At 46.9% G+C, this 288,358-nt stretch overlaps 1 protein-coding gene across 2 annotated transcripts; it reads right to left on the bottom strand.

Moving 5' to 3' along the window:
* Positions 1 to 130,021: 130,021 nt before the first annotated feature.
* Positions 130,022 to 288,124, bottom strand: LOC144607340 (TLE family member 5-like). 2 transcript variants are annotated; one of them, XM_078424094.1, is made up of 7 exons: positions 287,429 to 288,124; positions 238,146 to 238,243; positions 222,683 to 222,746; positions 218,760 to 218,804; positions 145,357 to 145,419; positions 145,078 to 145,152; positions 130,022 to 136,688 (listed from the first exon to the last, which is right to left on the bottom strand). In XM_078424094.1, the coding sequence occupies exons 1-7, from the start codon at positions 287,450 to 287,452 to the stop codon at positions 136,461 to 136,463; spliced, it is 597 nt and encodes a 198-aa protein (XP_078280220.1). In that variant the 5' UTR covers positions 287,453 to 288,124; the 3' UTR covers positions 130,022 to 136,460. The 2 variants fall into 2 exon arrangements, with proteins under 2 accessions (XP_078280220.1, XP_078280221.1); XM_078424095.1 differs by having other exon boundaries at positions 130,022 to 136,685.
* Positions 288,125 to 288,358: the final 234 nt, after the last annotated feature.

Here is a 288,358-nt window from a genome sequence, read left to right as displayed (position 1 = left end):
CACATGTTGTGCTGATGATGCAGATTGTCCACAATGCTCAAGTTACTGATTGCATGTAATCAGAAAGGTTCTGTTAACTGGGAAAAGTGGATAAAAAGGATTTGAACAACATCTTCTGCCTCCTGTTTTAAGGGTGCGTTGCCATACTTAGCTTAGTTCAGTTTAAAGATACAGTATGGAATCAGGCCCTTCGGCCCACTGAGTCCACGCCGACCATCAGTCACCCATTCACACTTGTTCAACGTTATCCTATTTTCCCCACTCCTGACACACCAGGGGCAATTAACCTACACAAACTCTCAAGTCTTTGGGATGTGGGAGGAAATCGGAAGGAAACCCCCGTGGTCACAGGGAGAACGTGCAAACTCCGCGCAGACAGCAGCCGCGGTCAGGATCGAACCCAGGTCTCTGGCGCTGTGAGGCAGCAGCTCCACCTGCCGCGAGATAGTGCCGTCCCTTCGTTCATATAATGTGATGACGTGGAATTGTTTGGACTTTCACCTGCATTGAGGATAACTGTAGATGAAGCAAGTAAATCTAGAAAGGATTAATTGACAAATATCTAATCCATGGGCTTTGCTGGAGGCACTTTTCCTCTGTATTGATTCAATCTTTCCTTTAAAAGAAGCTCAATAGCCAGCAGTAAAGTTTGTCTTATATTAGGATTTGAATGATCTGTGAGTTGAAATTAGATTGCACCGTTGTAAATATGAGTAGATGTCCTCTAGGTATGTGTGTACCACATGCTGTGATTTTCTTTGTCCACAGAATGTTTCTGCTTTTAAGAAAGGAGGTTTTATTGATCGCACTGCCTCTGTGATTTGCTTAAGCGAGCAGCCACACAGATAAAAACCTCCAGAGGCTACATTCTACCTGGGACTAACGCAAGTTTGAAGAACAGCACCTCATCTTCCACCCGGACAAGGGCAACCCCTCAGACTGAAGACGGGGTCCCACCCAAAATGTCACTTGATCCTTTTCTCCAGAGATGCTGCCCGATCCGCCGAGCTACTCCAGTATTTTGCGCCTATCTATGGTATAAACCAGCATCTGCAGTTCCTTCTTACGCTTCAAATTGTACATCTTCCGGTTACACACTTTATCTGTGCAGGAAAGAACTGCAGATGCTGGTTTACATCGAAAATAGACACAAAATGTTGGAGTAACTCAGCAGGACAGGCAGCATCTCTGGAGAGAAGGAATGGGTGACATTTCGGGTTGAGACCTTCTCGGGACTCGACTTGAAATGTCACCCATTCCTTTTCTCCAGAGATGCTGCCTGTCCCACTGAGTTACTCCAGCATTTTGTGTCAAACACACTTTATCTGTTTATATCAGAAATGGCCAGACCGTCTGTAATGTTATCTCCATTTCTCTCAATCCTTTACGCAGCCTGACCTGCTGGGCAGTTCCTGCAGTTCAGTAACTTCGATATTCCTTTTGCTTAGTTCAATTTGGAGATGCAGCTGGGAAACAGGCCCACTAGGGTCCATCGAACACCACTTCACACTAGTTCAATGTTAACCCACTTTCATACCCACACTCTACACAGTAGGGGCAATTGACATCGACCCACTCACCGACAAACCTCCACACTGTTGGGCTGCAGGAGGAAGCCCATGCCGTCACGGGGGGAACATGCAAACTCCACATAGACAGCCCCCCCCGGAGGTCAGGATCGACACCAGGTCTCTGGCGCTTGAGGCAGCAGCTCTACCAGCTGTGCCATCATGCCACAAATAGTTGTGTTTATGTTCTTTCTAACTCTCCTCATTTCTCATCTTTCATCTTCTTTTGTTTGGATTCTTTCTCACTAACTGCTCCAATCACCATAAACTGGATGACCTTTTTTTAAGGTAGACACAAAATGCTGGAGTAACTCAGTGGGACAGGCAGCATCTCTGGAGAGAAGGAATGGGTGACGTTTCGGGTCGAGACCCTTCTTCGCACCTTTTTTGTTTACAGCTTAGCTCCATGGCAATCCTAACCTCATCCTATCAAAAATATTCACCATGCCCTAATCTGCCTCTCCACCACCTATCCTGCACCTTAAAAATCAACCCTCATTTCTCTTTTTATTGATTGTGGTGAAAGGTCTTTGTTCAGTTCAGTTTATTGTCACCTGTACCACCGAGGTACAGTGAAAAGCCTTTGTTGCATGCTAACCAGACAGCGGAAAGACAATACATGATTATAATCATGCCATTTACCTATACATGATAAGGGAATAACGTTTAGTGCAAGGTAAAGCCAGTAAAGTCCAATCAAAGATTGTCCCGAGATGTTATATAAGAAAATAACTGCAGATGCTGGTACAAATTGAAGGTATTTATTCACAAAATGCTGGAGTAACTCAGCAGGTCAGGCAGCATCTCAGGAGAGAAGGAATGGGTGACGTTTCGGGCCGAGACCCTTCTTCAGTCTGAAGAAGGCTCTCGACCCGAAACGTCACCCATTCCTTCTCTCCTGAGATGCTGCCTGACCTGCTGAGTTACTCCAGCATTTTGTGAATAGTCCCGAGATGTTAACTCTGTTCCTCATTCTGGAGCTGTCTGCATTTCGATTTTCATTTCAACTTTCACCAGTGTCTGTTTTAAGTGTGGTTTCCCCAGCACAGTTACTCTGAAAAGATTTCAGAAAGAATAATTCAGTACAGTGTTCTCTGATTTCCTTTCGTGACACAACCAATCTTTTGTTACGAAACATCTTCGGTGTAGTAACACAACGCAAGGCACTCATCTAAAGAACCCACTTGACACGAGACAAACAATGTGGGAAGATTGTGTTATACTTGAACAAATTAAATAGTTTCCCATTTTATTTATTCGTTCACAGTATGAACAGCGCTGGGATTGGAAGCATTCATCACCCATCCTGAATGGCCCTGTGAACAAAGAGTTTGCTGGGACTTCAAGCATTTATCATCCATCCTTAATTGCCCTGTGAACGCGAGGAATAGATACGCTAGTGATTTGGAATCACAGATCGGGCAGATTTGGGGAAGAATGGTTTTTCCTGAAGGACATTTGAGGACCAGGCTGATTTTTAATGCCAACCAGCTATTTTTATGAGGTTAACTTATTTAAAATTTTAGATTTATTTAATCAATTGAATTTTAGTTTGGTTTGGTTCAGAGATACAGTGCGGAAGCAGGCCCTTCAGCCCACTGAGTCCGTGCCGACCAGCGATCCCCACACACTTACACTACCCTAGAGGAAAATAACTGCAGATGCTGGTACAAATCGAAGGTATCACAAAATCCTGGAGTAACTCAGCGGGTCAGGCAGCATCTCAGGAGAGAAGGAATGGGTGACGTTTCGGGTCGAGACCCTTCTTCAGAATCTGAAGAAGGGTCTCGACCCAAAAAGTCACCCATTCCTTCTCGCCTGAGATGCTGCCTGACCCGCTGAATTACTCCAGCAGTTTGTGATACTTTACACTAGCCTACACACACGAGGGACAATTTACACTTTTTATTGAAACAAATTAACCTACAAATCTGTACGTCTTTGGAGTGTGGGAGGAAACCGGAGCACCTGGAGAAAGCCCATGCGGTCGCAGGGAGAACATACAATCTCCGTACAGACAGCGCCCGTAGTCAGGATCAAACCCAGGTCTCCAGCGCTGTAAGGCAGCAGCTCTAACGCTGCGCCAACATGCCGCCCTCTCTAGTACTCATGAGATTCAAATTCAAACATTTGGAGAAGAGGTCCAAGTTGCTAGTTACTGGTCAGTAGCTCAACTATTACACTGTTGTGTCCCAAAGAAACGGTGAGATGCGAGAGCAGGGAACGTTTGGGGAGGGAATGGCATAAATAGGGGGTCGAAACGGAGGAAAGCACCGACCAGCAGGGTAAGGGATGAAAAGCAAGAGATCGTCAAGAAGAAGAGAGCGCCCTGGATAGGTACAGGAAGGAACTGCAGATGCTGGTTTATACCAAAGATCGACACAAACTGCTGGAGAAACTCAGCGGGTCAGACAGCGTCTCTGTAGAAAACCGATGGGTAACGTTGAGTCAAAATCTTTTCTTCAGAAGAAGGATTCTGAACTGAAACGTCACTCATCCTTTTTCTCCAGAGATGCTGCCTGACCCGCTGAGTTTCTCCACCAGTTTGTGTCTAGTCCTGGATAGGTTTTAGGGTTTGAGCAGGTGACCAAAATAAGGAAGCTGAAGAAGGGTCTCGACCCGAAACGTCACCCATTCCTTCTCTCCTGAGATGCTGCCTGACCTGCTGAGTTACTCCAGCATCTTGTGAAATAAATACCTTCGATTTGTACCAGCATCTGCAGTTATTTTCTTACAAAATAAGGAAGCAACTTGTTATTGAAGGGTTTAAACACAAAGGTGAACATTTGAAATTTTAAGCACTTATGTTACAATTTAACAGCCTGTCGTTATGTGTTTATAAACACGTGTTGCTGTCTGTTGAAAATTAAAGACCAGATTGATCCCTGGGATGGCAGGACTTTCATATGAAGAAAGACTGGATAGACTCGGCTTATACTCGCTGGAAGTTAGAAGATTGAGGGGGGATCTTATAGAAACTTACAAAATTCTTAAGGGGTTGGACAGGCTACATGCAGGAAGATTTTTCCCGTTATTGGGGAAGTCCAGAACAAGGGGTCACAGTTTAAGGATAAGGGGGAAGTCTTTTAGGACCGAGATGAGAAAGGTTTTTTTCACACAGAGAGTGGTGAATCTGTGGAATTCTCTGCCACAGAAGGTAGTTGAGGCCAGTTCATTGGCTATATTTAAGAGGGAGTTAGATGTGGCCCTTGTGGCTAAAGGGATCAGGGGGTATGGAGAGAAGGCAGGTACGGGATACTGAGTTGGATGATCAGCCATGATCATATTGAATGGCGGTGCAGGCTCGAAGGGCCGAATGGCCTACTCCTGCACTTATTTTCTATGTTTCTACGTTTCTAAAGCACAATATGTCTTGAATAAAATCAGGAACTCAAGACCCTAAATCCTGAACCAAGGCCTAATAGACAGAACAGGTTCCCCATTGATAAATTGCGACAGACATGCGCGATTTACAGTAGATGCCTTATTGATTATTGATTTTGATGGGCTAATCTGAGCACTTCATTGCAGAAGGGTGAACTCTTTCCCGTGATATTGCTCATTCACGACCTTCCCTCAGCATCTCTTTTTGATACACAGGCCTTCCTTTTCCAATCAGTGTTTTGAATACTGACAATGACATACAACCTCTATGATTCAGTACACTTAGAGAATAGCTTTCACGTATTGTACAGTTTAGTTTAGTTCAGAGATACAGCGTGGAAACAGGCCCTTCGGCCCACCAGTAACCAGTGATCACTGGGACCAGTGATAGTATTAACACTATCCTACATACACTCGGGATAATTAACATTTATACCAAGCCAATTAACCTACAAACCTGGACGTCTTTGGAGTGTGGGAGGAAACCAAGGACCTCTGAGAAAACCCACACGGTCACGGGGAGAACGTACAAACTCTGTACAGACAGCACCTGTGGTCGGCTTCAAACCCGGGTCTCTGGCGCTGTAAGCCTGTTAGGCATCAACTCCACCACTTTGCCACCGTTCCTCCCTAAAGGTTGTTCAAACATACCACTCAGTCTCAATTTCCATTTCAGTCATCAAGAGGAGCATGAAAGGAAATGTGAATGTCCTTTTAATGCTTCCTGACTAAAAGTGGGGGAAATCCTGTACTCAAGCATCTTTGCCATGTGTTTTCCTAATTAGTGCTGCCACATGAGCAAATGCCTGCCATTGAAAGGTCTATCGCCATGCAAGGGGAACTTCCTGTCCTGTCCTAATCTTCTGCTTTTTAAGAATAAAAGGAGAGGGCAAGGCTAATGTCAGCAAGATAATTTAAGAAACTTGCAGCTGGTCAAGAAATACCTGCTCGTGAATGTATTATAATTCTTAAAAGCTCAACAATAGCCTGCAGTCCGTTTGTCTTTTGTGTTTTTTGTTGTTTTTGTCTTCATTGTAGTTTAGATATGGTGTAGTGTTTGTGGTTGTGTGTTATGTTGGGGGTGGGAACTGTAAAAGTGTCTCACCCGAACAGAGATGGGCATTTGTTTTCTGTGTCGTGTCTCCGTTCCCGCTGCGGCCTACAACCGGAAATGTACCCGGAGCTGGCGGGCTCCAGCTGGGACCACCTGGGGCTCTGGTTCGCAGAGCCCGCGGCCCAAACTCACCACCTGCAGCGCTGGCTGCCTTCGGATGCTGCGGGAGCGGCTGCGACTCGTCTCCGGAGGCTTCGGCGCGGGCCGAGTGGACGTCGGAAGCCTGCAGGCCCCTGGGTGGGGGCCGACATCGGGAGCTCCGGCAGCGGCAGTGGCAGCGTCTTCGCCCGCCCCGAATCGCGGGGCTTGGGTCGGCCCGCGGCGAACCTTTCACCGTCCGGCGCGGCGCTTCAATGTCGGGAGCCCCGACCGCCCCGACGTGGCAACTCCAACAGCCTGACCGCGGGAGAAGACGGCAGGGGAAGAGTAAAAGACATTCTGGCCTTCCATCACAGTGAGGAGGTGATGGATGTTTATTTTGTTTGATGTTTGTTTATGATTGTATGTGTTATTGCATATTTTTATTGCTTATTTTTATTGGTCTTATTGTTGAACTGCGGGTAATTTTTCATTTCACTGCACATTTATGTGTATGTGACAAATAAATTGACTATTGACTATTGCAGCGCCAGAGACTCGGGTTCGATCCTGACGATGGTTGCTGTCTCAATGGAGTTTGTACATTCTTCCTTAGACTGTAGAGAAACAGCGCAGAAACAGCCCTTCAGTATCGTCCAGCGATCCCCGTAGCTACACACAAAGGACAATTTTACCATTTTTACCAAAGCCAATTAACCTACAAGCCTACATCTTTGGAGTGTGGGAGGAAACCGGAGCACCCGGAGTAAACCCACCCGGTCACGGGGAGAACGTGCAAACTCCGCACCGACAGCAGCCGTAGTCAGGATCAAACCCAGGTCTCTGGCGCTGTGAGGCAGCAACTCTCCCGCTGAGCCACTGTGCCGCCCTGGGACGCCCTGGGGTTTTCTATGGGTGATCCGACTCCCCTCCATATTCCAAAGTCGTGGTGGATGAAAAATGTATAGAGGACTGAAGGTCCACTAACAAATGAGGTGACCAATTTCCGAACAGGCACTATAGAACCCAGATAGACACAAAATGCTGGAGTAACTCAGCGGGTCGGGCAGTATCTCTGTAGAAAAGGAATAGATTTAGATTTTTTAGATTTAGAGATACAGTGCAGAAACAGGCCCTTCGGCCCACCGGGTCCGCGCCGCCCAGCGATCCCCGCACACTAACACTATCCTACACCCACCAGGGACAATTTTTTATATTTGCCCAGCCAATTAACCTACAAACCTGTACGTCTTTGGAGTGTGGGAGGAAACCGAAGATCTCGGAGAAAACCCACGCAGGTCACGGGGAGAACGTACAAACTCCGTACAGACAGCACCTGTAGTCAGGATCGAACCTAAGTCTCCGGCACTTCATTCGCTGTAAGGCAGCAACACTACCGCTGCGCCACCGTGCCACCCCCGGTAATGTTTCGGATCTGAAGAAGGATCTTGACCCGAAACCATCACTTATTCCGTTTCTCCAGAGATGCAGCCTGACCCGTTGAGTAGCTCCAGCATTTTGTGTCTATCTTCGGTGTAAACCAGCATCTGTAGCTCCTTCCTACACACCATGGAACCCAGAATCTTGTGTACAATTGCTCAACTCTTGAACCCACTGTAAATGGCACAGCACTGTTTTCTGGGAGTTATCTGAACAGATTTCTAGCCCTACTTATTTGATCAAGCCTTTGTACATTTGTTTTTCTTTGGTTTGCTGACAAGATTTGACTGTTTACACCACCGAGAAATGCCCTTTTGATGCCTTAGTGCTTTCAAGATATGCCATTCAAATGCAAGATACAAACTGCTGGAGGAACTCAGTGCGTCAGGCAGCAAAGGTGCAGGAGGGTTAGTTGATGTTCCTTCATCCACCTTCCCACTTGGGTCCACCTTTTGGCCACTAGCTCCTGCCTCAACCTTCCCCTTTGTTCTGGTGATCTCCCCTTTACATTCTCAGCCCTGACATGACAATTACATTCTCAGGGTCTCGACTCAAAACAGCAACCGTGCCTCTACCCCCACAGACTTTGCCCGACTCGCTGAGTTCCTCCAGCAGTTTGGCATTCCTTCTTCTCTGCGCCCCCGTCGGGGCAGAAGATACAGAAACTTGAAGGTGCCGCACTCAGAAACAGCTTCTTCCTTGAAGATAGGCACAAAATGCAGGAGCAACTCAGCGGGACAGGCAGCATCTCTGGAGAGAAGGAATGAGTTTCAGGTCGAGACCCATTCCTTCTCTCCAGAGATGCTGCCTGTCCCGCTGAGTTAGATCTGCATTCTGTGTCTATCTTCGACTCAAACCAGCATCTGCAGTTCCTTCCTACACACAACAGCTTCTTCCTTTCTGCAATCAGGTTTCTGAGTAGTCCTTCTGTAAGCTAGGGTACTGTCCAATTCACCTCCACCCCATTGCAGACATTGGACTTTGTCTCTGGAACTGGTGCACTACAATGTTGACAACTATATTCTGCACTCTTAACTTCCCCTTTGCTCCACCTATGTCTGGATTGATTCTATTTATGTAAAGTATTGTCTGATTTGCTTGGATAGCATGCAAAACAAAGCATTTCACTGTACCTGAGTTGGATACTGAGTTGGATGATCAGCCATGATCGTATTGAATGGTGGTGCAGGCTCGAAGGGCCGTATGGCCTACTCCTGCACCTATTTTCTATGTTTCTACCTGGCTACACATGACAATGGTAAACCTAAACCTTATTTGCTCCAGATTCCAGCATCGGCACACTTGTGTTCCAATCAATCATATATGTATAGCCCTTTCGCTGGCTGGATAGCGTGCAGCAAAAAAAGCTTTGCACTGAATCTCGGCACGTGAGACAGAAATAATGAACTAAACAATTCAAATGCAAGTTTTTGTTTGTTCATTAACATTCTGCCTCTCAGCAAAACGATACGATACGATACGATAGAACTTTATTTATCCCAGGAGGGGAAATTGATCTGCCAACAGTCATAAAACACAAGCTACATGAAATATGAAATTAAAGCGATGAGTGGAAAGGATTGGGGATGTGTAAAGATTGGGGAGGGGGGGGGGGGGGTGGTGGGAGGAGTGGGGGAGCAGGGGAGGGGGGGGGAGGGTGTGGAGGGGAGTCAGTCTACCCCACGACAGAAGGGGGAGGAGTTGTACAGTTTGATAGCTGCAGGGAAGGAGGGGAAGCAATGTCTCCATTATCATGCACACTTTGTGATTTCTTCTTTGCTGCACTGAACTGGATTTGGCTGAGCCAGACACAACATTCTTTCCTCATCAACCAAGCTCAATGTGAACTAAACCAAATTTAAGGGCGGCTGCCTATATTAGTGCCTTGAATGGGCTGATTTCCACACTCCCCCCCCCCCCCAGGGAAACAAGATCACTGTGCGGAAGACCGCTATTCTGATTGGCAGATAATAGATCATATAAGTTCATAAGTGAGAGGAGCTGAATGAGGCCATTCGGCCCATCAAGTCTACTCTGCTAGGAAGATCTATCTTTCCCTCTCAACCCCATTCTCTCCAAGCCTTCTCCCCATAACCCCTGACACCTGTACTAGGGTGGCATGGTGGCGCAGCGCTGGAGATGCTGCCTCACAGCACCAGAGACCCGGGTTCGATCCCGACTACGTGCGCTTGTCTGTATGGAGCCTCTACTTTCTCCCCGTGACCTGCGTGGGATTTCTCCGGGAGCTCCGGTTTCCTCCTACACTCCAAAAACGTACAGTTTTGTAAGTTAATTGGCTTGGTATAATTGTAAATTGTCCCCAGTGTGTGTAAGAAAGTGTAAGCGTGCGGGGATTGCTGGTTGATGTGGACTCAATGGGCCGAAGGGCCTGTTTCCGCGCTGCAACTCTAAACTAAAAACTAAACTAATCAAGAATTTATCAATCTCCGCCTTAAAAATATCCTTTGACTTGTCCTCCACAGCCTTCTGTGGCAATGAATTCCACAAATTCACCACCCTCTGACTAAAGAAATTCCTCATCTCCTTTGTAAAAGTACGTCCTTTCATTCTGAAGCTGTGGCCTCTGGCCTTAGACTCTCCCACTAATGGTAAAAGATCCTCTCCACATCCAATCTATCCAGGCCTTCCACTGTCCGTTCAGTTTTTAAATAATCGGTATGGTATCTTATTGCCGACCAAAAGACAGAAACATATCCTTCAATTCCTGACCGTGATGAATAAATAATGACTTCACTGCAGAATCACAGGTTAGATGTCATACGAAGTAGCCGCAGAGCAAATCCCCAGGCATCCGAGAGGAGTAGAAACCATGATGCATCGGAGATGAAAGGAATTCCAAATAGCCTGGGAGTTGTCTCTTTTCCCACTCGATCAATCGGAACATGTTTGAGAAGCCTTCGCTTAATCTCGGGCTAAGACCTTCAAAGGCAGAACATTCACTCCCATTTGCCAGCCTGGTCGAAATGCCTCAAAAGCGGTTCTTAATTAAAAATTCTCAAGGCTACTGAAATATATATATATTTTTTAAACAATTATATTGACCTACCCTGGAGAGAGGCTAGGTTTAGCAAGGGCAGACTCCTTAACCCTTCTGATGCCCAGTGAAGCCAAAATTGAAAGTTACTTCATTTCATAACAACATTAATCTCAGAGCAAGCATTTAGAATTATCAAACTAAGCAATGTGATTCTCTGCAATGGATTTTAACCACAGACCCGGAGGCTGAGAGTGACAAAGTGATACAGGGATTTATTCACAAAATGCTGGAGTAACTCAGCAGGTCAGGCAGCATCTCGGGAGAGAAGGAATGGGTGACGTTTCGGGTCGAGACCCTTCTTCAGACTGATGTCAGGGGGGCGGGACAGAGGAAGGATATAGGTGGAGACAGGAAGACAGTGGGAGAACTGGGAAGGGGGAGGGGAAGAGAGGGACAGAGGAACTATCTAAAGTTGGAGAAGTCAATGTTCATACCACTGGGCTGCAAGCTGCCCAGGCGAAATATGAGGTGCTGTTCCTCCAATTTCCGGTGGGCCTCACTATGGCACTGGAGGAGGCCCATGACAGAAAGGTCAGACTGGGAGTGGGAAGTCAACAGGCTCTTCAGCTCAACCTGTCAATGTCGACTGACGTGCACCATGTAACCTAGTCTGAAGAAAGGCCTCGAACCGAAACGACACTATCCATGTTCTTCAGAGATGTTGCCTGACCGGCTCAGCTACCACAGCACTTTGTGTCTTTTTGTAAACCAGTCCCATCTTCCCCGCGTTTGACTGATATCCCTTCAAGGTCGGTTGAAGGATGTGCCCCCCCCCCCGCACACACCGGAATATAGAGGCGGTCAGACAAGAAGAAGGAAGTCGGTTGGTGGGCCAAGTGGGTCGAGGGAGATGGAGACGGAGGCCCTGCAGCAGCCTGGGGCCTACCTGGATCGAGGGCACTCCAGTACATCCAGCATGTGGAGCCAGACATTGGACTCTCTCTTTTGTAAATGGCGCCAAATTATGGCGACTTGCGCTTGTGTGAGCTGTGCAACAAGAACTTCACTGTGCAGTGCACACATAACAATAAAGAACCACTGAACCATTGAAATTGAAACCTCTCCTATCAACGTACTTAAGTGTCTCTTAAATATTGTTATAGTACCTGCCGCAAATGCTTTATCCATCACCACACTGCAGTGTCATAAAGTCATAAGGGATAGGAGTAGAATTAGGCCATTTGGCCCAGCAGGTCTACTCCGCCATTCAATCATGGCTGATCTATCTCTCCCTCCTAACCCCATTCTCCTGCCTTCTCCCCATAACCTCTGACACCTGTACTAATCAAGAATCTATCTATCTCTGCCTTAAAAATATCCACTGACTTGACCTCCACAGCCATCTGTGGCAAAGAATTCCACAGATTCGTCACCCTCTGACTAAAGACATTTCTCCTCATCTCCTTCCTAAAAGAATGTCCTTTAATTCTGAGGCTATGACCTCTAGTCCCAGACTCTCCCACTAGTGGAAACATCCTCTCCACATCCACTCTATCCAAGCCTTTCACTATTCGGTACGTTTCAATGAGGTCCCGCCCTCATTCTTCTAACCTCCAGAGAGTACAGGCCCAGTGCCGTCAAACGCTCATCATAGGTTAACCTACTCATTCCTGGGATCATTCTTGTAAACCTCCTCTGAACCCTCTCCAGAGCCAGCACACCCTTCCTCAGATATGGGGCCCAGAATTGCTCGCAATATTCCAAACGCTGCCTTACCAGCGCCTTGTAGAGAGTGCCTCAGTGTGTGGAACCTCACTGGGTGCCCAACCCCTCACCTTAGCAATCAAAGCACTGAAGTCATGAGAGGAGCCGTGTTTATTTTATAGGCCAGAGGCAGAGCCATGGAATGGGGCAGCGTGGGTGCCGACAAAATGGTGGAGCTGCAGAGAGAAAAGGCCATGGGTCCGTGAGTGTACAGTTAAAGCTACGACACAGCGATGTAATGAGTGGAGCTGCTGCCTCCCAACTCCAGCAGCCCAGCGCCTGAACCGATCTCCCCTGCTGTCTGTGTGGAGTTTGCACCCTTTCCCCCTAGCACCGCGCGTTTCCTCCAGAGGCATTGGGTTCAGCCCACACAGAAAGTTCATACGTTCATACATTCACATGGTATTGGGGGTAGGGTACTGACATGGATAGAAAATTGGTTGACAGACAGAAAGCAAAGAGTGGGGATAAATGGGTCCCTTTCAGAATGGCAGGCAGTGACCAGTGGGGTACCGCAAGGTTCGGTGCTGGGACCCCAGCTATTTACGATATACATTAATGACTTAGATGAAGGGATTAAAAGTACCATTAGCAAATTTGCAGATGATACTAAGCTGGGGGGTAGTGTGAATTGTGAGGAAGATGCAATAAGGCTGCAGGGTGACTTGGACAGGTTGTGTGAATGGGCGGATACATGGCAGATGCAGTTTAATGTAGATAAGTGTGAGGTTATTCACTTTGAAAGTAAGAATAGAAAGGCAGATTATTATCTGAATGGTGTCAAGTTAGGAAGAGGGGATGTTCAACGAGATCTGGGTGTCCTAGTGCATCAGTCACTGAAAGGAAGCATGCAGGTACAGCAGGCAGTGAAGAAAGCCAATGGAATGTTGGCCTTCATAACAAGAGGAGTTGAGTATAGGAGCAAAGAGGTCCTTCTACAGTTGTATCGGACCCTGGTGAGACCGCACCTGGAGTACTGTGTGCAGTTTTGGTCTCCAAATTTGAGGAAGGATATTCTTGCTATTGAGGGCGTGCAGCGTAGGTTCACTAGGTTAATTCCCGGAATGGCGGGACTGTCGTATGTTGAAAGGCTGGAGCAATTAGGCTTGTATACACTGGAATTTAGAAGGATGAGGGGGGATCTTATTGAAACATATAAGATAATTAGGGGATTGGACACATTAGAGGCAGGAAACATGTTCCCAATGTTGGGGGAGTCCAGAACAAGGGGCCACAGTTTAAGAATAAGGGGTAGGCCATTTAGAACGGAGATGAGGAAGAACTTTTTCAGTCAGAGAGTGGTGAAGGTGTGGAATTCTCTGCCTCAGAAGGCAGTGGAGGCCAGTTCGTTGGATGCTTTCAAGAGAGAGCTGGATAGAGCTCTTAAGGATAGCGGAGTGAGGGGGTATGGGGAGAAGGCAGGAACGGGGTACTGATTGAGAGTGATCAGCCATGATCGCATTGAATGGCGGTGCTGGCTCGAAGGGCTGAATGGCCTACTCCTGCACCTATTGTCTATTGTCTATTGTCTATTTGCTACTTTAAATTAGCCTGAGTGAACATGGGTGTCCGAATCTAGGGGGACTTGACGGAAATGGGGGGGGGGGGGGGGGAGAATAAAATGTGTCAGGGTAGGTTAAAAGTAAAAATGGAAGCTTGATGGATGATGTCGACATGGTGGGCAGAAGCCCTGTCTCTGCGCTTACCTTCCTAAGACTAATTGGAGTAGTGGTGGGATGGGGGGGGGGGGGGGGGAGGGGGGCAAGACAAAGCCTGGCAAATGATAGATGGATTACTCAGAGAAGGGGGCAGTTAGAGAGAACGTCTCAGTCTGAGAACTTCTTCAAAGCTGCCATACTTAGAGGAGATTTCACAGTGGAGCAGTGAAATGGAGACACAAGATGCTGGAATCGGGCAAAACACAGAGTGATGGGGTATCTCATCAGGTTAGGGAGTGTTGTAGGGGAAAGAATAGTGAGGGCTAATAACTAGTAAACAGGGATGTGGATCGTGCTAATGTGGCGACAAGGATCTGCAGACAAAGCCTAAGCGTAGAGACCTGCAATGCAACAGTGACAACACCCACGTTTCTAGAACTTCATTGATTATGTTGTAGTGTGCACCCTTTGTTGTAACAGTAAATTGGAGCCACAGTCAACCAGGTTAGACTTGCGGAAAATAATTTTATTCCATTCATTACCCAAGTTTTTCTGTCAGCTATATTTTATAATCGGAAACTACTTTTACTGTGGATCAAGTTTCTGTGTAATGTTGTCATCTGAGATTGAAAAAAACGTACCAAAGTCGCGCTCAGGAAATCAGCTTTGGCACCAGATTTAATAGATCACCTGTTACTTTGAACAACAACTCCATGTGGCCTTTCCATTTTGTTCTAACAGGGAGCGTTGATGGGGGCAATGAACAGAAGTTTCAGGTCAGGACTCACCTTCAGCTCATTTTGAGGGGAGGGGAGGGGAGGGGAGGGGAGGGGAGGGGAGGGGAGGGGAGGGGAGGGGAGGGGAGGGGAGAAAACTTGGATAATAGCACTTATCCATGTTCTCCAGAGACGTTGCCAGACCCGCTGAGTTACTCCAGCACTTTGTTTTGCAAACCAATACCTGCAGTTCCTTGCATCTTCAGGATTCAACTCCCCATCGGTGCAATTCTCACTTCCCCAATCTCCCTCCTCAAAGCAAAGAGATTGATAAAAGAGGAAACAAGATCTCCGCTGGATGTGAGTGGACAGTGGACAGTCTAATTCGGGACAGACTCGAGATCAAAATGGAATTTTTAATAGTCTACTGGATACGTTTGATCTTTTAACACACTATGTCACCCAACTCCTGCTATGCATTTAAGTATAAACAAATGACACACCATAAGGTGTAATCATCGTCACGAACTCAGTGACCCATATCAAATTAATACTTCCCTTGATTCGTGTGTCATTAACTTGTGTATTTATGGCCCCCCCTGGAGTACTTCATTCTGAAGCTGCCGCGTGCGTGTAAGATGTCAGAGACCCGAAAGCCATCTTTGTCTGAAACTAAGGTTTTGGCGACTCAGGTGACATGGATACCTCAAAGCAGTAACTGAAGAGGAACAGTGAATTCACGTCATGACCTCGACTCCTTTATCCCAATGGTAAAGAGATTTCCTGGTCATCCATCAGTCTGACCCAAAACCTTGTCTTTCCATTCCTTCCACAGATGTTTCCTGACCCGTTGAGTTCCTCTGGGACTTGGTGTCTCGCTCAGGATTGCAGCATCTGCAGTTCCTTGACTCTCCAAATGATCTAGTAAATTATCTCATTGTTGTTTCTTGGACCTGGGGATTTTGGACGTTTCTCGCGCCTAGTTTCGAGGCACGGCGCGGAAACAGGCCCTTCAGCCCACCGAGTCTGCGGCACTGAGCCAAACCCATACACTAGCACTTAGGGGCAATAGACAATAGACAATAGGTGCAGGAGGAGGCCATTCGGCCCTTCGAGCCAGCACCACCATTCAATGTGATCATGGCTGATCATTCTCAATCAGTACCCCGTTCCTGCCTTCTCCCCATACCCCCTCTGACTCCGCTATCCTTAAGAGCTCTATCTAGCTCTCTCTTGAATGCATTTACAATTTTTACCGAAGCCAATTAACCCACAAGCCTGGACGTCTTTGAAGTGTGGGAGGAATCAGGAGCACCCAGAGAAATCCCAATCGGTCATGAGGAGAACGTACAAACTCAACTGGAGGGCAGCAACTCTACCGCTGCGCCACCTTGCTGTCAGAACCGGGGTCATAAATTTATAAATAGTACGGTTATAAGTGTATTGATTTTTGGTGTTTATTATTTGCCATCTAAGAGTATTGTGTTTACAGGCCTGTAATGCTGCTGCAAGTAAGGATTTCATTGTTCCGTTGTCAATACGTATGACAATTAAACATTCCTGACTCTCTCTCAACCCTTGATATACACCATACCACCAATTGCAGCTCCTTACATTGCAGAGTGATTACTCCTCAAAAGAACGTCTTTGGTTTCAAAGCGCTCTGGAGCTTCATTACTGCAATGTGTTGCACTAATTATTGTCAGTCTCAAAGGGCCAATATTATTCCAGGCGTACACTGGCCCTATCCCCGATCTCTATCTCCGTTACATTGATGACTGCATCGGTGCTACCTCCTGCACCCATGCAGAACTCGTGGACTTCACCAACTTCACCCCCAATTTCCATCCTGCACTCAAATTTACATGGACCATCTCCCACACCTCCCTTCCCTTTCCTGATCTCACAGTCTCCATCACAGTAAATAGACTCTTGACTGATGTCTATTACAAACCCACTGACTCCCACATTTATCTCGACTACACTTCTTCCCATCCTGCTTCCTGCAAAGACTCTATCCCCTACTCCCAATTCCTCCGTCTACGCCGCATCTGCGCCCAAGATGAGGTGTTTCCTACTAGAACATCCGAGATGTCCTCATTGTTAGGGAACGGGGGTTCCCCTCTCCCATCATAGATGAGGCCCTCACTCGTGTCTCCTCAGTACCCCGCAGCTCCGCCCTTGCTCCCCCTCCCCCTAGTCACAACAGAGACAGAGTCCCCCTAGTTCGTACCTCCCACCCCATCAGCCGTCGCATACAACACATAATCCCCCAACATTTCTGCCACCTCCAACAGGACCCCACCATTAGCCACATTTTCCCCATCTCCACCCCTTTCCACCGACCGCAGAGACCGTTCCCTCTGCAACTCCCTGGTTAACTCATCCCTTCCCTCCCAAACCACCCCCTCCCCAGGTACCTTCCTCTGCAACCGCAGAAGTTGCAACACCTGTCGCTCTATCACCTCCCTTAACTCGGTCCAGGGACCCCGACAGTCCTTTCAGGTTAGGGAGAGGTTCACTTGCACCAACCTCATCTACTGTATCCGTTGTTCAAGATGTTCACCCAGAGTGAATTTATGGAATTCTCTGCCACAGAAGGTAGCAGAGGCCAATTCACTGGATGAATTTAAGAGAGAGTTAGATAGAGCTCTAGGGGCTGGCAGAATCAAGGGATATGGGGAGTAGGCAGGCACGGGTTACTGATTGTGGATGATCAGCCATGATCACAATGAATGGCGGTGATGGCCTGAAGGGCCAAATGGCCTCCTCCTGCACCTATTTTTTCCTATGACTCATACATCGGCGAGACCAAACGCAGACTGGGCGATCGTTTTGCGGAACACCTTTGCTCAGCCCGCCTGAACCAACCTGATCTCCCGGTTGCTGGACACTTTAATTCTCCTTCCCATTCACACACAGACCTCGGTCTCCTCCATTGCCAGGATGAGGATAAACGCAAATTGGAGGAACAGCATCTCATATTTCGCTTGGACAGCTTACAGCCCAGTGGTATGAATATTGATTTCTGTCACTTCAGGTAGCCCCAGCATTCCCTCTCTCTCTATCCCTCCTCCCCCCCCCCCCAACCCAAGCCGCACTAGCTTCTCATTTTCAAGGTACAAACAGCTCACATTAGCCTGTTTCCTTTATCACCGTTACTTTTTTGCACATCTTTTATTCATTGTTCTTTATCTCTCCACATCACCGTCTATATCTCTCGTTTCCCTTATCCCTAACCTGTCTGAAGAAGGGTCTCGAACCAAAACATCACCCATTCCTTCTCTCCAGAGATGCTGCCTGCCCCGCTGAGTTACTCCAGCGTTTTGTGTCTATCTTCGGTTTAAACCAGCGTCAGCAGTTCCTGCTTTAAAAATTATGAACAAATGCCTCTAGTCTGGTTATTAATCCCATCTTGGCCTTGCCCGGGTTTTCTCCGGGAGCTCCGGTTTCCTCCAACACTCCAAAGATGTCCAGGTTTGTAGGCTAATTTTTGTTCAAATTGTCCCTAGTGTATGTAGGATAGCGTTAGTGTGTGGGGATCACTGGCCAGCGCTGACTCGGTGGGCCGAAGGGCCTGTTTCCGCACTGTATCTCCAAATTAAATCACAGCTGGGGAATTCAAGCTGCCTCTTGCCCCCAGGCCTAGAACAAGCCTACTAGCTGCTCGAAATTGCTAGCTAGCTCGATACGAATAGCACTGGCACCTGATAGATTGTACATTAGAGGCTGACTATAGAGTTTAGCATCAACCTACCAATCAATTTCACATCAGAATTGACAACAGTGGTTTATACAAAGCAACATTTCTTCGTTGGAAAAAAGCTGGCCACATTGCCAACACTCTTTAGCAATAAACAACGTGAAATTGGTTATCAAATAAAGCAGCAAAAGGGCTTTTATCTCACTTTTGAGAGAACATAATCAAAGAATTGCGTATAAGGGATCGCTGTCTGACAGAAATGTGATTGACATCATTTGTTCCTCAGGCTCCGTTCTTGGTCATTTTGTTATATTAAGGATCTGCCAAACAAGCTGTCTTCATTGCAACAATTGTACATAAACTGACAATGCATTTGCATCTCACGCGCAAAAAGCCCATTGAAAAGCTTTTAACCGAAGACATTCACCACGTTTGAATGTGAATCATCTGACACAAAGTACAGATAAAACCAAATCATTACTAATCTAATCCAAATCAGCGGCTGCTTAGATTGATTCATTCTCACTGAGTGTTAATGGTCCATTCCTGGAAATGTGCTCTCCGTTAAGTATCATATATCTTTACATTTTGTTCCCCCCCCCCCCCCCCCACCCACCCACTCAGTGTATGGAGGGGGATGGGGAGAGTGCGTGGTGATCAGTTTCCTTGGCAGTCAGCAGCCATCAGTTCGAAGACTTGCATAGCAACACGAATGATGTATGCCATCTATCGAGTCAGTTCCACATCGAGGTAGATCGTGTAGGAAGGGACTGCGGATACTGGTTTAAACCGAGGATAGACGCACAAATAGCTGGAGTAACTCAGCGGGTCAGGCAGCATCTCTGGAGAAAAGGAACAGGTGACATTTCGGGTCAATACTCTTCTTCAGACTGAGTCAGGGGAGAGGGAAATGAGAGATATAGACGTCGACATAGAACAAATGAATGAAAGATGTGCAAAAAAGTAACCATGATAAAGGAAGCAGTCCATAGTTCGCTGCAGGCAAGGTGAAAACGAGTTACAACCCAACAGTATGAATATTGATTTCACCAACTTCAAGTAACCCTTGCATCCCCTCTCTCTGTGTCCCTCCCCCCTCCTAGTCATTGTACTAGTTTCACTGTCATCCCGGTGAGTTTCATTGTCTGTACAACTTGTTTTCACCTAGCCCACAGCTAACAATGACCTGCTTCCTGTATCATCGTTGCATTTTTGCATATCTTTCATTCATTTGTTCGATATCTCTCTATATCACCATCTATATCTCTTGTTTCCCTTTCCCCTGACTCTTAGTCTGAAGAAGGGTCTCGAACCAAAACGTCACCTATTCCTTTTCTTCCACTGCCTGCCCCATTGAGTTACTCTAGCTTTTTGTGTCCATCTTGAGGTAGATCGCGGCCAATCTGGGAAAAATTGACCAAACATCTTCAGATGTGGCCTTTCGTCGCAACATTTTCGGTTTTATTTCAGAGTTCTTCAAACAGTAGAATAAATCTCAAACAACACTAGCTTCTCGAGTGAGTTTGGATCTCTGCAGTGATGGACAAATTTCCGATTTTTCCGTTCTTTATTTTATGGGATCTGAGCATGATTAACACAATCTCAAGGAAAGCTTGAGAATACCTCAACTTCCTTAGAAAAATGAGGAGCTTTGGTCCTCAATTAATACATGAATTCAATGAATACTCCATTGAATTCTATAAAGCGTACAGTAGAGAGAATACCGATCGGTCGTCTCATGGTCCGGTTCAGTTCGGTAACTTGGATGCCCTGAAATGAAGGAGGCTACAGAATGGGTCGGCACTGCCCAGTCGGTCCATCATCGATATGGATGTCCCCACCAATAAAGGGACCTATAGGCTGACTCAAAAGGGCAGCCAATATTATTAAATACCTACACCACCCTCTCATTTCACTCTGACCTTCAGGAAGAAGGTACAGGAGCCTGAAAAGCCAGGCCGCCATGTTCAAGAATGGCTTCTTTCCAGCAACCATCAAACCTTGAACATTACCCATCATGAACCTCAGCAACAATGAACTTCTGTGGACTGTGCCTTTGGTTGCACTACGGACTTTTTTGTTTTGCACGTATAATAATGATTAATTTCTTGAATTTCTTGTGACCTTCTATTTATCTGTGTGTATTGAGTGTGTGGGCCTGTTGAACTGCTGCAAGTGCGAATTTCATCCCTCCACGGTCGGTACATATCACAATTAAGCACTATTGACTCTTGAGATGTCCAGCATTTATTATTTATCTACGATCGCCCTTCAAAGGTGGCAGCTCATCAAAGCTCTGCAATGCTTCTGGGGAAGGTTCTTCCATGGTACAGTGAGGGAGAGAGTTCCAGGACACAGACCTTGTGAGGACAAAGGAAAGGTGACATATATCCAAGTCAGGATAGTGTGCTACTTGGAGGAGAATTTGCAGGTGCGGGCATTTCTATGGGCCTGATGCCTTCCTCCTTCTTGGTGGTATGGGGAGAAGGCAGGAACGGGGTACTGATTGAGAATGATCAGCCATGATCACATTGAATGGTGGTGCTGGCTCGAATGGTGGGCCGAATGGCCTACTCCTGCACCTATTGTCTATTGTCTAATGGAGCACCTGGTCTTGTATACACTGGAATTTAGAAGGATGAGAGGGGATCTTATTGAAACATATAAGATTATTAAAGGATCGGACACGCTAGAGGCAGGAAACACGGTCCCGATGTTGGGACCAGGGGCCACAGTTTAAGAATAAGGGGTAGGCCATTTAGAACGGAGATGAGGAAAAACTTTTTCACCCAGAGAGTTGTGAATCTGTGGAATTCTCTGCCTCAGAAGGAGGTGGATGCTTTCAAGAAGGAGTTAGAGAGAGTTCTTAAAGATAGCGGAGTCAAGGGATATGGGGAGAAGGCAGGAACGGGGTACTGATTGAGAATGATCAGCCATGATCACAGTGAATGGTGGTGCTGGCTCAAAGGGCTGAATGGCCTACTCCTGCACCTATTGTCCATTGTCTATTGGGAGAGGCTGCTGGTTTGGGAACTGCCAGAGGAGCCAGAGTGAGTGAACGTGGTGCATCTTCTAGACACTGCACACTGCTATGGGGAGAGTTTGGATAGACTTGGGTTGTTTTCTCTGGGATGCTGGAGGGTTGACAGGCAGAGATAGGGCAGATAGTCGGAGCCTTCACCCCCCCCCGAGGGTGTAAATGTCCAACCCTAGAGGGCATAGCTGCTAGGCATGAGGGGGAAAGGTTAATGGAGACGTGTGGGGGAAATTTTGTTTTAACGCAGGGCATGGTGGGGCCCTGGAATGGCATCGCCAGGAGTGGTGGATACGACAGTGGCATTTAAGAGGGCTTTAGATGCACATTGAAGTGCAGGGAATAGAGGGATATGGATCATGTACAGGCAGATGAGATCAGTTTAACTGAGCAACACGTTCAGCATAAACACCGTGGGCCAAAGGGCCCGTTCCAATGCTGTACTGCTCTCTGTTTATATCAGTGAGTTTTTTTGCTACCATTTAGTAGTCTGGCTGTCATCATTACAAATAATAAGTTAATTGTGCTCTTTTGTTTAAAGATTCAGGTATATTATTAACGGTATTAAAAATTCCACAGATACCATGGTGGCATTTGAACTTTGAAGATTACTCTCTGGATTCCAGTCTGTAATCCAGTCTCATATTTCGCTTGGGCAGTTTACACCCCAGCGGTATGAACATTAACTTCTCTAACTTCAGATAGTTCCTCTGCCCCTCTCTTTCCACCCCCCCCCCCCCCCCAACCCCTTCCCAGTTCTCCCACTGTCTTCCTGTTTCTAACTACATCCTATCTTTGTCCCGCCCCCTCCCCTGACATCAGTCTGAAGAAGTGTAAGAAAAAAACTGCAGATGCTGGTACAAATCGAAGGTATTTATTCACAAAATGCTGGAGTAACTCAGCAGGTCAGGCAGCATCTCAGGAGAGAAGGAATGGGCGACATTTCGGGTCGAGACCCTTCTACAGACTGATGTCAGGGGGGCGGGACAAAGGAAGGATATAGGTGGAGACAGGAAGACAGTGGGAGATCTGGGAAGGGGGAGGGGAAAAGAGGGAGCAGAGGAACTATCTAAAGTTGGAGAAGTCGATGTTCATACCACTGGGCTACAAGCTGCCCAGGCGAAATATGAGGTGCTGTTCCTCCAATTTCCGGTGGGCCTCACTATGGCACTGGAGGAGGCCCATGACAGAAAGGTCAGACTGGGAATGGGAGGGGGAGTTGAAGTGCTCGGCCACCGGGAGATCAGATTGGTTAACGCGGACCGAGCGCAAGTGTTGAGCGAAGCGATCGTCGAGCCTGCGTTTGGTTTCGCCGATGTAAATAAGTTGGCATCTAGAGCAGCGGATGCAATAGATGAGGTTGGAGGAGGTGCAGGTGAACCTGATGGGGTTGGAGGAGGTGCAGGTGAAGAAGGGACTCGACCCGAAACATCACCTATTCCTTCTCTCCTGAGATGCTGCCTGACCCGCTGAGTTACTCCAGCATTTTGTGTCTACTCGTCTGCAACTAATCAGCGCCATCACCAATCTACCTGCAAAAAGTGTAATGTTAGCAGTTTCAATCCAACTCTGAGCCATTTTGACCTGATGCTTTTTAGGCTTTCAAGCTGCTAAGTTAATTGCTTGCAGTTCCATTAGGGCTGCCAATAGTTTCCCCCCCCCAGGGTTATATTCTTATGCACAAACACTTCAGACGAGTAAATAGAAATGCAAACATTCAGACACAACCAGAGGACTTGCACATCATTTTCCAAAGCATCTTGTGCCAATGAAGAAAGGAGGAACTACAGATGCATGGCTTACAGAAAGACACAAAGTGCTTGAGTAACTCAGTGGGTCAGGCAATATCTCTGGAGAACGCGGACAGCTCTTTGTGTCTTGTTGCACCAGTGAAGTATCTCCTCAGTGTGGCCTCTGTTGCAATGTAGAATTGTTGTCGTTCGTCCTTCGGGTTCGAAGATGACCATGACTTCACTTTCAGTTGGAGGATTGGTGACTGTGGGTCCGGAAGTGACCGGTGAGGCCAATCCCGGCCCGGAAGGCACGCCCACACCTAGGACACAAGTGGATGGGTGCTGCAGTGGAAGTGGAGGTAGCCTGGGCCTTGCGCGCGGTGCGTTTCCTCTGGGCCTCTGCAGTGCGTCGGTTCTCTGCTGCACGGGCTCCTGTGGTGAGCTTGCTACGCCAGGTTGGACGGTCCAGAGCAAGAGACTCCCAAGTGCTGAGGTTGATGTCCAAGTCTTTGAGGGACACTTTGAGGCAGTCCTTAAACCGTTTCTTATGTCCTCCTACTGAGCGCTTGCCCTGACACAATTCTCCATACAGAAGCTGTTTTTTGCTGTCGACTCTCGGGCATTCTGACGACATGGCCTGCCCATCTGGCTTGGGCTTTCCTTAGGAGGGTGTGGACGCTGGGGATTTCGGCCCGTTCCAAGACCTCCAATGTAGAGTAATTAATAGCCAATTGGCAAACGGCTGCAGTGCGTCCAGGAGTGTTCCCATCGTTCTCTGTGGGTGGGGGGGGGAGGAGGGCCGCTGAGAATGAAGAGGGATCCGATGGGAGGCCGCCGAGAACGAAGGGGAACCTGGCAAGGGGGGGGCGGGCTGCTGCCACCTTGGCTGTGGAGCAGTTGTTCAAGGAAATGTTGTGTTATATAAATGCAAGGCCCAGAGTTTAACCAAATCTAAACACGTCCTGGGCTGCGGGCAATCGAGTTTAGTTTAGAGACGCAGTGCAGAAACAGGCCCTTCGGCCCGAATCCATGCAGACCAGCGATCACCCCGCGCACCAACACGATCCACTCTCGGGACAATTTACAATCTCTACCGAAGCCAATTAACCTACGTCTTTGGAGTGTGGGAGGAAACCGGAGCACCCGGGGAAAACCCACGTGGTCACGGAGAGAACGTACAAACTCTGCACAGACAGCACCCACAGTCTGGATCGAACCTTGGTCCCTGGCGCTATAAGGCAGCAAATCTACAGCCGTGCCACTAAGCCGCACTTGGAGTTGGAACTGTCCATGTTTGGAGCAAGGGGAGAGAAATGTATTGAGTGTTGAAGCACATTTAGGATACTTAAAACACAAGGCCATAAATGTTGCCCTTTGTTTAGTTTGGAATTGCCTGTTCTCGCTATTGTTTTTCGGCGACACCTTGAATTGTCGCAGTGGTGTTCGACCAAGGGGATCTGATCTGAAGTTGAGTGTAAACCATATGAATGATTCAATAAGCACCCACATAAAGCATGTAGTGTGCAGCAGCATTGAAGGTACGGTTCAAATACTCCCAGGCAGCACACATTTCCTCAATTAAACTGGCAACCACTAAACACAAGAGGAGACAGGCATTAAGCCACAACTACATCAGTGATCTCGCTGGTCTGTGGGCTATTTGACAGGAAAATTCCTGCCTCAGGCAAATGTTTAAACACATCAAGCTCAGAGTAGCAGCGATGAAAAGCCACACTTTCTCAGCTCCTCACAGAGCCAAGTACAAACTCCACACATGGTTGAAAGTATTAATAGGGCTTGAGATGTCTGGCCTGGCTCCAGCTTACAGGGCATGGCCACTGCGTGTAACTGGCAGGGGCGGCGGGGGGGGGGGGGGGGGGGGGGAGGAATCATCTATTTTTCTCACTCCATCAACCCTCGCTCTTTATGAGAAAGGACGCCCGGTGGAAAATGTGTAATGTGCCCATAAAAACAAGCGCCAGTGTTGAAAGAGGAACTCAGCGCCAGACTGGAGAACCCACAGACCTTTAGCCCGGATCATGCACAGCACACTTCACATTGAGGAAGGGGCTGCCAGGCACGAAGGTGCCCGAACACTGGCGGCTTCTGCGCCGGGTTGAAACTGCACCTTCATCACCACGGAACGAGTCGGCCCTGAGCTAGCCGTTTGAAAGATGAATGCTGGCTCCATTTCCGCAGGCTGCTCCAAGCAAGCAGACAACAACTGGGACAAGGTGCATCACAGCCACCATCCGTCCCAAATGATAGGCACAAAATGCTGGAGTTAACTCAGGTGGGTCAGGCAGCATCTCTGGAGAGAAGGAGTGGGTGATGTTTCGGTTCGAGATCCTTCTTCACCCTCAACGTCTCGATCCGAAATGTCACCCATTCCTTCGCTCCAGAGATGCTGCCTGTCCCGCTGAGTTACTCCAGCATTTTGTGTCTGTCTTGGATTTAAACCAGCATCTGCAGTTCCTTCCCACACATCCACCGTCACGGTGGCGCAGCGGTAGAGTTGCTGCCTTACAGCGAATGCAGCGCCGGAGACTCAGGTTCGATCCTGACTATGGGTGCTGTCTGTACGGAGTTTGTACGTTCTCCCCGTGACCTGCGTGGGTTTTCTCCGAGATCTTCGGTTTCCTCCCACACTCCAAAGACGTACAGGTTTGTAGGTTAATTGACTGGGTAAATGTAAAAAATGTCCCTAGTGTGTGTAGGATAGTGTTAATGTGCGGGGATCGCTGGGCGGTGCGGACTCGGTGGGCCGAAGGGCCTGTTTCTGCGCTGTATCACTAAAAAAAAATGCCTTCCTTTTGAAACGGGAGGACCCAAGTGTGTCTGATACCTACCTTTGATAATTTAAGTTCTACTATTTATGAGCTACATGAATTTCAAAAGACATGAATATCCTCTTATTGGTGACATGAAGAATCCAGAGAGGCCCAGATAGGATAAGCAGTCAGAATCTTTATCCCAGGGCTCATGTTTACAGATGTTGTGCGGGGCTTTCTGTTTGAAACTCAGAGAGTGGTGGGTGCCTGGAACAAGCTGCCAGGCGTAGTTTGTGGAGGAAGGTATGATAGTGGCATTTAAGAGGCTTTTAGATAGGCACATGCACATGAAGGGAATGGAGGAATATAGATCATGTACAGGCGCATGAGAATAGTTTATCTTGGCATCATATTCGGCACAGACATTGTGGGCCGAAGGGCCTGTTCCTGTGCGGTACTAATGTATGTTCTTATGCCGTACGAAGAAGGGTCTCGACCCGAAACGTCACCCATTCCTTCTCTCCCGAGATGCTGCCTGACCCGCTGAGTTACTCCAGCATTTTGTGAATAAATACCTTCGATTTGTACCAGCATCTGCAGTTATCTTCTTATACTTCTTAGGCCGTACGTTCCTATATTCCTATGTTCCGCGTACCCCAGCATGTTTAGTTTAGTTTCTTGTTATCACATATACCAAGGTACAACAAAAAACTTTTGTTTGCATGATCACAATGAATGGCGGTGCTGGCTCAAAGGGCTGAATGGCCTCCTCCTGCACCTATTTTCTATGCTCTATGCTCATCCAAGTCAAGAAAAAGGACTACACATGAATACCATGCAAAGATAAAGGACACAATATAAAGGGCACAACATTTAATGCAAAGATATGACGTTAAGGTGCGATTAAAGAAGGTTCACAGGTTTACAGTGAGGTAGATGGGAGGTCAGGACCGCACTCCAGATGACCAGAGGACCAGCCCTTTTCTGAGCCCATTCGCTTTCATGGAAATCATCCAACTCTGGTGAGGAAAACTAAAATTTTGCCTAGTTACGTTTTTTATTTGCAATAAAGATTATTTATTTGTAAGTGTTCTTGGGAGACTCTTTTTAAACATTTTTAAAAATTGTTTTGAATGCTCAGGAAGCACTGGAAATCCTTCGGGGATTAAATAGATAATGAACATGTGCTGAAAGTCACGGGAAAGGGAAACGTCATCGTCTATATCTCTCATTTCCCTTTCCCGTGACTTTCAGTCTGAAGAAGGGTCTTGACCCGAAACGTTACCCGTTCCTTCTGGCCAGAGATGCTGCCTGTCCCGCTGAGTTACTCCAGCTTTTTGTGTCTAGCTTTGGTTTAAACCAGCATCTGCAGTTCCTCCCTACACGTGAACATTTTAGTTTAGTTTAATTTAGAGATACACGCGGAAACAGGCCCTTTGGCCCACCGAGTCCGTGCCGACCGGCGATCCCCGCACATTAACACTATCCTGCACACACAAGGGAAAATTTACACATGCACCAAGCCAATTAACCTATATATCTGTACGTCTTTGGGAATGTGGGAGGAAACTGAAGATCTCAGCGAAAACCCACTCGGTTACGGGGAGAACGTACAAACTCCGTACAAACAGCCCCAGTAGTCGGGATCGAACTCGAGTCTCCGGGACTGCACGCGCTGTAAGGCAGCAACTCTACCGCTGCGCCATCGTGCCGCGCAACATGTGCTATGGAACGAGCTGCCGGAGGAGGTAGTTAAGGCAGGCACTATTGCAACGTTTAGACGGGTACATGGATAGGATAGGTTTCGAGGGTTTAGTTTATACAGCGCGGAAACAGGCCCTTCGGCCCGCAGAGTCCACACCGACCAGCGATCCCCGCACATTAACACTACCCTACAAACACTACGGACAATTTGCAATTTTACCAAGCCAATTAACCTGCCATCCTGTACGTCTTTGGAGTGGGGGAGGAAACCGAAGATCTCGGAGAAAAACCCACGCAGGGGGAGAACATGAAAACTCCGTACAGACAGCAACCCGTAGTCAGGATCGAACCCGGGTCTCTGACGTCGTAAGGCAGCACCTCTACCTCTGTGCCGCACTGTAGGGTTATAGGTCAAGCGCGGGCAGGTGGTACTAGCGTAGATGGGGCATGTTGGTCGGCACGGGCAAGATGGGCTGATGGGCCAGTTTCCACACTGTACGACTCTATGATTCCGATAGGTGGGGGCCTTGCCCTGGGCTGAGGAGGCTTTCCCCACAGAAATGTCTTCTATCTGAATGGGCAAGTGGAAGTACGAGTGGCAGCAGGTGGGCGTACAATTACAACTTATCTCACGCAAATATCAGACCAGTGACAAAGGATTTAATTTCCTGCCTTCCTGCCCACGACAAGAGTCATGGATTTATGTATCATATCTGTCAAAATATCCAGAAGTGAAATAATGGGGATCTTTATTTTAATAAACATAACATCACAGTGGCACAGAGGAGGTTTATGACAATGTTAACCAGGATGATTGGTTTGATGTGGGAGGAGTGTTTGATGGCTCTGGGCCTGTACTTGATGGACCTTCGAAGGATGAGGGACTATCACATTGAAACCTATCGAATAACGGAAAGCCAGGAGAGAGTGCAGACTTGGTAGATAAAACTCTCCCTGTAATGGGAGAGTTTAATCCAGACTCTCCCCTTAACAATGTTTCCAGCGATGGGGGAAGTCTAGAACCAGAGGGCACAGCCTCAGAAAAAAAAGGATGTACCTTTAGAATGAAGATGAGGAATTTCTTGAGCCTGAGGGTGGTGAATCTGTGGAATTCATTGTCACGGACAGCTGTGGAGGTCAAGTGGAGATTGATAGTTGCTTGATTAGTAAGGGCATCAAAGGTTACGGGGAGAAGGCAACAGAATCAGATTGTGAGGGAAAAATAGATCAGCCTTGATCAAATGGTGCAGTAGGCGTGATGGGCCGAATGGCCTAATTCTGCTCCTTTGTCGTATGGCTTGGACTCGGAGGGTTGAAGAGCTTGTTGCCAGGCCATATCTCTGACCAAAAATTTATATATCATGATATATCTGCCAAAATGTCCAGAAGTGAAATAATGGGGATTTTTATCGTGATAAATATAACATAAGTAAATTATATTTTATAATTGTTCAATAAACTGCTGTGTCTTAGCCTGATGGATGGGAAAGGTTGAGAGGGATATGGGCCCAACACAGGCAAATGCGACTAGCTGAGATTGGGCATCTTGGTCGGCAGGGATGAGTTGGGCCGAAGGGCTGGTTTCCGTGAAGTGCGAATCCATGGCCTTATAATTGGCCTAATATAATAATCAAAACATCCAGAAGGACAATGGAAAAGGTTATTGTTGTATGCCGGGAGTTGTTTTGAACTAGAATGCAATGCTTGACAGATGGTTTGAATGGATGTCATTATAACCTGTGGGAGGAGGAGCACAAAAGCAAGGCACTTGTGGGTAAATATGGAGACGGGATTCATCGGCTAACTCATTCACAGAGTCAGAGCGGACTCTAATTGATTCAATGCCCTATTGTGCTGTGATGCTACTGGCTCCTACTCCCTGCGCCAGGTGCCTGGGTGGTTGCACACTCTGGAAAAGCCGTCGATGCGCAAACACATGCGTCTTCCAGTGGAAGTCCTTGGGCAGCGATCAAGAATGGGAGCCATTCTCCAAACCAAGGACACAAAGCTTCTTTGCAGCACTCAACTGCATCTCTGCCAAGTTCAGCAAATAAGCCTGATGGCGCCTCTGCTCATCTCTGGCGAAACTTGCCCAGCCACCGGTTAACATATTTTTTTTTTTTTAAACACTATTAATCGTACATGAGCCACAAAAACAAAATCCCGGTAATAGCCCAGCCTTGATTTATTTCAAACCATTCATACATGCATCTTTCAAGATAATTAACTCCAAATCCATTAAGAGCACGTTTCTACCTAATGTATAAATAAACCTATATTGTGGCCAAATAGGTCCGTTGGCTCACCAACGCACATTCCCAGGTGCTGCAAGGACAGGTCATGCTAACCTTTCCAATGTTACATGCGCACACCAACCATGAGTTGCCCGTTCTGTCATCAGTGAAAACAGACAAAGAAATTCCGTGCTGCTCTTAAGGTCCTGAGGTCATAAGGAATAGGAGTAGAATTAGGCCATTCGGCCCATCAAGTCTATTCAGCCATTCAATCATGGCTGATCTATCTCTACCTACTAACCCCATTCCCCTGCCTTCTCCCATAACCTTTGACACCTGTGCTAATCAAGAACCTATCTATATTTGCCTTAAAAATATCCACCGACTTGGCCTCCACAGACTTCTGTGGCAAAGAATTCCACAGATTCACCATCCTCTGACTAAAGAAATTTCTCCTCTCCTCCTTCCTAAAAGAACGTCCTTTAACTCTGACCCAATGACCTCTAGTTCCAGACTCTCCCTCCAGTGGAAACATCCTCTCCACATCCACTCGACCCAAGCCTTTCACCGATCTGTATGTTTCAGTGAGGTCCCCCCCCCCCCCTCCCTTATTCTTCTAAACTCTGGCGAGTACAGGCTCTTGCAAGCCCTCAATTCTGCTCGTGATTGAGAGCTTTTAGTTTCTCACGGAAGGGCAGGTCTAACGTCCCTGAGGCTGCAAATTTGTGGACAGACAACGAGCCTTTTTTACTGGAGGAGCTGGAGCGGTGGGCACGATGTTGGCTCTCCCTGAAGTAGTTATTGGCCACAGGATCATTGAACCTCGTCCAAAATCGGCAGCTCGCAATCCCCGCACCAATGTCCGCCTTCAGTTCCTTGATGAAGTCGCCCAACTAGAGAAGGGGAGCGGAATGCCGATTGCCTCAACAACGTTCCAAAGCCAACACGACAAGGGTGTTCTCATTGACTCAGTGCACAACTGTTCCAAGCCCAGTAACAAGCCACTGGTCTGTTTTATAACACCAGTCGTCGGCAGACAGAACAGGGAGTGCTTCCAATGAGGCCACTATGTTAGTTTCTCCTCAGCCAAAGAAAGTTCACGCCACTATGGCTAATTCAGTTGGCTCAACACAGGCGCCGCTTGTTTTAATGTCACGGACCTTAACCCGTTCGTGGCTTTCACTCTTTCGAAGTCTTTCAGCTTCCCAACCTAGCTCCCCCGCCCGAGTGAGAGAATCCCTTCACAGCCATTCGATTCAAAGTGCTGCTTCAGTGAGTAACGCTCCGTTTGATTTCAGGCCAGAGGGGGAATGACAAGAATCCATTCACAACCCCCAACGTCTCCCGGGAGCATCCGAAAATGCCCTCAACGCCACTCTTGGCAAAATGGACACATTCAGTGCAGGCTAACCCCCACCAGACCTCCCAAATAGTCGTATTTTAAAAATATCTCCTACCCAGGAAGTGATTATACAGTGGTGGTTGCCAGGGTTTGGGATGCAGAATTCAGACTACCCCCCAGCCTTGTAAACCACAAAGGAACAGGCAAACTGCTCCGCCATCGACATTAGCATTTCCACTCCATCTACAAAGAGAAAAGAACTGGCTCAGTTGTGACTGAGGAACATAAAACACGGACATCAGAAACATGTTGCAAGCTCCCATAGTCAGTGGAATGCAAGGAAAAACAGACAAGCATCATTCTTTCTGATGCAAATCATTAGCCAGTTTCATGCTTCACAGATGCCGCCCCAACCGGTTGAGAATTAGAAATATTATTTTAATATAAATATCTTATATGGTACAGTGGCACAGCGGTAGAGTTGCTGCCTCACAGCGCCAGAGACCCAAGTTCGATCCTGACTTCGGGGTGCTGTTTGTACGGAGTTTGTACGTTCTCCCCCGTGACTGCGTGGGTTTTCTCTGGGTGCTCCGGCTTCCTCCCACTCCAAATAGGTTTTGTAGGTTAATTGTAAAACAGTAAATTGTCCCCAGTGTGTAGGATAGTGCTTGAGTATGGCGATCGTTGGTTGGCAAGGACTCAGGCCCTGTTTATGCACAAAATAGTCTCTTCCTTCCTAATTTGGTATTAAATTAATCATTTTAAACTAGGCAGTCCGTGATTAAAATCCAAAGTAATCCAACACATTTTAAGCACTTTGGGCTACAATTTTACTTATCTGGAGATACTATCACTGTCTCTGGTTACAAATGTCACTCCCCACCTTCCTTTCTTATCAGATTCCACCACTTGCTCATTTTTGGCTTCTCCACTTATGACCTCCAGCCTTGGCCACTTTCTCCACCCTTCTCCCTCTCGCTCCCCTCCCCTCCCCCCCACCCCCCCCCCCCCCCCCCCCCCCTCGATTCACCTGCCAATTGCTGTAGAAACAAGGAACTGCAGATGCTAGTTTATACCAAAGATAGAATCAACGTGCTGGAGTAACCAAAGATACTAGAGGAACAAGATAGACCACTCGACCCTAAAAACCGTACTAAGTCATGACGCCATTTTAGTAGGCAGAAACTTGCAGAAACATTTAAAAAGAAAATAACAAAATTCTGTGAATTGATAGATGAGATATATTCTGCATTTTTATGGTATCATCATACATACAGTTCCCCCAAAACACTGATTACACTGTGAGAGGCATAGCGAACGGCAGGTTTTGCCTACTAAAATGGCTCCTTTGCGTACTACACTTCAGCATAGGCGGTTTCAACGGAGTGGTCCATCTTGTTCCTCTAGTACCTTTGGAGTAACTCAGTGGGTCAGTCAGCATCTCTGGAGAAACATAGACATAGAAACATAGAAAATAGGTGCAGGAGGCGGCCATTTGGCCTTCGAGTCATTGTGATCATGGCTGATCATCTACAATCAGTAACCCGTGCCTGCCCATATCCCTTTGATTCCGCTAGCTCCTGGAGCTCTATCTAACTCTCTTTTAAATTCGTCCAGTGAATTGGCCTCCACTGCCTTCTGTGGATAGGTGACAGGTTCAGGTCGGAGAACGACCAATCACTTGCCAGCTTTTGCCCCTCCCCCACCCTTCCTCCTATCCACTTCACCATCTAAAGAAGAGCCGCGACCCAAAATATCATTTATCTCTTCCCTCCACAAATGCTGCCTGACACATCGAGTTCCCCCAGCAGTTTGTGCTTTTCCCCCTCAGTTTTATTTATTTGCTTTGCCTTGTCCTGCGGCAAATAAATGTCCTTTGAAGTGAATATTGAGAGCTGAAAAAGCAACAGCCTTAAAAGGGTTTAAAGCCTGAAGTGGGGGGGGGGGAGGTCATCGTCCTTACCAGTTGCACATAGAGACCTACAAAGGTACAGCATGTGACCAGGCCATCAGCCCACAATGTCTGTGCCAAACAGGATGCCGACAGCAACTCTCATCTGCCTGTACATGATCCATATCCTTCCATGTCACTCCATTCCCCACATACCCATGTGTCTATCTAAAAGCCCTCTTAACTGCCATCACGTCAGTACGGGGTGATCACTGGTCGGCGCGGACTCCAGACTTTGTCCAGCTATCTGCCTAGACACCCCACCCTCCCCTCATCTGTATCTGCCTATCACTTGCCAGGCTATGTCCTGCCTATCACTTGCCAGGCTATGTCCTGCCCCTCCTCTCTTCCAGCTTTCCCCGAACCCCTCCACCCCCCCCCCCCCCCCCCCCACCACAATCAGCCTGATGTCCGATGTTCTCCAGAGATGCTGCCTGACCCGCTAGGCTACTCCGGCAATTTTTTCGTAAACCTGCAGTTCCTTGCATCTCCATTCATAAAAGCAATTTAGATCAAGCAGGTAGAGCAAAGGAGAAGTGGCCCAGAGCACAGAGTATAGTTCTCAGAATTGTAGCGCATCAGTTCTATGGACAGCGTCCAATCTCTGCTATGGGGTAGAGGTGAGTCAGACAGTACGCTAGCTTATGGGAGATCATTCAGATGACTGATAGGGGGAAGAAGCTGTTCCTGAGTCAGATGGTGCATGCTCTGAATTAGTCATCATATGCAATGTTTGAAAAAGAGTGCACATATATTTCATTGTTGCATAACTACTTAATGGCTCAGCGTTACATAATCTTGAAGATTTAAAGGGGCCCACGTTGTCGACCTCCCCGTGGTGAGCCCTGTCAACTGACCTCAGTCAGGCGAACGACAACAAGCAGAGACAGCACAAGCAGAAGCAGCTTCCTAACCTCTGCTGCCTCAAACGCAAGAAGAAGAAGAAGAAGATCTAAAGATATAAAAAGGAAAACCTGCCTTCCAAGTTTCAATGCAAATTAACTATTACTGTGCAGGTGTACTTCAATGCTTGTCAGAAGGAATAGGAGTAAAATTAGGCCATTCGGCCCATCAAGTCCACTCCGCCATTCAATCATGGCTGATCTACCTTACCCTGCTAACCCCATTCTCCTGCCTTCTCCCCATAACCTCTGACACCTGTACTTATCAAGAATCTAGACATCGCTGCCTTAAAAATATCCACTAACTTGGCCGCCACAGCCTTCTGTGGCAAAGAATTCCACAGATTCACTACCCTGCGACTAAAGAAATTTCTCCTCATCTTCTTCCTGAAAGAACGTCCTAAATTTTTTTAAAAAATGAAGATAAAGATATAATTCATCAATGAGCCCCTAAAGGTTTTGGTTGACTAAATCCACGTTCTGTGTCGCTGAGTAGAGTTTTGGCAACTGCCGACGAACTGAAAAGTCGGCTCTCCTTGGGAGTGTCAGATTGCACCTTCCAGCAAGATGTTTTTAAAATATTTTCAAGAGAACCTTGGGGGAATAAATTGCACTGATTGTGTTCCCTCTGTAGCAATGTTCTGTAATGCAAAAGCTATTTGGTTTCTATCTGCCAAACCTCATGTTCCTTCGTTCCTTTATTGTTTAAAAACACCATTCATCTCATCCCTAAACGTATTTGAGCATGTCGTTTGCATTTTTATCTTCTTTCATCGGTAGCGGGATCAAGCAATTTGCCAACCATCCCAAAGAGCAACTCAACAGGAGCCAATAGACAATAAAATAAATTAAGGTATTTATTCACAAAGTGCTGCAGTAACTCAGCAGGTCGGGCAGCATCTCGGGAGAGAAGGAATGGGTGACATTCCCATTCCCATTCCTTCTCTCCCGAGATGCTGCCCGACCTGCTGAGTTACTGCAGCACTTTGTGAATAAATACCTTCGATTTGTACCAGCATCTGCAGTTATTTTCTTATAAAATAAATTAAAGTGGGTAAAGTCAAACAACATAGCTGGGATGGGTGAGGAGTGGGGAGTGGGGGGGGGGGGGGGGTGGAATGACTTGGTTGCAGTAACAAGTAACCCTGCAGATTAGTGCATCACATGCCAAAACCTAGCTTCAGCAGTTCCTCAGGAAACCACCTTCAAGCCTAGTCATCTTAATCTAAATGGCACGGCGGTAGAAACATAGAAAAGTGGCGCAGGAGTTGGCTATTCGGCCCTTCGAGCCGGCACTGCCATTTAATATGATCATGGCTGATTATCCAAAGCCAGCACCCCTTTCCTGCTATTTCCCCCATATCCCTTGATTCAGTTAGCCCTAAGAGCTAAATCTAATTCTCTCTTGAAAGCATCAGCTAGTGGAGTACAGCTAGTAGGGCCACTATCACACAGTGCCAGAGACCCAGGTTCAATCCTGACATTGGGCACTGTCTGTGTGCAGTTAGCACGATCTCCCTGTGACTGCGTGGGTTTTCTCCAGCTGCTCTGGTTTCTTCCCACATCCCAAAGACGTCTGGTAGCCAACAGCTCATCTACAAACAATCCATTTTTCCCTCCCCCCTCTCTGTCCTGTGTTCAACCTTGACTCACTTCCATTCCCCCCCTTGCCCCTTGCCCCTTGCCCCTTGCCCCTTGCCCCTTGCCCCTTGCCCCTTCCATCTGTATTCCTTCCTCTTGCTCCACATTTTGCACGTTTTCTATCCTTATCTCACACTTTTGTCTTTTCATTAATGTCTGTCGTCCAACCATCTGCCTATCAGTTTCCCACTCACTTGTATCCACCTATCACTCGCCAGGCTTTGGCCCGCACCTCCTCTCTTCCAGCTTTTTCCCCCTCCCTCCCACAATCAGTCCGAAGAAAGGTCCTGACCTGAAACATCACCGATCCACTTTCTCCAGAGATGCTGCCTGACCTGCTGAGTCGCTCCAGCACTTTGAATCTTTTTTTGTAAACCAACATCTGCCGTTCATCGTGTCTACCAACGGCATGTGGGTTGGCAAGTTGATTGGCCACTCTCAATTGTCCCAGGTTCGCATGTGAGAGTGGTAGAAACTAGCTAAGTAGAAAAAAAAAAACCATTGGACCAATGTAGCATTGGTGTGAATGGATGGCTGATGGTTGGCATGGACATGATGGTGCGAAGGGGCTACTGTTGTGCCTGATGTTGCTATGCCTCATTTATCGCCTCTCCACTGACCTCTCATCCAGCAGAGGACGGGACGCAGGGCTGTCTCCTCACCTCTCCCCACTCATTCAAAGCTCTTCGACTATGGAACTGCCCGTGTCTTTCTCTAACAGGTTGTGGTATCATCCACGCATAGACTGGCTAAAATCAGGTATCTCCGATTTGCAGACGTGGTAGGCAATGAACCTCTAGTTTCCCTCTCCCGACACTCAGTCTGAAGAAGGGTCTTGATTCGAAACGTCTCTTATTCCTTTTCTCCTGACCCGCTGAGTTACTCCAGCACTTTGTGCCTGGTTTCCAAATGTTAGCTTCTAAAATTTTCCCAATGACGTGTTTTCTCTCAAAATGTACACTCACAATCATTTCCCTTCAACTACCAGGTTACTTCTTCAAAGAACTCTAATAAATAGAGTTTGACCTATTTATTAGAGTTCTTTGAAGAAGTAACTTGCACTGTAGTTGAAGGGAAATTAATGGAGGTACTATGAAAAGATTTTTAGAAGGCGATTGATATGATGTTAATCAAAGATTCTGCAATCAATGAGCTTCCAATCATCAATATCTTGTGGATTTCTGTTAGGGAACTAAAAATTAATCTGGATCAACTAAGGCTGCAATAACAGGATACAGAGCAAAGGAAATAATACAATGTACCTTCTGCATATTTAACATCGCAGCTGATCCTTTATCTCAAGTCCACTTTCATTCCAAAACTAATTTTCCTTCATTCCTTTAATATTTAAAACTACATTTATCTCATCCCCAAACATTTTTTAATGACCGAGCATCCGTAACTCTGAGTTGAACTATTCCAAACATTCACAATACTGATTAAAGACATCTCATCTCAGTCCTAAGAAAGGCACGAAAAGCTGGATTAACTCAGCCGGTTAGGCAGCTTCTCTGGAGAGAAGGAATGGGTGACGCTTCGGGTCGAGACCCTTCTTCAGTCTGAAGAAGTGCTTCAGTCCAAGCAGTGGCTGACCCCTCCCTAGATTTCTGGGATAAGGAGGCAAGTTAGAGAGGAATGGCCTCTACTCAGGTTTAAAGGAATGAGACAGCAGAAGCAGAAGCAGCTTCATAACTTCTGCTGCCTCAAACGCAAGAAGAAGAAGTAGATTTAAAGATATAAAAAGGAAAACGTGCCTTCCAAGTTTCAATGCAAATGAACTCCATTAAAATTTCAGATTATGAAATGCCGTGATAGAGCAGATGTTAAAAGAATACTTTTACTCTGGTTGGAAAAGACAGGCTCACACAAGGAACTGCAAGGAATTGCAGATGCTGGTATCTTGTGCAGGAGGAACTCACTGGGCCAGACAGCATCTGCGGAAGGAATGGAGTCCGACAAAGAGTGCCAACCTGAAACCTCACCTGTCCATTCCCTCCACAGATGATGCCTGACCACTTCAGTTTAATTTATTGTCAAGTGCACTGACCTACAGTGAAAAGCTCTTGTTGCGTGCTAACCAGTCAGCAGAAAGACAATACATGATTACAATCGATCCATTTACAGTGTGGAGATACATGATAAGGGAATAATGTTTAGTGCAAGATAAAGTCAGCAAAGTCCGATCAAGGATAGTCCGAGGGTCATCAAAGAGGTAGATAGTAGTTCAGCACTGCTCTCTGGTTGTGGTAGGATGATTCAGTCGCCTGATAACAGCTGGGAAGAAACTGTCCCCAAATCTGGTGGTTGACACTTCTATACCTTTTGCCTGATGGGATAGGGGGAAGAGGGAGTGGCCAGGGTGTGACTCATCCTTGATTATGCTGCTGGCCTTGCCGAGGCAGTGCGAGGCATAAATGGAGTCAACGGAAGGGAGATAGACTCAAAAAGCTGGAGTAACACAGCGGGCCAGGCAGCATCCTTGGAGGGAAGGAATGGGTGACGTTTCAGGACGAGACCCAATAGAAGGGAAGTTCTCCAGCTCTTGTTCCTCCAGCACTTGGTGTTTTGCTATGAAATAGTTAATCATCCCCATACAACTCCAACATCGCTTGCCACACCAGGTTTGCGCCTGGTGGGAATTTACAGAGGCCAATTAACCAACAAACCCCATGTTACTGGGATATGGGAAGAAATCAGAGCAGACCCACAGGAAAAACATGCAAACTCCACACAGACAGTAACCGAAGTGAGGATCTAACCCACATCTCTGGTGCTGTGAAGCAGCAGCTCTACCAGCTGCACCATTGTGCCAACCCTCCCTCAGCCAAAAAACACTCCCATGTGCGTCATTCCGTCTCTGGGTAACCGTTTCTTTTTCCACAGATGCTGCCTGACCGATCCAGTGTTTGCAGATCTTCCCTTTGGTTTTCTCCGCTCGCAACAAACTCTGGCATCCCCACCCTCACACCCCTACCTTCCCTGCAACTTACACTTGGTTTATCCTTGACCTTTCCGCTTCTAATGGAAGAGTGCGAACACAAACATTACCCTTTTTTCGCTCTTCATATTTGTCGTCTGACCTGCAGACTATGTGCCAAAGATACTAGAGGAACAAGATGGACCTCTAGTCCGTTGTAATCGCTTATACTGAAGTGTAGTACGCAAAGGAGCCATTTTAGTAGGCAAAACCCGTCGATTGCTCTGCCTCCCGCAGTGTAATCAGTGTTTTGGGGGATCCAGTATGTGTGATGATACCATTAAAATGCAGAATATATCTCATACATCAATTCACAGATTTTTGTTATTTTTCTTTTTAAACGTTTCTGCAAGTTTCTGCAAGTTTCTGCCTACTAAAATGGCGTCATGACATACTACGGTTTTTAGGGTCGAGTGGTCTATCAAGGGAAAACCACACAGATGCTGCCAAATCTGAATCAAAAACCATATGCTTCATATCCTCAACATGTCAGGTAGTATCTATGGAGAGAACATAAGAAATAGAAGGAGGATTGAGGATGTGGCCTCTTGATTTCATTCTGCCATGAGATTATTCAGTGAGATTATTGCAACCGTGGGCGGCACAGTGGCGCAGCGGTAGAGCTACTGCCTTAAAGCGCCAGACCTAGGTTCAATGCTGACTATGAAACATAGAAACAAGGGTGCTTGTCTGTACCGAGTTTGTATGTTCTCCCCGTGACCTGCGTGAGTTTTCTCCGAGATCTTCAGTTTCCTCCTGCACTCCAAAGACGTAGAGGTTTGTAGGTTAATTGGCTTGGTGTAAATGTAATATTGTCCCCAGTGTGTTAATGGGGATTGTTGGTCAGAGCAGACTCGGAGGGCCGAAGGGCCTGTTTCCACAATGTGTCTCTAAACTAAACTAAACTAAACACAAAGTGCTGGAATAACTCAACGGGTCAGGCAGCATCTATGGAGGGAATGGTTAGGTGATGTTATAGGTTGGGACCTTTCCTCAGATCTGAAACATCGTTTAACCATTCCCTCCACAGATGCTGTACCCATTGTGTTTTGCCAATCCCAGATCCCAGCATCTGCATTCCTTGTGTCTCCAGATTGTTGCAGCAATTTACCAAGGTTGCTCAGATAGCAGTCTTGACTAACAAAACAAACAAAAGCCAGATTGGTGGGAACTGAGTTAGCTCCCCACACCCAAAACTCACACAACACATCTCAATGGAAAAGTATTGCTGTTTCTTCATTGTTTAGTTTAGTGATACAGCGTGGAAACAGGCCCTTCGGCCCACCGAGTCTGCGCCGACCAGCGATCCCCGCACGTTAACATTATCCTACATACTCTAGTGACAATTTACATTTATATCAAGCCACTTAACCTACAAACCTGTACGTATTTGGAGTGTGGGAGGAAACCGAAGGTCTCGGAGAAAACCCACGTGGTCACGGGGAGAACGTACAAACTCCATACAGAGAGCACCCATAGTCGGGATCGAACCCGGGTCTCTGGCGCTGAAAGGCAGCAACTCTACCGCTGCGCCACCGTGCTCTGGCAAATATGCCAGAAATTCCCGCCTAACATAACTTTAAGATGAGGACATTGGGATTGCAGATGCTGGAATCTGGAGCAATAAAATAAACTGCTGGAGGGAAATGGGAAGTCGACATTTTGAGTCGAGTTCTATCTTCAGGACCGAAAGAGTAGATTTTGTTTTATTTATTTATTGTCACGTGTACCGAGGTACAGTGAAAAGCATTTTGTTGCCTGCTGTCCAGTCAGTGAAAAGACTATATCGAGCTGTCCACAATGTGCAGGATAAAGGGAATAATGTTTAATGCAAGGTAAAGTCCAGTAACTTCCGATTAAAGATGACTTCTATTTCTGCTGGAGGGGAGTCAGCCAATATAAAGAGGTGAGGCAAAAGCTGGCAAGTAGTAGGTGGATCCTTGTGAGGAAGGGTTAATTAGTAGGTGATGTGTCGGGGAAGAGTGGAGATTACTTTAAGAGTATTGTCAATATATGAAGGTATTTATTCACAAAATGCTGGAGTAACTCAGCAGGTCAGGCAGCATCTCGGGAGAGAAGGAATGGGTGACGTTTCGGGTCGAGACCCTTCCTCAGACTGATGTCAGGGGGGGCGGGACAAAGGAAAGATATAGGTGGAGACAGGAAAATAGAGGGAGATCTGGGAAGGAGGAGGGGAAGAGAGGGACAGAGGAACTATCTAAAGTTGGAGAAGAATGATTGACAACCAAGACCAAAGCACTCCGCAAAGCTTTTCAAAGAAACCAAGCAATCAATTTGGTGGTGCAGCGGTAGAGTTGCTGCCTTACAGCGCCAGAGACCCGAGTTCGATCCTGACTATGGGTGCTTGCAGGTCCAAAGACATACGGGTTTGTAGGCTACTTGGCTTGGTAATATTGTAAACTGTTCCTAATGTGCGTAGGATAGTGTTGGTTTGCGTGGATCGCTGGTCGGCGCGGACTCAGTGGACTGAAAGGCCTGATTCCGCGCTGTATCTCTAACGTAAAGTAAACTAAAATGTAAGATAGACACAAAATGCTGGAGTAACTCAGCGGGACAGGCAGCATCTCTGGAGAGAAGGAAGGGGTGGCGTTTCGGGGCGATTTAAACCGGCATCTGCAGTTCTTTCCTAAACTAAAATACAGGCTTGCCAGCAATTATGCAATCAGAAGCCCAAATTTCAAAACCTTCGAGCAGATTATACATTATTTACAGTTCCTCTGTCATGTTAGAGGGCTGTCCTAATTCCTTCTTGATGTTTGACCAACTCTGATTAATGCAGGTAATTAAGGGATGTAGGGTTATGGCATGTCACATCCCAACTGTTTAACAAGCATCAGGCTGTGAGCTGCAAGCACAAGTGCACTCTCAAGGCTCCAGTGAATTTCATGAACAATTGAAGCTGCACTTCCTTGGTCTATAATGTCATGAAGTGAGTTCAACTGAATTAGTGTTGTGCCATCAACGGCCCAATATTACATTTCATATCCTTGTGCCGCTTGTTTCTTTTTTCTTCCCATTGGGGGACTGAATGAATGAGATATTTCCGCCTGTTATCTTCTTTAAACCTTTATTTACACGGTCGTTGGTGACATCTGCTGACTTCAGTCCATCGAGTCCACACTGACCAGCAATCCCTGTAGAGTCTGCGGACTGACACTATCCTACACACACTAGGGACGGTTTACAATTTCACCAAGCCAATTAACCTGCATACCTGTACGTCATTGGAATACGGGAGGAAACTGGAGATCCCGGAGAAAACCTGCGTAGGTCACGGGGAGAATGTACAGACTCCGTACAGGCAGCACCCGTAGTCAGGATCCAACCTGGGTCTCTGGCGCTGTAAGGCAGAAACTCTACCGCTGCCCCACCGTGCCGCCAACTGTATCTGATCGCACCAGCACGTTATACCGGCACCCAAGTCATTCCTTGGAACAGTACAGCACAGCAACAGGCCCTTCAGCTGATAATTCCCTCTCCTGACCCGCCCTACCAGGCAGAAGGTACAGAAGCTTGAAAGCACATAGAACCAGACTCAGGAACAGTTTCTTCCCCTTTATTATTAGACTTTTAAACAGTCCTTCCACAAGCCTGGGTTCAATCCCGATCTCCCAAATTGCCTCATTGTGGATATTGGACTTTTTCTCTGGAGCTATTGCGCGACAATGCTGAGAAACTATATTCCGCACTCTGGCAATTTTTGCTGACACCACAGTCACATCTGTGGAGTCATTTAAGTTCCTTGGAACCATCATCTCCAGGGACCTTAGATGGGGGGGCCACCATCGACTCCACAGCCAAATAGGCCCAACAGAGGATGTACTTCCTTTTTTAGATTTTAGATTTAGAGATACAGTGCAGAAATAGGCCCTTCGGCCCACCGGGTCCGCACTGCCCAGCGATCCCCGCACACTAACACTATCCTACACCCACTAGGGACAATTTTTACATTTGCCCAGCCAATTAACCTACATTCCTGCGGCAACTGAGGAAACACAATCTGCCACAGGCCATGATGGTCCAATTCTATACTGCTATCATTGAGACCGTCCTCACCTTCTCCATCATGGTCTGGTTTGGTTCAGCCACCAAGCACGACATCCGGAGGCTGCAACGGATCGTTGGCACAGCTGAGAAGGTTGTTGGCTGCAACCTTCCCCCCATTGACGAACTGTACACTGCAAGGGCCAGGAAGCGAGCGGGCAAGATCATCTCTGACCCCTCTCACTCTGGCCACAAACCCTTTGAAGCATTTCCCTCTGGAAGGCGACTCCGGACTGTCAAAGCAGCCACAGCCGGACATAAAAACAGCTTTTTTTCCACGAGTGATAGCTCTACTCAATAACCAAAGTTTGTAGTCTCTTTTTTGCTCTGGTTTATTTTCACCCACATGATTAGACCGTACTGTAATTGTTATATGGTTATATGGTTATATGGTTATATGGTAATGTTGTATCCTTATTGTTTTGATGTGTTTATGTTTTATTCTTAATTGTTAACTATGTTTGTGTTGTCATTTGTGAGCGGAGCACCAAGGCACATTCCTTGTACATGCACATACTTGGCCAATAAACATTCATTCATTCATTCGTACACTATTTATCTGGTTTGATTAGATAATACGTAAACAAATGCTTTTCACTGTACATGTGACAATAATTAACTTAAAAAAACCTTGTATTTCAGATTTTTTAACATGGAAACATAGAAAATAGGTGCAGGAGGAGGCCATTCGGCCCTTCGAGCCAGCACCGACATTCATTGTGATCATGGCTGATCATCCCCGATCAATACACCATGCCTGCCGTCTCCCCATATCCCATGATTCCACTAGCCCCTAGAGCTCTATCTAACTCTCTCTTAAATCCATCCAGTGATTTGGCCTCCACTGGCCTCTGTGGCAGAGAATTCCACAAATTCACAACTCTCTGGGTGAAAAGGTTTTTTCTCACCTCAGTTTTAAATGGCCTCCCCTTTTTTCTAAGACTGTGGCCCCAGGTTCTGGACTCACCCAACATTGGGACCATTTTTCCTGCATCTAGCTTGTCCAGTCCTTTTATAATTTTATATGTTTCTATAAGATCTCCTCTCATCCTTCTAAACTCCAGTGAATACAAGCCCAGTCTTTTCAATCTTTCCTCATATGTCAGTTCCGCCATCCCAGGGATCAATCTCATGAACCTACGCTGCACTGCCTCAATTACAAGGATGTCCTTCCTCAAATTAGGAGACCAAAACTGTACCCATGTCGGATATACACAAAATCAAAACAGAGTCAAGAGGGTGTGTATTGATGGGGGGAGAAAACGTTGATAAATGTAGATTGGTTTTTAATTGATATGCATACCAGCACCTTTTTGCCACATAAAGAAAATTATATTGAGTAACACAATGGCCAATCTGAACTTTCACCTCAACTTTTCACTTCCTCATTAAAACTTGGCACATCAATAGATGATGTTGCTGTTACTAAATGTTCTCAAGTACAAGTTTCGGAGCAGGCCATTCATCTCTGAAGTTTTTCCAGCATTTAGTTATATCCTTATCTCAACTACAATGACTTGCCTTGGCGACCTGCCCTTTGAATTGCTTGCACGACAAATATCAACATCAGTCTTGAGATTTTCCAGCTTCTATCCTGAGCCTGCCGAGTCCGTGCTGTCAAGAGGAAAAATGCATCACCTGATCATTTCAGGTGGGATTCTTTATTAAGCCAAAGTGCCAACGCTCCCGGTTCTTTGAAAATCCCGCAGATAATTTGCAAAACATTTTGCTTGTAATGCAAACATTTTGCTTGGGCGGCACGGTGACACAGCGGTAGAGTTGCTGCCTTACAGTGAATGCAGCGCCGGAGACTCAGGTTCGATCCTGACTACGGGCGCCGTCTGTACGGAGTTTGTACGTTCTCCCCGTGACCTACGTGGGTTTTCTCCGAGATCTTCCGTTTCCTCCCACACTCCAAAGACGTACAGGTATGTAGGTTAATTGGCTGGGCAAATGTAAAAATTGTTCCTAGGGTGTAGGATAGTGTTAATGTACGGGGATCACTGGGCGGCGCGGACTCGTTGGGCCGAAGAGCCTGTTTCCGCGCTGTATCTCTAAATCTAAAAAAAAAATCGAAATCAAACTTTCAGCAGCACAGAATCCCCCTTTCCCTCCTGACAGATGCTTCATGGCCCAATTCCAGATGAGGTGTACTGTTGATACAAGGGACTGCAGATGCTGGTTTACAAGAAAGGACACAAAGTGCTGGAGTAACTCTGCGAGTCAGGCAGCATCTCCAAAAGACAAAAAATAGGCTACAATTGCGGGTTGGGACCCTTCTTCAGACTGATTGTAGTTTGGGGGGGGGGGGGGGGAAGAGAGAATGCTGGGAGAGAGGTAGAGACAGGACAAAGCCAGGCAAGTGACAGGTGGATACAGGCGAAGGGGGGGGGGGCGGGGGGGGGGGGTGTTGTGGGGGAGTTGATCGGCAGATGGCTGGACAAACGGCAGAAATGAAAAGACAACAGGCTGTGAGATAAGGAGATGGGGCGGCACGATGGCACGGCAGTGGAGTTGGTGCCTTCCAGTGCCAGGGACTCGGGATTGATCCTGACTATGCTGTCTGTATGGAGTTTGTACATTTGCTCTGCGACCGCATGGGTTTTCTCCAGGTGTTCCAGCTTTCTCCAACACTCCAAGGATGTACAGGCTTGTAGATTAATTGGCTTCGGTAAAATTGAAATTTCCCCCTCGTGTGCAGGGCAGTGCTAGTGTGCTGGGTGATCACTGGGTGCCATGGACTCTGTGGGCCAAAGGGCTTGTTTCCGCGCTGTATCTCTAAAGTCTAAAAAGATAGGGGGATAAGAGGCGTGAAATGTGAAGCCAGAGGAATAGGTAGAAGGGGATGGAGAGAAGGGTTTCAGTTTAGTTTACTGTCACATGCAAGGAGGTACAGTGGAAAGCTTATGTTGCGTGCTATCCCATCAGCGGAAAGACATTGCATGTTTACAATCGAGCCATTTACAGTAGGTAAAGCCAGCAAAGTCCGATCAAGGATAGTCAGAGGATCTCCAAAGAGGTAGATAGCAGTTCAGCACTTCTCTCCGGTTGCGGTAGGATGATTCAGTCACCTGATCACAGCTGGGAAGAAACTGTTCCTGAATCTGGAGGTGTGCGTTTTCACACTTCTGTACTTTGTGCCTGACGGGAGAGGGGAGGAGAGGGAGTGACCGGGGTGAGACTCGTCCTTGATTATGCTGCTGGCCTTGCCGAGGCAGCGCGAGGTATAAATGGAGTCAATAGAAGGGAGGTTGGTTTGTGGGAAAGGGGGGGGAGGGGTTGTGGGGGCAGTATTATGGGAGAAATTGGTGGTCTGATCTCCATTTTAGAAACTCTTGCAGCCAAACACGGATTGGTTAATGCATTAAACCGAAGTGCAATCATTTTTTCATAAATCTATTTAATTACCAGGCTATGGTCTGGCTGTGTTTTTGTAAATTAACTTCCTTGTTCTACAGCTTCAGGTACAATTCCACAGGCGACATTGGCTGCTCCCAGGGGCATTACTTAATATCAGTAATCAGCACTAACCCTGTGTCGAGGTAAATGCATCTGATAATTGGATCTGGAAAGGAAGCCTTGTACAGTAATGGAAGAACCACAGCACTTAGGAATTTATGCAGAAATAACCCTGACAAGCCAAGTGAAATGAACTGAATCTGTCAAATGTAGGTCAAGTGCTCTAAACTACAGCAAAGGAGGAGGAAAGAGATATACTTTTAAATTATAGAAGTTTCTTAGGGGCACACGGGAAGCTAATTTCACTAATGACTGTACAAGATCCTCGGGTGTGTTTCCATAGAGACACTTACCCAGTGAAACAGAAGGCTATCTTTGGCTGTTTTTGTAATCTCAACAGTATAGCCACAGCCCAGACACACGATAGTGACATATTCAATGCAGGACCTATTTGTCTAAATTGAACTGAGTAACTCTGAAGCACAAATCATCACGAAAATGGCAGCTGGGACACAGTTGACTTGTTTCAGGAGATGAGATTACAGCTGTGTCATAGCAACTCCATGACACCCACCCCCCTCCCGCCCTCTGCCTACCTCTGTGTCAATGGCCCCCTCCTCCCATGTCATTGCCATGACGTCCACTCCTTCTGTGTCACTCCCCACCTTCATTTCATTGGTGCTACCCTACATACTAGGGCCAATTAACCTGCATGTCTTTGGAGTGTGGGAGAAAACCAGAACACCCGGAGAAACCCCACGTGGTCACAGGATGAATGTATAAACACCATACAGACAGCCCCTGTGGTAAGGATCAAGTCCGGGTCTCCAACACTGTGAGGCAGCAACTCTACCGCTGCACCACTGCAGCCAGAGGCAAGTGTACTTGCAACCGAGCCATGGTGGATGCCGAGTGATGGAGAAAACCGACGGGTGGCACCGTGACACGACATTCGGTGCTTCTGTTACACAGTTCCAACGAGCCAGGTTCAATCCTGACCATGGGTGCTGTCTGTGTGGAGTTTGCTCCTTCTTCCTGGGTCTGGGCGGGTTTTCCCTGGGTGTTCTCCTTTCCTCCCACATCCCAAAGATGCTCTGCCGGGTTAATTAGCTGCCTCTAAATTATCCCTCTTGTAGGTGGGTGGCAGAAGAATTAGAGGGTGGTGGGGGGGTGGGCAGGGGTGGGGGCACGGGGGTTAATGGGCATGTGGTAAAAATTGGTTCAAGGGCGATGAGGCTGAAGAACTGGCTGGGCTTCAGAGGACGGACATCCTCGTTCGATGTCGGGAAAGTATGAAGAGCATTCCAAAAACATTTGGACAGATATATGGAGAGGAAAGGTTTTTAGAGAGACAAGCCAAATGCAAGCAAAGGGGACAAGCTAAGAATATTAATTTGGTGGGCATGGACCAAGTGGGCCGAAGGGCCTGCTTCTGTGTTGTTCAGCTCTATGAGTCTATGTCAGAAGATATCACAAAATGCTGGAGTAAGTCAAGTCAAGTCAAGTCTACTTTATTTGTCATATACACATACAAGATGTGCAGTGAAATGAAAGTGGCAATGCCTACGGATTGTGCTAAAACTACAAAAGAATAGATTTTTTTAAAAAAAAGACACAACATAAAAAAATTAATTAATACAGCAAATTAGTCCCTGGTGATATGAGAGTTAACAGTCCTGATGGCCTGTGGGAAGGAACTCTGTCTCATCCTCTCTGTTTTCACAGCGTGACAGCGGAGGCATTTGCCTGACCGTAGCAGCTGGAACAGTCCGTTGCTGGGGTGGTAGGGGTCCCCCATAATGTTGCTGGCTCTGGATCTGCACCTCCTGATGTATAGGTCCAGCAGGGGGGCGAGTGTAGTTCCCATAATGCGTTCAGCCAAACGCACTACTCTCCGCAGAGCCATCCTGTCCTGGGCAGAGCTGTTCCCAAACCAGATTGAGATGTTCCCGGACAAGATGCTCTCTACAGCCCCAGAGTAGAAGCACTGAAGGATCCTCAGAGAGACTCTGAATTTCCTCAGCTGTCTGAGGTGGTAAAGGTGCTGCCTTGCCTTACCCACCAGTGCGGCAATGTGTGTTGTCCATGTCAGATTATCTGTCATGTGGACTCCCAGGTATTTAAAACTGCTCACCCTATCCACAGTAATCCCATTTAACTCCAGTGGCGTGTACGTCCTCGGATGTTGAGCCCTTCTAAAGTCTACAATCAGCTCCTTAGTTTTTGTGACATTCAAGAGGGGGTTATTGTCCTGACATCAGAGTGCCAGATCAGCCACCTCCTCCCGGTAGGCCTTCTCATCGTTATCGGAGATCAGGCCCACCACCACAGTGTCATCAGCAAACTTGATGATGGAGTTGGAGCTGAACCTGGCCACACAGTCATGTGTGTACAGGGAGTACAGTAGGGGGCTAAGGACGCAACCCTGGGGGGATCCTGTGTTCAGGGTGAGGGGGTTAGATGTATGTCTCCCCATCTTGACCACTTGAGGCCTGGTGGTGAGAAAGTCCAGGACCCAGGCACATAGGGGTGTGTTAAGCCCCAGTTCCAGCAGCTTCTCAGCAAGTCTGGTGGGGACTATTGTATTGAAAGCTGAACTAAAATCAATGAACAGCATCCTCACATAAGCCCCCTTTCTGGCTGTCAAGTGTGGAGGCGTGTAGCAGTGGTCCAAAGTTCTTTCCCCCCTGGTGACACACTTGATCTGTTGGTAGAAGTTGAGCATGGCCTTTTTGAGATGTCCCCTATTAAAATCTCCAGCCACCAGCACAGCCGCATCAGGGTTGTTGTTTTGGTGTCGACACAACACATCGTGCAGGGCCGACAGTGCCACGTCGGTGTCCGCATGCGGTGGGATATAGACGGCTGTGATGATCACCGAGCTGAACTCCCGGGGAAGGTAGAATGGTCGGCATGAGATAGTCAGGTGCTCTAGGTCCGGCGAGCAGGAACGAGAAAGCGTCTTAACATTCCACGGGTTGCACCAGTTATTGTTGGTCATGAAGCAAACTCCTCCGCCCTTGGATTTGCCGGATTCTTCCGTTCTGTCCGCACGGAAAACAGTGAAGGACTGGGTTGGGCAGATCACCTGATCCGGCACCAGCGGGGTCAGCCATGTCTCGGTCAGACAGAAGATGATGCAGTTCCTTATGTCCCACTGGAATCCGATCCTCGCCCTGAGGTCATCCAGCTTGTTCACCAGGGACTGGATGTTCGCCAGCAGGATGTTGGGCAGAGGTGGACGGAAGGCTTGGGCTCTCAGCCTGTTCCCCAACCCCCCCCCCCCCTCGCTTTCCTCGATGTTTTCTCCGACTTTTTCTCGGAGCCGCGCTCCCATTGTCGTTGCCGCGGCGCGCTCTTTTGAAGATCTCTATCAGCCACGCTGGATCGGTGAGTAGTGTCTAATAAGTCTTCGGTTACGCTAAAGTCTAGTTTTACGAGAGTTTTCCGGTCGTACGTTATCAGTGCTAGTGTGTTGGTACTTAGAAATATGAACATACAAGTTAAACAAACGCACAGTCTCCGTGGAGCTAGCAGGACGGCTCCTGGCCTCGGCCGCGCCATCTTCCGAGGCTGATTAAAAGTAAAGTCAAAGCTACAAAATGCTGGAATAGCTCAGGTCAGGCAGCATCCCTCCCTTTCCCCTCTCCCTTCCCAGTTCTCCCACTGTCTTCCTGTCTCCCATTGTATCCTATCTTTGTCCCGCCCCCTCCCCTGACATCAGTCTGAAGAAGGGTCTCGACCCAAAACGTCACCCATTCCTTCTTTCCTGAGCTGCTGAGTTACTCCAGCATTTTGTGATACCTGCGATTTGAACCAGCATCTGCAGGTGTTTTCCTACACACTATGTCAGAAGATAGGTCAATCTGGATTCTTACACAGACATCAGTGATGATGCAAGAAGATTTAAAACTACCATGCATTCATCAATCTCCAAGTACAAATATTTAAACTGATGGTAGCTAAAGTGAAATGGAACCAGGAATCAACTAGGATTATTCCACATAATCCTCGAACTGGATCATAAGGTGCTCCATCCATTTAACTCATTGGCAGGCGATAGGGCCAGGGATTTGACTGCATCCTTGATGATAACTTTGACTCTACTTTTAATCACCTTGTAAAGAGGTCTGTCCCACTTCTGTTGCTAGACATGGCCACCATGGATATGGAGTCAACCTCCTGGACAGGAAGAGAGATATAAGCCCACCCCCACCAGCCACTAACCCTCAGAGCTAAACCATCTGGAGCTGTACTCCTGGCAGGGTCAACCAGGGTGAGAAGGTCACGGGGGGGGGTCCTGACAAAAGCACAATGAAGCACAAAAGCATCCATGAAGATGACCTCAATGGTGAAACAGAGATCATAAGATCAAAAGATCATGTGATAGGAGCAGAATTAGGCCATTTGGCCCATCAAGTCTACTCCTCCATTCAATCATGGCTGACCTATCTCTCCCTCCTCACTCCATTCTGCTGCCTTCTCCCAATAATCTCTGACACCTGTACTAATCAAGAATCTATCTATCTCTGCCTTAAAAAATATCTACTGACTTGGCCTCCACAGCCTTTTGTGGCAAAGAATTCCACAGATTCACTACCTTCTGTCTAAAGACATTTTTCTCCTCATCTTCCTAAAAGAAACGTCCTTTAATTCTGAGGTTATGACCTCTAGTCCTTGACTCTCCCACTAGTGGAACCATCCTCTCCACATCCACTCTATCCAAGCCTTTCACTATTCTGTACACTTCAATAAGGTCCCCCCCCCCCTCATTCTTCTAAACTCCAGCGAGGAGAGGCCCAGGGCCACCAAACACTCATCATATGTTAACCTACCCATTCCTGGGACCATTCTTATAAACCTCTTCTGGACCCTCTCCAGAGCCAGCACATCCATCCTCAGATATGGTGCCCAGAATCGCTCACAATATTCCAAATGTAGCCCGAGCAGCGCCAAACTAGAGGCTCAGCATTGCATCCCTGTTTTTGTGTACAGGCCGTCTCGAAATAAATGTTGGCTCGAGGACGGTGGCTAACCTTTAGATTTAGATTTAGAGATACAGCGCGGAAACAGGCCCTTCGGCCCACCGAGTCCGCACCGCCCAGCGATCCCCGCACATTAACACTATCTACACACACTAGGGACAATTTGTACATTTACGCAGACAATTAACCTACATACCTGTACGTCTTTGGAGTGTGGGAGGAAACTGAAGATCTCGGAGAAAACCCACGCAGCTCACGGGGAGAACGTACAAACTCCGTACAGACGGCGCCCGTAGTCGGAATCGAACCCGAGTCTCCAGCGCTGCGTTCGCTGTAAGGCAGCAACTCTACCGCTGCGCCACCGTGCCGACCTAGTGGAAAGAACACCACAATGGTTGTAAACATGGACGACCGAAGCAGGGGCTGACAACCATCGTGGAGTCCATGCCATTGGACCTGCCTTTGGGCACGTCAAGGTGGGTGTCCGTGCCCCAGTCTCCCCACATTAATAGGTGTCGTGAACAGGTGTCCACCTGAAGGATTAAGTCAGTGGCTCCAGCATTGGGCTCATCAGCCGTCTCCAAACCCACAGAAAGGACCCACCAGGAGGATAACAATACTCGGCCGAGTGTTTATTTTTTAGATTTAGATTTAGAAATACAGCGCGGAAACAGGCCCTTCGGCCCATCGGGTCCGCGCCGCCCAGCGATCCCCGCACATTAACACTATCCTACACACACTAGGGACAATTTTTACATTTACCCAGTCAATTAACCTACAAACCTGTACGTCTTTGGAGTGTGGGAGGAAACCGAAGATCTCGGAGAAAACCCACGCAGGTCACGGGGAGAACGTACAAGCTCCGTACAGACAGCACCCGTAGTCGGGATCGAACCCGAGTCTCCGGCGCTGCATTCGCTGTAAGACAGCAACTCTACCGCTGCGCCACCGTGCCGCCCATAAATGATGTTCATCATTGATGATGTTGCTAATCACCAGTTTCAAAGACATTGCTCAGACTGGTTCTCCAGGAACTTCCGTCTCATGGTATCATTAGTGCCTGCGTTGCAATCTCAAATTGTTCTTCGGGAAATCAAACACGATTGGCGATGCTGAAACACCATATTCAGTGTTTATTTAAAAATATATTCAGTGTTTATATTTACCAGATGTAAATGCTCCATATTTGTGTAGCACGTTTCAATCATAGAACATAGAACAGTACAGGAATGGGCCCTTTGGCCCACAATGTTTGTGCTGAACATAGTACCAAGTTAAACTGATCTTACTTGCCTACACATAACCCCTAACCCGCTATTCCTTGCATTTTCATGCGCCTATCTAAAAGCTTCTTAAACACCACTGTCATAGCTGCCTTCACCACCACCCCGACCAATTTATTCCGGGCGCCCACCACTATGTGTTTAAAAAACAAGTTGCCCTGCACATCCCCATTAAACCCTCGCCTTATGGCTACGCTCTACAGTGTTGGAGAAAGGTTCTAACCATCTCCCCAATCTGTGCCTGTCAAGTCAAGTCAAGTCAAGTCAAGTCAAGTCAAGTCAAGTCAATTTTATTTGTATAGCACATTTAAAAACAACCCATGTTGACCAAAGTGCTGTACATCTGATTAGGTACTAAGGAAAAAATGAAACATACAGTAGCACGCAAACTGTTCACAGCGCCTCCTCAATGAGCCTCAAACGCTAGGGAGTAGAAATAGGTTTTGAGCCTGGACTTAAAGGAGTCGATGGAGGGGGCAGTTCTGATGGGGAGAGGGATGCTGTACCACAGTCTAGGAGCTGCAACCGCAAAAGCGCGGTCACCCCTGAGCTTAAGCCTAGACCGCGGGATAGTGAGTAGCCCCAAGTCGGCCGACCTGAGGGACCTGGAGTTAGAGAGGGGGGTTAGAAGATTTTTGATGTAGGGGGGGGAATGTCCATTTAGGGCTTTATACGTGAATAGGAGGAGCTTGAAGTTGATTCTGTACCGTACAGGGAGCCAGTGGAGAGAGGCCAGAATCGGGGTGATGTGGTCCCTTTTACGGGTACCCGTCAGGAGTCTCGCTGCGGCGTTTTGGACCAGTTGCAGGCGGGACAGGGAAGATTGGCTGATCCCAGTGTATAGGGAGTTGCAGTAGTCTAGGCGGGAGGAAATGAAAGCGTGAATGATTTTATATACTTCTATCAACCTCTCCTTCACCTCTGACGTTCCAGTGAAAACAACCCAAGTCTATCCAACCCCTCCCCATAGTTGAAACCATTTAATCCAGGCAGCATTCTGGTAAACCTTCACTGCACCCTCTCCAAACCTTCCACGTCTTCATGATATAACTGGTTGCGGAAAGGAGAAGAATATTTTCTGCTAAGACATTATTAAAAGCAATGCCTTTTTTTTGTAGACAAAAAGGTGCCGGTACATAAATCAATTAAATATTAAGCTACACTATCACCAATTTTTTTTATCATAACTGCTGCTGCCGCTGCCCTTCACCGCCTCCCTTAAGAAAAATATTGCTGAAGAAGGGTCTCGACACGAAACGTCACCCGTTCCTTCTCTCCAGAGATGCTGCCTGTCCCGCTGAGTTACACCAACATTTTGTGTCCACCTTCGATTTAAACCAGCATCTGCAGTTCTTTCCGAAACAATTTTTTAATCTCCAATGCAAGCGATCATGAGGGGAATTGATAGGATCGGGGAATCAAGAGCAGAGTTGGGCAATCAAGAACCAGAGGTCTTTCATATGACAGGGGAATGATTTAATAGGAATCTGAAGGACAGCTTTTTCACACAGAGTGTGGTGGGTGTATGAAGCGAACTGACAGAGGACATTCTTGAGGCAGGTACTGCAACAACATTTGAAAGACATTTGGACAGGTACAGAAACAATCAACACTGTGACAAATAGAGTCAAGCTCAGGATTTGAATGTTCAGATCTTGTTCCTGAATTTGCAATTATTGTAGAAGCAAAGTGTTTAAACACAATAGACTTGTTTGCCACACAATTTAGCAATGTTCATTTCTGATCAGTTTTGGGCACAGTCATAGAACACAGAGCATAGAGCAGTACAGCACAGGAATGGGCCCTTCAGCCCACAATGTTTGTGCCGAACATGATGCCCAGCTGAACGAATCTCATCTGCCTGCAAGTGATTCATATTCCTCCATTCCCTGCAAATCCATTCGCCTCCCTAAAAGCTTCTTAAGCACCACTATCTTATATGCCTTAACCACAACCCCCGGCAATGCATTCCAGCCCCCCACCACCTTCTGTGTAAAAAAAATGTCCTGCACGTCACCATTAAACTTTCCCCCATTTTTAGATTTAGATTTAGATTTAGAGATACAGCGGGGAAACAGGCCCTTCGGCCCACCGGGTCCGTGCTGCTCAGCGATCCCCGCACATTAACACTATCCTACACCCACGAGGGACAATTTTTACATATTACCCAGTCAATTAACCTACATACCTGTACGTCTTTGGAGTGTGGGAGGAAACCGAAGATCTCGGAGAAAGCCCACGCAGGTCACGGGGAGAACGTACAAACTCCGTACAGACGGCGCCCGTAGTCAGGATCGAACCCGAGTCTCTGGCGCTGCATTCGCTGTAAGGAAGCAACTCTACCGCTGCGCCACCGTGCCGCACATCCCACTTTGTAGCTACGCGTTCAAGTGTTGGAGATTTCCACCCTGGAAAAAGATTCTGACTGTCTGCCCTATCTATGCCCTAATCATTTTATATAGTTCTATCAAGTTTCCCCTCAACCTCTGACATACTAGAAAAGACAATCCAAGTTTAACCAACCTCTCACTGTAACTGAAACCCTCAAATCCAAGCAGCATTCTACTAAACCTCACGGTAGCGCAGCGGTAGTGTTGCTGCTTTACAGCGCATGCAGCGCCGGAGACTCAGGTTCGATCCTGACTACGGGTGCTGCACTGTACGGAGTTTGTACGTTCTCCCCGTGACCTGCGTGGGTTTTCTCCGAGATCTTCGGTTTCCTCCCACAATCCAAAGACGTACAGGTATGTAGGTTAATTGACTGGGTAAAATGTAAAGATTGTCCCTAGTGGGTGTAGGATAGTGTTAATGTGCGGGGATCGCTGGGCGGCGCGGACTTGGTGGGCCGAAAAGGCCTGTTTCCGGCTGTATATATATGATATGATATGATATGCTCTGCACCCTCTTCAAAGCCTCCAAATCCTTCATGAAATGGGGCGACCAGAACTGCATGCGATACTCCAAATGCTATCGAACCACAGTCTTACGGAGCTGTGTCACGATTTCCTGGACTCTTATACTCAATGCCACCAGCGATGAGGACAAGCACCACACACCTTATTTACCATCTCTATGTACCTGCACTACCACCTTGGTGACTTCTAAACTTGGACGCCAAGATTCCTCAGCACTTTCCTCCGTTAAGCGTCTTGCCATTAACAGTCTTCTCTCCCTTTCCATTCAACCTCCCAAAGAGCAACACCTCACACTTGCTCAGATTAAACTCCGCCCGCTATTTCTCTACCCATTTCTGCTGCTGATCTCTAACCCACTGTATCTTCTGACAGCCTTCCTCATCGTCGGCAACTCCTTCAATTTCGGTGTCGTCAGCAAACTTACTCACCAACCCATCTACATTTACATCCAAGTCATTTATATATATATATCAAACAGCAGAGGCGTAGTGAAATTACTCAGAGGTTTGCAGGAGAATTGTTGAACAAAATTAGCCACCCCATCAAAATTGTACAGGAAACAGTAGCTTCTAGGCTGCAGTAAGAAGCCTTATTCATGAGAGCTCAGTACTCGAACCATTTATTCACAAAATGCTGGAGTAACTCAGCAGGTCAGGCAACATCTCAGGAGAGAAGGAATGGGTGACGTTTCGGGTCGAGACCCTTCTTCAGACTGAAGAAGGGTCTCGACCCGAAACGTCACCCATTCCTTCTCTCCTGAGATGCTGCCTGACCTACTGAGTTACGCCAGCATTTTGTGAATAAATACCTTCGATTTGTACCAGCATCTGCAGTTATTTTCTTACAGTACTCGAACCGTAATATGCCACTGAGTTTGATTTCCCTCAATCATTAGTAGAGAGTGAAGCGAAGAGAGAAAAATGTGCAGAAATTTTTTTTTTTTAAAAGCAATTTCGGCAAATTGGTGACTGCACCGCCAACCTTTCATCATAACTCATATCAAGTTATATGGCTTATTACAAAGCAATTATGACTTCATTTAAATTTAAGAGGCTCACAAAGGATCTTCACTTTAGCACAGCAGTCAGAGGGAGGTTTTGAGGTAATTCAGAATTCAAATCAAAGTTATTAGCAGAGAGCTTACCCTGCCCGAGGACTTCCATCTTGCATACTGGAAACTGCACACAGAAACGCTATATTCCTGTCTGTGGCACAACTGTTAAACAAATGAAAAATTAATCTTTGCTCAGACTACAGCATAACAAAGCCTTTCCCGATTAATTGTTTGCTCTCTCATTCTATTCAGCACAAGATTTCTGCCAGTGCCAATAATGATAACTCTTGATTGAATTTTAAATTATAAATGCCCACTGTATGATTTCAAATTCGAGTTCAGCTAAGTCAGACATGTCCAAAGTCCGGCCCGGGGGCCAATCGCGGCCTGAGGTCAGATTTTATACGGCCCGCAGCTTCCGTCTTAAAATGTATTATTTATGGCCCGCCATCACTGTCTAACAGAATGAAGGGAGGGGGAGGGGGAGGGGGAGGGGGAGGGGGAGGGGGGAGGGTGACTACACCTCCCAGCGGTCAGCGCTGCCCGACCTCCCCCCCCCCCCTGCCCCGAGCGGAAGAGGCGACGGCGACTACACTTCCCGGCGGCGGGGTTGAGGGCGTGCGGAGGGGGAGCGCATTAGTTAAAGGTCCGGGGGGGGGGAGCGCATTAGTTAAAGGTCCGGGGGGGGGGCACATTAGTTAAAGGTCCGGGGGGAGGGAGCACATTAGTTAAAGGTCCGGGGGGGGGCGCATTAGCTAAAGGTCCGGGGGGGGGGGAGCGCATTAGTTAAAGGTCCGGGGGGCAGGGGGAGCGCATTAATTAGTTAAAGGTCCGGGGGGGGGAGCGCATTAGTTAAAGGTCCGGGGGGGGGGGGGGGGGGGCGCATTAGCTAAAGGTCCGGGGGGGGGAGCGCATTAGTTAAAGGTCCGGGGAGCAGGGGGAGCGCATTAATTAGTTAAAGGTCCGGGGGGGGGAGCGCATTAGTTAAAGGTCCGGGGGGGAGGGCATTGGCCCTTGGGTATTTTCACATTATCAAATCTGGCCCTCTTTGAAAAATGTTTGGACACCACTGAGCTAAGTGATGGGGCCAGGTGAATGGGAGGGCAGGTTTTATGCACCAATCTTCCATATTTGTTTAATGAAAATAAACTACAGTGCTTTCACTGAAACCCAGGAGCTTTTTAAAAAAACCCTACATTATAGCAAAGTTCTATTTACATTCAGGTAATGAATTGAAAACATTGTGAAGTTGACCATTAGCTTTTAAGGGCCTGTCCCACTTAGGCGATATTTTAGGCGACTGCCGGCGACTGTCATAGTCGTAGCAGGTCGCCGAAGAACCGGCGACTGGACCCCCCCCCTACGACAATGTCTACGACAAACTACGACAAGCTACCACCTAGTCGACGTCAAGCTACGGCAAACTACCGACAACCGGCGACCCAATCGTCGGCACTTAGGACGTCCACCTACGACCGGGCTTACGACCACACAGGTGACAACCTACAACAACTGAAGTCAACCCACGTCTACCCACAACAAGCTACGACCCTGTCGGCGACAACTTAAGACAAGTGAAGACAATTCACGTCATTTTGGCCTCCGGTTTTGACGCCGGTATCTGTCGCCAGTTGACGTAGGTAGTCGCTAATGGAATTCAACGAAGTCAGCACCGGCGACAACCTAGGTCACCTGGCGACAACCTACGTCACCTGGCGACAACCTACGTCACCTGGCGACAACCTACGTCACCTGGCGACAACCTACGTCAGCACCCACGTCAGGAGACGTCAAGCTACGATCATTGGCGTCAAACCAACAGTCGCCGAAATTTTTTAAACATCTCAAAATCCAGCGGCCACCAGAAAAACGCTACGACTCTTTTGAAACGACTCACGACCGCACAGGCGGCACCGCCACAACCGTCTGGCAACAGCCTAGTCACCTGTAGTCGCCTCAAAAAATGGGGAAAAACAGGTCCTTTACCCATGCAGTTTGACCGTGCCTCTGGCAGCATTGGCTGATGCCTCACCGCACCAGAGATCTGGGTTCGATCCTGACCTTGGGATGTGTCTGTGTGGAGTTTGCACGTTCCCCTCTGTGACCACGTGGATTTCCTCTGGGCGCTCCAGTTTTCTCCCTCATCCCAAAGAGGTGGAGGTTTGTAAGTCAATTGGCCTCTGCAAATTGCCCCTGGTGTGTCAGGAGTAATGAGCAATAACATAGAACAAGTGTGATCAATTGATTGCTGGTCCACGTGGACTTGCCAGGCTGAAGGACCCAATTCAGCGCTGTATCTCTAAACCAAACCAAAAATTGATGACCTGCTTTCCCAACCAACTCCCCCCCCCCCCCCACCATCCCTGAACTTTCATTTATCAGTGGATTCTTCTACCTTCATCCACACTACCCTGCCCCTACTCAGACCATTGGACCTTAGTTAATAACATCAGAAGTTCAGATTACAGTAGCAACATGGACTGTTGGGGCGGCACGGTGGCGCAGCGGTAGAGTTGCTGCCTTACAGCGAATGCAGCGCCGGAGACTCAGGTTCGATCCTGACTACGGGCGCCGTCTGTACGGAGTTTGTACGTTCTCCCCGTGACCTGCGTGGGTTTTCTCCGAGATCTTCGGTTTCCTCCCACACTCCAAAGACGTACAGGTATGTAGGTTAATTGGCTGGGCAAATGTAAAAATAAATAAAAAATTGTCCCTAGTGGGTGTAGGATAGTGTTAGTGTGCAGGGATCGCTGGGCGACACGGACCCGGTGGGCCGAAGGGCCTGTTTCTGCGCTGTATCTCTAAATCTAAAAAAAATCTCATCCCTGTTTCATTGTTGAATTAGAACATGGCTGATTTTTTACATCTTTGGGTGGCACAGCGGTAGAGTTGCTGCCTTACAGCGCCAGGGACCAGGGTTCGATCCTGACCACGGGTGCTACCTGTGCGGAGTTCGTACATCCTCAGTGTGATCACGTGGATTTCTCTGAGCGCACCGGTTTCCTCCTACATTCCAAAGACTTGCAGGTTTATAGGTTAATTGACCTGGTAAAATTGTAAATTGTCCCATCGCGTGTAGGATAGAACTAATGCACGGGTGACATCTGGTGGGCACTGATTCTGTGGGCCGAAGGGTCAGTTTCTACGCTGTATCTCTAAACAAAACTATAAAGCCATTCCTGCAACAATCTTATGCCCTTCATTCACTTAATAACTAAAGAATTGTTGATATTCTCACCACCTCCATCCCAATCAATCTACCTTCCTCTGGGAATCCCTCTACTTCACCCGCACTCCCAGTGCCTTTACCTTCCCTGTTGGAACTTTCCCACCCTGACCAAATCTCTCTCCCTCTCCCATCCCTCTGACCCCAGATTCCCCTCCCTCTTCACCCTATTTTCCATCCTCTATACACTCCACCCCAGTTTCGTAAGCCCCCTTGCACTCTCTCCCTGGTCCCAACTACATCCCAAAATGCCTCCTAAACCTCCAACTTCTCCATTTGTATCCCCCATTTCACATAGTCCCTTGGTGCTCAGTCTTTGTCAGAGGTGGAGGATTGTAAAACCAGAGGGCATAAGGTGAGAGGGGAGAGATTTAAGAAGGACTTTGGGAGCAACATTTTCACTCAGAGGGCAGTCTGAGCCTGGAATGAGCTGCCTTGGGAAGCAATTGAAAACAGATACAATCACGACAAATAAAACACATTTGGATTAATAAGGATAGGAAGGATTTAAGGATATGGGCCAAATGCAGACAAATGGGACTAGTTCATAACTTAGTCAGTCAGCATGGACACGGTGGGCAGAAGGGCCTGTTTTATGCTAAATAGCTTTATAACAATGACTTGAACCTACCTGAGGGTTATCTTTTAATTGTTTTCACCAACAAACATTTGCTGATTCACAAACGTCCCGCAAAAGGGGGCCGGAGTCTTGGGTCTAACTTACACGACACTTTGGACCACACTTCAAAATACATCCTGGACTGTGAAGCTCATTGACATACGAAAGTCACACATTCTCCCTGTCCTTTTTCCTCTCTTTCTTCACAAGCTGCTTTAGTTGAGCAGCTGAACGCAGGAGCAGAAGATTGAGACTTTTTATTGAGGCAACACAGTTAACGAGGTCAGATTCAATTGTGCAGCTGAAAGCTGTCAGTCCAGATCTGTGGAAGGTAAATTTTAAAGACACATCACGGAAACAAGCCCTTCAGCCCATTGAGTGCGAGCCGACCATCGATCGCCCATTCACACTGGTTCTCTGTTGTACCACTTGCCCATCCATTCCCTGCACATTACGGGCAATTTAACAAGGCCAATTAACCTACAATCCTGAACATCTTTGGGATGTGGGAGGAAACCCAGGCATTCAGAGGGAGAATGTGCAAACTCCGCACAATTAAAAAAGTACTCCGGCTTCAGAACTATTCAGTAGGAATGCCGAGCAGTTAGTTGAGTACATTTCCCATCTCCACTATTTAGATGCTGTTCGTTAACCTGTTTAATTGAAATGGGCTAGCACATGTAAATTTATGGCACAAATAAATTTGATAGGAGAGCGTTAAGCTTTTGCAAGAGTCTTAGGGACTTTAGTTTTACTTTAGTTTATTGTCATGTGTACAGTGAAAAGCTTTTGTTGAGTGCTATCCAGTCAGCGGAAAGACAGAGCATGATTACAATCGAGTCATTTACACTGTGTAGATACATGATAAGGGAATAACTTTTAGTGCAAGGTAAAGCCGGCAAAATCCGATCAAGGATAGTCCGAGGGTGACCAATGAGGTAGATAGTGGTTCACGACTGCTGGTTCTGTTAGGATGACCATCTTCTGTAACACTGCTCCCAATACATAGGCATATACACCAGTCACTGAAAGGAATCATGCAGGTACAGCAGGCAGTGAAGAAAGCCAATGGAATGTTGGCCTTCATAACAAGAGGAGTTGAGTATAGGAGCAAAGAGGTCCTTCTGCAGATGTACAGGGCCCTAGTGAGACCGCACCTGGAGTACTGTGTGCAGTTTTGGTCTCCAAATTTGAGGAAGGATATTCTTGCTATTGAGGGCGTGCAGCGTAGGTTTACTAGGTTAATTCCCGGAATGGCGGGACTATCATATGTTGAAAGACTGGAGCGACTAGGCTTGTATACACTGGAATTTAGAAGGATGAGAGGTGATCTTATCGAAACGTATAAGATTATTAAGTGGTTGGACACGTTAGAGGCAGGAAACATGTTCCCAATGTTGGGGGAGTCCAGAACAAGGGGCCACAGTTTAAGAATAAGGGGTAGGCCATTTAGAACTGAGATGAGGAAAAACTTTTTCAGTCAGAGAGTTGTGAATCTGTGGAATTCTCTGCCTCAGAAGGCAGTGGAGGCCAATTCTCTGATTGCATTCAAGAGAGAGCTGGATAGTGCTCTTAAGGATAGCGGAGTCAGGGGGTATGGGGAGAAGGCAGGAACGGGGTACTGATTGAGAATGATCACATTGAATGGCGGTGCTGGCTCAAAGGGCCGAATGGCCTCCTCCTGCACCTATTGTCTATAGTCTAAGCTCATAGCTTCCACACGCTACAGATCCACTTCAGTCAGATGTGCTGGGGTCTCCAGCTGGGTCCTTTTGCAATACATTTCAAGATCACATCAGCAACATTGCAGAGCCTTCGCACATTCTGTGTGCAGGGATCACTCTCGATCGTGCTGCAGAGTGGGGCAACAGGCCCAGGCACAACCACTGGCCAGTTCACGGTTCCGCTCTAGTGAGGGCTTTGCTGCCTCCTCTCAATCAAGGACGTTATGATGCCTTCCAGGGAGACTGCTGAGAAAAGGCAGGCGTTCTATTTCAGGCCGCTCGTTTCTTCTGTAAAATGTGATCATCTCTTTTTAGTGGAACAGTCTCACCCTGTGACGGCCATTGAAGAACATCTGTGTTGTTTTCCAATTTTATTTCAAGCACTCTCGACATTCCTCTGAGCCACATCCTGTCATCTCAGTTCACCGAGGTTGGCACAACACTTCAATCAGGCCCTGAAAGCAAAGGGGAACTGCATTGAGACCAATGTTAAGAACCGCAATGAGCTGCAGATGCTTGAATCTTGAGTGAAAGACTAAGTTCTGGGGTAACTCAGCAGCTCAGGCGGTATCTTTGGAGGGGATGGACAGGTGATGTTCCGGGTTGGGACCCTTCAAATTGACGGAGGGAGCGTGAGGTGTCCCAGATGGAGGTGGGAAGTGACAGCATAAAGGGGGAAAAAGATAGAATAAAGATATGAGTTTGGGCTGAAATGGCGTCTGGCCATGTCCAGATTCTGCCTGAGTCCCCAACTTCCTCCAGCACTTTGGTGTTTGCTGAATGTGACACAACATTGGACTTGATTTGAATGGCTGCTGTTAATAGACAATAGACAATAGGTGCAGGAGTAGGCCATTCGGCCCCTCGAGCCAGCACAGCTATTCACCGTGATCATGGCTGATCATGCACAATCAGTGCCCCATTCCTGCCCTCTCCCCATACCCCCTGACTCCGCTATCATTAAGAGCTCTATCTAACTCTCTCTTTGAAAGCATCCAGAGAATTGGCCTCCACTGCCTTCTGAGGCAGAGAATTCCACAGCTTCACAACTCTCTGAATGAAAAAATACTTCCTCATCTCCGTTCTAAATGGCCTACCCATTATTCTTAAACTGTGGCCCATGGTTCTGGACTCCCCCAACCCTGGGAACATGTTTCCTGCCTCTAGCGTGTCCAATCCCTTAATAATCTTATATGTTTCAATAAGATCCCCTCTCATCCTTCTAAATTCCAGAGTGTACAAGCCCAGTCGCTCCAGTCTTTCAACGTACGACAGTCCCGCCATTCCGGGAATTAACCTCGTGAACCTACTCCTTCAATAGCAACAATGTCCTTCCTCAAGTTTGGAGACCAAAAATGGTGGGCTGTGGAAAAGGGGTACCGTTGCTCCAAGTTTCAGCATCTATAGTATTCTGAGCCATCTGCTGAATGTAGAAGATAGTTGAGATCGTTCTTCATTGAAAAAACATCAACAAAGGGGCAGGATCAATTGTTCGATCCTACTCCTGTTCTCCATGAGATGCTGCCTGACCTGCTGAGTTACTCCAGCACTTTGTATGCTTTTGTGCATTGATGGGTCTGAAATCACTTATAGCACAGACATGCCAACCTTCTCAAACAGCTAAACACAAAAGTAAGGGTGCTGATGGTCCTTCTTGAACACATGAGTGTGAAGGAATCAGGTGAGATCGCTGGTGGTATGGATGCCAAGGAAGCTGAAGCTTTCAACCATCTCGACAGCATCTCCACTGATGAGGACAGAACTTTGTTTACCCAAGATGTACCCAAAATGCCGGAGTAACTCAGCAGGGCAGGCAGCATCTCGGGAGAGAAGGAATGGGTGATGTTTCGGGTCGAGACGTTGAGACTGAAGAAGGGTCTCGACCCAAAACGTCGCCTATTCCTTCTCTCCGGAGATTCTGTCTGTCCCGCTGAGTTACTCCAGCATTTTGTATCTATCTTCGGTGTAAGTCTGCATCTATAGTTTCTTCCAACACATTTTGTCCCTTGTTTCCGTAGGTCAAAAACCAGCTCTTTTGTCTTGCTGATATTAAATGCTAAGTTAATGTTCTGATCCCATGATGCAAGGTTCTTGATTAGCTTTTGGGCCAGATATATTTTAACTACTTGAATTTAAATTCCTCAGGTCCCATTGTGTGACTCAAGGTCTTGTGTCTGTGGATGAGTAGTCCAGACCTCTGGATGCTTGCCTTGTAATTAAACCATTATATTCCCCACGCCTGAGAGGATGGCAAGGGACCAGGAGTGGGGGGGGGGGGGGGTTGGGTAAATGATGTTTCGTGGGGAAGACGACTCAGTGGGTCAGGCAGCATCTCAGGAGATCAAGGATAGGTGACAATTCAGGTCGGGACCCTTCATGAGACCGAAGAAGGGTCACGACCTGAAACATCACATGTCCATGTTCTCCTGAGATGCTGCCGAACCCACTGTGTTCCTCCAGCACTCTGATTTCTTTTGGAAACTAGCATCTGCAGTTCCATGTTTCTACACGTTTAGTAGGGCTCGTGAAGTCGCAACGAGAGTTCAGAGAAGTCCCATAAAATGTTCTGTAAGGGAGTATTGCTTAATTGAATTTAATTGAATTTAATAAATTTTATTAGCCAAAGTATGCATACATACAAGGAATTTGCCTTGGTTCTTTGCTCGCAAGTAACAACACGACATATAGTAAACAACTAAGAATAAAACATAAAACATTAAAACATTAAGAATAAAACATTACAGTTTAAACATAAAATAGACAGGAAGATAGAGGGAATTTGCCCACCGGAAATTGGAGGAACAGCACCTCATATTTCGCCTGGGCAGTTTGCAGCCCAGCGGTATGAACATCGACTTCTCCAACTTTAGATAGATCCTCTGTCCCTCTCTTCCCCTCCCCCTTCCCAGATCTCCCTCTATCTTCCTGTCTCCACCTATATCCTTCCTTTGTCCCGCCCCCCTGACATCAGTCCGAAGAAGGGTCTCGACCCGAAACGTCACCCATTCCTGCTCTCCCGAGATGCTGCCTGACCTGCTGAGTTACTGCAGCATTTTGTGAATAAATCGATTTGTACCAGCATCTGCAGTTATTTTCTTGTAAAACTCGTTCAGGTCGTTGGTCAGCTGACGATTGTCCAAGGTGCGGGGAATTTTCCTCTTGTACCTGGTGGTTTCTTGCATTCCCTTCCACACTGAAGAAGAGTCATTAGATGAGAACTTGCTCCTCAACGTCTCAGAGTACCTTTCCTTGGCAGCTCTGATTCCCCTTCTCAGTTTGTACTTGTGATTGTAATTCTTACTGCAGGCTTGACACATAATGATAGAACATTTATGAATCTGAGGCTGATTATTTTACAGTAATTTTTGATTGCCTCCATATGATGCCAAGGTGATTAAAAGTAAATTGATTTGACGCCCAATTTCTGAAGCAAGCACTTCTATTTATTGTATCTCAGCACTTTGGTTTATTTTGTGCCCTTGTTATAAATCTGTTATTTTTCGTGACAATCTGGAGTTTCCCAGCCAGTTTAGATTACAACTCTCCACAGTTGCTTCAAGGTAGTTCCTCCACTGCATGGCATCTTCCCAAGGTTGCCAGGTTCGTAGCACATCAGTTTAGTTAATTGTCACGTATACCGAGGTACAGCGAAAAGTTTTTGTTGCGTACTATCCAGTCAGCAGAAAGACAATGCATGGTTATAATCGATCCATTTACCGTGTATAGATACAGGATAAGGGAATTACGCTTAGTGTAAGGTAAAGCCAGCAACGTCCGATCAAGGATAGTCCGAGGGTCATCAAAGAGGTAGACAGTAGTTCAGCACTGCTCTCTGGTTGTGGTGGGATGATTCGTGAAGAGCCGTCCACGATATTACAGGGAAGAAAGGAAGCAAAAAAGGAATGAGTGAAACAATCAGTTGAGGTATCGGTTTATTGTCACATGCTCATGTTCATGTGATGGGAGTAGAATTAGGCCATTCGGCCTATCAAGTCTTCTCCGCCATCCAATCATGGCTGACCTATCACTCCCTCCTAACCCCATTCTCCTGCCTTTGCCCGAGAACCCCTGACACCCGTACCAATCAAGAATCTATCCATCTATCTCTGCCTTAAAAAAATCCATTGACTTGACCTCCACAGACTTCTGTGGCGATGAATTCCACAGATTCGCCACCCTCTGACTAAAGAGGGTAAAGACATGCACCGAGGTACAGTGAAAAGCTTTGCTCTGCATGCTATTCAATCGGATACATAAAAACAACCGAGTCAAATTCAAGTGCAATAGGTGGAGCAGAGGGGAAGATATGGAGTAGAATATAGTTGTCCGCATCATAGCACCTCAGTTCCACAAAGCCTGTCCCTGATCAATTATTTATTTATTTAATCATTTACAAAGTCTACATCTCTGTTTTCCTTCCCAGAGACTTCCATTAGTTGTGTTTTTCAACATTGTTGTTAGTCACAGTGCACACACAGAACACAGAAAAGTAGTTGGAACAGGCTCAGCGGCCCGTGGTGTCTGTGCCAAACATAATGCCAAGATGGCGGCACAGTGGTGCAGCGGTAGAGTTGCTGCCTGACAGCGCCAGAGACCGGGTTCGATCCTGACTACGGGTGCCGTCTGTACGGAGTTTGTACGTTCTCCCTGTGACCGTGTGGGTTTTCTCTGGGAGCTCCGGTTTCCCCCCACACTCCAAAGACGTACAGGTTTGTAGGTTAGTCGGCTTGGTAAAATTGTAAATTGTCCATAGTGTGTCTAGGATAATGTTAGTGTACTGGTCAGTGCGGACTCATTGGGCCAAAGGTAGGCCTCTCGAATCTGAACTGAACTAAATAAAGTAATCTCTTCTCCATTCACTATTCCATATCCATATGCCTATTGAAAAGCCTGATAAATGCAATTATCTTATCAGTCGAGCCTAACCTTGACCTTTCCATCCAGGCTGACTTGAACAATCTGCCCAACATGCGCCTGACGTCCCACAAACCCTTCCGGTCTTCAGCCAAATCCCTGGAAGACTTTGACCCCAAGACTGAAAGATGCCAACACCAACAACGGAGAGGCCATCACAGACCCCATAGTGAAACCACTGGGATTTGACCTCCATCGCTAGCCTGAACAGGATCCGCACCCTCCATGCAAGAACAGCCCAGCACCTGCACCAGTGGGGGATGACACACAGACAGCCCTGCTTGCGACTGCGGATATCCAGACCGGACCATCCCACACGTCATGAATGACTGCTCACTGAGGCCTTTCCCTGGTGGCATCAAGGCCATCCACCCAGCAACTGATGCTGCCCTAGCCTGGATGTCTACCCTTGACCTACAACTTTAGGCTGTGCACGCCATACGCAAGACAAATAGATAATAAACAATAGTCAATAGGTACAGGAGGAGGCCATTCGGCCCTTCGAGCCAGCACCGCCATTCAATGTGATCATGGCTGATCATTCTCAATCAGTACCCCGTTCCTGCCTTCTCCCCATACCCCCTGACTCCGCTATCCTTAAGAGCTCTATCTAGCTCTTTCTTGAATGCATTCAGAGAATTGGCCTCCACTGCCTTCTGAGGCAGAGAATTCCACAGATTCACAACTCTCTGACTGAAAAAGTTTTTCCTCATCTCAGTTCTAAATGGCCTACCCCTTATTCTTAAACTGTGGCCCCTTGTTCTGGACTCCCCCAACATTGGGAACATGTTTCCTGCCTCTAACGTGTCCAACCCCTTAATAATCTTATACGTTTCGATAAGATCTCCTCTCATCCTTCTAAATTCCAGTGTATATTCCAGTGTAAATTCCAGAAGATCTTATCAGTCTCACCACCACCTCTAAAAATGCGTTCCAGGGTCCCACTGCCCTCTGTTGAAAACACTGCTCCTCCCACGTTAAACCAATGCCCTCTAGTCATTGACGTTTCCATCCTTTAAATAAAGGTTCTGACTGTCTACCGTATCCGTGCCTCTCATTATCTCTGGTTTTCCATCAACCTTCAGCGATTTGGAGAAAACGATCCAAGTTTATCCAACTTCTCCTTGATCGCATTGAATGGCGGTGCTGGCTCGAAGGGCTGAATGGCCTACTCCTGCACCTATTGTCTATTGTCTATTGTCTATTCTCCTTGTAGCCAGCACGCCCTCATGCACACCTGTCAGAAGGATTGAAATGAGAATGGGAGGGGTTACCAAAGCTTCTGATGGTCCCTCCTCACCTCAAGAAATGTTTTTGTGCCCTCTACATTACAACAAAAGGTACATTTTAGGCAAGGTTATACAGTCATGCAGCATGGAAACAGACCTTTTTGGCCAACTCGTCCATGCCAACCAAGATGCCCCATTTAAGCTCGTCTGACTTAGAAAAATAGGTGCAGGAGTAGGCCATTCGGCCCTTCGAGCCTGCACTGCCATTCAATATGATCATGGCTGATCATCCAACTCAGTAACCTGTACCTGCCTTCTCTCCATACCCCCTGATCCCTTTAGCCACAAGGGCCACATCTAACTCCCCCTTAAATATAGCCAATGAACTGGCCTCCACTACCCTCTGTGGCAGAGAATTCCACAACTTGACTTGTTCACATTTGGCCCGTACACCTCACTACATTTTCTATCCATTTGCCTATGCGCTTCTATAGGATCAGCCTCAAGGACTAAAGTCCAAGCCTGCCCAACCTCTCCCGATAGCTCAGGCCTTCACATCCTGGCAACATCCTTGTAAATCTTCTCTGCACTCTTTCCAGCTTAACCTGTTCACTGCCAGGTTTTTTTTTCACCACTGACCCGAGTACACCCGGGGATGGCACTGAACAGGTTCATGGCATTTTTCCGATAGCAGGACATTAATGACTATTTATTATTTGAGGTCTTGAGGTAGGTACATAAAGGCGGATAAATCCTCAGCACCTGACCAAGTGCACCTGTCTGTTCGAACTTCTACCATCGGGCAGACGATACAAGGCCTTCTACGCCCGCACCTCCAGACTCAGGAACAGCTTCATCCCCAGGGCCATAGCTGCCATGAACCGGTCCTGCTGAGCCGGATGGTCACATCGCACAGTGAACCGGCACAGATCTACTTGCACTTTATTCTGTTTTAAAACTGTTCTAATTTGTTTCATTGGGTTGTTTAAATGAATACTGACTAGCTAATTGATTTATTGCATCGTATGGGAGGCGTATTCCCAATCTCGTTGTACCCCTGTACAATGACAATAAAGATGTTGTGGCGCGTCGAGAGAGGCCCGAAATAAAGGCAAGGAGCCGGGTATTTTGGGGGCGTTATGGTTTATTACACATTTATCAGACGGGTCGAGTCTGCCGGAATGGCTTCGCGCCCAAAACCTTGTCCTTATATATGTAGTACCGGACCGCCCCCCCTGGACTGGTCCATTCCCGTGCCGAGGGGTCGGTAGTGGTATGGCCCGACCCTTGGGAGCTGCCACAATGTATTGTATTGTATTGTATTGTATTGTATTGTGGGAAGAAAGAAAATAAATTGCTGGGGCCCTGGCAGTATTTTTGCATCAGCCCCACCCACGGTTGAGGTGCCAGAGGATGGAGAGTGGCTAAAGTTGGGCCCTTACTTGAGAAGGGCTGCAAGGGAAGCCATTGAACTGCAGGCTGGTGAGCTTAACGCCAGGGAAACTTACTGAAGGGGATTCTGAGAGGGCAGGATCGATCTGCATTTGGAAAGGCAAGGACTGACAGTCCACATGGCTGTGTGTATGGGGAATCGTGTCTCATGAATTTGATTGAGGTTTTTTTTCCGAAGAGCTGACTAAGAAGATTGTTTTTGATTGATTGAAAGATACAGCATTGGAAACACTGAGACCACACTGACCATCGATCACATTAGCAATATGCTATCACACCTTCACATCCAATCCCTGGGGCAATTTACAGAGACCAATTACCCGACCACCTTGCACATCTTTGGGCTGTGGGAAGAAACCTGAGTACCCAGAGGTCACAGGGGGAACTTGCAAACTGCACACCGACATCGTGAGGTCAGGATTGAACTCGGGACTCTTGCACCGTTCGCAAATTATAGCAGTAGAATTAGGCCATTCAGCCCATCGTGTCTGCTCTGCCATTCAATCATGGCTGATCTATCACTCCCTCCTAACCCCATTCTCCTGTCTTTGCCCGATAACCCCTGACACCTGTACCAATCAAGAATCTATCTATCTATCTCTGCCTTAAAAATATCCACTGACTGGCCTCCACAGCCCTCTGTGGCAATGAGTTCCACAGATTAACTAACCCCCGACTAAAGAAGTTCCTCCTCACCCCCTTTCTAAAAGAGCGCCCTTTGATTCTGAGGCCATGACCTCTGGTCGTAGACTCTTCCACCAGTGGACTCACATCCACTCTATCTATGCCTTTCATTATTCTGTACATTTCAATGAGGTCTGCTCTCAACCTTAACTCCAGTGAGTAGAGGCCCAGGGCGTGGCACAGCAATCACACTGTGTCACTTTGCTGCCCGACTGTGTTGAGGGCAAGGCAATGGAAAAGGCATATGTTTAAGGCGGGAGGGGAATGATTTAAAGGGGACCCAACAGGCAGCTTTTTCCACAGAAAAGATGGTCGGTCAATGAAATGAGCTACCAGAGGAAGTGGTGGAGGCAGGTATACTTATAACATTTAAAAGACATTTGGACAGGATCATGGATAGGAATATCTGGGGGATACGGGTCAAATGCAAGCAAATGGAACTAGCTCACCATGGTCGAGTTTGGCCGAAGGGCCTGTTTCCATGCTGTATGACTCTATGCCAGCATGAAACAATACAAGTTTCTGAATGAATATACTTCATATCATAAATCTCAAAATGATCAGCTCTGATGAAGGGTCCTTGACCTGAAACATTAAATGTGCTCCTTGTTCCATGGCACCATGCTGCCTGACCTTCGGAGTGTTGAACATTAGAAAACACATCATTTGATTTGTATTTTTATATATAAAGTATTAGTCAAATAATATTTGCATGCAGCACATAGTTTAATGGTCTTCGAATTTGCAAAAGAATCCTCCCTTTTGCAATTATTCACAGAGCATGGTGTCATGGGTCAGCCCAAGTGTATAATGCCCATCTCTAATTGCCTCTTGTACTGAGAGGCATTCAGACCCAAACACATCTCAGGCCACTCAAAGGTCACACGCAGTCAAGATTTCCCGATGGACAATACCAAATGTAATTTTTACGACAATCTAGTCATTTCCCGATCACCCCTGGTAATAATCGCCTTTCTTTCCAACATGTGAGAGATGCAGCTTGGCCAAAGGCTCTCGACACATCAAATCCATGCCGACTATAGACCACCTGTTCACACTCGTCCCATGTTATCCCACTTTCTCATCCATTCCCCACACACCACGGACATTTACAGAGGCCAGTTAACCTACAAACCTGCACGTTTTTGGGACGTGGGAGGAAACCGGAGCAACTGGAGAAAACCCATGCGGACGCTGGGAAAACTGCAAACTCCATGCAGACAGCACCTGAGGTCCCGATCGAACCCAGGTCTCAGGCGCTGTGAGGCAGCAGCTCGACCAGCAACTGTGCTGCTGAATTACTTGAATTTAAGTTCTCCAGTTGTAACTTCACTTCCAGCTCATTTATCCAGACCTCAGGATTCCAGTGCAGTAAGCCAGTCGTTAGCATAACTTTATAAAGCATAGATGAAGAATTCAGCCATTCAGCCCTTCGAATCTGCTCTGCCATTTGATCATGGCTGATCTATTTTTCCCTCTCAACCCTCTTGTCCTCATAAACTTTGACACCCTTACTAATCAAGAATCTATCAATCTGCACCTTAAAAATACCCATTGTCTGTTCCAATGAATTCTGCAGATTCATGACCCTCTGGTTAAAGAGGTTCCTCCTCATCTCCATTTTGAAAGGTGTTTTTTTTTATTCTGAGGCTGTGCTCTCTGGTCCGAGACTCTCCCACTGAACCTGGATCAGTGGTGCTGTAAGAGAACCACGGGTGTTGTCTGTACAGAGTCAGTACGTTCTTCACGTGACCTGCATGCGTTGTCGCCAAGTGCTCCGGTTTCCTCCCACATTCCAAAGACGTTTCGGCCTGTAGGCTAATTGGTTTCTGTAAATGATCCCTGGGTCTGTAGGAAAGAACTAGTGTGAATGAGTGTTTGATGGTCGGCCTGGACTCAGTGGGCTGAAGGGCCTGTAAATTGTCCCGAGTGTGTGTGTAGGATTGTGTCAGCCTGCGGGGATCGCTGGTCGGAGCGGACTCGGTGGGCCAAAAGGCTTGTTTCCACGCTGTGTCTCTAAACTAAACTAAAGAACTTCTCCAGTAGCCACTGCACTGCCTGGTGGTTTCATGATCACCATTAATGCTAACATTTTATTTTATTTCTATTAAATGAATGTAAAATAGCTCTGAAATTATAAATCTGTGTCTCTGGATCATTACTCGGGTAATATGGCCATTAGTTATCACATTCTTGTTCTCCGCCTGGTTAGACCATGCCATTACTTCATCGGATAATGAGCAGTAAAGGTATCCTCCACTGAAACCCTCTTAGGACAAAAAACAACTTAAAGTTCAACGCATCAAATGCCGTTTAACGAAAGTCAGAAGGAAAAGTATCTACACAACAAGGTGTGACATGTTGGACTAGATCTTCTCTTATGTAGACACAAGAATGGTATGGTACTTTATTTGTCACATGTACAGTGAAATTCATTTTTGTATACAGTTGAGTACAAGTATCACTATACATAAGGACTTAGATAATATTAGATGAGCATCTCAGATATAGTTCAAATGTAGAGTAGTTGTAGTACACTAATACAGTATACAGCATGGCCAGTTTGGCATCATTTCAAGTCCCAGTTGTCCCTAGTGGAGGGATCTTGATCTGACCATGAGGGCCCGTTGCCATGGTGGCATTGCAGGGTCGGCCTAGTACTGCTGGTGCTGGAATCTTCAGCAAAACACAAAGCGCTGGAGGAACTCAGCGGTACGGCGGCGCAGCGGTAGAGTTGCTGCCTTACAGCGAATGCAGCGCCTGAGACCCGGCTTCGATCCCAACTACGGGTGTTGTCTGTATGGAGTTTGTACGTTCTCCCCGTGACCTGCGTGGGTTTTCTCCGAAATCTTCGGTTTTCTCCCACACTCCAAAGACATATAGGCTTGTAGGTTAATTGGCTTGGTAAATGTAAACATTGTCCCTGGTGGGTATAGGATAGTGTTTATATGCAGGGATCGTTGGTCAGCACGGAGCCAGTGGGCCAAAGGGCCCGTTTCCATGCTGTATCTCGAAACTAAACTAAACTCAGTCTGAAGCGTCCAGTGTGAGAACAGAAGGCTCCCTATCCATTCCCTACCCCTGCCCCCCTCCTCCAACCACCCCCCCCCCCCTCCACCCCCATCCACCACCCATTTCTCATGGGAAATCAGCCTTTCAGATCTCGAAGCCGATATCAGGGCGGCAGCGGTAAAGTTGCTGCCTTACAGCGAATGCAGCGCCGGAGACTCAGGTTTGATCCTGACTACGGGCGCCGTCTGTACGGAGTTTGTACGTTCTCCCCGTGACCTGCGTGGGTTTTCTCCGAGATCTTCGGTTTCCTTCCACACTCCAAAGACGTACAGGTTAATTGACTGGGTAAAATGTATTAAAAAAAAAAATTGTCCCTAGTGTGTGTAGGATAGTGTTAATGTGCGGGGATCGCTGGGCGGCGCGGACATGGTGGGCCGAAGAGCCTGTTTCCGCGCTGTATCTCTAAATCTAAAAAGAAAATGACCACGTGGGTTTTCTACGTGTGCTCCGATTTCATCCCACATTCCAATGATAAGCAGGTTTGTAGGTTCATTGGCTTCTGTAAACTATCCCTAGTGTGTGGGACAGAACGAGTATGAATGAGTGATTGATGGTCGGCCTGGACTCGGTGGGCCGCAGTGCCTGGTGCCACAATGTATCTCTAAAATTAAACTTTTTGTGAAAATGTTGTTTCCAATTGATAAAACCCAGAACCTTGTCCATTGGCGAATAAAGTCAATTACAAGTTAGCAGTTCATTGCATAACTGACATCAATTTTACAAAGTAAGATTTATCATGTTTCCGCTCTGGTGGCCAACACTAAAATATTTGCATTGGCTAACTTCTGATCCTTTCCCTCTGCACAATAAATCAATGATTGGTACATCAAACCAGCAACTGATGTAGGCCCCCTTGAACTGGAACCTCCCATTTCCCTTGCAGTTCGACTTTGATGACTGCATTGGGTATTTAACTCAGCATTCTCTCTCTCTACACCACTGGGTACATTTAATGGAAACCATTCGAGCAAGAAAGATGCAAATTGTTCAGGAATGCATTTTATATCCTCTGCTTCCTTCAAACTGATTTGACACATGAGAATACCTACGTTTCTGATAGTTATTCCAGCTAGTCATCTTAAACCCGGGCAGATTGAATCACATTGGGGCTGAATCACTAGTGAACTAACTGCAATACAATATGTATTGTTCATAATAAATGATCCCATCCCTGCAAGAATAATCTTCTCCTGTGTCAACATGCCAGTACCAGGAATCAACGCACAAAATCATTACTTCAGCTTTATTAATGCCACGTGTACCAAGGTAAAGTTTTGCACGCTGTCCAATCTAATCAGATAATATTGTATATAAATACAATCAAGTCAAACTCAAGAACAATAGGTCGAGCCAAGAGGAAGACAGTGCAGAATATAGTTCTCACTGAAGAAAACGGCAGCTTTCTTGCGTGTTCAAGCAGCAGATTTAAGTTGGACATTGAGAAACAACAGCAAACTCCAAAGTGTTTCAGATTAGTTTATTGTCACGTGTACCGAGGCACATTGAAAAGCATTTGTTGCGTGCTAACCAGTCAGCAGAAAGACAATACATGATTACAATCAAGGATAATCCGAGGGTGATCAAAGAGGTAGGTAGTAGTTCAGCACTGCTCTCTGGTTGTGGTAGAATAATTCAATTGCCTGATAACAGCTGGGAAGAAACTGTCCCCGAATCTGGAGGTGTGCATTTTCACACTTCTGTACCTTTTGCCTGATGGGAGAGGGGAGAAGAGGGAGTGGCCAGAGTGCGACTCGTCCTTGATTATGCTGCTGGCCTTGCCGAGGCAGCGCGAGGTGTAAATTAAGTCAATAGAAGGGAGGTTGGTTTGTGCGATGGTCTGGGCTGTCAGACCATCACACAATTCGCAGCAATTTCTTGCGGTCTTGGATGGAGCTGTTCCCAAACCAACCTGTGATGCGTCCGATAAAATGCTTTCTATGGTGCATCTGTAGAAGTTGGTGAGAGTTGCAAAGGACTTGCCAAACTTCCTGAGCCTTCTCAGGAAGTAGAGGCGTTGGCGTGCTTTCTTGGTCGTTGCTTCTTGGGTGGTCCAGGGGAAGTTGTTTTATACCAGGATGGTTCACTTCTGTGTAATTTAAGCATCAGTTTGCCGACCCCTTCTCCATTGCTGAATAACATGCGCCTTGAGTGAAAATGACTCATCGATCCAGATTGCACACTGCACTGGCAAGTATTTACCAGTCTGACGAAGGATCCCGACCCAAATCATCGCCTACCCATTCCCTGCACTGATGCTGCCTGACCCACCGAGTTCCCCCAGCACCTTGTGTTTTACTCAAGATTCCTGTTGTTGTTGTTGTTGTTGTTGTTGTTGTTGTTGTTGTTGTTCGTCCTTCGGGTTCGAAGATGACCATGACTTCACTTTCAGTTGGAGGATTGGTGACTGTGGTTCCTGAAGTGACTGGTGAGGCCAATCCGGGCCCGGAAGGCACGCCCACACGTAGGACACAAGTGGATGGGTGCTGCAGTGGAAGTGGAGGTAGCCCGGGCCTTGCGCGCGGTGCGTTTCCTCTGGGCCTCTGCAGTGCGTCTGTTCTCTGCTGCACGGTCTCCTGTGGTGAGCTTGCTACGCCAGGTTGGACGGTCCAGAGCAAGAGACTCCCAAGTGCTGAGGTTGATGTCCAAGTCTTTGAGGGACACTTTGAGGCAGTCCTTAAACCGTTTCTTCTGTCCCCCTATGAAGCTTCTGTTCTCCATACAGAAGCTGTTTTGGCAGTCGACTCAAGATTCCAGCACATTAACGACTGACACAAACTATCTGCTCCTTTTATGGGTCTCCCAGAGAATGAGAAGTTAAACTTAAAGAGCAGCGCCAAGCAGATATTGCCATTCTGACATTCTATCATCTGAAGAAATCTTCCATGCTTAAACTGCACAGACAGTGGCTGCCACCTATTGACTTGAAGCCAGTAGCGGAGAAGATGTAATTAAGGGCCATATAATGCGGTTCCAGCAAAATGTGACAACGCACCAACAATTGCCATGGTAACCATTAATCTGCAACACTAATGGCTTTGGGGAAGACAAGAATTAAGTCAAAACTGATCTGTGCAAAATAAAATATGACACAGTTAAAAAGCATCCTGTTACCACACAGTTCCATTCACATCATAAAACATTCACAAACATCACAAGGTCAACATCAAATAAAATGTAATCAAGTGTCGCAAGGGCAAATTTGAAGAAAAAAAAACCCCACTTCGGCCAGGGAGTGTTTCAATAATCCATACCTTCAAGGAAGAAAGAGAGGCACGGAGGTGAAAGGTTCAGAGAGGAAATTGTCATTTAGAATCTTAGCAGCTGGAAGTCATGGCTACCATTAGTGGAGAGATTACATTCAAGGATGAGTCAAAATGAGAGGAATACCAGCATTTATCTGGATTTTGATCCAGAGGCTATTGTGGAAATCGGGAGGAAAGGGCAGTTGGAGAGAGTTTGAAAAAAGGATGAATGTTATGCCTGAGAATTAACAATAGACAATAGACAATAGGTGCAGGAGGAGGCCATTCGACCCTTCGAGCCAGCACCGCCATTCAATGTCAAGTCAAGTCAAGTCAATTTTATTTGTATAGCACATTTAAAAACAACCCACGTAAACCAAAGTGCTGTACATCTGATTAGGTACTAAGGAAAAAATGAAACATACAGTAGCACGCAAACATAACAGCACATACAAAACAGTTCACAGCGCCTCCTCAATGAGCCTCAAACGCTAGGGAGTAGAAATAGGTTTTGAGCCTGGACTTAAAGGAGTCGATGGAGGGGGCAGTTCTGATGGGGAGAGGGATGCTGTTCCACAGTCTAGGAGCTGCAACCGCAAAAGCGCGGTCACCCCTGAGCTTAAGCCTAGACCGCGGGATAGTGAGTAGCCCCAAGTCGGCCGACCTGAGGGACCTGGAGATAGAGAGGTTGGTTAGAAGATTTTTGATGTAGGGGGGGGGAATGTCCATTTAGGGCTTTATATGTGAATAGGAGGAGCTTGAAGTTGATTCTGTACCATACAGGGAGCCAGTGGAGAGAGGCCAGAATCGGCGTGATGTGGTCCCTTTTACGGGTACCCGTCAGGAGTCTCGCTGCGGTGTTTTGGACCAGTTGCAGGTGGGACAGGGAAGATTGGCTGATCCCAGTGTATAGGGAGTTGCAGTAGTCTAGGCGGGAGGAAATGAAAGCGTGAATGATTTTTTCAGTGTCGTCGAATTGTAGGAAAGGTTTGATTTTAGCTATGGTACGAAGTTGGAAGAAGCTGGCTTTTACCATAGCGTTGACTTGCTTGTCAAATTTTAATGCAGAGTCAAATATCACGCCGAGGTTTTTGACATGCGGTTTGACTAGGCAGGATAGGCTTCCAAGACTGCCTGTTATCGATTTGATGGAGTCGGGGGGACCGAATAGGATGACCTCAGAGTTGCTTTCGTTTAATTGGAGGAAGTTCTGTGCCATCCAACATTTTATGTCCTCAAGGCAGTGTAAGAGGCTGTTTAAATTTGACTGGTTGTTGGGTTTCAGGGGGAGGTAAAGCTGAGTGTCATCGGCATAGCAGTGGAAAGAAATGCCGTGCCTTTGAATGATTTGGCCAAGGGGGAGCATGTATAGAGAGAAGAGAATGGGGCCTAGGATGGAGCCTTGTGGAACTCCGCAGGAGAGGCTAGCTGGAGCAGAGGAATAACTGCCTATGTTGATGGCAAAACTCCTATCTTTGAGGTAGGAAACGAACCAGCTCAGGGCAGTGCCATCAATGCCAACCGCGTACCGGAGACAGTCAATAAGGATGGTGTGGTCCACTGTATCGAATGCTGCGCTGAGGTCGAGAAGGAGCAGGATTGCACAGTCGCCGGTGTCGATGGCGAGAAGCAGGTCGTTGTGTACCTTCAATAAGGCAGACTCTGTGCTGTGGTGGGCTCTGAAACCTGACTGGAAACTTTCCAGGATAGTGTTTTGGTGTAGGTAGGGCACTAATTGGTTTAGAATTGCCTTTTCAAGGACTTTTGACAGGAATGGCAGTTTGGAAATGGGTCTGTAGTTGCTAGGCAAGGTGGGGTCTAGGTTAGGTTTTTTCAGTAGGGGCTGGACCACCGCGTGCTTGAAACAGGTTGGAACAGTGCCAGTGGCCAGAGAACTGTTGATTATAGAGAGGATGCTGGGACCGGCTATTGCAATGACATCCTTCAGAAGGGCAGTGGGGGCAGGATCAAGGGGGTAGGTTGCAGGTTTCATAGCGGAGACAAGCTTTGCAAGGGAGGATAGAGTGACGGGTTGGAAACAGTCCAATTTAGATGAACAGACTAGTGAGACAGCTAGGTCACGGGTGGGAGGGGAAATGTTCATTCTAATGTTCTCAACTTTGCTGGTGAAAAATTTAGCGAATTCTTCGCACTTAGCAGGGGACCCAACTAAGCTGGTACTGGGGGCGGGACATATGACAGAGGTAATTGTTCTAAATAGGACCTTGGAGTTATGAGAGTTTTTGGAGATAAGGTCGGAGAAGTATTGTGCTCTAGCAGACTTTACTGCTTCCTGGTATTTGAGAAGATTGTTTCTCAGAATTTCAAAGGAAATTTGAAGCTTGTCACATTTCCACCTCCGTTCTGATTTTCTGCACTCCCTTCTTAGGGCTTTGGTGGTGTCATTGAGCCAAGGCCGACCTTTGGGCTTAGGCTTTTTCATTTTAAGGGGAGCGATAGAATCCTGGATGGAAGAGCAAGTGATATTAAATAAAGAGGTGAGATCCTCAGTGCTGAGATGGGGGGGAGAAGCCTCAATAGTGCAGATGTTGGGGGCAGCTGTGAGAGCCTCGGAGAATTTACTGGCAGTCAATGTGATCATGGCTGATCATTCTCAATCAGTACCCCGTTCCTGCCTTCTCCCCATGCCCCCTGACTCCACTATCCTTAAAGAGCTCTATCTAGCTCTCTCTTGAATGCATTCAGAAAATTTGCCTCCACTGCCTTCTGAGGCAGAGAATTCCACAGATTCACAACTCTCTGACTGAAAAAGTTCTTCCTCATCTCAGTTCTAAATGGCCTACCCCTTACTCTTAAACTGTGGCCCCTTGTTCTGGACTCCCCCAACATTGAGAACATGTTTCCTGCCTCTAACGTGTCCAATCCCTTAATAATCTTATACGTTTCGATAAGATCTCCTCTCATCCTATCATGCCTCATCATTGAGGCATGATAGCTCCACAGAGAGTCAAGTGCAGAAACAAAGAACTGCAATTGCTGGTGTATACTGGAGATAGATGCAAAGTGCTGGAATAACTCAGTGGGTCAGCCAGCATCTGTGGATAAAAAGCATGGGTCGGGACCTTACTTCTGACTGAAAGTAAGGGGGGGGGGGGGGCCGGAGGTGAAAAGCTGGAGGCGAGAAGATACAAAAAACAATCAGGAGAGTCAAAAGAGTTTATTTGTCGTATGTACGAGCAATAGAACAATTAAATTCTTACTTGCCGCAACTTAATAGGCCAGTAAACATGGTATCTAACAAATAAATATATAATTATAAATACAATAAGTGAATAATATAATAATGGCTAAACACAATCGTGTGTAAAAAAAACAAATTCTTAGTGCAACCAAGGACACAATCTGTAGCAGATAGTGGTCGCTGAGGTTGGTGTTGTGCAGAGTTCAAGAGCCTGATGGTTACTGGGAAGAAGTTATTCTTGAACCTGGCAGTCACAGTTTTAGGTTCCTGTACCTTCTTCCCAATGGACGTAGCGAAATGAGAGTGTAATCAGGATGGTGAGAGTTTTTATACCATACGAGCAGTGATATTGGGTGCATATGAGACACAAGGAAGTGCAGATAGACACAAAATGCTGGAGTAGCTCAACGGGACAGGCAGCATCTCTGGAGAGAAGGAATGGGCGACGTTTCAGGTCGACACCCTTCCTCAGACTGGGCTGCAAGGAACTGGTTTTTTTTTAAAATAGCAAAGTGCTGGAGCACCTCAGCAGTTCAGGCAGCATCTCTGAAGAACACGGATAAGTGACATTTTGGGTTGGAATCCTTCTTCAGACTTCAGACCCGAAATGTCACCTGCCCACGTCCTCCAGAGAGGCTGGCAGGGGGAGAGCCGGCCAATGCTCGTCCCACGTGTCCAAACACAAGACCCACGGACCGGGGCCTACAGAGGGGAGGCCGCCGAGCCGGCCCCTGTTCGTCCGCTGAAGACTGGGACGATGTGGCCGCTGACGGTGACGATGGGCAAAGAGTGAGGCCAGTAGGAGGGGGAATCGGGGTCTGGCCTAACGCATCCAAGGTCAGAGAAACATAGAAAATTGGTGCAGGAGTGGGGGGGGGGGGGGGGGGGGGGGGGGGGGGGGGGGGGGGGGGGGGAGAGGGGAGGAGGGAGGAGAGGGTGCTGCACCAATGCAGGAGAGGTTTGGGCCCAACGGGTCCACTTGGTCTAGTCAGAATAAATAAAACTGAGAGGTAACAAAGGCATAGATAGGGATTTCAGGTTAACTGCATCAGCAAATGTACAGGCAAAGTCTCTGAGATAGAGTCATAGAGTGATACAGTGTGGAAACAGACCCTACCGCCCAACTTGCCCACATCGGCCGACATGTCCCAGCTACACTAGTCCCACCTGCCTAAGCTTGGTCCATATCCCTCCAAACCTGTCCTATCCATGTACCTGTCTAAATGTTTCTTAAACATTGGAATAGTCCCAGCCTCAACTACCTCTTCTGGTAGCTTGCTCCATACACCCACCACCCTTCGTGTGAAAAAGTTACCTTTCAGATATCTATTAAATCTTTCCCGCTTCACCTTGAACCAATGTCCTCTGATCCACGATTCTCTGGGCAAGAGATTTTGTGCAACTCCATGATCTATTCCTCATATGACCTCTATAAGATCACCCTTCATCCTCCAACGCTCCAAGGAATAGAGTCCCAACCGACTCAACCTCTCCCTATAGCTCACACCCTCTAGTCCTGGCAACATCCTTGTAAATCATCTCTGAACCTTTCAAGCTTTTTTTAGAGATACAGCGCAGAAACAGGTCCTTCGGCCCACCGGGTCCGCGCTGCCCAGCGATCCCCGCACACGAACACTATCCTACACCCACTAGGGACAATTTTTACATTTGCCCAGCCAATTAACCTACATACCTGTACGTCTTTGGAGTGTGGGAGGAAACCGAAGATCTCAGAGAAAACCCACGCAGGTCATGGGGAGAACATACAAACTCCGTACAGACGGCGCCCGTAGTCAGGATCGAACCTGGGTCTTAAGCGCTGCATTCGCTGTAAGGCAGCAACTCTACCGCTGCGCCACCGTGCTGCCCTTGACAATATCTTTCCTATAACATGGTGCCCAGAACTGAACACAATACTCTAAATGCGGTCTCACCAACGTCTTATTCAACTGCAACATTACTTCCCAACTTCTATACTCAATACTCTGACTGATGAAGGCCAATGTGCCGAAAGCCTTTTTGACCACCTGATCTACCTGCGACTCGACCTTCAAGGAACCATGCGCCTGCACTCCTAGATCCCTCTGCTCGGCAACACTTCCCAGAGGCCTACCATTCACTGTGTAGGTCCTGCCCTTGTTAAGACGTCCCGAAACCTTACACTTCTCTGTAACGTTTGAGAATAAACAGTCTTAGCAATGGTGGAGATTTGTGGAGCTGGGTAATTCGCAGCTATGCAAACATCAAAGGAAGGCACAGTGGTGCAGTAGTGGTGCAGCTGCCTTGCAGCGCGAGAGACCCGGTCAGATCCTGACTACGGATGCTGTCTATGTGGAGTTTGCACGTTCTCGTTCTGACCGCATTAGTTTTCTCCGGGTGCTCCTTTTCCCTCCCACATTCTAAAAACGTACAGATTTGGCTTCGGTAAAATTGTAAATGGTCCCTAGTATGAAGGTGTAATAAAGTGCTTAGGTACACGCTAAGATACAACGCATCATTTTATTGAAGCACATACGTAGGCGAGTTCTTAATATTATAAAGCACTTACTAGGCGGGACTACTACTAACAAGCACTACGATTGGCTAGCATGCAATAGCCCATCTACAGAACTATAGTCTTTGTGTACAGTGCGATCGCTTGTCAGTGTGGACTCGGTAGGGCGAAGGGCCTGTTTCTATGCTATATCTTTGGAGTCTACATTCTGAAGTCTAAATGCTGAATGTTTTAATGGTATTGCCAAGAGACAGATGCAGCTGAGAATAAGGAGGGGCCAGGCGAGGCTTTTGGAGACACCAGAGATATCGCTGTTGACGTGGCAAGAGAAACTCTTGCAGGTGATTAGTGTAATTAGAAACGTTGCTTTCCATTATTGTCACCATGCATTAGCAAATGCAATCAACTTTGGAACACAAATTTGTTCCGGTTCATGAAGGTGCTAAAATTATACCAGATGAAACGAATGTTCTGCCTGCATTTACATAAAGACTGAATAGTAAAATTAACCAAGACACTTGTGCACCAGTGAAATTTCCCTGGAAGACTGTAGTCATGAGGTAAAGCAAACGTTTGTGCATCTGCCAATGAATTACATCCACCAGTAATTGATGAATTGCAGTTAATGACCCGATTAGAGTATTTCTCCATAATCTGCAACGGCAAAATAGATTTGAATTTAATCTATGATAACCATCATGTGTTCAATGATCCCGACGACTGCATGGGTTTCCCCGGATGCTCCAGTTTATTCCCCTATCCCAAAGACCTGCCCTGGGGTCACTTAAGTAACATAAGTGGGAAGCTCACTCAAAATCCACAGGCTGATCGACATAGGAAATGGTAGGTATTTATTCACAAAATGCTGGAGTAACTCAGCAGGTCAGGCAGCATCTCAGGAGAGAAGGAATGGGTGACGTTTTGAGTCGAGACCCAGTCTGAAGAAGGGTCTCGACCCGAAACGTCCCCCTTTCCTTCTCTCCAGAGATGCTGCCTGACCTGCTGAGTTACTCCAGCATTTTGTGAAGAAATACCTTCGATTTGTACCAGCATCTGCAGTTATTTTCTTACACGACATAGGAAATGGGATCATGAGTACATGAAATCCCAGTTACTTAATTACCCCTTTTACAGGTGGATGCAAGGGCAGTTGATGGGGGAGGGGGTATAGCTTACAAGGAAATAAGTGAGGGATTGGACAGCATAGAACCGATGGGCTGAATGCACTCTCTCAGTCATAAGAAAATGTGAAGTAAGTGTTTGACTGGGGTCAGTTTTGGATTGCTTGGGTTTTATACCTGAGCAGACCTCCGATGTGGAGAGGGCTATCCCATCCTCTTCAAAAGGACCCTCACCTTGGTCACCATGGAAACGCTGCACAGTGGCACGTTTACTCCGCAGTCTGTCAACGCTTCAGTTATGGTTATGATCCCATTTCCTATGTCAATCAGCCTGTGGATTTTGAGCGAGCTTCCCACTTATGTTACTCTGGCATGTTGTCACGCCAAGAAAAGATTAACAGAGCCCCATTGATTTCACAGTGGACCATTCCAGCCAGCTGACAGAAGAGGTTTGCAGCCAAGTCGGCTAGGGGCCCAAAGATGAAACTTCAATATGTCAACCTTTTAACTGCCCAGTTTCTAACAAGGGAGGTTATGCAAAAGTAGATTCACCATTACCAAAAGAAAGATTTGCATTCAACTGGCACCAGATGGATAGTGTCTACAGTATGTCAAAGTGCTGTACATGCCCCGAGCTGAAACCTCACCTATCCATGTTCTCCAGAGATGTTGCCTGCCATTGAGTTACTCCAGCACTTTGTGTCCTTTGCTGTACGTTCAATGTTTGTTATTGTAACATAAACAAAGTACAGGCCCTTCATCACACAATGTCTATGCCAAACATGATGCCAAGATAAACTAGTCTCATCTCCTGTACATAATCAATAGCCCTCCATGTCATGCACATCCAAGTGCCCATCTAAAAGTTTCAAAGATACCACTATCGCATCTGCCTCCACCATCTCTCCTGACAGCACGTTCCTGGCATTCACAACATGGTGTAAAAACTTTTCCCACCCATCTCCTTTAAACGTTGCCCGTCTCATCTTAAAACGATGCCTTCTGATCTTTAACATCTCCATTGCGGGAACATGGTTCTGAAAGTCCATCTATGCCTCTTATTCATTTTATACAGCAAATACAACAACAAATCTGAAACTGCAAAAAAATCTCATGAACAGAAATAAGTGATGTAATAGTCCCACGTTTGTTGGGAACCAACAGCTCTCTGTATTGTTGAGATATTTTTGTGCAGAACAAACGTTTTCGTGGGAGCTATCTGATTCGACAGAGAAAGCCACTGTGCAAAATGCCACTTTGCACAATGCATGTTCTTTCACAAACAAAATGTCTTTGTTTTTGGTTTAAGTTATCGACCATCCTCCGGCACCTTAGAGAATGAAAAAGAGAAGGTACTGACACACCATGACTACAGTAATGGACTTGTACAATAAAAGCAAGCCATTTGCCTATCAATCACATGTCGGTCTTTGAAAATGGATTCTGGCTGAATAATCAGTTAAACGTTTGCAGATAACATTGATGAAAGGGGAGATTCAGAGTCACGACCACTGCAAGCCTTACATTTCCTTTTTGTACTCTGCAAGGCCCATCAGCCCAGATGCAATATAGTTTGCTACCCTCTCTTCCACCTGCCACAGAGGGCTGCGGAGGCCAAGTCAATGGATATTTTTAAAGCAGAGAGAGATAGATTCTTGATTAGTACGGGTGTCAGGGGTTATGGGCGGCACGGTGGCGCAGCAGTAGAGTTGCTGCCTTACAACGAATGCAGCGCCGGAGACTCAGGTTCGATCCTGACTATGGGCGCCGTCTGTACGGAGTTTGTACGTTCTCCCCGTGACCTGCGTGGGTTTTCTCCGAGATCTTCGGTTTCCTCCCACACTCCAAAGACGTACAGGTTTGCAGGTTAATTGGCTGGGCAAATGTAAAAATTATCCCTAGTGGGTGTAGGATAGTGTTAATGTGCGGGGATCGCTGGGCGGCACGGACCCGGTGGGCCGAAGGGCCTGTTTCCGCGCTGTATCTCTAAAAATCTTTTTTAAAAATCTAAGGCAGGAGAATGTAGTTAGGAGGGAGAGATAGATCAGCCATGGTTGAATGGAGGAGTAGACTTGATGGGCCAAATGGCCTAATTCTGCTCAGATCACTAATGACATGATCAATCCAACATAAATTCCTCTTTCTTTCCAAGCAACTCTTTCAGTAAGATTAAAAGATATAGACATCCAATCCCTGGAATTACAGTTTCTCGGTGGTTTATTGGATGGAGACGTGATATTTTTTACCCGCACACATCCATGAGAGGGCAGAATTGTACTCTGCGGTAGAAGTTGTACTTCATGGTAGAACAAGAAAGATTGTCACTGTACCTCGGTACACTAAACGAAAACATTTCACCTCCTCCCATTTGAAGTTCCATTCTAGAGACTGGAGTATGAAACTCCTGGTCAACAATACTGTTCTGTACCCAGGCAATTCTACACTGCTGCCTTTTGGGTGTGACATTAAACCCTGTGTTGCCTCAAAAAGACTTTTGAGCAAGTGTACGGAAGTTATTCCAGACAGGTATCTCTGTCGCGCTGTGCATTTCTAAAACTAGAAATCGTCCCAGCTAAGATGGCATTTTCACCATTGCTTTAGAACACTCTTTTCCTCCAGGAAATGCAAATCCACAAATAGAATTTCACACAGGTTCACCGAGAAGGAATATGAAGATTCTTACATGCGTCCTGAGGCTTGGAATCAAAATAAGGGTTGGGAATTTGTCAGTGGTATTTAAGTTTGTGACTCATTTCAAGGATTTGATTTTGGTTGCCCTGCAGACTTCGGTTTTGCATTACGGTTGGTGACTGATTACTAATTTAGTGCATTATTGATTATTGTATATTATTTGTGCTATTACGTTAATGGGCCTTTGAAAGTAGCAGGAAAGAAGAATCTCTTTTGTCCAGGGATGCTGCCTGACCCCCTGAGTTACTCCAGCATTTTGTGCCTCTCATCAGCGTAAAAAAGAACTAAATCAAACTCTCTCTTGAAAACATCCAGTAAATCGGCCTCCACTGCCTTCTGTGGCAGAGAATTCCGCAGATTCACAACTCTCTGGGTGAAAAGGTAGAATCCTAAATGGTCTACCCCTTATTCTTAAACTGTGACCCCCGATTCTGGACTCCCCCAACATCAAGAACATTTTTCCTCTATCTAGCCTGTCCAATCCCTTAAGAGTTTCATCGTTCTGTTGCCGGTACATTTGACGATGAAACTCTCCTGACATTTAAATGCACCGGTCTTTAAAAAAAAACACTGTTGCCTTTAAACAGCGAGTTAGCTTTATTTATTATGTTTGAATATTCATTATTTTGTGCCACTACATCCACTTATTCCACCAAACGCGATTTAAATTAAAGATTTTCTCCATTTACAAGCACATGATATTCAGATGCATCACTCACATTGATGTATCTTTATGGCGACAGAGGTCCATGTAAACCATTTACTTCAACATTTTAGTCTGGCCCATTACTGCACATCAAGGTGGATTACCCTGTTTAGGATGACACATCCAGTCTGTGGAAATGCATTGCTGCATAAAGCTGCCTTAACTGGGCGAGCAAGTGCTGCTTTGATCTCGGATAATGCAGTCAGCCATCTGCAAAAAGGAAGATATGGCACTAAATACAAGCATGGCTGCACAAAGTAGCTCTTTTTTTTTGTTATCCTGTGTCCTGCAATTACATTACCCACTGGGCTATGAACACTGAATAGTTTTTGTTAACTCTCTGATTATTTTTCTCACTCACCTTCATAAAGTCTGGACATTCCAAAGTGCTTCCTTGCTCCGCATCCATTCTTCACATCTGACCCTCACCAGTGAGCATATTTAAGTGATTCCGTCAGTACAGTTTTGACATTACCTGTTGTTTACACTATTCATACACAATAGGAACACTCTGCTTTCCGAGCCCCCACTCCCTCATCTTTACTGTGGACGTTCAGTCACTGTACACCTCCATCCCCCACCAGGAAGGCCTTAAAGGCCTCTGTTTCTTCCTCGACTGCAGAACCATCCAATTTCCCTCTTCTAACACTCTACTCCGCCTAGTGGAGCTGGTCCTCACCCTCAACAACTTCTCCTTTGACTCCTCCCACTTCCTCCAAGTCCCCAGCTATGCCTGCCTCTTTGGAGGGTACGCTGAACAATCCCTGTTCCAGGCGTACACTGGCCCTATTCTCGAACTCTATCTCCGTTACATTGACGACTGCATCGGTGCTACCTCCTGCACCCATGCAGAATTCATGGTCTTCATCAACTTCACCACCAATTTCCATCCTGCACTCAAATTTACTTGGACCATCTCCGACACCTCCCTCCCCTTTCCTGATCTCACAGTCTCCATCACAAGAAATAGACTATTGACTGACGTCTATTACAAACCTACTGACTCCCACAACTATCTTGACTACACTTCTTCCCACCCTGCTTCCTGCAAAGACTCTATCCCCTACTCCCAATTCCTCCGTCTACGCTACATCTGCACCCAAGATGAGATGTTCCATACTAGAACGTCCGAGATGTCCTCATTGTTTAGGGAACGGGGGTTCCCCTCTCCCATCATAGATGAGGACTCACTCGTGTCTCCTCTGTACCCCGCAGCTCCGCCCTTGCTCCCCCTCCCCCTAGTTGCAACAGAGACAGAGTCCCCCTAGTTCTTACCTTCCACCCCATCAGCCGTTGCATACAACACATAATCCTCTGAAATTTCCACCACCTCCAAGGGGATCCCACCACTAGCCACATTTTCCCATCTCCACCCCTTCCCGCCTTCCACAGAGACCGTTCCCTCCGCAACTCCCTGGTTAACTCATCCCTTCCCACCCAAACCACCCCCTCCCCAGGTACCTTCCCCTGCAACCGCAGAAGATGCAACACCTATCGCTATACCTCCTCGCTGGACTCTGTCCAGGGACCCCAACAGTCTTTTCAGGTTAGGCAGAGGCTCACTTGCACCTCCTCCAACCTCATCTTCTGTATCTGTTGTTCAGGATGGCCAGACCAAATGCAGACTGGGCGATCGTTTTGCGGAACACCTTCGCTCAACCTGATCTCCCAGTTGCTGGACACTTTCATTCTTCTTCCCATTCCTACACAGACCTTTCTGTCGGTCTCCTCCATTGTCAGAGTGAGGCTAAACGCAAATTGGAGGAACAGCATCTCATATTTCGCTTGGGCAGCTTGCAGCCCAGTGGTATGAATATTGATTTCTCTCACTTCAGGCATTCCCTCTCTCTCTCTATCCCTCCTCCACCCAAGTCACACTAGCTTCTCATTTTCACCCTACAAACAGCTTACAATGGCCTGTTTCGTTACTTTATTGCATATCTTTCATTCATTGTTCTTTATCTCTCCACATCACTGTCTATATCTCTCATTTCCCTTATCCCTAACCAGCCTGACAAAGGGTCTCGACCCGAAATGTCACCCATCCCTTCTCTCCAGAGAGCTGAGTTACTCCAGCTTTTTGTGTCCATCTTAGGTACACTCACAGGCATTAATAGCTGGAATAGGCAGATTGCATTCACACAGCGCATGTGTACAATACACGCTTACAGCTAAACACGCATATTCAGATACAATGTGTAGGAAAGACCTGCAGATGCTGGTTTAAATCGAAGATAGGCCCAAAATGCTGGAGTAACTCAGCGGGACAGGCAGCATCTCTGGAGAGAAGCAATAGGTGATGTTTCAGGTCGAGAACCTTCTTCAGACCCGAGGGGTCTCAACATCACCCATTCCTTGTCTCCAGAGATGCTGCCTGTCCCGCTGAGTTACTCCAGCATTTTGTGTCTATATTCAGATACTACATGCATACACAATACTGTTATCACGTAGTTACCACAACACCCACATGCACACAGACACTGCTCAGGGTACAGTGACACAGCTGTAGAGTTGCTGCATCACAGTACCAGAGACCCGGGTTCGATCCTGACTACGGCCACTTGTCTGCACAGAGTTTGTACATTTTCCCCATGACCTGCGTGGGTTTTCGCTGGGAGTTCCAGTGTCCTCCCCAAGCTGCAAAGACGTACAGGTTTGTAGGTTAATTGGCTTGGTAAAATTATAAATTGTTCCATGTGCGTGTAGGTTAGTGTTAGTGTACGGGGATCGCTGTTCAGCATGGGCTCGGTGGGCTGAAGGGCCTGTTTGCCCACTGCATCTCTAAACTAAACTAAACCATAGTCATTTCTGCTTCCCAGTTCAGCGGAGGCGAGGGTGGAAGTCACGAATTTATTGCTCTGTGTGATTTAGCTCCACAGTGATGATACATGGACCAAGTGCCCCATTCCTTCTGTTCCTCCAAGCCAGGCAGCACTTTGCTCCTTTCATTTCCACAAAAAAATAAAGATGACTGACGTGCATTTTGTTTCAATGTCCAATGCCACAGTTAATTTGGATTGTAAATATTTTAACAATATAAACAAAACTTCAGAATGTGGCATTACAAGTTTCCAGTGGTTACTCATCTGTTGGCAGAGGAGCCTATGATTCCGGGATCCTGCATTGATAATCCGGCTGCATATATCACCGCTCAGTGTGCTATTTTTTGCCATTGTTATTTTAAAGTGGGGGGATGGTGTTAGTGATCTGCCAAGAATGCTTGTTTAAATAGGCAGCTCCATCAAACAGTGCAGCACGGTGGCGCAGTGGTAGAGTTCCTGCCTTACAGCGCCAGAGTCCAGGGTTTGATCCTGGCTTGTCCGTTTGCAGTTTGTACATGCTCCGTGGGTTTTCCCCAAGATTTTAGTTTAGAGATACAGCGCGGAAACAGGCCCTTCGGCCCCCCGAGTCCGCGCCGCCCAGTGATCCCCGCACATTAACATAAAACATAGAAGAGTACGGCTTAGAAACAGGCCACACAGGCCCTCAAAGCTTTTAGATAGGCATATGCATACGCAGGGAATGGAAGATTTAGATTTAGTGATACGGCGCGGAAACAGGCCCTTCGGCCCATCGAGTCCGCGCTGACCGGCGATCCCCACACTCTAATGCTAGAGGGACAATTTACAATTTTACTGAAGCCAATTAGCCAACAAACCTGCCCGTCCTTGGGATGTGGGAGGAAACTGGAGCACCCGGAGAAAACCCACGCGGTCACGGGGAGAACGTACAAACTCCATACAGACAGCACCCATAGTCAGGATCGAACCCGGGTCTCTGGCGCCGTAAGCGCTGTAAGGCAGCAACTCTGCCGCTGTGCCACCGTGTCACTTTTGGTTCTTCAGTTTCCTCCCACAATCGAAAGACTGTTCCAGCTGATAAAGTTCCCCACATCATAGAGGAGCCATTGATAGATCAGAGTTACAAGAAGAGTCAATATTTAGTCATCATCTCACACACTATGGAAACAGCCCCTTCAGCCCAACGTGCCCACACCACCCAACATGTTTCATCTACACTGATCCATATTCCAAACCAATCCTATCCATGCACCTGTCTAAATGTTTCTTAAACGTTGCGAGAGTACTTGCCACAACTACCTCCCCTGGCAGCTCGTTCCATACACCCACCACCCTTTGTATAAAAAAGTTACCCCTCAGGTCCCTATTAAATCTTTCCCCTCATCTTAAACCAATGTCCCCTGGTTCTTGATTCCCCTACTTTGGGCAAGAGACTCGGTGCTTTTTTCCCCGATCTATTCATCTCATGGTTTTGGACATAGAATATTAAACAGTACAGCACAGAAACAGGGCCGAAAACCCACACATCCATATTGAATATGATGCCAACTTAAACTAATCTCCTCTGCCTGCATGCGATCCAAATCCCTCCGTTCCCACATATCCACGTGCCTATCTAAAAGATACAGAATCAATTTCAAGCTTCTCCTATTCACATACAAAGCCCTAAATGGGCTTGCCCCCCCCATATCAAAAGTCTTCTAACCCACCACTCTATCTCCAGGTCCCTCAGGTCGGCCGACTCACTATCCCGCGGTCTAGGCTTAAGCTCAGGGGTGACCGCGCTTTTGCGGTTGCAGCTCCTAGACTGTGGAACAGCATCCCTCTCCCCATCAGAACTGCCCCCCTCCATCGACTCCTTTAAGTCCAGGCTCAAAACCTATTTCTACTCCCTAGTGTTTGAGGCCCTCTGAGGGGGCGCTGTGAACTGTTTATGTATGTGCTGTTATGTTTGTGTGCCATTGTATGTTCGTTTCTTAGTACCTGAACTGATGTACAGCACTTTGGTCAACGTGGGTTGTTTTTAAATGTGCTATACAAATAAAATTGACTTGACTTGACTCTTAAATGCCACTATCGTGCCTGTCTCTATCACCACCACTGGCAGCGCATTCCAGGAACCCACTGCTCTGTGTGAAAAAACTTCCCCCCGCTCATCTCCTTTAAACTTTGCTCCTACCACCTTAAACCTATGCCCTCTCGTCTTTGACATTTCCATCCTAAAAAAGTTCTGACTGTCTCTACCCACACAATAAATGCCAAAAAACCATTAAAATCAAAAGGGAAATTAAAAATGTTACAGAAAACATCAGCTGGCCAGGCAATAGCTCTACGGGTGCTGCCTGTGTGGAGTTTGCACCTTCCCCTGTGACCACATGGGTTTCCTCCAGGATTTTCCGCTTTCCTCACACATTCCAAAGATGTGCAAGTTGTAGTTTAATTGGCTTCTGTAAATTGTCCCGAGTGTGTCGGACAGGTGATTGTTGGTCAGCACACACACGGTGGGCCGAAGGGCCTATTTCCGCGCTGTATCTCTAAATTATGCCAAAACTAAATGCGCCACCTTTATTCAAGAAGAATAGCAGGGGTAAGATTGGTAAACTAAATTAGAAGATGGGAAAAGGGCTGTACTACAGAATCCTGTGTCCCCAGATGATAAAATACAGAAAAGGCACAAATCATGGGAGGAAAGTGTACCCTTGGTCAGATATCAAAAGATTAATACATAATACATTAAGCCTAGATGGCGATGGAGCCAAAAACCGATCACATCTCAAAACTTCACAAATGGATACTTGAAGAGCTGTGATCTGCAAGACCATAGACTGGTGCTGGAAGATAGCGCATGGTAGCGCAGCGGTAGAGTTGCTGCTTTACAGCGAATGCAGCGCCGGAGACTCAGGTTCGATCCTGACTACGGGTGCTGTACTGTAAGGAGTTTGTACGTTCTCCCCGTGAACTGCGTGGGTTTTCTCCGAGATCTTCGGTTTCCTCCCACACTCCAAAGACGTACAGGTATGTAGGCTAATTGGCTGGGTAAATGTAAAAATTGTCCCTAGTGGGTGTAGGATAGTGTTAATGTACGGGGATCACTGGGCGGCACGAACTTGGAGGGCCGAAAAGGCCTGTTTCCGCGCTGTATATATATGATATGATGATATGAAAAGGGCTGTACTACAGATCCATTGTCCCCAGATGATAAAATGCAGAAAAGGCACAAATCATGGGAGGAAAGTGTACCCTTGGTCAGATATCAAAAGATTAATACATAATACATTAAGTCTAGATGGCGATGGAGCCAAAAATCGATCACTTCACAAATGGACACTTGAAGAGATGTGACCTGTAAGACCATAGACTGATGCTGGAAGACAGAAGGCCATTCAGTTCCCTGTGAGCCAGCATGGAGACAAAGGACCAAATGGCCTCCCTTTCTTAAATTTTCTCAGTTTATGAAACAGAGGATTAATGTTTCAGGTCAATGTCCTTTCATTAGAACTGAGATGTCCCTGACCTGAAACATAACTCTTTCACTCTCCACAGACACTGCTGTATCTCCAGTTTTATTTGACTATTTATTGGACAGTATTGATGTTCGGAGGGATCTTGGAGTCCACACCCATGGCTCCCTGAAAGTGCAACACAAGCAGATAGAGTTGTAATAAAGGTGCAGTGTGCCCTTAGCTGCCGTGGTCGGGGGGTTTAGTACAAGACTGGAAGTCAAGTCGCATCTTGAGAGGACTTTGGTTCGGCCGCATTTGCGGAATTGTGTGCGGTTCGTGTCACCTATTGACAGGCGTTGGAGAGGGTGAAGAGTTTTAGCAGAACGCTGCCTGGTTGAGAGGGTATTAGCTACAAGGAGAGATTGGACAAACATTGGATCGTTTTCTCTAGAACTTCAGAGGCTGAGGGGGAGTATGCAAACTGACGAGAGGTCGAGATAGGGTAGACAGTCAGAGCATTTTTCCCCAGGGTGGAAATGCCAAAGACTAGAGGGCAGAGCTTTGAGGTGAGAGGGGTAAACTTCAAAGATGAGCGGGGAAATACAGAGAGTGGTGGGTGCCTGGAAGGCGCTGCCAGGGGTGGTGGTAGACGCAGATACCATAGTGGCGTTCGAGGCTTTTAGATAGGCATATGCATAGGCAGCGAATGGAAGATTTAGATTTAGAGATGCAGCGCGGAAACAGGCCCTTCGGCCCACCGAGTCCGTGCCGCCCAGCGATCCCCGCACATTAACACTATCCTACACCTACTAGGGACAATTTTTACATCTACCCAGTCAATTAACCTGCAAACCTGTACGTCTTTGGAGTGTGGGAGGAAACCGAAGATCTCGGAGAAAACCCACGGGGTGAAAGTACAAACTCCGTACAGACGGCGCCCGTAGTCAGGATCGAACCCGAGTCTCCGGCGCTGCATTCGCTGTAAGGCGGCAACTCTACCGCTGCGCCACCGTGCCGAGTATGGGTCATGTGCAGGCAGGCAGTTGGTTTAACGTGGTGTGGTGTTTGGCACAAACACTGCGGCCTGAAGGGTCTGTTTCTAAGCCGTACTCTTCTATGTTTTATGTCCTAATGATCTAATGTATCAGGTCAATGTCATTTTGTCAGAACTAATCTGTCCCTGGCCTGAAACATAACTCTCTCTCACTCTCTCCGCAGATGCTACTGAATAGGAGTATTTCCAATATTATTCCAGTATTTCATATCCTTTGTGGTGTCCCAGATTTCCACCATCCGCAGAACCTTGCAGGCTGGGACAAACATCCTATTGCGGCAGTCCATAGATGTCACTGAGGCAATGAATCTTTCCCAGACGCACTGGCTTCATTTATTTGAATACAAATGACCAACTTTATGGGTCTGCATAATAAGGTAATGCATAGAAACTTCTATGAGAATCAACAGTGCCGAGGCACTATCCTCAGGGAGATTAGATTTGAAGGAATTGTGACTTCAATTTAAAACCCCACGCATCCTGCATCCAGCACGAAAGCTCTCCTCACAAAAGAAAACCATTTATTTCATTTTCAGATGCTTCATGTACACCTCCCGTCCAGAACCGCGTGCCCCGGGAGGAAATTGTCTGTGACATTTTTCTTTGTTGACCTTGCACTCTGTTGTGTTCAGTGCGCAGCAGAGTATGTCACCGACAGAAAGGACAAGGGCAGATCGGAGTGAATGGGCTTTTATGTGTTTACTTTTGGCACAGACAAGGAGCCTGTGCTATTTGCAGCAGATTGCTGTACAAACTGAGCAAGATAATAACAAATTCCTCACCCTGGACCATAAATCATGCGCAGGAGATGTAGTAGAGAGCACCCTGGTGGCCAATAAAACACTAGGGATTCGGGCCTCGTGAACGTTGCAAAAATCTGATTTATTGCTGATGACAGTTTTAATATATTAAAGAAAATGCCTACTCCTCTGACTCGGGGGAAGCAGAAAGCATTAGAGGAATAAGGAGGTACGTCATTTGGCCTGAATTCTCCAGGCCCATCATTAACAGTCCAGGAAATAGAGAAAGGGAAACAAGTTTCGACATGAAACGACTGAACCAGTGGAAGAATTAATGCAGAATGTCGCAAACACTGCCATTCCTGTTCCTCCATCTTAATGATCATCTTCTAGGCAACAAATCCGACCTTCCAATCAACAGTACACTGGGTGGCACAAAGGCGAAGCGGTGGAGTTGCTGCCTTATGATGCCAGAGACTGGGTTCGATCCTGACTACGGGTGTTGTCTTTACAGAGTTTTTATACGTTCACCCTGTGACTACGTGGGATTTCTCCGGTTGCTACGGTTTCCTCCCACATTGCAAAGACGTACAGATTTGTAAGTTAATTGGCTTCGATAAAAATTGTAAATTGTCCCTGGTGTGTCTGATAGTGCTAGTGTACAGGGTAACCACTGGTTGGCACGGATTTGGTGGGCCGAAGGGCCTGTTTCCACGCTATCTCTAACGTCTAAAGTACAGCTCATGTTTTAACACTTCTTTGCAAGAAACTATTTATCTAGTTGCTCCCTGCTTGATCACAGCAACAAGATTTGACTGCAGACGAAAGGAACTGCAGATGCTACAATCTTGATCAAAACACAAAGTGCATTGTACTTTGATAAGTACAAAGTAAGTCAGTGGGTCAGGCAGCATTTCTGGAGGGAATGGGCAGATGACATTTTGGGTCAGTACCCTTATTCAGACTTCAAGACTTGACTGGAGGTTTTATGGGAGATGGCAGGTGTTAGGATGGGTCTGTTGTTCAAGATGTCGACTCTTATACATCGGCGAGACCAAATACAGACTGGGCGATCGTTTCGCGGAACACCTTCGCTCAGCCCGCCTAAACCAACCTGATCTCCCAGTTGCTGGACACTTTAATTCTCCTTCCCATTCCCACACAGGCCTTTCTGTCCTCGGTCTCCTCCATTGTCAGAGTGAGGCTAAACGCAAATTGGAGGAACAGCATCTCATATTTCGCTTGGGCAGCTCACAGCCCTGTGGTATGAATATCGATTTCTCTCACTTCAGGTAGCCCCGGCAACAGGGGTTCACCTCTCCCATCATAGATGAGGTCCTCACTCATGTCTCCTCAGTACCCCGCAGCTCCGCCCTTGCTCTCCCTCCCCCTAGTTGCAACAGAGACAGTCCCCCTAGTTCTTACCTTCCACCCCATCAGCCATCACATACCACACATAATCCTCTGAAATTTCCACCACCTCCAACGGGATCCCACCACTTGCCACATTTTCCCATCTCCACCCCTTTCCGCCTTCCACAGAGACCATTCCCTCCGCAACTCCCTGGTTATCTCATCCCTTCCCACCCAAACCACCCCCTCCCCAGGTACCTTCCCCTGCAACCGCAGAAGATGCAACACCTGTCGCTATACCTTCTCACTGGACTCTGACCAGGGACCCCGACAGCCCTTTCCGGTTAGGCAGAGGTTCACTTGCACCTCCTCCAACCTCATCTACTGTTGTTCAAGATGTCGACTCTTATACATCGGCGAGACCATACACAGACTGGGCGATTGTTTCGCGGAACATCTTCGCTCAACCTGATCTCCCGGTTGCTGGACACTTTAATTCTCCTTCCCATTCCTACACAGACCTTTCTGTCCTTGGTCTCCTCCATTGTCAGAGTGAAGCTAAACGCAAATTGGAGGAACAGCATCTCATATTTCGCTTGAGCAGCTCACAGCCCAGTGGTTTGAATATTGATTTCTCTCACTTCAGGTATTCCCTCTCTCTCTCTATCCCTCCCCCACCCAAGTCGCACCAGCTTCTCATTTTCACCCCACAAACAGCTTACAATGGCCTGTAATGGTCGTTACTTTTTTTGCACATCTTTCATCCATTGTTCTTTATCTCTCCACATCACCGTCTATATCTCTCGTTTCCCTTAACCCTAATCAGTCTGAAGAAGGGTCTCGACCTGAAATGTCACCCCATTCCTTCTCTCCCGAGATGCTGCCTGACCCGCTGAGTTACTCAGGCATTTTGTGTCTACCCCCAATCTTGTCCTTATCCGCAGTGGGAGAAAAGAGGCAGTCAGAACGATGACCAGCTTTTCCTTCCCTTTTCCAACCATGACCAGCAAACACAGGACATATCAGGAATTAGAATGGAGATCTTCTAGTTCAGATAGTCCAATACTAAGCAACCAAGACACAAACCAAAAAGCTGGAGTAACTCGGCGGGACAGGCAGTATCTCTGGAGAGAAGGAATGGGTGCCGTTTCGGATAGAGACCCTACTTCAGACCAAAACGTCACCCATTCCTTCTCTCCAGGGATACTGCCTGTCCCACTGACTTCTTCCAGGATTTTGTGTCTAACTTCAGTGCAAACCAGAATCTGCAGTTCCTTTTTACACTAAAGCGAGCAATTCGTTTAAATAAACAAGTCACCAGGAAAACCTAAAGGCCCTGCAGAAAACTCCAGCATCTCACGTGGATTATTATCTTCCACCTCTCAGTGGGCGGGCACAGTTGTTAGCAATTAGGTTTAGCACAAAATGAGCACGAGATGGAAACAGGAAAGTCAATGCCAAGTGCTCCACTAAACATACCCTCGCACTGTTATCTTCTTTTGAAATTGATTACGTTGAAGTCAGTCAAAAAGATTTTGGAAGCAGGGAGCATTATTTGATATTGTATTTGAGTTTAGAGTTCAGAGCTACAGCATGGAAGCACTCCCTTTGTCCCACCTATTCCATGCCAGCCATCGATCACCTCTTCACACTAGTTCTAGCTCATCCCACTTTCTCATCCACTCCCGAGACGTGAGGGGCAATTTGTAGAGATCAATTAACCTACATGATCCAACACCGTGCCTTTGGGATGTGGGGGGAAACCACAGCAGCTGGTGTAGACCCACATGGTCACAGGGAGAAGGTGCAAACTCCACACAGACGTACCCAGGGTCAGGATCGAACCCGAGTCTCCAGTGCTGTGAGCTAAAGGTTCTATGAGCTGCGCCATCATGCCCCCCTTAAAATCTGCTCCACTAATTGGGGGTAAATATCCAGGCAAACATTCTTCTTAAGTTAGCATTAAAACATGTCGATGTAAACTTTAATATATTGCCAAAGAATAACATGCCGATTATTATCCCGGGCAGACGCCAGACAAATCATTACTTTCCATAGACCGGCCCTGTACATCGGCCCAATCCCCAAACTCTATCTCTGCCACATTGATGACTGCATCGGGGCTACATCTTGCACACACGCAGAACTCATGGACTTTGTTAACTCCACTACCAATTTTCATCCTGCACTCAGATTCACTTGGACCATCTCCAACACCTACCTCCCTTTTCTTGATATCACCGTCTCCAACACAGGAGATGGACTATCGACTGACGTCTAGTTTGAAGGACGTTCATTTAGGAAGTAGATGAGGAGAATTTATTTTAGTCAGAGGTTGGTGAATCTGTGGATTTCTATGCCACTGAAGACTGTGGAGACCGAGCCAATGGATATTTTAAAGTCAGAGATAGATAGATTCTTGATTAGTATGGGTGTCAGAGGTTACGGGGAGAAGGCAGCAGAATGGGGTTAGGAGGGAGAGATAGATCAGCCATGATTGAATGGCGGAGTAAACTTGATTCTACTCCTTATGACCTTAAAAACCAGTCTGAAGAAGGGTCTCGACCAGAAATATCACCTATCCCTTTTCTCCGAGGATGTTGCCTGACCCGCTGAGTTACTCCAGCAATATTTGTGTTGATTTTTGATGTGAACCAGCATTTCCTTCCTACACAGCTACTTTCCATCGCAGGGCAACTGCTCAGCAATGCCAGAACTGCAGGGCATTGAAAATCCACTGAATCTGCTTTCTTCGGTTTGAACAAAGGGGAACTTTACCCTAGTTATCATCTCTGCAATATCTGGTTTGCATGCACCTGATACCAATTACCAACATTGAGAAAACAATGTTCCATTCTCCACCTCGAACACTCTTAGTGCTTTGTAGTTTATAATTTCCATTTTATCTTTTCTATAATAGGTTTCAGTTGGTGTAACCTTCAATGAAATCATGCTGCTAACATTTTGTTGGATCATATCAGTGAAGTGTAATGTTTCCTTGAACATTTGCTCTTTTTCCAGCATGTTAGCATTTTTAATGCAGATTAAATTTACTCCAACCATCAACTAAGCTGAAGGTCGCCAACTGTATGATTTGGACGAGTGCGGTGACACGGTTGTAAACAATTTGGATGGTGTGGAGGTGGATCCTTGACTTGCTTGGAGCAGATGGAATGAGATCATCCTTGGGAGTTAAAAGTCTCCTTCATTTCCTTCAGTTTTTGTAGCTCACGGGCCACTCGCAAGGGGTGGCGTTCACTCCAAACATCAAGGTCCAAGCGGGCAAGACCATGGGGAGATGGGAGCAGGAGGAGGGCACCACATGCCTGCCCCAGCCCCAGCCCCACCACTCAACATGATCATGGCTGGCCTCAGCTCCATGTGGTTTCAGCAGCTCACACGTATGTGAGTTCCATGACCCAGAGAGAGGGGGGTGCTGCCCGACCTCAAAGTGGAGAGGGAAATGCGAGAGAGGGCGGCACGGTGGCGCAGCAGTAGAGCTACTGCCTTACAGCGCCAGAGACCCGAGTTCGATCCTGATTATGTCCGCACGTTCTCCCCGTGACCTGTGTGGATTTGCAACTGAGATCCTCGGTTTCCCCCCACACTTCAAAGACGTACAGGTTCGTAGGTTGATTGGCTTGGTATAAATGTAAAATTCTCCCTAGTGTGTGTAGGGTAGTGTTAATGTGTGGGGATCGCTGGTCGGTGCAGACTCGGTGGGCCGAAGGGCCTGCTTCCGTGCTGTATCTCCAAACTAAACTAAAACTAAACTCTATTATTCCACTCTCTTCTCTAAGTCCTCCTTCCATAGGTAACACATTGAATGTACGGGACAAAGACAACCAACTGCTCTCGGATGCAGTTTGTGTCCTCCTCTGCCTCTTCATCTAATCCCATCTGGTGGTCAAAAATCCTTTGTCTTTTGCAGTGATCACTAAGCAGAGGTGCCTTCTGACTCCCTTCTTCATGGAACGGGGTCCATTATTTGTTATTACTGGAGCAGGTGGATATAAACAGGCAGCAGCCCAGGGGTGTAGCTGGTGGAGCTGTTGTCTCACAAAGCCAGAGACCTGGGGCCTCGAGTGCCGACTGTGAGCACGTTCTTCCTGTGGCCACTTTAGTTTCTCCCGGTCTCCTCCCACATCCCATGACATGCGGGTTTGCAACTTAATTAGATTCTATAAAATTGTCCCTGGAGCGTACTGTGAGAATGCAAAAGTAGGATAACGCAGAACTAATGAGAACGGATGATCAATGGTCTGCGTGGGCTCGACCGGCCGAAGGGCCTGTTTCCACGCTGTATCTGTCTATCTGTAACTGGCATTTACTTGAGCTTCTTACTATCTTGCCTCAGTTTAATCTCCCAATCTAATCCTTTATTTCCATTTCCCTCAGATGTGTATCTAGTCCAATCGTAAATTAATGTAACTCAGTGCAATTTTTTGTAGTCTGGTGGATATTAATGAATGAGATTTTTTTTTAAACTGTAGACACTGAAAATCTGGAATAAAGCAGAAAGCACTCAGGTGGTTGGGCAACATTTGTGGAAAGCGAAAGAGTTAATATTTCAGGTTTGAAGTTCCTTTGTCAGAAGGTAAGATTCCTGGGCATGGAGACACAAGAAACAGCAGGTTCTGGCATCTCAATCAAAACACAACATGCTGGAGAAACTCAGTGGATCAGGCAGCATCTGTGAAGGGAATAGACAGGCAATGTTTTGGGTTGGGAACCTTCTTCAGACTGATTATAGTTGAGGGCAGATAGCAGGAAAAGAGGGGTGGGGATGGGACAAAACCTGGCAAGTGACAGGTGGATACAGGTGAGGAGGGTTTCATTTTGCAGTGGAATATGTCGCAAAAGCTAGAGGTGAAAAGGAGACAAAAGTGTGTCAGATAAGGAGAGGAAAGAGGAGGAAGAGGAGGAGGAAAGGGAAATGGCAAGCTCAGGGATGTAGGTGAATGAACAAAGGAGGGGGAAGGAGCAGGGTGATGGGGGATGGGATTGGGAGTTGGTCTGAGAAACATAGAAACATAGACAATAGGTGCAGGAGTAGGCCATTCGGCCCATCGAGCCAGCACTGCCATTCAATATGATCATGGCTGATCATCCAAAATAAGTACCCTGTTCCTGCTTTTTCCCCATATCCCTTGATTCCGTTACCCCAAAGAGCTAAATCTAACTCTCTCTGTGGCAGAGAATTCGACAGACTCACTACTCTCTGGGTGAAAAGATTTTTCCTCATCTCAGTCCTAAATGGCCTACCCCTTATTCTTAAACTGTGACCCCTGGTTCTGGACTCCCCCAACATCGGGAACATTTTTCCTGCATCTTGCCTGTCCAATCCCTTAAGAATTTTATGTTTCTATAAGATCCTTCTAAATTCCAGCGAATACAAGCCCAGTCGACCCATTCTTTCATCATATGTCAGTCCCGCCATCCCGGGAATGAACCTGGTGAACCTACGCTGCACTCCCTCTACAGCAAGAAATGGGAACAGTGAAAAATGGAGGGGCAAGGGATATAAAGAGGGGGCTGATGGGGCTATTATGTCAAGTTGGAGAATTGAACTTTCATACCATTGGCTTGTAAGCTATCAAAGTGGAATAAGAGATGCTGTTTCTCAAATTCAGATCAGTTTTGAGATTGAGCAAGGAAACAGGCCATTTGGCCCACCAAGTCCATACTGACCAATGTTCATCTATACCCTATCCTTACACTAGGGGCAATTTACAGAAGCCAATTAACCTACAAACCTGCACGTCCTTAGGATGTGGGAGGCATCCGGAGTAAACCGACGCAGTCACAGGAAGAATGTACAAACTCCACACAGACAGCACCCGAGGTCAGGATCGAACCCGGGGCTCTGGCGTTGTAAGGCAACAGCTCTACCGTTGCGCCACTGTGCCGCCTCGCTCTGGCAATGGAGGCGGCCAAGATTTCTGGGCATTGTATTAAAAAAAAAGATCAGTGAGGTTCTTTCTGGGGCTCCAGGATTCCTTTATGCCTCAAGCAATATCTCGTATGGCTTTTTCTGGCAGCTTGCTCGGTACAAAATTACTCTGACGTTCCCTGCTGTACAACCATCGCATTTTATTCATAATGCATTGGCTGGAAAGCACTTTAGAAGAACCTGCGATCATGAAGGGCAGTATATTACTGCAAGTGCATCTCGAAGTTAGATTAACTGGCTTAAACGCTGAACTGCATTCTCTTCTTGCTATCAAAGGGTACAGAATACAATCAAAATGCTGAGGTGAAGAGCAATTTGTACTCTTGACTGAATGAGGCATGAACACAGATTCACGCTGCTAACGACAATATTCTCTGCAAGACAGGTGATCATCTCACTCCTCTGCAAAAGAAATTTGTGTTTGATTATTAATCAGCCGACACTTGCCAAATCACACAGGCATGGATCTTCATTGCCATCGCTCTTTTTTGTCTGCAGCAATTGCACGTCTTCCAGAAACCATTGATCTCACCTATTGCTCGAATGTGTCAAGATCTCTGGACAGGTGATGAAGCGGCTGTGCTGAGCTACAACGTAAATCTCCCTCTCACGATGTGTGAGCAATGCTGCCTCCAGCCGACAGTTGTGCTCCATTATAGCTCCGGCCTCCTCCTTATTGATTGTGACAAAGAGTTATCGCCAGCCTCCCTCACGGCCTTTCGCTAATTTGTGCGATAGGACAGTTTAGTTTGGTTTAGAGATACAGCGTGGAATCAGGCCCTTCAGCTCACCGAGTCCACACCGACCATTGATCACCAATACCCTAGTACTATCCTACACACAGGGGGTACGGGGAGAAGGCAGGAACGGGGCACTGATTGAGAATGATCAGCCATGATCACATTGAATGGTGGTGCTGGCTCGAAGGGGCGAATGGCCTCCTCCTGCACCTATTATCTATTGTCTATTGACGGTTTACAGAATAACATTCCTACTCACGGACCTTTAATTACCAATCTTATCCCTGCTGCCCTTCTTGAATAAAGGTAGCATATTTAGTTTTAATCTAGTTTAGAGATACAGTGTGGAGATAAAGAGGAAGTAGGTTAGATTTTATTGTCTTCCATCACAGTGAGGAATGTGGGGAATCCGCTGTGGTGGATGTTTATGTTAACTTTTATGCAGTTGTGTGTCTTGTTGCTTTTTTTCTCGTATGGCTGTAAGGTAATTCACAATGTCGCTGCACCTTAATTGGTACATGTGACAAGAAAAGACCTTTGAAGCACTCCCTTCGGCCCGCGGAGTCTGTGCTGACTAATGATCACCCGTGCACTTGTTCAATCCAACACACCAGGGATAACCTACAGAAGCCAATGAACCTACAAATCAACATGCATTTGGAGTGCGGGAGGAAACCAGAGCACCCGGAGAAAACCCACAAGGTCACATGGAGAACGTGCAAACTGCGCACAGACAGCACCCGAGGTCAGGATTGAACCCGGGTCTCTGGCGCAGTGAGGCAGCAGCTCTACCAGCTGTGCTACTGTGTCACCAGAAGCCACAGGCTTCTGAGCCAAAAGAAGGGGTTCATACTTTACCCGAAGAATACCTGTCGTGACCCAAATGTGTGCCTTTGACATCTGTAGGCTCTTAGACAATAGACAATAGACGCAGGAGGAGGTCATTCGGCCCTTCGAGCCAGCACCGCCATTCAATGTGATCATGGCTGATCATTCTCAATCAGTACCCCGTTCCTGCCTTCTCCCCATACCCCCTGACTCCGCTATCCTTAAGAACTCTATCCAGCTCTCTCTTGAATGCATTCAGAGAATTGGCCTCCACTGCCTTCTGAGGCAGAGAATTCCACAGATTCACAACTCTCTGACTGAAAAAGTTTTTCCTCATCTCAGTTCTAAATGGCCTAACCCCTTATTCGTATCTCAGTATTAAAGGTTGTACTGAAGGGAACATTAGAGTAATTTTGTACAAAGCAAGCTCTTAAAGAAAAACATACGAGATGTCGCTTGAGGGATAAAGGTATCTTGGAACTGCAGGAAGAACCCCACTGCCCTTACCCAGATATACATGGCAAGCTGTCAGCTCATGCCAATGTGCCCACACTCCCTACAACAGTAAAAGACACAAAGTGCTGGGGTAACTCAGCGAGTCAGGCAGTATTTCTGGAGAACGTGGAAGGGTGGGTGACATTTCGGGTTGGGACCCTTCTTCCGCCCACATCCTCCTTCTGTACGTCACGTATCCATGTTCTCCAGAAAAGCTGCCTGACCCTGCTGACTTACTCCAGCACTTTGTGTCTTTTTTTGGAAACCAGCATTTGCAGTTCCTTGCATCTGCTCACAACAACAGTATTTCCCTTCACGCAGAACACTCGGTAAACCTAATGTCATCAAAAGATCGAAAATGGAAACAGAAAATACTGGAAACATGAATACTGCGGTGACGTTTTGCTCGTTCTTTCAAACATCTTTGAACTCCACAACCCTCTACCTCCTGAACATTCTTATCTAGATTTCTGATCATTCTGCTGAATGCCAGGTGCTTTAAATAATATCACACAAGAGCATCAAATGGAACCTCCAACTCAGATAGCTGATCTGCTGATAACAGAAAGATCAAGTGGCACGGTGGCGCAGCGGTAGAGTTGCTGCCTTGCAGTGCCAGAGATCGGTGTTCGATCCTGTCTACAGGGGCTGTCTGCATGGAGTTTGTACGTTCTTCCCGCGATCTGTGTGGGTTTTCTCCGGGTGCTCCAGTTTCCTTCCACAATCCAAAGACCTGCAGTGTAAGAAAATAACTGCAGATGCTGGTACAAATCGATTTATTCACAAAATGCTGGAGTAACTCAGCTGGTCAGGATCTTGGGAGAGAAGGAATGGGTGACGTTTCGGGTCGAGACCCTTCTTCAGACTGATGTCAGGGGGGCGGGACAAAGGAAGGATATAGGTGGAGACAGGAAGATAGAGGGAGATCTGGGAGGGGAAGGGAGGGACAGAGGAACTATCTAAAGTTGGAGAAGTCGATGTTACCTCCCCCCTCAACTCCATCCAAGGACCCAAACAGTCTTTCCAGGTGAAACAAAGGTTCACCTGCACCTGCACCTCCTCCAACCTCATCTATTGCATCCGCTGCTCTAGATGTCAACTTATTTACATCGGCGAAACCAAGCGCAGGCTCGGCGATCGCTTCGCTGAACACCTGCACTCAGTCCGCATTAACCAAACTGATCTCCCGGTGGCTGAGCACTTCAACTCCCCCTCCCATTCCCAGTCTGACCTTTCTGTCATGGGCCTCCTCCAGTGCCATAGTGAGGCCCACCGGAAATTGGAGGAATAGCACCTCATATTTCGCCTGGGCAGTTTGCAGCCCAGTGGTATGAACATCGACTTCTCCAACTTTAGATAGTTCCTCTGTCCCTCCCTTCCCCTCCCCCTTCCCAGATCTCCCTCTATCTTCCTGTCTCCACCGATATCCTTCCTTTGTCCCGCCCCCCCTGACATCAGTCTGAAGAAGGGTTTCGACCCGAAACGTCACCCATTCCTTCTCTCCTGAGATGCTGCCTGACCTGCTGAGTTACTCCAGCACTTTGTGAATAAACCAAAGACCTGCAGGTTTGTAGGTGAATTAGCTTGGTAAAATGGTAAATTGTCCGCAAGTGTGTGCCGGATCATGTTAGTGTGTGGGGATCGCTTGTCTGCACAGACTCAGTGGGCCGAAGGGCCTGTTTCCACGCTGTATCTCTAAACTAAACTTCATTCATCTGTTCACAGGTAGAAACCATCGTTATCTCCTTTAACATATTTCGCTTAAGCTTTTCATCAACGGTCAAGAGAATCAAGAATGTCTGATTGCCATATGTTCCAGCAACGAACAATTACATTCTACCTTGCTGCCACTCTGCGAGCCCATTAATGCAATAACTCACCGATAAATGTACACTAATCCATAATAAAATAAATTAAGAACAGTAATATGAGGTAACCAGGCCATAATAGTGCAAAGCAGAAGTCCTTAGTGCAATCAAAACAACGCATTTTATTTAACTATTAAGGCCAATAAAAAACCACATCAGCTTTTCAGTCAAGATTCCCTCAGAAAATCTTTGAGTCTTAGGTCATCAACTAGGTATGTATCAAATACATTCTTTTTTGATTAGCTCCCACTGGTCTTCTGCATTCGTATCCGTTCAACACTTCACCCATTTATCATGGTCATTCCTGCCTTGTTGCAAGGAATTCACTCTGAAGCAGATCGAGAAACATAATAGCTGCTCTACATTTCTCACGTTCGAACAATCCATTAAATTTCATCATATTATCATCACTATTAGATAAATGTTCATGGGCTATTAGTCTGCTCACTAAATCCAGCTCATTATTCAGTCCAAAATCTTACAACGGCAGCTCCCTTGGGGATTCCGGGAAATATTCTTCAGAAAGCATCTTTGTGCACATCCCAGAAATTTACTACCAATCAGGACTGGTGGAGCCACAGAATGGTTACAAATAGGAAGACACAAAATGCTGGAGTAACTCTGTGGGACAGGCAGCATCTCCGGAGAGAAGGAATGGATGAAGAAGGATCTCGACCCGAAACGTCACCCTTTCCTTCTCTCCAGAGATGCTGCATGTCCCGCTGAGTTGCTCCAGCACTTTGTGTCTACCTTCGATTTAAACCAGCATCTGCAGTTCTTTCCTACACAAATAGGGGAGAAATGGGCACCCATTTCTCCCACCGCCTTTCTCCCATCCCACCCTTCCGCCTTCAACCCTCCCCCTGGATTTACATTTCACTCTTCTTTCACTCCCCCTCTCTCCTTATTCCAGGATCAATAAGCTCATAAGGAAGCCTGGCTCTGTCCTGGGGGCGGAGTTGGATTCATGGGAGGTGGTCTTGGAGCATCTTGGACAATACAGCTCATCCCCTCTATGACCCACTGGTCAACTTGAGCAGTACCTTCAGCAGCAGACTGCTTCCACCAAGATGCAGCACAGAACGCCACAGGAAATCCTTCTTCCCTGTGGCTATCAAACTGTACAACTCCTCCCCCTTCTGTCGTGGGGTAGACTGACTCTCCTCCCCATCCCCAATCTTTGCACATCCTCAATCCTTTCTGCTCATCACTTTAATTCCATGTTTCATGTAGTTTGTGTATTTATGACTGTTGGCAGATCCATTTCCCTCCTGGGATAAATAAAGTCCTATCGTATCGTATTGTATCATATTATCTGACACTCTTTTGTCTCCTTGTCTTCTTTATGTCTCCTTTTGTCTCTTTTTGTTAATCTCTAGCCTTTGTCCGTCCATCTGCTAATCATCCCCACCCCCCCTCACCTGTACCCACCTGTACCTGCCAGGCTTTGTCCGGTGCACGTCTTTTTTCCAGCTTTCTCCTATCCCTATACCCCCCCTTCCCTCCCCCAACTACAATCAGTCTGAAGAATGGTCTCGACCCAAAACCATGCCTGTCCATGTCCTCCAGAGGTACTGACTCTAAGCCTTTCCTATCCAAGTACCTGTGCAAAGGTATTTTAAATGTTGTTGTAGCACCTGCCTCAACTACCTCCTCTGGCAGCTGGTTCCATGCACCCACCAACAATCTGTAAAGCAACCTTCCACCATCATCCTCTGCTTCCTCCCATGAAGCCAATTCTCTGTCCAGGTGGCTGGATCTCCCTGAATCCCATGGATCGAACCTTCTCGAGCACCCCACCATGCAGAATCTTATCAAATGCCTTGCTGGTCCATCGAGACAATGACTACAGCTTTGTCCTCAACCTTTGAGTTTTCTGAAGAAGTGACCAAATCAGATCTTGTGCACACAAAACCATGTTGACTCTCCCTTATCCCTCAGAATCCACTCCAGTAACTTGCCTACCACGGATATTAGCCTCACCGTTCTGCAGTTCCCAGTCAATGGGATCCAATTCATTCCAACTATACCCTTTATGATTCAAAAAAACTCTTTAGCCTTTTCCAATTTATCCACAAAACTGAAGTCCTTCACCCTGTGAACCATTTTGGTAAATTGTTTCTGAACTCGCTCTGATGACTCTATATCTTCTTTTAGAAATGGAAGCAATACATCAATTTTGGCAAAACCATTTTTCTGTAAATGTATATCATGACTTCCTGGCCTCTGCATTATTCCCTTCTGTTGCTGTACGCTTGGCTAACATCTGTGATTTTAAATCCTGCCACTGCACAGTTGATATCTTAAATCCTTTACTCCTACAAGGTCCTGCTTCAAAAAAAAAGTCTGTTTACTCTTCATTATAAAGTATCTCTTTCGGTGGCAAGATGCCAATTTTTGGCTCAGAATGCTCCTGTGAACTGCCATGGTATTTTTCTAAACTGTTTTAACAGTGTTATCATTGAATGGGAACACCAAATCAGTGCCAAGAAGGGAATATTTTTCGCCTCCTTGTCTTGATGGTGCAGTTCTCCTGCTACCAAGTAATTAGGAGAATCAAGGGTCCAACCTTCATATGGTTGTGGTTCTCAACCAACTCCACAAAATAAATTCAAGCATATTTTGTATAGCAAGTTAACAAGCTGCCCGTGTAATTAATGCTTTACATAGTACAAGGAGGGCTATTAAGATTGCATTTAATATGTGGAACACAATCTATTACTAAAATCCCATTATAATATTCAATGACTCCCCTTCATTTTCAATTTCTTTGCTGTATTCCTCTGCATTGGTTACGACTTCATTATAGTCTAACAATTTCCCTCTTCCATTTACTCAGTCTTTTATAGAAATTCAAGGAACATTAGTTCACACTTTGACAGATGTATTGAGAGGGTAGAAGAACGATTTGCGTTCCCACACCGAGGAGTCCAAGGACAGAAGGCAACACATCTGTGTGTGCAAAGTAGATGCTGGTGAAAATTACCATAATGCAGTAAAGGGAACAGTGAGAGAGCACAATCTGAATTACCTCAAAAATTATTTTAAAGATGCTTTCATTCCGATTCCATATACCGTTTTTCAGCTGTTCTGAAAATCCCAAGTGTCTGCCACAAAAGCACTCATCTTTAACTCAACACGGAAAATCTAATAATCTTGGAAATATTCCACTTAATGCTTCTACAGATCCAAAAAGCAGGAATAAAGACCACTTCATATATCTAGTTACCAGAACTCCCAAACTAGATGATGAAAACAGAGCCACTACGCCTTTTTCACATGACATGGAGTATGTAGAACGGTGGAACATAGGCTCAGGAGAAGGAGGCCGCCATTTTGGGCAAAATGTCTTGACATACCGACTGCACCAAGACCAAAACTGGCACTCTGTTGGACATGGGATGAAAGTGAGGATGTGGGAATCAGTTTAGAAAGAGGACAGAAGGCACAGAATCAGCCATAAACCTACTGAAAGGATGTGTTGTTTACTCCTTCCTTAACCTCTTATGTTCTTTTGTTCTTATCCTGAACCTGTAAACGGGGTTTTGTTTTCACATGACCAGCCTGTTAAATTTCACAGCAGGGTGTAGTATTTCATTTCAAGGAGGATAAAAGTGTCTTGGCAATAATCTACCCGGCAGACAAGCACATCTTGTTGCTATAACAAGGTCAGAGGCCTAGTTACGTTCTTGGCTTCCCAGCTTGCGGAAAGGCTAACGGATAGCTGACCGCCAACAAGACTCGCAGAACACTGAATAAATCCTTCTGAGGTTGAGAAACGAGTTAATTGTGGAGCAAGTCAATATGTCTTCAACTTACCCACTGAAGCTTGTCGAGCCTCCAATTCCCCCTCAGTTGCACCACAGTGTGGAAAGGAAGAACGACAATCACAAAAATAAATACATTCATATTTTTTAAAACACTGCACAATTGCTGTTTTCTCCTTTTCCCCAGCAAGGTCCAAACATTTGGAGATTAATATGCATCACGCATTTGGAGTTCTGAAAGCTCAGATTATTCAAAAACCTTTTCTAAAGACATGGGTCTTATTCTGAGAAGGTAGAAGCGATTTATTTTGAATTGCTTTAAATATTTGTGCAAAATATTTTGCAGACCGCAAATATTTTAACAACCGGATGCTTGCTCACAACTGATTAACAGCTTAGGGACACTATTTATTCTGTGGTCTGATCTGTACCTTAACATATTCTGTTCCCAGCAAGTATTAGTGTTGGCTGTCAGTTTGGTTTTGACTGGCTCTTTTCCAGTTGCAAATAAATAATACTCACTTATTGACTGGCATTTGAACATTGAGGTGCCAATGGAACTCAGTGTGTTTTGAATATAATAACATGCTTGTCTGTCACACCTGCCTTTAATTGAATCTTTGGATGCAAAGCCTTCACATTGCTTTGACACACATCAGTCCAATTTTCCTGCAACTTCAACGCTAATTCACTGCTAATTGTATCAGTTAAATAATTAGCGAGAAAACTGTTTCATTAGTTCGCTAAACAGAAGCAGTTGCTCAGTTTAACAGCGAATATGCATTCCACGCTGTGGTTGAATGCAGGAAAATAAACTCCACCAGCGAGGAGGGAAAAAAAAATCAAGAAACTCATTAAATTTGGAACTACTGGTGGTCCATTTAACACAGGGAGGTGCAAATGACTGCCTCTTCCACCGATTCCACCAAGGAATTCCCCTCCTCGTGAGGTGCAGGGTTACAAGGCGTGGGCTAAGGTGTCATCTTGAGTGGAGACTGGACATGAACACAAAAAGAGAAATGTGAGCTGCTAATATAGTCACAAGTTGTTTTAAGTGACTGAACCTTGGCGTCTTACCCAGTGAGAGAGGGCAATTTCCATGTGAATTTATTCACTTATGCGCAATGTCATAACCCATTTACGCAAAGTTATACACTGGGTGCCGTGTGAATAAATTTAACCTGCTGGAAAAAAAATCTTTGCAATGCTTTCCTCAACTATCTCAGTCTGCCGGGCAGGGAATTTACATTTATAAGGTGTGGCGGCCGTGTGAGAGCCCTTCCTGGGTGCTGCAGCGTGGGCCAACCACATTGGTTTTGGACATCGGAGGGCCGGCGCGAGACTGTGTCGGTGGCTCGCCTTAAGCCGGCCCATTTGGACATCAGTCAACCCGTGCTGGTGGCCCAGCCTTGTCGTCAGGTGGCGTCCTCAATGCCAGCCGCTCCTGCCCGTGCCCACGCTGGCCCCTGAGAGAGCGGGTGTGCGTGCGACGCGCGGCCACCTCGTGCATCCGCCGGTTCATTTCGTGCCTCCGGTTCTGGGGGGGGGGGGGGGGGAGGGGGGGGGGGGCCTATGGCTACTCCTGAGAGTTGAACTCCAGTGGTATGAACATCGACTTATCCAACTTTAGATAGTTCCTCTGTCCCTCTCTTCCCCTCCCCCTTCCCAGATCTTCCTGTCTCCACCTATATCCTTCCTTTGTCCCGCCCCCCTGACATCAGTCTGAAGAAGGGTCTCGACCCGAAACGTCACCCATTCCTTCTCTCCCGAGATGCTGCCTGACCTGCTGAGTTACTCCAGCATTTTGTGAAAAAGTACCTTCGATTTGTACCAGCATCTGCAGTTATTTTCTTACACTACCTGGGAGTTAGGCCACTCCTTGGCCGAACCCTCGACTGACCCTGACACTGGCAGGGTCGGGGCACTGCCCAGTCCAGGGGGTTTCCCAGCAGGGTTTTTTTGAGGGGAGAGAGGAGAGTGAACATGTGCGCTGGCAGCTTGTAGTGTTAATAAAGCCTCCCGACTGCACTAACCTCGCGACCAGCCTCATTTCGGGCTGAACCGACCGTTCCCGCTACAAAGGCACCTTTCACAGAGCAAAACAGTAAGAATTGATCTAATTTGAAGTAAGGAGTGCAGATGACCAAAGGCTTGGCCAAAATTAAGTGTTCTAGAGAGTGTGATAAAGGGTGAAAGAAAAGGAGAGGGGTGGAAAAATGTGGTTCAGGATGTCCAGTAGCTCAATACCAAAGGGCCTGGTTCCTGAAGGGTGAACAGCTGAGAATAAATAAAGACCGAAGTGTGCGGGTGTGAATGAAAGACCCATTTGCCTATCTACGAGCGACACAGAGGCATAGCTGCCGCCTCACAACGCCAGAGACCTGGTTTCTATCCTGACTCCGGATACTCTCTGTGGAGTTTGCACGTTCTCGCTGAGAATGCACGGGTTTCCTATGAGCGCTCCCATTTCCTCCCACATCCCAAAGACGTGCGGGTTTGTAGGTTGACACAAAAAAACTGGAGTAACTCAGCGGGTCAGGCAGCATCTTCCATGGGGAAAAGGAAGAGGTGACGTTTCGGGGTCGAGGCCCTTCTTTTGGAGGTTAACTGACCTCTGTAAATTGACCGTATTTATTCACAAAATGCTGGAGTAACTCAGCAGGTCAGGCAGCATCTCAGGAGAGAAGGAATGGGTGACGTTTCGGGTCGACCCAGACCTGTAAATTGACCGTAATGTGCAGGAGGTGGATGGGAAAGTGGGATAGCATCAAGCTAGTGTGACTCGGTGTTCGACAGCTGGCAATGGACTCCATGTTGTATCTCCAATCCAATCCAATGCACTCTGATCAATCAAACCCTCCTCACTCTCAGTCTGAAGAAGGGTCTCGACCCGAAACGTCACCCATTCCTTCTCTCCAGAGATGCTGCCTGTCCATCTGAGTTACTCCAGCTTTTTGTGTCTATCTTTGGTTTAAACCAGCATCTGCAGTTCCTTCTTACACATGCTACCTGACCTGCTGAGTTAGTCCAGCACTTTGTGTCCTATTGTGTATTAACCAGCGTCTGCAGTACTTTGTTTCTACACTTTGACCACTCCACTGCAAAATCCCCTCAGGGCATGCCTACTTTGGAGAGGTTCCCCTCCTCTGACAGGGGTCTGGGGGACGCTCACTCCCAGCTCCCCCTCTGTGATTTCTGCTCCTCTGCGGCCATATTTCCAACCATCTGCTGGTCAACCCCCCCCCCCCCCCTTGCCTGTGTTGATCCATTACCCTCCACGCTTCGTCCTACCTCTTCCCTTCTCTACCTTTCTTCTCCCTCTCCACAGTCAGTCTGAACAAGGGTCTCGACCCAAAACATCACCGATCCATGTCCGCCAGAGAAGATGGCTGACCCGCTGAGTTGCTCCAGGACTTGAGGACTTTGTGTCCTCAAATAGCCCTGGCTTTATCAATTGGGAACTATTGATCTTAAATGGATTGGCCAAGTCAGCAACCAAACATAACTCCAGACTCGAAGCTATCCATAAACCAGGCTCCTAATATTGTGCACGAATCCCAATGAAAGGCATGGATAGAGTGGAGGTGGAAAGGATGTTTCCACTGGTGGGAGAGTCCAGGACCAGAGGTCACAGCCTCAGAACTAAAGGGCGCCCTTTTGAAAAAGAGGTGAGGAGGAACTTCTTCAGTCGGAGTGTAGTTGATCTGTGGAACTCATTGCCACAGAGGGCTGTGGAGGCCAGTCAGTGGATATCATTGAGGCAGAGATTAGAACGCGTGCCAAGGGTTATGGGGAGAAGGCAGGGAAATGGGATTAGGAGGCAAGGATCAGCCATGATTGAATGGTGAAGTAGACTCAATGGGCCGAATGGCCTAATCCTACTCCTATCATTTGTGAACTTGTGAATTCTTTGTGTATTTCTTCAATAAAAATTCCAATGTTTTGGTGAGACACAAAATGCTGGAGTAATTCAACAGGTTAGGCAGCAGGAAAAATGTTCCCGATGTTGGGGGGTCCTGAACCAGGGGTCACAGTTTACGAATAAGGGGTAGGCCATTTAGAACTGAGATGAGGAAAAACATTTTCACCCAGAGAGTTGTGAATCTGTGGAATTCTCTGCCACAGAAGGCAATGGAGGCCAATTTACTGGATGTTTTCAAGAGAGAGTTAGATATAGCTCTGAGGGCTAACGGAATCAAGGGATATGTGGAGAAAGCAGGAACGGGGTACTGATTTAGGGTGATCAGCTATGATCATATTGAATGGTGGTGCTGGCTCAAAGGGCCAAATGGTCTACCCCTGTACCTATTTTCTGTGTTTCTATCTCGAGAGAACATGGAGGGGGTGATGTTTTGGGTTGGGACTCGTCTATCTATGTTCTCCAGAGATGTTACCTGACCCGTTGAGTTACTCCAGCATTTTACGTGTCTTTCCTCGGGAAAGCAGCATCTGTATTTCTTTATTTCTTATATTTTGGCGATTTTTTTTTTGGTTAGTTGGTTTATTTATTGTCAGGTGCACAGGGGCGCAGTTAAATGCTTGTTCCACATGCGATCCAGTCAATATCATACTGCACGCGAGGACAATAGATCCTTTTCTGGAACAGCACTGGCAGAGAGTCACCACTTTCCACTTGCAGATTCCAATTATCGGAAAAGACCGGTCTTGGCCCGAGGAGTTATGCAATTTTCTCACTTCAAGGCCCGGCATCCTGACGGCACTGGTTCAACGATGCAGGGGTTGACCCGCGACCCAGTGCGATGCCATCAGCTTCTTCCGTTGCCACCACCCTGTGCCGATGCTTTTTGTCCTCCCTGCACACGGTGGTTCAATTACAAAATACAATATCCTTGAGCAATATTACCAGACGCTTTTGCCCTTCAGAGCGCAGAACGCGGAAGATATTCCTGATGGTTGGAGGTTAAGTGATGTCTTTAAAAGTGTGCTGTTGACAAAGCAGATAAAGGAAGTATTCAAGAGGCTTGGTGTTATTCTGGGGAAGGAAGAAAAGGAACTTGATGCAGGCAAAATTGTTCTTCAGTGGTGGTACAAAAGAAGCAAAAATAGGTTGACATTGAGTTCACTTGAAAAGAAAATTGGGTGCGATGTAAATTAGCAGGTTAAATCAGCACGACTGATGCTGAGTTTTTTCTTCACCCTGATCCGCTTGCAGTAGACAAGGGCAGGAAATGTGGAGGCACCACTTCACAATGGACAGCAGGTAGAATGGGTTAGAAAGGAAAAGTTTTGTAATCTACATACTAAAACTCTCATTTGTTTGTTTGTTTGTTCCTGAACTACAGCCAAAACGGTACACGATAGCGCGACAATTTTAGGCCCACCTTACTCACCGTTGTCCCTTTGGTGCTAATGGAAGAAGTTTCATTGAAATCGGTGTTATATTTTTTAAGTTATTCACACTTTTTAAAGTTGAAATCTATCTCCAAGGGAGGGAGGGGGTGGAGGGGGGGGGAGGGAGGATAAGGGGGATTGAGGGGGATGGAGTGTGGGGGAGGGGAAGGGAGGAGGGGAAGGGGAGGAGGAGGTGAGGGGAAGAGTGTGAGGGGAGGGTGTGAGGGGGAAGGTGTGAGGGGGAGGGAGCGAGGGGAAGGAGCGAGGGGGAAGGAGCGAGGGGGAGGGAGCGAGGGGGAGGGAGCGAGGGGGAGGGAGCGAGGGGGAAGGTGTGAGGGGGAGGGAGCGAGGGGGAGGGAGCGAGGGGGAGGGAGCGAGGGGGAAGGAGCGAGGGGGAGGGAGCGAGGGGGAGGGAGCGAGGGGGAAGGAGCGAGGGGGAAGGAGCGAGGGGGAGGGAGCGAGGGGGAGGGAGCGAGGGGGAGGGAGCGAGGGGGAGGGAGCGAGGGGGAGGGAGCGAGGGGGAGGGAGCGAGGGGGAGGGAGCGAGGGGGAGGGAGCGAGGGGGAAGGAGCGAGGGGGAGGGAGCGAGGGGGAGGGAGCGAGGGGGAGGGAGCGAGGGGGAGGGAGCGAGGGGGAGGGAGCGAGGGGGAGGGAGCGAGGGGGAGGGAGCGAGGGGGAGGGAGCGAGGGGGAGGGAGCGAGGGGGAGGGAGCAAGGGGGAAGGAGCGAGGGGGAGGGAGGGAGCGAGGGGGAGGGAGCGAGGGGGAGGGAGGGGAAGGGAGTGAGGGGGAGGGAGCAAGGGGAGGGAGGGAGCGAGGGGGAGGGAGCGAGGGGGAGGGAGGGAGGGGGAGGGAGGGAGCGAGGGGGAGGGAGCGAGGGGGAGGGAGCGAGGGGGAGGGAGCGAGGAGGAGGGAGCGAGGGGGAGGGAGCGAGGGGGAGGGAGGGAGGGGGAGGGAGCGAGGGGGAGGGAGCGAGGGAGGTGGGGGGGGGCAGTGGGGGAGGAGAGGGTGCTGCACCAATGCAGGAGAGGTTTGGGCCCAACAGGTCCACTTGGTCTAGTGGACATTAGAAACCTTTATCTTACAGGAGGCGAGGGGAAGCCACAGTTCTGAAGTGATGGGACACAATTAGATAGATTAAGACTGAGAGTGATACATTTTTGATTGAAGGGCCTGTTCTCTTGCCCGATGACTCCAAGTCTCTATGGCTCGACAAATCCACCATTCCTCATCCCACTACACTGTTCAATCAAAAATGCATCACTCTGGCGCTGTAAGGCAGCAACTCTACCGCTGCGCCACCGTGCCACCCTCCTTACATCTCCTGCAATTGCAGGGGAACGCAGCTGGTGAGAGTACCCGATCAACGTGACGGCTTTGGGTTAAATCGTCACGGGATACTAAAAACAAAGACCGTTCAGTCCTTCTCACTTGGAGGTGACCTTGAAACAGTGTTAGTTTCACTCATGCCTTACATCTTGGGAATAGAGTCCATAAAGTAATCTCCAACAAGTGTGTTCAATAAGTCTTAAATCGGAAATGCTAATCGAGAGCAAGAAGCAACCCAGGTCTGAGGCCAAATCAAGCTCTCCGAAAGTATTTGGAGGCCATTGGTCAAGGGCCTTCCAGCAAAAATAATCAGAGGAATGGCCGCAAAATCAAAACACACCAGTATTCCTATCTGTTGAGAGAAACAGCAGTGAATGATCCCTTTGTCTCTGATGCTGAATGCCATCATTCTCTCCACTGTGAGAGCTTCGAGAGATGTCATTCCTCCATATTGGCAGAGTTTCAGTACTGTTGGGAATAAAAGGGATCTTTGAAACATGAAGATCAAATATGTAAGTTCTTGAAATTGATTTTTTTTTTGGTGAGTGGGGGGGGGGGGGGGCGGGGGGGGGGGTTTGGGGAGGAGCTGGTTTGAATTAGTTTTGTTTTTAACTCTTTAGCAACTGAGCATTTCAATCTTAAAGCACTTTGAGAAGTACAGCGTGGGAATAGGCCTTTCGTCCCACAATGCCTGTGCTGAACATGATGCCAAGATATGTGTTGGGCGGAACTGCAGATGCTAGTTTATATCAAAGATAGACACAAAATGTTTTGGGGTAACTCAGCGGGTCAGGCAACATCTCTGGCAGAAAAAAGATGGGTGACATTTTGTGTCTAAAGGGTTCTGACCCTTGATAAAATGTCACCCATTCTTTTTCTCCAGAGATGCTGTCTGACCCGCTGAGTTACTTCAGCATTTGGTGTCTACCTCCGATGCCAAGATAAATTGATCTCTTCAACCTGCACATGATCCTGCACTTTATTACATTACTTCTATTTATTTCCATCATCTCTCGAAGCTGCTTCCTTTTATCAAGGAGAGTGCGTGTTGAATGGGAACACTGTGGGGGTCTTGTACCTCAACGATCCCTTAGAGAGCTAGATAGAGTTCTTAAGGATAGCAGAGTCATGGGGTATGGGGAGAAGGCAGAAACGGGGTACTGATTGAGAATGATCAGCCATGATCACATTGAATGGTGGTGCTGGCTCGAAGGGCCGAATGGCCTCCTCCTGCACCTATTGTCTATTGTACCCATTCTTTGTTTCTCTGCTCACCCAATTGCTTCTTGTGTTTGTTGCTCCAACTGAACTGTTTTTCCAGCAGACCTTGGGATGGCCGCAGTTGGAAAGAGACCATACTCCTGCTCTCCTGGTGTGTTTAGGCTGGATTCTATCTTAGAGTTGTTCAGTTTAGTTTAGAGATACAAGCCCGTCAGCTCTCCGAGTCCGCGCTGACCATCGATCACCTGTGCACCAGTTCTACCCCTCGTGTCAGGGACAATTTACAGAAGTCACTTAACCTGCAAACACACATGTCTTTGGAACGTGGGAGGAAACCGGAGAACCGAGAGAAAACCCACACGGTCACAGGGAGAACGTACAAACTCCACACAGACTGCACCCGAGGTTAGGATCGAACCGGTGTCTCTAGTGCTATGAGGCAGCAACTTAACCACTGTGCCGTCCAACCAATAAAACTTCTCCTGATAGGAAGGAACTGCTGATGCTCGTTTACACCAAAGATAGACACAAAGTAACTCAGTGCATCAGGCTGAGTTACTCAGTGCATCAGTCTGTGGAGAAAAAGCTAGGTCTTACCTTGAAGAGGAGGCACTGGCGATCCCAGCGCAGTCTTGGCCTTGAAAATGAGGCACTGGTGGTCTCAGCCCTGTCATAGTGCATGGAAGCAGGCCCTTCAGCCCAACTTGCCCACACCGACCAACATGTACCATCTACACGAGTCCCACCTGCTTGTGTTTGGCCCAGATCCCTCTTAACCTAACCTGTCCATGTACATTTCTAAATGTTTCTTAAACATTGCGATAGTACCTGCCTCAATTACCTCCGGCAGCTCGTTCCATACACCCAACACCCTTTGTGTAAAAACCTTCCTCTCGGATTCCTTTCCTCCCTTCACCTTAAACCTATGCCCTCTGGTTCTCGATTCCCCTTACTCTGCGCAAAAGACTCTGTGCGTTTACCCGATCTATTCCTCTCATGATTTTGTGCACCTCGATAAGATCACCCTCATCCTCCTGTGCTCCAAGGAACAGAGTCCCAGCCTGCTCAACCTCTCCCTGTAGCTCAGGCCCTTGAGCCCTAGCAACATCCTCACGAACTCGGCTTTATCTTGGCAGCTCAGTCTTGCTCCAATCTCGTAAAGGGAATCCTAGCTGGTTGGGAAGCAGCCCACGATGTCTTTCCCTTCCTCTCTCCCTCCCTCCACTTGCTGGAACTGCCTTAGTCCATAACGACCAGGTTTGATGAGGTGCAGGTGGCCCAATCCCAGCTAAATGGGTCCAGTTGTTGCCCCTCTGGCTTCAGCTCAGGCCCCTGGCGATACATCAGACTCTGTAAACTGCCCCTTGCCTTCAAGTTTCAAGGTCAGTTTATTGTCACGTGTACCAATTAAGGTACAGTGAAATTTGAGTTACCATACAGCCATACTAAGTGAAAAGCAACAAGACACGCAGCCACATAAAATAAAAGTTAACATAAACACCCACCACTGTGGCTCCCCACATTCCTCACTGTGATGGAAGGCAATAAAGTCCAATCTTCTCCTTCAAGGAGAACATGAGAAAGTGGGGTCAGGTAGAAGTAATGTGAGCGGGTGATTGACGGCCGGCATGGACGTGCAGGGCCGAAGGGCCTGTTACCATGCTGTATCTCTCAATCAATCAAACAAACAACCCCCTTTATAATTTCAAAATTCTTCCCTTCTATTCTGTCCCTGTTATCCAGTCTATTCTCGGAACAAGCACAAAATATTCGGACTGATTTGTCAGACGTGATTTTCTTTGCATAAATCACACTTGATTTCTTGTTTCACTCTGGGGTACGACTCGTCCTTGGTCAAGCTGGTGGCTCTGCTGAGGCAGCGTGAGGTGTAAATGGAGTCAATGGAAGGGGGGTTGGTTTGTGTGATGTATTCTGGGTGGCATAGGGGAAGATGCCGGGACGACAGTGACTATATGTCACACACAAAATGGCGGCACTGCCCTAGCAGCTGCCGCTCACCTGCGGTCCATTTGTCTTTGTGTTTTTGTTGTTTTTTTTGGGTCTTAATTGTAGTTGTGATGTGGTGTTTTTGTGTTTGTGTACTATGTGTGTATGTGGGGGGGAGGGGGAAACTAACACTGTAAATAGATGTCCCTTAAGAACGGAGACCCGACCTTTGTTTTCTGGGCCGTGTCTCCGTTCCTGCTGCGGCCTACCATCGGCCCAACTCCTGGAGCTGTCGGCCTCCGGGGCTCTGGTTCGCGGAGCCCGCGGATCGGACTTACCACCACCGGAGCCGGCCGTCTTCGGAGGCTGCGGGAGCGGCTGCGACTGCGACTGCGGCTGCGACTCGCCTTAGGCTCGGGCTGCGTGGATGCCGACATCGGGAGCTCCAGCAGCGGCAGCGGGTTCGCCCGCCCCTGGATCGCGGGGCTTGGGGCGCGGACATTTCACCGTCCGGCGCGGCCTAAGATAGGCCGCGGGATATTTCTCTGCTGGGCGGGGGCTTCAATGTCGGGAGCCACGACCGCCCCGACGTGCAGCAACAGCGGCAGCAGCGTGTTCGCCCGCCCCGGATCGGACTTATCATCGGCGGAGCCGGCCGTCTTCGGAGGCTGCGGGAGCGGCTGCGACGCGACGCGCCTTGGGCTTGGCCCGATGTGGACCGTCCGGTGCGGCCTGCAACCACAACAACCTGACTGCGGGCGAGGACAGCAGGAGAAGGGAAAGACATTGTGGCCTTCCATCACAGTGAGGAGAGAGAGGACTGGAGGAGACTCACTGTGATGGATGTTTCTTTGATGGATGTTTCTTTTTTGTGTGTTTTTGGGGTTGGGTGGTTTGAGTGCCTATTTAATGCTTTTATTGTTGGACTGTGTTTTTGGGGGTTTTGGGGTGTGTGATTTGAATGCCTATTTAATGCTTTTATTGTTGGACTGTGTTTTGGGGGGTTTTTGGGGTTGGGTAATTTGGGTGCCTGTTTAGTGCTTTTATTGTTGGACTGTGGGTGATTGAATTAACATTTTGTTCAAGATGGCCGCGCCGTTGTGTTTGGCTGCCTGCCACTGTATGTTTCTTTTTTTTTCCTAGTCAGATGTGCAGCACTTTGGTCAACGTGGGTTGTTTTTAAATGTGCTATACAAATAAATTGACTTGACTTGACTTGACTATATCAACCCACTCGTGGTGGGATGAACTCACGTGAAAAGGTTTATTTGCAGTGAAGGACAATGGTGACAAGAAGGTCTGGGTCCATCTGGGGTTGGTGAGAGGGCACTGCCAATCTCGGGTTTGTTCTGGCAGCTGAGTCTTGGCCTCGAAGAGGAGATGGTGGTGGTATCTGGGTTATCCCAATGGCTCAGTCTTGACCTCGAAGAAGAGGCTCTAGTGGTCTCGGGCTTGTCCCGATGGTTAGGTCTGCCCACGAAGAGGAGGTGCCCAGCCTTGTGCTCTGTGCGAGGCCGCGGTCCCACGTTGTTTATGGGCAGGTGAAGTGACACTGGTGGACAGGCCTGTCCTCACAGCTCAAAGAGTAATGGGATTTGGCGGCCTCGGGCTCGCCCCGGCAGCTCAGTCTTACTCCGAGCTTGCAAAGGGAACACACAGCGAGCAGGGAGGTGCCCCCTCCCTCTTGCCCCCTCCCCGGCTGGACCTACCTTGGATTTCGTGAGGAGGGTTGATCAGGTACAGGTGAGTTCATCCATTTCCAGCTGTTGCTCCTTTTGCCGTGGCTTCAGCTCAGGTTGGGGCGCTGCCCAGGGAGCCGGGTGCTTCCCGGCAGTCAGGTGCTATCGACCGGTAATGGGGATCGGGGCGACATTTGGGCACGAGATGTCGTCACAGTTGTGACAATTTCCTTAATCACAATTTTACCTTTCCACTTACATTGTGAACAGTGGAACTAGAAGGACGACTTGGGTGGGGGAGAGGCAAAGAATGCAGGAGTTACTTGAAATTAGAAAAATCAATGTTCAGACCTTATATCTTATTCCTTTTCTCCAGAGATGCTGCCCGACCCGCTGAGTTACTCCAGCAACGTGTCTATCTTCAGTATAAACTCCAAAGACGTACAGGTTTGTAGGTCAATTGACTGGGTAAATGTAAAAATTGTCCCTAGTGTGTGTGTAGGGTAGTGTTAATATGCGGGGATCGCTGGGCAACGCGGACTGGGTGGGCCGAAGGGCCTGTTTCCGCGCTGTATCTCTAAATAAACCAACATCTGCAGTTCCTTCCTACACATTAGTTGTGGGAAGTTAAAGTAGTTTTATCTTTAGTAATAATCAAGTCAAGTCAAGTTTATTTGTCACATACACACACACGATGTGCAGTGAAATGAAAGTGGCAATGCCTGCGGGTTGTGCACATAAAAGAAATTACAGTTACAGCATATAAATAAAGTTAATAAGTTACTATAGTGTAGACAAAAATTTAGTCTCTGGAGTTATAAAAGTTGACAGTCCTGATGGCCTGTGGGAAGAAACTCCGTCTCATCCTCTCCGTTTTCACAGCGTGACAGCGGAGGCGTTTGCCTGACCGTAGCATCTGGAACAGTCCGTTACTGGGGTGGCAGGGGTCCCCCATAATGTTGCTTGCTCTCGATCTACACCTCCTGATGTATAGGTCCTGCAGGGGGACGAGTGTAGTTCCCATGGTGCGTTCTGCCGAACGCACTACTCTCTGCAGGGCCATCCTGTCCTGGGCAGAGCTGTTCCCAAACCAGACTGTAATGTTGCCGGACAGGATGCTCTCTACAGCCCCAGAGTAGAAGCAATGAAGGATCCTCAGAGACACTCTGAATTTCCTCAGCTGTCCAAGGTGGTAAAGGCGCTGCTTTGCCTTACCCACCAGTGCGGCAATGTGCGTTGCCCATGTCAGATCCTCTGTGATGTGGACTCCCAAGTATTTAAAACTGCTGACCCTATCCACAGTAGACCCATTTATCTCCAGTGGCGTGTACGTCCTTGGATGTTTAGCCCTTCTGAAGTCCACAATCAGGTCCTTCGTTTTGGTGACATTATTAACAATAATAATTTAATAATAAGGTAATTTCTGCCCCTCCTACAAACAATCAGACTGAGGTAAGGTCCCGACCCAACAGGTCACCTGTCCATGTTCTCCAGGGATGCTGCCTGACCCACTGAGACACTCCAGCATTTTGTGTCTTTCCTAATTTCGTACAAATATGGAGGGCCAAGGCAATGGAATATTCAAACACAAGTTTAAAGATTTTACAATTATGAGAAAATAGCACAAATATTTATGGGTACTGTACATGAGAAATAGAACGTGATGGTTAATAGGCTATTCTGGAATCCCCAATAAGCAAGATGGGAGAGGTTAAATTAAAAGGCCACACTTTACTTCAATTTTAAAACTTCAGCAGGGAGGGGGCTCGGTGCAGAGAAATGTGCCCCCATTCTGAACCAAACAAGATTTGATCCTCGTGAAAGAAAGAGACTGCTCCTAATTCCATGAAAGAACCGCAAAGCGCTTCAAGTAACTGTGGCAACCGTGTGGAAGCCAGAGGTATAATCTGGGCACATGCAAGCCATGCACAATAAACCGATGCTGAATGTTGCAAAGCACATGGGCATTTTTAATCTGAAACATCATTCATCACTGCACAAAGGTGTTGGAGCAGACGTTGCAGAAACGCCAGCCCCGGTTTGCCGTGCTTCCTGGTGGGGAGAAGTAGCCGCCCTCCGTTAATTTATCTGAAACCCCGCAGACTGGGAAGGGCAAGCTTCAGGTTTATTAATAGAGGCACAAAGAGTGTGGCCAATCACCCCACACACAAGCTCTGGGTTAACAAGCGAGCCAATGTCACAACTCTGAAACAGATTGATTAATGCTTTGTACTTGACTGCAAATAGAGTCATTTGCCTCTCCGTGAAAGCAGACCTTGTAAACTGTGCTATGTCCGTGCGGTTGCTGTTCATTCCTCAAGTCCCACCCAATGTTTACTCCTGTGGATTACCTGTTATGAGTAGTTGGGGAGCCAACAACCCAGCAGTATGAATATTGATTCCTCTCACTTCGAATAACCCTTTCATCCCCTCTCTCTCTCTCTGTCCCCCCCCCCCCCCCTCCCACCCCCACCCACCCCCACCCAAGTCATTGTACTAGTTTCAAAGTCGGCTTGTTGAGTCTCATTGTCTGTAACTCGTTTTCACCTAGCCCATAGGTAACAATGGCCTGTTTCCTTTATCATCGTTCATTTTTTACAAATCTTTCATTCATTTGTTCTAATGTCTCTCTCCATTGCCGTCTGTATCTCTCGTTTCCCTTTCCCCGAACTCTCAGTCTGAAGAAGGGTCTCGAGCTGAAACGTCACCTACTCCTTTTCTCCAGAGATGCTGCCTGTCCCGCTGAGTTACTCAAGCTTTTTGTGTCCATCTTTGGTTTAAAACAGCACCTGCAGTTCCTTCCTACGCTGCAGTAATAAAGTCTATGTTTAACACAGACACGCTTATATTTCAATTTCAGCTGCTATCATGCCTCCACTGCTCCCCTTGGTATATTTAGCACATGCAAAATATCCAATATAAATTGAATCACGTTCTTCAAGTGATAGATATGCACACAGTGAGGCAGCCAGGCGTGTTGACCTTTGATATATGCAAGTGAAACTGCAACATGTGCATGCTGAGATATAAGGTGATTAATTACAACTCTCTCCCGAACGCAAGGTGAAATAGCTTTTGCCCCACCGGATAAAGTTACTTTTTAGACTGAGGATTAGGAAAACAAAACAATGGCAGGGAAGGGAGGGGGAGTGGGGTGGGGGGATCATTGTAGCGTAGGTGTGTTTGCATTTCTGCAAGGTTGGTAATAATAATGCACTTTACAATACGGTTGTATAAACGGGGCTGCAAATAAGCCAGAGAGAATGGATTATCAAAAAGGGGTTCACACAATCACATTTACCAGAATGCTGAAGATAGACACAAAATGCCGGAGTAACTCAGCGGGACAGACAGCATCTCTGGAGAGAAGGGATGTGTGACGTTTAGGGTCGAGACCCTTCTTCAGAGTCTGAAGGAGGGCCTCGACCAGAAACGTCACCAATTCCTTCTCTCCAGAGATGCTGTCTGTCCCGCTGAGTTACTCCAGCATTTTGTGTCTATTACCAGAATGCCGCTTGCTTCCGGGAGTGAAGCTTTCAACTCTCCCCCTCATAGACAATAGGTGCAGGAGGAGGCCATTCGGCCCTTCAAACCAGCACCACCATTCACTGTGATCATGGCTTTCAGAGCTCTATCTAACTCTCTCTCGAAAGCATCCAGAGAATCGGCCTCCACTGCCTTCTGAGGCAGAGAATTCCACAGATTCAGAACTCTGGGTGATTTTTTTTTTCTCGTCTCCGTTCTAAATGGCCTACCCCTTATTCTTAAACTGTGGCCCCTAGTTCTGGACTCTGCCAACATCGGGAACATGTTTCCTGCCTCTAGTGTGTCCAATCACTTAATAATCTTATATGTTTCAATAAGATCCCCTCTCATCCTTCTAAATTTCAGTGTATACAAGCCCAGTCGTTCCATTCTTTCAACATATGACAGTCCCGCCATCCAGGGAATTAACCTCGTGAACCGACGCTGTACTCTCTCAATAGCAAGAATGTCCTTCCTCAAATTTGGAGACCAAAACTGCACACGGTAGCATGTCAAACTGCCGAAGCATGCTATTGAAGACAAACCTCTTCATTAGAATGTGACTTCCTCTCATGGGCAGCAGGGATTGGTAGAGTTGCTGCCTCACGGCGCTTACAGCGCCAGAGACCCGGGTTCACTCCCCACTACGGGTGCCGTCTGTACGGAGTTTGTACGTTCTCCCTGTGACCGCATGGGGTTTCTCCAAGATCGGTTTCCTGGCACACTGCAAAGTTGTACAGGTTTATACGTTAATTGGCTTGGTATAAATGTAAAAAAATTGTCCCTAGTGTGTAGGGTAGTTTTAATGTGCAGGGGATCGCTGGTCGGTGCAGACTCGGTGAGCTGAGAGGCCTGTCTGTGTTGGCACTGTATCTCGAAAATAAAATAAACATGCCACAGGGTCCAGGATCATTCTTCATAATCAACACGAAAAAGGCAACAGTTGTCAACTTTGTGTCCACTATTTTCAATAGACAATAGGTGCAGGAGGAGGCCATTCGGCACTTCGAGCCAGCACCGCCATTCAATGTGATCATGGCTGATCATTCTCAATCAGTACCCCGTTCCTGCCTTCTCCCCATACCTTCTGACTCCGCTATCCTTAAGAGCTCTATCCAGCTCTCGCTTGAATGATAACCACAGAAAATATGAACATAAATTGAAATGAGGTGCAGCAGAGTGCAATACCTTAATTAGTACTGAACCACCTCTGCCCTAAAAATCTAATTGAACGTAAATTTACTTCAGGCTCTAGCTGTCTCTCCCACAGCTCCAGGCCTCACTCACTGCAATGGACCTCATCTTTACTTTATTCACCTCCAAATCCACGCTGTTCCTTGTTTCTGCATAAATTACTTCAGTGTGGTTAGAAACTGATTTTGAAATAAAATCACTTAGTTTGAAAAATGTTTTTTTTTAAATCAGTTTTCATCTTGCTTCTATTTGTCTGCTCCAGTCTCCAATTAATTTCCTGTCAAAAGATTAAAAGTATTATTGTTGATGTTTTTTTACCTGCTGGACAGCCAAGAGCAAGAATTATTTTAGTCCATTTGGCTGCTGGGCCTTTTTAAAATGGCAGTGATGGCTGATCACTTATGTTTAGCAGTTTAAATGTTATGCTGCATTTGTGGATATCAACAGCCCAGCGACGTCAAGGACAAACACTGCTTCTAACTGAAGAAGGGTCTCGACCCGAAACGTCATCCATTCCTTCTCTCCCGAGATGCTGCCTGACCTGCTGAGTTACTCCAGCATTTTGTAAATAAACTGCTTCTAACCCGATGACTGCAAAATCTAGGTCACGGTTTAGTTTAGAGACACAACACGGAACCAGGCCATTTGGCCCACCAAGTCCGTGCCAACCCACTGACACTATGCTACACACACTGGGGACAATTTACAATTTTTCCAGAGCCAATTAACCTACAAACCAGTACGTCTTTGGAGTGTGGGAGGAAACCGGAGCACCCGGAGTAAACCCACGCTGATCACGGGGAGAATGTACAAACTACATACAGACTGCACCCGAGCTCAGGATCGAATCTGGGTCTCTGGCGCTGCAAGGCAGTAACTTTACAGCTGTGCCACCATACCTCCCCAAAACCATTAGTGAAATGTTCTGGTAAAGCTGAAGGACGAATGCAAACATTAATTTAGATTAGTAGTCGCTGATTTTGGAAGTCGGAAAGTTTATGGGTCATACTCTGGAGGTTTAGATTTTTTTTTAGATTTAGAGATACAGCGCAGAAATAGGCCCTATGGCCCACCGGGTCCGCGCCGCCCAGCGATCCCCGCACACTAACACTATCCTACACCCACTAGGGACAATTTTTTTAAACATTTGCCCAGCCAATTAACCTACATACCTGTACGTCTTTGGAGTGTGGGAGGAAACCGAAGATCTCGGAGAAAACCCACGCAGGTCACGGGGAGAACGTACAAACTCCGTACAGACGGCGCCCATAGTCAGGATCGAACCCGAGTCTCCGGTGCTTCATTCGCTGTAAGGCAGCAATTCTACCGCTGCGCCACCGTGCCAAGGTGTTGCAAATCACCTGCAGTATCACCGCTGTCCAGCAGAGGAATCGCTTCATTGCCAAAGGTGACTTCTTTTACCCGAAGTGTCCAGATTGGTACGTGATGTAGATATACCAAAGATTCCATGAAACTATTGACCGAAATCCAAGATCTCTTTTTCATGTCACGGTTGCACACAACATTGTTGAGGCTGCCTTTAGAGTATTGTGTTCCTTTTTGGTCTCCCTGCTACAGGAAGGATGTCATTAAGCTGGAAGGTTGTGCAGAGAAGATGTACCAGAATGCTTCCTGGATTTGACAGCCTGTGCTATCGGGAGAGGTTTGCAGGCTGTGACTTTATTCCTTGGTGTGCAGGAAGCTAAGGGGTGACCTTGTACAAGTGTATAAGATTCATGAGGTGAATGGATAAGGTGGATGCACAAAGTCTTTTACTCAGAGTAGGGGAAATCGAGAACCAGAGGACATAGATTTAAATTGAGAGAGGAAAGATTTATAGGAACAGGAGGGGCAACCTTTTCCACACAGTGGGTTGGTGGGTATATGGAACGAGCTGCCAGGGGAAGTAATTGAAGCAGGTACAAGAACGTAGTTTAAAAGATATTTGGATAGGTACATGGATAGGAAAGGTTTAGAGGGATACTAGACAAAGTGGAACCGTTGGGCCCAAACCTCTCCTGCATTGGTGCAGCACCCTGTCCTCCCCCCTCCTCAACCCCCCCCCCCCCCTCCCCTCTCCTCCTTTTACACTTTAAAATGTGAATAACTTAAAAAAATATAACACCGATTTCAATAAAACTACTTTCATTACCACTAAAGTGACAATGGTGAGTAAGGTGGGCCTAAAATTGTCGCGCTATCGTGTTCCGTTTTCATATCATATCATATATGTACAGCCGGAAACAGGCCTTTTCGGCCCTCCAAGTCCGTGCCGCCCAGTGATCCCCGCACATTAACACTATCCTATACCCACTAGGGACAATTTTTACATTTACCCAGCCAATTAACCTACATACCTGTACGTCTTTGGAGTGTGGGAGGAAACCGAAGATCTCGGAGAAAACCCACGCAGGTCACGGGGAGAACGTACAAACTCCTTACAGTGCAGCACCCGTAGTCAGGATCGAACCTGAGTCTCCGGCGCTGCATTCGCTGTAAAGCAGCAACTCTACCGCTGCGCTACCGTGCCGCCCGTGAAGTTCAGTCACAAAGAAGATAACAAACGAGTTTTAGTATATAGATGGGTCAAATGCAGACAGGTGGGGCTCGTGTAGATGGGGCATCTAGGTTGGCATGGGCAAGTTGGGCCCCAAGGGCTTGTTGCCATGCTGTATGACTCTGCTGTTTGGGAAAAATGTTTCTTTACTCAATTAACATCAGTCAATTAACTGTTTACGGGCATGCATGTTTGGGTTTGTTCTTTTCTCCCTGTGCTACCACAGTGCTTCTGCCTCGAAAATGTTTTAGACAACAGACAATAGGTGCAGGAGTAGGCCATTCGGCCCTTCGAGCCAGCACCACCATTCAATGTGATCATGGCTGATCATTCTCAATCAGTACCCCGTTCCTGCCTTCTCCCCATACCTACTGACTCTGCTATCCTTAAGAGCTTTATCTAGCTCTCTCTTGAATGCATTCAGAGAATTGGCCTCCACTGCCTTCTGAGGCAGTGAATTCCACAGATTTACAACTCTCTGACTGAAAAAGTTTTTCCTCAGCTCCGTTCTAAATGGCCTACCCCTTATTCTTAAACTGTGGCCCCTGGTTCTGGACTCCCCCAACATTGGGAACATGTTTCCTGCCTCTAACATGTCCAACCCCTTAATAATCTTATATGTTTCGATAAGATCCCCTCTCATCCTTCTAAATTCCAGTGTATATAAGCCTAGCCGCTCCAGTCTTTCAACATATGACAGTCCCGCCCTTCCGGGAATTAACCTAGTAAACCTACGCTGCACGCCCTCAATAGCAAGAATATCCTTCCTCAAATTTGGAGATCAAAACTGCACACCGTACTCCAGGTGCGGTCTCACTAAGGCCCTGTACAACAGCAGAAGGATCTCTTTGCTCCTATACTCAACTCCTCTTGTTATGAAGGCCAACATTCCATTGGCTTTCTTCACTGCCTGCTGTACCTGCATGCTTCCTTTCAGTGACTGATGCACTTGGACACCCAGATCTCGTTGTACGTCCCCTTTTATTCGGAGGTGCTGCATTGAGGGTGTTCGGAGGTCATGTTTTGGGTTGAAAATTGCTAAGGGCCAAATTGGCTCCTTCGTGGAAGCAGAGGTCCCTGGCAGAAGCAGAGCTGAATTTACAAAGCAAACTTCTTCAAAGCCAAGCCTCACATTAACGCCCAGAATGAAAATGGCCAAACATAGCATTAATGTTCAGCATGAAATTTCTTTTTCACTGCGATGGTGAGACGGTGCAATGCACACCAATGCTCTGAGGAGCATCTCAGTTAACACACCTACGCCAACACAAATGAGGAGATTTGCAGGGGACAAGAGTTGGGGAGGAAGACAAGCCCACATCTACTGTATAATTTAATCACATTTGCTTTTATTTGTAAGGCACCATAGATATTTCCTTACAGCACTAGCGAACTAATTTAATACACTTTTTGTTTTATTTAAGACATAATAAATGTATTTTAACACCGCCACATTAAATTTTCAACACAATTTGCATACATAGTCATACAAACCATACTGGTGTAAATGCAGTATACAGCCTCTGCCACACCAGTGGAAACAAATGGATTTTATTTTTTTAAAGCAAAGTGTTTTTTTAAAACTTTTTTTTTTTAAAGTGATTTGAAGCTCTGAAGTCACAGCATCAGATGGATTACTTCAATAATTATAACTTTCCACTTAATTTTTGTTGTGAAAGAGGTTATGCATTGTACAATCACATTCACGAAGGTCTCAAACATTGGTTATCGCTGTGAGCCACATTAACCCTTTGAGGACTGAGACAGCAAGAAAATAAAACAGTGGAGATTAAAAAAAAAAAATCTTCAAAGATCAAATCCGTCCCACAGAACTGAAAAGAATTATTGATGCCCCCCCTCCACCCAAAAAAAAGAAGATCTGTGTTTGTCTCTCCATCCCCACCCCCCAGATTTCCTTACAGGGGAATGTGAACATAAATCGCATCCACTGCACAGAAAGTTCACATTAGTAGTCGATGCATATGCTGTGAAACTGAGCAATCTTGCAGAGTTTTGTACAAGTTGCGGTCGGTAATATTCAGCATTACAATTCTACAGAGAACAGCCTGCAAATAGGGTGGGCATAAGAATGGCAACGCACTTTTGTACTTAAGGGGCGGAACAGTCGCTGTTTGACATGATTGCCCCAATAAAATTATACAGAAATTCCCCTTTATAACTATTTTTTTTAAATTTTGGTGATTCCTGGCTAACAATGGAGGGAGGAAATATATGTTTTCCCGTTTAATTCGGGAGCACAGCGTTGATATAGCCGAGGTGAATGGGGATTCACCAACCTGTACAAGCAAACCTGTTTTTCAACTCACTGCAGATCGTGGCACCATTATACAATCACATTTGACTTAAAACGGTAGAGGCAGCTAAGTGCATGTTACATGTATAGTTCATTTCATTAAATAAAAAGTTAAATGAAAGTGACCATAGAAGACCACATCTTTAGTAAATTTCATCTTAAAGCTGCAATAATTTTTTAATTGTTTAGGACATCTGTTTGAGGTGCAAACTCATATCTCGTACAAAAGAAAACTGTGATGCTCAACAACAGCAGCATCACTGACTATTAGTTCAACCCCCCCCCAGTCTGATTGGAAGCTATTGACCAGAACCATTACCTCCACTTGAATCTCTCCACGGATGCTGCCCGACCTGCTGAGTATTTTCCAGTATTGTCTTTTTTCAGAACACAATTGAAAACCTGGAATATGCTGAAAAATGTTGGACGTTCTGGACTGCAAAGCAAATAACTCACCAAGTGTGGAGCCCTGGAGCTCATCTCCAGCTAGAGTTGGACATCCCATGTTTCTGGATGGAGACCCTGCCAGAATGAACATGCCTTACGATCAATAGGCCTCAATTTAATCCAGTTGCACAGCGTCTATTCTTTCCCTGGCACCGTGCCGCTATTTGTTTTATTATTAAAATATCAAATGCAAGATAAGCAGTGCTTGCCAAAAAGCTACAAGATGATTTCTGTTTTAAACAAGAGTGCCGAAAAAGTTTCATGTTTAGGTGAAAAAGCAAAGAGGAACAAAAGAGGACATTTTTGGGTGAACTAGTGCTTGATTTTAATGTTGAAAGCAGAAAGCAAGCCCCAACTGGCAAAGGGATTAGCCGTACAACTTGCTTCTCTCCATTTAAACTTTGAGTGCATGGATGCCAGACTATGCCAGTCGTCAAAGCAAATTCTCTTCCTGTGTGAACCTCCTCCTCCACCCTGGGCAATGTTCAAGTGGGAGGTGGTGGCATTGGGGCGTCGGACAGTGTGCCCAAACACCAAGCCAGGACTTAGTTTTTATTTTGGAGACGCAGTGCGGAAACGGGCCTTTCGGCCTGCTGAGCCCGCACCGACCAGAGATCCCTGTACATTATCCTCGCCAATTATACAGGGGCCAGAGATCCCTGTACATTATCCTAGCCAATTATACAGGGACCAGAAATCCCTGTACATTATCCTAGCCAATTAATCTACAAACCTGTATGTCTTTGGAGTGTGGGAGGAAACCGAAGATCTTGGAGAAAACTCACGCAGGTCACGGGGAGAACAAACAAACTCTGTACAGACAGCGCCCGTAGTCGGGATCGAACCCGGGTCTCTGGCACTGCAAGGCAACAACTCTACCGCTGCGCCACCGTGCCGCCTTCAAGTAAATCAAGAGAACCAATTTCAAGGCGTGCTTCACCGATACAGAATGTATGCAAGTGAAGCTTACCCAAGTGAAAGGTAAATCAATTATCAAAATAATGGGTAAGGGAGAAGTTTCGCACAGGTGATAAAACTCAACTACACCGCCGATTCCAGTTTTACTAGAATCGGTGAAGAACTGTAGCCTCAATAAGTGAATGCGGACCGACCGGGGCTCAAGATGATTCAAAATACTCGCAAAAGTGCCTCAATATATAAGGGTGCTCTTACACTCCGTTTAACTGTACTCCACTCAGCTCAGCTGAGGTTCAATGTCATTTTACTCAAAGAAAAGCTGATCAGTGGCCCAAGGTTTAGTGAAGACAACAGGACACAAAGGTGCTGGCGTAACTCGGCGGGTCAGGACAACATGGACAGGTGACACTTCACACATCTGAAGAAAGGTCTCGACCCGAAACATCACCATGTTCTCCAGAGCTGCTGCCTGACCGACCGAGTTACTCCAGCACTTTGTGCATTAACCAGCATCTGCAGTTCTTTGTCTCTACGTGAAGACAACAACCATTGCTTTTGCAACTCGTGCACAATCGATGTGCACATCATGTGAAGTGAACAGCAGAGCTCGGCAGAGACAGCAGGACCTCTGCACAAAACGATCTGGGAGTTTTGAGTAGATGGGTTTGAGGGGAACTGATTGAGCCGATGTGTCGCGAACGCCCACCAGCCACGGCAAAACGTGCTTACGCTTGAGAAACAGACGGAAAAGATGGGGCCTGGGAACACATCACACCGGCGAAGCCCTTCACTCACTTTAACGTGTTCAGCCATCCACTCTGAAATCTGCCTGCAACAAGTTCCCAGATACAGAGTGCTGGAGAAACTGAGTGGGTCAGGCAGCATCGCTGGAGAACTTGGACAGGTGACGTTTCAGGCCGGGGCTCTTCCTCGGGGTCCTGAACCGAACCGTCACCCACCCATGTTCTTCAGGGATGATGCTTGACCTGCTGAGTTTCTCCAGCACTTTGTATCTTTTTGTTTTGTAAGCCAGCATCTGCAGTTCCTTGTATCTGCAAAGTTCCTGTTTTTTTGCAAAGCAAAAATTGCTTTAACTCAACACAACAGGCAAGACAGTTTTAACTGCCTCCCCATATCACAAATTGATAAAATGATATATTTGTTTATACTTCCCATTAGGGATAAATCTTACTTTAAATTTTACTCTGAAAAGAAAGTCATTTTAATGACTGAATGCTTAACATATGCTCGAGGGAAAGTTACCATCTTTGGACCATTTTCTGGTATGTATTGGACTGCAAGTGGAGGGACTGAAGCCAGATCTAAATGAATAAATGTATCTGGCACACCAGAGGGATTGGGAGAGGTGGCTGAAAGGCAGCCAGCAGCAGTAGCTGGGAGCTGGTTTAAATCATAAGCAAATAAAAGGACTGAAAGAATTCTCAGTGATCTAGCATTTAAAGCTGTAGTATACACACTGCGTAGTTCAACACTCATTTCAATAAATTTATCATTTGGAAATCCATCAACTGTGCACATAACTCCAATGGTGTCCAAGTAAAATGCAATGGGATCCAATTCATGGCTTCCAAAACAACCAAGATCCAGCTAATCCATTTAAAAGTGACGTGTACAATAATATGCTCTCAGTAACCAGAATATATAGACAAAGAACAAAATATACCAAATTTACTCTAATAGAGGCCACACCAAACACAAATACATACAGAGTCAACTTTAAAACCCAATGTGAATGTGGGAGACTTTATTTAATAGCAACTGATGGGCTGCAGATAAAGTGATCTGTTTGTTTCCAAGATTCACAAGGAGCCTTTGCAGAAAGGGGAGTGTTAAATAAAATAAGATTCTTTGCTGTGACATTCTAGGATTCCAGGTTACCAAAGACACTTTGATGTCTCCGTGTTGGGTGTTGGGAGACTTGATTTAAGGGGCAGGGGCAGATTCTGAGAGTTTAATGCACATGGATTGCGGAAAATAGATGTGCGGGGTATAGTTATGGGAACTGGTGATTGTAGAGGTTAATGTTAATGTGACCTGCCCAATTTGTTGCCAAACTTTCCTCTACCTCTCCCCACCAAAGCATGAATGTACAAACTCATTCATGGAAAAGCATGGGTGGTAAACTAATCTTGACCCTAAAAGTGATCCTTTGCAACAGTTCACCCTTAAGGTGTGCCTCGAAACTCATCCGATCTTTGGCCATCTGCTCACTTCATGGATCATGTTCTCTGTCGTCAACTCAGAGTACGGGATTAATTTTCACTCTCTCTGCCACAGACGTGTCGTTTAGAGGTACAGCGCGGAAACAGGCCCCTCAGCCAGAGCCCTTGCTGACACTAGTTTTATCCAACACCCTAGGGACAATTTACAGAAACCGATTAACCTACAAACCTGCACGTTTATGGAAAGTGGGAGGAAACCATTGCACCCAGAAAGAGGGTCGTGGTCACGGAGAGAACGTACAAACCCTGGACAGACACCAACTGTAGTCAGAATCGAACCCGGGTCTCTGGCGCTGTAAGGCAGTAACTCTACTGCTGCACCACTTTGCTGCGGATGAGAGAAGGTGACCATGAATTAATTTTAAAAGCCTGTTTGGTAAATTTATCGGAACTGGGGCTAAAACCAACATAAATTACGGACCACTTTGTCACCAATCTGCTCCATGGCAAAGACCTCATCAAACAGCAAGAAGTGCCTTGGAACCAATGACTTACTTTGTGCCTTAGCAAAGCTAATCCCATGGCGTTTCAACATAGGAGGCAGTTCAATACTTTCTTGGCTTGTGGTGGGAGTAAGAAAAAAAGGGGGAAGGGGAGTCTGCTCATTATTGAACTATTGGAAGGATTTTGGAAAGTCCACTGTCACTGTTCACTCACCACACACATTTCCCATCCTATCACCGCAAACTTCAAATAGACATCTAGAGGACCAGCTTGCCACAGGCAACCACGGGGATAACCACTGCTGTTGACAAGATTTAGATTAACTTCCAGAGGGCTGTTGATCAACAAGACAAGACTTCCATCATCCTCCCGTTCCTCCACCCAACCTCACTTCTCAACAAAGTGCCTTTATGAACAACTTGACTACCCGGCCACCGATTTCTCGCGCAAAGATTTACAGGTTCCTCAAGGGTCCTTTAGAGAGGCGGCCATTTTGTTATAGTCAAGCTGCTGCCATTTTAATCCCCACCCAACCAGACCCAGGCCAAACAAAGCAAGCACATTCACCACAGAACTCTTTTGCTAGATTTTGAGCATTTTGGCATAAACTGAATGAAATAACAGCATATTTATTTACAATTCAGTAAAAAGAAATGCCGATGAAGTAATTTAAAGAGTTATTGCCAACTTAACCGATAATTTAATCCCTAAACTAGCTTGCAAACTCTCGCTTTTTTGGCGCCAATGCTGTGACTGTTGACCAAAGAGGTCAAGTTCCGATGAGGAAGATTACCCACAATGCAGCAAGAAAGCAGCAAGATCTTTATAAACCTTTTATACCAGATTGAAAAGAAGAGATTTTGTTCGGGGCAACTTGTCTTATTGAAGCCTCATTTGCACGTTGCAGCTTTGGAATGTGTTGACAGTTCATTTAAGATTGGACTTCATTTGCACGGACCACAAATTTGCTTTGGTTTCTGGAGTGGAGTGGAGTGAGTCGAACGTTACAAGTCTTTCGACAAAGTTCACCACTGGACAGCCCAATTTTGGGGACAACTAATCGGAAAAAGGCAAAATCCTGCAAAGCGCGACCTCAATGGACTGGCTGAATCAGAAGCTTCGACCTTGGAAACGCTGAACACGAGAGTGTCCGCGAGGTTGACAAGCCAATAAGTTAAGGCCTCGCCCGAGGCAACTTCAAACTTAGTGTATATTCCTGCTTTGTTCATGCTAAAACAAAGTTGCTTTTAATAATATACTGTAGCTTTAAAATAAGTTTTGTTCCCCTAAATAATAACATACACAGCACAAAATTGCCACCTCCGAGATATATACAGGCATTAAAACAAACACCAAAAAGATCATTTTAAGGATGTTGTGTTGAGCGACCCCTTCGGAGTTCCTAATCCGGTTTCTGCACGCCCTCATCTCTCTGGTGATCGTTGTCATGATGGTTCTTGTCATCTTTCGTAGCGAGGTGGATCTGTGAGCCCAGGGCGCTGGATAAGGCCAGTAACCCCGCACTGGCACTGACTGAGGGGATGACAGGAGGTTGCAGACCAGCGGGGAGAGGAGTGAGTGGCACGGTCAGTCCATGGAGGTGAGACAGTTGCTGTGCCTGAAGCTGCTGCTGCAGAGAACACAAAAGGAAAAAAAAGGCAATGAGAGCTGACACAAGCATGCTCTGGGCGGGGCAGGAAGGAACTGCAGATGCTGCTTTAAACCGACTATAGCCAAAGACGTACAGGTATGTAGGTTTATTGGCTGGGTAAATGTAAAAATTGTCCCTAGTGTGTGTGTAGGATAGTGTTAATGTGCGGGGATCGACAGGCGGCACGGACCCGGTGGGCCGAAGGGCCTGTTTCCGCGCTGTATCTCAAAAATCTCAAAGAAAAATCTAAAAATAGCCAGAAAAAGATGGGGGTCAGACAGCAACTCTGGAGAAACGGAGTAGGTGACGTTTCAGATCGAGAGCCTTCTTCAGTCTGAAGAAAAGGTCTCAACCTGAAACGTCACCTGTTCCTTCTCTCCAGAAGTTCTGACTCAAACATATGGCAATAGAAGCGATACTATAAGGGGACACAGACAAAGGGGTTTTCTCTTCAATGCCAACCAAGCTAAATCTGAGGCAAAGGACAAAGTGCTGGAGGAATTCAGCGGATCAGGCTGAAGAAGGGTCTCGACCTGAAACGTCACCTATCCCTTTTCTTCAGAGATGCCGTCCGACCCGTTGAGGTACTCCAGCTTGTCGTGTCTACCTTTACATTCCGGACAGAACAGGTCCCTTCTCCAGCCAAAAAAAACCCCCACCCAAATGGTTCGGCTTCCTCACAGCTACGGAGACCTTTTATGTGGGGTTTGCACCTTCTCCCTGTGACCCTGTGGGGGGGAGGGGGGGAGGGGGAGGTCGGCCGTGTGCTCCGGTTTCCTCCCACATGCCAAAGTCGTGCGCGTTTGTAGGTTAATTGGCTTCTGTAAATTCCCACGAGTGTGCAGAGTGGATGAGAAAGTGAGATAACACGGAACGAGGGCGAGCGTGTGATCGATCGATGGCAGTGGAGGATTCAGTGAGCTGAAGAGCCCGTTTCCAAGCTGCATCTCTAAACTAAAATGATCATGCCGTTTTGACAGGCACAATGGCAAATCGAGTACTCATCCCACTGCTTGTAAACATATGGAGTGAAGGAGATCAGGGAAGGAGCCATCAGAAACCCATCTATTTTGAGCAGTTCAGATAGCCTCTCATCACAAACTGCGCACCACCGGCACTTTGTCTAAGTAGCTCGAACAAAGAGCTTTGATTAGAGCTCTGCAATTTCTTCTTCAAGCTGAAAAACTCCGACTGGACAAATTAAATTGCCATTTTATCGCGAAAAGATTCTTAACAATGCACTAAAAAAAAAAAAAAACCTGTTCTGGAGTTGAGGAGAACTGAAACCTAACAGGTTGACATCTGCAGGATGAACATTATCCAGGCTTCGGATTGATTAATGACATTACTCACATGGTTTACATTCTCGGCTTTGCTCCCAGATGGGCCACAATACATTTGGAGATTCTTCTCCCCCCCCCCCCCCCCCACAGAACAAAGAAACACAAACAGCCCTCCCACTTGCCCTGAAAGGGTGTGTGTGTGCACACAGATCTACGCAAACAGGCCTCCCGCTCACCCCGGCCAAGATAAAGCTGGGCTGCAGCCCATCGTTGCACCTGGGCTACGTGTCAAGACCCGAGCACAGCAGACGAGACTGCAACAACAGTGTGGCCTCTGCAGAAACGGAAGCAAACAAGGCAACTCTCCGCTCTCTTTGTGGACGAGAAGGAAACACCGTTCAATGGGGATGATGTGTTTATTCAGATGGAAAACACACTGGAAGTGGCCTGACCCGGCATCTGATCGCGGACCCACATTTCTCCCACCACCCTGTTCCTTTCCCCTCCCTCCTGAACTTAAGCTCCCAGCCAATTCATCTCTGATTCAACTTTCATCTTAACCTCCCTCTCTTTCTCCTCCCCCCCCCCCCCAGCCTCTTTTCAACCTTATCTCTCCCTTCGGATTTAATTTTTACACTTCTTAATCTTCCCTTATCTGATACCCTCCCTCAAGTCTCTGTTTCAGCTCTAGCCTTTTGTCACGTACTCCACCCACCTGCCAAACACCCCTCCTCCACTCACCTGCATCCACCTATCACTCACCCTTCCCCCCACCTTTCATTCCCAGCTGAATGAATGAAGACTTTATTGTCACATGTGGCAAGTCACAGTGAAATTCTTTGCTTCCATACCCAAGGTATGCAAATAATCACCACGTAACGGGCGCTGACAAAGTTACAAAATATTCCACACCAGGTCATCCTTTGTCTCCCCCCCCCACCCCCACCACTCCAGATCCTCCTTTGTTCTCTCTCTCTCCACCTCCCGGCCTGTTCCCCCATGCTGGGTTCACCATTGTTCTTCCTCCCCCTCTTCCACCCCCCCCTCACGGCTGTCCCCCCAACACCACGTACTCCTCTGTTCTCCCCCCCCCCCTCCCCACCCCCTCACGGCTGTCCAACACCGGGTACTCCTCTGTTCTCCCCCCCCTCTCCCCAGCCCCTCACGGCTGTCCCCCAACACCGGGTACTCCTTTGTTCTCCCCCCCTCTCCCCAGCCCCTCACGGCTGTCCCCCAACACCGGGTACTCCTTTGTTCTCCCCCCCCTCTCCCCAGCCCCTCACGGCTGTCCCCCAACACCGGGTACTCCTTTGTTCTCCCCCCCCCCCCCCCACTCCAACAGTCTGAGGAAAGGTGGCGACCCAAAATGTCATCTGTCCATTCCTCCACAGATGCTGGCTGGCCCGCTGAGTTCCTCCAGCACCTTGTGTTTTGTGTCAGATTTAGCTTGGTAGGGGTTGATGGAAAAGAAAACCCCTTTGTCTATGTCCCCTTGTACTACCGCCTATATTGCAATCGGTTTGAGGGTCGGAACCTTTATCTTCAGGATGAAAAACGCAAGTACGAAGGGGCATAACTTTAAGATGAGAGGGGCAGAGTTGAAAGGACGTGGTCGGAGCAATTTTTTAACTAGATGGTGGGAGTGCCAGGGTGGTGGTGGTTGAAAAAGACACAAAAGTGGCATTTAAGAGACTTTTTGATATGTAAGGAATGGAGGGATATGAATTATATGCAGGTAGATAAGAGATGTTCTTGGCATCATGTTTGGCACAGAAGTTGTGGGCCAAAGGGCCTGTTCTTATGCTGCGCTGTTCCATGGTTACACCAATCGTTTTGACCGTATTTCATGGCGTTGAATGGTCATGCGATATAGAATGAGGCCATTCGGTCCATGCCAGTTCCGAGGGAAATGGCTTTGGTCTCATTTCCCCCCACTAATATTAATCCCGGGACTGTCATATGTTGACAGAATGGATCGACTGGGCTTATATTCACTGGAATTTAGAAGGATGAGAGGGGATCTTATAGAAACAAATAAAATTCTTAAGGGATTTTACAGGCTGGATGCAGGAAAAATGTTCCTCATTTTGGGGGAGTCCAGAACCAGGGGTCACAGTTTAAGAATAAGGGGTAGGTCATTTAGGACTGAGATGAGAAAAAACGTTTTCACCCATAGGGTTGTGAATATGTGGAATTCTCTGCCGAAGAAGGCAGTGGAGGCCAATTCACTGGATGTTTTCAAGAGAGAGTGAGAAATAGCTCTTAGCTAAAGGAATCAAGGGATATGGGTAGAAGGCGGGAATGGGGTACTGATTTTGCATGATCACCCATGATCATATTGAATGGCGGTGTTGGTTCGAAGGGCTGAATGGCCTACTCATGCGCCTATTTTCTATGTTTCTATGTAATATTCCTGCAACCTGTTTCATCAACTGATAACCCTCCATCCTGATTCGAAACATAGAAAATAGGTGTTGGAGGAGGCCATTTGGCCCTTCGAGCCAGCACCGCCATTCATTGTGATCATGGCTGATCATTTACAATCAGTAACCTGGGCCTGCCTTCTCCCCATATCGTTTCTTCTCACCTCAGTAATAATTGGCCTCCCCTTCATTCTTAGACTGTGTCCCCTGGTAGATTATGCTGGTGGATTGCTGAGGCAGCGTGAAGTGTAAATGGAGTCAAAAGAAGGGAGATAGACATAAAAAGCTGGAGTAACTCAGCGGGGCAGTTAGCATCTCTGGAGAGACGGAATGGGTGACGTTTCGGGTCAAGACCCTTCTCTCAATAGAAGGGAGGTTGGTCTGGGATGCATCCACAATTCGCTGCAAATTATTTGTGGTCTTTGATGAAGCGATCCAAAACCATGCTGTGAAGCACCCTGATAAACTGCTTTCTACGATGGAATGGACCGCTGTGCAGAGTACAGTGGTGCAGCATCGTAGCTATCCCCCTTACAGAGGGTCCTGCAACACAGTGGGGGAAATAGTGCCTTTCACAACCACTTGATATCACAACACAGACTGCAGTCAATTCAGTATTTCTGGAACAGAGTGGCTGGTGTCCAGAAGGAATGTTTTACGCAGCGTACGCGTACGAGTGGTGAATCTGTGGAATTCTCTGCCACAGAGTGTAGTTGAGGCCAGTTAATTGGCTATATTTAAGAGGTAGTTAGATGTGGCCCTTGTGGCTTAAGGGATCAGGGGGTATGGAGAGAAGGCAGGTACGGGATACTGAGTTGGATGATCAGCCATGATCATATTGAATGGCGGTGCAGGCTCGAAGGGCCGAATGGCCTACTCCTGCACCTATTTTCTATGTTTCTATGTACAACTGTGCCCACGAATCCCTGCACTTGCACAGATCCCAGGTTTGGCACAATGCGGAAACATGCAGATAACAAATTATTTTGACGGCAATCTCTTTTACTGAAATAGTTTCAAAATTGAGCTTTCTTCTGAGATGGCTGTGCTGATTGCTGCAGGAAAAACACGGCCATTCTGTGAGATATATAACTCTCCAGTGTATACAATCTCCTTCCATGGCCATAGAGGCAGCTGGGTAAAGTGCAGCATTTAAAAAATATCTGTCACAGGACAGCAAAGGGGAAGGCAACTGCATTTGGGAGCATTTAGCATCCGTGCTCCCCCTCCAAGGACACATGGCAAACAGTAGATCAGTTCAGAGTCTCAGGGAACAGGTTATGTGGAGGGGCAGCAGCAGTCAAGAGCCATTTCATCAGGCACCACCTCCTTAAAGTGACTGCCTCTGAAGTGCTTCAGCTCGATTCCAAATCGTGGACAGGGAATGCCACAGGCAGGACCTCAGCATTGTTATCTTTGCAAGCAATGGAAGGAAGGAATGGAAGGACAGGGTGCAGAGAAGGCTGTGGATTTTTTCACACGAGGTTTTAGATGGATGTAATTTTCCCCAGGGATTTAAGCAGACTGTGCTGATGTGCATAAGGAACACATTTCCAAGAGGGGGATTAAAAAGCCACACATCCATCTCCGATCTCTGAAGGAGCCAGTTATTCACAAAATGCTGGAGTAACTCAGCAGGTCAGGCAGCATCTCAGGAGAGAAGGAATGGGCGACATTTCGGGTCGAGACCCTTCTTCAGACTGATGTCAGGGAGGGCGGGACAAAGGAAGGATATAGGTGTAGACAGGAAGACAGTGGGAGATCTGGGAAGGGGGAGGGGAAGAGAGGGACAGAGGAACTATCTAAAGTTGGAGAAGTCGATGTTCATACCACTGGGCTGCAAGCTGCCCAGGCGAAATATGAGGTGCTGTTCCTCCAATTTTCGGTGGGACTCACTATGGCACTGGAGGAGCCAGGCTCATTCCAGTCTAAGTGCATTAGTTTAGTCTAGAGAAACAGTGCAAAAACAGGCCCTTCGGCCCACCGAGTCCGTGCCGACCAGCAATCCCCGGACACTCGCACTATCCTACACACTCGGGACAATTTACAATTTTTACCGAAGCCAATAAACCTACAAACCTGTACGTCTGGGGAATGTGGGAGGAAACCGGAGCTTCCAGAAGAAACCCACGCGATCACAGAGAGAACGCACAAACTCTGCACAGACAGCACCCGTTGTCAGGATCAAGCCCGGGTCCCTGGCGCTGTGAGGCAGCAACTCTACCGCTGTGCCACCCCATTAGTTTACATCATACATCAGTCATAACTATTCCTGTGATGGAGGGTGGAGGGAACGAAAAGGAAGTCCACCTGATTTTAGGTGAAATTCTGAATGGATGAGCAGATATCAAAGGAGGCGGGGATCAGGGCTGGCTGAGGTATTCACCAGGATCTTTAACCTGTCATTATCTCTGGCTACGGTCCCCAAGTGCCTGAAGTCGGCTATCATAGTTCTGGTGCCGAAAAAAGCAAAGATCTCCAACCTGAACGACTACCGCCCGGTTGCCCTAACGCCGATAGTCATGAAGTGCTTTGAGAGGCTGGTCCTCTCACACATCAAATCCAGCATCCCTGACTCACTGGACCCACATCAATTTGCATACAGGGCAAATAGATCCACAGAGGACGCCATCTCTCTGGCTCTTCACACTGTCCTGACTCACCTAGAGAGACAGGGCACGTACGTGAGGATGCTATTCATAGACTATAGCTCCGCCTTCAACACGGTCATCCCCACCAAGCTCATCACCAAACTCGAACAGCTAGGCCTCAGCTCGTCATTATGTGACTGGATCTGGACTTCCTGCTGGAACGACCGCAGGCAGTGAGAATGGGCCCGCACCTGTCCTCCACTATCACCCTGAGTACTGGCACACCACAGGGCTGTGTTCTGAGCCCCATGCTCTACTCCCTCTTCACACACGACTGTGTTCCTGCATTCGACACCAACACCATTGTCAAGTTTGCAGATGACACAACGGTGATCGGGCTGATCACCAACGGGGATGAAACAAACTATAGAGCGGAGGTGCAGAACCTGGCGGACTGGTGCTCGGATAACAACCTGTCCCTAAATACCACCAAGACCAAGGAGCTGATCATCAACTTCCGTAGGTCACATAACGGGGAATATGCCCCGATCTCTATGAACGGGGACAGTGTGGAGAGAGTGTCCAGCTTCAAGTTTTTGGGCACTCACATTTCGGAGGACCTAACATGGTCCAATAACACTGCTGCGCTGGTTAAGAAGGCACAACAAAGACTGTTCTACTTAAGAACACTGAAAAAGTCTGGTCTACCCCAACAGCTGCTGACGACCTTCTACCGCTGCACCATAGAGAGCATCCTAACGCATGGCATCCCTGTGTGGTACCTCAGCTGCACGGAGGCAGAAAGGAAAGCTCTACAGCGGGTAGTCCATAGAGCTCAGAGGGCCATCGGAACACAGCTACCAGACTTGGAGGGCATCTACAACACACGATGCCTCAGAAAAGCCACCAGCATCCACAAAGACTCTTCACACCCCTGCAACAGTCTGTTCGAACTCCTTCCATCGGGCAGACGATACAAGGCCTTCTACGCCTGCACCTCCAGACTCAGGAACAGCTTCATCCCCAGGGCCATAGCTGCTATGAACCGGTCCTGCTGAGCCGGATGGCCACAACGCATAGATCAACTTGCACTTTACCCTGTCCAAAACTGTTACAACTGTTTCGTTTCGTTGGGTTGCTGCTGTCTAAATTACTTAAATTATTGCATCGTATGGGAGGCGCATTCCCAATCTCGTTGTACCCCTGGGTACAATGACAATAAAGATATATTGTATTGTATTGTATTGTGACATCCATTGTCCCATATGGCTACGTATGGGCGATAATAATCATGTGGGACAGACACAGGAAGATCTACTAACTTCAGGATGTAGAGTCGTATAAAGTGGAAACAGACCCTTTGCCCGCACTGCTCCCAACATGTCCCAACTACACTAATCCCACCTGCCTTTGTTCGGCCCATATCCTTCTAAACCTGTCCTAACCAGGTACCTGTCCATTCGCTCCTTGAACATTGCGATGATCCCTGCCTCAGTTACCTCGTCCGCCAGCTTGTTCCATACACCAACCACCCTTTGTGTGAAAAAGCTGCCCCTCAGATTCCTATTAAATCTCCCCCCCCTTCACCTTAAACCTATGTCCTCTGGTTCGCGATTCCTATCCTAATGTGGTCTCGGTACGAGACACAACATTAGGTCTAAAGAAGGGTCTCCACCCAAAATGCCACCTGTTCCTTTTCTCCAGAGATGCTGACTGGCCCGTCGAGTTACCCCAGCTTCTTGTGTCGACATGAGAGCAGCAGCAATGGTAGAAGTGGGGTGGGGAGAAAGGCAGAGTCAGCGTGTGAAGATGAGACTAGAATTGTCCCGTGCATTACTGTGGCAACAGCATCAGAGGCTGGATATAACCACTCCACTCCACTCCACTGCCCTCTTTGTGGCACCGCACACAACTTTTGAATGACAACTTAACGTACAAAGGGGCGTGTGCACGCGTGCACACACACAGGCTATGTGCAAGTTGGATGCTTGCGTGTCTGTGCGCGCGAGTACACACACCGGCACGTGTGCGTGCACGGGTTAGTTCTTGCAAATGAGTGAAGGAGACCTACCCTGATGACGGTGTTAAGCTCTGGGGCAGTCACCTGCTTTGCACGCTCGATCGCTTGAACCACCTGCTGCTGATGCTGCGAAAAGAAAAGACAAAGGAAGAAAGGTAAGCAGACCGCAGACCGCCCAAACACGGGCTCTCAAAGGGGAGACACAGTGAGCCCTCGCCGGCATTTCATAACGCTCACGCGGGCCAGAACGTGAGCTGCACGGCACTGATAGATCTTTCATTGATGCGGCTATTTTATCGGTCAGGCAGACAGAATTAAGATGTCGGTTACCTCCTGAGATAAGAAAGGGATGACTTGAGCACAGATCCCATTCAATCTTTTGACAATTTCAGCCTGCAACAGAAAGAAAGAAGCATTCAGCTCGTTTGCACACTTCTCGACCGCACTTTTGCAACAAGCCGCAGCTTATATATATACTGTACACACACTGTAAAAAAACGTCAAGTGTTCTGCAGCGCCCCAGTAACGTTCCCACCCAGGGTGAGAAGCTGCACAGCACTTACCCCAGTGAACAGCCTCAACAGCATCAAGCACAACCAGGCAGCCTGCATTGTACCATCCGTGATATAAATTGACGTGGCATTTCACGAGGAAAAAGCAACAATGAACAGAGGACCACAAGCAACAAGCAGTTTACTCCAACAGTGAGATGACCTTATAACCCACAAACAGTTGACCGAAACCTCTGCCACAACTGGGATTAACCATTCACTGGCACTTGCAAACCATTCCGCAGTACAAACATCATGACATGACATGACAAGCCTCCGCTTGCGTGGGTTTTAAATTCACACCCAATCCAAGCTTTCAAAGTAAACAATTCCACCTCCTCTAATGTTCACAATGACTCAATAATTCAGCTTAGTTTAATTTGGGGACACAGCAGACGGTTCGGCCCACCGAGTCCGTGTCCACCAGAGGTCACCACTCACGCGCACTATCCTACGCACTCTGGGGACAATTTACTGGTTTTAAATCGAAGATGATTAAACTACAAACCTGGAAGTTTTTAGAGCGTGGGAGGAAACCGGAGCACCTGGAGAAAACCCAAACAGTCACGGGGGGAAGGAACAGACTCCATTTATTCACAAAATGCTGGAGTAACTCAGCAGGTCGGGCAGCATCTCGGGAGAGAAGGAATGGGTGACGTTTCGGATCGAGACCCTTCTTCAGACCCGTCTGAAGAAGGGTCTCGACCCAAAACGTCACCCATTCCTTCTCTCCCGAGATGCTGCCCGACCTGCTGAGTTACTCCAGCATTTTGTGAATAAATCGATTTGTACCAGCATCTGCAGTTATTTTCTTATAGGAACAGACTCCATACAGCCAGCACCCACAGTCAGGATAGTGGGGGTAGGATAGTGTTAATGTGCGGGGATCACTGGGCGGCGCGGACCCGGTGGGCCGAAGGGCCTGTTTCTGCGCTGTATCTCTAAATCTAAATCTAAATCGAGAACATACAAACTCCGTACAGACAGCACCCGTAGTCATGATCGAACCCGGGTCTCCGGCGCTGCAAGGCAATAACTCCACCGCTGCGCTGCCGTGCCAGGCTAATATACTTGGTGCTGAGACGGAACTGTCAAAGAAACGCTGTCATGAAAAAGTGAGGCTGAACCCACGAAGTGTGTTGCCAGCACTCATCTTGACTGCTGCGCTGAATGCATCATCACAAATTGCTCCCAGTACTATCAGCCCATGACACACCGAGCCCCACCGGTGTGTCACCCCACTGCTCCATCTTTTAAAGAGCTCTCGAGAGGGAGAGAGAGAGAGACAAGCCACGTTGCAAAGGACAAAATCCGTTCAGGTAATGGTACAGCTGGGTGTTGTTTCACAGCTCAAATGGACGTTAGCACAAACACTGCAGTGGGACGTCAGACTTCACTCGAATCCCTGTGAAGCAGAGTTCATCCAAGTGAATAAGCAGCAAGACTAAATGAGACCACGACCCATTTAATCCACCTTTTCACCAGACCCTGCCATGCATAATTCAACAACTTTCATTTGACAAAACACACCCGCAGGACCTTCACGGAGCCACCGACAACGTTTAACCGCCCAAAGTAAACGATCGGTCAGGCGACCAAAAGTTCCACTTAACTGAAGTCCCGGAAGACGGCAACTGGGGTAATCACACCAGGAGACCCAATCTGACCATCGATCGGGGGGCCTCTCCAAAAGGATGCCATTGCAAGGGATTGATGCGACCCATGGGGTCCGAATGATCTGGAGAGTTTCATGAGGAAAAAAAGGGACGGACTTTCCAAATGCATCACGAGGTTGCTGCACAAACGAGAGCTTTTCTTGCAAAACCAACAACCATAAATTGCTGTTAACTTGCCCCGGTGTGTGGCGGGTACAATCAATGCAGCAAAAAACAGAAAAAGTCCTCTTGAACTGAACGATCCAAAACACCAGGGCACGCTAATATATTTTGATTTCAAATGTAGATGCTTATAATTAGGAATAGAAGTTGGCCAATCAGACCCATTCCGGGCGGCTCGGTGGCGCAGCGGTAGAGTTGCTGCCTTACAGCGAATGCAGCACCGGAGACTCAGGTTCGATCCTGACTACGGGCGCCGTCTGTATGGAGTTTGCACGTTCTCCCCGTGACCTGCGTGGGTTTTCTCCGAGATCTTCGGTTTCCTCCCACACTCCAAAGACGTGCAGGTTTGTAGGTTAATTGACTGGGTAAAATGTAAAAATTGTTCCTGGTGTGTGTAGGATAGTGTTAATGTGCGGGGATCGCTGGGCGGCGCGGACTTGGTGGGCCGAAAGGGCCTGTTTCCGCGCTGTAGAATCTAAAAAAATTCCACCAGTCCCATCTGGGGTGCCAAGGGCAACACAGGAGTAGAGTTGCTGCCTTACAGGGCCAGAGACCCAAGTTCAATCCCTACCAAGGGTGCTTGTCTGAACGGATTTCTCTCTGTGACCCACGTGGGTTTTCTCCGGGATCTCCAGGTCTCCTCCCACATGCCAAAGACATACAGGTTTGCAGGTTCATTGGCTTGGTATGATTGGAAATCGTCCCTCGTGCGCCTAGGATAGTGTAAGTCAAGTCAAGTCAAGTCAAAGTCAAGTCAAATTTATTTGTCACATACACATACTCGATGTGCAGTGAAATGAAAGTGGCAATGCCTGCGGGTTGTGCACAAAAATAATTACAGTTACAGCATATAAATAAAGTTAATAAGTTACTAAACATAGCACAAAAAGTGTCGACAAAAATTTAATCTCTGGGGTTATCAAAGTTGACAGTCCTGATGGCCTGTGGGATGAAGCTCCGTCTCATCCTCTCCGTTTTCACAGCGTGACAGCGGAGGCATTTGCCTGACCGTAGCATCTGAAACAGTCCGTTACTGGGGTGGCAGGGGTCCCTCATGATCTTGCTTGCTCTGGATCTGCACCTCCTGATGTATAGGTCCTGCAGGGGGACGAGTGTAGTTCCCATGGTGCGTTCTGCCGAACGCACTACTCTCTGCAGGGCCATCCTGTCCTGGGCAGAGCTGTTCCCAAACCAGACTGTAATGTTGCCGGACAGGATGCTCTCTACAGCCCCAGAGTAGAAGCAATGAAGGATCCTCAGCGACAGTGCGTGGGGATCGCTGGTCGGCGCAGATGCAGTGGGCCGAAAGGCCTGTTTCTGCGCTGTATCTCTAAACTAAAACAAACCTATTCCACCCTTCAGGGAATGGAGGGATGTGAATTACGTGCAGGAAGGTAAGAGTTGGTCTTTGCATCATGTCCAACACAGACATTGTGGGCCGAAGGGACTGTTCCTGCGCTGTTTTATCCTCTCTCTATCCCATGCTCCCCTGCCCCCTCCATACCCCTTGCTCTCTTCAGCATGAGGAACCACATCCAAGAACATCGACTGCCTTCTTTGGCACAGCTGCAATTCAATTTTGGGCTGGAGAGAAATGGAAAATTCTGGAGAAAAATAAACTAAAACCAATGGAGACGAATGCTGACAAGGCTTTGCCCGGTAACCAGTTCCACTAAAAGCAGCTGGGGTGGGGGTACATGATTACACTCCAAGCCAAGACGAGAAAAAAAAAAAGACGCGTTTCTATGTTGGTTCATGACCGAGCGAATAGAAATTGTACACGAGATGCGAGGACACCTACATTAACATCGTCATCGCTGAAATTCAATGTAACACTGAATTCTCCCTCCCCGCACCCCACTCCCCACTCCCACTCCACCCACCGAGAGAGAAGGTGGGCAGTTTTAATTTAACGAGCGAGCCGATGCAGTTGATCGATTGCATTGTGCATCAATATGCAAGTGTGGCTCCGGGCACAGCTGGTACAGAACATAAACTGACACACACAAGCACTGAGCGCTCGGTCTTTGGGGAGCTTGGTGCAGTTTATTAAAAAGCCAGTCCGCTTTAGGATTCTGCTGTAATCAGCAAGGAAATAAATTGGGATGGCAGGCTAATTGATCCTAATTATTAATGAAGTGGCTCACAGGAAGCTGGCATTATCAAAAAAGATTCTTCTGCCACAGCAAGATGCTAAGACAACAGCACAATTCCCCGTATAATTAAAAAGAAATGCATACATTTCAGCCTTGCATCAAGCACCGTTTATTAAAAAAAATGCCGAAACACTAACTGGCAGTCAAAGCAGAAGACACCATTCATTTAGACAGACACAAAATGTTGGAGTAATTCAGCGGGACAGGCAGCACCTCTGGATAGAAGGAATGGGCGACATTTCGGGTCGAGTCTCCGAAACGTCACCCATTCCTTCTATCCAGAGGTGCTGCCTGTCCCGCTGAGTTACTCCAGCATTTTGTCTCTATCTTCGGTGTAAACCAGCATCTGCGGTTCCTTCCTACACACGACACCATTCATTTATTGTGTCTGAAGAAGGGTCCCAACCTGAAGCATCACCGATCTCAAACATTTCTCTTTTCAGCGCGAGCCTTTGTCCAACCATCTGCCAATTTATCCTCCCCCAAACACACCACCATCTGTATCCACCTATCACTCGCCAGGCGTTGTCCTGCCGCCTCCTTTCTTCCAGCTTTCTCTCCACCCCCCCCCCCACCCCAATCAGTCTGAAGGGTCCCAAACTGAAATGTCATCTATCTACCCATGTTCTCTGGAGATGCTTCCTGTCCTGCTGGGTTACTCCAGTACTGTGTCTTCATTCATTGATTGTGAGCTGACATCCATCATGGGAGCCATGTTAAGCTTTTCCACAAATTAGAGGAATCGTAACCTGTCACACAAAAGGGGCACCAGAAGCCTTCACTAACTTGCGTCAATGACTACAGGAAATAAGTCCCCCATCATTTGTACATTTTACATCAAACATGATCAGTGTGGAACTCTACTATCATCGCCCATCCACCCGGCCCAATCCAACCTCAACCATCAACACCAAGAGTAAATTCTCATCCTGTATCTCAATTTGTTTTGAAGATGGACACAAAACGCTGGATTAACTCGGCGGGTCAGGCAGTATCTCTGGAGAAAAGGTAAAGCTAATGTTACAGGTCGAGACCCTTTTTCAGACACCGAACTTTCATCAGCCTCGCGCATCTGAAGAAGGCAATTTGTCACATTTACGAAGCAGAATACTTCATTAATAAAAAGCTCAAACACTAACATTACCTCCATTCAAAGAAGGACACAGAGTGCGAGAGTAACTCAGTGGGTCAGGCAGCAACTCTGGAGAAAAAGGTTCCCTTTTCTCATTGCGTCTACCTTTGTTATCAGCCAGCAACTGCAGTTCTTTGTTTCTGCATCACCTCCATCCATTCTTGTGAACCACAAAACATTCCTCATAACAAATTAAAAGATGCAAAATGTGTCGTAAAAAACTTTAAATAAATGGAACGAGCAATTAATGTGATTGCGTTGTTGAGATCGAGTGGTGCTCTGTATTGGAATATTTCCATTCACAGGCGAAAGTATGGAGACCTGATCGGGAATCACTGATGTCTGGGGAGTTTAGCGTAAATGCAGTTTTCCCACATTACTAAAAACATCCAGAACCAGGGGCCACAGGTTAAGAATAAAGGGTAGGCCATTTAGAACGGAGATGAGGAAAAACGTTTTCACTCAGAGAGTTGTAAATCTGTGGAATTCTCTGCCTCAGAAGTCAGTGGAGGCCAATTCTCTGCATGCTTTCAAGAGAGAGCTAGATAGAGATCTTAATGATAGCGGAGTCAGGGGGTATGGGGAGAGGGCAGGAACGGGGTACTGATTGTGAATGAACAGCCATGATCACATTGAATGGCGGTGCTGGCTCGAAGGGCCGAATGGCCTACTCCTGCACCTATTGTCTATTATCATATTGCATTTCAAATGAATATTGGATATGCATTCTCTCTCTCTGAATTGTTTTGGCAACTTTGATGTGTAGTTTCCCATCTCAAACGTAAACTCACCCTTTTATTCCCCTTCATAGATATGGTTTGATGGCATTCGACAATTCCTACTCATGAAGAATTTCCACCCTATCCTGTCAATAGATCCATCATGAACAAGAATTCAAATGCCAATCTTATCCCTCTGCCTATTTTCTTTTTAAAATGAATGAGAAACCACACCTCTGCTTTCACACCCTTCCAAGTTTTCTCCAAACGAGATCAGAACTGGGAATTTTATTTTTTTAATTTTCTATGCGATCGGTTGATAAAACAAAACACAAGAAAACCAGTTGGAACATTGCTTAGAGGGCCAAGGCAAAATTAAGCTCATGGAATGAAACAGTGAAGTCGAAAACATAAAAAGAATCACCAATAGACACAAAATGCTGAAGTAACTCAGCGGGACAGGAGAGAAGGAAAGGGTGACGCTTTGGGTCGAGACCCTTCTTCAGTCTGACCCGAAGCGTCACCCCTTCCATCTCTCCAGAGACGCTGTCTCTCCCAGTGAGTTACTCCAGCATTTTGTGTCGATCTTCGGTTTAAACCAGCATCTGCAGTTCCTTCCTACACAAAGGAAACACGGGCAAGTCAAGGCTTCTTTTAAAAAAAACAATGACTTGCATCTACAAATATGTCCTTCTGCAAAGTAAATGCCCCAAAGGGCTTCAAAGGAACAGGAGCGAACAAAACACTGACACGGAGCTACACGCAGCAGGTTATTATTTGAAATATGCTGCCTGGGAGCATGCTGGATGCAAATTCAATATCTATCTATCTATATATTATATTTATATTACTAAAACTCTCTGTCCGTGTGTACGTGTGTTTATGCACACCATAACTTTGGTGCTTCGCACAGCCAAAACGGAACACCGAAGCGCCACCATTTTTGCACCATGTTACTCACCATTATCCTGGGCATATTATGTAACAACTCTCATTTAAATTGAAGCTACATTTTTAAAGCTACAGACATTTTAAAGTTTAAAAAATCACTTTCTAACCCATTTCCTAAAACCGCTCAGCGTCTGACGTCACAATGCTCCACGTTCCACTTCATTTGCTCCTCACTCCCCAAAACAAGATGGCCACCGGCAGCGCTGCCGCCCGCCCGTACTCAGTCGTTCCCTCCTCCCTCTCCCCTCCGAGACTCGCAAGTCGGCAGTCAGCGTTGAACGCAAGGGCACTGGCAAGTGCCTTTCGCAGCCAACAGCTCCACGGAGGGGAGTGGCGGCCGAGTGGGTGGAGGGGGATGGGGGAGAGAGGGGGTGGGGGGAGGGCAAGGGGGAAAGAAAGAATGGGGTGGGGGGGGAAAGGGGACAATGGGGGGCCGGAGAGAGTGGGGGTGGGGGAGAGTGGGGGTGGGGGAGAGTGGGGGTGGGGGGAGGGCGAGGGGGAAAGAAAGAATGGGGTGGGGTAAAGGGGACAGTGGGACGCAAGAGAGAGTGGGGGTGGGGAGGAGGGGAGAGTGGGGGTGGGGGAAGGGGAGGGAGGTGGGAATAGGCGTGAGGAGGGGGGAATGGGGGTGGAGGCAGGGCTGGGGCACTGGGGGTGGGGGCAGGGGAGGGGCAAGTTGGGGTGGTCTAGGGGGGGATGGAGTGGGCCAGTGGAGGGAGGAGGGGGCATAAGAGGGATTGAGTGGGAGGTTGAGGGTGCTACACCAATACAGGAGGGACTTCGGGTCCAGGGCTCACCCTCTCAGTCACACCCTCTCCCCTTCCCTGCCCCCCCCCCCCCCCCCCCCCCCACGAGGAATGGACCCAACGGGTCCACTTGGTCTAGTAACAAATAAAAGGGAGCTGGATTAAAAACTTCAAAGAAGAAATGCAGGGCTTTGCAGAAGCTGGATTGGAACTAATTGCCTGATTCTAAGCAAAGAACCATCACAGGAGTGATGATTTGAATGTACCCCTTCTGCGTTGCATCATCTATTTTTCCAGGATTCATTGAGCTCGACTGATGAAACGATACAGCATGAAAACAGGCCCTTCGGCTCACGTCAACCATCAACACTAGCTTGATGGTATCCCACATTCTCAGCCACTCCCTGCACATTAGGGGCAATTTACAGAGGCCAATTAACCTGCACGTCTTTGAGATGGAGCACCTGGAGGAAACCCAGGCAGTCACAGGGAGAACATGCAAACTCCACACAGACGGCACCCGAGGTCAGGATCGAACCCGGGTCTCAGGCTCTGAGGCAACAGCTCTATCTGTTGCACCACTGTGTGACAATTATTCACAATTAATAATATACGCAATTTGAGAGTTGCTTACAAGGGCAGTAATTATGATCCATCCCCTCCCAAAAATGTGCTGGAGTAACTCAGCAAGTCAGGCAGCATCCCTGGAGAACATGGATTTGTGAAGTTTCAGTCCCGCTACGAATGTCTGTCCATGTTCTCCAGGGATGCTGCCTGTCCCACTGAGTTAGAACATTTTGTCTTGTTTTGTAAACCAGCATTGGCAGTTCCTAGTATGGACTCTATGATTTATTCCCAAATGTCCTAGAGAGATTTGTGACAAGCTGATGCAGTTGTCGGAGTGAAAAGGCATTGCTTTCCAGGATTTTACACAGGGAGGGCCCAGGGATAAGGCATATCAGTGAGACCACTGCTCTTTCCCTTTCAGCTACGAAAGGGGGCAAGTAGGGGACATGTCAGTTTAATACCCGGAATGGCGGGACTGTCTTATGTTGAAAGAATGGAGCGACTGGGTTTGTATACGTTGGAATTTAGAAGGATGAGAGGGGATCTTATTGAAACATATAAGATTATTAAGGGATTGGACACGCTAGAGGCAGGAAACATGTTCCCGATGTTGGGGGAGTCCAGAACCAGGGGCCACAGTTTAAGAATAAGGGGTAGGCCGTTTAGAACGGAGATGAGGAAAAACCTTTTTCACCCAGAGAGTTGTGAATCTGTGGAATTCTTTGCCTTAGAAGGCAGTGGAGGCGATTCTCTGGATGCTTTCAAGAGAGAGTTAGATGGAGCTCTTATAGATAGCAGAGTCAAGGGATACGGGGAGATGGCAGGAACGGGGTACTGATTGTGGATGATCAGCCATGATCACGGTGAATGGCGGTGCTGGCTCGAAGGGCCGAATGGCCGGCTCCTGCTCCTATTGTCTATTGAAATTTCTGCAGTGCCCCTGACAGACTTACCGTTCTGGAAGTGAAGGGGTGGACATTTAGGGTGGAGGATGAGGCTCAAATACACGGAGAATAAATCACTCCGTGGCAATTTCCTCCCCGAGAATGTTCCCTGACTGACAGATACAATGTTGGGAATTACAGAAAAAAGCCTGTAACCCAAAACTCTGGATCGGGCAATCTATCCAAAACACCGCCAATAGCTCCAAATCTTCAGGGGGGGGGGGGGGGGGGGTACATAGACAGGATGATGCACACTTGTCTGGGGAAGGTACCGCAAAACTAAAACGAAACTAAATCACCTGGTTTATATTCTTGGGATTCGAAATTCAGGAAAGGGAGGGGCTAATCCCCTTTCACCCAATTTCACCCCAAATTTAAAAATGACAGACAGGGAAGTTTCAAACCAAAAGATACATTTAATGTCAATGGATGTTCCTCAGAATGACAGAGGAGGAGTGTGGTGATGGAGGTAAACAGGTTACATATATTAGGGTGGAGCTGGTAGTTTAGGTTTTAGTAGTTAGAGATACAGCCCTTCGACCCACCGAGTCCGTGCCAACCACGATCACCCATCCACTAATTATTTCCAAGACACGAGGGACAATTTACAGAAGCGAATTAACCTACAAACCCGCAAGTCTTTGGAATGATGGAGGAAACCGGAGCACCCGGAGAAAACCCACATGGTGACATGGAGCACGTACAAGCTCCAGGCAGAACACTCCATCAGGATCGATCCCAGGTCTCTGGCGCAGTAAGGTAGCAACTCTACTGCTGGGCCACTGTGTGGTCTGAAGAGAAGGCGTGGAACATGAAAATCCATTTCCTCTTTTGGTTCCAACCAGGAGCGCACAAGCAGAGCCAAGGTTTTTGGGAGTGAAGATAACCATCCATTTCTTCAGTGAAAGTAGCCGGAATCAAAGGAGTCAGTGCAGGAAAAGTGGCACTGTAGTAAAAGATCAAATCGTGATCTAATTCCTTCGCAGAGCCTCACGAGGGGCCAAATGGCCAATTCTTGTTTCTACGTGAAATCTGGAACACTTTCTTTACAGGTAGAATCTTGGGGTTGGGGAAGGCAACTGGAAATGCAAACCAAGGCCAAGAGATTTAGTTGAGCATTGAGACAAGCTGAAACATCAGTCAGGCATGACCCCATTTATTTTCTCATTCGCAGGCCGTTAATAGCCAACCACATTGCACAAGTTAGAGTCTCCTGTCACCTGGTCTGGGTGGTAAGGCAGATTTCTCGACCTGAAGGGAATTAGTAAACCAGATGGGTTTTACAATGGCAGACACAAAGTGCTGGAGGAACTCAGCGGGTCAGGCAGCGTCAAGGGAGGGCATGTCCCAATCCAAACCATCACCTCCCCACTCCTGCCACAGATACTGCCTGACACACCAAGCTCTTCCAGCACTTTGTTTTTTTTCCCCTCAAGATTCCCACATCTGCAGTCTCTTGTTTCCAAATTTTATATCAGACAGGATGAAGGGCCTTCTCCAGGAAAGATTGATTTCGTGATCCGAAGTGCATCAGTAAACCAGATGACCTTTATGAGAGCAAACACAAAGGGCTGGAAGATGTCCAATGCTGGTCTTTTAGCGAAGAACTTGAAATTCATTTCCTGCTGGATTAAAGAACCTAAGAGGATGTATTGTACTCATGCACAGTGTGATTTGACTGGATAACATGCAGAACGAGCATTTCACTGCATCTCCATAAGTGTGACAATAAATAAACTCAAACAAACTAGATGGAATGCATCATCATCAGGAGGCCTAAATAATTCAGCAGGATCTGCACCGATCATCAATCTTTGTCCTTGTCCAGCCTCGCCTGCCATGATATCTTTGAGTGGTAATGGAAGGTTGCAACTAGGCCGATTTTGTTTCCTTCCTCTCAAGGGTGGATCGTGTGTGGAAACTCTACCAAGATGTATCGTGCAAAGACATAACGCTGACAAGCTGAAAAACTTCAGCTGGGCTTTGGGGCCCTCCCTGCCATTCAGAACAGATGGAGAATTCCAACCAGATGCTTGCACCATCCATACATCCAGGAATGAGTGGGTTAACATATGTTGAGCGTTTGGCAGCACTGGGCCTGTACTCGCTGGAGTTTAGAAGAATGAGGGGGGACCTCATTGAAACGTACAGATTAGTGATAGGCTTGGATAGAGTGGATGTGGAGAGGATGCTTCCATCAGTGGGAGAGTCTAGGGTTAGAGGTCATAGCCTCAGAATTAAAGGACGCCCCTGTAGGAAGGAGATGAAAAGGAAATTCTTTCGTCAGAGGGTGGTGAATCTGTGGAATTCTTTGCCACAGAAGGCCGTGGAAGCCAAGGCAGTGGATATAATGAAGGCACAGATAGATAGATTCTTGATTAGCTAGGGTGTCCGAGGTTATGAGGGGAAGGCAGGAGAATGGGGTTCGGAGGGAGATAGATCAGCCATGATTAAATGGCGGAGTAGACTTGATGGGCCGAATGGTCGAATTCTACTCCTATCACTTATCTTATGATATTCCCCATCTGCTAAATCCTGGATGATTAGTGTGCACGCATCGATAGAACTGTGCCACTCTGCAGACGCGTATTAAATATGCTCTTAATTGGGACAAGAGTCCTGAGACAGGCCAGTGGCACACAGAGGGTTAATTCCTTCTTCAACAGAGCTGTCTGCTAATACCAGAGTAAGCAGAACAAAGAGCAGAGATTACAGGCAGATTAAGAGATCTGAATAATGGCTCGAAGAGTTATTTGCTGAAGCGTCTTAATTTTATTTAGATACTTGGAAACTGGACCGATCTGACTGCCGTTGCCATGGCGACGGGAGCAGAGACAGCAAATTGCTTTGCTAATCGCACCACTTATTTTGCAGACAGGCATTGGATTGCTGCTGTGGCCAAGACATCAGGACCTGATTGAATTAGCAGTTCCCTCAGTGATAATATGCTTTACTAAATCTCATTGATCTTCCAAGGTAGGCAGTGAGGATGTAATGATTACAGCCTTCTTGTAAACCATTAATCACGAGCGGCGATAGACTGGCGTGAACATTCGCTGGTGCGCTCGGCCCCCAGAATAAATGGGCACATATTTTTTCTCTCCTTCAAATCCCCCACCGCGCGGAAGGCAAAGAAACAAAAAAAAAAGAGACGTTTCTTTTATCGCTGTCTCAATTCATTGCCTCTCTTCCCCCCCCCCCCCCCCACCCCAATAATCGCTGAAATAAAAGGATTGATTTCCAGCACGAGGATGGCCATTTGAGGCAGCGGTGGATGTTTTTATCTTTTCCACAACAGGTTCGGACGTGTGAAGCTCTGGAGGCCGAGGCCATTCAGCGGCAACACTGCCGACAGTTTGAGGAGGCTTTTAACACCGCCGATCCAGACCGAAGGTCAACATTGCCCCCCCCCCCCTCGTCCCTGGAGGGCATTTATAATCCAGTGTGCTGCGTGCGACAACAATCCAAGCATTAAGGGTCTTTGAGACCACGGTGACGCTGCCTAGCAACTGATCCAAACGCGGAGCGACTTAACAACTTGCAACGCGGAAAATCCCGCCGGCCACAGCCGCGAACCATTCCAATTAGCGATCACCGCCGGCCACAACATCCCCCCCACCCCACCCTGTCCGTCGCACTGGTCCATCATAGAGCATCATGGGCAGCTGGCCCTTGACCAAGGGAACATCCTGCAAATCGCAGCCCAGCAACGGGAGCCACCAAGTCCGTGGCGTTAAGAGGAATATTGAATTTAAGGCTCGAACTGCTTTCATCCATATACAGAAACTAGGAACTGCAGATGCTGGTTTACCAAAGCAAAAGGACAACGTTTAGTTTAGAGATAAAGTGCAGAAACAGGCCCTTCGGCCCATCGAGTCCACACCGACCAGCGATCCCAGCACACGAACAAGATCCTACACACATTAGGGACATTTTACACTTGTACCAAGCCAATTAACCTGCAAACCTGTACGCCTTTGGAGTGTGGGAGGAATCCGAAGATCTCAGAGAAATCGCGTGCTGTACAGAATATACAAACTCCGTACAGGCAGCACCCGTAGTCAGGATCGAACCTGGTTCTCCGGCACTGCAAGCACTGCAAGGCAGCAACTCTGCCGCTGCGCCACCGTGCCGCCCACAAGGTGCTAGAGTAACTCAGCAGGTCAGGCAGCATCACTGGAGAAATTTGATAGAATGTGGATATCTTTGGAGAATCCATTTACGTTCACCAGAGATTTTGCCCACTGCTTTACTCCAGCACGTTGTGTCCTTCATCCATATGGATTTCCTTGGCATTTGTGAGATCTTCCTACAACTGGACACTTGTATAATTCCCAGGGCATGGTACAGTTTGCATTTCCATAGAACTTAAAAAGTGCAGCACCGAAACAGGCCTTTCAGCCCACAATGTCTGTGCTGAACATGATGCCAAGATAAATTAATCTCATCTGCGTGCAGGTGATCCACAACCCTCTATTCCCTGCAGACCCATGTGCCCATCTAAAAGCCACTTAAATGAGTGTAGCACAATGGTGGGGCAGCAGCAGTGGTGTTGCGTTACAGCGCCAGATACCCAAGTTCAAACCAGACTCTTTGTGCTGCCTGTATGGAGTTTGTATGTTCTCCCTGTGACCGTGTGGGTCCTCTCCGGGTGCTCTGGTTCCTCCCACATCCCAAAGATGTGGAGTTAATTGGATTTGTAAATTGTTCCCAGTGTGTAGTGTACGGACCTATTGTCCAGGTACCACAGTCGGCGTGGACTTGGTGGACCGCAGGGCTCAGGGCTGTTTCCACGCTGTATCGATAAACACAAACTAAACACCAAATGCCACTATTGTATTGTCCACCACTGACACCACCCCTGGCAGCCCACTCCAGGCACACACCAGTCTCTGTGAAAATAAACTTGCCCCACACCTTTCCTGTCAACCCCTCTCCCCCAAAAGCTATGCCCTCTAGTCCTCGACATATCCACCTGGGAAAAATGTTCTATCTCGCCTAACTACGACTTTTAAGGAAAACAAAGCATTTAACTCCAATTGCCCCTACTCGGTCGAAATCGGTCGCGAAACCTCACTTGTCTTTCCTCTCCCCCCAACTTTGGCCTGAGACTCGAACAAGTCTCGACCCCAGATCAGCTCATCCTATCAGCAAATCCTTGCTCCCTACCGTTTTAAATTTTGCTCAAAATCTAAGAAGGTGCCGAAGCTAATTAAAGTCATTCTCTCCACCCCCCTCCCCTCCCCTGACTGTGGCTTGCGGGCAAGTCTTGCTAACATGTTGGGCTGACAATTTAGTTTCCTTTTCAAGCTCAGCTTTGCACTGCCTCAACACAGACGAAATCCCCTCCCCCCCCCAAGGCTGGAGGCAGAGCAGCATTGAAGTGGGTTCGACTGCACTGGCCTGCAGCTCATTCGTTTTCATCTCTCTGGACTGGCTTTCCTTTAATAGTGTTAGAGCATATTTACGTCGGCAAGCTCCTTAGTTGCTGAGCTCAGTCTGGTTTTATTGCATTGTGCTCTTGGGGTTGGACGGAACGGAGTTGGCGGAGAATGAGTACAGACTCGCAATGCCCATTACCCAATCAATTGCAGCCCTTATTTATGTTTCTCTGAAGTGGTAAGTGCAGCAGCCATGGATTACAGCGTACAAGCCCAGAAAACAGCAATTTACCAGACGCCAGTTAATCTCCTTTGGGTCGTTTTGTTTTTTTTCAGGCTTCGTCTCAAATTGAAGCATTGGCAACTCTGGGAATTATCTGGATTGGATCTCGAACCTCCAGCAATTTATTTAAATTCTCAGGGGTCCTGGAAAGGAGCCTCGGAATTGCATGTACACCCCTGACCGTGGGTCTTTAGTCATTTAGCTGCATCTGATACGCGTGTTGGTGACACTGTAGCGACCATAGAGAATGGTCCAGGTCGTCGAACCCTCGGATTGGCCAGCGAGGTCACGTGGGAACGCGACCGTGGGGATTGGTCCAGGGAGCGACATCGCGGATTGGCCAGCGTGGTCATGTGCGCTTTTGGCGCCAGATATATCAGTTCGGCGAAGTCTTCGAAGAAGACAGTAAGTTTTTGATGGTTGTCCTTTACCTTGTTGTTTAACTCTGTATTCGAATATTGCGGCTGCAATAAACTTCTTCTACAACCAACAAGTTTTCGGACTCGCCATATTGGTGACCCCGACGTGATCTGGACGATCACCGACTATGCAGGAAGCCGACGCCTCGTTGTCGATGGCCGCGCCGGGCACACCGGAGTCAAGCGCGGTAAGCGTTCACCTTCCGTGGTTTTGGACGCACGCACCGCAATCTTGGTTTATACACACCGAAGCTCAATTTCATATAAAGAAGATATCGGACGACTCCACGATGTATTACTACCTCGTCAGCGCTCTATCGTCGGAGACGACCACGCGCGTGATGCGGTTCATCGTTAATCCACCTGCGGAAAGCAAGTACGAGGCCATGAAGAAAGTATTACTGCGAATCTTCGGGTTTAATAAGCATGGTGGTGCGGCAAAACTTCTGCACCTACCGGATCTTGGAGACCGACTGCCTTCCGTCCTCATGTCCGAAATGATGATGCTAGCCGGTGAGCATACGGATTGCCCTATGTTCGAACAGGCATTCCGCGAGAAGCTTCCTGAGGATGTCCGAATGCTGCTCACGGATTGTTCTTTTAAGGACCCCGAAGCATATGCAGCGAAAGCGGACGCGCTAATAGCGGCGAAAAACAAGGCAAGCGGTTCGATCAACAAGGTCTCGACATCAGTGACCACGCCACAGCGACGGCAAGATGGCGCCGCGTCTCCCGCCAATTCTCCGAAAGCCCGCCAAAAAGATCCGCACAAGCGCGGCTGGTGCCATTATCACCTACGATGGGGTAGCGAATCCCGCAACTGCCGCTCGCCTTGTACCTTCGCGGGAAATGCCTCGGCCGATCGTACATAGGGGCAGTTACGATTGGCCAGAACCGGCGCCTCTATGTCCATGATCGATTCACGGACACAGAATTTTTGGTGGACACGGGAGCCATCGTCAGTATAGTGCCGCCAACCGACCTCGAAACCAGATCGGGTAAGACAGGTCCCACCCTCATCGCGGTTAATGGCAGCCCAATTCGCACTTTCGGTATACGGAAGATGTCCCTTGTGTTAGGCCTCTGCACGTACGAATGGCCATTCATCATAGCCGACGTCAAACAAGCGATCCTGGGAGCAGATTTTCTCTGGGCTTTTTCACTGGTCCCTGATGTCCGCGGTAACGACCTCCGACCTTCCGCCGAAGATGAGCACGTCGCTCCGACAATCGCCTCCTCGCCCAGCCCTACTGTCCAGGCCGTCGTCGCGGCCCCCGACTCGTATGCTGAGATTCTGGCGGAGTTTCCAGAGCTGCTCATTCAACGTTTTGACACGTTTTCGGCCAAGCACGGCGTGGTCCATCACATCCGCACCGAAGGCCCTCCCGTTTTCGCTCGGGCCAGGAGACTACCGCCAGACAAACTGGTGGTGGCACGGGCGGAGTTCAGGAAGATGGAGGAAATGGAAATTGTCCGTCAGTCTGACAGCCCGTGGGCCTCGCCGTTACATATGGTCTCCAAGGCATCTGGGGGGTGGAGACCATGTGGCGATTATCGGCGTCTCAATGATGTCACCACGGCTGATCGTTACCCCATACCGCACCTATAGGACTTTTCATCTGGGCTGGAAGGAGCGGTGGTGTTCTCCAAAATCGATTTGGTGCGAGGATACCACCAGATCCCGGTGCGACCGGAGGACATACAGAAAACTGCAACGATTACTCCGTTCGGGTTGTTTGAATGGTTGCGTATGCCTTTCGGTTTAAAGAACGCGGCACAGGCTTTCCAACGACTGATGGACCGCGTGGGCCGGGGTTTACCCTTTTTGTTTATTTATTTAGACGACATCCTGGTCGCCAGCCCCTCAGTACAGGAACACCAGGCCCACTTGCGGACCGTGTTCCAGCGGCTCCAAGACCACGGGCTCATTATCCAACCCTCCAAATGTCAATTCGGCCTTCCTGCTCTTGATTTTCTAGGGCACAGAATTACCCCTGCCGGCGCCTCCCCTTTGCCCGAAAAGGTGGAGGCTATCCGGGCATTCCCTAGGCCCACCACAGTAAAAGGGCTACAGGAGTTCGTAGGCATGGTTAATTTCTACCATAGGTTCGTTCCGGCAGCTGCGCGAGTCATGCGCCCGCTTTTCCAATGCCTTGCAGGGAATCTGGTAGAGTTGGTATGGTCCCCGACCGCAGAGTCGGCTTTTACAGCAGCTAAGGCAGCCTTGGCAGACGCCACCATGTTGGTCCACCCGAGCCCCTCCGCCCCCACGGCCCTGACGGTTGACGCCTCTGACGTGGCGGTGGGCGGGGTTCTGGAGCAGCAGGTCGGTGGCCGTTGGCAGCCTTTGGCGTTTTTCAGCCGGCAACTAAATTCGGCTGAGCTGAAGTATAGCGCATTTGACCGAGAGCTTTTGGCCCTCTATTTAGCTGTTCGTCATTTCAGGTACTTCCTTGAGGGCCGCCCATTTGTGGCCTTTACGGACCATAAACCATTAACATTTGCTTTTTTCAAATTGTCTGACCCATGGTCGGCCCGCCAGCAGCGGCACCTGACTGCTATCTCCGAATTCACCACCGATGTCCGTCATGTCGCGGGTAAGCTTAATGCCGTTGCTGACGCCCTGTCTAGACCTGCTTTTCCCCCTATTTCGGCGGTGGACTGCGAAGTGGATCCCCAGGAGCTTGCGGAGGCACAGCTTCTAGCGGATACCGCTTCGGCATACCAGTCCACCACTTCGGGATTGAAGTTGGCCCAGGTAGCTTGTGGGTCAGAAGGCACAAAAGTCTGGTGCGATGTTTCTCTTCCCCGTCCCAGGCCGGTAGTACCGCCCTCCCTTCAGCGCCGGGTTTTCGATGCCATTCATGGGCTGGCGCACCCGTCCATCCGCTCCACCTCTGCTTTGGTAGCAGCTCGGTTTGTCTGGCATGGCCTACGGAAACAGGTAGCGGGTTGGGCGCGTGCCTGCGTTCCCTGTCAGACCGCTAAAGTCCAGCGCCATGTCCAGCCCCCCGTACAGGATTTCGAGGTCCCTGCTGTTCGTTTTTTCCACATCCACGTGGATTTGGTCGGTCCTTTGCCTTCCTCCCGGGGCTACACCCACCTCCTCACGGTGGTGGATCGGTTCACCCGGTGGCCAGAGGCTTTCCCTTTGTCCGATATTTCGTCAGCGTCTTGTGCTAGGACTTTGGCCCTTCATTGGGTAGCTCGTTTCGGGGTCCCGGCAGTTATTACCACTGACAGAGGCCCACAGTTCACTTCGTCCCTCTGGGCCGCGCTCGCAGAACTGTACGGTTCCAAGTTACAACCCACAACCGCATATCACCCCCAGGCAAATGGACTCGTAGAAAGGTTCCACCGTCAACTTAAGGAGTCCCTCAGTGCAAGGCTTGAAGGCCCGGACTGGGTAGACCAGCTCCCTTGGGTTCTTTTGGGCATCCGGACTGCTCCTAAGCTAGATCTCGGTGCGTCGTCCGCGGAGCTAGTATATGGCTCGACACTTCGAGTACCCGGAGATTTGTTTCCGGACCCTTCAGACCAGCTGCCTACAGTCCCATCAGTGTTAGCATCTCTCCGGGAACGGGTGGGCTCCCTGGCTCCAGTTCCGACTTCACGTCATGGGTGTCCCATGGTACATGAACCGCATTCCCTGAAGGACTGTGAGTTTGTTTTTCTGCGAAAAGATTCCCATCGCGCCCCGTTGCAGAGGGTCTATCAAGGGCCGTTCCAGGTTTTGCGTAAGGGAACGGCTACCTTCACCTTAGACATGTGCGGCAAGAGTGAGCTCGTCTCGGTGTCCCGGCTCAAACCTGCACATTTAGATCCGGATCAACCAGTCCTGGTCGGTCAAACCCCTAGGAGAGGCCGACCTCCGTTAGTTCCGCTCAGTGCAGGACCCCCCGTTCCGACAGTTCCTCCAGGACCCCCCGTTCCGACAGTTCCTCCAGGACCCCCCGTTCCGGTAGTTCCTCCAGGACCTCCCGTTCCGGCAGTTCCGCCAAGTCCGGAACCCCCGGCTCCTGCGGTTCAGGCTGTCCCTCTCCGTACTCGTTATGGTCGCGAAATCCGGCTCCCTGCTAGGTTCCGCACCTCGGGTTCTGGGGGGGGTCATGTAGCGACCATAGAGAATGGTCCAGGTCGTCGAACCCTCGGATTGGCCAGCGAGGTCACGTGGGAACGCGACCGTGGGGATTGGTCCAGGGAGCGACATCGCGGATTGGCCAGCGTGGTCATGTGCGCTTTTGGCGCCAGATATATCAGTTCGGCGAAGTCTTCGAAGAAGACAGTAAGTTTTTGATGGTTGTCCTTTACCTTGTTGTTTAACTCTGTATTCGAATATTGCGGCTGCAATAAACTTCTTCTACAACCAACAAGTTTTCGGACTCGCCATAACACCATGGAACTGCCTGCATGTTGACTGAAGCCCGAGGATTGAAAGAACTGTGGGTGAACTCTCTGGAGGAGTCCCTTCGGCACGGAGGGTATCATAGAAGCACACAGCACGGAAACAGTCCCTTCAGTCCAACTCACTCCTCAGCCTCCAAGGAATAAAGTGCCAGCCTGCCCAACTTTTCCGGAGATCCCAGGCCAAGTCCTAGCAACATACTTGCAAATCTTCTCTGCATTCCTTCCAGCTTAATGACGTTGTTCTTATGCAAGGTAACCAAAACTGAACACAGAACTCCAAGTGTGGCTTCACCAACGCCTTGTGCAACACAACTTCTATATGCAAAAATAATTAATAATAATCTGAAGAAGAGTCCCGATCCAAAACGTTACCTATTAATGTTTACTGGGGAAGATAGACACAAAAAGCTGGAGTAACTCAGCGGGACAGGCAGCATCTCTGAAGAGAAGGAATGGGTGACTGTTTCGGGTAGAGACCCTTCTTCAGACTCTGGTCTCGACCCCCGAAATGTCGCACGTTCTTTTTCTCCAGAGAGGCTGCCTGACCCGCCGAGTTACTCCAGCTTATAGTGTCCATCTTTGGTTTAAACCAGCACCTGCCCATCTCAGACTCTCGTGGCTCGAAGTGCAATACAATTGCGCCGAACACAAGCTACGCTCACGCTTCAAGCTGTTCTGAAAGAGCTGCCACGCTAAGAGGGGAACCTTTTACGCGGGGCTCCATTTTCCCTCTCAAAGACATCGCTTCTATCCACCTCAGTGCAGGTGAAGTCTCCATATGTCTTTGGAAACAATCACCCCTCAAGCATCATTCGTAAAACAGTTTAATTCTTTTGTCGATCACATTGCCATCTTGGGACCGTGCCGAGTGCAAATTAGTTGCCGTTTCCCTACATTACATCTGTGACTGCACTTCAAAAGTAATTCACCGACTGTGAAGCACTCGGAAACAGAGGTTATAAACACCACTATATAAATGCAAATGCTCTCTCATTTAAAAACAAAACTCGGCTGCCCGGTAGGAGACATTCCAGTTTTGATTGATTCGTCTGCTCGCACTGAGTTCCATTCCACCAGCCGCATCGCCTTAAAGGCCGCCTCTGACATCGTGGGGCAACTGTGAGCATCAGAAGTGATTCGGAAGGAGATCTCAGAAACCTGCCCCATCTGGATCCCATCCGGGAAAGATGAGCAGCCGAAGCCGCAGAACGGGGTACTGATTGAGAATGATCAGCCATGATCACATTAAAATGGCGGTGCTGGCTCGAAGGGCCGAATGGCCTCCTCCTGCACCTATTGTCCATTGTATTGTAAGCCGATACTGCAAGGCTCCGACCGGGGGCTGTACGTCTTTGGAGTGTGGGAACGTACAAACTCCATACAGACAGCACCCGTAGTCGGTGGTATTATTTATTCACAAAATACTGGAGTAACTCAGCAGGTCAGGCAGCAACTCAGGCAGCAATTCTTTTTGTGCACAACCCGCAGGCATTGCCACTTTCATTTCACTGCACATCGTGTATGTGTATGTGACAAATAAATTTGACTTGACTTGACTTGAGAGAAGGAATGGGTGACGTTTCGGGTCGAGACCGAAGGGTCTCGACCCGAAACGTCACCCATTCCTTCTCTCCTGAGATGCTGCCTGACCTGCTGAGTTACTCCAAGGCAGCGTCTCAGGAGAGAAGGAATGGGTGACGTTTCGGGTCGAGACCGTCTGACCTGCTGAGTTACTCCAACATTTTGTGAATAAATACCCTCGATTTGTACCAGCATCTGCAGTTGTTTTCTTACAGCACCTGTAGTCGGGATCGAACCCGGGACTCGGGCGCCGCAAGCGCTGCAAGGCAGCAGCTCTACCGCTGTGCTACCGTGCCACCCACAAAGTCCTGGAAGAAACTCAGCAGGTCAGGCAGCATCTCTGGAGAAATATGATAGGCGGCATCATTGGAGAACGTGGATATCTTTGGAGAACCGAACTCCAGAGGTGTTGCCCACCTCTACGCCACCGTGCCGCAAGCTACGCCACCGTGCTTCCACTCTCACTCGAGAAACACGCAGCCCGTGAGACAGGAGGCCGTTCAGCCCATCGGTTCCGTGTCAGCTCCCAGGGGAGCCATTGCGTTGGTCCCATTCCCAGTTGCTAATTTCATTGCATCCCTGCAACTTCCTCTCACACCTGCCCACCGACCCTCCCTTGAATTCCTCTTGCAATTAATCCACTCTGAGGGATAAATTACACGAATCCGAGCACCCATCCGCGCTCGAAAGTTGAACAGTTAAGAAAATAGTCTGATCTGGGCGCATAGATCACAGAGCAGACTGTTATCGTTGGCGAGAGGATTCTGTGATTCAAACCAAACAAAGTGCGGCAGTATCGCAGCGAGCCAGGCAGCATTTGCGGAAGCCACGGACAGGCCATGTTTCGGGTCGGGACCCTTCGTCAGACTCCACGTGGCTGCAATAACGAGTCTGGGTCAGAATGTGGTCAAAAGCAGAAATCACAGAGCGGGAACAGTGAATTCCCTTTGGACAGAGGAGAAACATCTCTTCCAAATAGGCTTGCTTTGAAGAGATCTTACATCTCCAGCTTCTACGATTCAGTCTGACTCAAGCGCTTCATCACACACCTCAAACTAATGCTCATCAGCAGAGCGAGAGTCAACATAATTTCTTGTTTGTCAAAATCCCCTAGACAACATTCATCTCCATTTATCGCTTTTTCAGGGATGGCACGGCGGTAGAGTCGCTGTCTTACGGCGCTGACAGTGCCAGAGACCCGGGTCCGATCCCAGACTACGGGTGCTGCCTGTGCAGAGTTTGTGCGTTCTCCCCGTTACAAGGTGGGTTTTCTCCGAGTTCTTCGGTTTCCTCCCACACTCCAAAGACGTGCAGGTTAGTGCAAATGTAAAATTGTCCCTATTGTGTAGGATAGTGTTAATGTGCGGGGATCGCTGGTCGGCACGGACTTGGTGGGCCGAAGGGCCTGTTTCCGCGCTGTATCTCTAAATTAAGAAAACGAAACTAAAATTTACATAGCATCATTATACGTCGAAGTATTCTCCCAGACTGTTCACAGATGTGATCACCAGACAAGATGTGACCATAGATATAGAACAGATGAAGGAATGAGCTAAAAGAAGAGTTTGAGACACGGGCTTAGAAGTGGAATTCAAAGCTTGGAGGCTTGGCAATAGGAGGGCTATAAATAATGGAGGGATTAAAATATAGGATGCACCCAAGGTCAGAATTAAAGTGCAGATCTCTCAGAGATTAATGGGGCTGGAGAAAGCGAGAGATGTGGGGAGGGACAAATCCTGAGAAGCATTTGGAAAAGAAAACAAGAGTTTTAAAGCAACCATTGCTCACTGTATGATTCATCAAAATTTAACGGAATGGAAGGGTATAGGTGAATGGATTCAGTTTAGTTTAGTTTATGTACAGCACGAAAACAGTCCCTTCGGCCCACCAAGTCTGCACTGACCAGCAATCTCCACATATTAACACTATCCTATACAATGGGGCAATTTAAAAATTTTTTTATACCAAGCCAATTAGCCTACAAACCTGTATTTGGAGCGTGGGAGCAAACCAAAGTACTCGGAGAAAACCCACGCAGGTCACGGGGAGAACGTACAAACTCCCTACAGACAAGCACCCATGGCCAGGATCAAACCTGGGTCTCTGGCGCTGTAAGGCAGCAACTCCACCACTTACATTTAAGGTGGTCCAGGAACGCAAGATTTGTGAACCAGGATTTTTAACATCCCCTGTTGTGGATTGAGCCTCAAAGGACTGATCATGTTTCAAACAACATCCTGATTGTTGATTAGTATACATCACTAGATATTCAATCTCTAACCTTGTCAACAATACCGATTCTAAAGCACAACGAGGAAAATAAACCAAGGGTTGCCAAAACGTGGGGGCCAGGGATATGAGGGGGAAAATATCGAAGCAACAGACCTTATTTTTAGATCGATTTTGGGAGTTAATTTTACACCGTTTTTCAGGCAGAAAAAACATTATATTATCCTTCCACAAACCAGGATTCGGAATCCTGTTCTTGTCTCCCTTATTGCAGGCATTGCATTTTATCTCTGGAACTGTTGTATTACTTTGCTGAGAACTATATTCTGCCCTCTGTCTCTTTCTCTTCACCCTATCCATTGCACTAGAGTTAGCCTTGATTATGTTTGTGTATGGTATTATCTGATCTGATTGGAAAGCATGCAAAACAAGGTTTTACCACTGCAGAGACACAAGGGACTGCAGATGTTGGTTTACAAAAAAAGAGACAAAGTGCCGGAGTAACTCGGCGAGTCAGGCAGCATCTCCGGAGAAACTTTTCTCAGTACCCCAGTATACATGACAGGAATGAACCAAAACACAAATCCAGGAGACTTGGAAGTACATTCCAAGAAAGTCTGCTGAATCATGTCCATCCGCAAGAAAGGAGTTCCATCCTCACAATAGGAGAGTCTGAAGAAGGGTCTCGACCCGAAACATCACCTCTTCTTTTTCTCCAGAGATGCTTGCCTAACCCGCTGAGTTACTCCAGCTTTTTAGACATAGACAATAGGTGCAGGAGGAGGCCATTCGGCCCTTCGAGCCAGCACCGCCATTCAATGTGATCACGGCTGATCATTCTCAATCAGTACCCCGTTCCTGCCTTCTCCCCATACCCCCTGACTCCGCTATCCTTAAGAGCTCTATATAGCTCTCTCTTGAATGCACTTCAGAGAATTGGCCTCCACTGCCTTCTGAGGCAGAGAATTCCACAGATTCACAACTCTCTGACTGAAAAAGTTTTTGTGTCCATCTTTGGAGTTAACATGCATGCTTTCTTCGTGGACTTATTGCACGAGTAGATGTTATCGACTGTTATCACCTGATGGACTCCATGCTATTATTTGGGTGAAATTTAATTTAGTTCAGTTTCGAGATACAGCGTGGAAACAGGCCCTTACACCCACTAGGTCCACGCTGACAAAATGATCACCCACACAGTAGTTCCATCCTCCTCACTGGGGACAATGTACAGAAGCCAATTAACCTACAAATCTGCACGTCATTGGAATGTGGGAGCAAACCAAAGCACCCGGAGAAAATCCATTTATTCACAAAATGCTGGAGTAACTCAGCAGGTCAGGCAGCATCTCAGGAGAGAAGGAATGGGTGACGTTTCGGGTCGAGACCCTTCTTCAGACTGATGTCAGGGGGGCGGGACAAAGGAAGGATATAGGTGGAGACAGGAAGATAGAGGGAGATCTGGGAAGGAGGAGGGGAAGGGAGGGACAGAGGAACTATCTAAAGTTGGAGAAGTCGATGTTCATACCACTGGGCTGCAAACTGCCCAGGCGAAATATGAGGTGCTGTTCCTCCAATTTTCGGTGGGCCTCACTATGGCACTGGAGGAGGCCCATGACTGAAAGGGCCATGAGAAAATCCATGCAGTCGCAGGGAGAACGTGCAAACTTCACACAGACAGCACCCGTAGTCGGGACTGAACCTGGCGCTGTATTGCAGCAACACGACCGCCACACCACCGTGCGGCCCTAAATTCTTTGGCCACTGGGCGGAGGCAGTTGAGAAGAGGCCTGGCCAAGTTGTTCCCAGCGATGGAAGGCAGGAGGACTCCTCTGCTGTTACAACGATCAGATGCATCTCCTTTCTTGAAGGTGGACATGATCATGAGGTCCCTCCATATTCGCTCTTCGCAGGTGTGTACGGCTGAGTAACTCAGCATTTTGTGTCTATCTTCAGTGTAAACCAGCATCTGCAGTTCCTTCCTACACATGTTAACTCCAAGATGCCAAGATGCCTACACATGTTAACTCCAAGATGCCTGTGACAGCAGACCCATGCAAAGTCCAAATATCCTACATCATGGAGATGAAATGTCCTGGATGCAAAAAGAAATCACTGCGTTTCGTCACACCAAGACTGTAAATGCTGTGCTGTGCGTTGATGCCTCACTGGTCTCTGGCAAACCATGGGCTGGAACAAACTGGGAACTTTTTTAAAGTTTAGTTTAGAGATACAGCACGGAAACAGGCCCACCGACCAACCAGCGCTCCCTGCTCATTAACACTATCCTACACACACTCGGGGGACAATTTTACATTTGCACCAAGCCAATTAACCTTAAAACCTGTACGTCTTTGAAGTGTGGTAGGAAACCAAAGATCTCGGAGAAAACCCACGCAGATCACGGGAGAATGTACAAATTCAATACAGACAGCAGCAGTAGTCAGGATCGAACCTGGGTCTCTGCTGCTTTAAGGCAGCAACTCTGCCGCTGCGCCACCGTGCCGCCCTTTTCTTTCTGCAAGCAAAGCCTTGAAGCAAAGCCAGAAGCAGCAGAGCTCTCAAACTAACAGTCACATTATTATAAACCCAGTGCCTCAATTACATGTTCCAATGCGGTCTCATCGGTCACCACAGAACGCAGTGCACCACAGTGGAAGTCATCCTCGATCCACGACCTTTGCAAGATAAAAAGACAACCCTCCTCTGACCACAGGCACCAATCTCTATCAAAGCCTCAAATATAACTAGATCGTCTGCCAATTCTTAAGGAAACAGCACCTCCTGTACACCAAAGGGTTAACAGCATGATACGTTATGTTCCATATTTAAAATTAGACTTCGGACATCAGACGGAAAAGATTCAGTTGCATTGCAGTGAAAGTCCGCTAATGAGAAACACACGTGTTGAGCAAAACATTTGCTTTATCTGATCATTAAACAAACATCATTTAAGTGTACGTACTGATCCTGGTCGGCAGTGACAGTTCCAACAAATGCACAGGATTCAAATGCAGCTCTAGCAGCCGGCTTGCATTAGTGATAAGGGGATACAAAACAACCCATTAAATATCCCTATGAGTGTGGAAGAAAGAACTGCAGATGCTAGTTTAAATCGAAGGTAGACACAAAATGCTGGAGTAACTCAACGGGCCAGGCAGCATCTCTGGGGAGAAGGAATGGGTGACGTTTTGGATCGAGACCCTTCTTCAGATATCCCTATGGGTTGGGTTGCTTCCACACCGGTGCTGGCAGTACCCCCAAGCTCTGCTTTCCCACTATCATTCATTGGTAGAAGCCGCTGCTCAACCTTGTCTTTGTTGCAATGTCCAGCAAAATGATTGTCCTCAACACAGCGGTAGAGTTGCTGCCTTACAGCGAATGCAGCGCCGGAGACTCAAGTTGGATCCTGACTACGGGCGCCGTCTGTATGGAGTTTGTACGTTCTCCCCGTGACCTGCGTGGGTTTTCTCCGAGATCTTCGGTTTCCTCCCACACTCCAAAGACGTACAGGTATGTAGGTTAATTGGCTGGGCAAATGTAAAAAATTGTCCCTAGTGTGTGTAGGATAGTGTTAATGTGCGGGGATCACTGGGCGGCGCGGACCCGATGGGCCAAAGGGCCTGTTTCCGCGCTGTATCCCTAAATCTAAAGTTGGAACTTCTCTCAACCGGCAAATCTGGGAACAAGGAACCGCAGATGTTGGTTTACAAAAAAAAACCCAAAGTGGTGGAGTAACTCAATAGGTCAGAAAACAGCAGCTCTGGAGAACATGGATAGGTGATATTTCAGGTTGGGACCCTTCTTCAGACTGATTGTGGGGGGGGGGGGGTGGGGGAAGGCACAAGAAAACTGGAAGAGAGGAGGCGGAGGACAAAGCCTGGCAGGCAATGGGTGAACACAGGCAAGGTGAATTTTTGATAGCCAGACAGTTGGACGAAAGCCAGAGATGAAAAAAAATGAGAGATGAAAAGATTGAAGGGTTGTAAATTGTAAAACCAGAGGAAGGAAAGTGGTGGAGGGGGAGGGTTTGTTGGAGGTCACCTAAAATTGGAGAACTGAATGTTCATAGCGTTAACAGCAAGCATACTCGAGAACAAAATGGACTTGCAGGAAGCAAAGTTGCCAGTCAAGCAACTTGTCACCATTTCCATGCCATCTGTACCCAAGGCGATCCCACCTCTATCCAGTAATAACAACCTATATCCATTATCAGTTTGTTCACAAAATGCTGGAGTAACTCAGCAGGTCAGGCAGCATCTCAGGAGAGAAGGACTGGGTGACGTTTCGGGTCGATTTGTACCTTCGATTTGTACCAGCATCTGCAGTTATTTTCTTACACTCCATTATCAGTTTCCTGGACCAACACAATCTTCTGTGTACAGACACAAAAGGATGTAGTAACTCAGCGGGCCAGGCAGCATCTATGCAAAAAAGGAATAGGTGATGCTGGTCGAGACCCTTCTTCAGACTGAGAGTCAGGGGAAAGTGGAACGAGAGATACAGACTGTACTTAGGAGAAATGAATGAAAGATATACAAGGATTGAGTTGAGTTTTGTTTATCGTCACATGTACTATAAGGTACAACGAAAAGCTTTAGATGCTCGCTAACCAGTCAGCAGAAAGACAATATATGATAGGAGCAAAGAGGTCCTTCTGCAGTTGTACAAGGCCCTAGTGAGACCACACCTGGAGTACTGTGTGCAATTTTGGTCTCCAAATTTGAGGAAGGATATTCTTGCTGTTGAGGGCGTACAACGTAGGTTTACTAGGTTAATTCCCGGAATGGCGGGACTGTCGTATGCTGAAAGACTGGAGCGACTAGGCTTGCATACACTGGAATTTAGAAGGATGAGAGGGGATCTTATCGAAACATATAAGATTATTAAGGGGTTGGACACGTTAGAGGCAGGAAACATGTTCCCAATGTTGGGGGAGTCCAGAACCAGGGGCCACAGTTTAAGAATAAGGGGTAGGCCATTTAGAACGGAGATGAGGAAAAACTTTTTCAGTCAGAGATTTGTAAATCTTTGGAATTCTCTGCCTCAGAAGGCAGTGGAGGCCAATTCTCTGAATGCATTCAAGAGAGAGCTAGATAGAGCTCTTAAGGATAGCGGAGTCAGGGGGTATGGGGAGAAGGCAGGAACGGGGTACTGATTGAGAATGATCAGCCATGACCACATTGAATGGTGGTACTGGCTCGAAGGGCCGAATGGTCTACCCCTGTACCTATTGCCTATTACAATCAAGCCATCTGCACATATAAATGATAAAGGGAATAACTTGAATAACGTTTAGTGCAAGATGAAGTCCAGCAAAGTTTGATCAAAGATAGTCCGAGGGTCTCCAATGAGGTAGATAGTAGCTCAGGACTACTACAATCTACCTCATTGGATACCCTCATGACTGCTGTCCAGTTGTTGGTTGGATGGTTTAGTTGCCTGATAATAGCTGGCAAGCAACTGTCCCTGAATCTGACAGTGTGCATTTTCACACTTCTGTACCTCTTGCCTAATGGGAGAGGGGAGAAGGGGGAGTGGCCGGGGGGCGACTTGTCCTTGGTTATGCTGCTGGCCTTGCCGAGGCAGCGTGAGGTGTAAATGGAGTCAATGGAAGGGAGGTTCCATTCTCTGTTAGGGGACAGAGGCTGATGGGGTGAGAGGTGGGAATAGAAAAGGAAAACAATGGGGCTGGACCCACTGAGTTCCTTCAATACTTATCTTATTCCTCCAATTTCCACCTCTCAAACTTTGAGATTCTTTTCGGCACACAAGGAGGAATAAAATAATTGTTGGTTGATTTGGCCCATGTCCATTCCTCCCATTGTCAAATAATACAGAACGGAGTTAACTTGTTACGAAGCATCCACTTGCTACTGGTAATAATGGGTGAGTCAATGCCTAGTAAATAGCTGCTCCACCTCCGTGAATAGTGCGTCCACCCACTGAAGCAAATGCATTGAGTCATTCAAATAAACCACCCATTCCTTACGTGGTCAACAGGTTTATTCCTCTAACCACACTGAGTGTCTTGGAATTTTGTGTGTTCATGGAAAATTTGTTGGAAGGCTTCAAGATATTAAGGTGAACTCTGTAGGAAAGAACTGCAGATGCTAGTTTAAATCAAAGGTCGACCCAAAATGCTGGAGCAACTCAGCGGGACAGGCAGCATCTCTGGAGAGAAGGAATGGGTGACGTTTCGGGTCTAGACCCCTCTGCAGTCTGAAGAAGCATCGCGACCCAGAACGTCACCCGTTCCTTCTCTCCAGAGATGCCGCTTGTCCCGCTGAGTTGCTCCAGCATTTTGTGTGTACCTTAAAGGGAACTCTGTTCACGACATCCTTACCACTGATTGGGAGGGGGAAGTGGGGAGAGAGATTTGGAGCCACGTTTTAAAAAGCCAGGCCTATCATAAGTAAAATGTATACACATCAAACAAACCGTACACGTGCTGCCCATATAACAGGTTGGGGGACACACACACACACCTGAAGCTCTCAATGACAATGACAAAATGGCTGAAAGCAGATGATGAAGAAACATTCATCCATTTCGGCGGATGTCATGCAGCTCGGGAGCATCAAGTCATTGAAACAAAGAATTGCCGATGCTGGTTTGTACCAATGATGATAAACACAAAGTGCGGGAGTAACTCAGTGGGTCAGGCAGCACCTCTGGAGGAAAAGGATGGGTGACGTTTCGGGTCGGGACTGATGAGTCTGAAGAAGGGCCCCAACCCAAAACGTCACCCATCCTTTTTCTCCAGAGATGCTGCCTGACCCGCTGAGTTACCCCAGCACTTTGTGACCACCTGCACGTTCCCCTCTAAGTGACCGCTGCCCCCGTCCTTCTCGCTGGTGGGGAGGCCGGGGTTTGGGAGTTGCAGCTGGAAGCAGCTTTGGCAAGAAGCTGCACTGCATTTTGTGGATGGGAGAAACTGCAGCCAAGCTCAACACAGGCCTGAAGGAACAGAAGGAACTGGGAATATATATTTACACATCCTTTTTAGGTGACAGCACCACTCAACATGCGGCTTATAAAGGCAGAAAGAAAGCCGTCCTTCATGAACCGAGCGAGGCAGGGATATGAGAGCAGGAATGTACACAAAGTCATTACAGCACTGAAGATAGACGCAACATGCTGGAGTAGGAACCTCTTTACACACCCGAGTCGACCTGAAACACCCCCCCCCATTCCTTTACTCAAGAGATGCTGCCGAACCCAAAGTTACTCCAGCATTTATCGTCTATCTTCGACATAAACCGGCATCCTCAGTTCTTTCCGACACATGATTATAGCACTGTTCTATTCACCGCATTGAACCAAAATGGGTGCAGAGGAGATTTACGAGGACATTCCCAGGACTGAGGGGAAAAAAGATCTAGCTACTTGGAATCACTGTCTATACTAGATTTGTTCTCTTCAAAACAGAGGCGGCCAAGAAGAGACTTTAGAGTTGGTTAAATCCACGAGGAGCCAAATAGAGTAAATAGGAAAAACCCAGTACTCGGACAGAAGAGTCATAAACCAAAGGCACAAATTTAAAGTAATCAATAAGAAGACTAAGTGGAAAATGTTGTTTTTAAATCCGGAGTGGTGAGAGTCTGGATTTTATTCACTGACTGAACGGTGATGGAGTCAGAAATTGCCCGCACATTAAAAAAAACACTTGGATGTATACGTAAAGAGATGTGAGCTGCAGATTTGGTGCTGGACAAGTGGGATTTGGCCTGGAAGCTGGTGCAAGCACAATAGGCTGAAAGGCCATTGCCCAAGTCATAGTTTTCTCTGAACCAAGGGGAAACAAACTGTATGGATCATGAAGGTAATGTCAATGAAATGGGTTGCCAAGTCCTGGATGAGCTGAATGTTTTTTTGAGCATCAAATAGCCAAGGAAATGCAGAATATTCCATCATACACCCGACAAGGGCGGCATGGTGACACAGCGGTGGAGTTGCAGCCTTACAGCGCTTGCAGCGCCGGAGACCCAGGTTCGATCCCGACCACGGGTGCTGTCTGTTCGGAGTTTGTACGTTCTCCCTGTGACCGCGTGGGTTTTCTTCGAGATCTTCGGTTTCCTCACACATCCAAAGACTGATTAGTTTGTAGGTTAATTGGCTTGCTGTGTGTGCAAGTTGTCTCCAGTCAGTGTGGGATAGTGTTAATGTGCGGGGATCGCTGGTCGGCGCGGGCGCGGGCACGGTGGGCCGAAAGGCCGGTTTCCACGCTGTATCTCTAAAACTAAAACATGCTTTAAATCACGGAGATGCTTTGAAGATTGAGGAGGAGTCACTTGATGCCGGTTATCCGGCTGCTGACTTGCTTATACAGCGGACTGCATGTGTGTATGTGTGTGTGTGTGTGAGGCATGTGTGTGCCCATGCACGAGTGTGTGTATGGGCATGTGCACACACATATATGCGCACACCAATGGTGATCACCTCCCAGGAATGAATGAGTTGTGAATGGAATTGAACATGTAATTTTCAGTAAATACTCCCATCTCTAGATGGAGGACCAGTGATTCAGGAACCGTACAGTGGAACGAAGATCATGAATGAAGCAACTGAAGTAAAACAGAGAATGGAGACAAATGACACTGCAGGTGCTGGAGTTTAGTTTAGAGATACAGCACGGAAACAAGCCCCTCGGCCCACCGAGTCCGCGCCGACCAGTGATCCTGGCATGAACACCATCATACACGCACTGGGGACAATTTACAGTTATACCAAGGTAATTAACTTCAAACCTGTACGTCTTTGGAATGTGGGAAGAAACTGGAGAGACGTCACGCAGGTCATGGGGAGAACGGACAAACTCGGTACAGACAAGCACCCGGAGTCAGGATCGAACCCGGGTCACTGGCTCTTTAAGGAAGCAACATTACCGCTGCGGCACCGTGCCGCCATGAGCAAAAATCCAAGTTTTGTTTTGACATTGTTCTTTGTCCATGACACTTCTTTGTTCATGACACTTCTTTGTCCATGACACTTCTTTGTCCATGACACTTCTATGCCACCAACCTAACCACCATCTCCTCAGGGTGCCACAAACAGCCCACACCAACCACCCACCCCCTCCCCTCCCCCACACACCAGTTGCTATTCTGACCTCCTTTTGAGTGCCACAGCTCATAACCACTTAGTCACGCACGCTCACATTGCCCAAGTCTTTTAATAGTGCCTGGCCAAACGAAGATGAAAGTATTTTAACATGTTGAAATCCGCATCTGTGAGTCATGCTATATCCAGCCAGGATGGAGACAAGTAGGAAATTCTTCAATAGGTCCTAGCGGCACGCCGACGCAAGGAACTGCAGATGTTGGGATCTTGAGCAAAACAATGTGCTGGATGGACTCAGCGAGTCAGGCGGCCTCCGTGGAGGGAAGGAGAGGTGCCATCTTGGGTCGGAATCTCTCAGCCTTGGACACCAACGCAATAGAACACCTTGTCAAGTGATTGACCTTCAACAACTACAGCCATTCGCTCTCAATGCCCATCAACGTAGGTTTCACCAGTGCTCCTTGCGATTAGGAATTATGGTGGGAAACTGAATAACTTTGAATGTGAGATCATACCTTCGGTTATTAAAATGTATAAGCACCAATGGGGAGGTGGGAAGGTTGGCAGGTTAGCAGCTTATGAAAGTCAAAGTCACAATGCCGCTACATTGATCCACTAAATGGCAAAACAAGCTTCAAGATTGATATGTGGGAAGGAACTGCAGAAGTTGGTTTAAACCGAAGATAGATGCAAAAAGCTGGAGTAACTCAGCGGGACAGGCAGCATCTCTGGAGAGAAGGAATGGATGACATTTCGGGTTGAGACTCTTCTTCAGATGCATGCTCTTCTTCCATTGTCTCCGAATGGAAAACCACATTGCTTTGGACTTGGGGGAAGAGATGGAGGAGGCTGCCAGCATATCCATTCTTGAATCTTAACCTTCTAAGCCCTGTGGAGAAACGTAGGAGTTTGAGGGTTGACCTTGGAGGTGTACAAAATCATGAGGGCCATAATTAAGGTGATTCGTCTCTTTCCCGGGGGTGTGAAGTCTTTAAATTGGAAGGCATTCGTTGAGGGCGAGAGGGGAAGGATTTAAAGAGAGCCTAAGGCGTAACTGAATCACACAGAGGATATAAGAAGATAACTGCAGATGCTGGTACAAATCGAAGGTTTTTATTCACAAAATGCTGGAGTAACTCAGCAGGTCAGGCAGCATCTCGGGAGAGAAGGAATGGGTGACGTTTCGGGTCGAGACCCTTCTTCAGACTTCACACAGAGGGTGATGGGTATGTCGAACATGCTGCCAGAGGACATGGTGGAGGTGGGTACAATTCACATGGATAGAAAAGGCTAAGAGGGATATTGAGCAAATATAACACACACAGGACTAGCATAGGTGGGCAACTTGGTCAGCAAGGGCAGGTTGGGTCAAAGGACCCGTTTCCAAGTTTTTTAATGCTATGATTCTATGAACATCCGGCTGCAACAATCACGAGCCTTGTTTCCAGTGAGGAACTTTAAATAGAAGGACGCAAAAGACATATCGTTGCTCCTTCCTTGCGAGCAAATAATGCCGCCTATCAATTGCAGAAGAGGTTAAAGATCATGCGCGCCTTGGAAAAACCAACCGTCTGATTAATGCAAACTGACCAGTCTTCCCACTGGGATACACAGAGAATCAATCTCTGTTCATTTAAAAGCTCTGCCGCCCAGGAAATGCTAATTTTCCTGCAATGCAGTCCTCCAAACTCAGCCACAAGACACAAGCAAAGCTCTCGGGAGAAATATGGGGGAGGGCTCATGAAAACTGGAGGGATCGGCAACACTGACTGAAATATTTCTCAGCCTTGGCACAAGTTCAGATGCAGTTAACCAAAAGGGTCCCTCCTGTTTTATATTTTCCAAGAGGTTTATTTTCTCAAAAGAGGTAGAGCACTGTCGAGTGCTACAACTCAGCCCTGGTCCTTTAAATATCCGATTTGATTCCAATTTGGAAATGTAGGCAAGGATTCACTATCCAGTGGAGTGGAGATAGTTGAGGGAGTGGCTGGGGTCAACCATACAGTAAGGAGGCCCCACAGCATAAAGTAGAAACAAAGAACTGCAGATGCCGGTTTATACACAAAAGGACACAAAGTGCTGGAGTAACTCAGCGGGTCAGGCAGCAAGTCTGGAGAACATGAACAGGTGACATTTCGGGTCGGGACGAAAGGTTCTGAAGACCGAAGAACAAGAAGCGTTGGCAGTCCAAGAAGGGTGTTGACATGAAACGTCACCTATCCACGTCCTCCAGAGATGTTGCCCGACTTGCCGAGTTACTCAGGCGCTTTGTGTCCCACAGCATCAACATTGTCCCTAATTCTCACTGAAAGGCCATTGTCATAGTGGTACAAGTGGAAGTGCACGAGAGGCTGGGGGATTGCAACAGAATCATCCCACCACAACTAGAGAACAGTCCTGAACTACATTATACCTCACTGACTACCTTGCGCCAAACTGCAGCTGGCTCGATTATAATCATGTATTGTCTTTCCGCTGTCTGCTTAGCATGCAACAAAAAGCTATGCACTGCACCTCGGTACACGTGATAATAAACAAAACTGAACTGAACATTGAGGATTAACAGTGAAAGGGGCTGTACTTACTGCCACCTGTGATGTTCTTGACCATGAATGATTAATAGCCTGCTGCTTACAGGACGTCTTTCATCCCAAGTCTGCCATTCGGACCAACTTGCCCACACCGACCAACATGTCCCAACTACACTGGTCCCACCTGCCTGCGCTTGGCCCATATCACCTCTAAACCTGTCTTATCAATGTACCTGTCTAAATGTTTCTTAAACATTGAGACAGTCCCTGCCTCAACTACCTCCTCTGGCAGCTCATTCCATACACCCACCACTATCTGTATGATAAACGTTAACCCTCAGATTCCTATTAAATCCTTTCCCCTTCACTTTAAACCCATGTCCCCAGGTCTTCGATTCCCCTACTCTGGGTAAGAAGCTCTGTACATCTACCCGATCTATTTCTCTCATGATTTTATACACCTCTATAAGATCACCCCTCATCCTCCTGTGTTCCAAGGAATAGAGTCCCAGCCTACTCAACCTCTCCCTATAGCCCAGACCCTCGAGTCTTGGCAACATCCTCGTAAATCTTCTCTGCACCCTTGCAGCTTGACAATATCTTTCTTACAACATGGTGCCCAGAACTGAACACAATCCTCTAAATGTGGCCTCACCAATATCTTGTATAACTGCAACATGACCGCCCAACCCCTTTACTCAAACACAACCTCTATACCCAAACCTAGCACATTAGTTCCTTTCCAAACTCAAGCAATTTGATCACTAGTTGGATAAATAACCACAGATTGTGCGAGTCTCATTAACTAAGCGACAAAGTCTTATGACCACTGAGCTAACACAATTCATGATGCTCTTATGGGCAGTCAATCCTGTCCATTGCAGTTTGTGGGATATATTAGCAGTTTAGTATCCACCTACAAATTACCAAGCTCTGTCCTGGCCTTATATCTTTTTTTCCAGCGTCCACCTCCCTTCCCCCACCCACCCCTACTACAATCAGCCTGCAGAAAGATCCTGACCCGAAAAGTCGCTTCTGCATTTCCTTCACGGATGCTGTCCAATGCAGCACTTTGTGCTATGTTGCAGCTTTTAGATGTTGCTGTTTAGATCTTGCTCGACTGTCCCAAGTGCAAGAATCCGAAAATCTCTCGTTCACAATTAACAAATTTCAGTTAAGTTATAATTGCCCCAATTAACAGATTTCAATTAAGTTATAAATGCCCCAAGTGTTTTGAGAGAAAACATTCTTATTGCACAGCCCTGCCAAGTGCCCCCTTGAGAGGCTCCTTAACAGTGGGACTGCAGGCAGTGTACTGGATGGGGAGCAATCTGTGTGCACATACCCAGGCAGCCAATACCAAAACCACAGGAAGAGCAAGCTGCAGGAAGAACTGCTGGGAAACAACATTTTCACCTGAAATCTGTTCCGGGGATTGAAGGAGAGAATACTGGCTGAAGACACTGGAGAGAAGGAGTGGGAGACATTTCGGGTGGAGACCCTTCCTTTCTTCAGGCAGAGGTCTGTGTCAATCTGAAGGGTCTTGACTCGAAACGTCACCCATTCCTTCTCTCCAGAGATGCTGCCTGTCCCACTGAGTTACTCCAGCATTTTGTGTCTACCTTCAGTTTAAACCAGCATCAGCAGTTTCTTCCGACACATACAGGCTGAAGAAATCACTCATCAACCAATTAGCAAAATGATCACAATCAGAAATATCCACCTTCACTTAATTACAATGACTTTTGTGCATTTAAAGGGCGACTGCTAATTCTCACATCAACTTGTATCCAAACCAGCAGCTCTCATTTTAACTGTTCACACTGCAGGTTGGGTAGACTTGTTCACGCACGAGATGATCAAAATGTTTGTGGATAAAAACATACCAGTTTTACCCAACTGCACCAAAGACGTGCAAAGCAGATTAAAAAAAGACGCCATGGAAACTTATGCAGGATCAATTAGCTAACCCAGTTCAATAGACAATAGACAATAGGTACAGGAGTAGGCCATTCGGCCCCTCGAGCCATTCAATGTGATCATGGCTGATCATTCTCAATCAGTACCCCGTAGTCGGGATCGAACCCGGGTCTCTGGGCGCTGCATGGCAGCAACTCTACCGCTACGCCACCCAAGCTGCTGATGATACCAAGAGGAACGGAAGGCTGAGAAGTGGATGCAAGTCAGCTGCAAATGGATCAAGTGAGCAGGCAAAGATATTGGGGATGGAGTAGAACTTGGGGGGCAAAATGTGAAAATGCCCATTTTGCCAGGAAACAAAATAAGCATGTTATGTTACAATCAGAGAAGTTGCAGTGCTGAAATGCAGAGGGAACTGGGTTCCCAATCTCGTTGTACTCCCAATCTCGTTGTATCATCATATCATATATATACAGCCGGAAACAGGCCTTTTCGGCCCACCAAGTCCGTGCCGCCCAGTGATCCCCGTACATTAACACTATCCTACACCCACTAGGGACAATTTTTTACATTTACCCAGCCAATTAACCTACATACCTGTACGTCTTTGGAGTGTGGGAGGAAACCGAAGATCTCGGAGAAAACCCACGCAGGTCACGGGGAGAACGTACAAACTCCTTACAGTGCAGCACCCGTAGTCAGGATCGAACCTGAGTCTCCGGCGCTGCATTCGCTGTAAAGCAGCAACTCTACCGCTGCGCTACCGTGCCGTACCCCTGTACAATGACAATAAAGATGTATTGTATTGTATTGTATTGTTCCTTGGTGCACAATTTAAAACTATACTGCAAATTGATGGAAGCTAACACCATTACTGTTTAAGAGAGGAAAACCAAAGCAGGTGGTTGTGCTCGAGTGACACAAAGCAGTGGGGAAGAGTATATCTGGAGGACCATGTACAGCAGAGGTATCTTTATGGATGTTAATGTGTTGAAAACAGCATGGACAAATTTACTGCATTAATACCTGGAATGGGCAGGCTGTCTTATGGATAAAGATTGGAATCTGCTGGAATTTAAAAGAGAGGGCACTTGCTTGAAACAAACAAATCTGAGGGCACTTGGCATGGTAGAGACGGAGAGGATGTTTATTCGCAATGAACACAGCCATGCATCTATGTACAGCACAGGAACAGGCCCTTCACCCCACAATGCCTGTGATGCCAAACTAAACCAATCTCCTCTGCCGGCACGTCATCCGTAGCCCCCCATTCCCTGCATATCTAAAGTCCACTTAAACGTGACCATCATTTCTGCCGTCACCACCACCCCTGGTGGCATGTTCCAGCACCTACCACAATATGTAAGAAAGCTTACCCTGCACATCTTCTTTAAACTTTGCCCCTCTCACCTTAAAGCATCCCTCGTGTCCTTATCTATGTACCTCCCTCTCCCCTGACATCAGTCTGAAGAAGGGCCTCGACCAGAAACGTCACCCATTCCTTCTCTCCAGAGATGCTGCCTGTCCCGCTGAGTTACTCCAGCATTTTGTGTCCATCTTCAACCATGATCTTACTGAAAGTCAGAGATTGCTCACTGGGCCAGGTGCCCGATTCACTTTAATTGTTTGTACATAAAATCCTGGATGGTTTTAATTTGTTCAAGACTGGAGTCACTGACAAGTCCGCCATTTATTGCCTATTGCACGTCCTCTGGACGGTAGAAAGACCACCTTTCTGCATCACTATAGTCTGAAGGCATACACAATGCTTCTGGATGAGGACCTTTTGAAGAATATAAAAGTGGATAAGTCTCCAGGTCCTGATAGGATATTCCCTAGGACATTGAGGGAAGTTAGTGCAGAAATAGTAGGGGCTATGACGGAAATATTTCAAACGTCATTAGAAACAGGGATGGTGCCGGAAGATTGGCGCATTGCGCATGTTGTGCCTTTGTTTAAAAAAGGTTCTAAAAGTAAACCTAGCAATTATAGACCTATTAGTTTGACGTCTGTGGTGGGAAAATTAATGGAAAAGATACTTAGGGACAATATATATAATTATTTGGATAATCAAGGCCTGATTAGAAACAGTCAACATGGATTTGTGCCTGGAAGGTCATGTTTGACTAATCTTCTTGAATTTTTTGAAGAGGTTACCAGGGAAATTGATAAGGGCAAGGCTGTGGATGTTGTCTATATGGACTTCAGTAAGGCATTTGACAAGGTTCCACATGGAAGGTTGATTAAGAAGGTTAAATCGTTGGGTATTAATAGTGAGGTTGCAAGATGGATTCAACAATGGCTGAATGGGAGATACCAGAGGGTAACGGTTGACAATTGTATGTCAGGTTGGAGGCCAGTGTCTAGTGGAGTGCCCCAAGGATCTGTGTTGGGTCCACTGTTGTTTGTCATTTACATTAATGATCTGGATGATGGTGTGGCAAATTGGATTAGTAAATATGCAGATGATACTAAGATAGGTGGAGTAGTTGATAGTGAGGTAGATTTTCAAAGTCTACAGAGAGACTTGGGCCTTTTGGAAGGGTGGGCTGAAAGATGGCAGATGGAGTTTAATGCTGATAAGTGTGAGGTGCTGCATTTTGGTAGGACAAATCAAAATAGGACGTACAGGGTAAATGGTAGGGAATTGAGGAATGCAGTGGAACAGAGGGATCTGGGAATAACTGTGCATTGTTCCCTGAAGGTGGAATCTCATGTGGATAGGGTGGTGAAGAAGGCGTTTGGTATGCTTGCCTTTATAAATCAGAGCATCGAGTATAGAAGTTGGGATGTAATGTTGAAATTGTACAGGGCATTGGTGAGGCCAAATCTGGAGTATGGTGTGCAGTTCTGGTCGCCAAATTATAGGAAGGATGTCGACAAAATGGAGAGGGTACAGGGGAGATTTACTAGAATGTTGCCTGGGTTTCAGCACTTAGGCTACAGAGAGAGGTTGAACAGGTTGGGTCTTTATTCTTTGGAGCGTAGAAGGTTGAGGGGGGACTTGATAGAGGTTTTTTAAATTTTGAGAGGGACGGACAGAGTTGACGTGGGTAGGCTTTTCCCTTTGAGAGTGGGGAAGATTCCAACAAGGGGACATAGCTTCAGAATTGAGGGACAAAGGTTTAGGGGTAACATGAGGGGGAACCTCTTTACTCAGAGGGTTGTGGCTGTATGGAATGGGCTTCCGGTGGAAGTGGTGGAGGCTGGCTCGATTTTATTATTTAAGAGTAAATTGGATAGGTATATGGATAGGAGGGGATTGGAGGGTTATGGTCTGAGTGCAGGTAGATGAGACTAGGTCAGGGAGAATGGTCGGCGTGGACTGGTAGGGCCGGACAGGCCTGTTTCCATGCTGTAGTTGTTATATGTCTGAGCGGATAACAATGGAGTTATGTCAATATGTTTTGGGTGTGGGGGTGGGAGTGGGGGCGTGGCAACTTGGTGAGAAATCAGCAAACTGGGCGATTTGCATTCAGCTGCTGCCTTCGCCCAAAGTGGAAGTGCCCCAAGTTAGGCATTGGGGGCACGAGCTGTTACAGATGGCAACTCTGAGCTGCCATGTGTCAGGAATGGAGGGTATAAGTTTAAGGTGAAGGGTAAAAGATTTAATAGGAATCTGAGGGGTAACTTTTTCCACACAAAGGGTGGCGGATGTATGGAACAAGCTGCCAGAGGAGGTAGTCAAGTCAGGGACTATCCCAACATTTAAGAAACATTTAGAAAGGTTTGGAGGGATATGGACCAAACGTCGGTAGGTTGGACTAGTAGAGCTGGGACATGTTGGCCCGTGTTGGCAAGTTGGGCCGAATGGCTTGGTCCCACACTGTATCACTCTAGGACTCCATAAAGCAGAAGGGGTAGCCTTCACATTCCCCATGTTGTTACTTTGCCAGAATGCTGACTTGAGACTTTACCTTCGAGATACGGCACGGAATCCCATTATGGCGAGTCTGAAAACTTGTTGGTTGTAGAAGAAGTTTATTGCAGCCGCAATATTCGAATACAGAGTTAAACAACAAGGTAAAGGACAACCATCAAAAACTTACTGTCTTCTTCGAAGACTTCGCCGAACTGAACATTTCGGGCGCCAAAAGCGCACATGACCACGCTGGCCAATCAGCGATGTCGCTCCCTGGACCAATCCCCATGGTCGCGTTCACACGTGACCTCGCTGGCCAATCTGAGGGTTCGACGACCTGGACCATTCTCTATGGTCGCTACATGACCCCCCCCAGAACCCGAGGTACGGAACCTAGCAGGGAGCCGGATTTCGCGACCATAACGAGTACGGAGAGGGACAGCCTGAACCACAGGAGCCGGGGGTTCCGGACTTGGAGGAACTGCCGGAACGGGGGGTCCTGGAGGAACTGCCGGAACTGGGGGTCCTGGAGTAACTGCCGGAACGGGGGGGTCCTGGACTGAGCGGAACTAACGGAGGTCGGCCTCTCCTAGGGGTTTGACCGACCAGCACTGGTTGATCCGGATCCAAGTGTGCAGGTTTGAGCCGGGACACCGAGACGAGCTCACTCTTGCCGCACATGTCTAAGGTGAAGGTAGCCGTTCCCTTACGCAAAACCCGGAACGGCCCTTGATAGACCCTCTGCAACGGGGCGCGATGGGAATCTTTTCGCAGAAAAACAAACTCACAGTCCTTCAGGGAAGGCGGTTCATGTACCATGGGATACCCATGACGTGAAGTCGGAACTGGAGCCAGGGAGCCCACCCGTTCCCGGAGAGATGCTAACACTGATGGGACTGTAGGCAGCTGGTCTGAAGGGTCCGGAAACAAATCTCCGGGTACTCGAAGTGTCGAGCCATATACTAGCTCCGCGGACGACGCACCGAGATCTAGCTTAGGAGCAGTCCGGATGCCCAAAAGAACCCAGGGGAGCTGGTCTACCCAGTCCGGGCCTTCAAGCCTTGCACTGAGGGACGCCTTAAGTTGACGGTGGAACCTTTCTACAAGTCCATTTGCCTGGGGGTGATATGCAGTAGTGGGTTGTAACTTGGAACCGTACAGTTCTGCGAGCGCGGCCCAGGGGGACGAAGTGAACTGCGGCCCCCTGTCAGTGGTAATAACTGCCGGGACCCCGAAACGAGCTACCCAATGGAGGGCCAAAGTCCTGGCACAAGACGCTGACGAAATATCAGACAATGGGAAAGCCTCTGGCCACCGGGTGAACCAATCCACCACCGTGAGGAGGTGGGTGTAGCCCCGGGAGGAAGGCAAAGGCCCGACTAAATCCACGTGGATGTGGTAAAAACGAACTGCTGGGACCTCGAAATCCTGTACGGGGGGCTGGACATGGCGCTGGACTTTAACAGTCTGACAGGGAACGCAGGAACGCGCCCAACCCGCTACCTGTTTCCGTAGGCCATGCCAGACAAACTGAGCTGCTACCAAAGCAGAGGTGGAGCGGATGGACGGGTGCGCCAGCCCATGAATGGCATCGAAAACCCGGCGCTGAAGGGAGGGCGGTACTACCGGCCTGGGACGGGGAAGAGAAACATCGCACCAGACTTTTGTGCCTTCCGACCCGCAGGCTACCTGAGCCAACTTCAATCCCGAAGTGGTGGACTGGTATGCCGAAGCGGTATCCGCTAGAAGCTGTGCCTCCGCAAGCTCCTGGGGATCCACCTTGCAGTCCACCGCCGAAATAGGCGAAAAAGCAGGTCTAGACAGGGCGTCAGCAACAGCATTAAGCTTACCCGCGACATGACGGACATCGGTGGCAAATTCGGAGATAGCAGTCAGGTGCCGCTGCTGGCGGGCCGACCATGGGTCAGACAATTTGAAAAATGCAAATGTTAATGGTTTGTGGTCCGTAAAGGCCACAAATGGGCGGCCCTCAAGGAAGTACCTGAAATGACGAACAGCTAAATAGAGAGCCAGAAGCTCTCGGTCAAATGCGCTATACTTCAGCTCAGCCGAATTTAGTTGCCGGCTGAAAAACGCCAAAGGCTGCCAACGGCCACCGACCTGCTGTTCCAAGACCCCGCCCACCGCCAAGTCAGAGGCGTCAACCGTCAGGGCCGCGGGGGCGGAGGGGCTCGGGTGGACCAACATGGTGGCGTCTGCCAAGGCTGCCTTAGCTGCTGTAAAAGCCGACTCTGCGGCCGGGGACCATATCAACTCTACCGGTTTTCCCGCAAGGCACTGGAAAAGCGGGCGCATGACCCGCGCAGCTGTCGGAACGAACCTATGGTAGAAATTAACCATGCCTACGAACTCCTGTAGTCCTTTTACTGTGGTGGGCCTGGGAAATGCCCGGATAGCCTCCACCTTCTCGGGCAAAGGGGAGGCGCCGGCAGGGGTAATTCTGTGCCCTAGAAAATCAAGAGAAGGGAGGCCGAATTGACACTTGGAGGGTTGGATAATGAGCCCGTGGTCTTGGAGCCGCTGGAACACAGTCCGCAAGTGGACCTGGTGTTCCTGCACTGAGGGGCTGGCGACCAGGATGTCATCTAAATAAATAAACAAAAAGGGTAAACCCCGGCCCACACGGTCCATCAGTCGTTGGAAAGCCTGTGCCGCGTTCTTTAAACCGAAAGGCATAGGCAACCATTCAAACATCCCGAACGGAGTAATCGTTGCAGTTTTCTGTATGTCCTCCGGTCGCACCGGAATCTGGTGGTATCCTCGCACCAAATCGATTTTGGAGAACACCACCGCTCCTTCCAGCCCAGACGAAAAGTCCTGTAGGTGCGGTATGGGGTAGCGATCAGCCGTGGTGACAGCATTGAGACGCCGATAATCGCCACATGGTCTCCACCCCCCAGATGCCTTGGAGACCATATGCAACGGCGAGGCCCACGGGCTGTCGGACTGACGGACAATTCCCATTTCCTCCATCTTCCTAAATTCCGCCCGTGCCACCACCAGTTTGTCTGGCGGTAGTCTCCTGGCCCGAGCGAAAACGGGAGGGCCTTCGGTGCGGATGTGATGGACCACGCCGTGCTTGGCCGAAGGCGTGTCAAAACGTTGGATGAGCAGCTCTGGAAACTCCGCCAGGATCTCAGCATACGAGTCAGGGGCCGCGACGACGGCCTGGACAGTAGGGCTGGGCGGGGAGGCGATTGTCGGAGCGACGGGCTCCTCTCCGGCGGAGGGTCGGAGGTCGTTACCGCGGACATCAGGGACCAGTGAAAAAGCCCAGAGAAAATCTGCGCCCAGGATCGCTTGTCTGACGTCGGCTATGATGAATGGCCATTCGTACGTGCGGAGGCCTAACACAAGGGACATCTTCCGTATACCGAAAGTGCGAATGGGGCTGCCATTAACCGCGATGACGGTGGGACCTGTCTTACCCGTTCTGGTTTCGAGGTCGGTCGGCGGCACTATACTGACGATGGCTCCCGTGTCCACCAAAAATTCTGTGTCCGTGAATCGATCATGGACGTAGAGGCGTCGGTTCTGGCCAATCGTAACTGCCCCTATGTACGATCGGCCGAGGCATTTCCCGCGAAGGTACAAGGTGAGCGGCAGTTGCGGGATTCGCTACCCCATCGTAGGTGATAATAGCACCAGCCGCGCTTGTGCGGATCTTTTTGGCGGGCTTTCGGAGAAATGGCGGGAGACGCGGTGCCATCTTGATGTCGCTGTGGCGTGGTCACTGATGTCGAGACCTTGTTGATCGAACCGCTTGCCTTGTTTTTAGCCGCTATGAGCGCGTCCGCTTTCGCTGCATATGCTTCGGGGTCCTTAAAAGAACAATCCGTGAGCAGCAGTCGGACATCCTCAGGAAGCTTCTCTCGGAATGCCTGTTCGAACATAAGGCAATCCGTATGCTCACCGGATAGCATCATCATTTCGGACATGAGAACGGAAGGCCGTCGATCTCCGAGATCCGGTAGGTGCAGAAGTCTTGCAGCGCAATCATGCCTATTAAACCCGAAGGTTCGCAGTAACACTTTCTTCATGGCCTCGTACTTGTTTTCCGCAGGCGGATTAACGATGAACCGCATCACGCGTGTGGTCGTCTCCGGTGATAGAGCGCTGACGAGGTAGTAATACATCGTGGAGTCGTCCGATATCTTCTTTATACGAAATTGAGCTTCGGTGTGGACAAACCAAGATTGCGGTGAATGTGTCCAAAACAACGGAAGGTGAACGCTTACCGCGCTTAACTCCGGTGTGCCAGGCGCGGCAATCAACAACGAGGCGTCGTGTCCCTGCATAGTCGGTGATCGTCCAGATCACGTCGGGGTCACCAATATGGCGAGTCCGAAAACTTGTTGGTTGCAGAAGAAGTTTATTGCAGCCGCAATATTCGAATACAGAGTTAAACAACAAGGTAAAGGACAACCATCAAAAACTTACTGTCTTCTTCGAAGACTTCGCCGAACTGAACATTTCGGGCGCCAAAAGCGCACATGACCACGCTGGCCAATCAGCGATGTCGCTCCCTGGACCAATCCCCATGGTCGCGTTCACACGTGACCTCGCTGGCCAATCTGAGGGTTCGACGACCTGGACCATTCTCTATGGTCGCTACACCATCACGATTCCCACAACTAGCAACTGGCAGTAGAGCTACCTCTAGACCACAGACATAAGGGAAGGGTAAAGTAGAGTTAATTCCAAAGGGAAGTGAAGGGGAGTGTAAATGGCCTGACCCAAGGAGATGCACTATTTTGCAATGAGAAGTGCACCTAATTTCCACCCCACCACCCCCGCAAAGATAAACTTAATGTAGAATAAAAAAATATAAACAACACCACAACTTTAGAAAAGCCCTTTATACATTCTCAATGTCGATACATTCAATGGTGTCATACTCAGTAATGTGCTTTACACAAAACACCTTTGCCACGGTGTGGCCCCCTTGTTTCTCATGTGGTCCTCATGTGGTCCCTTGTTTGAAGGGAGCCCCCATGGGACTCTGCCCTTAAATGCCCAACATTGGAAGGAGCTTGGCTTGTCACAAGGGCTTGGCGTTGGCTGCATCTAGGGTCAGCGCGTCGTCCTGCAATCTGGAAGGCGCCAGTCGGCAACATTTCGCTGTGCTGGGAGACGTTCCAGTTTTGAGGCAGACCAAAGAGAGTCTTTCACTGAGCTGATGATCTTCCAGCAGAAACTTGATGCCCGTCTCCGAATGTGGCCCAGAAATCATCGACAGTCCGACGCTACGGAGCTGCTCGCGATGAATCGCGACAAAGGCCCCTTGCATCGTTCACCAGACCGCCTTCGCAAATCGCACCCCATGAAGTTGTGGGCAACCGTCTCCTCTCCGTAGCAGCCGCCCAGAGGGCAGTGTGCATCGGTAGTAAGACTCTGATGGCAAAGGATCTGACTGGGAGAAACACGCTCGCCATCAATTTAAAAAAAAAAAAAAAATCAAATTTAGTGTAAAGCGAGGTTCTCGATGTTGGTTGGCGAGTTCTGCCGACGAGGCGTTCGCTAGAAAAACAGCCTGCTGTGAGAAACATGGGGAATGGCTCTTGGTAACTGCAACCATTCACTATCTGCTTGATGCAAGTCACAAGCCAACACCTCACAAAGCAAGGAAATGTGGCACACAAATCAATTGAAACAAAGATGGCAAATAAACCAATATTTTGGCTGCCAAGCCAGTGTTAACGAGTTAAAGATTTCTTGATGCAATTCCTTCATCCTCCTCCTCCTCCTTTGGAGAGACCTTCTCCAATCAATTCACCCTGCGGTTAATAAGACACTCTCAGCGACTCTGCCTCCACTGCTTCACGCTCGATGCAGCTGACCTGTCAACAAAGCCAACCCAATTTCCCCACTCATTAGAGACACCGCACTTCCTGACGCTATCCGAGACTCGAGTCAGGCCAGCCAGCAGGGTGGATTGCCCTGCAGTAATTGACAGCAGCCTCACTCCTCTCAAAATGGGTGTCTGACTCACAGCTCCTGAAATAAGATCGGAGCAGCGAATTGTCAAGCCTGTCAAAGGCTGATCCAAAATTGCCTGTTGCGTCATGTTGCGATCGCAAACGGCAATTAAAAAAGAAAACCAAACTGAGTCAATATTGAATACTCTTCGACAACTTCCAAATTAATGGTCATGACTTCTGTTGTTTGGCAGAAGTGCCGGGAGGGTGGGGGGGTGGGGGGAATGAAATAAAAATACAAAACTGGCGGAACTGAAGAGGAAGGAGTTGTTAATATCTCATGTCATAGTCAGAACACCATGAATTAGTCATGAACACCATGAACTCGGGATCACATTTCCAACCTGGAAAAAAACCCAACTACATGTAATCGAGATTTCCAATCAGGCAGAATCTGCAAACTCCTACGTTATCCTCAGCTGCATACAGAATCTGACCGAGCCTTAGATTTTGCGATTTGCCACTTTCTTGAAGTGCAGGGAGGAGATAGGGAGTTTAACAGCACGGTGTCAAAGGACAACACCCTCTCCCTCAGTGTCAATGGAGCTGGTCATCGACTTCAGGAAGCTGGGTAGAGTACACGCCTTCATCTGCAGCAACGATGGAGATGGTCAGAATGGGGCACATGAACTCTGTCACTTTTACCACAGGATCGATACATGTTATTTTTAAAGAAAGCCCATCAATGCCTCTTCTTCCCTGAGGGTATGAGGAGATTCAGTATATCAACAAATACTCTTGAAGTCTGGAGAAGGGTTTCCACCCGAAATGTCACGTATTCCTTTTCTTCGGAGATGCTGCCTGACTTGCTGAGTTACTCCAGCATTTTGTCTTTCTCTTACTTCTGCAAGTGCTACAGCAGAGCGCATATTGAAGGATTACATCACGGCAGGGGTGCAGTGCTGACTGACGGAGCTCACTGGAGCGCCACTCCAGCACCTCTGTAACAAAAAACCCCCAAAATAAACAGCGGGGAATTTAACAGCGGCCGCTCCGACACCATTGACAGCTCCGGCACCTGAAAAATTAGCACTGCAACACTGCATCACGGGCTGTTTCAACAATTCGAACGTGCAGAAACAAAGATGATTACAAAACGTGGTGACTACTGCCCATTCCATCGCGGGTACTGACCTCCCCACCATCAAAGGGATCCACAGGCATCGCTGTCCCAAAAAGCCAGCCCGCATCATCAGAGACCCACACCACCCTGGCCACACTCTCATCTCACTCCTGCCGTTGGGAAGGTGGTAGAGGAGCCCGTAAACTAACACCCAGATTCAGGAGTAGCTTCTTCCCTGCAACTACCAGGCTATTAAATGCTACAACCTCCAAATAAGGTCCAAACTACACAGGCTACATAGACATACATGTAGTATAAGAAAATAACTGCAGATGCTGGTACAAATCGAAGGTATTTATTCACAAAATGCTGGAGTAACTCAGCAGGTCAGGCAGCATCTCAGGAGAGAAGGAATGGGTGACGTTTCGGGCCGAGACCAGAAACGTCACCCATTCCTTCTCTCCTGAGATGCTGCCTGACCTGCTGAGTTACTCCAGCATTTTAAGAACATCGACATACATAACTTTTTATTCACAAAATGCTGGAGTAACTCAGCAGGTCAGGCAGCATCTCGGGAGAGAAGGAATGTGTGACGTTTCGGGTCGAGACCCTTCTTCAGACATTCATAACTTGTTTGTTGTTTATTACGTGTTTTCAGAGTCTGTTGTGCTGCTGTAAGAAAGAATTTCATTGTTCCGTTTCGGGACACACATGACAATAAGATTCTTGACTCTTGAAGTGATCCAGACCGTAGCTTGTGCTCCACAGCAATGTTCTAATGCCAGAACTGCTCAATCAATTAGCACACTGTTTTTCAAATACGTGTTTTGCAACTGGTGCTGAAAGCGTGAAATCACAAGATTAAAATATTACTTCCGACAGCTCTCCTGAAAATAGCACCAGCTATTTATGCCCCGAATTGCAAACCGGTTCTTCAGTGGAGAGGAAATTACTCAATAATCGTGGTGCTTCCAAGTTTTGTCGGATGCAACATGATAGCCTTGCTGTCATGTTAGCCTTGAAAGCCTGACTTCAGGCAGCCAGCACCCTTCCTAAAGCAGCAATCATGATGAAAGTAGCGCATGTCTGTCACAGGGATATCATTTTCAACAGAGGGTCCAAATACACGGAGAATGGCCAGCAATATTGATTCCACACGTATTACTGCATCAGCTGAGCTTACTTGATAGTCAGAATGCGAGAGCATGGCGGCACGGTAGCGCAGCGGTAGAGTTGCTGCTTTACAGCGAATGCAGCGCCGGAGACTCAGGTTCGATCCTGACTACGGGTGCTGCACTGTAAGGAGTTTGTACGTTCTCCCCGTGAGCTGCGTGGGTTTTCTCCGAGATCGGTTTCCTCCCACACTCCAAAGACGTACAGGTATGTAGGTTAATTGGCTGGGTAAATGTAAAAATTGTCCCTAGTGGGTGTAGGATAGTGTTAATGTACGGGGATCGCTGGGCGGCACGGACTTGGAGGGCCGAAAAGGCCTGTTTCCGGCTGTATATATATGATATGATAATAGGCTCATCAGCCCAACTGGTCCATGTCAACCATAATGCACCTTCTAAGCTAGTCATATTTGCTTGCATTTGGCTCACATCCCATAAAACCTTTCCTATCCACGTACCTGTCCAAATGTCTGTTAAAAGGTATTATTAACATGCATAGTTTCCTCAGCCAAACTGTAAGAATGGAGGTTCAGAAATGCAGCAACTTCTTCAGACCTGTGCATGATGTCCCCCTTCCCCTCTTGTTTTTGTAGTGAGGCGTTGAAGGCAATAGCTGCCAGCTGGTGCAAGACATCCTGTGGCACCATCAACACCAGGCCGATGGTCCTGGCCAACGTTCCTCCCTCACCAAAACAACCTCGACTTCCCTAGAAGGCTAAGGAAGTTTGGTCTGTCACCGACAACTGTCCCTGACTTCTACAGATGCACCATAGAAAGCATTTCATCAGGATGCATCACAGCTTGGTTTGGGAACAGCTCCATCCAAGACCGCAAGAACGTGCAGTGAATTGTGGACGCAGCCCAGCCCATCGCACAAACCAGCCTCCCTTTTATTGACTCCATTTATACCTCGCGCTGCTTTGGCAAGGCCAGCAGCACAATCAAGGACGAGTCGCACCCTGGCCACTCCCTCTTCTCCCCTCTCCCATCAGGCAAAAGGCATAGAAGTGTAAAAACGCACACCACCAGATTCAGGGACAGTTTCTTCCCAGCTGTTATCAGGCAACTGAACCACCCTGCCACAATCCGAGAGCAGAGCTGAACAACTATCTACGTCTTTGGTGACCCTCGGACTATCCTTGATCGGACTTTGTTGGCTTTACCTTGCACTAAACGTTATTCCCTTATCATGTGTCTGTACACTGTAAATGGATCGATTATAATCATGTATTGTCTTTCTGCTGACTGGATAACACGCAACAAAAAGCTATTCACTGTACCTCGGTACACGCGACAATAAACTGAACTGAACAGAACAGAAACTGCTTGTGGAGCTCAGCTACAAACCACTGCGCTCCTCCGAATACTCTTATTGTGCCAAGTGCTTCAGAGATGTTTTGACAAAATAATTAGATGCTGTATAAATAATGCTTAGAGATGGCAGGTGATCAAAAGCAGCCAGCCAGGGAATGGCAGCGTGCAGGGAATCAAGGATTCAATGCTTCATTTCCATCTCCAGCCCACTTGTTCTTTATCGTGTGACTCCACTGAAAAATGCGATCTCCTGCTTCTTATCCAAACCTCCAAAACACAATGAGTTCAGTCCCTTCCACAGATTCCATTCTGGAGCTTCTCCTCCCACTCTACCAACAATGGCTCATTCAAAAATGTGTCACCATCGTACCAGGTCCTGACCACCATACACCTAGGTTTTTGCTGCAAAACCCTGTCCATGCCATCTTAGGACTGCAGGAGGCTAAGGGGTGACCTAATTCAGGTGCACAAGACGACAGAGAGCAGGGATAAAGTGAAGGCACAGACCAGAGGGCATTTGCTCGAGATGAAAGAGGGGAGATTTAAGAGGGATCTCAATGGGAAACTTTTTCCACAAGGAAGCCCCCATTTGGAATGAGCTGTCAGAAGAAGTTATAGAAGTGGATACAATTACGGCTTTTAATATATATATTTCGACAATTATATGGAAGGGAAGGGTCTTGAAGGGATATGGGCCAAATAAGACCAATCCAATATGCCAACTTGGTCAGCATGGACAAGGTGGATCCAATGGCTTGATTCCACGCCGGGCTGCTTTCTGATTCTTTCCCTCTCACAACAAAAATTTAAATTCTCAATCTCCTCCAGATCCCTTACTAGTCTTTCCCCTTCTGCATTTAAACGAAGACATCAGCACCATGAATATCATTTCTCCAACCCTTGCAACTCATGCCTTTGCTCATCTCTCACACCATCACTGGTGGTCACGCAGTTAGATCGCACTCTAAATCCTCATTAGGGCACTCTAGCCTCTTTCAAACCAATTCTCGGAAGCATCTTTTGTTGTTCGCTGCAGCACCACCTTTGGCAGTGCTCAGTTTTTATTCGATTATGGACACAAAAAGCTGAAGTAACTCAGCGGGTCAGGCAGCATCTCTGAAGTAAAAGGAACAGGCGACTTTTCAGGTCGAGACCCTTCTTCAGACCGAGAGTCATGGGAAAGGGAAACGAGAGATATAGACTGTACACAGCGCAAATGAATGAAAGATATGCAATGGTAATGAAGGAAGGGTGGAGCCCACAATGGTCCATTGTTGACTGGAAAAGGTGATAACAGTTACACAGACAGTGAAACTCAATAAGGGGATGACAGTGAAACTAGTACTGACAACAAAGGTGGAGGAGGGACAAGCAGAGAGGTGTAACTTGAAGTTGGAGAAAACAATATTCATACCACTGGGTTGTAAACCACCCAAGCAAAATAGGAGGTACTGTTCCTACAATTTGCATTCGGCCTCACTCTGATAATGGAGGAGGCCCAGGGCAGAAAGGTCAGTGTGGGAATGAGAGGGGGAGTTAAAGCGTTTGACAACCAGGCCAAGACAGACTGAGCAAAGGTGTTCGGCGAAACGTTCACCCAGTCTGCACTTGGTCTCTCCGATATTTCAGCTAAACGATCGCACACTTTATCTATTAAAAAATTAGGCCATTCGGTCCATCAAGTCTACTCGGCCATTCAGTCATGGCTGATCGATCTCTCCCTCCTAACCCCATTCTCCTGTCTTCTCCCCATAACCTCCGACACCCAAACTAATTAAGAATCTATCTATCTCTGCCTTTAAAATATTCACTGGTGTAATATTTTTTTTAAATTGAGGATGATTAAGATTGTTAGGGTGTTGGTGGTAGTCCCTGACTTCCCTAACCCATTGTGTTGGCCTAACTGGACACAATGTAATAAATACTATGTAGCTATTAACTCTCGTACATTTTTAAACTGGTGCATCAGAAAAGGCCATTGAGGACATGGGTTGTGTAGGGTCTGAAGAAGGGTCTCGACTCAAAACGTCACCCTTTCCTTCTCTCCGGAGATGCTGCCTGTCCCCGCTGAGTTACTCCAGCTTTTTGTGTCTATCTTGGGTTGTGAAGACCTGGCTGTCAGGAGATACAACAAGCTTGCCGTTCCTTCTGAAAGAACTGTGTTGCAGAAGCAGAACTGGATATGAATTATTAGCAGCAACTGGATATGAATTATTAGCTGCAAGGAGAGGATGGGGCAAACTTGGGATTGCTTTCTTTGGATCGGGTTGAGGGGAGACCCGATAGAAGTATATAAAACTCAGACAAGCGTAGACAGAATAAACGGTCAGAATCTTTTTCCCTGGGTGCGTGGAAATATCAAAGACTGAAGGCCGCAGCTTTAAGGCAAGAGGGGTAAAGTTTAAGAGAGGTGTTGGTGGTAAAGGCAAATATAATGACGCGATTGAAGAGGCTTTTAGGTAGGCTGGGAATGGAGGGGTATGGATCAAGTGCAGGCAGAGAAGATTAGTGTAACTTGGCATAATGTTCAGCATGGACATTGTGGGCCGAAGTGCCTGTTCCTTTGCTGTACTTTTCTATAGAATCGCCCATTACATCTGGTAGAACATGGATGAAACTCCTCGGCCATCCCACCACACTAAGCCATCCGCATCGCTGCACAGGGTCATTCATTCACAACCTTGTATGATCCTCGTTAATAACTATTAGTCATCAATTTTGAGAAGTTTTAGTGATAACTAGACCAAGTGGACCCTTTGGGCCCAAACCTCTCCTGCATTGGTGCAGCACCCTGCCCTCCCCCCCCTTCCCCCCCTCCCCTCTCCCTTCTCCCCCCTTCCTCCCCTCCCCTCCTTTTAAACTTAAAAATGTGAATAATTTTAAATATATAACACCGATTTCAATAAAACTACTTGCATTATCACTAAAGTGACAATGATGAGTAAGGTGGGCCTAAAATTGTCGTGCTATCGTGTACCGTTTTGGCTGAAGTTCAGTCACAAACAAGATAACAAACGAGAGTTTTAGCATATAGATGTGGAAAGAGGCCCTTTGGCCCACTGAGTCCGCACCGACCAACGATCAGCCGCGCACACTAGTCCTGTCCTACACACCAGGGATGATAATTTGCAGAAGCCAATTAACCTACAAAACCGCCCATCTTTGCAACGCGCGAGGAAACCAGAGCACCCGGGGAAAACCCACGCAGGCACAGGGAGAACGTACAACCTCTGTACAGACAGCACCCGCAGTCGGGATCGAACCCAGGTCTCTGTTGTCGTGAAGCCGCAACTCATCCACTGAACCGCTCGGAGGCCAACCGCAAGGCTGAACCGTTCCCATGCTTTTAAAGGTTAAACAACTAGTAAGACAGGGATGTATTTACTCAACAGCCTCTCCCACCTTATGGGCATCAGGCTAGAAGGTGCTGCAGCATTTAGTCCACATTCTTAGAATAGCGAGCAATCCTATCATCTATTGGAGACAGACACAAAATGCTGGAGTAACTCAGCGGGTCAGGGAGCATCTCTGGAGAAAAGGAATAGGTGATGTTTCGGATCGAGACGCTTCTCTAAGCTGCCGAGTTACTCCAGCTTGTCACGTCTGGTATAAACCAGTATCTGCCGTTCCTTCCTGCACACTTATCATCTATTGTGATCTTCTTCTGCACAGGCATTGTGGACTGAGACGCCTATTCCTGTGCTGCGGTGTTCTGTGCTGTTGGTAACAAGAGGGCCAATCAGCCACAATGGAAACAAACGTTTTAAACACCTCAACAGGAAGTGGCAATGGTTTACGCTCAAACCTGCAAGCAGTTCTTTAGATCAGTACATCCGAGACATTTTTAGACTTTCCAGTCTTATTACAGAAATAGAATGTGCGTGAGCCATGTCACCACATGCCCAGGACCCAACTCCATCACATCGCGTTGCCCAGAAATTTAATAGAAACATAGGTGCAGGAGTAGGCCATTTGGCCCTTCGAGCCATATGATCATGGTTGATCAACCAAAATCAGTACCCCATTCCTGCTTCCTCCCCATACCCCTTGATTCAGTTAGCCCCAAGAGCAAGATCTCACCCTCCCTTGAAAATATCCAGTTAATTGGCCTCCACTGACTTCTGTGGCAGAGAATTTCACAGATTCACAACTCTGGGTGAAAAAGCTTTTCCTCATCTCAGTCCTAAACGGCCTACCCCTTATTCTTAAACTGTAAAAAAAAAGGTCTGGACCGTGTTGGCGAACAGACGCGCACAATCTGAAGCTGGTTTGAGGCCAAAAGAATGTGCGGAGTGATCTCACATTTAAGCAAAAATATGCTCACAGTCTCATGGGTAACTCGAACCACCCCGGCAATCAACCTTCCGAAAAAAAACACAGGGGGGGGGGGGGGGGGGGAAAGCAGCAACATAAAAGAGAGCCTGTTGATTCTGACCACAGTCTGTCCGACAGTAATACGACAGACAGCAGATGTTGAATTCCTGACATGCCGAATGAAGCAAGAAGTGGATGAGCAGCAGACACAAGAAGAGACGACGGGGAACCCATAACCCACACCAAAGCCTTCAGAGGAAGTGACCAGCACCCAACACAAACCTGTGGTTTACAAAGGCATCCAAACGCCTGCATGAGGAGCGAGTCCAGGAACGGGAGAGGGAGCATAGATAAATTAAAATTCTACAATACATCGTTAACGTCAGCAGCGGGAACCTGGATAAACGGGTTTGATGCTGACGTGATAGTCGTTCCATTAATTACCATCGGCTGCTATCGCTTCATTGTTGCTGGATCTCCATGTTTAACATCATAGTCACACTGCATGGAAGCAGGACCTTCGGCCAAACTTTCCCACAACATCCAAGATGCCCCATCTACATTAGTCCTAGTCATTGGAGCAGGATTAAGCCACCCGGCCCATTGAGTGTACTCCGCCATTCAATCATGGCTGACCATCTTTCCCTCTCAACCCCTTTCTCCCGCCTTCTCCCCATAACCCTCGACGCCCTTACTAATCATTACAAATACCCACTGACAGCGTGCACAGCCGTCTGCGGCCATAAATTCCACAGATTCACCACCCTCTCTAAAGAAATTCCTCCTCATCGCGAAGGTACGTCCTTTTATTCTGAGGCTGTGCCCTCTGGTCCTAGACTCTCCCACGCGTGGAGACATCCACTCTATCCACACCTTTCACTATTCAATGAGGTTTTCAATTGAAGGTTTCAATCATCATCCTTCTAAACTCCAGTGAGTACAGGCCCAGCGTCGTCCAACACTCCCACCCGTCTCCGTTTGGCCCGTATTCCTCTAAACCTTTCCGATCCATATACCCGCCCAAATGTATTTTAAATGTTTAGTTTAAAAAATATAGTTTTGTTTAGATATACAACGCGGAAACAGGCCCTGCGGCCCATCGAGTCCACGCTGACCAGCAATCCTTGCACATTAACACTATCCTACGCACACGAGGGACAATTTACACATACACCAATTAACCTACACACCTGCACGACTTTGGAATGTGGGAGGAAACTGAAGATCTCGGAGAAAACCCCACGCAGGTCACGGGGAGAACGTACAAACAGCGCCTGTGGTCGTGATCGATCCTGGGTCTCCGGTGCTGCAAGGGGTGTAAGGCGGCAACTCTACCGCTGCACCACCGTGACCGCCCATCGACATGTTAAATGTTACCTGCCTTAATCACTTCCTCCAGCAACTTGGTTGATATACTGTGTGCTGCCTCTGTTTGGTAGCAGAATGGTAACAACTTCAAGCCAATAGGTCAAAAAAATGACCAGTGAGGAAACCTGATAATTAACATCATGAAAGCACAGACATGGCTTCTGGTGCTATTAAAGCCTCCTGTGTGCTCCGATGCTCATTCGCAGTGTAACATGATGCTCATTAAAGACTGTTACAAGTAGGAATGACCTGGTTATAAAATCTGATCAGCATGGACCAGTTGGGCTGAAGGGCCTGGTTTCCATGTGGTACGACTCAAAGTTCAAATCCTGTCGGACATAAAAGCCATTTCACCCGATTGACTCCTTCTGCTGGTAGCTACCTGAGAAACACGGCCTGCTTGAAATAAATGTTCTGTCAAAAAAATCAATTCACTTTGTTCATGTGGACCACAGCACTTGGCTTTTGCAGCAGCATCTGTATTTGATCACACGTTCAAAAGGCAACCATTCCCAGCACCCAGCCCCCTCAGCGGCCTGGGAACCCTGCAGGCTAATAAAATACAGGGAAGTTCAACAGCTAACTCTCCATGGAGTAGGCTCGAATTCCCTGTAAAGCACAGGAAATGACCAGACTGCTGCACTCACGGCATCAGCCATCTCCGTCCGAGGAGACCTTCAAACTAAATTTCAGAACCAAAGTGAAGGCAGCTGCTTTATTAGTCGACAGAAAACAAACCGTAACCTCAACCTCATCAGCCACCGGGCAACATTTCAGAATTTGGTCAAAGTTCATTTTAAAACCACTGATTACATCGGGGAAGCCGAAGTGGAATTAACAAAGACACAAAATGCTGGAGTAACTCAGAGGGACAGGCAGACAGAAGAAGGGCCTCTACCCAAAACGTCACCCATTCTTTCTCTCCAGAGATGTTGCCTGTCCCGCTGAGTTACTCCAGCATTTTGTGTCTATCTTCGGTTTAAACCAGCACCTGCAGTCCCTTCCTGCACACCAGGAATTAACAAAGGATACACTAACACGTTTGGCATCCGACAATTGAATTCAATGAAAACCTCCTCTCGCAGTGCAGTATTCTCGAGCCATAAATCAAAAGTATTTACCCAGTTGCTTGCATGGTGATACAGGACACAGTGTGTACGCCAAGCAACCAGATTTTAATTGGCGACCCCTGTGGACGTTACTATTCTGACATTCTCATCAGCTTCACACCTGGAGGGGGGGGGGGGGGGGGGGAGTGGGTAGCCCAGAGGGGGGAAAACACACACTGGCTGGTCCACGATCGGAATCACCTCACTCTGCCTCTGCAAGGCCACCAGCATAATCAAGGATGATCCACTCCCTCTTCTCCCCTCTCTCATCGGGCAAAAGGTATGGAAACGTATGACTCGGGAACAATTTCTTCCCAGCTGTTATCAGGCAACTGAACCATCCTACCAACTACAAGACAGCAGACCTCAGAAACTATCACTGTGATGGCTGTTTGTGTTAAAATTGTATCTGTGTGTCCTGTGCTTTTTGTTGTCTACTGCCGGACCCTGACGTGAGAGGACGCTGGCGCTGTTTGTTCGCCGCTTCTCCGTCAGGATAGTTTGTCTGTTTGTTTTTATGTTATGACTGTTTTTGTAAAGCGCTTTGAGCACCTGGTAAAGCGCTATATAAAATAAATGCTTATTATTAAACCGAAGATAGACACACAATGCTGGAGTAACTCAGCGGGACAGGCAACATCTCTGGAGAGAGAAGGAATAGGTGACGATTCGGGTCGAGACCCTTCCTCAGACTATCAACCTCATCGGAGACCCTCGGACCATCTTTGATCGGACTTTACCTCGCACTAAACATCATTCACATTATTTCCCATTATCATGTATCTGTATGCTGTGGGTGGCTCAATTGTAATCATGTATTGTCTTTCCACTGACTGGTTAGTACGCAACAAAACCTTTTCACTGTACCTTGGTACATGTGACAATAAACTAAGCTAAACTCTGTCACCGAGGCCCAGGACTGGTGCGATAACGTTAATCTCGCCACCCAATTTTTTTTCCGTCTCTCCCTCGCTGTGTCAGAGGAGAGAAGGAATCAAAAAGGATCTCATTGTATGGCCACCAACTTGATGGTCCCTGCAGAAGAACATGCTCTTAAGCAGCATTCCACCACTTTTAATGTCTACTTTCAAAGCCGGCTAACCATGTAACATTTCACCAGTCTGAAGGGGGGTTCCGACCAGAAACATCACCCATTCCTTGTCTCCTGACCCGCTGAGTTCCTCCAGCATTTTGTGTCTACCTTTTGACAGGAATGGCACTTTCTATTTTGAGGCAGCACAAGGAACTGTATCTAGGTAATGGCCGGTGGAAAGGCACGAGATATTGGAGAGAAAACTGAAAAGCATTGTTCATCCTTCCATTCACACATCAGAAAGGTCAACTTGTTTTGCAGAAGTTACTCCCTCAGTTCTGGGAAGGACCGACACGCAAATCTGAGTGGTACTATGATGCCCGATAGAGCTTGTACAGATGAATCAATGAACGATACCTTATCGTCACATCTTTGTTTTTGCACACCCAAGGTATGCAAAGAGCTGCCACATAAAGGGCGCAAAGTTAAAAAAATTGTGACGGCGGCGCAGTGGTAGAGTTGCTGCCTTACAGCTAATGCAGCCCCGGAGACTCAGGTTCGATCCCGGCTACGGGTGCTGTACTGTACAGAGTTTGTACGTTCTCCCCGTGACCTGCGTGGGTTTTCTCCGAGATCTTCGGTTTCCTCCCACACTCCAAAGACGTACAGGTTTGTAGGTTAATTGGCTGGGCAAATGTAAAAATTGTCCCTAGTGGGTGTAGGAAAGTGTTAACGTGCGGGGATCACTGGGCGGCGCGGACCCAGTGGGCCGAAGGGCCTGTTTCTGCGCTGTATCTCTAAAATCTATCTCTTAAAAAAATCTACACAAACCATTTTTTAAACACATTCCATTTGTGGTCCTCCGAAGTTCTCGCTCTTGGGAGGTCCCCCCCACGCCTGGGCCTCCTTTGGTCTCGGCATTTTTAACACTTTGACCACTACTTGCAGTAGCATATAACATTACATTGAAGCTCCAGATATCCACAGATTAACACCTGGTAACTCCCAGCTAAAACTCGCAGCTTCCAAGGTGGAAAGTTGGCCAAAATGAGGTGTGGGTTAGGGTAGGTGGAGGTGGCTAAACTGAATCATTGAGAATGGAAAATGTTGGAACTTTATTATGGGCGACCTGCCAAACATTTTGACCAAAGTCAAAAAGAGCAGAATTAGGCCAATCGGCCCATCGAGTCTGCTCTGCTATTCGATCGTAGCTGACCTATTTCCCTCCCCCCTCTCAAGCCCATTCTCCTGCCTTCTCCCTGTGACCTTTGTCACCTTCTTTAGCAAGAAACAGGAAACTAATTAATTGACACAAGAGCGGCTTCCCAAAATTGTCACACCTCACTAAAAGCACAGGATGGTAAATATTCACGCAACAGCCTGGAATCTTTAGGTCTCAGAAGTTCAGGAATTACTGGCTGTTAACACCATGTGTCGGCTGAATGGAACTTCATTATCTTTTTTTTTTTTTTTAAGCAATTTATGAGTCATAACCTGCAATAATCTGATTCACTTCTTCACAGAATGTGATTAAAAACCACCAATAACACCAATGCTAAGGCACCATCTGTCATGTAAAAGAATAGTGAATCAATTCCCACAGAATCAGTCATACGCAGCAGACACGGGCCAATCATCTCACTTGCTCCACAGCGACTATCGAGCACCCATTTCACATTCGATGCCTTTGAAGGCTGAGGTGCAGATGACAGGTGCAACTTTTTAGACCTGGCATCATTGGAGACACAAGGAACTGCAGGCGTTGGAACCTCGAGTCAAACACAAAGTGCTGGAGTAACGCAACAGGTCAGACAGCATCTGTGGAGAGAATGAGTGGGCAACATTTCAGACACAGAAGGGTCCTGGCCCAAAATGTCAGCTATCCATTTCTCCTCCACAGATGCTGCCTGACCCACCGATTTACTCCAGCCCTGAGCGTTTGGCTTCATTGACGTGTTGCTTTAACTGTTTTCTCTGCGGGACTCATAATAAATCACTCATTTACCATGAATTATATATAGAGAGGGAGAGAGAGAGCGAGAGAGAGAGAGGGGAAAAAAGGGAGAGAACGAAGTGGGAGAGACAGTGAGGGAGATAGAAAGCGAGTAAAAGGAGGATAAGAAGAGTGAAGTGCAGAGAAAAAAAAGAAGTCAATGGAACACAACTGGGCAGGAAATTAGATGTAGAATGAGGTACACATGGACCAGCAAGACTGATGCATCCAATGACTGCAGTACCCAATTGTCTACATCGATGCTACAGATTGTGAAGTGCAGAACCACAGCTGAATTCCTCCCTTTCTTCCCTTGCAAAGAAAGGCATATTCACTAAAACGGCTGATGCATTTGGACAACTTTGCTGAATTCAAGTTGCTTCCTCGACAAAAACAGATTGATCGGTATTGGCAGTTCAAGAGGAAATCAGGGCTATGATTTACAGACTCCGTGAAAAACACTCAGATGGGCATCACACTTCAGCGCCACAATTTGTGGGCAGGACAAGCCATCACTGCACATTGATCTGGCCTATTAGGGGGAATCAGAAAGCCTACAGGATCCATAACAAGTACAACAAGCACTTACAGCAGCAGGAACCTTGAACGACAACCACAAGGGCATCTTAAGAGCCTATTAAATATTTAGACCATTAAGACATAGGTGGCACAGCGGCAGAGCTGATGCTTCACAGCACCGATGATATCACAAAATGCTGGAGTAACTCAGCGGGTCAGGCAGCATCTCAGGAGAGAAGGAGTGGGTGACGTTTTGGTTCGAGACCCTTCTTCAGACTGATGTCTGGGGAAGTGGCGGGACAAAGATAGGATGTAGTTGGAGACAGGAAGACAGTGGGGGAACTGGGAAAGGGGAGGGGAAAGAAAGGAATTATCTGAAGTTAGAGAAATCAATGTTCATACCGCTGGGGTGTAAACTGCCCAAGCGAAATATGAGGTGCTGTTCCTCCAATTCGCTGTGGGCCTCACTATGACAATGGAGGAGGCCCAGGACAGAAAGGTCAGATTGGGAGTGGGAGGGGGAGTTGAAGTGCTGAGCCACCGGGAGATCAGGTTGGTTAAGGCGGATTGAGCGAAGGTGTTGAGCGAAACGATCGGTGAGTCTGCGTTTGGTATCGCCGATGTAGAGAAGTTGACATTTGGAACAGTGGATACAATAGATGAGGTTGGAGGAGGTGCAGGTGAACCTCTGCCTCACCTGGAAAGACTGTTTGGATCCTTGGATGGAACTGCCTCAAAAAGGAAGCAATTGGATGCAACTGCCTCAAAAAGGAAGCCATTACCAAAGACCCACATCACCCTGGCCACACTCTCACTTTGCTACTCCCACCGGGAAAGTATAGAAGCACGAGACCATGACCACCAGGTTCAAGAACAGCCTTGTCTCAGCAACCAACAGGTTCTTGAGCACCACACAGCTCTAACCTCAGCAACTCTGATCTGGGAATGAACTGCAGATGCTGGTTTACACCCAAGATGAACACAACATTCTGGAGTACCTCCGCGGGCCAGGCAGCACCTCCGCAGAAAAGGAACAGGTGACGTTTCGAAGTCAACACCCGTCTTCAGGTCTCGACCAGAAACATCACCTATTCCTTTTCTGCAGAGATGCTGAGTTACTCCAGCATTTTATGATCTTCTATGGACAGTCTCTAGTTGCACTATTATGGTTACCTCATATAACGGTTGTTAATTTATTGTATTATTGATTATTGTGTTAACAGATCTGTTAAGCTGCACAAATAAGTGGTTCATTGTTCTGTTGCTAGTACATCTGACAATGAAAACTCTTGACAAAAGAGCATTGTTATTCGATTCTATTTTCGGTCCCTGGTTGTATCAACGTTACTGCCCACCACAGAACAAGCCAAAAGAATTCTGCACCGTTCTGTTCAACTCAGGTTTACAATTTAAGATGTGCAAGTGACAGCGAGCAATAAAGTGCTGGAGTAACTCAGTGGGTCAGGCAGGATCGAAGGATGACAGGCATCAGTGACCCACACCACTCTGGCCATGCTCTCAGTTCACTCCAGCAATTGGGACGTAGGTTTCGGAGCTGGAAAACTAATGTCCAGGTTCAGGGCAGCTTCTTCTCTACAACCACCAGGTTATTAAACACTGCAACCTCCAAATAGGTTCCGGTCTACATAGACTTGGGGGCATCAGTTTTGACTTTGTACTATTATTGTTTATTTATTTGTATGTTTTTTTAATTACACAATTTTTGTTGTTGTTCATAACGGGTTTTACAGTGTACTAGGTTTACATATTGTTGCACTGCTGCAGAAAGAATGCGATTGTTCATTTCGGGACACGTGGCAATTACCGTAATTGCATGCATTATAGCATGAGGCTTAAGTGCTGCTTCAAGGTGTTTTCCCTGGCGGTTGCTGATCGGTTTTTAAACCCACACTAAAGTTTTATTCACCATTAACATGGTTGACCATTGCAAAACTGTCTATCCAGTGGTGCAGGCAAGCTGCCCTACAACCACCTTTTAACCCCTGTGTGTCTTCTTGGTGGTTGCCTGTGCCCACAATGGACCATTGTGGGCTCCACGTCACCTTGAATATCGTCCCTTTTTGCATATATTCCATTCATTTGTTCTAAGTGCCACCCATTTCACTCGTTCCCCTGACTCTCAGTCTGAAGAAGGGTCTCGACCCTAAACGTCACCTATTCCTTTTCTCAAGGGATGCTGCCTGACCCGCTGAGTTACTCCAGCTATTTTGTGTCAGTCTCTGGTGCAATACCATGTTGTGGCTTCCTTGACATTCCTGAGTTAAGCAAATTATATTCATATTTTCCAGTAAAGGCAGAACAAGAATCTAATACACCACGGAAAATACTACAATGGCCACAAAATACTTTTGAATTTCATATCATCATATATGTACAGCCGGAAACAGGCCTTTTCGGCCCACCAAGTCCGTGCCGCCCAGCGACCCCCGTACATTAACACTTATCCTACACCCACTAGGGACAATTTTTACATTTACCCAGCCAATTAACCTACATACCTGTACGTCTTTGGAGTGTGGGAGGAAACCGAAGATCTCGGAGAAAACCCACACAGGTCACGGGGAGAACGTACAAACTCCTTACAGTGCAGCACCCGTAGTCAGGATCGAACCTGAGTCTCCGGCGCTGCATTCGCTGTAAAGCAGCAACTCTACCGCTGCGCTACCGTGCTGCCGGTAGAGTTGCTGCCTTAGGGCAACAGGGACTCCGGTTTAATCCTGACTACGGGTGCTGTCAGTATGGAGTTTGTACGTTCTCCCTCGTGACCGCGCGAGTTTTCTTCGGGTGCGCCGGTTTACTCCCACATTCCAAAGACGTACGGGTACAGGTTTGTGGGTTAATCGGATTGTGTAAATTTTCCCCAGAGAGTCGGATAGAACTATTGAATGGGTGATCACTGGTCAGCATGGAATCGGTGGGGCAGAAGGGCCTGTTACTATGCTCCATCTCTAAACTAAACTGAATGACCCACACCAGCAGAGTCCAAGTCACCTGTTCCCACTCTAAACCTCTGGCTGAGAAAATGAAAAAGTAGTATTTTGTTCATGTTCCTCGCTGGGTGATTCATTTACTCTTTTTTAATAAATCTTCTCCAACCACAATAATTCTGACAAAATAATTCTCCCACCTACTTAATAAAAAAAGTCATCAACAATTCATAACTGTTATAATTAATAACTGTTCTCTAACCATTTGAACAATTATCTTGCCGCTGGTGGTGGTGAGGGCAGAACCAGGCAACAGATAGAAGATAAAGCAGTAGATGATCAGTCTCTTCCATCAATGTACACAAGGACTTTATCACTTCAAATCTTTCTAATACTTATCATGTCAGCATCATCCTTCGGCAAGATGTTTACGAATGAAACAGGAGGCATCTTAAGATCAATGAAAAGTTGAATCATCTTCATTTTTAAGTATTTATTCACAAAATGCTGGAGTAACTCAGCAGGTCAGGCAGCATCTCAGGGGAGAAGGAATGGGTGACCTTTCGGGTCGAGACCCTTCGTCAGACTTGTACCCTTCGATTTGTACCAGCATCTGCAGTTGTTTTCCTACACTTCATTTTTAAGTACCTGCATGGCCTTGCCACCCTCCCTTCCTCAGACCTTCCAGCCAACATCCTCAAGAACATCTACAGTTCTGACCTTTACCTTATTTTCCAATCATTCTGTTATCAGCTTCACTGATCAAGTTTCATTCACTTGCCTCACAGCCCATTAGGTGCAACTTGCTGTCAAATGTAGTTTAACACTTCTCTGCAGTGCAGCATTTTATTATATATTTAAAAATGCTGCATGCACAAGTTGTGGTTACCAGGTGCTGTGGTAATTTACTGCCATTTACAGGGAGAGAAATGGTTTCAGGCAGCTACATTCTCTTCTCTGGAGATAAGATGCAGTTCTGATAGAGGGTTTCTTGGCTTCACAACACCGCCAGCAGTTGTGTAATTGCCAGTCCCAACTTCTTTTTGTGCCCCATTGCCTTTGTCATTTAAAATCTCCTGATTTCCGCCCCATCACAAGTCTTCCTTTAGTATAAGAAGATAACTGCAGATGCTGGTACAAATCGAAGGTATTTATTCACAAATTGCTGGAGTAACTCAGCAGGTCCAGGCAGCATCTCGGGAGAGAAGGAATGGGTGACGTTTCGGGTCGAGACCCGTCTTCAGTCTGAAGAAGGGTGTCGACCCGTAAACGTCACCCATTCCTTCTCTCCCGAGATGCTGCCTGACCTGCTGAGTTACTCCAGCATTTTGTGAACAAGTCTTCCTTTGTTCATCATTCCCCTGCCACTCTTACTTCCTCTAACTTGGGCAAAACGAGAGAGTGCTGCAGCTTTTAACAAGCTGCTATCGAGGGTCACTGACTTGCAACATTGGAGACACAAGACACAACTGCAGATGCTGTCATTTTAAAAAACTGTCGGAGGAACTCAGCAGGTCAGGCCGCGTCCACGATGGGAAATGCTTGGGTGGGCTCCTTCTTCATTCCCCCTCCACAGATGGTGCCAGACATGCTGAGCCCCTCATGCAGTTTGTTGTTAGTTTAGCTTAACCGGAAACACTGTTTATCCCTCACCACCGTGACCCGAGCAAGGCCAAAATTTGCCTTTTTTCCCCCCCAAACTTTGATCATCCCTGACAATTTGACTTTGAAGGGAGAGCGTGCTCCCTCAACTGTGGCCAATTACGAGAAACAGTGACTGCAAAATGCAAATGCACCATGTTCACTACTCGTGTGCGTAAACTGGACAAGTCTCTTCTATTCTCCGCCTGCCTTCCACCAGTCCCTTTCTGCCTGAAAACAGGACACAAGGATAGAAACTAAGAACTGCAGATGCTGGTTTATACCGAAGATAGGCACAAAGTGCTGGAGTAACGCAGCGGGTCAGGCAGCATCTCTGGAACATGACCCACTAGGTTATTCCAGCACCTTGTGTCTGTCTTTGGATAGGAGAGTGCAAACGCAAGCGCAGGAACGGCACCAGCGATGGCAAGAAGATTCACAAAAGAATCGAGGAAGTTTGTTTCGTTGAAGGAGGCTTCGTATTCCGCTTGGGTAACTTACAACCCGACATTATGAACACTGAATTCCCCAGTGACAGGTAAACTCCAAAGAACCCACCCCTCTTCACCCCCACACATCCCCTTCTCCATCCCCTCTCCCCACCTGGGTTCCAACCCATTGGTCCCCTGCCTTTCACACCACATTCTTTCCTCTGACTTCACAATTGACAAATGTTTCATCGTTTTGTCTCAGCGTTGTTTTTTCATCTCTGGCCTCCGCCCAGCCATATGCCCGAACAAACCCTACACCCCCCCCCCCCCCCCCCCCGCATTCCCCTATTACCTGTCACGTTGGTCCTGCCCCTACTTCTAGTTTTCTTCCCCTCACCTCCTCCCACCACACTCTTACAAGAAGTCTGAAGAAGGATCCTGATCCGAATCATCACCTGTCCATGTTATCCAGGGATGCTGCCCGAACTGTTGAGTCACTCCACTTAATATCTTTCTTCCCCCCCCCCCCAAGGAAGCTCCCATTCTAATGGGGGCAAGGGTCTCGGACGATAAAAATGTGTCCCATTTTAAACAGAAATCATGAATGTTTTCGCTCAGATTTTTTATTATTCCACCACCATGGTCACATCTTTAGGTGCCAACCCTTCAAACTTCAAACCCTCAATGAAGCTCTCAACTGGAACGTCAGTGTTTTGTCACCAACCTGGATTTTTCATTTGGTAGCTCTTATAAAAATATCGATTTGCCACACTCTGCTGAAGCACATTAGGTTGTTTTAACTGCACTGCAAGTCATCATGCTGGAGAATTGCAAGCCGCTCCCACAGACGGGCAAACTTAGTCATTAATATACAAACACCATGGGGAAATAGTCGAGGCCCTGAATTTTAAAACCGTGGGCTCCTTAAATTTTAATGTCTTTTGACATCATTAAACCCCTTCCAAGATTCAATCCCAAGATTCTGCAGTTTAAAAAGATCTGCCGGCCCCCTGTAGTTAACATAAATTAGGTTAAATGAACGATTCTTCACCACGCAGCACAAAAGATGTTCCTTGCAACAGAAAAGAACAAAATTATTACTTGCGAGTTTTAGTTTATTGTTTTTTTGGGTTTTTTTAAGTTTTAAAGATACAGCGAGGAAACAGGGCCTTCGGCCCACCTAGCCGATCAGCGATCCCCGAAGAGGGGTTACGAACCGGAAGGTTGCCTATTCCTTTTCTCCAGAGATGCTTCCTGATCCGCTGAGTTACTCCAGTGGTCTGTACCTATCCTCGTACACTAGTTCTATTCGACTGACCAGAGACAATTCACAGAAGCAAATTAACCTGCAAGCCTTTGGAATGTGGGGGAAACCGGAGCACTCGGAGAAAACCCACGCGGTCACATGGAGTACGTACAAACTCTGCACAGACAGCATTCCGTAGTCAAGATTGAACCCGGGTCTCTGGTGCTAGGAGGCGGCAACTCCACCTTTTGTGCCACCTTAGCTCCTCGGTTTTGAGGTATTTTTAACAAAACAATCACAATTATCGGGGCTTGTCAGAGCGACTCCGAGAAGATAAATAATTTATTACAAAGATATAATAGAAAGCAAGAGACCGTCACTGAAAGGCAGCCCCAAGACCAGTATTAGATTAGGGAATTATGCAAGATGGTGAATACAGACAGAAAGGCAAAGATACACATTTTTTAAAAAGCAAAAAAAAACACTCAACATGTGAGACCACATCTGCGGAGAGAAAGGCTGTTTACACTTCAGGTCAGTGACCTGTCCTTAATTCCGACGAATAGCCGTTGACCTGAAACTTTAACTCTATTCTTCTCTCCACAGACGCTGCCTCACCTGCTGAATATTTCAAGTGCTCGTGTTTTTAATATCGGATTGCCGGCTCCAGCAGAATGCTGCTGGGCCAGTGTCAAGATGCAGATGCGGTCCGATGTGAGCCCTCGAAACTGCCCGAGGATAAGCGCACAAATTGGTTTTGACTGAGTCTCGCGGTGCCCACGCCCCTCTGCCGACTCCGGTCATTAAATTCCGTTATTCACCCAAATGGCGCAGGGCTGACTTTACTGAAGAGTAATCGAGGTCCAATCTATTGTGCAGCGGAGCAGCAACAGCTGCGTTGATTTACGGCTTGATTATGCTCTCCGTGTGGAACAAGTGCAGGCCTCACACCATTGGAGTCGAAAATAAATTTCAGAAATAATAAATCAGAGGCATAATGCACAGCCGCATTACAGCTCTATAAAACGACTGTCAGAGGAATGCAAAATGTCCCCAGCTCTCCGCTCTGAAGGGCAAGGGAGACAACGAGGCTTAATAGGTTACCTTCAACTTTCTATCCACGTCTCGGAAATAATTAATCTCCGCGGGTACAATACAGCACCACCATTGAATGGCAGAAGGCATTCACGCTGCCTGGAAGGAAGTGACAATCAGAAAAGGACAGTATTGTCCTTGGCTGGTCTTTTCTTTTTAACCTGTGTAATCGCAAGCTGCCCAGCCCCAATGAATCCCACTCCCGCTTCACAAAAAAAAAAGATAAAGTGCTGGAGTAACTCAGTGGGTCAGGCAGCATCTGTGGCGAACATGGATCGGTGACGTTTCGGGTAAGGCTCTTCATCAGACTGAAGAAAGATCCCGACCCTAAACGTCACCTGTGCATGTTCTCCAGATAATAGACAATAGGTGCAGGAGGAGGCCATTCGGCCCTTCGAGTCAGCACCGCCATTCAATGTGATCATGGCTGATCTTTCACAATCAGTACCCCGTTCCTGCCCTCTCCCCGTACCCCCTGACTCCACTATCATTAAGAGCTCTATCTAACTCTCTTGAAAGCATCCAGAGAATTGGCCTCCACTGCCTTCTGAGGCAGAGAATTCCACAGATTTACAAGTTTTTCCTCATTTACCTGCTGCCTTACTCACCGAGTTACTCCAGCATGTGGTTTATTTTTTCTGTAAACTTACATCTGCGGTTCCTGCTTTCTACATTCCGCTAGTCCCGTCATTGAAGTCCGCCACTAACCCACATACTCCCACAGTGAAATGAGCCTGAAGGGTCTGGACCTGAAACATCACTTGTCCATTGCCTCCACAGATGTGGCCTGACTGAGTTACTCCACCGGTTTGCGTTTTACTCAAGAGGGTGTCAAGAAGAATCCAGACCCAAAAGGCCACCTGTCCATTCCCTCCACAGCTGCTGCCTGACCTGCCGAGTTACTCCAAAGGTAGACACAAAATACTGGAGTAACTCAGCGGGTCAGGCTGCATCTCTGGAGAAAAGGAACAGGTGACGCTTCAGGTTGCAGGGGGTTCAACCCAAAACATCACCTATTCCTTTTCTCCAGAGATGCTACCTGACCCGTTGAGTTACTCGAGCTTTTTGTGTCTTTCTTTGGTTTAAACCAGCATCTGCAGATTCCGAGCTACTCCATCAGCTTGTGTTTCACCCATGTTTCATTCCCCTGGAATACTGGAAGTCCAGTCTGACCGGAGGCTCCATTACCAATGGGGGGCGGGGGAAATGGGCGCATTTCATCAGCATGGCTGTCATTCAGGGGCTGTTGATGAAAACATGTGCATCCAGATAAGGCAACGGCAAGAGTAAGTGACAACTACGACATCACCACTCGCCCTGCCTCCATCTTCCATGACCACTCCCTCTCCCCAAAACGAACAAAGTTGTTCTTATCCACCATTAATTCACAGAGCCCAAATTGTATCCACCACAGAAATCAGAGACCCAAAAAAGGGACTGTGCTGGAGTAACTCAGAAGGGTCTGACCGTATACCTGGAAAACATGGATCGGTGATGTTTCAGGCCAGGACCATTCTTCTGACAGTCTGAAGGGTCCTGACCCGAACGCCCCCAATCCACATTCTCCAGGGATGCTGCCTGGCTCATTGAATTACTCCGGCGCTGTGTCTTTTTTTAAATTTTGCAAACCAGCATCTGCAGTTCCTCGTTTTGACAGAAATCAGAATGGTAACTGGTGCCTCTTGAAACAGTGCAGGAGCAAGGAACATAATGCCTTCAGCACAGACAGACAGAGGCAAGAGTGACAAGGGAACACAAATCGAAACAGAAATGGACTGCTGATGAAATTGTCAAATTAGTAAATCACTTCCCCTGATGCCACCGCACTCTTCCCGCCCTCGCGCCGACGTTAAAAGATTGGAATTAGACCACTAAAGGTCGGTCTCACTTCAATTAACCTCCTGAAATTCAATCCGTCACATGTCAGGTTTAATGTTCGTCATTCTAGCCGGCTGCCAAACTTACCTCATTAATTTGTTTTCTACAAAAAAAAAAGGCTGGAGATTAAAATTTGACTCAACCCCACCACTGTTGCATGAGATTAGAGACTTTCAGCAGGGAAGTTTCACACGTAAGCAAAGTTCAATTCCATCACCAGGTAGCCAGGCCTTCAATGTCGACGACAAGGTGACAAACGAGGTGACGCGGTGTTGCAGCGGTAGAGTTGCTGCCCGACAGCGCCAATTTTACCAAAGCCAATTAACCTACAAACCTGCTCGTATTTGGGATGTGGGAGGAAACCAGAGGAAATCCACGCACAAACTCTGTACAGACAGCACCCGTAGTCAGGATTGAACCCGGGTCTGGCGCCATAAGGCAGCAACTCTACCGCTGTGCCGCCGTGCCTTTGAAGAGGCATTGCATACAACTAGCAACGCCTTTTCCCTTTATCATGGCTTCCCCTTCACCACAGTGAACAAGGCTCTTAAATTGTCTCATCCATTTGTCATCTGTCTATTCCCAACTGAATTTACTTTTCAGCCAGAATGTGGATCAAAGTTCCCCTTATCCTCAGTTTCCACCCCAGCTTCTTCATTGAAGAAACCATCCGCCATAATATCGAGTACCATCCGCCATCAGGTGCGTCTTCTCCTACCCCTCTAGCATTGCTGGTGGAGTGATCCCTCTGTGAATCCATGGTTTGCTCTACCAGCTTCACCAACCACTTCCCATCTGGGGACACTCTTCAGCGCGATGGCAGGAGATGCAAAGCTTTCCATTTTACATTGTCCTCTCCTACCATCCACGGACTCTCAATCTAGAGGGCAGAGGCTTAAGTGAAGATGGGAAGGATTGAAGAGGAACCTCAGAGGCAACCTTTTCATTCAGAGGGTAGTCCGTACCTGGAATGAACTGTCAAAGGATGCCATGAAAGCGGATATAATTACAACTTTTAAGGGACATTTGGACAGAGATATCAGCAGGAAGTATTTAGAGGGATGTGGGCCAAATTTAGGCAAATGGGACAAGCCCAATCTGGACACGGTGGGCCGAAGAGCCTGTTTCCATGCTGTACAGCTGTACGACAATGACTTAAAGAGTTATAATCATTGGGTAAAAGACCAATTCACTTGTGCCTTTTCTAATGTAGAGCAATGTATTACGTGCTCACGACATGTTCTTCTCCACACAAAGCAACCAAAGGACCACTGAACAATCACTTTAAAGAACACCTGCATTCATTGGTAGACACAAAAAGCTGGAGTAACTCAGCGGGTCAGGCAGCATCTCTGGAGAGATGCTACCTGACTCGCTGAGTTACTCCAGCTTTTTGTGTCTACCTTCGATTTAAACCAGTTTTCTTTCCTATACCTCTATTAATTGAGTTATTTTTTGCTTCGATTCTTAACGCACTCTGGCCCCTGTTACAATGATGGCTGACACAAGCTGGAGATAGAATACCACACCTACATCCAAGCACATTGAAGCCCTCGGGATTCTATATTAATTTCAGTTAACCAGCCAACTCCAATGCAAAGTCATCCCTCCACTAACTCAGTATCTCCACCTCCACCGACCAGTGTGGCAGATCTGCTTGGTATTTTCAACATTAACAAACAACCAGGGGTAATGCTGACTATGATTTCTGCCAAACTCCTTGATACTGCTGGGGTCATTGGTAGAGCATGTGCTGAAGATGGGGAATGGGGGTGAGTCACATTAACTGCAGAGTTGAACAAAATTCAACTCATAATTACATTAACAGTGGGATCGTTCGATGATTGCCAAGCTGACCTGTTAATTCGCTCTACACTCCACCCCACTAATGTACAATTTGCAAAATTTCTACACGTTCAACAAGAGAGCATTCTATGAATCTTGTGGCAAATCTTTAGGTGTGAAGACGTCACTGTTCCCTCTGCAACATCTTTCCTCACACAAACACGTAGGTGATACATCAGTCATGCCCAGGGTACCGGAAGAGACTCCAGAAAAATCGCCTGCTGCCAAGGGATCACCCTTCTCCAGAACATTAGTCATATCAAAATATGCAAGGCAAAAACTGGTACCCTTTCTCCACTTTGTGAAACTTTGTAACTAATAGATTGCTTTAAAAATCATGATCACAAGCAAGTCCACCACAGCAAGGCACCTCAACCAACTGAGATGTGGTTGAAAGAAGTATTGCTCAATCAATGCTGCACGGTGGCGCAGCAGTAGAGTTGCTGCCTTACAGCGCCAGAGATCCGTATTCAATCCTGACTATGGGCGTTGTCTGTACAGAGTTTGCACATTCACTCTGTGGCCAGGTGGGTTTCCTCCCACACTCCAAAGACGTACGGGTTTGTAGTCTAATCTGCTTGGCATAAATGTAAATTGTCCCCAGTGTGTGTAGGATAGAGTTAGTGTGCAGGGATCGCTGTCGGCTGCCTAACATGCTGAGTACCTCCATCACTCACTAGGCTCAGCACACCCATGTACATGGGATTCAGTAGCTACTCTGACTCCCAAAGTAACAAGCCCAGAGTATATCTGAAACTCAGTCTAAATCCATCCAGTTTATAATGGCTCCTTCAGGTAGTTGGACACAATGGATAAAGACTCCAAACAGATTGAAACATTAAAAAAACAACTGCTTCCCCGTGACAACTTTGCACTCTTGTAAAACGAGCAATTGCAGTTAATTCAGGAACAACCATTTAATTAGAATTTTGCATTGTTAATCGGAAAGAGACCTATGCATACAGGCACATTGGGAGAAGAAACTAAAATTCTGTAGCACTTTCTTTTTAAAGATCGCACAGAGAGAAATGAGCCCCCAAAAGATATTAAATCAGATTAATGGCTTATTATATAATGCCACATTTGATTTCCCGCAGCACATGGCAAGAGTGTGTAAATTATCAAACAATGAGAGCACCACTGAAGTCAATGACATTTACTTTTTTAATATTTAACAAAGGTTGAAAGCTCTGAAGCATTTTTTATGAAGTAATAATAAATGAGACAGTACCCATTATTAATTTATCATTCAAATTAATCTGTCGACATTTTCAATTAAAAAAGAACATTTAATTATTCATTGACACATAATTGGAAATTAGAAAGAGAGAGAAAAAAAAAAGTTCTATTTACAACTAGGCTCAATCATGAAATTTGTCACGTTTATGGTAAGGCTAATTTCCGGGAGAATAAACAGGCTTAGTAAACAGCTCAACGATGAGCAGCAATAGAATGAGAGAAAAAAAACAAAAAAAATTGTCTTACCTGTTTGTGCATTTCGATATTCAAACCATAAGACATTTCGTAATACTGGAGAAGAAGAAAAATGACAATGAAAATCTAAGTGTGTGGGACTCAAAATAGGACAACGATCATCCCACATGCAACCAGTTGACAGGTTGATAAAGATGCAGCTTTACTGCATCACTGGGCGGGAAAAACACCACTAGAAACAATTTACAATGTGAAGCTGATGCCTTTTATTGTCAAGAAAAGGAAGAAAAAGGAGCCTTGAGGACGGTGCAGCAGTCGAGTTACTGCCTGACAGCGCTTTCAGCGCAAGAGACCCGTGTTCGATCCCGGCAGTGGGTGCTGTCTGTACGGAGTCTGTACGTTCTCAATAGACAATAGGTGCAGGAGGAGGCCATTCGGCCCTTCGAGCCAGCACCGCCATTCAATGTGATCATGGCTGATCATTCTCAATCAGTACCCCGTTCCTGCCTTCTCCCCATACCCCCTGACTCCGCTATCCTTGAGCTCTATCTAGCTCTCTCTTGAATGCATTCAGAGAATTGGCCTCCACTGCCTTCTGAGGCAGAGAATTCCACAGATTCACAACTCTCTGACTGAAAAAGTTTCTCCTCATCTCAGTTCTAAATGGCCTACCCCTTATTCTTAAACTGTGGCCCCTTGTTCTCCCCGTGACCGCGGGGTTTTCTCCAAGATCTTTTGGTTTCCTCCCACACTCCAAAGGCGTACAGGTTTGTAGGTGAATTGGCTTGGTATAAATGTAAATCGTCCCTGGTGTGTGTGTGGGATAGTATTAATATGGTCGGAGTGGACTCGGTGGGCCTAAGGGCCTGTTGCCACGCTGTATCTCTAAACTAAATTAAAAGTGGCACTGCAGGTAGAGCTGCAGCCCCACAGCACCAGGCTTGATCCTGACCTCGGGTACTGGCTGTGTGGAGTTGGCTCATTCTCCCTGTGAGCGTGTGGGTTTCCTACGGGTGCTCTGGTTTCCTCCCGCATCCCGAAGATGTGCAGGTCTTGAGGTTAATTGGCCTCCGTAAATTGCCCCCAGTGTGCAGGGAGCGGGAAAGTGGGATAACAGGGAACTATAGTGAATGATCGGTGTGGGCAGTGGGCTGAACGGCCTGTTTCCATGCAGTACCACCAAACTAAAAGATCTTGCCTATCTTTACTGAAAGCACGGTGGCACAGCGGTAAAGTTGGTGCCCTACAGTGCTTGCAACGCCAGAGACCCGGCTTCACTCCTGATTACGGGTGCTGTCTGCACGCGTTTGTACGCTATCCCCACGTGACCACGTGGGTTTTCCCCGAGATCTTTGGTTTCCTCCCACACCCCAAAGACAAAGAGGTTTGTAGGTTAATTGGCTTAGTATAAATGTAAATTGTGTCTCGTGTGTGTGGGATAGTGTTACTTGGCGCGGATCGCTGGTCGGCACGGACTCGGTGGGGCGAAGGGCCTGTTTTCGCACAGTATCTCTGATCCAAACTAAACGTGGCACAGCAGAAGAGCTGCTGCCTCACAGCACCAGAGACTCAGGGTTGACCCTGACCTCAGGCACTGGCCGTTTAGAGTTCGCACGTTCTCCCTCTGACTGCGTGGGTTTCCTCCAGATAGCGTTAATTTGCCAGGATCGCTGGTCGGCGCAGACCCGGTCGGCTGAAGGGCCCATTTCCGCACAGTATCGCTAAAACTAAAACTAAACAAAATAACTTTGGCTTGTAAACATTCTCCAGTACTCCAGATAGGTTGCGATTTATGGTTCCGGTCTAGAGACCTTCAGCAATCCAGACACTGGTCCCACACTACCGGCGTGCAACTTGATAGCTTGGGTGGGCAGGGGTTGTTGTTACTTGATGGTGAACAGAAACAGATAGTGGGATTTTTCCCAAACACAAGATAACTGGCCAAGCAGAGCGTTGGCCGAGAATGCAGTCAGAGTCAGGGAATTAAATTGAAACGTGCTGATCTGATCTTGGCTGGAATTTTTAATGGATAAAACAAGAACTTGAACTGGATAAGTACTTAAGATCATGAAGGGTTTGGCAACCCATGTGTCCCGAATACATTCCAGAAAAAGGTGAAAAAAGCCGTTTGTACGTTCTCCCTGTGATTTTCTCCGGATGCTCCGGTTTCCTCCCGCATCCCAAAGACGCACGGGTTTGCAGGTTAATTGACTTCGGTGAAATTGTTAATTGTGGAGATAGAGTTCTAGGGGCTAGTGGAGTCAAGGAGTATGGGGAGAAGGCAGGCACGGGGTATTGATTGGGGACGATCAGCCATGACCACAATGAATGGTGGTGCTGGCTCGAAGGGCCGAATGGCCTCCTCCTGCACCTATTTTCTATGTCCCCAATATGTAGGATAGTGTTAGTATACGTGGTGATCGCTGGTCGGTGTGGACCCGGCGGGCCGAAGGGCCTGTTTCGCAATGTGGGGCTCCTTTATAGCAGTGTACTAGTATCAATTTAGTGAATTTCTTGATTTGTCTAATTATCTGTGGGCATTGCATTTACAGGCCAGATAAGTTGGTGCAATTAAGAATTTCATCGCTGTTGGAACTTATGGCATTTAAAAGCACTTTCGATTTAACTCTAGAAATGACTGGACCCGAAAGACTTGATGATATTGGGGCAGTGCAGGCATAGATGGACACTCAACTCCATTGTGTGTTAACCTGGTGTACAATTGGACATTGCCATTGCCATTTTCAAGATTCAGGCCCAACTGAAGGTTTTTTAAGTTCTCAAGTTTGCACTCTTGCTGAAAAAAGATCATCAACTCCATTTCATTCTTTGTGGGTGCTGCCTGACCTGGTGAATATTGCGTACTTTCCCTATTTCCATTTCCAGAATCCTTAGATGTCACATTTGTGTGAAAAAAACACCTCGGATTCTGCATTTAAATTTCCAATGGAGACGTTGGCAATTTAACCCATGGCGCATTCACCAGCTCTCAAGAGTATTTCTTTAATTCCATTCCGTTTTGTAATCAATCCATTACGAAATATTCGGTGAACCATAAAACATTTATTGAACCCATTCCAAATGAGCAGCACACCTGTGCGTTCCTCAATTCAGCCAACAGACTAACAACTAACCAAACAAGCAACAAGCTAACGATGTCAGTGACTCCAGTCCTACCTAAATCCTAAATCCTGGAATGGATTACAAAGTGGAATGTGTACCATGCATAGGACATGTGGTGACGGTTATATAGAGAGAGATAAATATGATCGATCTACACATTCCTCATGTGTAAGAAAATAACTGCAGATGCTGGTACAAACCGAAGGTATTTATTCACAAAATACCCTTCAGGGTCTCGACCCGAAGCGTCACCCATTCCTTCTCTCCTGAGATGCTGCCTGACCTTCTCTCCCGAGATGCTGCCTGACCTGCTGAGTTACTCCAGCATTTTGTGAATATACACATTCCTCATTGTATTTTCCAAGGTTAAAAATGACAAGTGTAGGATTACAAGACAGTTTACAAAGCTGGGAAGATTTCTAGCTCCCTTATCAATAAGAGTTATACTTGGATAGTATTTGGAACTTCATATATCCATTTAAATTTATTTACAACAGCAAGGTGGCACGGTGGTGGAGTTGCTGCCTTAGACCCAGGGACGATCCTGACTACGGGTGCTAGTCCTCACGGTGTTTGTCCGTTCCCCCCGTGGCCTGCATGGGTTTTCTCCGCTTTCCTCCCACATTCCAAAGACGTACAGTTTTGTAGGTTGATTGGCTTGGTGTAGTTGTATTTTGTCCCGAGTGTGTATCGTGTAATGTTAGTGTGCGGGGATTGCTGGTCAACCCGGACTCAGTGGGCCGAAGGGCCTGTTTCCACGCTGTGTCTCTAAACATAAAATGCAGACGGGTGGAGAAATTATAGGTACACCACTCTCCCCCCCACACACAAATCACGAGGAGGACACTTACCATAACATAATGACGCTGCATCTCCGTCTTTTCACTGGCCAGTTTGTCACACTCCAACTTGAGGCTGCAACAAATTAAAGTACAAATGCAAAAATTAGTTAAAAGGACAAATTCTCAAGAAATAGTTCCCTCTCCTATTCACATTTCGATTTACTAGAAGCTTCTTTTGACTTGGCATAAAGACGTGAATTTGCGGTGTTTCAGAGTGCCACGGACGTTTTATTCAATTACTCGCCCGGTGTGAAGATCTTAAAGTCTCAGCTCCATCTGAAGACAGCTCCCATTTACAGCCTAGTGCATATGTGCCAACAACTAACTGATCACGATTGATGTAAAGATATAGCATGAAAACAAGCCCTTCAGTCCACGTCGATCATTGATCACCCATTCACGCCAGTTCTATGTTATCCCATTTTCGTATCCACTTCTTACTCTTGGAGCAATTTGCAGAGGTCATTTAACCAATCACCCTGCATGTCTCTGGAAACCCACACGGTCGCAGGGAGAACGTGCAAACTCTACACGGACAAGAACCCATGGTCAGGATTGAACCTGGGACTCTGACGCTGAGGCAGCAGGTCTACTAGCTGTGCCACTGCGCTGCCAATACTTAATGAGACCCAATGACTCGAGGATCATTTGACCATCAAAGGTTCCACAGTTGAACTCAATTGCATTTTCAACCCACTTGCTTAAAAAAAAGGGGGGATTGCCGTCATGAGACGCCACATGGAAAAAAAATACCATCACCAGTTGCTCTCTTCCCTGCAACCACACCCAAGCCCCACCATTCCCCATCCCAAATATCACGAGGGGTAACTCAGGTGGTGCAGCAGTAGAGCTGCTGCCTTACAGCGAATGCAGCGCCGGAAAGCTCGGCGTCTGGGCCTCAATTAAATCACCATTAAAAAACGATTTCCAATTGGGTAATTTCCAAAGTCCAATGAACCATGAAGCAAACGAGTTGTGGCAGGAAGAAACTCTTTAGGTCATAGGGTCATAAGGAATAATAGTAAAATTAGGCCATTCGGCCCATCAAGCCCCCTCCGCCATTCGATCATGGCTGATCCATCTCTCCCTCCTAACCCCATTCTCCTGCCTTCTCACCATAACTGACACCTGTATTAATCAAGAATCTATCTATCTCTGCCATAAAAATATCCATTGAAGGCCTAGACAGCCTTCTGTGGCAAAGAATTCCATAGATTCACCACCCTCCGACGAAAGAAATTTCTCCTCATCTTCCTAAAGGAACGTCCTTTTATTCTGAGGCTACGACATCCAGTTCTAGACTCGCCCACTAGTGGAAACATCCTCTACATATCCACTCGATCCAAGCCTTTCACTATTCTGTATGTTTTAATGAGGTTCTCCCTCATTTTTCTAAACTGAGGTGAGTACAGGCCCAGTGCCGACAAACACTCTTTAATTTGTACGGTGCAAAGGAAGTCAAATAGCTTTGACTCGGGACAACAGCAAGTCATGGAGCCTCAAGCTGTGGGAATACAATCCAAGGTACACATCGAGTTGTCCAGATCGTGGTTTATCGGTTGCACAGGACGGAATTAGTTCATGAAGGGAACCTCCAGCAGCTTCTCCTCCATCACAATGCCTCACGTGGCTGCATAATTAATGAGCGATAAGAACTGGGGTCAATTCTTTTGGTTAATCTCTTGGCGTAGGTTTATTTACAGATGGGAGTATTTCTGCCACCAATTGTGAATGGAAGGCATCACCTTGTTTTATTATTGTGGTCGACACTAGTTTATCAGGATCATTTAGGTCATTGAAAAGATTTAACACCATGTGCCAAACACCAACAGGCGACACAAGAGACTGCAGATGCTAGAATTTTGAGCAAAATACAAATTTAGTTCAGAGATAGTTTGGAGATACAGTGTGGAAACAGGCCCTTCGGCCCACCCTCATACGAGCATTGCCCTACAGACGAGAGACAATTCACATCTTATTTAACCAAAGCCAAATTAACCTACAAACCTATACATCTTCGGCATGTGGGAGGAAACCAGAGCGCCCGGGGAAAACCCACGCAGTTACGGGGAGAACATACAAATTCCGTGTAGACAGAACCTGTACTGAGGATCCAAACCCGGTCTCTGGCGCTGTAAGTAAGCAACTCTACCACTGTGCCACCGTCGGAGGAATTAGCGGGTCAGGCAGCATCTTTGGAGGGAATGGACAGGAGAAATTTCAGGCCGGTCTGAAGAACGATCCAGACCTGGAAAGACAAATGGCCATCCCCTCCACAAAGACTAAGAGGCATTTTGACACCTTACACAACTTCATATGTCATTGGTCGAGATTCGACTATTGACGTATAAGATTATTAAGGGGTTGGACATGTTAGAGGCAGGAAACATGTTCCCAATGTTGGGGGAGTCCAGAACCAGGGGCCACAGTTTAAGAATAAGGGGTAGGCCATTTAGAACAGAGATGAGGAAAAACTTTTTTAGTCAGAGAGTTGTGAATCTGTGGAATTCTCTGCCTCAGAGGGCAGTGGAGGCCAATTCTCTGAATACATTCAAGAGAGAGCTAGATAGAGCTCTTAAGGATAGCGGAGTCAGGGGGTATGGGGAGAAAGCAGGAACGGGGTACTGATTGAGAACGATCAGCCATGATCACATTGAATGGCGGTGCTGGCTCGAAGGGCCGAATGGCCTACTCCTGCACCTATTGTCTATTGTCTATTGACCTGGACTCTGGATGAAAAGTTCCATGGGACCTATGGCATTCAATGAAGGGGAAGACTCAGTTTAATCGCTCAACCTTTAAAAAAGCTCTCCCAACAGCACAATTTCAAGAGTAGTAACGTGGTGTGAAACAAGCCTCTAACCCTCAACCATGCAGATAATGGGCAAGCAAGACTGTTATTGAATAAAGCACATACAATTTTGGATAGGTTTAATTTAGTTTGGATTTAGAGATGTGGTGTTGAAGCAGGCCCTTCTGCCCACTGAGTCTAAAATGACTAACGATCACCCATGTACTAGTTCCATCCTACACACTGGCGGCAATTTACAAAGGTGAATTAACCCACAAATCTGCACGTCTTTGGGAAGGAGGAGGAAACCGGAGCACCTGGAGGAACCTCATGCGGACGTGCAGGGAGAACGTGCAAACTCCACATAGGCAGCACACGAGGTCAGGATCGAACCGGCCCTGGCACTGTAAGGCTGTGCTGCCCTGGAGTTTAAGAAGAGGAGCTCGAGTTTAAGCTCAGAATGAGGGGAACAGTCCGTGATGCATTGGCATGGGCAAGTCCAGCAAGTAGCATCAGCACCCAGAAGCAAGACTGCGGCAATGGTCTGTCTGTTTTATGAAGTAAAATCTACGTAGCCTGCGCATTTTGGAGCATGGCATGTTGCAATGCGACATGCAAAAGCAGACCAGCCATCAGCACAAACAATAAATTATTAAATTTTCATTATTAAAACAAACATTTTTAGATCACAGCACATGCATTAACAAACGTTGAGAGGTCAGAAGCAAAGATGATCTTACAGACAAACACTGTGATGACAAACTTCAGATAATGATCACAGTGGAATGCTCAGGCATGCAAATCCTTCAGCACGCGAGATATTGTTCATGTCGGCGGCTCTGTGTTCAGAATGCCGACAAAAATACAAGGGCCATGTCTTGGCTGCAGAGCTTAGAAAACAAGGCAGCAGCATTGTGCAAATGTCAAAAGAGATCAAGCATGATTTCAGCTCTTAGCCTCCAAGCAGCTAACTGCTAATCTTCATCCTGATAGATTACACAATGGCACAGAGTGGCAGGGCGAAGGACTCCACTAAACCAACAAAGAGCCGCTCTCAACTTGTCAGAGGCTTTCATCTCCTCGTGACAACATAGTCCTCAAGTGGCCCATTTGTGCCACTCCCTAAATGTAGGTAATGCTCCTTTGTTGTGGTCATCCATCTAGCCGAGAGCCACCCAGGATGCATCCCACCACAATATCATTTATGGGGCAATAATGATTGGTTTTAAATTGGCTGCCGAGATCATTTTATTAGCAAGTGATATTTCAATAAGCGATTAATTTACTGCATAGCGCTTTGGGACATCTGGTAATTTCCTTTATCATTGATCATATTCATAAAACTACAGTCAGTGAATGCACTAGCTGATTTTACAAATCTTACAGAAAAAAATATGGAAGTTAAAGACAGAATTTAGATTTTAGAGATACAGCGCAGAAACAGGCCCTTCGGCCCACCCGGTCCGCGCCGCCCAGCGATCCCCGCACACTAACACTATCCTACATCCACTAGGGACAATTTTTAAATTTGCCCAGCCAATTAACCTACATACCTGTACACCTTTGGAATGAAACACTTCACCTCTAGAATAGTTTAATGCAAGGATTAGGAGGAGAAGGGGTGTTGGACTGTGGGGATATGGTCATGATGAGCAGAATTTACTGCTACATGCAATTTCTTACATTTCAGAGAGATTAATTTTGCACATTTTTTCTCAAAGAACAAAATAGGAGCAAGTCTGAGGAATTACATTACCACTCGTGTGCCAACAGAGGAAGCTGACGTGGCACTTAATTCTAACAAAGCCCAAACAAATATAAATTAAATCATTGATGAATTGAGCGCATAATGATATTAAAATTAAATAGATTGGAAGTTTTGCTTTGATTCAAATATCAACTTCTATAAGAAGGCAGCAAAATAGAAGCAACTTTATATCCTAAATAATGCACAACTGCCCGATACGTTTCAATATTCTTGGGGATATCAAGTGTGCAGGGACTTTGCAGTTCCGTAGGCATTGGTCCAGCTTTCATACCACCTTTTGACAAATGTTGAGCTAAGCACAAGCATATTGTTGCACTGTTTTGAGACTGCAATGCCATCGAAGTGGGTCCTTCACAGTTTGAGAAGTTGTAAAAGAGATGATTACACTTTGTTCCTGGTTAATAAGCCCAATAATAAACTCACACTGATCGAAATTATTAGTATGGGTGTCATGAGTTATGGGTAGAAGGCAGGAGAATGGGGTTAGGAGGAAGAGATAGATTAGACAATAGGTGCAGGAGGAGGCCATTCGGCCCTTCGAGCCAGCACCACCATTCAATGTGATCATGGCTGATCATTCTCAATCAGTACCCCGCTCCTGCCTTCTCCCCATACCCCCTGACTCCGCTATCCTTAAAAGCTCTATCTAGCTCTCTCTTGAATGCATTCAGAGAATTGGCCTCCACTGCCTTCTGAGGCAGAGAATTCCAGATTCACAACTCTGACTGAAAAAGAATGATTAGCCTTGACTGAATGGCAGAGTAGATTTGATGGGCCGAATGGCCTAATGCTGCTACTATCACTTCTGACCTTATGAAATAGTTCACTTCAAGAGAAGACATTTTGTTACTGAGATTTATTTAAAACAAATTTGATTTTTTTAACCCGCAGAGAGGGGTGAGGGCCTGGAACGTGTTACAATGGTTGGTAGTCAAATCCGGTACAATAGCTGCATTTACAAGGTTTTTGGATAGGCCTATGGATATGCAGGAAAGGGAGATACGTGGATTAGGCGCAGGTAGAATAGAGATGGCCTTCGTATGTTCCGCATACACATTGTGAGCTGAAGGGTCTGTTCTTCTGCTGCACTCTTCTATATTCCCGATGTTGGGGAAGTCCAGAACAAGGGGTCACAGTTTAAGGATAAGGGGGAAGTCTTTTAGGACCGAGATGAGAAAGTTTTTTTTCACACAGAGTGGTGAATCTGTGGAATTCTCTGCCACAGAAGGTAGTTGAGGCCAGTTCATTGGCTATATTTAAGAGGGAGTTAGATGTGGCCCTTGTGGCTAAAGGGATCGGGGGTATGGAGAGAAGGCAGGTACGGGATACTGAGTTGGATGATCAGCCATGATCATATTGAATGGCGGTGCAGGCTCGAAGGGCCGAAGGGCCTACTCCTGCACCTATTTTCTATGTTTCTATGTAATCCTTCCCCTGAACAATTCATCAATTCATTTCAGCCTGACTTAACTGTTCTGTTTATGATTCAATTTGGGTGTTATTAATGTTCAGCAAATTTAGTTAATTTTGGTTATTAAAACTGCAGTGCAAAACCTCGCAGCAATTTCTGATCTCCATGTAGTGAATGCAACGAGAATGTGTGCAGCGTTGTCGGAATGAGAGTTGCACAATTTACACGATTGCAATAATCTAATGTTTGGCGGTTATGAATGTGAACACAATACATAGAAACATAGAAAATAGGTGCAGGAGGCCATTCGGCCCTTCGAGCCTGCACCTCCATTCAATATGATCATGGCTGATCATCCAGCTCAGTAACCTGTACCTGCCTTCTCTCCATACCCCCTGATCCCTTTAGCCACAAGGGCCACATCTAACTCCCTCTTAAATATAGCCAATGAACTGGCCTCAACTACCTTCTGTGGCAGAGAATTCCACAGACTCACCCCTCTCTGTGTGAAGAAATGTTTTCTCATCTCGGTCCTAAAAGACTTCCCCCTTATCCTTAAGCTGTGACCCCTGGTTCTGGACTTCCCCAACATCGGGAACAATCTTCCCGCATCTAGCCTCTCCAACCCCTTAAGAATTTTATATGTTTCAATAAGATCCCCCCTCAGTCTTCTAAATTCCAGACATTCGGTCTGGCTACCATTTATTTCAGACTTCAACACGGGCAATTCTCACATTTTTATTTCAGAACACAGCCCATCATTTCTCAAAACCTATACGCGACCTGAAGCCTGCAGAATCTGTAGTGAGACCGATTCACCAAGTGATGCAGTCAATTGATCAACATCACCATTGCCCATCCAAATTTATGATGGATGTCATCCTCTTTCTCATTTAAGATTCATTCAGTGAAATCCGCACTGCCACGGAATTTAAGACCAGATTTCTTTTTAAACTGTGCCGTGACGCACTGCGTAGGTGCTCTGAAATCCCACAGGACATTTACTGGAGAAATCACACGGTTTTCTGCAGTTATAATTCCAGCTTTATTTCTTTGGTAAGATCCCACATTTATTTTATAAAATTATGCATATCATGAATTTACTTGTATATTTACTTGTGTTGTTTTTGTTTCCGCTTATCATTGATCTCTAGAAAAATAGGAATGTAAGAAAATAACTGCAGATGCTGGTACAAATCGAAGGTATTTCTTCACAAAATGCTGGAGTAACTCAGCAGGTCAGGCAGCATCTCGGGAGAGAAGGAATGGGTGATGTTTCGGGTCGAGACCCTTCTGGGGTCTGCCTGTCTGCAGATCTTGAAAAAAAAAAACATGCAGCATTCTGAACCAGGCAGGATTTACATTTTTATTTTCACCATTGTTGCACCGTGGAGGCCTTGAGCTCAGAAACAGGCCTCTTGAGCTCAGAAGCAAGCCTCATGGCCCTTGTTCACACCAACTAGGTTGGGATTCTAGGGGGGGAAGTGTTGTGTAATTGGTGTATTGAATATCTGTATTGAATGTATGTATAGCCTCCGAGAATGTTGGATGGAATTTTGGAAGGAACATGTTTTGTATATATTTATTTCTTGAATAAAGTATTTTTTGATTAAAAAAAATAATAGGTACTGGCATTTGCCTAAATTTGGTCCGGATTACTTCAAACTTATCCTCGCCATAGATCTGTGCAAATGTCGCCCAATTTGCCCGTGTCAACCAAGATACCCATTGGCCTCTCACTGCATCCACAAATTTTATGCTGAGACTGAGTTTTATGAGTTAATAATCAAAGGTAACCATTTTATCACACCTCATTCTCAGGGGCATTTCCTTGGCTCTTAACTTGTTAGATCTGAAAAATTGAAAGCCTAATTATGATCAATCTTCACTGAAAGATATTGCATTCATCACAAGCTCATTCAACCATAAGAATAGACCCTTGTAGAATAATAATGGGTGATGAGGAAAGTAAGATAAAAATTTCAGCTGGTCGCTGGAAAATGATTGGGATGAGAGCAGCTACTTCAAAATGTTCACTATCAATAGACACTAGACAATAGGTGCAGGAGTAGGCCATTCGGCCCTTCGAGCCAGCACCACCATTCAATGTGATCATGGCTAATCATTCTCAATCAGTACCCCGTTCGTGCCTTCTCCCCATACCCCCTGACTCCGCTATCCTGAAGAGCTCTACCTAGCTCTCTTGAAAGCATCCAGAGAATTGGCCTCCACTGCCTTCTGAGGCAGAGAATTCCACAGATTTACAACTCTCTGACTGAAAAAGTTTTCCCTCATCTCTGTTCTAAATGGCCTACCCCTTATTCGTAAACTGTGGCCCTGGTTCTGGACTCCCCCAACATTGGGAACATGTTTCCTGCCTCTAACGTGTCCAATGCCTTAATAATCTTATGTTTCAATAAGATCCCCTCTCATCCGTCTAAATTCCAGTGTACACAAGCCTAGTCGCTCCAGTCTTTCAACATACGACAGTTCCGCCATTCCCGGAATTAACCTCGTGAACCTACGCTGCACGCCCTCAATAGCAAGAATATCCTTCCTCAAATTTGTGAGACCAAAACTTGGCAATAGGTCCATACTGAAGCTCAATTCAATAACCTCATATTTGAAGGCACACGAGACAAGTCATAAGCAGGATAGCCAAGATGATCATTTTTAACATTAAGAGCTCTTATACAAGGAGAACTATAAACAGGATTTCCTGCAATTGTGTTTGTGTATGTTCCTTGGGTAGGATCAAGTTCTAAAGATCATCAGGGTGGCACAGTGGTGCAGCTGGTAGAGCAGCTGCCTCAGTGCCAGAGACCCGGGTACAATGTGATCATGGCTGATCATTCTCGTGACCTTGGGTGCTGTCTGTGTGGAGTTTGCACGTTTGTCGTGACAGTGTGGTTTTTCCTCCAAGTGTTCCCGCTTCCTCCCACATCCCAAAGACGTGCAGGTTTGTACTCAATTGGCGTCTGTAAAATTGCCCCGAATGAGAAAATGGGGTAACTGTTGGGAAAATGGGATGAGTAGGACTTGAGTGAACAGTGATTGGTGGGTGGGATGGAGGTCCCCTTTCTATGCTGTGTCTCCAAAGTAATCTACCGGGGAAGTTCACGAGGAAAATAAATTAGAGAATTCATGAAATTAAGGACATTATGGAAACTTTTTCCGCCCTCTTGCAGAGGAGACTCGTAAAAAGACAGATCAAAGGTTAGTTACAGCATGTCTCTGATACTGGCCGTATGCTTCCATGCTTCCTTCAGCTCCAAGCCATAAGCACACCCTCAAGGACAGATTTGAAGTCCTTTTGCATAAATAGCAACACAAGACCCGATGAATCGGAGGTGGTGAATGAAAAGATCTTTCTTGACCATGAATCACCTCAGAGCCACCAAGCATTTCTAATTACCATGAGCAGAAAGCATGAAAACAATCTTGAACTCAATCTAGTATTTCAAAAGACACTTGTCAGTATCTGCTGGCTAATTCCAGTCTTGCAACCTAAATTAATGACATAAGAAAAAGGAGAATAGTGAATAATTACCATCATTATACTAAGAGCAGGTTGAGGACAAATTGGCTACCTTTTTCCACCCCCCCCCCCCCCCCCCCCCCCCCCATCTCAACAGTGACTGCACTTTATTGGTTGCTGAGTTTTTAAGAGACAACCTAGGGGCATCATAAAAATACTACAGAATTAATATTCTTTTAAAATCTTTACCAGATTGAATTCTCTTTAATCTTATCATTAAAAGATAGCAAAGAGATTTTAAGTGCGTTGAGGGAAAACGGATGACAAGTCGGAGAAAATGGGAGAGGGGCTGAGAAACTAAAGTAGTCAGCTCTATGTGGAGCTGCAGGAGACTGGCAAGGTCCACAATGAATATTTCTCCTGTTTTTAGCTCCAAAGAAAGAAACAAAGACGAGGGAACTTGGGAATAGAAACATAGAAAATAAGTTCAGGAGTAGGCCATTCGGCCCTTCGAGCCTGCACCGCCATTCAATATGATCATGGCTGATCATCCAACTCAGTATCCTGTACCTGCCTTCTCTCCATACCCCCCGACCCCTTTAGCTACAAGGGCCACATCTAACTCCCTCTTAAATATAGCCAATGAACTGGCCTCAACTACCCTCTGTGGCAGAGAATTCCACTGATTCACCACTCTCTGTGTGAAAATAAACTTTCTCATCTCGGTCCTAAAAGACTTCCACCTTATCCTTAAACTGTGACCCCTTGTTCTGGACTTCCCCAACATCGGGAACAATCTTCCTGCATCTAGCCTGTCCAACCCCTTAAGAATTTTGTATGTTTCTATAAGATCCCCCCTCAATCTTCTAAATTCCAGCGAGTACAAGCCGAGTCTATCCAGACTATCTTCATATGAAAGTCCTGCCATCCCAGGAATCAATCTGGTGAACCTTCTCTGTACTCCCTCTATGGCAAGAATGTCCTTCCTCAGATTAGGAGACCAAAACTGCACGCAATACTCCAGGTGCGGTCTCACCAATGCCCTGTACAACTGCAGCAGAATCTCCCTGCTCCTATACTCAAATCCCCTCGCTATGAATGCCAACATACCATTCGCTTTCTTCACTGCCTGCTGCACTTGCATGCCTACTTTCAATGACTGGTGTACCACGACACCCAGGTCTCGTTGCATCTCCCCTTTTCCTAATCGGCCACCATTCAGATAATGTTAATTGAAATATATGAAGAGAGTTAGTGTTATAATCAAGGAGGTGCTGGACGTGGCAAGGTACATAAACCAAATGAAGGTGGATAAATCTCCAGGGCCTGACCAGGCATGTTTAAAGGACAACGTGGAAAGCATGAGAAGAAATTGCAAGAATCTTGGACTGAGAAATATGAAGATAGACACAAAAAGCTGGAGTAACTCAGCCGGTCAAGCAGCACCTCTGGAGAAAAGGAATAGATGACATTTCAGGTCGAGACCCATGAATCATTGTTAGATACAGGTGAGGTGCCAGAAGACTGGAGGGTGGCTAATGTTGTGCCTCTATTTAAGGAAGACCACTGCAGTCAAAGTGGGAACAATAGACCAGTCAACCCAACATTTGAAGCAGAAAATTACTGGAGGATTCTCTGGGATAAGATATACATGCATTTAGAGAGAAAGGGGTTAACTAGGGATAGTCAACATAGCTTTGCCTACGGGAGATTGCGTCTCACAAACTTAATGGAGTTCTTTTGAACTAAGCAAGATGGATGAGGGCTGTTGTCGTCTATGGACTTCCAGTAGTTTATAAAGTTCCACGTGGCTTCAGAGTAGGAAGCAGAGCGTGGAGGTAGAAGGTTGTTTATAGATCTGGATGCCTGTGACTTGTGGTGTTCCTCATTGATCGGTGTTGGGCCATTTCTATTTGACATCTGCATCAATGACTTGGATGAGATTGTACAAGGGATGGTCAGTAAGTTTTCAGACTACATTAAAATAGGCGGTATCATGGTGAAGACAATGAAGATGGTTATCAAGATTTGCAAGTTGGCCCAGGAATGGCAAATGGAATTTAATTCCAATAGGTATGATATATTGTATTTTGGGGAGTAAAACCAGGGCGACCATCATAGTGATGACAGGGCCTTGGAGAGTGTTGCAGAGCAGCGAGATTTGAGGGTACAAGTACATATTTCCCTGAAAGTGGCAGTGAAGGTAGTATGGTGAAGAATTGTTTTGGCACACTGGCCTTCGGTCAGCCAGGGAATTGACGATAGTAGTTAGGGAGGCCACACCTGGATACAGTGTCCCCTTTCGGTCGCCCTGCTGTATGAAGGATGTCATTAAACGAGAAAGAGTGCAGTGAAGATTTACGAGGATGTTGCTACGATGAGGGCCTGAGCTATCGGGAGGGGCTGGCTAATCAAGGACTTTATTCCTTGAAGCACAGGAGGGTGAGAGGTAACCTTACACGTGTATAAAATCACGAGGGAATAGATCGCGTAAATGCACAGAATATTTTTCCGCAGGATAGATGAAGGAACTAGAAGGCATAGCTTACGGTCAGAGTGCTAAGCTTTAATAGCGATCCAAAAGGCAGCCTTTGAACCACAGAGGGTGATGAGCATGCAAAATGAGCTATCATAAGTAGTGCAACAATGACAGACACAAAAAGCTGGAGTAACTCAGCAGGACGGGCAGCATCTGTGGAGAGAAGGAATGGGTGGCGTTTTGGGTCTGAAGGGTCTCAACCCGAAACGTCACCCATTCCTTCTCAACAAAGATGCTGCCTGTCCCACTGAGTTACTCCAGCATTTTGTGTCCAATATCTTTTTGCTTCCTTTTGTTGTTCAACCAAATACGTGAAGGGAAATACTGTAAAATTCTGATATTCTGGCATCCAGCTTGTTAGTTCAGAATATAAATGGGAGTCTTGAGAGCAAGCACGGTCTGTGGCTGAAACACCAAATGTTTGAAAAGTGGGTAGGGTTGCAGTCAGAGACTGGCGTGCTTTATATTACCTGCTGCCTTTAAACACACTGGGGTTTTTTAAAATTGCGCAACATGGTGAAAATAGTGAAATAGGAGTGTTTCGAGTATGACAGTAACATCCAATCGTCTAGAAAATCTGGTGGTCTGAAGCAAGCAAAGTACCAAAGGTGCACAATTATCAGAGTTCAGATGCAAGCTCTGAGAGTTGCAGAACAGAGAGATTCAGAAATTTCAGCACATGGTTCCCTCAAAGTGACAGGTCAGGTAGACAGGGTGGTGAAGGAAGGGACTGCAAATGCTGGTTTATACCGAAATAGACAAAATGCTGGAGTAACTGAATAAATTTCCGAAGAAGGGAAGAAGGGTTTCTGAAGAAGGTATTTGACCCAAAACATCACTTTTTCCTTTTCTCCTGAGATGCTGCCTGATCAGTTGAGCTATATGCCAGCATTTTTTGTCTATCTAGGGTGGTGATGGAGTTTTGCATCGTTGTTTTCATTGAGTACAAAAGTTGGCACATGTGAGACCACACCTGGAGTATTGCTTGCAGTTCTGGCCACCCATCGATCGGAAGGATGTCACTAAGCTGGAAAGCGTGCAGGAGAGATTTACACCAGGAAGTTACCTGGGCTTGCGTGTTTGAGTTAGGAGAGGTTGGAACTTGTTTCTTGGGAGAGCAAGAGGCTGAGGGGTGGCCCTGGAAGTGCATAAATCACAAGGGGCACGGATAAAGTGATGATAGCTCAGTCTTTTCCCCAGGCTCAAAGAATCCAAAACTAGATGGCACATACTTAATGTAAAAGGCGAGAGATTTGAGAGGCACCACAGTGGCAATTTTTTTCACTCAGAGGATAGACTGATCGAGCTGCTAGATGAAACTATGGAAGTGGATATAATTACAACTTTTAACAGATGTACAGAGAGGAAATGTTTTGAGGGATGTGCGCCAAATGGGACTAGTCCAATATGGCAATGTGGTCGGCATGGACATGGTGGGCCGAAGGGCCTGTCTCCATGCTGCACAATTCAATAAATCAATGATGCACACCACAAATGGTTTATAATATTCCAGAAGATAAAATAAATATTGTAAATTACAAAATTAATCATCACAGCAACAGAGCAGAAGGACTCAAATTACAGAATTTTAAGGTAAAACTGACGTCCAATTCTACCTCATCTCTCACTAGTTGCTGCTCAATTATCCTTTAGAGCAAAAAAAAATTATTGGTCTTAAATCTCACATTGAACATCTTTCAAAAATACGAGTTATGACTAATGCCTGCCTTTCATCATCTATCCTGAAAAAGTAATTTCTGAATTTAAAGGCAAAGATGGGGGAGATTTAAAACATTTCCCAGTTTTTCGCTCAACCTTTTTGCTGGTCATTAAGATAAGCACAAGAATATTTTTTCTTCTTTTCTGTTCCAAGGATGGTTCTTTAATCTGAAAAAAGGTTTCGCTTCTTTTCCAGCATTTTGTGTTTTTGTACAAGAGTGAGTGACTGGACTCGTAAGCAAGTCAAACTTCATGGAGCTCAGAAGATTCCATTCTCTAGAGTACATGAAGAGAGAATTTCAACATTGGTCAACTGGTGCCAGTTCAAAAGTATAGCCAATTTCACCATTGTGATTCCACGCTTGGAACCCAGTACCTGGGCCATGGGAGTCAAGGAACGATATGCTCTAGAAGAAGGTCCTTCGGCCCATGAAGTCACAACAATCACCCATTTATAACAATCATTGGCAAGGCCACCAGCATAGTCAAGCAAGAGTCTCGCCCCGGTCACTCCCTCTCCAATCAGGCAAGAGGCACAGAAGCGCAAAAACACATACCTCCCGATTCAGGGACAGTTTCTTCCCATCTATTATCAGGCAAATGAACCATCCCATCAACAGCTATGAGATTAGTCCTGAGCTACCATCTACCTCCAGTGGAGACCCTCAAACGAGCTTTAATCGGACTTTATCTTGCACCAAACGTTATTCCCTTTAACCTGTGCCTGTACACTGCAGAGAGTGAGATTGTAAATGTATATTGTCTTTCTGCTGACTGGATAGCTCGCAAGAAAAAACTTTTCACTGTACCTTGGCACATGTGACAATAAACAAATTAATTTCAATGTCTTTAATTCTCCCACATTTTCACCAACTGCCCACATGCGACAATTCACTGGTCAATTAACCTACCAACCCGCACATCTTTGGGACCAGAGAGGAAACGAGTGCACCCAGAGGAAAACCCATGCAGTCACAGGAAGAACGTGCAAACTCCACACACACAGCACCCAAGGTCAGGATTGAACCAGGTCTCCAGTGCGGAGGCAACAGCTCTGCTAATTGTGCTGCCTGTTATGCCACCTGCCACTCCTATGTTCACACAGCACTCCCCCTTGTCTGGTGGTGTGCAGTTAATAAAAATCTAAATTCTGCACTTGATCATGACGACCATGGATTCAGCAGAGAAACACCCCCTTCGGCGACACCAAGTCCACACTGATCATCAAATACCCTTTCTCACTAGTTCTATGTTATCCCATGTCCTAAATACTAGGGTCAATTAACCTACAAAACTGTGTGACTTTGGGATATGGGAGGGAAAGTGGAGCAAACCCACATGGTCACAGGGAGAACGTGCAGACACGGTGAGAAGTGGCAGTTCTGCCGGCTGTGCCACCCTCATGCATGCAAGATGGTACGAGCTTGCTGAGACTAGAGCTGAAATTTAACTCTTCCCACAGGTGCTCCCTGACAGTTTCCAGCATCTTCCCCTTTAATTTCCATTTGCACATTTCTCATGCAGCTGACTACTAATAGTCTAAGAAACTAATACTTGCAGAATGAACCATCACTCAAAACGCTGCCTTCAGGATTCAGGCATTAGTAATAGAATTATTAGCAACTTAATGTGCACTGAAGCTTAGCTGAAATGAATTGCAACTTTCACCTTTCAGTACTTACTGCTGACTGCCATTTATTATCCCGAAGTGAAATGGTTTCCAGTAATATGCCTACATGACACACAGAGCAAAGGACCATCATTACCTGTGGTACTGGGCTTGCAGAAACTGAAACTCATCCTTGATTCGATCACAGGAGTCCGAGGTAGTAAATTTCAACTGTTGTGCTGACTGTGATGGAGCCTTTTGTAAAAAGAGAAAAGGGATAAAAAAAATAGTTAATTGAGAGACAAAACGACTTGCAATAAAATTAGTCACGCCATCTTGCATGTGTAGAATACAGGTGCACATCAGAGTTACGGATGGCTACTTAATGGGAACATAATTGCAACAATGCACCACAGAAGGCTTGTTTCAGACTTGTTGATGCTGGTTGCTTGATTTTCCAAATCTCAGAGGAATTGCACCGTGACCAACTGATGAAATTTCATTAGCATGCCTGTCAACCAGTCTGGTCTTCTCCAGCCTCTCCGTGTTCAATGAGCAATCTTTCCTTCCTTCCTTGCCTCGAGCTTGGCTCAATCTTCAGGGTAATTTTTGTGACCACATCACACATGTCACCCTCGCCCCTTAAAGACAGCTTTTTGGAGAGAAAAAAAATCCCGCTTTAGCTCCGCCCGAATTCTCCATGGCTTTCTGCGGTCCAGAAGGAATCGACTTCCTGCTGGGCGTGGACATTATAACACCGTCTTTGTAAACAGCGAGTGATGCAAGATACTCGACTGAAAGGCTGGAGCTGAAGAACCGATATCGTCACTCAACGCTTCAACACACATGTACTTTCTTGTGAAGGTATTTCATCAGCTGGTAGCTTGGCCGACACTCTAAAAGATGCAAAGCTAATTGTGATGAAGGTAGACACAAAATGCTGGTGTAACTCAGCGGGTCAGGCAGCATCTCAGGAGAGAAGGAATGGTTGACGTATTGGGTCGAGACCCTTCTTGAGACTGTTGCTAGGGGAGGGGGCGGGACAAACAGGATGTAGTAGGAGACAGGAAGACAGTGGGAGAACTGGGAAGGGGGAGGGGAAAGAGAGGGACATGTCTACTCTTATGTTTACTTTGAAGAAGTTCTCCTCCTCTATTCGTTCTCCTCAAGCTAAATATAATCAATATATTTCCCCTTCAGCCCGCCCCATCTCCAATTGTGGAAAAATCCAAGAACATTCAATATATAGGCAATGTGAGAGAGGGGTAAAAAGGGATAATTGATTTAGACTAAGGATCCTGAGAAATAGCTGACTCGTCCATGCTCGGCTCGGCTAGAAGAAAAAAACCGCAAGAACAATTGTTTCTCTAGATTGTCTCGAGCATCGTGATTGTGAGCACTCACATTTGCATCTCACAAGCTACATGGCCACTATCTCTGTTTGTGCAGCTCCATTGAAGTTACCACACCCAAGATTACATGGACTTAGAGAATAAGTGGTAACCAAAATAACATTTATATTTTGTTATGGAAGGGATCCAAGTGGAATAAAGGATGAGAGGATTATTATATTCATAGCGATCCAAGACTTCCAAATATTTAGGTTTATTACTGTCATGTGTGCTAAGGTTCAGTGAAACGCTTGATTTTGCATGTTACCCAACATTATACATACAATCAAGTCAAACTCAAGTACAACAGATCGAGCAAAGGGGAAGATAGAGTGCAGACTACAGTTCTCAGCATTGTAGTGCATTTGTTCCAGAGACAAAGTCCAATGTCCGCAATGGGGTAGAGGTGAATTGGACAGTGCCCTGGGTTGTGGAAGGACTGATCAGAAGGGTGATGACAAAGGGGAAGGAGTTGTTACCGAGTCTGGTGGTGTGCACTTTTCAGCTTCTGTAACTTCAGCCTGACTGGAACAGGGAGAAAGAAGGAGGACAAGTCTTTGATGATGTTGCCTGCTTAGATAGTGTAGATAGAGGCAGTGGTGGGAGGTCTGGTTTTGCACGTCGGCAAATGCTAACCAGAGCTGGCAGAGAATGCAAATGACATTCACCATTGCAGCTCAGTATGCCACTATTTCCAAAGTGAAAGGTAGAAAATAACAAATAAGGCTGCACTCCAACATCGTACAGCATAGTGGACAGAAAACCAGTATTGTAATCAGTTCGGTTTATTGTCACGTGTCGAGGTACAGAGAAAAGCGTTTGTAGCATGCCAACCATCCAGTGGCAAGACAATACACGATTACAATCGAGCCATTTACAGCGTATTGATACATGATAAGGGAATAACTTTTTGTGCAAGGTAAAGCCAGTCAAGTCCGATCAAAGATGGCCGGAGGGTCACCAATGAGGTCGACAGTAGTTCAGGACTGCTCTCAGGTTGTGGTGGGATGGTTCAAAATAAGCAGTGCCGATTTCTAGCTTTCAGTGGAACCTCTGCTAAAAAAAACCCTTGGAGAGCTGTCATCACACTGGCGTGAAACACGACTGCTATCAGCCTTTGATAAGAAGTTTAGAAACCCAGCTTACAAAAAGTTCAAAGAACACGACCACTAAGCCAGCAGGTAATTTTCCATCCTGAACCGTTCATTTGCCTCTGGCTCAGTCTAACTTTCTACCCACTCTAGAGCCAGTTTATTTTTGATGCTGTTCCCTCAGAACAGCGCTTTAGCCATTGTGCAGCCCCGGTTCAGCAACTCTAAACATCTAGGAATGAAGGAGGCTGCGAAGAATGATAGACATTGCCCCCGGTCCATCACAGGTTCTGGTCTCTCCACCATCAGAGAGAACTAGGAGGTGCTGCCAGTATCAAAGAATCAGATCACTCATGCTACGCTCGTGTTATCAAGATGGTGGTACAGGAGCCTGAAAACCGCGAGCACCAGGTTCAAGAACAGCTTCTTCTCAGCAACCACCAGGCTCTTGAACTACACAATAACCACAGCAACTACGTGCCTGAAGACGGGTCTCGACCCAAAACATCATCTATTCCTTCCCACACAATTTTGACGACCTCTAAATTTGGCTTTTTGGTTACACGTCAGACTTTAGTTTTGCACAATTATGGTTACCTCGTGTCACTGATTACTTGTTGAACGATTTATTATTGCGCATTTTTTAGTTTAATGGGCCTGTTAAGCTGCAACAAGTAAGAATTTCACTTTCCATTGCCAGTACATTTGGCAATTAAACATCTTGATTCCTAAAAGAATTCAACTGAACACATGAACAGGAAAAGAACAGAACACGAAGCAAGTGTGGGCCCAGTGTGCAGAAATTGATTCATATTTTTCAATTCATCAATGAGATCACTGCATCTCAACTACAAAATTATGCCTATTCTTGTAGAAACAAGGAACTGCAGCTGCTGGTTTACAGAAACAACAGACAAAGTGCTGGAGTAATTCAGTGGGTCAGGCAGCATCACTGGACAACATGGATGAATGATGTTTTGGGTCCAGATCCTCCTTCAGTTTTTTACATCTGTAATGTGTTTCACTTAGTTTTTTTACATTTCTAAAATATGACCCAATTTTCTCTTTCACGCACTAGATTGCAAACTCTTGATGGACACATTCCCGGAAGACACATCAAAGCTATCGGAAGAAGGGTCCAGACCCAAAATGTTGTCGGTCCATTTCTCTCCACAAATGCTTCCTGACCCCTCCAGCACTTTGTGTTTCAGTCTCATATTTCATAGATATGCACTGCCAACAATCAGTCTAACAGCCTTAATTGCTCCACTTCCACTGTTATTGGCACCCTGGCAGAGTTGTTGCCTTACAGCACCAGAGACGCGTGTTCAATCCTAACTACGGGTGCTGGCTGTACAGAGTTTGTACGTTCTCCTTGTGACCAGGTGGGGTTTTTTTTTTGCCAGGGTGCTCCGGTTTCCTCACACATTCCAAGGACATGCAGGTTTGTCGGCCAAGTGGCTTCTGCAAACTGCCCCGAGTGTGTAGGACATATAACTGGAATGATAGAGAACTAGTGTACGGATGATCATTGATCAGCTCAGGCTCGGTGGGTCGTCGGGCCCATTTCCATACTGCACCAACAAACTAAATTTTAAAAAGGACGTGTCAGTAGCATGGAGATATGGAGGAATTTCTTTAGCCAGAAGGTGGTGAATCTGTGGAATTTATTGCCACAGATGGTTGTGGAGTCTAAGTCTGGGTATTTTCAAAGTGGAGATTGACAGGTACTTGATTAATAAGGCGCAGCGATAGAGTTGCTGCCTTACAGGGAATGCAGCGCCGGAGACTCAGGTTCGATCCTGACTACGGGCGCCATCTGTACGGAGTTTGTACGTTCTCCCCGTGACCTGCGTGGGTTTTCTCCGATATCTTCGGTTTCCTCCCACACTCCAAAGACGTACAGGTATGTAGGTTAATTGGCTGGGCAAATGTAAAAATTGTCCCTAGTGTGTGTAGGATAGTGTTAATGTGCGGGGATCACTGGGCGGCGCGGACCTGGTGGGCCGAAGGGCCTGTTTCCGCGCTGTATCTCTGAATCTGAAAGGGGGTCAAAGGTTACAGGGAGAATGGGGTTGTGAGGGAAAGATGGATCAAGATGTGATTGAATGGTGAAGTAGATTCAATGGGCCAAATGGCCTAATTTTGACTCCTATGACTTGTAAACCTTTGAAGACAAACTAAACAGGCAGCACGGTGGTGCAGTGGTCGAGTTGCTGCATTTCAGCCCAAAGAACTGGGTTTGATCCCGACTACGAATGCTTGCCTGTGCAGAGTTTGTACATTCTCCCCGTGACCTGCCTGGGTTTGTTCCGGGCTGTCTGTTTTCCTTCCACACTCCAAAGACGTACAGGTTTTATAGGTTAATTGGCTTGGTATAATTGTAAATTGTCCCTTGTGTGTGTTGGATAGTGTTAATGTGCGGGGATCGTTGGTCTGCACGAACTCATTGGGCCTGTTTCCGCGCTGTATCTCTAAACTAAACTAACATATTGCAATTAACAAGTAATCAACGTAAAATATTAAAGAGAACTGATTGCCCACAGAACTGTCCTGGAGACCGAACCGGGCCTTTTTTAGGTTTGGAACGCACCAAGCAGCTCGGGAGATTTGGCAGTTTTCGTTGAGGTACATCGCTGGCATTTGTGTTCACTGCTATCAGCTTGGCCTGTCGCTGTTGATTCCCTACATCTGCTACCGATACAGTGACAGGTGATGCCTCTGGAGGAATCGCTGAGGAGGAGTCACCAAACCCGACATTGAGAGCAGCAAATTAGTTTAAGTGGAGACAAGTGATTAGCCCAGAGTGCTTCAGTCATCAAGTCATTTCAACGATGCGCTCAGCCCATTAATTCCTCTCAGCTGGCCCTTAGAAGCAACACTGTCAGCACTCATTACTTATATTAGCAACCAAATCCAACCTAAATCAAGGAGGTACACAAGTAAAAAAAAAAAAAAAATCTCCATTCATTTCAAGGAAAAGCTTTCGATGAAAGGTGTCTAATGTTCAAGTGAACACCCACGGTTTGTTTCACTATCCTCTGTCCATTGGTACTCAAGTTATACCTCAGTTATAGTCTGAACCACCCATTAAAAGAAAAAGACAGCTGTGACAGAGGAAACTAATTCTTTATTCGTTTTCAAGAGATTATCTGTGACAGTATCGCGGTCTGATTAACAGCCTTGGAAACTCAGTGCGTCTGCATCTCCAGTTGCTGCAGGAGACGACTTTTGGGGGAAGAGAACAGCGACGGGATTATGGGTGGCGTCGCTATGGTTACCAGTCCACAATGTGCACCACGTCAGAGCTTCCTAGGGTAAGCCTCGACAGGTGAAGGAGAGCCTTCTGCAGGTCTCTATTTGTGTTGGATTAATGTCACAACCTCGCACAGTGCTACACTCCCAGGACCAAGTGCAAAACGCAGCTCACAGCGAGCGAACATAACATAGCAATCCAGATGAAGCACCACTTTACACTTCCGCCACCCTCCTCCGTCCGAGATGGGAAAAAAACATTTGGATTGAAGATAGACACAAAAAGCTGGAGGTACTCAGCGGGTCAGAGAGCATCTCTGGGGGAAAGGAATAGGTGACGTTCTGGGTCGACTAGTCAGGGGAAAGGGAAACAGGAGACATAGACAGTCATGTAGAGAGAGATATAGAACAAATGAATGAAAGATATGCAAAAAAGTAACGATGATAAAGGAAACAGGCCATTGGTAGCTGGAAACAGGTCATTTACTGGGTGAGAACGGAAATCTGGTAGGACTTGGGTGGGGGAGGGAGAGGAGGGAGAAAAAAAGGAGAGAAAAAAGAGAGAGCGAGAGAGAGAGATAAAATGAGAATATGCAGGGGTTACTGGAAGTTAGAGAAATCAATATTCATATCACAGGGTTGTAAGCTGCACAAGCGAAATATGAGATGCTCCAATATTCAGTTTTATTATATTTTGGGGAATTGGTAGGTCAGTCAAGAAAGGTAGAGTGGGGGGGGGGGGGGTGTGATAGGGAAAACCAGGCAAAGGATAAACTGGGTGAGTGGATAGTCAAGTAGAAACGGATGGATTTTGTGGTGGCGTCAACAATCTCGTCCTGATCTGGCACCTGGAACACTGTTGTGGCATCATATGGAGAATTAGGGGACTCGAGGATGTTTGCCGTAAAAAGCACAGACAGTTGAGAAGACTTGATTCAAGTATTAAAGTATCAGGGCAGCACGGTGGCACGACTGGTAGAGAGAGCATCCTCCTCAGTGCCACAGACCCGGGTTCGATCCTGAACTTGGGTACTGCTGGTGTGGAGTTTGCTCATTCTCCCTGATCACATGGGTTTCCTCCGGGTGCTCCGATTTCCTGCCATGTCCCAAAGACGTGTGGGTTTGTTGGTTAATAGGCCTCTGTAAATTGGCCCTTGCGTAGGGAGTGGATGAGATAAAACTAGTATCAACTGTCAGTATGATTCAGTGGGCCAATGAGCCTAAAACTAATCAAAACTAAAACTAAAACCAAAACCTATATCTAGTTTACATAAGTACAGTTATCTATAGGTGAAATGGCCCCTGCCACTGGGCAGATAACTCATATCTGGCTTTCAAGATGACCGTTTATAATTCAGTCCATCTTCATTTCTTCCACACTCATTCGATTTCTCCATTTTTTAGGATCCAATTATTGTTCTGAGGACAAGATTGTTGAAACAAGGAATTGCAGATGCATTTTTTTCAAATAAACAAAAAAAGACAAAGTGCTGGAGCAACTCAGCGGGTCAGGCAACATCCCCCGAGATAAAATGGATAGGTGACGTTTCTGGTCGGCACCCTTCTTCAGATTTTGTGGACTCTGTGTTTTCATCTGACTTTGAAAATCAAGTTTGCAATTTTAACGGAAGCATGTCGTGACAAATTTCACCTTGTCTTGAGGCTGCACAAAATGCATGTACATCATTAATCGCTGGACTTGATCAAACATACATTTTGAGCCAATACAAATCAGGATAACAACCTAAAGTCCTTCCCACCCATACACACTTTACAAAAGAGGAGATCTTATCGAAACGTATAAGATTATTAAGGGGTTGGACACGTTAGAGGCAGGATACATGTTCCCAATGTTGGGGGAGTCCAGAACAAGGGGCCACAGTTTAAGAATAAGGGGTAGGCCAATTAGAAATGAGACGAGGAAAAACTTTTTCAGTCAGAGAGTTGTGAATCTGTGGAATTCTCTGCCTCAGAAGGCAGTGGAGGCCAATTCTCTGAATGCATTCAAGAGAGAGCTGGGTAGAGCCCTTAAGGATAGTGGAGTCAGGGGGTATGGGGAGAAGGCAGGAACGGGGTACTGATTGAGAATGATCAGCCATGATCACATTGAATGGCGGTGCTGGCTCGAAGGGCCGAATGGCCTCCTGCTGCACCTATTGTCTATAAAATGTGATTGTTTGTTTCTAAAATATACAGCAGGTCAGTACTAATGCATAAAAGCTGCAGAATGGTGCGAAGGAACTATTCAATAGAGAGGAACAAGGAACCAGTCCACCCCATCACATTTTGAAGGCCCATGAGAGTAGAGAACAAAACATTCACGCACTGCGCCAATAGTTGTGTCAGATTGTCCCTTTTTGTTTAAAAATGTTTTGACCCTTGGTTTTCATATTTTAACAGAAACCATTCAGTGGTTCGCCCCCTTCACCCCAACAGGGAGGCTTGGTGGTGTAGTGGTAGAACTGCTGCCTGACAGCGCCGGAGACTCAGGTTTGATCCTGACTACAGATGCCCTCTGTGCTGAGTGTGTACATTCTCCCCGTGACCTGAGTGGGATTTTTTTCCCCGGGATCTCCAGTTTCCTCCCACACTCCAACGACGTACAGGTTTGTAGGCTGAATGGCTCGGTAAAATTGTAAATTGTGCCTCGTGTGTGTCGGATAGTGTTACTGTGCGGTGCAGACTCGGTGGGCCCTAGGGCCTGTATCGCATTGTATCTCAAAATTAAACTAAAACTAAACATTAGATCGATCCTGTGACTAGTGGTGTGCCTCAGGGTCTGATGCTGGGCCCGATGCTGTTTGTCATCTACATCAATGATTTGGATGAGAACATACAGGGCAAGATTAGCAAGTTTGCAGATGAAACAAAGGTGGGTGGTTTTGCAGATAGTGAAGATGGTTGTGAAAGATTGCAGCAGTATCTGGATCGATTGGCCAGGTGGGCTAAGGAATGGTTGATGGAATTTAATACAGAGAAGTGTGAGGTGTTGCATTTTGAGATATGTAACAAGGGCAGGATCTCCACAGTGAATGGTAGGCCTCTGGGGAGTGTCGTAGAGCAGAGGGATCAAGGAACGCAGGTGCATGGTTCCTTGAAGGTCGAGTCGCAGGTAGATAAGGTGGTCAAAGGCTTTTGGCACATTGACCTTCAGAGTATACAAGTTGGGAGGTCATGTTGCAGTTGTACAAGAGGTTGGTGAGACCGCATTTAGAATATTGTGTAAGAAGGAACTGCAGATACTGGTTTAAACCAAAGATAGACACAAAAAGCTGGAGAACTCAGTGGGACAGGCAGCATCGCTCGAGAGAAGGATTGGGTGACGTTTCGTGTCAGGACCCTTCTTGTGTTCCATTCTGAGCACCATGTTATAGGAAAGATATTGTCAAGTTTGAAAGGGTTCAGAGAAGATTTACGAGGATGTTGCCAGGACCAGAGGGTGTGAGCTACAGGGAGAGCTTGAGCAGGCTGGGTCTCTATTCCTTGGAGCTCAGGAGGATGAGAGGTGATCTTATAGAGGTGTACAAAATTATGAGAGGAATAGATCGGGTAGATGCACAAAGTCTCTTGCCCAGAGTAGGGGAATTGAGGACCATAGGATATTGGTTCAAGGTGAAGGGGAAAAGATTTAATAGGAATCTGAGGGGTAACTTTTTCACCCAAAGGGTGGTGGGTGTATGGAACAAGTTGCCAGATGAGGTAGTTGAGCCTGAGACTATCCCAACGTTTAAGAAACAGTTAGACAGGTCCATGGATAGGACAGGTTTGGAGGGATATGGATCAAGCGCAGGCAGGTGGGACTAGTGTAGCTGGGACATGTTGGTCGATGTGGACAAGTTGGGCCACACTGTACGACACAAAACGCTGGAGTAACTCAGCGGGACAGACATCATCTCTGGAGAAAAGGAATGGGTAACGTTTCGGGTCGAGAAAAACCAGCATCTGCAGTTCCTTCCTACATAAAACTAAACATCATTCTTCAGAGGTGAACTCAAGATTCCATACCTTTAAGCACAAGACCCAGGCACACCCAATGAGCACGTACAAATTCTGAGGAATGCAGCGATACGGGAAAACACTTGACATTTCAATCGTCAAGCCGGCACAGTCTACGTTTATAACAGAGATTGGACAATTTAATTTCAGCAAACCATGCAAAACATTTTAACAGAGCGTATTGGGAAAATTATTCAGAAACATTCATTTGAGCCAACTAAGTATCAAATCACCTGCCTGGAGCGCCACTAATTGCCCACAGTGGAGCATTCACAGGTACAGATGTCAAGGACTCTCGAAACAATCGCAGTGAGGCACGGTGTTGAATTCAACATTGACGGGAAGTTACAGTAGATTCTGAAGTGGATAGACCTGGCAACCTTAATTACAGTCGTTTGCATCCGAGCAGTCCAGAATCCTTGCATTTACATAGCACCTTTCATAAGATGCTTTTCTGAAGCTGCCAAACTTAACTCAAATAGTTCCGAACCAGAGTCATGTTAGAAACAGCAGTCAATTTGCACAGATGTGGTTGCAATGTGACAACGCCCAAATTGTTTTTTAATTTCAAAATGCATAAACAAGGAATTGCAGATCGTATTTTATGAGAGGAAAAGAGCAAAAGTGCTGGAGAAACTCGGCGGGTTAGGCGGCATCCCGGGAGGGCATGATTGGCGACGTTTCGGGGTGGGACCTGTCTTCAGACCGAAGGGTCCCGACCCAAACCATCGCCTACCAATATTCCCCATGAATACTGGCTGACTTGCTGAGATACTCCAGCACTTTGTGTCTTGCTACTATTTCAATGTTAACTAATGGGCAGATATTGGCCTAGATGCTGGGAATAATTCCTGCTCTTCAAACTAATGACGCAACAGGTAAAGAGCAAAACGGCATGCGTGGAAGGAATAAAGATTGAACAGAAAAGCGGAGGAAAAGAAGAGGAGAATAATAATGAAGACGAGGACAAAAGGGCTCAGCTAGAGATGCCTTAACCTAGACTAGCTCATTCATCTTTAGCACACAAGAAATATATAACCCTGAACTTTGCTCATATTCATTATTTATAAGAATTGAAATCAATATCATCGGCGACCTTTAAATAACCTTTAAGTCCAATGTTCATATCTTCCCCCCCCCCCCCCCCCCCCCCCCCCGGTGCTGGAAGCAGCCATTACGATTACAATCAGAGTATGCCTAAACAGGTGCTGCCATGTGGTAATGTCAAGCTCCAACCACTTGCATAAAAATCTGCTGCTAAAACAAATATAAAAGAAATTCACACTCCAAAGAATAGCTTGCTTCACTGGTCTGCCATACTAATGCGGTTGCTGCCATTTGCAAAGTGAATGCAACTTTTTATTATCTTTAACAGGCCTGGAATACTCCTCGTTTGCAAAGGCAATTGCTTCATTAATCAAGCGTTCCATACGTGGGTCAGAAGGCCTTCAGCCCAAAGATAGACACAAAGTGGTGGAGTAACTCAGCGGGTCAGGCGGCATCTCTGGAGGCAAAGGATGATTGACGCTTCGGACTGAAGGTCCCGACCCGAAAGCCCCCTAGCCTTTGCCTCCAGAGATGCTGCCTGACCCGCTGAGTTACTCCACCACTTTGTGTCTATCTTTGTCATTAACCAGCATTTGCAGTTCTTTGCTTCTACATACAGGCCTTCATCCCTCCTTGCCCATGCCAACCAAGTTGGCATACTGGGCTAGTATTTGCCTGCAGGTGGCTCATAGTTCTCTTGAACCGTTCATGTCCATATATCTGTCCAAATGCCTTTTTTAAATATTCTCGCCATCATTTCTAGCTTTCCAAAAGGAATAGATCCTCCATGACTCCCTGATTCAGTCTGAAGAAGGGTCCCGACCCAGAACATCAGCCATCCTTTTTCTTCAGAGATGCTGCTTGACCTACCGAGTTACTCCGGCACTTCATGTCTATCTTTGGTATAAACCAGCATCTGCAGTTTCTTTTGACACACTCCCCGATTCACTTTTCCATCTCCACAAATGCCAACTCCCATGTTCACCGTACCCTTCCATACAAGTTGCTCCACCCGTCTCACTACTTCTGCCCTTTACACCCCCCAGGGACCCAAATATCCCATCACAAGTTATAGAGGTAGATTTAGGCCATTCGGCCCATTGTGTCCAATCCCCCAATCAATCAAGGGTGATCGCTGCCTCCGAATCCCATTTTCCGGCCTTTTCCCCATAACCCTTGACACCCGTTCTAATCAAGGATTTGTCCAACTCTGCCTTAAAAATATCCACTTACTTGGCCTCCACAGCCCTCTGTGGCAATGAGTTCCACAGATAACTACTCTGACTAAAGAGGTCCCCCCCCCCACCTCCCCACCCTCCTCCTTTCTAAAAGAACACCCTTTAATTCTGAGGCTATGACCTCTAGTCCGATATTCTCCAACCAGTAGAAACATCCTTTCCACATCCACTCTATCCATGCCTTTTCATTATTCTGCACATTTCAATGAGGTCGCCCTCAACCTTCTAAACTCCAGCGTGGAGAGGCCCAGTGCTGTCAAACGCTCAACATATGCTAGGATGAAGCAAAGACTCGCTTCTAGCTCTTGCACTGATGTGCACCACATTCAGAGGTTATAAAGTTATGTCCTCCACATTGGTTAAGGAGACATCAAAGCCCATCAAATGTGTAGCACATCAAATTGGATTTAGGATCTTTGCTGACTGTCAATAAAAAGCAGTTTACAAAATACAGTCTGATTTGCAACTATCTTAACTTAGACTAAAGGTATACCTGAGCCTCCCCTGTCCTAATAATTCGCCACACTGTTCCTAAACTTCCCTTCGTCCCAACGATCATGAGAGGAATAGATTGAGAAGATGCACAGTCTCTTGCCCAGAGTAGGTGAATCAAGGACTAGAGGCTCTCTGGGTTCAAGGTGAAGGGGAAAAGATTTAATAGGTGTCTGAGGGGTAATGTTTTTCACACAAAGTGTGGTGGGTGTATGGAACAAGCTGCCATAGGAGATAGGGAGGTAGATGCCAGTTGAGGCTGGGACCATCCCAAAGTTTAAGCAGTTAGACAGGTACATGGATAGGACCGGTTCGGAGGGCAATGGACCAAACGCAGACAGGTGGGACTAGTGTAGCTGAGACACGTTCAGGTGTGGGAAAGTTGTGCTGAAGGGCTTCTGTTTCCACATTGTATCACTCCATGACTCTAATGACCAACCCAAGCTCAAGGAACAGCATTCACCTTCCCACAAGGACGATTCCAATGATAGGTCAGCAACCTATTATGTGCTCTGTTTCTCTCCATTGGTGCGAGCTGATCGGGTGAATATTAGCAGTGGCATAGTGCCGCAGCTGGTAGAGCCGCTGCCTAACAGGACCAGAGACCAGTATTCGATCCGGACCTCTGTTGCTGTCTGTGCAGTGTTTGCACATTCTCCACGTGACTGCGTGGGTTTCCTCCAGGTGCTTGGGTTTCCCCCCACATCTCAAAGACTTGAGGGGTGCAGGTTAATTGGCCTCTGTAAAGTGCCTGTGTGTAGGGAATGGATGCAAAAGTCGGGTAACAGAACTATTGCAAAAGGTTGATCGATGGTCAGGATGGACTCGATGGGCTGAAGGACGTATTTCCATGCTGTATTAATCTATTTACAGAATAATCTTATTTCAGATATCCAGTAAGTACTGTGTTTTCTATCTCTGTTCCAGCATTGTTTTCTCCTCTCTTGTTTAGCTCCTCCTTACATCTTCTCTACACAGATCAGGTAGATCTAATAATACTTTCCTACTGTTGTGTGATCCATCTCTTCGGCTTACTAACCCATCACAGATATTACATTTGTCCCCCCACCCCCCTCCCCCAGCAATTTGAAATATGTTTAATATCCAACATTTTCTGCTGCATTATCTGCATGGGACGCCAGCAATCTTTGTGCTTTCTCAGTCTACGGTAGGGGGGTGGTTGTAAAGCTACTGCCTTGCAGAGCCAGAGACCTGGGTTCGATCCTGACATGGGGTGGTCTGTCTGTCTGGAGATTGGATGTACCTCCCGTGACCTGCGTGGGTTTTCGATTTCCTCCCACACTCCAAAGGCGTACGGTTTTGCAGGTTAATTGGTTGCTATAAAAATGTTAAAATTGTCCTCAGTGCGTGTGGGGTAGTGTTAATGCGCGGGGATCACGGGTCGGTGCGGACTCGGTGAGCCGAAGGGCCCGTTTCCACGCTGTATCTCCCATCTAAACTACTGGAGCTTGGACAGAGTTCTGCATTGTTATCATCTAACGCAACTCAACACACTGCCACTGACTGCAAATGCCTTTTAATGTGTGAATGACTTTTAATTCCGTTCAGTGAAGCTGGAAATATTTTGTCGACCTCCATAAACCCTCCAGCAAGCAGAGCACACCGTTAAGTGACCAGAACTGTGAATAGGTAACAAATGAGGAAGAAAGTCCAAGGTTCAGCCAAGTCTGGAATGCAAACACTTAAAAGAATTCAGTAAACCACTTGCCGAAGCTTCGCAGTTGATTTCAACTTTCATTTCTCCATTGAGTTTATTTCCATCATTTTGGTTTTAAAAGGACAGAAAGCATCGATTGTAGACATTGATTTCCACTAATGCTGGGCCCATTGAAATGAATGCCCTCGATAGGCAGCTTTAATAAAGCTTTAATCCAGCATGAACAATACATCGATTTAACTCCAGAATTGCTGCGGCTTCATAATCGCAATATCAAAATAGAACGGAGATCAGACAGGCTTCCGAGCCCTTCAAATGCGTTCCTTTAAATCACAGCTGATCAATAACACAACTCAATATTATTATGGCCATAAACCTTGGGTTAAAAATCTGTCCATTCTTGATTAAAAATTAACAGTTGACTTGACTCCAATTACAATTTGCAATAGTTGAGAGTTTTTCCACCCTCTGAACATAGGTCAGTTTCCCCAATTCTACTCCAGAAAAGGCCCAAATTAATTTCTAGAATAATTTTGTTCGCATCGAACTCCAAACAGCAAAAAAAAAAAGGCAAATGACATTTCTCGTATGTTGCAAAACATACTTGGCTAATAAAGTATAATTGTGAAAAGCCCATCCCAACAGGTACCATTAAGGTCTTGAAAATTGTATCAAATAATACCTTCAAATGTGAAATGCCTGCGATATTCCAGAGACAATTCTAGTCTGTGAAACCCCACTAATTTCCTCTTCAACATCCAGTTACTTCTTTGGGAAATATACACCTTCCTTCCTCCTCCAAAAGCAAAGCATCCTTCCCAATATCATGCCCAGGACTGCTCCGCTGCTCGGTCTGGCCAGTTCAGGGCTTTGTGGAGCTCAGCTTCCACTCCCTGCACCCCCAGGCAGCACGGAGGCGCAGCGGTAGAGTTGCTGCCTTACAGCGAAAGCAGCGCCGGAGACTCAGGTTCGATCCTGACTACGGGCGTCGTCTGTATGGAGTTTGTACGTTCTCCCCGTGACCTGCGAGGGTTTTCTCCGAGATCTTCGGTTTCCTCCCACACTCCAAAGACGTACAGGTATGTAGGTTAATTGGCTGGGTACATGTAAAAATTATTCCTAGTGTGTGTAGGATAGTGTTAAGGTGCGGGGATCGCTGGGCGGCGCGGACTCGGTGGGCCGAAGGGCCTGTTTCCGCGCTGTATCTCTAAATCTAAAATCTAAACCAAGTTAATTCATTACCCTCCCATGCTGTCTTTTATTATTGTTCAAGAACTTCAGAAGAGATTACTGTGAGTTTGGTCTTCAGATCAACATGGAAGGACTGATAGGACAGTTACCTGCATTGTTGCCTCTTGCTGTGTGGTAGAAGAACATGGCTGAGAGTGGGGAAAGCAATAAATCACAAGTATTTCTCTTCCCCACACGACCCACCCCAAGGGGAATCTGTTTACTTTGCAAGCACACGAAAACTAACTTCAGCCCCAATTCAGGACTTTAAGTTTAACTGTGACATACCCATTAATTTGCTGCTGGAGGACAAGGCTTGTCATTTTGTATGTCATTCTACAGCGTCTGCTCTTGTCCAGCAAGTGTGTGTTGGATAAAATCATCCTAAATTCACCACCACAGAAACCAGTGGCAGATTCCACAATCCAATCAATACTTTTAACTCCCCTTTCATCAGTAATGTTACACCAGCATCTTACCTTCAACGAGAGGCACTTTGCTCTTCAGCAAACTGAAGGCAACCTGCACTTAAACCTAACATAACCTGGGTGATCTTCATTTATTGTCCCACTCGATTAGTCCCCCTGCCAATGACGGAAAGCCCCAAGCAACACCAGAATTTACAGATTTCACAAGAGCTAAATGTGTAGGAAGGAACTGCAGATGCTGGTTTACACCGAAGATAGGCGCAAAATGCAGGAATGACTCAACGGGACAGGCAGCATCTCTGGATAGAAGGAATGGGAAACTTCACCCATTCTTTCCATCCAGAGATGCTGCCTGTCCTGCTGAGTTATTCCAGCATTTCGTGTATATCAAAAAGAGCTAAATGCACAATTGTCTTGCTTAGTTTTCCATTCTACCTGGGTATTTCCAAAACCGAGGGATAAAGTCAAGTCGGAACACCATAGGCACAAGGATAGGACAATCTGGATGGAGGTGACTGGAGACCCTACAGCAGCCTGGGGCTCACCAAGGTCGGGCGCTGCTCCCGAAGACAGAGCGCAAGGACTGGATGTTGAAAATAGCACCAAAACCTGGCGACTCTTGCATGCAGTCTCAGTGGACTATTTCTGTGCTCGTTGTACTAATCGGGGATTGTGCTCGAGTATGGCAATACTGAACTGCATGCAAAAAAGAAAGAATTTCACTGAACATCTGTACATTTGACAATAAAGAACCATTGATCTACAGTTTGCATGTTATTAAACCTCTCCTGCCAATTGATAATCCATATAATATCCATCCAAAAACCTGGATCCAAACCCTCTCTCCTGTGGATTGAGGTAATTACTCAAGCAATTCAATTGATTGTGCCGGGGAACTCTTTCAGAAATTCACCTCTTTACTGGCTCAGTCTGCAAATATTAAATTGAAATTTAACCCGAACATCAATCCCCTCATTTAAATGTACATGACATTCTCTTCACTGGAATCACGTTGACACTGCTCATTGCAAAAAGATTTCTCAAATATTTTAAAAACTTAAGAGCAAGGGGCAAGCAATTCCAAAATGGCCAAACAGCACCAAGATGCATTGTCTTTTAATAATCCTGCACTGTGAGATTAGCCAAATCCATGGGTGGCATAGCGGTAGAGTTGCTGCCTCACAGCGCCAAAGACTCAGGTTTGATCCCGTGTACGGGTGCTGTCTGTAGGGAGTTTGTACATTTTCCCCGTGACCTGCGTAGGTTTTGGGAAGCTCCAGTTTCCTCCCACAGGCCAAAGATGTAGAGTTTTGTAGGCTAATTGGTTTGGTTAAAATTGCAAATAGTCCTTAGTGCGTGGGAGCGTTAGTGTGCTGGTCGGTGCAGACCCGGTGGGCCGAAGGGCCCGTTTCCACGCTGTATCTCTAAACTAAACTAAAATCCAGCCCGTGAAAAAGACCCACATTATAAAAACCTTTAAACTGTGAGCAAAACACATCTTTGAACAGAGAGGTGAAAGTCATTACAGTAGTCTAAAAGATCCTTCCTACATGCCAAACTCATTATCAACATTTAAGCCTTGCCTTGAAAACCCAGTTTAAGATAAATGCACCACCTTTCACCACCTTTCTTCTCCCCCCCCCCCCCCCACCCCCCTGCAATCCTTGTATCATGCTGCACTAAAAACACATTTCTTCTGGTTTGCCTTCCTCCTTAAAAAAAAAGATAAAGGTATCATGGGTTGGTGTTTTGCCCAAATATGTACGCCCTCTTACTATTAATTGGCAGGGTGAAGCAGCAGAGATTCAATATATCATATCATATATATCATCATATCATCATCATATCATATATCTACAGCCGGAAACAGGCCTTTTCGGCCCTCCAAGTCCGTGCCGCCCAGTGATCCCCGTACATTAACACTATCCTACACCCACTAGGGACAATTTTTACATTTACCCAGCCAATTAACCTACATACCTGTACGTCTTTGGAGTGTGGGAGGAAACCGAAGATCTCGGAGAAAACCCACGCAGGTCACGGGGAGAACGTACAAACTCCTTGCAGTGCAGCACCCGTAATCAGGATCGAACCTGCGTCTCCGGCGCTGCATTCGCTGTAAAGCAGCAACTCTACCGCTGCGCTACCGTGCCGCCCTGATATCGTCCTGATCGTCGTAATACCCAATATTAAAATTACAGTAGCAATCATAAATCTCATGTTACATTTTGTGGTAGTGATGAAGCGAGACTAGCATGGCCTTTTTGTGGCATAAATCTGATTAATAGCATCTTAGGAATTGCTTACAACCCTTCATTTTGACATTCTCGTGAAATGGCTATCATCAACATCTGCTCCAAGAAGAATTACCTCCGCAACTATGCAACTATGCAATCAAAATGGCAACCACACTCTGGTAAATAAAGGTCATTCAACAGCTGTTGTTATAGTAGAAAGCAATCTTAAAATACTTTGTCATCTCTTTTTTGCACCATTTGATGATATCTTAATTAGTTAGCCTGCTTGGTTCCCACGTATTGTACTGTTTTCTCGAAGTCTTTCTTAGTATAAACCTGGCAGGAGACATTTGATGACTGATGTCATCCTCTATCCATGCATGAAAGTAAAAGCAGTAACAAATAACTAAAGCCCATGGGCCCAAGCTGAGCTTGTAAACACGCCAGCCCTTCGCAAGGGGAACCTACAGTACACAGTAGGGCGGCACAGTGGAGCCGTTGCCACACAGCACCAGAGACTCGGGTTCGATCCTGAATACAGGTGCTGCCTGCACAGAGTTTTCACATAATCCCTGTGACCACATGGATTGTCCCTGGGTGCTCCGGTTACCTCCCACATCCCAAAGACGTGCAGGTTTGTAGATTAATTAGCTTTGTAAATTGCCCCTAGTGCGTCAGGAGTGGTTGAGAAACTGGGATAACACAGAACTTGCGAACAGATGATCATTGGTCTGTAGGGACTCGGTGGGCCAAAGGGACTGTTTCCACGCTGTACCTCTAAACATAACCTAAACCAAAACCCAAGGCAAAATGCCTCTTCCGAGGACCCTTGCGCACACGCACATTAAGCAATAGAGAACACAACGTTATGAGGCAGGCGGTTACTCATCTCAGATGTCTTTACATGACGAGATTGCGTGACCATTTCAAGGCATTTAAAAGTCCACCACATTGCTACATGGCTGGTGTCACATGAGCCCGAACGACATGAGTCAACCAGATGAATTTTTACAATTCAGCAGTTTTGCAATAGTCTTTAAATCTACTCGTTTCATTTTGTTAACATTACAGACTAACAACCAATTTTAAGTTCCACAGGGCTGGATTTGTCCCTCTGCTTCTGGACATAAACCGCAGCATGCAAACAAATACTCCTCTTAAATCTATGATTAAGAACAAAGATAATTGAAAACATTTCAGCATCAATGTGTGCATATTTACTAACAATAGAACTCAAGAATCTTCTGGATGTATCGAGTAAATTAACTCTATTGATTGCTTCAAAGGAAAATCCCAAACTTAACAATTGCCTTTGGTGCAAGCACCCATTCCAGAGTGAATTTAGGCTAACCACGTAATGTAGTGACCCTGCACGTTCTCAAGACCTACCTAGAACACTTTTCATTGCTACTTATAACATCAGAGTCATACGGAGTGGGAACAGGCCCTTCGGCCCAACTTGGTCATTCCGACCAACGTGCTCCATCTATACTTGTCCAACCTGCTTGCGTCTTGAGCAGGAGAATGAGCTTCCCCACACAGAACCATTTCTCTTGGCTTTCCAAGATGCCATTGGCAGACCCTGTACTGCAAACAGCAATTGATGCGAAAGGAATGGTTAACTTTAAATCTGATGGTTACAGTTTTGCAAACTGAAAAAAAAGACATGGTTAGGAAGGCATGTGGAACTCGGTCAAACTCAGCCATGACCTGGGGGAATGGTGGAACAACTCACAGAACGGCCCTATGTTCATTTCAGAAAATATCCAAAAACATTTCTCACTTTTTTCCCAGCTACCCTGTGATGAGTATTCAGTTTATTTCAGTTGAGAGATGCAGCGCGGAAACAGGCCCTTCAGCCCATCGAGTCCTCGCCGACCAGCGCGTACTAACTATCCGACACACAAAATTTACACTTATACCACGTCAATTAACCTACAAACCTGTACATCTTTGGAGTGTGGGAGGAAACGGAAGATAATAGACAATAGACAATAGGTGCAGGAGTAGGCCATTCAGCCCTTCGAGCCAGCACCGCCATTCAATGCGATCATGGCTGATCACTCTCAATCAGTGCCCCGTTCCTGCCTTCTCCCCATACCCCCTCACTCCGCTATCCTTAAGAGCTCTATCCAGCTCTCTCTTGAAAGCATCCAACGAACTGGCCTCCACTGCCTTCTGAGGCAGAGAATTCCACACCTTCACCACTCTCTGACTGAAAAAGTTCTTCCTCATCTCCGTTCTAAATGGCCTACCCCTTATTCTTAAACTGTGGCCCCTTGTTCTGGACTCCCCCAACATTGGGAACATGTTTCCTGCCTCTAATGTGTCCAATCCCCTAATTATCTTATATGTTTCAATATGATCCCCCCTCATCCTTCTAAATTCCAGTGTATACAAGCCCAATCGCTCCAACCTTTCAACATACGACAGTCCCGCCATTCCGGGAATTAACCTAGTGAACCTACGCTGCACGCCCTCCATAGCAAGAATATCCTTCCTCAAATTTGGAGACCAAAACTGCACACAGTACTCCAGGTGCGGTCTCACCAGGGCCCGGTACAACTGTAGAAGGACCTCTTTGCTCCTATACTCAACTCCTCTTGTTACGAAGGCCAACATTCCATTGGCTTTCTTCACTGCCTGCTGTACCTGCATGCTTCCTTTCATTGACTGATGCACTAGGACACCCAGATCTCGTTGAACTCCCCCTCCTCCTAACTTGACACCATTCAGATAATAATCTGCCTTTCTATTCTTACTTCCAAAGTGAATAACCTCACACTTATCTACAATAAACTGCATCTGCCATGTATCCGCCCACTCACACAACCTGTCCAAGTCACCCTGCAGCCTTATTGCATCTTCCTCACAATTCACACTACCCCCCAGCTTAGTATCATCTGCAAATTTGCTAATGGTACTTTTAATCCCTTCGTCCAAGTCATTAATGTATATCGTAAATAGCTGGGGTCCCAGCACCGAACCTTGCGGTACCCCACTGGTCGCTGCCTGCCATTCCGAAAGGGACCCATTTATCCCCACTCTTTGCTTTCTGTCTGTCAACCAATTTTCTATCCATGTCAGTACCCTACCCCCAATACCATGTGCCCTAATTTTGCCCACTAATCTCCTGTGGGACCTTGTCGAAGGCTTTCTGAAAGTCGAGGTACACCACATCCACTGACTCTCCCCTGTCAATTTTCCTAGTTACATCCTCAAAAAATTCCAGTAGATTTGTCAAGCATGATTTCCCCTTCGTAAATCCATGCTGACTCGGAATGATCCTGTTACTGCTATCCAAATGTTCAGCAATTTCGTCTTTTATAATTGACTCCAGCATCTTCCCCACCACTGATGTCAGACTAACTGGTCTATAATTACCCGTTTTCTCTCTCCCTCCTTTCTTAAAAAGTGGGATAACATTTGCTATCCTCCAATCCACAGGAACTGATCCTGAATCTATAGAACATTGAAAAATGATCTCCAATGCTTCCACTATTTCTAGAGCCACCTCCTTAAGTACCCTGGGATGCAGACCATCAGGCCCTGGGGATTTATCAGCCTTCAGTCCCATCAATCTACCCAAAACCATTTCCTGCCTAATGTGGATTTCCTTCAGTTCCTCCATCACCATTTGGGAGATTGTGTGTATCTTCCTCAGTGAAGACAGATCCAAAGTAACGGTTTAACTCGTCTGCCATTTCTTTGTTCCCCATAATAAATTCCCCTGCTTCTGTCTTCAAGGGACCCACATTTGCCTTGACTATTTTTTTCCTCTTCACGTACCTAAAAAAACTTTTGCTATCCTCCTTTATATTATTGGCTAGTTTACCCTCGTACCTCATCTTTTCTCCCCGTATTGCCTTTTTAGTTAACTTTTGTTGCTCTTTAAAAGAGTCCCAATCCTCTGTCTTCCCACTCTTCTTTGCCATGTTATACTTCCTCTCCTTATTTTTTATGCTGTCCCTGACTTCCCTTGTCAGCCACAGGTGTCTCTTACTCCCCTTAGAGTCTTTCCGCCTCTTTGGAATAAATTGATCCTGCAACCTCTGCATTATTCCCAGGAATACCTGCCATTGCTGTTCTACCGTCTTCCCTGCTAGGGCCTCCTTCCAGTCAATTTTGGCCAGCTCCTGCCTCAGTAATCCCCTTTGCTATACTGTAATACTGACACTTCCGATTTTCCCTTCTGCCTTTCCATTTGCAGAGTAAAGCCCACGTGGTCACGGGGAGCAAGTACAATCTCCGTACAGACACCACCCGTAGTCGGGATCGAACCCGGGTCTCCGGCGCAGTAAGCCAGCAATGCTACCACTGTGCCAATAATGCATAAATAATGGTCACTTGACATTGGTGCCTTTAGAACCCTCCCCCGAAGGATGAATGCTGTCAGGTGGGAAAAGGAGGTAACCCTTGAGGGGAAGTGGCATCCAACACAGATTCTAGCTACCGGGTACCAATTTACTTGGCAGCAATTTGTTTGAAAAGTCACCGAGATTGGTCCGAACTGAGGGAGTGAAGTTGGACTAACCAGATCCCAAAATCAGTTTACCATGTGGTTATGCAACACCAAAATGTGTTGGAAGGAACTGCAGATTTTGGTTTATGCCAAAGATCGACATAAAATGCTGGAGTAACACAGCGGGACAGGCTGCATCTCTGGAGAAGGAATGAGTGACGTTTTGTGTCGAGACCCTTCTCCAGTCTGAAGGGTCTCTACCCAAAACGTCACCCATTCCTTATCTCCGGAGATGCTGCCTGTCCCGCCGAGTTACTCCAACATTTTTGTGATGCAACCATGCTCCACCAACAGTGTCTAATCAGATCCTAAATGATGCCCAGTCCTTCGCACTTATGACCAGAGCTATGCACATCAGAGATATCTCTTGTATGAACTTCACGAGAACAACGTTTGCCTCTTATTAGCTTCAAGCTAGGTAATTCGCTTAACATCTATATAATAAAACATTTGTTTGTTTCTGTACTACAGCCAAAATGGTACACGGTAGCGTGACAATTTTAGGCCCACCTAACTCACTGTCATCCCTTTGGTGCTAATGGAAGAAGTTTCATGGAAATCGGTGTTATATTTTAAAAGTTATTCACATTTTAAAGTTTAAAATCTATCTCCTAGGGAGGGAGGGAGGATAATGGAGGTTGAGGGGGATGGAGTGGGGGGAGGGGGAAGGGATCCTTCAAATCCAAAAGGTTCGTTTCAGCTTGCAGCGTCTGATATTAGCGACCAGCCTCGTTATTTAGATTTAGAGATACGGCGCGGAAACAGGCCCTTCGGCCCACTGGGTCCGCGCCGCCCAGCGATCCCCGCACATTAACACTATCCTACACACACGAGGGACAATTTTTACATTTACCCAGTCAATTAACCTACATACCTGTACGTCTTTGGAGTGTGGGAGGAAACCGAAGATCTCGGAGAAAACCCACGCAGGTCACGGGGAGAACGTACAAACTCCGTACAGGCGGCGCCCGTAGTCAGGATCGAACCCGAGTCTCCGGCGCTGCATTCGCTGTAAGGCAGCAACTCTACGGCTGCGCCACCGTGCTGCCCCTATTATTCTTCAGACCTCGAAACTCCCTCTTTTAGTGCCCTTATTTACACTGCAAAGCCCTTAAATTATTAACGCTCATTTTGAAGTGATACCTTTATTGACAGAGTGACTATCTAGATTGAATGCAGAATACAGCACCAGGTGCCGGGACAGGGCTGGGAGACAAACTGCACCAGATGCAGACGCAGTTGTGCAGTAATTTATTTGCGAGCGGAGTAATGGAAACAACGTGTACAGTATAAATTAGACATCAGATTCAACATCAACAGTACATCATGTACTTTCAGGCCCATAAAGTTTTGCTTTTTGTCACCGCGTGGTTACTTTACACTAGCAATGCTGGAAACAGTGTTCCGACCGGAAGCCATCTTTGCAATAATGAGTTTTGGGGATGGGGCCGGCCGCAGACATCAACAGACAGTGGATTTCACACAAATATTTTCCACAAAACACGCAGGAAGGAACTGCAGATGCTGGCTTACACTGAAGATAGACACAGAATGCTGGAGTATTTTTCACAAAACAACCATTCAAGTGGTAAGGACTTCTTGGTTGCTTCCCTAACAGAATCACAGAAAGAACACTTGTAGAAACCAAAATATTCTTCCATGTTCAGGCATCCACCCACATGTTATCTTGCATCTGTCATCAATGGTCAGGAGACGATTTTATTTTGCATGCATTACAAAAGGCTCACCATCTGATTTCCCCACACAGATCTCCCCGTCTATTGTCAACAAGTTCAGCACAACTGGAGCAGGAAGCCAATCGCACTTCATATTAAACAAAACAAAAATCAGATATAGACGCAAAAGCTTGGAGTAACTCAGCGGGTCAGGCACCATCTCTGGAGATAAGGCATTAGAAACATTTCAGGTTGAGACCCTTCTTCAGACTGAGAGTCAGGGAAAAGGGAAACAAGAAATATTGACGGTGATATAGAACAAATGAACTAAAGACATGCAAAAAATAGTAATAATGGTCAAGGAAAGGTGGAGACCACAATGGTCCATTGTTGGCTGTGGGCTAGGTGATAACGAGTTAAGCAGACAATGAAACTCAACAGGACGAGAGTGTCAAATCAAGTCAAGTCAATTTTATTTGTATAGCACATTTAAAAACAACCCACGTTGACCAAAGTGCTGTACATTTGATTAGGTTCCAATAGAAAAAAAATGAAAACATACAGTAGCACGCAAACAGTTCACAGCGCCTCCTCAATGAGCCTCAAACGCTAGGGAGTAGAAATATGTTTTGAGCCTGGACTTAAAGGAGTCGATGGAGGGGGCAGTTCTGATGGGGAGAGGGATGCTGTTCCACAGTCTAGGAGCTGCAACCGCAAAAGCGCGGTCACCCCTGAGCTTAAGCCTAGACCGCGGGATAGTGAGTAGCCCCAAGTCGGCCGATCTGAGGGACCTGGAGTTAGAGAGGGGGGTTAGAAGATTTTTGATGTAGGAGGGGGAGTGTCCATTTAGGGCTTTATACGTGAATAGGAGGAGCTTGAAGTTGATTCTGTACCGTACAGGGAGCCAGTGGAGAGAGGCCAGAATCGGGGTGATGTGGTCCCTTTTACGGGTACCCGTCAGGAGTCTCGCTGCGGCGTTTTGGACCAGTTGCAGGCGGGACAGGGAAGATTGGCTGATCCCAGTGTATAGGGAGTTGCAGTAGTCTAGGCGGGAGGAAATGAAAGCGTGAATGATTTTTTCTGTGTCGTCGAATTGGAGGAAAGGTTTGATTTTAGCTATGGTTCGAAGTTGGAAGAAGCTGGCTTTTACCACAGCGTTGACTTGCTTATCAAATTTTAATGCAGAGTCAAATATCATGCCGAGGTTTTTGACATGCGGTTTGACTAGGCAGGATAGGCTTCCAAGACTGCCTGTTATCAATTTGATGGAGTCGGGGGGGCCGAATAGGATGACCTCAGACTTGCTCTCATTTAATTGGAGGAAGTTCTGTGCCATCCAACATTTTATGTCCTCAAGGCAGTGTGAGAGGCTGTTTAAATTTGACTGGTTGTTGGGTTTCAGGGGGAGGTAAAGCTGAGTGTCATCGGCATAGCAGTGGAAAGAAATGCCGTGCCTTTGAATGATTTGGCCAAGGGGGAGCATGTATAGAGAGCATGTATAGAGAGTGAAACTAGTAGGATTGGAAGGGGGGAAGCTGTGGGAGGGACATAGAGAGAGGGGAGGGTTACTTGAAGTTAGAGAAATTAATGTTCATACCGCTGGGTTGCAAGCTGCCCAAACAAAATAGGAAGTGCTGTTCCTCCAATTTACATTTGGCCTCACTCTGACAGTGGAGGAGGTCCAGAGGAGTCTGCACCACAACAAAAATCAGCTTGTGCTCATTCAGCATCCCGGCTGCAAGTCTGGTCTTTCTCCACCTCCCACAGACTATCTCTGAGACAGCCTCGCCTTGACTTACAGTTTGGAAACTAACTCTTCTCATAATCCCAAGTGATTTTTCTGTCGTATCAGAGATATTCCAACTTTCAGTTGTCAAAGAAAAAACTCAGCTGGCCCGAGAGGCTCCAGCACAAGTTGGAATCCTGAAAATAGGGGGGGCACGACAGAAGAGTTACTGCCCCACAGCGCCATAGGCCCATGTTCGATCCTGACTATGGATGCTGTCTATACAGGGTTTATACATTCTTCCTGTGACTGCATGTGTTTTCTCCAGGTGCTTAGAACGGAGATGAGGAAAAACCTCCAGTCAGAGAGTTGTAAATCTGTGGAATTCTCTGCCTCAGAAGGCAGTGGAGGCCAATTCTCTGAATGCATCCAAGAGAGAGCTAGATAGAGCTCTTAAGGATAGCGGAGTCAGGGGGTATGGGGAGAAGGCAGGAACGGGGTACTGATTGAGAATGATCAGCCATGATTACATTGAATGGCGGTGCTGCCTCGAAGGGCCGAATGGCCTCCTCCTGCACCTATTGTGCTCCGATTTTCTCCCGCATTCTAAAGACGTGCAGGTTTGTAGGTTAATTGGCTTCTGTAAATTGCCCCGAGTGTGTAGGATGCAAAACTGGGATATCATAGAGCTCGCATGAATGGGTTATCGTTGGTCAGTACGGACTCAGTGGGCTGAAGGGCCTGTTTCCACACCGTGTCTCTAAACTAAACAAGATGCAGCCCTACATTCTGGCCAACATCAACAAGAACAAAATTGTTCCGTGCATTGGTGTCCTTGAGATTACAGGGTGCAAAGAACGACAGTATGTTCAATCTAACACCTGCCCTGCCAGGACACCTTCAACCATCCATTTTGTCCAGAGATGCTGCCTAACACGCTGAGTCACTCCAGCACTTAGTGTCTATCTTCGGTGTATATACCAACAGCCGCAGTTTCTTTCCACACTTTAAGCATTTGAGCTGCCTTTTCTCCAACTGAGTTTGTCCAAATGTAGAAATGCTGAATTTCATCCACCCCACCGAAAATGGCAGCATCCTACACCAATCCTACTCTGGTTACTGTAAAGAATGGATCGACTGGGCTTATATTCACTGGAATTTAGATGGATGAGAGGAGATCTTATAGAAAAATATATAATGGAATACAATGGAAAAATATATGTGAAATTCTCTGCCTCAGAAGGCTGTGGAGGCCAATTCTCTGAATGCATTCAAGAGAGAGCTTGATAGAGCTCTTAAGGATAGCGGAGTCAGGGGGTATGGGGAGAAGGCAGGAACGAGAATGATCAGCCATGATCACATTGAATGGCCGAATGGCCTACTCCTGCACCTATTGTCTATAATTCTTAAGGGATTGGACAGGCTAGATGTAGGAAAAATGTTCCCGATGTTGGGGAGTCCAGAACCAAGGGTCACACTTTAAGAATAAGGCGTGGGCCATTTAGGACTGAGAGAAGGAAAAACTTTTTCACCCAAAGAGTTGTGAATCTGTGGAATTCTCTGCCACAGAAGGCAGTGGAGGCCAATTCACTGGATGTTTTCAAGAGAATGGTCGATTGAGCTATGGGGGCTAATGGAATCAAGGGATATGGGCAGAAAGCAGGAACGGGGAACTGATTTTGGATGATCAGCCATGATCATATTGAATGGCGATACTGGCTCGAAGGGCCAGATGGCCTACTCCTGTGATTTTCTATGTTTCTCTGGTGGCACACGCACCACCAGAACAGTTTCAACCAAAGAACTAAGGCCTAATTCACCCCCTATCCTCATTAACAATGTCTCCTGTTGTATTGCATCATTACTTACAACTAATTGAGTGGGCAATAGATAAACAGTCCCACAATGCAATCTCCAGTTTTAAATTTGCACTGAATAGAAATAATCGAGGCCCAGACTCCCAAGAGTGACAATACATGCTCAACTGCCAAAGCATCTTCAACCACAACATTGTTCTGCTAGCAATGACTCAAATCACAAAGTGAGCCATCCAATTATTTTGACAGGAGGGGGGAATTTTTGATCAGATCAATAAGCCAAATGTCAACTAGGAAAGTATATTTTCATGCAAATGGCCCGTCTACCCATCGTAATGAGTAGGTTTGCTTAACGTCGGCTACATTTACACATTTCAAACGAGTGAAAATTCAAATTGAAGTTTGCTTCAATGCAGATCCCATAATGTCAAAAGCCTGGTGAGAAAGCAAGCCGAACACGAATACCTATTCACTTCTCACCAACCCAAACGCATGACCTCATACTCCCCAAGGCAGGCAACTCACACAGCAACACAATCTCATGGGCTAAAGTAGCCCCTTGATACCCCTTTAATACAACCCTTCTATGTTCAATACTCAACTAGGTGAAAATAATTACAGCTAAATGCAGTCATACCTCAAGTCTACATACTAACGGAAAGCCTGAAGGAGCCACTGATAAAACAATCACGGGCAACCTAACCCAAAGAGACTGGAGCTTAATGAACACACACCAATTGCATTAACAGCGACCAGCTGACTCCTGAAATCAGACTGGGATCTGGGCAAGAGATTACCCTCGTCTCCGTGACTATAAATAATGGGAAACATAACGCAAGAATGGGGGCAAAGTGCAAAGCCCTTCGAGACTGCTTCATCATTCAGTGAAGGTATGGTGGTTTCAAAATCACTTTTTCTCCAATCCCCTTAATCCTGGATCCCATCCACCAAATGTCAACCTCAGACTTGTTTATACTTGGCATTCACATTTGGTTTTGATCAACAACAAAAAAATCAGAAACACACGCAAAGACCTACCTGGAAATGCGTTTATTTCTTGCCAGCAATAAAAGGCAAGCATACTGAATATACATCTTGGACTCCTTCCACTTTGAGAATTGCGCACGAGGCCTTTAACATGCTCATGGTTCTTGAACCAAACCCATTTTCCTTCTGGTTCGTGTGAACAAAACATCAGAAGAAAAAGAGTGTAGATGGAATTGGGAGAGAAAGCAGTAGGTGCTTGCAATTGTGCTAAAGCTCAGAAGTTCATAAGCGATAGAAGCAGAATTAGGCCATTCAGCCCTTCATGTCTGCTCTGCCATTCAATCATGGCTGATCTATCTTTCCTTCTTAACCCCATTCTCCTGCCTTCTCCCCAAAATCCCTGACACCCGTACAAGAATCTATCTATCCCTGCCTTAAAAATGTCCACTATCTTGGCCTCCGCAGCCTTCTGTGGCAATGAATTCCACAGATTCACCACCTCTGACTAAATAAATTCCTCCTCATCCCCTTCCTCAAGGAAAATCCTTTAATTCTGAGGCTGTGACCTCTGGTCCTGGACCCTCCCACTAGTGCAAACATCCTCTCCCCATCCACTCTATCCAGGCCTTTCACTATTCGATAAGTTTCAATGAGGTTCCCCCCTCATCCTTCTAAACTCCAAAGATGAATGAACAGAATTTTTTACCCAGAGTAGGGGAATCAAAAACCAGAGGACATAGATTTAAGGAGAGAGGGGAAAGATTTAATAGGAGCCCGACAGGTAATTCCTTCCACCCCCCCCCCCCCTCACCTCACTCACACACAGACAGTGGTGGGTATATGGAATGAGCTGTCAAAAGAGATAGTCGAGGCAGGCACAAAAACATTTAAAAGATACTTGGACAGGAACGTGAATGGAAGAGGTTTGGAGAGATAAGGGCCAAATACAGGCAAATGGGACTACCTGAGATGGAACATCTTGGTCGGCATGGAGTTGGGCGAAGTGCCTGTTTCCATGCTGTATGACTCAAAACAGCAAAGCTTAAACTAATTTATTTCTGTAAATCTATTTAAAGCCATCGACCTCCTTGACTGAACTTATTTTAACTGAAAAAGGCAAATATTAATGAAATATGGACACACAAAAAAAAAATCACCCTCATACTGAACTGAAAGAAGAAAATGTTAAGCCCGGTTACACTTGGTACCCATTGGCCTCCAAGGCAGATATTCCCCCCCCCCCAAAAAAAACCCATACTGGGACTAGGAATTCCTCATTGCATCTCAGTTCTGAATGACTGACATTTTAACTGACATGATGGCTTCTTGTTCTTCATTGATAATCAATGGACTGGTGCCCAGGAATCACTTTTACTGTAAAGGATGTATTAATGGTAGAGCATTCTCCAAGGGTCAAATAGTCCATTCCTGTTCTTATTTGTTATTGCGGAAAAAAATGCTGTAGTTACCCTGTGGGTGGAAATGGACAGATGACATTTGGGCTGGAACCCTTCCTGCCAGAGATGCTACCTGACCTGCTGCGTTTGTGTTTTTTACTCAAGATTCGAACATTTGCAGTTCCTTGTGTCTTATCTGTTATGTTTTTGCTTGCAAGACATAACCTCAATACATAACAGGACACAAAGTGCTGGAGTAACTCAGCAGTTCTGGCAGCATCTCTGGTGAACTTGAGATAGGGACCCTTCTTCAGACTGATTGTTGGGGGGAGTGGGGGGGGGGGGGGGAGGTGGAGTGGAAGGAAGAGAAGAAAGCTGGAAGAGGTGAGAAGCAGGATAAAGTGGTGTGGCAGGTAACCTTAAGACATCTATCTCTGGAGTCTTTATTTACTTTTGGACTTTCAGAGGTGCAGCATGGAAACATGCCGTTCAGCCCACCGAGACCGTCTGACCAGCAATCACCCCGTACACTAGCACTACCCGACACACTAGAGACAATTTACCAAAGCCAATTAGCCTACAAACCTGTACGTCTTTGGGTTGTGGGAGGAAACTCTTGCTATTGAGGGCGTGCAACGTAGGTTTACCAGGTTAATTCCCGGAATGGCGGGACTGTCATATGTTGAAAGACTGGAGCGACTAGGCTTGTATACACTGGAATTTAGAAGGATGAGAGGGAATCTTATCGAAACATAAGATTATTAAGGGGTCGGACACGTTAGAGGCAGGAAACATGTTCCCAATGATGGGGGAGTCCAGAACAAGGGGCCACAGTTTAAGAATAAGGGGTAAGCCATTTAGAACGGAGATGAGGAAAAACCTCCAGTCAGAGAGTTGTAAATCTGTGGAATTCTCTGCCTCAGAAGGCAGTGGAGGCCAGTTTTCTGAATGCATTCAAGAGAGAGCTAGATAGAGCTCTTAAGGATAGCGGAGTAAGGGGGTATGGGAAGAAGGCAGGAACGGGGTACTGATCGTGAATGATCAGCCATGATCACATTGAATGGTGGTGCTGGCTCAAAGGGCCAAATACTCCTGCACCTATTGTCTATTGTAACCAGAGCACTCGGAGAATGTACAAACTCTGAACAAACAGCACCCCTAGTCAGGATCGTACCCAGGCCTCTGGCGCTGTAGGGCAACAACTCCACCACTGCGTCTTAGTCTTTCTTCCTGAAACTTTCTTCGAAGAGATCAACACTCATTCTACTAATCTGCAGAGTTAAGGTAGAAACTCCTCAACTGCTTCGGAAAGGAAAAGCATGACTCCTTATCCGAGAAATCAATCTACTAAAGCTCTGTGGCACCATCTCCAAGTCAACCATGCCTGTAGTCTGTGCGAACTGAGACCACACTGCCCTCTCACAAGTAAACAAGGCACCAGGTTTACTTTGGAATTAATGACCTGTAACAATACCAAAATTAATCAACTGAAATCTCTGAAGATGCTAATTTTTCTTTTTGCACATTTTGAAAACAACAGGCTCTTTGGTGCACAGAATAGCTATAAATAACCCTGCGCTGTGCAGTTGCACAAGTATTGCTCATTGATAAACATTAAAGTGGGAGACAGAGTTCTTCTTCAAAGCTGTTACTTCACGTTCAGGGAATGAACAAAACATTAAAGGCCCATTTAAGTTTTGGGATTTATTACTGACGTGCACACATTCAAAATGACTATAAAACTTGCTCGGCTGCCACTTTTTTTTTGTTAGAGTTACTTAGTTAATCAGTAATGAAACTCTCCTACAGCTAGTTACACGTACATGAACAATGCTGTGAACTGCATGGGAGAATGGTCATCTCTGCCAGCTATCTACTTGCTGGGAACACACTCAGTCAGCTGACTTTGGTTAGCTGGCTAATAGTAATTCACACATCTACGACTCCAAAAACTACGCTAACACACCAGGGTATTTATGAAACTGCACTGCACTAACGAGATCCATCTTTTAAATCGAGGCTTTAAACCAAGGTCATGTCTTCACCGCCTTCTCAAGTGGGCATAGGAAAGTCCAGTTCACAAGTGCTGGAGTAAGTCAACCGATCGGGCAGCATCTCTGGAGGAAAAGGATGGGTGAAAAATGATGGCCTTAACTGGTCCTGGACAGCTCCATCCTCCCATCCTCCCATCCCCCACCGCCCCCCAAACCTCTACTTTCAGTCTGAAGAAGGATCCCGACCCATAACATCACCCATCCTTTTTTGGCATAGATGCTACCTGACCGGTCGAGTTACTCCAGCACTTGTGTCTATCTTCTCATATCATTATCACAAAGGTGGAAACTTGCTGTGCACAAATCATCTGGCATACTTCCCACTACAGTGACTACAATTTGACAAAATAAAAAGTGGTGCATGATGTTCAAGTGTTTCATAATATTTAAAATACAAGCAAAGTTATTACATAAGCACCACTTTCTTCGGCAAAGATACTGTGGTGTCCATACATCACACTACAACTCAATCATCGACAAAGTGTCTTCGTTTGATGCTTAAAGGCTGTTAATACCAAGTGCCGGTTTCAAGATATACACATCAAAAACTGTTGGCAGTTGAACCAAACAGACATCGTCGACTTTCAGCTGCGAAGAAACAACATTGTACTGTGTTAAGTTGCAAGAAGAAATTGAGGAAGTTGAGGAAAAACGTTTTCAGTCAGAGTTGTGAATCTGTGGAATTCTCTGCCTCAAGTCTCTGAATGCATTCAAGAGAGAGCTAGATAGAGCTCTTAAGGATAGCGGAGTCAGGGGGTATGGGGAGAAGGCAGGAACGGGGCACTGATTGAGAATGATCAGCCATGATCACATTGAATGGTGGTGCTGGCTCGAAGGGCCGAATGGCCTCCTCTTGCACCTATTGTCTATTGAAATGAAGAGCACATGTGGAACATACAGCCCACATACTACGCATTCACCCAGAGTGTTTGTATCCCAAAGGAGCCTTTTCCCATTGTAACTACCTCAACACAGCCAGCCACCACAAAGTCAGATACATCGTATGGTCTACACCACCATCTCACACTAATCCTACATTAATCCACTTGTTATTTACCTGGAGGAGAGAGAAACACACATTCATAGGGAGAACATGCAAACTCCAAATGCAGCATCAGAGTTCAAACTTGAATCTGGGTCTCTAACACTATGAGACAGCAGCTCGACAAGTGGCACCAGCGTGAAGACACTTAGTGTCCATTTTATTTACTCAACTCGTTCCTTTCTGCAACTACTACACAAGTTGCCTCAACTTCTCCCTGGGTTTCGAAACTCCTAGTGAAACAAAAATAAAAAGGGAATACTCAGCAGGCCAGACAGCATCCATGGGGAGAACAATAATGGTTTCAGGGAAAATTACCATCTGCTCTTGACAGGTTAGTGTGCAAAATTGGCAACTGCTAGTTTCTCTCTCTCTCTCTCTCTCTCTCTCTCTCTCTCTCTCTCTCCAGAAGCCGACCGACTTGGTGGAGAGCCCCTAATTTTATTCCAGAATTACAGCATCTGCACCATTTTGCTTTTGAACATTAGTAGCGATTTCCTCAGAAAGATTTATTAATCACTGCAAGGACTTCATAACCATGACCACTTTGAGATAGCAATCAGCACCCACTGCTTTGATAAATGTAGTTATGCTGGCAGCAGGAAAACACTTTGTCGTCATTTAAACTGAAGATGTCATGTTGGGCTCCCTGTGCAACTTGTGCCTTGAACTAACATGAAGGACCCTTCGTCGATGCTAAAAATACCGCGAGCGATCCTCATTAGGAATTGACGCGCATGTGCAAGCTGGCGAGTGCCATGTTTCTACAGATAATGTCATGAAGAAGAAAGTAGAACTACAAATGCTAGCTTACAACAAAAAAAAAGGGTGGGAGTAATTCAACGGGTCAGACAGCATCTTTGGAGAACATGGATGTGTGATGTCGCAGGTCGGAACCCTTCTTCAAACTGATGGTAGGAGAAGGGGTGCGGGAAGAGAGGTGGGTGATGGTGGATCCAGCAAGGGGGTGGGGGGGGGGATGATAGGCAGATGGTTCGACAAAGGCCGAAGGTGCTTTGGTGATGGGTTTTCTGGGTGGTGGAAAGTAGTCACCACCTTCTATCTGCCACACTTGAAGTTCACCTGGTCCTTGATCCTGAAATGCCACCTATTCTTTTTCTCCAGAGATGCTGCCTGACCCATTGAATCACTCCAGCCTTTTGTGTCTTCAGTTTGAATCAGCATCTGCAGTCGTGTCGTCCCACCCCACCTCACCCCACCCCACCCCACCCACACCCCCCCCCCCCCCACCCCACCCCCCACCCAGTAAAGCAGTACCCTTTGGTCAGAAAGTGAAAGTCTAACATTGGATGAATTGCCCTTTCCCAACTCCATCTCAGAAGATCTGAGCCCAACCAGCTTTGTAACGGAAACTGAAAATGCTGGAAATTCTCAGCTGGTCTTGCCCCGTTTGTGGGAAGAGAAACAAGAGTCAATGTTTCAGGTCATAGACTCTTCGTCAGAACTGAAAAGGCAACAGAGTCAGCTTGCAAAGCCGCAGGGAGGAGGTCGAGGGGATGTCTCTTAAAGAAAAGCCAAGGTGAACACAGGGATAAGGCGTAGGAAAGAACTGCAGATGCAGGTTGAAATTTGAAGGTAGACACAAAATGCTGGAGTAACTCAGCGGGACAGGCAGCATCTCTGGAGATTTTCCAGATGCTGCCTGCCCCGCTGAGTTACTCCAGCATTTTGTGTCTAACAGGCATAAGGTGATCTGGTCAGAGTCCGTGGACTACTGTACTGTCACACTGAGGTCCAAAGCAATCTTGAGGAACAACAATTCATCTTCTCTCTGGGCACAGTGCAGCTTTCTGGACTCTGATCTGAAAATTAAATTCTACAAGCTCAGATAACTTGATTTCTCGCGTGTAGGAAGACTAGAGTACTGTTTGCATGCCTCGTTGTCACCTTTCCCTCAGCCAACAATGAACTATTCTACATTTCCTTGATCATTGTCTGCTTTGATCTGTTGTTTGCACACCTTACCCGTCCAATATCTCCAGTTTCCCTCACCCCTAATTCTTGGTCTGAAGAAGGGTCTCGACCCGAAACGTCACCTATTTCTTGTCTCCAGAGGTGCTGCCTGCCCCGCTGAGTTACTCCAGCATTTTATGTCTAACGTGTTTCTCAATTGGTATCAGCTATCCATCTGCAATTTTCTCAGCTTGGTCCTTTTCCCCTTTATTTCTTCCTGCCCTGGGAGTGGAGGAAATACCAAGCCGACCAGTTGGAATTGGCCCTCTACTCTTACATTTCGCAACTCTCGCATTCTTTAGTCTACCCTCTAACGGCTCCCATTCACGCACAGCCCACTTTCCCATCCACTCCCTACACACCAGGGAAAATTTTACAGAGGCCGATTAACCCTACAAACCTGCGTGTCTTTGGGATGTGGGAGGAAACCGGATCATCCCAGGGAAACCCCGCGCAGCCACGGCAAGAACATAAACTCGACACAGGCAGCACCCGGGGTCGGGATTGAACCCGGGGTTCTGTCACTGCGAGGCAGCGGCTCGACCAGTTTCGCCACTGGGCTTCCACTGGATAGATAGCGTGCTCATTAACCCTCCAGTTGCACTGGGAGCTGGGTTCAGTTGGTTGCATTCTAGGCTTTGATCAAGGGGTTATGACTTGGCTCGATTCTGTAATTGGTGTAGACGATTTCAGCTGATGCTTCAACGCTGCACTCTTGGGTACCTGTTGACGAGGCTTTAAGCCAAAGCCCAGCACACCTGAGATCCGAGAGCAGAGACGATTCCCTTGCGGCAATGTTATTTGGAGGGTTTTGCTGTGCAAACATGGTTGAGGCATTTGCTTACATGATTGCACTTGAAGCAAAACCTTGGGGTGGCTGAGACACTGGCACCATTCCATATGAATGCAAGCCTTCTCATGCTTATGCTCACTTTGTTTTGTAACAAGAGACCATGCAGCCCATCGAGTCTATGCCAGCTCTCAGAGCTATCCCACTTCCCCACTTGTTTCCTGCAGTCTATTAGAATCATAGAGTCAGTCAAACAGCAGTTCTTCCAGCCTAACTGGCTGCACGGTGGTGCAGCGGTAGAGTTGCTGCCTTACAGCGAAGGCAGCGCCGGAGACCCGGGTTCGATCCCGACTACGGGTGCTGTCTGTACGGAGTTTGTAAGTGACCCCCGTGGGTTTTCTCCGAGATCTTCAGTTTCCTCCCACACTCCAAAGATGTACAGGTTTGTAGGGTAATTGGCTTGGTAAATGTAAAAATCGTCCCTAGTGTGTGTAAGGCAGTTTTGACGTGCAGGGATCGTTGGTCAGCCCAGACCCAGTGGGCCGAAAGGGCCCGTTTCCGCGCTGTATCTCTAAACTAAACTGCATTTGGCCCATTAAATCCAAAAATACCAATACCACACTTTACAGTGGCCAATTAACCAGCTCAAGAACCAAGTGTGTTTAATTGTAAGAACAACAGAACAATGGAACTTACTTAGAACAGCTGAACGCTAAGAACGTCATTATTTCTTTGTCAGTACATTAGACAACTAGCACGTCTTCGAGATGTGGGAGGGAACTAGTGCATGATGGGAAGAGCACACGTGGGCACAGGGGAGAGTGTGGAAACTCCACACAAACAGCACTGGAGGTCAGGACCAAACATGGGTTGCTGGCGGAGAGGCAACAGAACAGCTTTTTATTCAACACTTGATACAAGGAGCATGTGTAATCAAAGACAACCTCACTTGTAAAGTGATTCTCCAGTCCAGGTTGAACCCTATCCAATGGGATCTGTACCAAAAAACAACTTTGCTCAACTTGTTTCGCATATGATAGCCAGAGCGTGGAGACTTAAAGTCACCTGATAAGTTGCAGTTAAGTACAGTTCATACAAGAGTAGTTTGTGCATTCTCAGTACAGTGTTTACCTAAAGAAATAGGTACACACAACGAAGCTTTAGAATTCTTCACTGTCTAATTTCGATACATGGGCAGCGGTACAGTTGCTGCCTTACAACGCCAGAGACCTGGGTTCGATCCTGACTACGGGTGCCGTCTGTGCAGAGTTCGTACGCTCTCCCCATGACCACGTGGATATTCTCTAAGTGCTCCAGTTTCCTCCCACACTCCAAAGACGTACAGGGTTGTAGGTTAATTGGCTTCTGTAAAGATTCTAAATGGTCCCTAGTGTATAGGATAGTGCGAGTGTTTGGGGTACTCACTGGTCAGTGCGGACTCGGTGGGTCAAAAGGCCTGTTTCTGTGCTGTATCATTAAACTAAACTAACGTGATCTACAGGCTCCTGGCAATTATCGCTCTTTGATTTCCAAATACTCTCACAATAAATTCTGAACAAAATGGTGGTAAAACAGTCAAATACAATGGCTCGCATGGAGACTGTCTTTTGTGAAATTGGTACTCAACACAACCTGGTGATTCCAGGATTGGAATCTCAATTTATGTTCGCACGAGAGGAACTGATAACGAAGATGCGTAAACAAAGTTGTTTACCCAGGGTAGGTGCATGAAGAACGAGAGGACATCAGTTGAAGGTGAGTGGGGAAAGGTTTCACAGGAACCTCAGAGTGGTGGGTGTATGGAATGAGCTGCCAGAGGAGGTATTTCAGGCAGGTGCGGTAGCAACATTTGTATGGATAGGAGAGGTTCAGAGGCATATTGGCCAAATACAGGCAAATGGGGCAAGCTTAGATAGGGCACCTTTGGTCAGCAGGGACGAATTGGGCTGAAGGGCCCCATCACCATGCTGCATGACTATGTTCAGTTAGCCGGCATGAGCCAAGATGAGAGCAGTGAGCGTCAGCAATGGTACAACTGGGCTTAAGGCCCCGCAGATACGGACAAAAGTGCTGAGGTGCTTCCTCCCTCACTTCTCTATCGATGGTCGCCAATTTCTCTTTAACACTGACTGTCCTGAAGCGCAAGACCAAGGAGACGTAAAGGGCAAAAATGTGCACAGGTTATGTACCAATTTAACAGAGTCACCTCTTCATGCCAGGACATCTTTCCAATGGCTCCCAGTTAAAAGGATGTCGAGAACATATTCAAAGCACGCTTCAACTGAGTCAACAACGTGAGAGAAACAAAACGCGGAACAAACAACAATTGAAATGTTGTCCAAAAAGACAGATATCAACCCCAAGTTCAATGAAAGAATCATCAAAACCAACAGCACACCAACCAAATTCATGCTGAATTATCCCCCAACTGAGTTCCGATATCATTCAGGCCAGACAAAGCTACTGAAACATTCGCAAGGCAGGAGCGGCAGTAGATTTTCCAGCATGATTCTCTCAATAAATCTGTCCCTTCAGCAGAGTCGAGATAATCGAAGAATTATCTCTCGGTAGAAAGAATCTCTAGATTACCATACCACAAAGCTGGTATGTAAAACGGCTTCTGAATACAAACATCATTTGCTGGTCAGGGCAAGTTATTTTTAAATAAAAGACAACTCGAGTTACGCCCAAAGATAATGCTGCAAGAAGAGCAGTCGTTTCTTTAAAGTACGAGAACATTCTTTGAATACTTGGCAGTCGGTAATGGAGCACTTTGGAGATGAGCAGGTCCCAGCCCTGCAAGTGCTGGGTAGCTCCACGCCTGTAGCAGCGAGAGGTCAAGATGCATATGCTACAGGCCAAAGCCGGGCTGCCCTGAACAGGTACACCTGCTAACACCCAACGTAGCAGGCAGACTTTGGCACAGACTGCTGGCAGGTTGCCAGGATCCGAGCGACACGATTTCAATCAGCACTGCCATCTGTAAAGTAAACAGCCCCACCACTACTAGGCTGGAGGGTAGAATGTTAATTTTATCATCTCACATGCTCATGCTGAAGAACAATAGCGTGGAAACCAGACAGCACCCTTACCTCCCCCACCCACCCACCAGTGCTCACAGTTAGATTTTAATTGGTGTAGATCGTAGGTTAAGTCATACCAGAGGTAAAACTGGACCTGGAATGTCACACCTAACACCATTATTCATGTGGTGCTCATTTCTACCAATGCGGCAAGCAATCTTCCTAATCTACAGTATTTATTCACAAAATGCTGGAGTAACTCAGCAGGTCAGGCAGCATCTCAGGAGAGAAGGAATGGGTGACGTTTCGGGTCGAGACCCTTCTTCTACGAATGAACTGTATGTAGGTTAATTGGCTGGGTAAATGTAAAAATTGTCCCTAGTGGGTGTAGGATAGTGTAGTGTACGGGGATCGCTGGGCGGCACGGACTTGGAGGGCCGAAGGGGCCTGTTTCCGGCTGTATATATATGATATGATATGATATAACTGGTGATGCTAGTTTAAACCGAAGATTGACACAAAAAGCTGAAGTAACTCACCGGAACAGGCAGCATCTCTGGAGAGAAGGAATAGATAAGTTTCAAGTCGAGATGCCAGTCTGAAGAAGGGTCTCGACCCGAAACGTAACCCGTTCCTTCCCTCCCGAGATGTTGCCTGTGTTGCCTGAGTTACTCGAGTTATAATCTATGATCATCGTCAAACAAGCAACACAGAGCAGAGCCTTGGTTGCTTGCTTTTCTCACTAGTTAGACTGTGGGCTAACACGGTAGGAAGGAACAGCTACGGTAGGAAGTAAACTCTGGTTTACACTGAAGATAGACATAAAATGCTGGAGTAACTCAGCGGGGCAGGCAGCATCGCTGGTTAGAAGGAATGGGTGACATTTCCGGTCTTGACGCAAAGCGTCACCCAATTCCTTCCATCCAGAGATGCTGCCTGTGCCATTGAGCTACTCCAGCATTTTGTGTCCATCTTCACTGCTAATACTAGCCGACTACAGCAGACTCATGCAAGTACCGGGGACAATCACTGATGGTGTGATGGTTCAATGGTGCTTTTAATTGTCACAAGTGCAAACTTTTCTTACAAACAGTCCAGTAGAGTATTGCCATAGCCAAGCGCATAACCGATTAGCAAACTGTACAGAAATTGTCCACTGATCCCACGTGCAAGAGGCTCCATGTTTTGGCACCATTTTCAAAGCCACGCTCTGGTTATTATGAGCGGTGCCCGTTCCAGGCAAAGCCCCAGGCTACTACAGACCGTTGGCCACCGCCTTCCCTTGGATGAGCGGCTCGACTTACGAACCGACATCCCTCTCCTCGCCCAGCCCAGTGGGCCCAGCCGCAGCAAGCCCCCGGTTCCCACTCCTCTCGTACCGTCCCTGCTCCTCACCGGTGGTGTCACCGGCTCCATCCTCCCCGTCTCTGGCCTTTGGGGATGAGTACAGGTCGACTCGGCAGCTGCCATTCCCAGGCTGTGGTGCACTGGGATCTCCGAGCAAGGACAGGCTCAGCAGTTTCCTGCTCTAGGCCGCGGACGGTCCGCCGGGTCTTGCGTCCGTTCTGCTGCGGGAAACCAGCTCGGAGGCTTCCCCCTGTTGGCCGCGGCCCTCCAGCTGACACTTACTGACCGACATCAGTGTCAAACACATGCAGAAACTTCACTCGCTGCACACCACACAGTCTAGCAAACGCAGGCAATATCTGCTGAAGAGCATTAAGAAGGGCAGCACGGCGGCATAGCTGTCAACCAGAGACCTGGGCTCTCGATACCGTCCAGAGGTGCTGTCTGTGTGGAGTTTGCATGCTCTACCTGTCACTGTGTGGGTTTCCTCCAGGTGCTCTGGTTTCCTCCTACACCCCAAAACACGTGCAAGCTCACAGGTAATGGCAACCAGATACCTACTGAGTGGAAGCAGCAGGCATTGGTCACATTCAACCCAGGGCACAGAGATTACTTCTACTCAAAAAAGCTGCAAAATCCAATACAATGCACGTCGACTTTTCCACATCGCAATCGACACCAGCAGCGAACACAAGTAATCAGCCTGTAGATCCATAAAAGATGCAAAACGCAAAGTGATGGAGGAACAAATATTGCAGGTCAGGCAACATCTGCAGAAGGAATGGACGGACAAAGGCCCGACCCAAAACATTGGCCAATCAATTCCCTCCACAGATACTGCCTGGCCCACGGATTTCTGCAACACTTTGCGTTTCGCATAAAGGTAGACAATGCTGGAAGTACTCAACAGGTCGGGTAGCCCCTGCGGCAGGAGAAATAGAGTTAATGCTCCATGTCAACAACCTCTCTTCTGGGAAATGGGACACAATCAGAGGGAAAATGTCCTGTTGCAAAGAAAAGAGGAGGGGCCGAGAGAACAAATAAGATAGGAGAGATTGAGAGGCACAAGTGGTTGAGTTGCAATAGAAAGAGGTGGTGAAGACCAGTGAATATAAAAAGGAATGTCTGGAGGAGGTGAAAAAAATCTCAACTCCTTTTCTCAGTGAAGTCCTGGCAGAACTCCTGTTCAGCTGCTTTTGCACCTATTTGCATCTGGTGTGACACAGCGGTAGAGTTGCTGCCCTACACACCCGGGTTCAATCCAGTGACTACTGGTGCTGTCAGTACGGAGTTTGTGCGTTCTCTCCATGACCGCGTGGGTTTTCTCTGGGGGCTCCGGCTTCCTTCCACACTCCAAAGACGCACAGGTTTGTAGGTTAATTGGCTTGGCGCAATTGTAAATTGTCACTAGTATGTGTAGGATAGTGCGAGTGTGTGGGGATCGCTGGTCAGCACAGACTTGGTGGGCCAAAAGGCCTATTTCAGCACTGTTTCTCTAAACTAAACTATTTCCTAAACCGGGAGACTTGAAGCGGACATTCAGATTCCATGCATTTTTCTATATTTAATGCTGGTAAATGTCTACTTCGTAAATCGTCGGAGCGATATCCCACACCAGCCTGGATATCCCATCTTGGCTATCCCAACTCAAGTGGCCAGTTACCCACACACACACGTGGTCACTTCACTGGTGAGAACAAGCTACCTCCATGATTGTGGACTATACCACAGCTTATCCTCAATGCACATACTTGCACGCACTGTCATGACAAACACAAAACCCTGATTGAAGTGCGAAACCACCGCCCTTGCCAAAGTCCATAAACAATCACCTGTTCAGCTTCTGCTTCAGCTGCCAAACAGATCAGACATTTCGGCTCTGCCTGAACTTGTCCCGGGGGATTTTCTTGTCCAATGCTGCTGCTGCTGCTGCTACACTTTATTGGCACAACATTGCTGCAGAGGGAATCAAATCATGTCACCTCATGACAGGACGTTGAGGATATAGAAAGGGTGCAGAGGTTTACCAGAACGCTGCCTGGATTAGCAGGTATCAGTTACAAGGAGAGGTTGGAAAAAGATCGACGCAAAGTGCTGGAGAAACTCAGCAGGTCAGGCAACATCTCTGGAGAAAAAGGATGGGTGACATTTCGGGTCTGGACCCTTCAGATTGTGTTCTCTGGATGGCCAGGGTACATAAAAGTATGTGAGGCAGAGATCGGGCAGACAGTCAGAACCATTTCCCCCCCCCCCCACAGTGGTAAACCTCAGATTAGAGGGCAACGTTTTAAGATTGGTGGGCAAAGTTTCAAGAGATGTGCAGGGCATGTTTTTTTATCTTATAGAGAGGGTAGTGGGTGCCTGGAATGTACAGCTAGGCATGGGAGCGGGAGGAGGATAGGATAGTGGCATGGAGGAGCTTTTAGACGAACACATGGAAATGCAGGGACTGGAGGGATATGGATCACACAAGGAGATGAGATCAGTTTATCTTGGCATCATGTGTGGCACTGACATTGCGGGCCAAAGGGCCTAATCCTGTGCTGTACTGTCTTATGTTTGTCCAAAAACCTATAACGCCTTGACTAATTCACATCCTGATATCCAAATCAGGCCAACATTCACACTGCAGGGGATGGGAGACATCTGAGGAACCACAACCATTCTGGATTGCTGGTCCCCGACTTAAACACACAAGTTAAACCTGTGCCAAGAACCAGTTGAAATTGATACAGAACAAATGGTTGTCCTTTATTTTTAAATGGGGCTGGGGGTGGGGGGGGGGAAAGAACATCCATTTTATTTTTCTGCAGTGAATTACCAACCTGAGAATTTGAGGGCCCTGAAGCCAGGACTCATTAATAATCAAAATAAACTACGTTTCAGATGACTCTTTTTTTGCAAGCCACAAGTGCTGACACCGGGTACTTGAAATAACATTTTCATTACCAACCGATGAATTTTCTCAAGCGGAATAAAATATTCAAAGGACAAAAGGGAAGGAGCGAACATATTCTAGTGTTTATTATTTTCAATCCGAATCCAAAAAAGAAAAACCCAGTTCTACAATCTATGCCCGGGCGAGACAATGACAAGGTAGACAATTTGATGTGCTGGCTCCTTGCACAGCCTGGGAATAGGCAACCGAATTCTTCCAAGCTCATCCAAATCAGACTGGAAATGACAACTGCACGCGATAACTCCCAAAGCTCCCATTTGTACACAAGCACAGTAATTCAGGCTCTGAAGGACATTCATGGCTGAATTGCTAAATTAGCACTTTTACCACAAGCCATCCAGAGGGCACTTGAGAAGCCAAACGTGGGATTGTTTTTTGATAATGGGGAAAGCCTATTTTGCTCTGCAGATGAACAATAAGGTAACGATAAAGTGAGCCAACCTTTAAAATGTCAGGAAAAATTGGATGTTCGCAGATAGATCTTTACACGATGAAACCTGGAAATATTCTCCAACTTCTCGGACAGCAGTAACTCACTCCAGCGTACAGCCTAACAGATTATGTTACACATTGAGATATGACTCAAGGGAGTGGGGGGAGAGAATGGAAGCTGGACAATTCTGTTGCGAAGAGAATTCCCGTTAAAATCCTCCTCTTCACTAATGTCAGCTGGAACATGTAGGAATCACTCGACAAAGGTCAGTGATCCCTGTTTGATTTTCTCTTCCGTGCCTCTTCCTACAAGAGCCACACTGATTAAATTCTGGCACTTCCATTGTATTGTAACCAAATTTAACTAATTTGACAATTAACAAACCCCATCATTCTTCTGATTGCCTGAAGCTTAAAGGATTTGCTTAAAATTAAAATGATCGACGCAATTTAAAAATAAAGCCTTTTGACGTCTGCAGAACAGGAACCCTGGGGTGGAGATGAAGGTTAAAATACCAATATGCCAGTCTGAAGAAGGGTCCCGACGCGAAACGTCACCTATCTATTTCTCCAGAGATGTTGCCTGACCCAGAGTTACTCTAGCATTTTGTGCCTATCGTTAGCACAAACCAGCAGCACCTGCAGTTTTTATTACAAGTCACCTCCCCCACTCCCCCAACCACACTGGTTCTCAATCACCTTGACAAGATCTCAATCGCTTCACAATCCAGTGAAGGGAAAGATATCAAGTGGTTAAAGAAGCCTTCGGTAATCACAAAGAACTGGAACAATGCCGATCCGAAATTCACCTGTCCATGTTCTCCAGAGACGCTGCCTGATGCACTGAGTTGCTCCAGCACTTTGACTGTTTTTCTTTAAATAAAAAAAAAAAAGCCTTCTTTTTGATTGAATAAAAATTCAGGTCCCTTTGGTTCATTAAACCACCGACCTTCACCACGCAGAGAACTTTTCCAGGCAGATAAGGAACAACACGAACAGGAGCCATTTTGTGCCAAATTCAAGCAAATGCCGGCCAACATTCAGCAGCGGGGCTCAGCTAATCCAAAACTGGCAGAGAGTTTTATCCCCGTACAATTTACATAAAACCGTGACATGATACAGCTGCAAGTTCATTTTTTGTTCCAACTGCAGGGTTGCCTGGACTAACGGAGGTCAGGCAGCAGAGGTTGCCAGTATCCATGGCACGCATGTATTCAAGCCTTATTTAATTGCCATGATAAACTTCTGCATTTCATCTGCGTGATTAGAGGTTTGGGTTTCAGTCCATGTTGGACAATCTGATTTCAGGCGGGATCGAAACAAGTGCTTTATTCGACCTCAGGACCGTGAAGAGGGAATTGGCTAAATATCTCACTGATTGCCATTAAACAGCTTCAGGGTGTCAAGTCGTCTGATGGTTAGAACAACAATTGACAGATGAGTCAACGGCACTAAAAGGGACTCACAGCTGAACAGGGCGCAGAGCCACAAGTAATTCCAAATAATCCCTCCCATCCCCCCCGTCACAGCACTTGTTGAACTGGGCAATGTCCATGTGGTGATGAACACTGATCTTTGGCAGGCGCTGCAGAGTCAGCTCAGCCGAGCTGAGAGCCAAGGTGGGGAAACAGAAAGATGGAGTTCAGTTCAGTTTAGTGTCACACATATAGGGGTACAGTGAAAAGCTTTCATTGTGTGCTAACCAGTCAGCGGAAAGACTATATCTGATTATGATCAGGCCAGCCACAGTGTACAGTCGTAGGAAGGAACTGCAGACGCTGGTTTAAACCAAAGATGGACACTAAATGCTGGAGTAACTCTGGAGCATGTCTGGAGAGAAGGAATGGGCGACGTTTCTTCAGACTGAAGGGTCTCAACCCAAAGCGTCACCGATTCCTTCTCTCCAGAGATGCTGCCTGCCCCACCGAGGTATTTCAGCATTTTGTGTTCATCCACGTTATACAGATACATTAAACGTTATTCCCTTTATCATGCAAGATAAAATCCAGTAAAGTCTGATTAAAGATAGTCTGAGGGTTTCCAATGTGGTAGATTTAGTTTATAGACAATAGACAATAGGTGCAGGAGTAGGCCATTCAGCCCTTCGAGCCAGCACCGCCATTCAATGCGATCATGGCTGATCACTCTCAATCAGTACCCCGTTCCTGCCTTCTCCCCATACCCCCTCACTCCGCTATCCTTAAGAGCTCTATCCAGCTCTCTCTTGAAAGCATCCAACGAACTGGCCTCCACTGCCTTCTGAGGCAGAGAATTCCACACCTTCACCACTCTCTGACTGAAAAAGTTCTTCCTCATCTCCGTTCTAAATGGCCTACCCCTTATTCTTAAACTGTGGCCCCTTGTTCTGGACTCCCCCAACATTGGGAACATGTTTCCTGCCTCTAATGTGTCCAATCCCCTAATTATCTTATATGTTTCATTATAAATTAGTTTAATTTATTGTCACGTGTATCGAGTGAATAGCTTTTGTGGCGTGCTATCCAGTCAGCGGAAAGACAAAACACGATTACAATCGAGCCATTTACAATGTACAGATACAAGATAAGGGAAGAACGTTTAGTACCAAGGAAAGACAGCAAAGTCCAAAAAAGGATAGTCCGAAGGTCACCCATGAGGTAGATAGTAGTTCTGGACAGCTTTTTAGTTGTTGGTAGGATGGTTCGGTTGCCTGATAACAGCTGGGAACTGTCCCCGAATCAGGAGGTGTGTATTTTTACGCTTCGAAACCCCTTGCCTGATGGGGGAAGGGAGAAGAGGGAGTGACCGGGGTGAGACTCATCCTTGACAATGGTGGTGGACTTGCCGAGGCATCGTGAAGTGTAAATGGAGGTCAATGGTTTGTGTGATGGTCTGGGCTGCACCCACTATTCTCTGCAATTTCTTGCCGTATTGGATGGAGCCATTCCCAAACCATGCCACTTTGCATCCTGAAAAAATGCTTTCTGCTGTGCATTGGCAGAAGTTGGAAAGAATTTTTTTGAACCTTGCTCCGTGGCTAAGATATTCGATCCATTCACAGTCGACTATGGGAGATAAGATAAATGCTGGAGTAACTCAGCGGGACTGGCAGCATCTCTGGAGAGACGGAATGGGTGACGTTTCGGGTCAAGACCCTTCTTCAGAAGAACGGTCTCGACCTGAAATGCCACCCGTTCCTACTCTCCAGAGATGCTGCCAGTCCCGCTGAGTTACTCCAGCATTTTGCGTCTCATCTTCGGTTTAAACCAGCATCTGCAGTCCCTCTATCAAAATGGTTCCAAGCTCCACCACTGATCTAGACGTTCAGCTGACCCCCAACAACGGCACCAGGTGTGAAATCAGCAGATCACTGTGCCATGGACAAAAACAAAAGGCTGCTCTGGTTCCCGTTCCTATTAGCCCTGTCTGACCAGACTGCAGATGCAGCTATGAAATGCACCGGCTTCTTTGACTTTGGACAAGTAAATGACTCTCAGGTGAGCAGCCAACTCACATCGACCATCAATAATATGCCCTCCTGGTGCAAGGTAAACGTCACCCAGCAGAGCAGCCGAAACACAAATACCATCTGCGGAGTTGCAACGCAGCCAGGGAAGCCAGCAAGAAGTCCGTGTCTGTGCCAGACTGTTCAGAGAGTCCTGTGGAATGGTGCCACGTTCATTGGTGATGATAGCAGCAGCACTTGCCATGTGGTTGGGGAGAGGAAAGCTTGGCAAAATTCAACTGTCAAGACCATATCCAGTTCTGATTGCAGCTCGCACAGACCACGTAATAAATTGCAAGGGTTGCAAAGCATTCCACAGCAATATAAAGGGCTCCTTTTAAAGCACCACAACAGTGAAAGAAAATGATTAAGAATTGGCTTCTCCAGCAGTGTGAACTACACAAAACACAGCGGCCTTCGATTCTACAACCATTCACTGACGAATTAGCTTCTCAGGGGAGCGGCTGCTGGCTGTGGTGACCCTGTGCGAGACGAGGAATAGATCGGCCAGTCTTCCAACTCCTTGTAATCCCACATCCCTCGTGCACGATGCAGGCACAGATAAAATTAGAAACAAGAAACTGCAGATGCTGGTTAATCCACAAAGGACACCAACTGCTGGAGTAACTCAGTGAGGGTCAGGCAGCATCTCAGAAGACGGATAAGCAACTTTTCAGTTCAGGACCCTTCTTCAGATTGATTGGAGTTGGGGGGGGGGGGGGGGTGAAGATAAGATTACCTTATTATCAAATTATTGTTATTAAAAATATAATTACCTTGACTTCCCTCAAATAAGCTGTGCAGAATCAATAGAGACAGAGACACAGGAAGGACCTTTAAGGTTCAGATCACTCCTCAACCATAAGCCAGGAAGGAACAGTGCGCACAGGAAATGAAATTGGATAAATAGGCTAATAGACAATTTATGCATTGCCCTAGCAAGGTTATCTTCTCTCTCTCCTTCATCCATTCCTTTACAGCCATCCTGACTGAACACTGGAAAAGGAACCAGTGAACAGACGTGATGGTTCCTGTTCGAAAAAGGGTCGTGACCAGAAATGTCACCTCTTCCTTTCTCCGGAGATGCTGTCTGTCCCGCTGAGTTACTCCAGCTTTTTGTGACTATCTTCGGTGTGAACCTGCATCTGTAGTTCCTTCCTACTCACGACAGTTCTCCTCCTTGCCAGCCACTTTAGCTTTACTGGGAAGCATCGAGGACACATTGGACTCGTGTTAGGTTTAAAATCCAGCATTTGATACAGTAGATTTCAATAATAAATCTTCAATGGTGCAGACAAAATGGACACTGGAGATGCTGGCTGATCTAAGGATAGGTTAAAGGTCACGTGAAGGAGGTGGTAACTCTCTTGCCCTGAGAATCCTAATGCAAACATTTTTTTTTTAAACTTACCCCCAATTTTGAAAACAACATAATTGTGGTCGAAGCAAAAAAAATATTCCACCTCCACCTCCAAAGACGTACAGGTATGTAGGTTAATTGGCTGGGTAAATGTAAAAATTGTCCCTAGTGGGTGTAGGATAGTGTTAATGTGCGGGGATCGCTGGGCGGCACGGACTTGGAGGGCCGAAAAGGCCTGTTTCCGGCTGTATATATATATGATATGATATTTCCCCCATGTACCTTGTTTCAAGTGTTGAGACCAGACGGCTAATTACACAACACAAAACCAAAAGGCTTTCTAAAAAATAAATAAAGCAATAAGAAAGAGAAACAAAAGATGACAAAGTCCACAACAGACCCAATCCGGGTAGAACTACAAATCTTACAAGAAGATGGATGAAGATCTCTCTTTTAAACTGCGGATGGGATATCACAATTAAATAAATAGAGAGCATTTCTTTTTTTGAAATGGAGATTCGAAATGGAATTAAAAGCGTGCAGAGAAGAACGTGAATGTAAAGGCTTTAGAATTAGGAAAATAAAGGAAGACCTAGGGAGGGAGAGTGTTAGTAATGCTCTGTAAACAGCAACGGGACACATTGAGCGCCGGCCAGTTTCTTATATCGATATATTTTCGCTGGGATTCTGCGAAAAGGGTGAGATTAGCCAGGGCCAAGGGGGGACGAAACTGCAACGTGCAACATGCCCCGCCACCACTCACTTACCGACTGTCTAGCTTGCGGATACATAGCCCCCTTCTTCGCCTCCTGGACGCGTAGATCTCCCCCCAATTGTTGTGTTTCTTTTTTTGTTTAAAAAAAAAAAAAAAAAAAAAAATGAAAAGCTCCCTCCTTCGGGGAAAAAAAAAAAATCCAACCGGCGACAAAACAACAAAAAAAAGAAGAGAAAATTGCTGCGTGTTCGCGTTTCAGTCTTCAGGGTAAAACAAAGCCAGGGTCGGAGACTGTTTCCGCCGCCACTTCCCCGCACGTTTTCCTCCTCTCTCTCTCTCTCTCTCTCTCCGCGTGTGTGTTTTTGTGTGTACGAGTGAGTTCAAACCGCGGAAGGGTTTATTTGTTATCTTTCATAATGCAGTCACGATACATTGTACAGCTCCGGCTCTTCAGGAGGCGACGTTGGTGGGAGCCGGGTTCAGGAGCGAAACATCCCTGCGCGTTGCTCAACGCCTCTGCCTTCCTTTTCTTTTCTTTTCTTTTCTTTCTCTATTCCTTCCTTCTTTCTGCTTTTCTTCTTTTTCCCACCAGGGTCTGGTTCTGTTTTGTTGTTTGTTTTTGTAGAAGAGGAAGAATCGGCTTTCCTCCGCCCGGGATACAATGTTGTCGAATGCAACAGCACAGCGACACTGTAGCAAATTGTAGCAGAGCGACACTGTAGCAAATTGTAGCAGAGCGAATGTAACGTCGGCGCCCACTCGCTACATCCCTCCCTCCCTCCCTCCCCCCGCAACACAGCGTGATGAATGAGGCCCCGGCCACGTGATGCGGAAGTCAGTCAGCTATCCGGGGCCATTTTTAATGGTTGGCAAGAAGAAAAAAAAATTGTTTTTGTTTATATATTTTAAAAAATTAAACTCTTGTTAATGCAAAGGAATAAGAGTACTTGTATTCTCAACCACTTGTATTCCATCTAGGCTT

This window comes from Rhinoraja longicauda, chromosome 28, assembly GCF_053455715.1.
Source record: "Rhinoraja longicauda isolate Sanriku21f chromosome 28, sRhiLon1.1, whole genome shotgun sequence".
NCBI classification, from domain to species: domain Eukaryota; kingdom Metazoa; phylum Chordata; class Chondrichthyes; order Rajiformes; family Arhynchobatidae; genus Rhinoraja; species Rhinoraja longicauda.
Note: the sequence above shows the minus strand (reverse complement) of the source record. Positions and strands in the feature narration are given on the sequence as shown.

Bases quoted from the DNA above. Each gene is read 5' to 3' on its own strand.
- LOC144607340 (XM_078424094.1), bottom strand. From the start codon at position 287,452: ATGTATCCGCAAGCTAGACAGTCG. The intron at 218,805-222,682 runs GTAAGTGTCCTC...CTTCTTCTCCAG, and splicing joins TGCAGCGTCATTATGTTATG to TATTACGAAATGTCTTATGG. The intron at 136,689-145,077 runs GTAGGTCTCCTT...TGTTCTCTGCAG, and splicing joins AGCTTAACACCGTCATCAGG to CAGCAGCTTCAGGCACAGCA.